Source organism: Apodemus sylvaticus, chromosome 22 (genome assembly GCF_947179515.1).
Source record: "Apodemus sylvaticus chromosome 22, mApoSyl1.1, whole genome shotgun sequence".
NCBI lineage: Eukaryota > Metazoa > Chordata > Mammalia > Rodentia > Muridae > Apodemus > Apodemus sylvaticus.
In genome coordinates, this window is record NC_067493.1 from 53088228 (window position 1) to 53376585 (window position 288358).

The 288358-nt window shown below is 48.3% G+C and overlaps 2 protein-coding genes and 2 long non-coding RNA genes across 16 annotated transcripts; 3 read left to right on the top strand and 1 right to left on the bottom strand.

The window, feature by feature from the left end:
* Positions 1-8199: 8199 nt before the first annotated feature.
* Prkab1 (protein kinase AMP-activated non-catalytic subunit beta 1) lies at positions 8200-18239 on the top strand. Of its 2 annotated transcripts, XM_052167850.1 has the most exons (8): positions 8200-8312; positions 8410-8574; positions 11040-11203; positions 11948-12041; positions 12294-12408; positions 14328-14461; positions 16930-16998; positions 17153-18239. In XM_052167850.1, exons 2-8 carry the CDS (start codon positions 8419-8421, stop codon positions 17228-17230), a joined length of 810 nt encoding a protein of 269 aa, XP_052023810.1. In that variant the 5' UTR covers positions 8200-8312; positions 8410-8418; the 3' UTR covers positions 17231-18239. The 2 variants fall into 2 exon arrangements, with proteins under 2 accessions (XP_052023810.1, XP_052023809.1); XM_052167849.1 differs by having other exon boundaries at positions 8201-8574.
* Positions 18240-21503: 3264 nt separating this feature from the next.
* On the top strand, positions 21504-23008 carry LOC127673341 (uncharacterized). The gene is made up of 2 exons (XR_007975134.1): positions 21504-21984; positions 22549-23008. It is a non-coding gene; the product is annotated as an uncharacterized LOC127673341 (long non-coding RNA).
* Cit (citron rho-interacting serine/threonine kinase) lies at positions 22676-191550 on the bottom strand. 12 transcript variants are annotated; one of them, XM_052169022.1, is made up of 49 exons: positions 191472-191550; positions 190323-190431; positions 185578-185719; positions 177873-178048; positions 174204-174305; positions 162810-162952; positions 160988-161078; positions 153768-153971; positions 152207-152360; positions 129640-129823; positions 112013-112118; positions 110933-111076; positions 109523-109642; positions 104357-104527; positions 104066-104116; positions 103108-103161; positions 101790-101930; positions 99986-100111; positions 96780-96875; positions 92621-92737; positions 91582-91691; positions 90407-90581; positions 85723-85920; positions 73454-73507; positions 66288-66485; positions 65393-65586; positions 62947-63082; positions 60788-60892; positions 54329-54469; positions 53910-54017; positions 51906-52068; positions 51461-51625; positions 48250-48387; positions 47638-47818; positions 47408-47499; positions 46554-46658; positions 46159-46328; positions 45559-45603; positions 45052-45132; positions 44753-44888; positions 42512-42651; positions 38433-38525; positions 37054-37162; positions 36834-36962; positions 36141-36221; positions 33085-33163; positions 32812-32991; positions 26547-26853; positions 22676-25229 (listed from the first exon to the last, which is right to left on the bottom strand). In XM_052169022.1, the coding sequence occupies exons 2-49, from the start codon at positions 190416-190418 to the stop codon at positions 25206-25208; spliced, it is 6255 nt and encodes a 2084-aa protein (XP_052024982.1). In that variant the 5' UTR covers positions 190419-190431; positions 191472-191550; the 3' UTR covers positions 22676-25205. The 12 variants fall into 12 exon arrangements, with proteins under 12 accessions (XP_052024982.1, XP_052024981.1, XP_052024976.1 ...); XM_052169021.1 differs by having other exon boundaries at positions 26547-26856; positions 65393-65613; XM_052169016.1 differs by having other exon boundaries at positions 26547-26856; positions 104270-104527.
* Positions 191551-237406: 45856 nt separating this feature from the next.
* On the top strand, positions 237407-238908 carry LOC127672932 (uncharacterized). Its single transcript, XR_007975043.1, has 2 exons — positions 237407-237722; positions 238700-238908. It is a non-coding gene; the product is annotated as an uncharacterized LOC127672932 (long non-coding RNA).
* Positions 238909-288358: the final 49450 nt, after the last annotated feature.

Sequence of the window (288358 nt, forward strand, 5' to 3'; positions counted from 1 at the left end):
AAAAACCAAAAAAAAAAAAAAAAAAAAAAAAAAAAGGTTACTAACACCATGGACCGACATGTTGGCAACAACATAGTGGGGCGTAGGAGGAGAGTTCCATCCCCAGCAGCAGAGATAAATGGTGTGGACACATGGCAGAAACATAGGCTCTCCTGATAAGGGAGAGAAGGAAGGCTCCACAGTACAAGCCCGCAGCCACGCTCTCCCACTGCAAGCTAGAGTCAGAGAGGGTTGGGGAGGGGGAAAGGAGCAGGGTGTGTGCTTGCCAATACCCGTGAGAACCTGGCAACAGGAAGTCTGTTAGCCAGAGACTCACAGACAATGCCTCTGTGGCGTGCCACTGGGTATCTGTGAGAGGGGAAGGCTGTTGGGTTCCGATATCACATCCTCAGGCGTACCATGGGAAGACGCTTTAAAAGCATGCTGTTTGCCTTGGGAAGACCTCGCTAGCAGAACCTTGTTCTGCACAGAGCATCAGCTGAAGTAGACGAGGATCTAGGAAGTTAGCTCAGATGTTAGAAACCAAGAAAGGGACAAAAGAAAACACGGATGGTTTCAGGGTCGGGTGTCTTTAGACACCTACTTTCTAGGTTTTAAAAGATTGTATGGAGTGTGTGTGTGTGTGAATTGTGTGTGAACATGGATGTATTTGTCAATGTGTGTGCATGTGTGTACATATACACATATAACTGTGTGTGAAAGTGTGTATATTGATGTGTATAAGTATGTATATACTTGTGTGTATGTCAGTGTGTGTATGTTATGTGTGTGTATGTTATGTGTGTGTATGTATGTGTATGTACATATGTGTGTATGTTAGTGTGTGTGTATATGTTATGTGTGTATGCTATATGTGTGTGTATGTGTCAGTGTGTGTATGTCTGTGTGTGTACATGTGTGTATGTCTGTGTATGTTATTTGTGTGTGTATATGCATCATTGTATATGTAAATGTCTGTGTGTGTACATGTATGTGTATGTCAGCATGTATGTAATGTATGTGAGTGCTCACATATGCAGGCACACTTGCAGGTACCCAAGGAGGCCAGAAGAGGGTTCCAATCCCTCAGAACTGGAGTTACAGGTAGTTGTGAGCAACCCCACACAGGTGCTCAGGACCCGAACTCTGGTCCTCTGGAAGAGCAGCTGTGCTCTTAACCCCTGGGCCATCTCTCCTGGCCCAGACATCTCTTTCACTCTGTTCCTCAGAAGTGACCACAGTAAAACAGGGAGCCTCTGAAACATCCACTCCCTCCTACCCCACAGCAACCAGACAAGCACTCCTACGCCCACTCCATGACCAGACTCGTCCATGTCTGCTCCCTTCCCAGATGCTCACAAAATGGACAGGGACCCACTCCACAGCTCCACGGCGAGATGGTTCTTAGTTTTCTCCACCCCACTGAAGGGAAAGGTTACGACACGTGTGCCTGTGATTCAGGCTAATGAAATTAACCATTGCTCTTTGCTGAAGCTGCAGTCTCCAACACCCTGTCTCATTCTGCTTTGTACCAGACAGTGCTGGCAGAGCTTTGAATAACACTGGTACAAAACTCTATTTTTTTATTATTATTTTTGAAAAGTTGCACTGTGGGGGGGGGGAGGCACCCTAGCTACCCCATCAGCCTAGGAAGATTCTCTACAGCCTATGAGCCAGTGTCCCACTGCTTTTCCTGATGCAGTCACCCCTTATTAAAAGATTCTCTTATATGCATGTATGTCTGTGCATCATGTGCATGCAGTGCCTTTAGAGGCCAGAAGGGGGTGCCAAATTCTCTAGACCTGGAGTTACAGAAGGCTGTGAGCAGATAGGTGGGTGCTAGAAACCGAGCCCAGGTCCTCAGGAAGAGCACCCAGTGCTTCTAAGCACTGAGCCTTCTCTCCAGCCCCTAATAGATGATTTTAGCTGAGGCTTCTGATATCTGTTCATAGACCCTGAAGGTTACTGACTTTAAATGTGCTCACTTTGGCTGTGATCTCTTTGGAGCCAAGTGAGAGAAAGAGACACCCTATAATGAAGCTCTTTTAATACTGAATAAAAAAACTCTCAAAAAACAACAATAACAAAAAAAAGAAAGGAATAAGTAACACAGTGAGCTAGGGTACAGCCTTGTCTATAAGCTGGGGTACAGACTCATCTGAGTTAGGGTACAGCCTCCTCTATGAGCTGGGGTACAGCTTTGCCTATGAGCTAGGGTACAACCTCATCTATGAGCTGTGGTACAGCCTCGTCTATAAGCTAGGGTACAGCCTTATCTATGAGCTAGGGTACAGCCTTGTCTATAAGCTAGGGTACAGCCTTGTCTATGAGCTAGGGTACAGCCTTATCTATGAGCTGGGTGCCTTCAGTACCATAAAAGCAAGAACACAAAAGTGTGCCAACCAACACAGACACTATATAGACATCTGTAGATGGATAGTCACTTACCTGAACCTCCCACATGGGCCAGAGCTGATATAAATGATAGTCCCTCTATCCATAGAAATGTAATACAATTCAGCAAGATTCCCATCGGCTGACCCAGACCTCTGGTCCTCAACTTTCTCTCTATGAGATCTGGATTGCATGCCAATGTCAGTTTTGAGGGCATAGGGCAGCATTATGTCAGACTATCTCAATATACACTCTCAAGCTGTTGCAGATCTATCCACTGCTTTCATAGGATGCAAGCACGAACAGACAAATTGGCTTTGAAAATACTCCGAGCTCAAGACAGGCAGATCTCTGAGTTTAAGGCCAGCCTGGTGTATAGAGTTTCAAGGAGCCAGAGCTACTACATACTAAAACCCTATCTTCACCACCACCCCCCACCCCCAAAAAAGATTGTGGTGATTTGAATAAGTTTGGCCTCCAAGACTCATGTGTTTGAATGTTTAACCCTTAGGGAGTGGTACTACTAGGAGGCGTGGCCTTGTTGTGGTGGGTGTGGCCTTGTTGAAGTGGGTGTGGCCTTACTGGGTGGGTGTGGCCTTGATGGAGGAAGTGTGTCACTGGAGGCAGGCTTTGATGCTTCTAAGCTCCAGCTCTCTTACCTGTCAGTTTCTTCCTGACTGCCTTTGGGTCAAGATGTAGAACTTCTGGTTCCTTCTCCAAGACCATGAGTCTTAGTCAGGGTTTTACTGCTGCAAGCAGACACCATGACCAAGGCAACTCTTATTTAAAAAACAACATTTAATTGGGGCTGTCTTACAGGTTCAGAGGTTCAGTCCATTATCATCAAGGCAGGAACATGGCAGCATCCAGGCAGGCATGGGGCAGGAGGACCTGAGAGTTCTACATCTTTATCCAAAGGATGCCAGGAGCAGACTTCTCTAGACATCTAGGAGGAGGGTCTCAAAACCCACCCCAACAATGACATGCTTCCTCTGACAAAGCCACGCCCACTCCGATAAGGCCACACCCACTTCAACAAGGCCACACCCATCTCCTAATAGTGCCATTCCCTGGGCCAAGTGTGTTCAACTCATCACACCACGCCTGCCTGGAGAGATGGCTGAATGACTAAGTACATTTGTGTGTCTCTGCAGAGGACCTGGGTTTGGTTCCCCACACCCACATGACAGCTCACAACCTTGTTTAACTCCAGTTCCAGGAGAACCAGTGCCCTCTTCTGTGAACATACACATGTGTGGGCAGAACATTCATAGACACAAAAATAAAAATAATTAAATCTTCTGTAGAAGTTAGGTCCAGTTCCTCCCCCCAGCCCCATGTTCCCAGAAATAAGACTCAGACTCAAAATATATTTACAAATACCTTGGCCATATAGCTAGGCAGTTCTCTGAATCTATCATAATTTAAAATAATCTATTCTACATTCTGCTGTGTGGCTCATTACCCACACCTGTCTCCTCACATCCTCCTGGGCAAATCTCCACTCTTTCTATCCTGAGGTCCTGTATGTGGCTGGATACCTCTGTTCAGCTACCACACTTCTAGCCTTCCCTGTGTTTCCAATAGAATCTTTAGCGCCTCTACTTATTTCCCAGAATCCTCCCTCTTCCTGCCAGTGTCCTGCCTCCTACTTCCTGTCTCAGCTCATTGGCTATAAGTTTTTTTTTATTGACAGGTGTTGCTTATAAGAGATTCTCTCTACATTCTTCAAAATATTCTGATGACTAAGATGTCTCTTTAAAAATTCAGAGGGACAGGCTAAAGAGATGGCTCAGCAGTTAAGAGCACTGGCTGCTCTTCCAGAGGTCCTGAGTTCAATTCCCATCAACCACATGGTGGATCACAACCATCTGTAATGGGATCCGATGTCCTCTTCTGGTGTGTCTGAAGACAGCTACAGTGTACTCATAAATAAACTTTTAAAAGAATTTAGAGTGATTTCCAGAAATGTAATTATGAGGACCATGGTTCTAAGCAGGTGATGAGCTACTCCTAATTCTAGAAGAAAAGAGGGAAAAGGACATTATTTATCAACTGTTAAATTGTTCTCTCTACCAACTTGAGTCTCGGGATTGAACTCGTATCATCAGGGTACAAGCGCCTATACCCACTGAGCCATCTCTCCAGCCAGCACCTCTGATTCTTTTTTTTTTTTAAGATTTAATTATTTATTATTATATATAACTACACTGTAGCTGTCTTCAGACACCACAGAAGAGGGCATCAGATCTCATTACAGATGTTTGTGAGCCACCATGTGATTGCTAGGATTTGAACTCAGGACCTTCGGAAGAGCAGTCAGTGCTCTTAACCTCTGAGCCATCTCTCCAGCCCCCTCTAATTCCCTATGTTGATTCTGTTGGAAAGAGGCTAGAGTCAGCCCATGAGGTATCGTTATACAAACCAGACAGCACAGTCTTGAGAAGGGGGTTTGGCCAAGATCTCAGTGCCCACTTGCTTTCCGTGGCTGACATCCCCAAGCAGAGCTTCCTTGTGCAATCCCGGGAACTAGACTGTGTTGTTGACTGGAAACACTGACAAGATCTTCTGCCTATGGCTGTGGGTGTCCGGTGTCACCGGATGGCACTTTCACCATTATCTGAGTAAGAGCAGAAGTCTTGAGGCTGTCTGGGCACAGCAAAGCTTCTGCAGAGCTCAGATAAGGGCCTTCTGGCCGCACACATGCTACTCTATGCTCTCCAGTTGTTTCAGAGAAGAACCCACAGCGCCTGGGCTCCTTGCTGCCTAGTCGAGGACATCAGATCCACGCTCATCTGTTCCAGCTTGGTTTACTCAGTTCTGCCAGAACATTCAACAGTTCAGACTTCACAGAGTAAATTCAGACTGTTGGTCGTCGGTTCCAGAAAATTCTCCGTGGCCCTCACTCACCCTTCTCCTAGCTCAGAGAGAATCCCTTCCAAGCTGCGCCTTCACCTTCCTGTGGTCCACCCCTCTTCTATAAGGATGCCTTTAGAGTTGGAGCAGGCAAGTGGGCACTGAGATCTTGGCTAAATCCCCTTCTCAAGACTGTGCTGTCTGGTTTGTATAACTATAACTCATGGGCTGACTCTAGCCTCTTTCCAACAGAAACAATCAACATAGGGAATTAGAGGGGGCTGGAGATATGGCTTAGTGGTTAAGAGCACTGACTGCTCTTCTGAAGGTCCTGAGTTCAAATCCCAGCGACCACATGGTGGCTCACAGCCTTCTGTAATGAGATCTGACGCTCTCTTCTGGGGTGTCTGAAGACAGCTACAGTGTATTTACATATAATAATAAATAAATAAATCTTTGAAAAAAAGTTAACTTATTTTTGCTCACAGCCTCACTGGCAAATAAATAAAGAGACGTATATAAACACACAAGCTAAAAAGCAAAACTCTCTCTTCTGTTTTTTTTTGTTGTTGTTGTTGTTTTCCTATTCCATTCTCACCATCCACGGTGTTTGCTATGTGTCCTTCCAGAACTTTCCATCTTCAAAAAAGGATGGTGCTGATAACAAGGCCACATCCACTGAGTGTGTTCTAGAATCAAGCAGTGCTAACCACTTCATGACTATTATGAAGTGAGTCACGGAACAGGCCTCTAAGATAGCTGTTACTTTTGGGGTCATTTCCCAATAAACGCCATGATGAAACTTCCTAAATGGTAAACTCGGAATCTGAGCCGAGTCAGGCTAACTGCAGAGCCCGTGCTCTTCTGTCATTCTGGGGCTAGGCTTTGGGTGTGGAATGTCAGAAACACCTCTTCATGCTCACCACACAACGCTGGTTGGTTGCCTTTATGCTTAAAATTGTTTATGTGTGTGTGTGTGTGTGTGTGTGTGTATTCCCTCCCAGAACCTCTGTGGTACTAGGAGTTCAGGGGTATCCCACCACATCCAGCGATTGCTCTTATAATATTGCTTAAATATTCTATAAAATAAAGTTAGCCCCCCCCTTTTTTTTTTGCACCAACAAACTTCTGGGGTTTTTAATTTCATCAAATCTAAGATTCTTTTATGGCTAGGAGTATCCAATTTCAGAGTGATAAAATATTTTAAAACATGTGTCTTAGCGTTAGTATAGCGGTTGGAATCAATGCTGCAGGAAAACATGCTTATATGTCATTTTCTTTTTTTTTTTTAAGATTTATTTATTAAATGTAAATACACTGTAGCTGTCTTCAGACACACCAGAAGAGGGAGTCAGATCTTGTTACAGATGGTTGTGAGCCACCATGTGGTTGCCGGGATTTGAACTCAGGACCTTCGGAAGAACAGTTGGTGTTCTTAAACGCTGAGCCATCTCACCAGCCCATTGTATGTCATTTTCATGTGTAATTTTTTTTTGTAGAAATTCACTAGAAATTGTCCATAAAATTTTAAGTTTCTTTGTTTTAGACAGATACTGTTGGTTTTTCTATGCAGGTCGTCTGCCTACACCGCAGCACAGGTCACCTGTCTGCCGGTCGCGTGGGCCGCAATGAGATACACCAGGCCAAACAGTTCCACATGGGACTTTATTTAAGATGGGGAAAGGGGTAGCGGGTGGGAAGAAGGAGGGAAAAGAAAGAGAGGGGGGGACAGAAATGCTACCCACTTATATACGGGTGATGACGTAAATTACAGGTAAAGGTGGGCCATTGAATTCTGGGTATATGGCGGCTGTTGCCTTGGCAACAGGCCTATAGTTACACTGTTCTAATTGTCGCCTATATGACGTCATGGGCCTCCCAGGTCTCGGTACCAACAGATACTATTAAAGTCCCTCTAGAAGACTGTATGTCAGACATTGGGATCCCTAGTTCCCTTTACAAGAATGTGTCACATTGCAGATAATTAAAAATATTTATGTTCACTGGACATGGTGGTGCACACCTTTAATCCCAACACTCAGGAGGCAGAGGATGGCAGATCTCTGTGAATTCAAGGCTAGCCTGGTCTACAAAGTGTGTGTGTGTATGAATAAAATGCAAGATATGGCCTAGAAAATCCAATGCATAACAAACAAAAAAACAAACAAAAAAACCCCGCACAAGACAATGTTTTTCTACTGAAGCACTAATCACTAATACATTTTACGGATGTGACCAATGTAGGACCAATTAATAGGCCACACACTCAAGTTTAAACAAACATCACAACTCCACTAATAACGACAATTTCCCAGAAATCTTAAGGTCTGTCATTTTTCTCAAATACCGGCAAGATGGTCCGCATCCTCCACCGTAGTTGACATATATTCAGATCTGGCCTGTCTGGAGAGGCCATCCTTTTGAGGAGCGCTAGGTAATCCTAATACACTCAATGTGAGAGCAAGTCATCTACGGGAGAGACCTAAACGTGGGTTTTTTGCTTTTTTTTTTTTTTTTTAAGATTATGTGTAAGAATGCTCTGCCCGCCTGTACATGTGTGCACCGTCTGGGGCGTCAGGATCCCCTGGAACTTAAACTGCAAATAGTTGGGAATCCACCATGTATGCGCCCGGAACCGAACCCGGGTACTCTGCAAGAGCAAACGCTCCAAGCCGCCGTGCAATCTCCAGCTCATAATTTGACTTGCCCTTTACTGCAGAGTACCAACTTGGAGTGAGGTGGGTAGAGCAGTCGACGGCATCCTTGCCGGGAAGAGGTGAGCTAGCGAGCGCCTCCTGCTCCGCCCTTCAGGAAGCTCCACCCGGGAGCAGCCCGGAACGACCCGCCGCGACCGCGCGCTGAGCGGCCGGGAGAGGTCGTCCGCGAACGCGCGTGCCCCCCCCCCACAACGGAAGCGGAAGTGACGTCACGCTAGCCTCGGGCGCTCCATCCCTTCTGACCACCCTTCCTTCACTGGGCCCGGCCGGAAGCGGAAGTTGCTAAGGGGTGGAGGGGAGTTGCCGGAGGAGTGTCTGGTTACGATCCTGCTCTAGTCGGAGTTCCAGCCGCCGCCGCCGGAGCAGGTAAAGCGAGGTTCGGCGAGCGCGCGCGGCCCGAGGGGCGTGGTCCGCGGTCCGGGGGATCCGGCCCGGCCTTTCCGGCTTCCCTGTGTCCCTGCAGACCCCCGCCATGGGCAACACGAGCAGCGAGCGCGCCGCGCTGGAGCGGCAAGCCGGCCACAAGACGCCGCGGAGGGACTCGGGGGGCGCCAAGGATGGGGACAGGCCCAAGATCCTGATGGACAGCCCCGAAGACGCCGACATCTTCCACTCCGAGGAAATCAAGGTGCTGAGTCGAGGGGCATCCGAGCCCTCTTGACTCAAGGGGAGGACCCCTTTGCTGTTGTTCCCGCCACATTCCCAGCGTCGCATCTGGAGGGAGCTGGCCCTGTCGCTGCCCTCTGTGCTGCCCGGGAACCTGAGCCTAATTACCGATGGGAGAGTCACCCTGGGTTTCGTTGAACATCATTAAGGAGAAAGCAGCTCTGGGACCGAGTTTGAGATTCTTAATTAATTAGGAGTCGAGCTAAACTGTAATTGAGCACCAGTGCCTACTTTTCTCTTAGGTGTAATTGATTGCGCGGCTTCGCGACACTTTTTTCCTCGACTTCAGGCCGACCGGCTTTTGCAAAAAGTTGGGTTGGGAGTTTTAGTGTTCGTTTTGGAGGTGAAACGGGAGCACATATGTTAAGCTGAAAATGAAGTTGACTAGCTGACTGCCAGCGGTGTTTGGTTCTGACAGTTGTAGTCTACCCTGCTAACCTTCTTTTAGATCCAGCAATTCCGTTTGGGGAGGTCCGTGGCCAAGAGTCACTCTGAAGGGCAGCCAGCAGCTAACTGCCCCACTTCTCTCTCACTTCCGAAATAATGCCTTGGACTTTAAGCAGACCAGAGCAAACAATTTGTGCAGGCCAAGCTGAAAAGTTCCTGCTTGAGCCACATTCTCTTAAAACCACAGTGATGTGGCCAGTGCTTCCGGCTATGGGGCCCAGTCCAAGGGCATTCGGTGATTCTAAAAGAAAAAGCTAATTCCTCAAAATAAACTGCATTCAGGGAGGGTGGCGCTGGGCAGTATAGTCTCCTCACCTGGCTTGTTGCCTACTAATCCCCTTTACTTAAACAGGCTAATTGCCTGGCTGCTCACTCGCTTTTATTCTCCCCCCCCCCCCAAATTGGGCTAAGTACCCACATTACTGTTCTCCAGATCTTAACTTTGCATCTGACTTGAAAGAGCCTGCTTTTATGGCACTAGTCTTGTGATAGGAGCTTGTTTTCTGGTTTTTTCCACACTAGGGGAAAGGTGTATACAGTGATCTTTAGCATGTTTCCTGGGAGTCATAACTGTCCCCACCCCTAGAAGTCATTTTGGCCCAAGGCTATTTAAGAGGAAGTAAAAAGTATTTGTGTGGTGGCAGGTGTGTATCCCCAGTGCCCTGCTCTCTTTGCAGTGAGCTGAGTAAACTTGTTTTTCTTTTTTAAAAAAGCAATGGGTGGTGGTGCTGTTCTCTGCAGGGTCAGGGAGTGTGGACTTAACCGGCATCCTTCTCCTTTCTTCGGTAGTGACTGATGGATCCAGTCAGACATTCTTCCCATTACCCCAGTTCAGCATTGTAGCTGTAGCTACTTGTCCTCTGACGAAGTGGCTCTCAACCTGTGGGTTGCCACCCTCTTGGAGTCTAACAAACCTTTCACAGGGGTCAGCATAACATACCCTGCATATCAGATACTTACATAATGATGCGTAACAGTAGCAAAGTTACAGTTATAAAGTTGCAGCCAAATCATCTTATGGTTGGTGGGTCACCACGGCCTGAGGAACTGTATTAGAGGGGTACAGCATTAGAAAGGGCGAGAACCAGCAGGGCCGTGGTGGGGCATGCCTTTAATCCCAGCACTTAGGCAGAGGCAGGTGGATTTCTGAGTTCGAGGCCAGTCTGGTCTACAGAGTGAGTTCCAGGACAGCCAGGGCTACACAGAGAAACCCTTTTTCAGAAAACCTGAAAAAGAAAGAAAGAAAGGCAAGAACCACTGCTCTCTAGCAATTCCAGTGTGTTATCTGATCTGTATAGCTCAGATCCAAAGACTGCCCCTGCGGGCATCTTTTAGCTAACTGCAGATCAGTATCTGGAGTGGAGGTAGTAGAAGCTTCCTGGGCTTCGGGGCTTTCTCCCACCCTAGAAGTCCAGCATTTGGCTTTTCCTCTGAAGAATAGGAAGGACACCTATCTCACTGTGTCTCGCCCCAGGACTGGCTGTGTTTCTTTGTCTCTGACTGGAGTAGGTTACCACGGCTTACCTCACTAGATAATATTGAAGGGGCCAGTCTGTTTTATTTATCTAGTTCTCTATAGCCCAGCTCTTCCCTTACCATCCGATTGTGTCAGTTTCAACAGCTCTGAGATCATCCCTAGTAAATTCTCACCTGCTCTGAAGTCTTGCTTAATGAGGGAAATGGAGTGTATTACTCACCGCGGTCTCATGGCACTCATGGCCTTGTAGCCTCCTCTGGAGTTTTTGTGAAGTCTGATTGCAGTAGGAGTAGCTAACGGTTAAGCAGCGCACGCGTCAGACTGACACAACAGGAGCGGTTATTTTATTATCTCCATTGGCAGGTGGGGGAACAGTCACAAGCTGTGTGCTGCAGACAGCAGCAGAGCAGCCTGGTTGGCTCTGCTGTCCCCTTAGGTTAACATCTGGGGTGGGGAGCCCACTGCTGGCAGCCTGACCCTGAGTGAACCCCTCTGCTTCTCAGGCTCCCGAGAAGGAAGAATTCCTAGCCTGGCAGCACGACCTCGAGGTGAATGACAAAGCCCCCGCCCAGGCCCGGCCCACCGTGTTCCGATGGACAGGGGGTGGGAAGGAGGTCTACTTGTCTGGGTCCTTCAACAACTGGAGCAAGCTTCCCCTGACGAGAAGGTAATGACCGCAGAGGACAATGTTCTTGTGCTATGCTCTGATACTCGGCTATACATTGCTTCTGAGAAAGTCGTTCCTAGTGCGTTGGAGAGGGTGCTGGGCTGGGACTCAGGGGTGTGAATCTGAGCCCCTTACTGCACTAAGCAGTCACTTCTGTATGGGACCTCCCAACTGACTCCTGTGTGTTATTTTTGGAAGGTTGGAAGGTACGTGCTTTGAAGACATCACAAGGGTATAGTGAGACGTTTATCAAAAGCCCTAGTGTGGACTTCTGTCTCCACACCTTCCCTAGTGACTACTTCTGGTAAAGGGAGGGAGAGCCCATGCCTCTCCCATGATTGTTGTCAGTGTAGCTGTGTTTCCAGGGCTGACACAGAAGTCCACAGCAGGCTCAGGAGGGAGGGTAGTTAGGTGACTCAGTCCTTGGCCATGGCACACTGACAAAAGGAAAGGCTCGCAGCCCATGCTTACCTCCGTGGCACCCAGCGTGCCCGGTGGTACCCTGCATGGACTTGAAAAGCTCGAGCGGCCATTGCTGACCTTCCACGGTTAGGATCCTCGGTTCCTAGGATCTGAGCAGAGTGAGTTTCCCAGGAACTCCTGCCTGCTGCTCCATTGGTGGCCATGACCGAGAAGTGTCTGAATCGGTCGCCACGCTTGCTCTCCTACAGCTGAACTCCTGGTTGTACCTGGAGTCTGAGGGCAGCCCACCCAGCTGAAATGCTACTTCCTCTCTTTCTGCAGCCAGAATAACTTTGTGGCCATCCTGGACCTGCCTGAAGGAGAGCATCAGTACAAGTTCTTTGTGGACGGTCAGTGGACCCACGATCCTTCCGAGGTACTCTGCCTGCAGCCCCCCCACCCTCTGGGACTTACTTGCACAACCATCACCAATCACGCCCCTTGTGACACTCTATCAGGTCCCTCTTCCCTGTTGTGGCTCTGAGGTAGAGAGCGCCAGTTGCCAGCTCATGGTATAATTGGCAGAGTTGCTAGCCAGGCAGTGAGGCCTTCCAGCCAGGAAGTCTAGTCCTCTGAAGAATCCGCAGACCTTCCATGTGATGATTTCTGCCTGTCTGTCTCTTCCCAGCCAATAGTAACCAGCCAGCTTGGCACAGTTAACAACATCATTCAAGTGAAGAAAACTGACTTTGAAGTATTTGATGCTTTAATGGTGGATTCCCAAAAGTGCTCCGATGTGTCTGGTATGAACAGTTACTTTATCCCACATGTGTGCAGGCTGGGGCTGTGTGGCCTGGACAGACTGTTTCCCTTGCCTCTCACACTTGAGCAAGAGCTGCCCGCCAGGTGGACAGTTGCAGCTCTCTGGGCCCCAGCAGTTCATTCCTAATTCCATCAGCCCTGGCTGTTGGGGTTTAACCTCAAAGAAGCCTTAAGCCTCTGCCCTTGTCTTGTGGGGGTATTCTGCAGCTCCACTTGTCTGTAGAACAGAAGTAATCTTGATGTTATGCCAGAGGCAGGCCTGAAGAGGCCCGAGAGGACACGTTGGGTCAGTAACGAGCCAGTACCAGGGAAACTGCCAGCTCATGCCCTGCTAGTGGTGCCTGGAGAATTGCAGGCTGACTGTGATAAACGACCCCTCTGTGACCTTAGCTGTCACCAGTGCAGTCCATGCACACTTGTCGGCTTCCTGACTGGAAGTGGCTCCCTGTATAAAACAGGCTGCATGGCACGGCTCTCTTTTCTGGAAACCTATTCTGTCGAGTCCTGGTAAACTAGAGGCTTCTAACCACGGAGCTTTCAGTGACCTTTGTTCCGCCCGCACCCGGGAGGGGGAGAATCTCTGGACAGTCAGAGGGTCGGCTCAGGAGAGAAGCCATGAGTTAGATTCCAGGTGGACATCCAGGGTGCTCCCCTTCTTTGTAGGGAGTGGGGGTGGGGGTGGGGGACTGCTCCTTGGGTGGCAGCTCTGGGGGTGAGTAAGATAAGCCCTCAGCAGTGGCCAGCTGTCAGTCCACAGGGGCTTTCCCACCTTGCCTCGGTGTCTCTGGCCTCTCTCCCTGTTAGCCGCTCTGAGCCATGGCTATAACTGACGGGAGGGCTTGGCTGGCAGTGGTTAGTGGTCAGGTTACCATCTAGGCTTGGAAATCCAAAAACAGCGCTCTTACTGGGGTCGCTGGCCATTCCTAGATGACCGCTGACACATTTCAGACAGGCAGAGGGTGCGCACACTTCTGCCTGCTGGTGCGGAACTTAACACTCTGCAGCAAAGCCTTCGGCTAAAGGTCTGCTTGGTCTCACGCAGGCAGAAGGCGCACCGTCCCCTGCTGCTGAGCCAGGCCAGCCCTAAACTTCCTGGTAGACATTCAGGTGGCTAGTTGGCTTTTGTCTCTTTTAGATGCCGTGTATTTATTTCTTACAGCTTAGATTTCCGCATTTAATGCTTTTCCCGGTTCTTATACTGAGATGTGAAGGGAGCCTGACCTAGAAATTGATGTTGAGACAGTTAGCAGTTCTGGGCCAGCGTAGGGATCAAGTGGCCAGAACCCTTCCTGACACTCGGATGACGGCTCAGTGCCAGCATCTAGCTAGCCAGCTGTCAGGATTTGAGGTGCTTCTAAGGTGATGTACTGTACTTCCAGAAGCTTCTACTGTGCCTATATAGTAAAGACACTCAGACGACCCTCGGGTGTAGAGCCCAAGACCCCTTACACACAGGTCGTTATTGTCATTTCTTTACTGTGTCGGTACCTCATTAGGCTTCTTTTATTCTGCCTGGGAGACTTTGTAACTTAGGCTGGGCCACTTAATCCCCACTGGAAGTTTAGAACTTGTGGCAGTTGCCAAACTCAGCCTGAAGTAAGAAGGAAACCTTATTCTGCTGACAAGAGAGGCCAGGTCATTGGGAACGGCTTCCCTGTTAGTCTGCCTTGGCCACGGCTGCTCTGCCCCTGAGCATCTCGGGTACCAGCGAGCTTCCTCCCAAGCACCCTCATCCCACGGCATCACTCATCCCGTCTGTTTTTCCCTGTTTGAGCTTGAATGTCTTAAAGAAAATACAAATCTGATTGAGGAAACCAGGACAACAAGCTAGATGAAGATACCATGAATCAAACGCAGCTCCAGAACCATAGTCCGATGTCGTCTCACTATCTCCCCACAGAGCTGTCCAGCTCCCCGCCAGGACCCTACCACCAGGAGCCTTACATCTCTAAGCCGGAAGAGAAGTTCAAAGCCCCACCCATCCTCCCGCCACACCTGCTGCAGGTCATCTTGAATAAGGACACGGGCATCTCTGTGAGTATTCCCCCATCCGGAGCTCCTTCCTGCCTGCCTCTTACAAGGCAGTGGAGCGTGCCTGTGCCTCCCACTGTTGGGACTGCTGTGGTCCTCCCCTGTGAAAGGCTGACACCCTGTCACACGCCCCTGTGCCAGCTAGATCTTGGAATTCCTCTTGCAGCCATAACATTTCAGAGTCTAGTTCTAGTTACTAAGTTACTTTCGGAAACATCAGCCCTGCTGGGGCAGAATCCAAGCTGTCTTAACACATTTCCTCTGTACCACATTCACCGCGGCAGAAGGCAGAAGGGTTAGTGATGCCTCCAGGTAACTGACCACGCAGGGTGCTCCGCCCTCAGGGCCTAGTTCATCGCAGTTAGGACCCATCGCCCAGCAGTCCCTGGGGATGAAGGTCCCAGTGCATGAGCCTTAGGGACAGAGCAAACTATCCAGTGCTAAAGAAACCCCTCACTCAGCAGTGTACCCAGAAACAGCCCATGTGCTGGTGAGCTGACCGTCTGTGGAGGGTTCCCTACTGCAGTGTCAGGGTTTGTTACTCCGTCTGAGATGCGCCTTTCCTCAAGCACCAGACTCCACTCTGCTGTGGCCAAGCACAAATACAGGCTGGTGTGGTGACGCCTGTGAATCCAGGAGGAGGTCAGTGATGAGGACCAGTCAGCCTCAGACCCCACTGGTTGAACCGTGCGTCCAGTAACACCTCAGACAGGTAGTGCCGCACGCATGCACGTTGACTGGCATCCCTGGGCAGTGCTCAGAGTCAGTGATCTTAGAGGCTTTGGGGAATCTGCCATACTGTGAACAGCTGTGGCCAGCCTGGTCTCAGGCCGAAGCTCCTCTCACAGCCCTTTCCCACCCAGCAGACATCTTGTAGCTTTGACCTGTGGCTTCTCCAGAATTGCTATTCCAGTTCTCCTAGTCTGCTTCCAAAGATGTCGCCTGTCTCCCTATGGCTGGCTGGCTTATGTCCACGGTCCATCCTTGTTGCAAGTGACAGAATTTCCTTCCTTTTTAACTCTGAGCCACATACTGTTGTGGTTTCTTTTCCTCTTGCTGTGATAAAATCTCTCACAAGAGGAACTTAAGGAGAAAGGGTATATTTGGACCCATAGTCCCAGGTTCTCGTCTCTCCTATAGGGGAACCAGCAGGAGTTTGAGGGAGGGGTCTCATTGCATCCGGAGTCTCCCATAGTAGATGCTGCCTCTGGCCACCTCCTGTGTCCCGGGCAGAGTCCCACGAGGAATGCTGCGGGCTCCAGTTAACACGCCACCACAGTGACACACACACCCCACATGTGTAAATACACTCGTCCAGGCTTGTTGTTCCATCTTGGTATGGCGAAATAGTTTTGCAATGAACATGGGAGTATTGGTGTCTCGTCTGCATCCCGACACTCTTTCCTTTGGACACACTTATGCATGCACACACGTGTGCGCACACAGACTCATGGGTTGGGTGGCTGAATCATACGGTACTTCTCTAACTTTAGAGATCATCATCCATTATGTTTTCCTTAGACATACTGATTCCTTTGCTCATTAACAGCATGAAGTAGAGCAGGGCTCACTGTTAGCCTCACAGCAGGACCTGTGTGCGCATGCTGGCAGCCTCTGATGGCAGAGCTGGCCTAGGCCCTGGCCTCTCGGCCCCTCCCACTCCACTTCTCTTTCCTGTGTTTCTGTGAGTGTGGTTGTTTGTCCCCAGCAGATTGTCCCAGACTCGAGCGTACCTGCTGCAGGGCTCTGTAGGGTGCAGGTGGCTACCCCTCAGAGCCCTCAGGATGCCTATGCCTGTGAAGGGCATCCAGCTTCATTTCCAATGGCCTGGCCTAACCGCTTCAGAGCTCTTGGATTCCCTCCACCCCGAGGCCTCAGAGGCCTGTGGGCAGCTGTGAGATCTTGAAGTCACTTCAGGACTGGGATTCCCAAAGTGTTGAGTGACAGGAGCGTGTCTTTCCCTTGAGAAGGGACCTCAACCTCAACCTGCTACATCGGTAGCCTGTAGACACATACATGTGTACACAGTGCATTTTCTTAAGAGTTGGGAATATGGAATGAAGACTCTAGCCATCAGCCTCTCAAGGTAGAACTGTGGTGAGGTGGTGTCCGTGTCCGCTTCCAGAGTCGTGGAGCATGGAACCCACGGTGGCTCCTGTGTTCTGGGAAAGCATTTTTACTGGGCCCCTGGTCTGCTGCCTCTCTTCTCCGTTAGAGAATGGGTGGAGCCTGCCTTAAAGGTCAGGGTGGACACTTGACCAGAAGTGCGGTCAGCAGCATTTGGCTGGAACGAGAGATCCACCCTTCTCTCCTCTCCTGTCATCTCCACAAACTCTCACTGCCCATCTTGGGAAGACAGGTCAACCCCAGAGCCTGGCTCTCCTTGGGTACCCTGACCAGGCCATGAACTAGGGGGCGGGACCATCTTGACTTCCAATTCCTGCCTGCTCACGCCTCCCTTTGTCCCACAGTGTGACCCAGCACTGCTTCCAGAGCCCAACCACGTCATGCTGAACCACCTCTACGCGCTCTCCATCAAGGTAACGGCCTGGAGTGTTGCCAAGCGGAGCAGCCTTGGGTCTGACAGGCTGGGGCTCTGAAGGCAGGCCCGGGAGCTGGGTTCACAGTACTCTTGTAGTGATTCTCATGTTCTCTGAAGTCTGAGTCCCTGACTCTGGTCATTTCTGCCCTTAGGATGGAGTGATGGTGCTCAGCGCAACCCACCGGTACAAGAAGAAATATGTGACCACCCTCCTCTACAAGCCTATATGAGGAGAGGAGGGCCAGCATGGCCACGGGGGACAGCAGGCGGCTGGGCTCTCCACGTGCATGCGCATCCTCACCCGCCCTAGTCCTCCTTGACGTCTGTCCAGGCACAGCCAGACATAGGGATGGATGGGATGGCTGCCTGCAGCCCCAGCCCCACAGCACATGAGGCTTTGTGCTCTAAGCATCATCCCCTCCACTGGCCAGAGATGTCTACGGCCAGATCTGGACCCAAGGAGCAGGGACCGAAGTCACACGAGTCCTCATTGTCTGCATCTGTGAGGCCGCTGGCCTGTCCCTGCTGCAGCCTGGCTGGGGAAGAAAGCAGTGTCCATCTTGCCTGTCCTAAATCAAAGCAGTAGATTGTAGATCCTGTGGAAATTCAATGTCTGATTTCCGGAAGCAGCCTTGCAATCGTTTCCGACACTGTGTGCACTAAGACCTTTTTAACCAGAGTGGCTGGCTGTCCACTCCTACTTAAGGCAATAAGTCACCAGGATGAGACTATAGATCATGTGACCACTACACTCAGCAATAATTGTTCTCAAAACAGACTTCAAAGCCCACTGCCATTTCCCCGTTAACTGGATGATCCTGAGAACTGACCACCGTGGAAGGCTGTCACGTTACCATGACAACCTGGTCGAAGCTCCTACCCTCCATTTAGTTCCAGCATGTGCTCCTCAGCTGGGGACTGGGTCTCTAGTGAGCAGAGTATCACGGTGGTTGCTGTTGCCTGTTCTAAAAGAGCTTGGAACCTTACAGCCACTGCTAGGTTTCCAGCAGGGCTAGCAGAAATGAACCTATCCTATACTCCATCGGGTTTCCGTGGTGGTGTCACAGATGTGCCCATTGGTACAGGTTCCTGCCACCCATCAGCAGAGGCAGGCACAAGCTCTGTGGTGTCCAGTACTTGGTTAAACCTGAGTTTTGGGTACCTTTTTGTTACTGTTTTCAAAACACTGACTTGCTGTCATCTCAATATACAAGTTTCAATAAAGCTTTGTAAAAATAACTAGAGTAATTTTTGACTGTACAATTTTTTTTTTTTGAAGAAAAGAGTGGATCATACAGGTTTACTTGGTGCTTTCCTGTGGCACTCTGCAGTGAGTGGACCAGACAGCTGTGAGTGCCACTGACTGAGGGACCTGACTCGCCATCACACCTGTGGGCACCTCAGACTGGAACAACTGGAAAATCTTGCACGGGAATAGTTAGTTGTCAGGCCCTGAGGAGAAGGCTCAGTTGGTAAGAGCACTGACCAAGTGTGAGCGCCTGTAGCATCCACTTACAAGTTCTGTGTGCTTAAAGCCCGAGTGCTGGCGTGCAATGCCAAGCAAGTCTAGTTAAAGTAGGAATTTCAGTGAGGGGGAGAGCGGTCAGGACACCTGTCTGTCCTGTGTTCCCTGCTGGGGCTGGAGAGATGGATCAGTGGTTAAGGACACTGACTGCCCTTCGATTAGAAGACCTGGGTTCAAATCCCAGCATCTACATGCCAGCTCCTTGTCTGTAACTCCAAGAGCTCACACCTTCACACAGATACGCATGTAGGCAAAACACCAAAGCACATAAGACAGAAACATTTCAAAAAATTTTAGCTCTACCCACAAGGGGCTGAAACACCCAACTGAGAATAATACCATGTACAAACTAGAGTCCACCCTATGAGAGTGAGCACCCCAGGATCATGGGTAGTTTCTAAGGGAGGTGATTGGCAGAGTGGCAGACAGCAGGCACACCCTCAAAAAATGAGAACGTGTGCACTCTATGCGTATTTAGAAGAATCTCTCCAAGCAAGAGGATGTCCTCTGTGGTGCAGGAGATGCCCAGAGGCCCAGTGTGAGATCCCAGACCCAGGAGCTAAGGCAGAGGAGTAAATTACCTCAACGGAATGGAAAAGCAGTAGCTCCATTCAGCCCTCAGAAGCACTGTCACCCGTCAGCGGTGACCCAAGTCACGCTTGCCCTGTTAGCATTCTGTCTATAGATGAGGACAGGGTTCGTGGCTAGTGGATGCTTATTCAAATTGCTTTTCAGTAATACATTTCCTCCCTCCGGAAGTGTAGGCACATTTATAGAGCCAAAGGTAGGGCCTAAAATTATTAAGACATAACAATAATGCAGGATCGATAGATACAGTGGTTCCTTGGTATCCTCGGGCAACTGGTTCTATTCCTGTTCCCATTATGAAAATCTCCAGAGTCAGGGATAAAATAGCACAGTATTTATATATAAGCTATATACATCTTCCTCTATGCTTGATACACTGTATATTTATGCAAATAGTTAAACTGTATCATTTGGGGAATAATAAACTACAAATTCTTAGCAACCATTGTTAGTTTAGGTGGGATCAGTGAGAGAATGCCAGGAGGGCTCCCTGTGTAACGCCCCAGGCAGTCAGCCTGAGTGATCACAGCACCACACACAAAAACACTGACTCTAGAGGACCCAGGTGAGACCACGTGTCTCCCTCTGCCTCTGCTTGTTAGTGCAGACACAGGCAAGTTGACAATGCTCCAACACTAGGTCGCCAGCTTGACACTGTTAGCCTTTGAGTCCCAGATCAGATGGAGAACGGGGCGCTGTGTAAATCGCTGGCTAAGCTGACACCCAGGCTCCCCTACCTCATCTCACACTGGGAGCCACAGAACAAGAATGGGTTGCAACCAGGAACAGGAAGTCGGTTGCACCAGACAAGGAAAGTACAGTGTCTCTGTCAGCACGTTAGGAAATCCTTGAAAGCTGTAACTGACTTCGGAGGCCAGAGCATTTTAGAGATTAAGCGTTCTGTTTAATCCGGTTCCTTGAACATGAGCGTGATTGAGTTCAAGCTTATGCTGAGTTCATCTGTTGTGGTCTGACTAGGTCTGGTCCAAAGGTCAGTTGTCGGCACTGTGATCATTTTAAAAAGGTGCTGTTTAAGAAGTCGCAGGCAGTGGTGGCGCACGCCTTTAATCCCAGCACTTGGGAGGTAGAGGCAGGTAAATCTCAGAGTTCGAGGCCAGCCTGGTCTACAGAGTGAGTTCCAGGACAGCCAGGGCTACGCAGAGAAACACTGTCTTGAGAAAAACAAACAAACAAACAACAACAACAACAAAACAAGAAGTAGTTAAATCACAAGAGTCCCTCCCCAACTCTCTTGAGGGGATGAAGCCTTTGTGATGCTTTTTAGCTAGCTTGCCTTCCTGACTTTCACTATGTGAGGACAAAGCCTTCTGGCTGTGGAAAGTTCAGAAACAAAGTGTCATCTTGGAAGCCTACAGCAGTCCCTGGCCAGGCAGCCATAACCCATACATAGTAGCTTGTCTCAGACTCTCTAATCTCCAGAGCTGCAAGAAATACATTTGTTCTTTGTAAACTGCCCCATCTCGGGTATTTTACTATAGCACCACTACACAAAAACATCCACCCATGTTCACAGACGGTCTGAACAATATGGTGGAGACTCACAACTGCGTCAGCGAGGAGTCCTGCTTCTGATGAGACTTTAACGCCTCAACAGCAGATTAATGGACAAACAAGAAACTCGAGCTTCTGCCTTTTAGCCTCTCATCTTCAAGGGAAAACAAGGAAGGCGTGACTATGTCTGTATTTCTTTTAAAGTCCATCCTCTCTGTTAGCTATAGGCATCAACCAGTGCTCCTGACAGCTGTATGAGTCCAGACCTTGGACAAGCTGGAGCCTGGTCTGTGGGGTTCAGCACCTATGGGATGCTCATGTCTCTGGGATCTATATTAGTAGGCCAGCCCTTACTATTGCCCCCACCCCACCCCCACCCCTCACCCCTCACCCCGCCCTCAAGGGAATTTAACTGTGCCATCTGGAAACTCCACACCCAGGTAGACCAGGAGTCAGTTCGACCTTCCCTAATCTGTAGCTGTCAGAATGTGCCACAGATAGGTACAGTAGCAGCGTCACCTTCAAAAGTCTTCCTCCACCTCTAGTAACCCCTTCGAGGCAAACATCTCTACTACTCACTGACAGACCCAGGGGAAAGCAGCCATTCCTGTACTGTATTTTCACCGGCAGACCCCTCTGCTTCAGGAAAACGTGTGCCTGGGCCCCAGTCCTCACGCTGCAGACCGCATAGGTAGCATTTAACCCAGCAAGAAAGAGTCAACTGGAGCAGCCTCTGCCTGGAGTAAGAGCAGGCCAGTTTCTTAGTCTTGGCACCAACTAAGATAGATACAGAGACAGATCATTCTTAGTTATCAGGGTGTGTGTGTGTGTGTAGGCTGTAAATTACTGAGTATTTTATAGCTCCCTGACCTCTCCACCCACTGGACACCACCAGGAACCCAGACCTGTGGCAACCAGAAGAACTAAGCCCGGCTAGTACCACATCCTGTGGGGGGGCAGGAAGGCTAACTGATCTGACTGAGAGCCGTGGAAAGGAGCCAGACTGTGGCGGAAGCTCTGCTGCAGACAGATTAGTAAGTAGTTTATCTCTTTTTTGGCCCCACAGGCCCAAGAGTTTCAGTCAGGAGACTTGGTATGCACCCAATGCCTTGAGTTCTATGAGAATTAAGGTGTGTGTGTGTGACCTGATACAACTTCACACTAAACTCAGGCAGCTGGGAGGGCCAGGCCTCATCATATAGCGTGGCCTCTTGATTTCACAGTTGTAGAGGTAGAGCCTTCCGTCCAGAGGACCTCTCAGCTTGCCCGTTTTGGAACTAAGTCCTGTTTACTTAGTGTATAAGGCAGCCCTTGGCTGCCAAGAATCCTTAGGCTAATAATTGGACCGGTTGGAGGATGGTAAGTGGATATTTTTCTAATGTTTGTTCTATGGGAAGAAGTTGCAAGTTCCTGTGAGTCATTTTCTTTCTTAAGGTCACAAGGAAAAAAAAAAAAAAACCTCTGTAGTCCTCCATCAGATTTGACCATCAAAATCAATTTTAACTACAGCTGATTTACCTTGTTAGGTTGAATCTGAGACATAAAGCAGCAGGTATCACGGGAGTGGGAGTGGGGGGAATAACGAATCACAAGTGGAGGAGACCTTGCAGACAGGAAGTGTCTAATCAGAACAGGAAGCATCCAGTTACCTTCAGCTGAACTCCCTTGAAACAGGCGTGCAATATTAAGTTCTCGTGGCCTCAGCGTAATGGGATCAGAAAAAGCCTGTGTTGACCTGTTTTCCTGGTTAGCTGCCTTAACGGGGGGCTAATCTGTTCTGGACTAATCCTTGTAAAGTAGCCTCATTGACTGTTTAAGGAGCTTTGCAATTCCCTGCCCTAAAAAGTGACCTTAATAGCAAGTCCCTACTAGTTCATAGATGCACTGACCAAACCGTACCCTGCCGCCCCTCTTCATTCCAAGAGCTTCTGAGTCTATTCATCCCCTACCCCCGGAAAAGCCTCCCCAGAGAGCTGAAGTGCCCAGGGAGCCTGTGCAGACCTCCATGGTGGCTTTTTATGGTCTCTGACAAGAAAGGATGCCAAAGGAGTGAATGCTTTCTGAGACCACTGCTTTATTTCACTATCGTTCGACAACAGTCAGCCCTCTCTCGGGTAGGTCTGGAAGCGTCCATCCGTGTCTTCTCCTCGTTCTTAATAAAAAAGGTAATGAAGAAAAAGCCTGTGTTTTTGGAGACCTAGAATCTTATTGATGCTAATATAAGCTTTTGACTGCGATTTCGGGTTACGATTATTTCCTGCTGGCGTCTCGGTGGTCATACAGAGAGTTCCCCACTCAGGCGGAGACGGCTGGCCACAGCTACCACCGTTGAAAACAAAAGTGTTGAAAAATGCACCTTTTACAATAAAAAAGTAGAAACCAATTCAATTTCCTTTTTTTTTTTTTTTACGAATATAAAGTTTCTTGTAAATATGTACAGTCTGTTGAGCTAGCTCTATGTAGCAGGAAGCACTTCACAGATGAGACACGCAATATACACGGTCAGGGCTCAAGGCGCCCATTTCTCATGGAGGTCCTAAATGAGATGCCAAGACTGAAAACCAGTTATCAGTGACCATTCCAAATACTCGTGGACCAAGAGACAAAAAACTTCAGCAAACAGCCAGTCAGATCTGCCCTGGGAGGGGGGGACGGGGGGATAGGGAACACGTCCCCAAAGACTCCAAGCAACACAACGGCAGGGCACAGGATGTGAAGGGTCACAGGCGTTTCAAACGAGAAAGCACTTAGGTCAGAGACGAGCAGGAAGGAGATGGCGTTTAGGCCAGGATGCAATCTGGGAAGTGACGTAGACTGCGGGAGCGTGGACTGAAAACACAGACACGGTCACCTGCTGTGGTGGGGACTGGTCTACCTTTCAGCCTACCTAGGGTGTGCCTTAGTTGTGGAGGCACGCCTAAGAGTCGAGGAGAATCCAAAGTAGGAGAGGCCTTGTGGGAGATTAAAGGCAAAGATAAGGCCGCTAGTTAGCTTGCCAACTGCAAAGCCTCTACATTGGTTGGTTCTATCCGGTTGCCAGGAATTCTGCGCTCTAAGGAGGGCAGAGAGATGGGGTGAGCCGCACTGCACCTAAGGGGAACTCGCCAGCCCCGCGGGGCTGGGAGCTTTGAGCTGCGGCTTCTCTCCAGTGTCCTGGCCTTAGGTCCAGCCCTAGGGAAAGGCTCATCTGGGAAGTCACAGTTTCATGGGGTAGAACCGTGCTGGGTTTTGTGTGAGCACACAGTCAACCTTGAAGTCAGCAGGGAACTGGAAGGCGGGAGGGAAACAGCGGGAGGAGTGTGGTTTGCTGAAATCCTTCTCTGGTCGTAAGGCTTGAGCGTATTTTTGTTTGTTTTGTTTTGTTTTTGTTTGCTTGTTCAGTGCTACAGATTGCAGCCTGTTGTGGCCGGTTTGTTGACAAGTCACCGGGAGGGTCTTGATTTGGTGGGTTATGGGATGGCAGCAGTGTATCAGCAGAGCAACCCAGGGAAGAGTCAGGCAGGTCGGGGGGCAGCACATGCAGAAATCCGCCATGCAGAGCTCCCAGTCTGGTCTCCTCCGCGTTCAGCGTTCCAGAGGAGTGACCCTCGGACAGGAGGCGGTGCCCTGGCCCCAGGCCCAACCCTAAGGCCTATGAATGCTGGGCTTTGAGTTAGTCTATTGCAAGCGCGCTCTTTCCTGGCCAAAGCTATGCCACAAGCTGGGGAAGCAGGCTGGGGAGATGAGGCTGAGGGGCAGGGGAGGAGGGCTCCAGGTCCCTTAGCCCCAGGTCACGACCTCGGAGCCGAGGCCAACTGACCATCCATACATTCTCGGCTGGTGGGAGGGGAGGTTGTCAAGGCCATAAGAGGACGGTAAACATCTGGCTACAATGCCACCCTGGGTAAGACAGGGCTATCTATGAGAATGGACTGGGACAAGAATGACTGACGCTACATGAACACAGGAGGTTAGCCGACCGGCAGGGCGGGGGTGGGGACTCTTCTAGGCTACGTTTCAGTGGCAAAGACCTGATGGTGTGATCTAGCTAAAAACCACTACAACAGGAAATACATCGCTATCCAAGTCTACTAAGAATTCTGTTGTCTTTAAAAAAAAAAAAAGAGGAAGAAGAAGAGGAGGAGGAGGAAAAAGAAATCAAAAACCAAAGGGGGGAAAAAAACCAACCAACCCGAGGATCTTAGAGGATCTTAGAGTAGCAGTAGACTTCCAGCCACGTTCGAGTCCGGGTTGGTTTCCTTTTGATGAACAGGTTCAGGCTGGAGCTAAGTACAAAGGTCTGTGAATGCAGTGAGTTAACAGTGCAGCGAAGACTGCAGGAAGGTGCTCCCTACCCTCTGAGGGGGGAGGGAGACAGAGCGCTGGCAGCGCCTAAGAGCCTTGGCTATCTGCACCCCTTGGAGATAGGGGTATCCGTGCCAAGGACAGTCTGGACCCAGCCGTGCCGATTGTGGGCCGGGGCGGGCCGGGGCGGGCCGGGCCGGGCCGGGCAGACTGGTGCTGGGATCCCCTGCGGTAGAGACCCAGAGCGCGGTGTTTTCCTGCAGACTGAGATGAGGAGGTGTTTTTCTGGCTGAGACTTACACTGAAGACTGGTCCCAGACCTAGGAGCCAAACAGAGAAGAGGGGGTTTTAGCATCCAAAGCCAGGAACTGCTGGCTCCTGGGTAAGGCAAGCAGGACTTTCTGGTGCCTGTCTTGCCCCTCCAGCAGTTGACAAGGGTGCTACATTAAACAATGCCAACTTAATGGAACCAGCCCGCAGAGAATGGGGTCAGGCAGGAATTGAGTCCCTGAAAAAAACAAAACAAAAAAAGCTCCAAACTGAATTTGCACAGTTGCATGCACACATATGCACTTTCAGTTTTAATGAGGAAACCTTTCTTCTTTCTCTGCCAAAAGAAGCGCTTTGTATAGTAGTAGTAGTATCTGTACAGAAGAGTGCCACTCAGAAAAATCATCTCCAAGGGACAGGAAGGTGATGCTCTGTCTGCACAGAGCTTTAGAAACTGGACATCCCACCGAGGCAGACTGAGTGAACACCAGGACCCGTGTACGCAGTCACGAGAGCTACCTGCCTCAAAACTCCATCTACCAAATCAGATGCTACCGGCAGAGCTGCACGGAGCTCAGGACTTTGAAAGGGCTCACACTTCTCTCTCTCTCTCTCTCTCTCTCTCTCTCTCTTTTTTGGTTTTTTGGAGACAGGGTTTCTCTGTATAGCCTTGGCTGTCCTGGAGCTCACTCTGTAGACCAGGCTGGCCTCAAACTCAGAAATCCACCTGCCTCAGCCTCCCAGAGTGCTGGGATTACAGCCACCACCGCCCGGCTGGGCTCACACTTCTCAAAGGCAAGTACGGCTGCAAGTTTCTGGATAATTTTCCAGAAAAATATCAGCAGTCACAATATGTCTATGTTCACCCATGTGTTGGAAACTGTCCAAAATGTTATCATCTGTATTTTACAAGGGGGGTACAAGTGCTTATTTGCTTGTAGACATGGAACGGCCCCAGGAACAACTATTACTGCCTCTAGGGCAGGGAACAACATGCCAGTTGGTAGCTGTTACATTCTGAGGTGTGTATACATGCCTTCTCTTAAATCACACATGTCACTGGTGTTGGAGGCCCCTTAAAGCACATTCTCTTCCTAAGCTTTTACTTCCCCTGAGCCTGTGTCACAGAGATGGGACTCCTGCTTTTGTAATGACAGCATACATGTGTATGCGCGCGCGTGCGCGCACACACATACACACATGCACACATACGCACACGCATGCACATACACGCATGCATGCACACATACGCATGCGCACACACACACACATACGCGCGCGCGCGCGCACACACACACACACACACACACACACACACACACACACACACACACGACAGCTGAGCAGTCCTAAGGACACTGCCTTACCTTGTTCACCTGGGACAATGGGGTCCTCACGGCTCCCGCAGGCAGCCGGCCCCTGCTGCTGTCTTCAAACAGTCTCCCTGGGGACCGCTCTCTCCTCGTGCTGAGCATCCGGCCTGGGGACTTCTCCCGCTCCAGAGGGCGGCCTGGAGACTTGTCCCTGCGCAGCTCTGTCCGGCCCTCTCTGTCTCGGTAGCGGTGGGGTGTGCTTGGCTCTCTGGGGTGGCTGGGGCCTTCTGGGGGCGCTGGGCTGGAGGCCACACGCTTGGTGATGTGCTCGTTGTATGTTGGTGGGCCTCGTTTGTTGGGGCTGCTGGGGACAATAAGGAGTCAGGAGCTGAGACGCCACAGGCTCTAAGCTGCAGCTCCCACCCCCTCTAAGTATCCACGCAGGCCCCTTTTCAACACTGTTCCTTCGGTTCAATTTCTGAGAGAGGGCATGTATTCAGCTGGTCTGGAACTCAGTATAAAGCCCAGGCTGGCTTTAAAGTCATGATCCTCCTGCCTCAGCTCCTGAGGAAGAGCTTAGGCCCAAGGAGGAAGACAGGAGAACCCCAGACTTCCAGATGCTGGCGCCATCCTTACCATGCTCCTGCCTCAGCTGGGCCCTCACTGTCTCATAACAATGCCAAATGGGAACAAGTCCTAGGGGGGCAGGGCCCGCACTGCACAGGCAGGTGCGTGGAGGTGGAGTGACCTGGGGAGCTGCCCAGGGGCTGCAGGCAGGGCCAGCCTGGTGTCCTGATCTCCTCGCTCTATCATACCAACCTAATATTTCCCAGAGGTCTCCTGTTAGGGGCTGAGCCTATCACATCTTGGAAATCAGAGGCCCATAAAGGGCCTTGGTGCAAGGGAGCAGTTCTGAGAACATCTGTCACTGTCAGGGCCTGGGTCTCTAGCAGTCTTGTGCCCAGCGTTTGGCCACCTCTCCCCTCAGGTGGTTTTTCCAAGTTTGTGTGGCAACTGATACGGATGCCCAGGGGGCTGACGGTTCCCAGTCATGGCAATAAGATGGCCTATGGACACAGGGACAACACCAGGAAGCCAAACGGAGCAGACAGGGACAGTCAAGCTAGCTCAAAAAACCTCACCCTGACCCAGAGACTAACCATTAATAATCTCTGATCCTCTGGCCCACTGAAGTCTCAAGGAGCCTTTCCTCTTTCTTCTGTGGTACCAAAACTTGAAGCCATGGCTTTGAGTATGCCATATGCCACACAAGCCATTTTCTTGGGAACTACAACCCTCTTCACCAAGCCCCGGGACACTGGGACCTCTCGGTAGGCTCGATCCAACCCTTAGCCCTGGCCTGGCCTGAACTACCTGCGGGGAGCAGCTGAAAAGCAGGTTTGCAGAGCCGATCTTCTAAGTGTTAGCTGCTGGTGAACAGCTTTATGCCTTGGCCTCGAGTCCACACCCAGCGCTAAACCAGCGACTCAGTTACATGCTGTGAAAGCCAGCCGACTTCACGTCTCTGGGGTATTAAATGTAAGGGAGAGGATTTCTACACCCTGGAATCGAGGTCTGTAAATACCTTGAGCTGCAGAGCTCAGAGAGAGGGAAGACGCATGAGAACAGATAAATCCAAGGGAGAGGAATAGATTACGCCTCTATGTAAAGAGACGTTCTAGCGTGCGACCACAGGGGCCCATCGTAAGGCTAGCAGGAGGGAGCTGTGTCCAGGGAAGCAGGGTGGCTGGAGGAAGGCCGATCGGGACAGCTGCTTAGATTAATGAGAGCAGAGACAGCACTCATCACTCCAGGCCAGCTGGGCAGTCTTCCATCTCCACATCCATAATGGCCAATGAGCTACCATGTCCACTTTTATGGTCTCTGCAGAGTTATGGTCTCTGCTCTGCTAAACGGGCCAGGAAACCCGGGCCTGCCGTGAGTCAATCACACTGACCCGCCCACCGCAGCCAGGAGCAAGGGTGACTGGTGAGAACCGACTGCAGGAGTGGACTTGCTGGGCAGCAGAACAAGCAGGTACTTAACAGTGGGCCATGTGGGGTGCATGGCCCCGGGGAAGCCTTCTCCCAACACTTGGGAGTTAAAACCACAATGACGCAGAGGTAAGGCCATCGCTCAGACATGTTAAGGTACAAAAAGGAGTGCACAGCACTCTGTCACTTGCACGACAGTGTGCTGCACAGGGGTGCAGGACCACGCATCTCAGACCCACTGACCCCTATCCACCTGTAAGAGGGACGGCTCTGGAGTTCTGGAGTGGCATCAGGATAGTAAAGCAAATACCTAAGGAGTCTGGAACACTTGGTGATGTTGAGCCAGCCACCACATTACAGGCCCTTAGAGCAGATGGAGAGGGCCTTCAACGATGCTCTCTGCAGTCCCAGATGTGATGCCTTTCGCTGGGTGGGGGATCCTCGAGGCTGCTCACAGGGCAGGGCGGGGCAGGCCAATGATAGTCCCCTGGGCTAAATCTCAGAGCTTCGGTGGCCCAAGCTCTCCAGCTTTCCACACATGGCTGTGGCTCTGGGTCCTGGTCTTCTGGACCAGGGTGGGGCAACCAACTTCTAGAACACGCTCCTGGGGTTACAGGTAGGTGTGGCCCCAGGGAGGTAAATGCAGCAGCAAGCACCTTTCAGAACTTTATTTACTATGGCATACCTACTTACACGGTTGGCAAAGGCGGAGAAGTTCCAGCACGGGCTGGAGGCAACCTGAGGTGGTAATGATATAAACATTCTAATAAACCAAGGAACAGTGCAGCTAAGCACAGGGACCCTGCATGGCCATGAGAGCAGGAGAAGGAAGCCATCCCCGGGACGTTAAGGTACAGGTGAGCGAGCACACCTAACACACTTTCCCTTCGGTCAGGATGGGAAGGAAGCTGAGAACCTCTGAGGGCCGTAAGAGCAAAGAACAGCCTCACAAAGTCTCGTCAAAACCATCCTCACACGACTTAGAACCAAACACGGTGTCTGGAGACCTCGTAAAACAGCCTCCGGTGAAAAGCTGGGAGCAACTGGTCATTTGTCACTCCAGGGTTCCCATCAAGGTCCTGGATTGACTAAAACCACACTGACCAAGGCTGGGGGCAGGGCAGCAGTGGCAGAGCCCTTGGCTAGTATGCCAGGCTTAGAGTTCAATTCTCAGTACTGCCAAAAAAAAAAAAAAAAAAAAAACACACGCTCACACACACACTCGTGCATGCTGACCAAAAGGATTGCTAAACCAGCTTGGAGCAATCCAACAGCATTTATGCAAGAAAACCAAACTTGCAAAGGCTCAATGATGATTTAGCATGCCCTAGGCCCATGCTTCTCCCCAGATCGATGGTAGAACTGAAGCCAGACAGACAGTCACCGTGAGGAATCAGCATCCTACAACATTTGGAAGGCACAGACAGGCTCCCGTGTTCCAAAAGCTCACTTCCAGAAAAGGATCAATATCTGACCTGGAAAATCCATACAGACACTCAGGGCTGACTCTGTTGGACTGAACCTGGGGCTGGACAAGCAAGGCCTCACCTGGCAGCTACAGTGGCCCTTGCTGAATGTGGAACAAGTCTGAGGCAGTCGCTGAGGTAGAGGAAAACAAACTTCTTTTGGGAGCACTAGAAACATTTTAAACTTAGATATTGATGGAGACTTGATACATTTACAAAAATGCTACTAAACTGTATACTTTGAAGGGTGTCTATCAATATCACAGTAGAGAACTCAGTGAGATCCTGGGGACTGAGGCTTCCAGTGTAGAAATTTACTCCCTGCTGTGGGAGAGTAAATAGTTTGATGTGCATGTACCTGCGTGAGTTTAAGAGCACTGTGTGCGTGCAGGCGCCCCCAGAAGATCAGAAGAGGGTGGAGGATCCCCTGCCACCTGTTGTGAGCTTCCTGGTGTGGGTGCTGGGAACCAGATGTTAGCCCTCTGCAAGAGTCACACACACACACACACACAGAGCCGCCTCTCTAGCCCTCCTCACAGTGAGATGTTAAGAAGGTTGAAATGGAATATAATTATGGTATTTGGAGGTGGAGACACAGCCTTTAGGATGTGAGCAGGGTTGGATAGAAACATAGAAACGTGTGAGATGGCCTCCACTTCAGATCAGTACTGTCCCTGGCTGGTTTTGTGTGTCAACTTGACACAAGCTGGAGTTAACGCAGAGAAAGGAGCCTCCTCCCTTGAGGAAATGCCTCCTTGAGATCCAGCTGTGAGGCATTTTCTCAATTAGTGATCAAGGTGGGAGGGCCCCTTGTGGGTGGGGGCCATCCCTGGGCTGGTAATCTTGGGTTCTATAAGAGAGCAGGCCGAGCAAGCCAGGGGAAGCAAGCCAGTAAGTAACATCCCTCCATGGCCTCTGCATCAGCTCCTGCTTCCTGACCTGCTCGAGTTCCAGTCCTGACTTCCTTTGGTGATGAACAGCCATGTGGAAGTGTAAGCTGAATAAACCCTTTCCTCCCCAACTTGCTTCTTGGTCATGATCTTTGTGCAAGAATACAGACCCTGACTGAGACAATGGCCATGAGCCTCTTTATAACTAATCCGACAGCAGGTATTTCGTCGTCGTCGTAGTGTCAGAAAGCAGACTGAGACAGGTCGATTTATGGAGCAGCATGCATGGACTTGCATACATGTATACGCAGAAGGATGTCTCAATAGGAATAAATTTGGTTTCTTCCTGGGTGGTGGCGGTGTGAGGGGGAGGAAGGAACAAGGAGAGAAGCCAGGTTCAGACCCTTGAAAGAGGAGGGGAGGGACTATCTGAGCCAAGAGTAGCATGGTGTGACCGTTTGTGTATGCTGGGGTCAGGGAGTGGCACCGTTGGGAGTTGGGAAGTGTGGCCCTGTTGAAGCAGATGTGGCCCTGTGGGCGTGGGCTTTAAGACCCTCACCCTATCTGCCTGGAAGCCAGTCTTCCACTGGCAGCCTTCAGATGAAGATGTAGAACTCAGCTCCCCCTGCACCATGCCTGCCTGGATGCTGCCCTGTTCCCACCTTGATGATGATGGACTGAACCTCTGAACCTGTAAGCCAGCCCCAATTAAATGTGGTCCTTTGTAAGAATTGTCTTGGTCATAGTGTCTGTTCACAGCAGTGAAACCCTAACTAGGACACAGGGGGACTTGACAAGACCATCATCTCTTTAAATTAAGGGGCAGGCAGCTATGCTGAAGGCTCAGCATCAGTTAAGAGCACTGGCTCCCCCCCCCCCCCAAGAGGACCTGAGTTCAATTCCCAGCAATCACATGGCAGTTCACAATTGTCTATAACTGCAGCTACAGTGGATCAGACACCCTCTTCTGTCTCCCTGGGCACCAGGCACACACTTAAATGCAGGCAAAATATTCATATGCATAAAATAAATTTTTTTAAAAAGTGAGACGGTGTAAGTAACATAGTTTAGAGGCAGAGGCAGATAATTTCTATGAGTTAGAGGCTAGCCCGTCCATAATAGCGACTTCCAGGCCAGCTAAGCCTACAAAGTGAGACCCTATCTCAATAAAACAAAAATAGGGGCTAGAGAAATGATTCGGCAGTTAAGAGCACTGACTGCTCTTCCAGAGGCCTGAGTTCAATTCCCAGCAACCACATGGTGGCTCACAGCCATCTGCAATGGGATCCAATGTCCTCTTCTGGTTTGTCTGAAGGCAGCTACAGTGTACTCATATACATAAATAAATCTTTAAAGAAAATAAATAAAACAAAAATAAATAAAAATACATAAATCTTTATTCTTTTTTAAAAACATAAGAAAAGAAAGCAAAGAGACTACTACTTAATACTTTCTGTGCCCTTTGAGCACTATAACCGGGGGTTAGATTTCCAACACAAATATATAAATGCAAGTTGTAAAATAAAATATTAGAGCTCTGCACAGTTCTCTGGTTCCATAGAAGCCTCCAGGTGGCTTGGGAAGCCATGGCCCGCCCCCACCCCACCCCTGCCTGCCTCGCCTCCCTGCCTTTCTTTGGTCGCAGTCCTCCTGTGAGTTCCCACAGTGCTCTAGGGGCCCATCAGGAGCAGACCGAGGGTGCAGTTGCCTCTCTTGCACTGGGCCTGAGCAGCATGAAGAAGGGGCCACAGGTTTTCCTGGGGCTCAGCAGCTAGCAGGACAGACAGACCAAAGCATAAGTCTTATGCTGCTCTCTACAGAGCCACCACTGGAGGCTCCCTTGGGGGAATGGCGGATGCTCCCTGCAGCTGTGACCAGGAGCCCACCACAGTCTGATGCTTACGGCCACACACAAAAAGCATGCTTCTCCTCGAGCATCTTCCCATGGTGGGGGAAGGAGACTCAGTACCTGCGGGAGGTGGAGGGCACCCGGTGCTGCTCAGTGCCAGACTCCTTCACCAGATTTCCTTTGCAGCATATGACCCTTAGCTTGTCCTGGTATGAGGAGGCCAGGTAGATTGCTCCGGAAGAAATTGCGGGGCCCAGGTAGCGAGGGTTTGGGATTTCCAGATATGCTCGGGCAGGGGTCCTGCAGGATTCCAGGGGAGAGTTGACAGTCATTACTGATTACCTTCATTGCCCCACGGCACTCCTGTCTTCAGAGCAAGGAGGAAATGCTTACCCCAGCGAGGAACGTGCCTGGATCTCAATTACTTCCAGTGAGTTGAAGTGAGTCACAAACAGATAAGGTTCTCTGTAGGCTGCAAAGCCACACGGAGGATGAGCATGGGGAAACAAAGGCAGGGGTTGGGGTGGAGGTGGAGTAAAATCAAAACCTGAACAAGGACCAGTGACCCAGCCCCCAGCACCCATCACAGCGCCAGTGACCCAGCCCCCAGCACCCATCACAGCGCCAGTGACCCAGCGCCCAGCACTCATCACAGTGTAACCACACTAGCTTGTTGCTCATTACAGTGTAACTTACAGCAGAGGAATGAGTTAAGTAAATCATTGCATCCCTATGGAACTCTGCACAGGTAAAAGCTGCATCAGAAAGCCCTCTATCTACCCACAGTGCACTGCTCAGCCAGCAGAGCAAGTTCACAAGCATGCGCAGAGCGTGATATCCTCGAACAGGGAGAGGTCTAGCATGTGCTTGCGCTTGCACAGAACACTGGGAGATGATACACTCAGGAAAGTCCTTCCCTTTGGGACAACAAGATGGAGAGCATGGTGGACAGACACCAGGGTGACTTCTCCTATGGAGCTGTTTACATTACAACACTCTCCAAGTTTTTAAAGTTTCTTTTTCCCCATATATAAGTGTTTTGTGGGCTGGAGAGATGGCTCAGTGGTTAAGGGCACGGACTGCAACTTCCACAGGTCCCAGCAACCACGTGGTGGCTCACAACCATCTGTAATGGGATCTGATAGCCTCTTCTGGTGTGTCTGAAGACAACAGTGTACTCACATACATTGAATGAATAAATAAATCTAAAAAAAAAAAAAATGTTTTGCCTGCATCTGAGCATCTGAGCACAAGTGTGTCGGCTACCCTCAGAGACCAGAAGAAGGTGTCAGAACCCCTAGAACTGGAGTTACAGATGGCTGTGAGACACCATGTGGGTGCTGGGAACAGAACCAGGGTTCTCTGGCAGAGTAGTCAGTGTTCTCCGGCCTCGCCAAGCCGAGTTTTGAAAAGACCAGGATTTAGGAACTGCAGCGGGCTTTGCTGTTATTCCTATTTGCTCCGTTCTGTTCTGTAGCAGTCTCCCTGTGTGGCCCAGGCAGGCCACGAACTCCACAGCCTTTGTGTGCCAGCACAGCAGCTAGTCTTAACACTTATCTCTCTCTCAGCCGGGCAGTGGCGGCGCACGCCTGTAATCCCAGCACTCTGGGAGGCAGAGGCAGGCGGATTTCTGAGTTCGAGGGCAGCCTGGTCTACAGAGTGAGTTCCAGGACAGCTAGGGCTACACAGAGAAACCCTGTCTCGAAAAAAACAAATCCAAAAAAACCAAAACAAAACAACCCCCCCCCAAAAAAACCAACAACAACAACAACAACAAAAAACCAAAAAACCCAAAACAAAAACAGAAACAAAAAAACCAAAACCACTTATCTCTCTATGAGGGGACAGGGTAGCCAAAGAAGGCAGGCCAGGCCCTGTTCTCTCCTCTGTTGTCACAGCTGCTCCTGTGGCAAGCCGTGACCCTGAACATGGCAGCTCTGCTGACCTGCTTGAACCAGCAGAGTGTGGTGCAAAGGAGAGGCCATGAAGCCACTGTTTATAGTCCTGGATGAGTCCAGACAGAGATGAACCAAGGACTCTAGCTAAGTGACCCCTGTGGCCAAAAAAGAAGAAGAGAGACAGAGAAGTCGCCTTGTTTCTCCTTGTTTCTGGGGCTGTTTTGTACTTTCTGCTTGTCCTGGATCCCAGTGACTCCATGGGGGACACTGCTGAGCAGACCCGGAGCCATGGACAGCTTGCTGCTGCTTTGAGCTCCTGAGATCCAGGATGGCTTATTGCATAGCAACAGTGAACAGTAACAACAAAGAGAGAATTTTCTTTTACATTTGTCTATTTCTATGTGCATGGGCTTGTGCATGCATGTGTGAGAGAGAATGTGTGTGCATGTGTGAGTATATGTGTATTAGTGTGTATGTATGACGGAGAGAGCGTGTATTTCTGACAGAATATGTGCGTGTATGAGTGTACATGTATTTGTGTGTGACAGAGAGAGAGTGTGTGTGTCTGTGTGAGACAGAGAGAAGAATATGTGTGTGTGATAGAGAGAGAGTGTGTGGTGTGTGCATAACAGAGTGTATGTGACAGAGAGTGTGTGTGTGTATGTGACAGAGAGAATGTGTATGACAGTGTGTGTGTGTGTGACACAGTGTGTGTGAGATAGAGAGAATATGTGTGAGACAGAGTCAGAGTGTGTGACAGAGAGTGTGAGTGTGACAGAGAGAGTGTATGTGACAGAGTGTGTGGTGTGTGTGATAGAGTGACAGAGAGAGTGTGTATGTATGTGAGAGAGAGCTTATATGTGTGTGACAGTGAGTGTGTGTATGGAGAGTCTGTGTGTGACAGAGAAAGAGAGTATATGTGCGTGTGTGTGTGTGTGTGTGTGTATGTGTGTGTGTGTGTGTGAGAAAGAGAGCAAGAGAAATGGAGGGAGGGATGGAGGGAGGGAGGGATGGAGGGAGGGAGGGAGGGAGGGAGGGAAAGAGAGAGAGAGAGAGAATGTGTGTATGCCACCGTGGTCCTGCAGAACATCTGGAGTCTTGCCTTATGGCCCTGCACGTCTGTTTCTCCTTTCTGTTTCACATTTAGGATGACAACCAAAGACCAGCATCTGACGGGACAGCACAGGCTGCCTACCATGTGTTTGCACTTACAGAGTGAACGGGTGTGACTCACTGTTCCGCCTGGTCAAAATTGATTTCTGTTCAAGTACGCCAGGGATACCACAGAGCCTTGAGAAGGACTAAACATCCACGAGGACTATTCTCCTTTCCATCATGAGATTTTATGTTCCACAAGGATGGACTGTGGCCTTGGGGACGAGACCACAGTTCTCCACGAACACACTGTTAGGTGAACTCCGCCCATGCCACTTAAATCCATTAGAAGACACTAACACCAGACCAAAGCCAAAAGGTCCACATGATTCCTTCCTAGGACACCAGCTTTGGAGAACAGGCGAACCCCCTGCCACCACCCCGTACCTCACATACCAAAGGCCAGAGGTAAGCGACTCCACTTGAGATCATCTGTGCGGCTACGTCTTCCAGAAGAATCCACGAACACCCCAAATTCTGTAAGGCGCCAAGGTCATGGGGACATTAGCCACATGTGCTTTGATGGGAGAACGAAGGCCAAAGCCCAGGGCCAACTGACGGGATCTAACCAGACTGGCAAAGCCAGACTACCACCACAGAAGCATCTCCACTTTAAACTGAAACTTTCCTAAGTGAAGTTTTCTGAGTAATGAGTTTTCCTCAAGAAAGAGAAAAACTCTTAAAGCAAAAAAGAAAGAAAAAAAAGAAAAAGAAGTGGGAAAGGGAAAAAGGGAGGGGTGGACTGACAGACAGGGAGGGACAGGAGGGAGGGGTGGACTGACAGACAGGGAGGGACAGGAGGAGGGAAGAGAGGCAGGAACACCCAGAGATTAAAAACAAACGAAGAAAACTTAAAAGAAAAAAAAATCAAGAGAAAAAGTAGTAAAACTCAGAGGAAGACAGTTACCAGCGGGAAACAAGGGAGGGAAGGCAAGAAACGCCAGGATGGCCAGGCCGCTGCCCTGGTTGGGAGGGGACCGCAGTGGGCATCCATGATGCTGGGGAGCCATTCTCCACCCTGAGGAAGCGAGGCGCTGCCCTGGGCCGTGGCCGCGCCTGCTGTGGCTGTGCCCACGTGGCCCCACCTACCGTGGAAGCACAGCAGGTACTCTTCTCGCTGCCCAGCGCTGTTCGCCTGCACGATGGAGACCGGGAAGCTGTTGGACGAGGAGGCGAACACGGCAGGTGCCAAGGAGTGGTCGTTCTTGTCCAGGAACTCTGTGAAGGCAGGCCAGGTGGGGCTTCAGGGCCGGAGCCCAAGTCGCCCGCCCTCTGCGGGGTGGGGAGAGGACGGGGAGGGCAGCCGTACCATCAAGCGTGTACTGCTTCATGTCGATCTCATAGAATTTGTTGGTTCCGATGAGGATGCTGTAATTGGTGAAGTGGATACAGCTGCAGGGCTCAGAGGTCTCTATTTCCTGAGGTGAGGGCACAGGGGGACAGAGATGACACCAGATGCGAGTTTCTGCTGCTCTGCCTCTGCCAGAGGCTGTAGCCAAGCCTCTCACGACATGCCAGGGTGACCCACGACCTGTATGGTACCTCATTCCTGCTGTTCTACCCCAGCCCCTGTATCCTAAAAAAACAAGGTGGAACTGCAGCTCCCAAGTGGGTGAGAAACACCATTTTCAAAGACAGGCAAAACAGTAACAATGTGTGCTTGCAGGAGCAGAGGGCTGGAATCTCACAGCAACTACTGACACTGGTGGCTGGGGGACCTAGCCTAGTGTCTGTCTTTGGGCTGGCTTGTAATTGGCTGGTTTCTAATAAGAGGCTATATTATCCACACGGCATTACTGCATCCCTGTCTTAACTGCCTCCTAATTACGTATAGTTGGTTCTAGGCTAATCCTAATATCATTAAAACAAAACGGAACAAGCATGCTTTCTCAGAGTGATGGCCAGGAATCTTCATCACCGTCACAGAAAATGTATCTCACAGTTGCATACCAAGTCTGAGGAAACAGAGATGCAGGATGCTACCATGAGGTGGTAGGAGAAAGCAAAGGCAGATTCAGCCTTAGATGGGGAAAGGCTGCTCCTACCCAGCTTCAGGGTCCCACTTGTGAATCAGAAAACCCTGCTGGGGCCGGCTCCATGCCTGACGCACGGGTGGTTGAGAAGCACTGGCTAACAAGCGCAGGGACAGTGGTTCACCAACAACCTGGACACACAACTCATTTCCCTTTTCACGCTGGCATTTTCACGGCATGACCAGGCGTGGGCCAGACTTATCACTACTTAAGTCTGGGGACAGCAGACACTGTCTCCAGAAGCGGGGCAAAGCTAAACGTTGGACTGTTTCTCCTCCACACAGTGGTCACCCCCCACAGAGCATTCTGTCCTGAGGAGAACCAGACCCTTGATCACAAGACAAAATGGAGCCAGTGCGGGCTCATCCCTCATCACCAGCAACCTGCAGGCACCGTTGGAGCCGACAGACACTGCCTGGGACTGTTAACTTCTAAAACCACGCTGCCTTCTCCTCCATCCACCTTAGGAGGCCGACTCTGTTGGGCAGATCCCAACAGACAGACGTAAAGAGAGAGAAGGGACACTGTGGCTACCACAGGCTCTGGGCTCCGCCGGGAAGGAAGGGCAGGTCTCACGCTCTAGACAGAGCAGAAAGGAGCAGACACAAGCTATCCTCAACACAGCACAGTGGACCAGGGGGCTGGACGTGCTTGCCTTGCGGATGCAGTACTTGCTGAGGTTGTCATTGTAGCGGAGGATGACGACTTTGCTTGGTGTCGCGGCGCAGATGCAGAGGCTGTTCTCGATCTAGAGGGACATGGGGGCAAGAAAGAGAACTTGTCACCAGCACCAACTGTAACTCTGTACAAAACCAGACAAGGTCTCAGCCTCAGCCTCAGCCCCAGAGACATTTTGGAGCAGATCATTTTCTGTGATGGAGATAGGCACTACCTGCACACTGAGGACAAAGGGAGCATCATGGCCCTAACCACCAGATGCCTGCACTGCCCTTTACCTGTGATAGTCAAAACTGTCTACATATTACCAACTGTCTCCTGGTTTGAGATTCACTGACTTAGCTGGGACAAAAAGAAGGTCTAGGAGCCATGTGACATCTCGCAGTTGGTTCATCTCTACTGTCAACTTGATGGTCTGGAACCCCTGAGGACAGACCCCGTGGGCATGGTGAGGGCCTTTCCAGAGTGGACTGTCACAGTCTTAGCTGCTTATCTGGGGCTGTGATCCCATCCCCTGACATATCAATGCAGAGACGATGTTTAAACTGGTTCTCAGTGAAAGGGTATAGCTCCTCAGGGCTGTATGGAAAACCAGGCGGCAGGGACAGGAGCTGGAGCCGTGGGAGCGGAGGGAGACAAATGCACGCATGCTCGCACATGCTCAGCTCTGCCATCTGGGGTGCCCGCTTAGAGAACGGGCCGGCCCATATCGATTTACATAAGGTAATCCCCCAAAGGCAGGCAGAGGGGCTCTGCTCCCAGGCGACTGTTCAGTTAGACCACAGTTACAGGGTGGTCAGCAATGGGCTGAGGTCCCACACTGAATACGGCTGGGGAGGAGGGAGCCTGAAGAGGACCAGCCCTCCTGTTGCCTTCTGATACACACGCGTCCGAGCACACAGCCTCGAGCTCCAAGCTCTGGCTGCCATGCCTTCCTGGCTGTGACAGACAGACAGAAAGACAGAACCATGGAAAACTGAGTGGAGACAAGAAGTAATTAATACACTTGGGTCCAGAGGGAAAAGCTCCTCCGTTGGGTAGATGGCTGTGGGGTTCTACGTGGAGGTTCTGGTTCTACCTCCTACAGTCAGGCTTTAGTCTCCCACCAAGGCTGGAAAGAGATCCCTAAACTGAAGGTCAGCGGCTGAAGAGCAGAGAGGAAAATGTAAATTACTGGAGATGCTGCTTCTGGGGTTGGGGAGGCTGTGCGTATAATACAGTAGGAGACTTTGCAATTTCACATTGTTTTTAGCTATTCCAAACAATAGGAGTGATTTAGAATTCTAAAGTTATTTTTAGAAATCAACTTTACATTTCTAAGTAACTTAAAATCCATGGGATAACAGAAAACATCCTCACCCACAGATACAAGGGGCAGCTCAAACAGTAGTCAGAAGGTAATGCATACCCTTGAAAAAAACCTGCTATGGGACTTAGTGAGCTAGATAAGAAACTGTGAGGATAACGGGAAAAGTCAGGGGAGGGGAAATGAAGGAAGAGAAAAGACAAAGGCAAAAGATAATGAGAGACAAAGGAACGCCATGACACAGGCTCCAGTGCAGAGTGCCTGTGCATACGTGTGTGTGTGTGTGTGTGTGTGTGTGTCTGTGTGTACATACATGCCTATGCATATACCATGGTACACGTGTGAAGGTCAAAGCACAACCTTCCCACCGTCCACTCTGTTGAATGTGGTAGAACTCAGTCCTCTGAGCCAAAAAGCCACCATTTCATCAAATCAGCTGTGTTTGCTTGCAGGCACCAGCTTGCAGGTGGGATGGGGAGTCACGCCCCTCAGCTGGTCTCCCACCGTCCTCTCTGGTCTGACTGGTGGGGAGGGCGGTAGGGTATACAGTCTGGGGAGGGTTAACTCAAGGAGGGGACTCACCCACCATCCTGCTGCCCCGGGACAATCTTGGATCATCAGTTTATGGAGCTGAGCTGCCTTCCCAGCGGAAAGCTGCTCCTTTAAGGATTCAAAGAAGTAACCAGGCAGGTCAGGTCAGGCCTGAAACACTGGGGGCAGCAGTATTGCTGTGAGTTTGAGGCCAACCTGGACTACAGTATAAGATCGTACTGCAAAACAACACAACTCCCCACAAAAGAGACGGAAAGGAGTAAAATGCAAGGCATTGGGTCGGCAAGAGGGTGAGTGTGGTTACCACACAAGCTGGGTGACCTGAGTTCCATCCCTTTTACCTGGGGGTAAAAAGAGAAAAACCCTACAGTATGAGGGGTTCTATCAAAGCTTGCCTCAAGACTGCTGTGGCAGTACACACCTCTACTCAGGAAGCAGAGACTAGCAGGTCTCTGGCTCAAGTCCAGCCTGGCCTAAATGGTCCAGGCTATCCAAAGATAGTGAGGCCTTATCTCGAAATAAAACAAAATGCTTGGTTTGGATGTCGTATCAGAAGTATACACACATGTGAGTACACAAATGTAAATATTCTTAGCCTTGTCAAAGTTTAAATGAGAAGGCCAACAATAGATCGGTGTGTTTCTATGCTGAACTTTGGTAGGTTGAAAACCCAAGCAAACTGGTGATAGCTAGTTTTGGAAGGTAGTTTTTGCTACACGATGAGTCCTCTACCATTGGCTCCTAACACTGCAAAACCAACCCACACGGACTGAAAGGACTCAGGTGAGGGCGCAGCAGTGTCAGCACAAATGAAGGTCTGGAGGCTTTGTCTTCGCAGTAATTATCCCATCAGGGGACAGGACACTGACACACTAGTCCTGTAAGTCAGCCAGGGACGACGGAGGCAGGGCAGAGAGCACGAGACCCCATCGCTACACGGCAGAGAAATCAGCAGCATCTTTGCATTTTGCTTTGTTACAAGTGGTGGTTCTGACTCCTCCACTGCTGGTGGGGTTGCAAATTGGTACAACCACTCTGGAAATCAGTCTGGTGGTTCCTCAGAAAACTGGACACCTCACTTTTGGAAGATCCTGCTATACCACTCCTGGGCATATATCCAGAGGATTCCCCAGCATGTAATAAGGATACATGCTCCACTATGTTCATAGCAACCCTATTTATAATTGCCAGAAGCTGGAAAGAACCCAGGTATCCCTCCACAGAAGAGTGGATGCAAAAAATGTGGTATATCTACACAATGGAGTACTATTCAGCCATTAGAAACAATGAATTCATGAAATTCTTAGGCAGATGGATGGAGCTGGAGAACATCATACTAAGTGAGGTAACCCAGACTCAAAAGATCAATCATGGTATGCACTCACTAATAAGTGGATATTAACCTAGAAAACTGGAATACCCAAAACATAATCCACACATCAAATGAGGTACAAGAAGAACAGAGGAGTGGCCCCTTGTTCTGGAAAGACTCAGTGAAGCAGTATAGGGCAAAACCAGAACAGGGAAGTGGGAAGGGGTAGGTGGGAGAACAGGGGGAGGGAAGGGGGCTTATGGGAATTTTGGGGAGCTAGAAAAGGGGAAATCATTTGAAATGTAAATAAAAAATATATTGAATAAAAAACAACAACCAAAATACAACAACAACAACAAAAAATCCAAGTGGTGGTTCTGGAGCCAATTGCTGGCAGGTACCGAGGGACTACCAAAGAAATATAATTTAGAATTTGTAAGATTCTAGTAATAAACACACTTTCTATGTTGAATTGCTTTTCTTTTTCCCAGATTGTTTTTATTTTGTTTTGAGACATGGTCTCACGACACATCTATAGCAGGCTTTGCTCTATAGACGAGGCTGGCTTTGTACTCACCGAGATCCCCCTGCCTCAGCCTCGGAGTGTTGTTTTTTGGAGGCTCATCACACACACTTGCTCTTTAACGCTCTGCGACCCTGTACTCCACCTTTGGCTTCCATGTTCCTCAGACATTTTCCTTAGATCCAAAGCCTGGGCCAATGTCTTATCTACCCTAGTTACTTCAGTACCAGAAGGAACCCAATACCTTCCTGCTGTTTGCAGGCCCAATTTCCAAGGTTGACTCCGTAAGTTAGGTGAGAAGGGAAGCAGGCCCGATTTCCAGAACATTACATCAGCAAAGCCTGGGTGGGTGGGGGAGCTTACCTTGCCAGCAGCGAACAGGTGGCAGCCCTTGACGGCTTCGAACACGTTGGGGGAGACATCGGGCTGGGCGGGAAGGTGCGACTGTGCCAGAGACTGCTTTACCTTCTTCACGTCCACCAGACACAGAGCCCGCTCTTCCCCTGAGAGGAAAGGAACAGCTGAGGTCAGGAGCCCCATCAAAGAAGACATGGGGGACAACTGTTTACCCGTGACTAAAAACCACAGGAGCCTCTGCGGACGAACTAGGGGGTGCTCCTTATCCAAGATGAGGGGGCAGAAGGGCTTCTGAGTTTGGAATAATCTGCGTATAAAATGAAATATCTAGAGGACAGGACCTAAGTCTGCACATGGAATTCCTTTGCATTTCATAAAGCTCTGTTTTTTGTTGTTGTTGTTTTCAAGACAGGGTTTCTCTGTATAACCCTGGCTGTCCTAGTCACTCTGTAGACCAGGCTGGCCTCCAACTTAGAAATCCACCTGCCTCTGCCTCCCAAAGTGTGGGGATTACAGGCGTGTGCCACCACCAGCCGGCTCGTAAAAAACTCTGTTAAAGTTAACTTTATACAGTCGTTTGGGGGTTGGGGATGGGGATCCTTCATTCTGACTGAGACCCATCAACTGAGATCAAGGAAGGAATTTTCCACTGGCGAGTGCCATGGTGATACCCAGTCTAAGACTGGCTGGAAGGTTTTTGGATCTTCTGATAAGGGACACACTTGACCAGTCTCGTCGGGAAGGATCTCGCTGCTCACTGTCCTGGCCCATACTTTAGATCAGAGAATGAAAGCTGATGATGTCTCAGTTTTAAGGTTCTTGGGGAATAGGGATAATTTTGCAGGGAAAAAAAGCTAAGGAATTTGAAACATGCTCTCAGAACATGGAAGAATATGTTGGGGAACAGTGAAGGGGTCCCAGCTACTCAGACATGCCCGTGGTGTGAGACAGGGAGAGAACTGATCCAGATGTGGCAGCTGGTGCCTGTAATCCCAGCACTCAGGAGGTGGAGGCAGGAGGGTTCGAGGTCATCATCAGCTAAATAAAAAGTTCAAGGCTAGCCCGGGACACCTACTTCAAAATTTAAGCGAGTAGCTGGGTGGTGGTAGTGCATGCCTTTAATCCCAGCACTTGGGAGGCAGAGGCAGGCAGATTTCTGAGTTCAAGGCCAGCCTGGTCTACAAAGTAAGTTCTAGGACAGCCCTGGCTACATAGAGAAACCCTGTCTCGAAAACCAAAAAAAAAAAAAAATTGTAAGCGAGTTAGCAAATAAAGTCCTGCCAACAAGCAGTGAGGGTCCAGGAAGGTGTGTGCCCTAGACACGTGACAGAGGCCTGCAGTTCATATGCTGACAGACTCGGTGGGGGTTCATACCTACACTTATGTTTAATTTGGTTAAACATAAGCAAATGTATATGTACAGAAAGGGAAGATGTGTGGCAAATGTTGCAGAGTATGAATCCAGCTGAAGGGCCTGAGCATTCATTAACACAAGAAGGATCTCGCCGTAACCACACCATGTGCCTTACATGTAGGAGGTTAGCTCTGCGGAGGTCACACCCACGCTGGAGCCAGGGCAACTAGAAAGAAGGGCCTGGTGGGATATTCCCAGAATTCCTACACGTGGGAAAAAAAGGATCAGGAGTCCAGGGTCAGCCTGGGCTACATGAAGGCCTATATCTAAACCAGAAAAACAAAGTTTGGCTTGAATGAGTCTGAGACCACGCATAAATACACACACACACACAGTGATAAACAGATAAGGTGGTAGACCTAGGATCTAACGGGAGGTCTTGGGCTTCAGAGAGAAGCTCCCATTGACTCATGAGAGACGCTATAAAGGAGCAAGCCTTGACTATCCAATGTTCCTGTGTGGTGATAATTGCACAGTTCCCGGCATGCTCCAAGGAGAACTTTTCACCAAGCAGACACAATGCCCTTTGGGATTTTGAACCTCCAGGGCGTGGGGTAAATAAACCTCTACTCCTCATCAGAAGCCTGGTCTCGAGTGTTTCGGTGCTAATTCAGCATTCTGTGTGTGGCAGAATGGTACGCTGTTCTTTCAGTGTCAGGCTTGGTAAATTGGACGTGGACAGGGAACCAAATGTGGACAAAGGCCCATCAGCTGAGCGCTGCTGCTCTAACCATGGATGGACAGACGGAGGCCGCCTCTGCGCATCTCCAGTGTGCACCTCAGCTCCCCAGGAGCCGCCCATAAAGCTGACAAAGGCTGTGAGCTGGGCCCACCTGCTATCATGAGCAACTTCTCCAGGTCCTTGATGATGTAAATTTGGAAGACCGCTCCGATTCCTGGGATGTGGGTTAAGGAGTTTTTCAAGACATTCAGCGCGTAGAGGCCTTCCTCGGTGCCCACCAGCACCACCTGCCAGGGCAGAGGCAGAGGGTAAGCCAGACAGTGTGGCAATCCCCATGCTCAGCAGTGGCAGAGCTACCCCACCCTGCCCCAACCCTGCCCTGGCCGCTCGTCCTGACAGTGCGTGACTGCAGCCGGCCTAGCTGACCCTGCCGTTGCCCTGGTGACCCACCTGGTCACTGAAGGGCAGGGTGCAGTTCATGTCCAGCCGGTCATCGCCTTCCAGTTTCAGCAGAGAGTTTCCAAGTAATTTCTTCACATATGGAAAGGAAACAGAAAAGATGAGGAGGCAGAGTGAGCTCAAACTATCTCCGACCAAGCCATCCAGAGGAACAGTGACCTAAATCACGACCAGAGGCACATCGTGGGCCACGCCCTCACACACGCCAAGTCAAGTGCTCGCCGTGACCCCAGGCTCGGGGCCACACCTTCTGACTGAAACCCCAGGTCGTTGTTAATGGTTCCCCAAGTGCAGCCCTTGATTAGCGCCAGTTACAGCTTGGTGCGGACAGGCACAAGTGGGTGACACAGGCATGGAAGCCACTCTGAGACAGGAAATGGTAAGATAGAGGTGAGGAGGGTTAACGAGAGCTGTTAGGAAGGCCCCTTCCCCACCTCGGCTGCAGCAAGAACACAAGCGCAGGTGTCCTGGGCAAGCCAAGCCTCTAGTTCTCTTTACCTCAACCCACACGGGCTGACGCTCACAGGAAGTATGGTCCCGTGCCTATTATACACACATTAACGCACATTTCAGAAAAAGGCTCATGTGGGGAACAGGACACAATTCTTCCGGGGGCTCACAGTTACGACCTCCTACTGCTAAGTGCCCTCGGTGGAGCAAACAAGCACCAATGAGCACGGTCTGCACCCGCACCAATGTCCAGGGCGAGCAGTGCCGATGGAGGCACAGCAACGTTTGTGACATCTCAAGGACAAGTAGGATTTCAGACCTGCCTACGGAGGGCAGATGCTGCAGGGGCAGCTGGACAGACTGCGCGCACAGTTTCCCCGAGTGCAGGGGCTCACTGGCACAGGGGCATCTGCTTCGGGGTTTCCAGTCAAAGTGCTTATAACTCAAGGACCTCGGGAGTCAACAGGGCGAGGGCTTCCTTATAAACACCAGGGCTGCCGTGAGGCTGCTCCAGGCAGACACCGGCTCTCGGCCAGAGAGAGTAGAAATCCCGCCAGGCAGGGGATCCCCGCCATTACAGTTAGTGTCTACAACCGTGTGTGCCCCCTACAGAGAAGCCCCCAGCCCACGTCATGGTCTCATACTCACAGCGTCGGCTTCTGCCTTTTCCCTAGAAACTCTCCCACCTGCGACGACAGATTCTAAGGCGGTGACCCAGCGCTGCTTGTCAGGGAAGCTGGGTGCTAGCAGGTAGAGGGTTCTCCCAGGCCAGCAGGTGGTGTGTGGGTGAGACTCCATCTTCAGGATGTATGGGACATCTACGAGATTTCAGAGAGCACAAGGTTGGCCGAGGAGGCTCCCCACCCCACCCCCCAATAGGGATGATGATGTCACAGCATCAGAATCCCACCAAACCCTGCAACTTGAGTTCCTGCTAGGATGGGGGACCTTGGCAGAGCAAACTGCCACGCCCCCATCCTGCTGCTCTCAGTCTGTCAAAGCCTGCCCACCTTCTGGGCGGGGCTCTTCTGGGTCCCACTCACCTGCTTTGGCTGTATTTGCAAGTTCAGAAGCACCAACGGCACCGTGAATAGATACGTCCCCATCGGGAAGGCACAGCTCAAATTCTTCCACAGGCCTCTGTCCAGCTTGGTGCAAAGAGGAAGGTTGGAAAGAAAAACAAAAGAACAGTACCAAGAACAAGAGGAGAGAGAGAGAAGAGGGAAGAGAAGAGGGAAGGGGGGGAGAGGGGAGGGGAGGGAAGCGGAGAAGAGAAGAGAAGAGAAGAGAAGAGAAGAGAAGAGAAGAGAAGAGAAGAGGGGAGGAAAAGAGAGCAGGGGAGAACAGGGGAGCGCAGGGGAGATGAGGGAAAGGGAGGGGAGGAGAGGGGAGAGGAGGGGAGGAAAGGGGAGGGGAAAAGGGAGGAAAGAAGGAGAGGAGAGAGGAGAGGAGAGGAGAGGAGGGGAGAAGCAGAGGCGTGGAAAGAACCGCACGAGGACAGAGAATGACAGGGTGCAGACAGGCAGAGGGGGAAGATAAAAAAAAAATAAAGTGCGTCAGATGAAGGGCACAGTCAACTTTCTGACGCCACCGCTGCAGATTTGTGGGCTAGTTGACTGAGGCGGAAGCTCTCTGGTGTGTTAGCAGGTGGGATCTTCGGGGCAGCACCCTGCGGGTCCTTCAAGGGGGAGACCTATAGATTGAGTATCGCACCAATAACCTTTAGAGAAGTCACCTGGTTTTTAACTTTGAAAATTGGGAAAGTAGAGAAGGCTTGCGAGGCAGTCCAAAAAAAAATATTAATTAATTAGTAAAAAAATAAAACCAAACACTAAAAACAAAGCCTTCACTCCAACACTTGGAGGCCTGGGTTAGCCATGTGCAATGACTAATTTACCTTCTCTGGCTTCATTGTCATAGATGAGGACCTTTGACCCCTCCAGGACAATGTACTTCCTGTCCCAGCCTTGCTGTCCCCGTCTGTTATTCCTGGGGAAAGGAAGATGGACACAAGAAAAACGTCAGGACGGATAAGCAAATGGAAAAGCTCCCTCAAAGACACTTCCCTGGAAGACGTGAGAGCGGACCTGCCTGTGGCCCGCCTCCCCCAGCGAGCCCTGCAGGTACCTGGGCACTTTCATCCACCCCTCCAGGTGCAGGCTGCTGCCCAGCTCCTTGCTCTGGAGACCCGGGGAGTTCATCTTGTCTCGGCAGAAGGCCTCGGTGAAATGTGTGGCGTACTCAGCGGGCAGGCCGCAGGTGGCGGGCAAGCAGGAGGAGCACTTGGGATGACACATCACTTGACATTCTAGAGGGGAGCAACCAAGAACCTGAAGAGGCTCAGCGGGCCGAGCTCCTCCACACCCAGTAGGACTTCAAGTGAAGCCAGGCCCCCACAGGGACACAGAGGGCCACTGCGCTCGGGCCTAGTTTGCCTGGCTTCAGGCTACGCTGCCCACAGCAGTGTGTGCAGGGATATGCTTGCAAGTTCATGAAGGTCAAGCAAGCAGGGGAGAGACTAGTCTGATACAAAGCAGCTGAAAATTAACAAAGGTGGAAGCATTTTGCACACCGACGTGCCGTGGGGGTTGTGAGGGAAAACAGTGCCCTTTCTCCCACGGAAGGGAAAAGCTTTGGCGGTGAATGATTACGCCACAGTTTAGAACATCGCCTCCACCACAGATCTTCCAGACAGAAAAACATGGAGGTGTCCAGCAGACGCACGGGTGTAGCTCTTACCAAGACATTTGGATGCCTGGCGTCCAAAGTGCACGGTATCCAGACACACAGCGCACTTAGTGGCTCGCATGTTCAGGCCCACGTTAAATCGGTGAGGAATGTTGTGGTGCATACGCTCTTTAAGACGCCGGCTGAATTCTGACAGGGGAAAAAATGGTTAGTCGGAAGTGAAGAGAGACTCCAAGGGACTGGCGAGACGGTCTCTGCTAGCATCGGCTCCAAGAAGCTATTAGGAGTTCTCACAACCCGGTACTTTGATTAGATATTCCCCCAAAGAGGAAAAACAGGCCCAAAGAACCTGAAAAGATGCTAGGTGTCATTAGGCTTTAGGAAAAATGCAAATTAAAACCACAGCAAGGTGCCATGTCACTAAAATGTCTGGAGTCTGAGAAATGGAAAACCAGGGTCGAAGAAGACGTGGAGAGATGGCACTGTTCGCACTTTGGGGGTGGGGATGGAAAGTGGTGCCTTAGGTCCCAGGAGGACAGTTCTTCCAAAAGCTATACATAGACTATGATACATATAATTGCAGCAACTTCCACTCCTAACTTCATGCCCAAGAGGACAGAAAACACACCACCCACAAGAGGCCTGCTTGGCGTCCCAGAGGTTCAGTTTACAGCAGCCAGCAAGCAGAAATAGCTCAAGCGCCCCCTGTAGCATAAAGGGTGACATGCACCACCCAGACAATGAAATATTATTTAGCCATGTTAAGAAAAGAGACCAGCGGGGCAGTTACCGCTACAGTGTGGGTGGATCCCACAGAACGCTGGGTTCTGGAAAATAAGCCAGTCACAGAGGGCGGCGTGGAGTAAGGGCCCATGCGTATGAGAGACGGAGAATGGCAAATCCAGAGAGATAAAGTAGATTAGGGGTCACCAAGGGTGGGGAAAGGGAGAGATGAAGGCTATTGCAGGGGGTGTTTGGTTTCAGGGTGTCCTACAGTCAAAGAGAGGGCGACCGGACCACACCACATGCCCTGACAACACTGAAACGCACATTTTCAGGAGGTGATTTACGGGGCATGTGAGATGTATCTTCATTAAACTGTCAAAACATGAACTGTAAATCACTGCAGCCGTTGCATGTGTGTCTAGATCTGTTTAAATCAGTAAGATGTGTCTCTGTGACTGGATGATTACTTTAAGAACATATTCCTGGCAGAAGCTGGCTCTTTGGTGGCACCGTGTCTGTGGGCATGTAAAGGAAAGTGGGCGGTCACTGCTACTTGAGACAGAATCTCAGTCTGTAGTCCTGGCTGGTGTGGACCTCATTCCTTACGTAGCCCAGGTTGGACCTCATTCATTACGTAGCCCAGGTTGGCTTGACCTCACTGAGCTTTGCCTGTCTCTACCTCCTGAATGTGGGGACGAAAGGTGTGTGCCACCAGCCTGGCCCTAATTATTTTTAAAGACTTAGTCATGAAAGATCTAATGCTTTTCACAGAATTCAGTTTAAAGGTAGTAATTATGAACTGCAGATTTTTTTTTTTATTAAATTAAGAACTGACTGGAGAAGTCTTTTATGTCCATTTTTTTTTTCATGAACAACCTTTCTTCAAAACGTTTTACCTCTGGAGAACTGAGTCTTACATATCCATCCCCCCTCACACACACACCCCACAACCCCCTCCCCTCCCCCATCTTCGGCTCTCCACCTCCAGTGACCCGGAGGCAATTTGACACAGAGAGAAGCTTAGAATGTCTGCCGAGCCCGGCTCTGCTGGGGTCTCCTCACAGTGCCACCTCTCTTCCTCTCTCAGGAAGTTGTGGAGTCAGTGACATGATGTGACACAAATGCACAGCAATCCCCAGAGGGTATGACACACACCAGGAGGGGACTACGGTGCCAAGAAACCTGCTCCAGGATCCCTGTGGGTGGATGCCTGGCCAGGGACATTCTCTCCCTCTGGAAGGCTTTTAGAGTTAAGCATTCTGACCAAGAAGTCCCATAAACACAGCAACAAGGCAGTGTCATCAGAACTCACAACCTAAGAAGGCTCAGTCAGTGAATGGCTCTCCCCTGATCTCCCGAGAGGCTTCTCACACCACCTTCCTCACCTTTGTCAAAAGTCCTTTTCGTCTCTGTGCGACACAGTCCTTTTGAGACCACAGAGGGAACCCTTTACACAGTCAGTGGTTATAGCAACTGACCACCAGTCAGTCACATTTGAAGTGGCCATAACCTTTCACCCACTAATTCATTTCCTAAGAGTTCACCCACCAGCGCGCCCAGAAGTACAGGATGTCCTGTAAGGTGCTGTGGCAGCAAGGGCAGGGCTGGTGTGGTAGGGGACATATGGAATACTGCTGAGTTCTTTGCCAGAGGGAAGCACCTCTAATATACTCTTACAAAGTACTTTAAATAACACCAAGATAGCTTGCAGTGTACAGGGCAGCATCAGTGAGATTTTTCAAAGTGGACCTAAGAAACATAGATTAGTTTTCTCTGGTTCACTGTGGTTGCTATTAGACAGGGTCTCACTGTGTAGCCCTGGCTGACCTGAAACTCACAGCCATCTGCCAGCCATTGCCTCCTGAGTGCTGGGATTAAAGGTCTGCACCACCAGACTGTTTCATGTTCTTGAAACATATTCGTATCAGGTATGGGACTGAATATTAACAGGAGCAGAGGCGGCGGTAACAGTTGACTCTGGGTAACAGACAAGGAAGGAGACTTTTAGTAACCTTAGACTAGTGTCATGCAGACAGGCTTCCTGTGACTGCATCGGGGTTTTACAAGAACATAGATGGGGCTGGAGAGATGGCTCAGCAGTTAAGAGCACTGACTATTCTTCTGAAGGTCTTGAGTTCAAATCCCAGCAACCACATGGTGGCTCACAACCATCCATGATGAGATCCGATGCCCTCTTCTGGTGTGTACTTACATGTAACAATAAATAAATCTTTGGCCTGAAGCGAGCAGAGGTCCTGAGTTCAATTCCCAGCAACCACATCATGGTTCACAACCATCTGTATAGTTACAGTGTACTCACATACATAAAATAAATAAATCTTTTTAAAAGAAAAAGAACATGGATGCCCTGGGCTGCTACGCCCTGCCTGGCTACACAGTTCCCTCTGCAGGGAGATGCCCTTGCGAGACTCTAGCTGGCATCAGCTCTTGAATTTCTCAGCCAAACAAACTTCTTTATAAACCACCCAGTTTCAGATGTTTTAACGGTAGAAAACAGACTGTGGCAAGAGCGTACCCTCTGGAGTTGACGATTCCTTTCTGCGGCTGGACGGTGGGGCAAGCAGGCTCATGGCACTGGGCTGGTGCTCCGGCGACCGCACAATGGCAGACATGGCGATCTGCTGCCTCGCAGTGGCTGGCGTAGACGGGTGCGGGTGGTCTGTGGCTTTGCGGTGGGCGGCTGCGGAGACACCAGTTACAAAGCCTTTGAGTTGGCTCGGCCACCTAGTGCACCAGACTAAGAAGGTTGCCCGTGGCTGTCTTTCAAGGACCCAAGACCAAAGGGGCGGTTGTGCTAACTCGGCAACACAAGAGGAGGCTGCAAAACTTTTATCAGACGGGGGACAGGCCTGGAATGAAAACCTGTGGCCCACAGAGATGCAGAACGAGTCCTGGCCTGTCTCACGGGGAGTGGTCCTCAGCCTGCTCTGTAGCTGTGAAGGCGTTCTGAGAACTCCTACCTTCCTCCCGCGCAGACCGGAGCTCGATGCGGGTCTTCTGAAGGGCTTCCTCCAGCTCCGCGCAGCGCGCTTTCTCCTTTTCCAGGGCTAGCTTCAGCTCATTGTACTGCAGAGGAACCTGTGTGGGCAAAGCAGGGTCCTCTTTCCGTCGACTAAATAAACCCTAGCAATGGAAACAGAGATATCTCCTAACTCCTAGAAACTGGTACCGGACCCAGGCTAAAGGAGAGCTGTCTCAGGAGGAGCAAGCCACCAAGGCCAGGCATATACTCACTGTAAGTGTGTTTGGGAAAAATGGCATATGAAGGGGAGGGGGAGGGGAGGCTGAGCCTCAGCCCATTCCAGTCGGCTGAAAAAAAGAGTGGTGCGGAGGTTTTCACCGGGAGTTAAAGATGCTTCGACCGCCACCACCTCTTCCTTTAGCATTCCCAGGACACGACAGCCATTTCCCGGGAGTCTTTGCCCCTCAAAAAAGGCAATCAGGGTGGATGGAGAATGGAGCTGGGAGGGGTGGTTACGGGTCAGAGGTCCATCTTGCCTTTGTCTCATGGTGCTTGATGACAAGACACAGGGAGGGGGAAGGGAGGGGAGGGTTATGGGTTTTGTTTTGTTTTTTTTTTTTAAAGGAAAGAAAGCAAAAATTGAAAAAAAAATCTAAGATGATATCAAAACAAAGGGCTTACTAAAATAAAAATTCCAAAAGAAAGTTACTGTACACAGAAGAGGAAAAAATGGAATCACACATCTGACCAAAAAAAAAAAAAAATCAATTAACAGGAAAACGAACGCAAAACATCCTAAGATCAACAACACAACCAGACAATAGTCCGCTGCCGGGATAAAAAAAAAAGATTAAATATCGTGAGCTTTAGCAAGAATATATGATAACATGGTATGTGAAAAAACCTTCCCGAGGCCAGCACAATAAGGCACAGCCTCGGGGTACTGCATGCACTGCCAGAGCAGGAGGCGTGAACCAAGGACCACAGAGGCTGACCGAGGGCCTCAGTCACCGGTCCCTTCCTCTGGCTATTCTAAGCCATCGAGCCCTTCCCTTACCACTGCTGCCAGGATTGCTACAGTGTGCTAAGACCCTTGGGAGGAGGCTGCCGAGTCCTTAGCAACCTCCCTGGCGGTCAGGCGGATTGGCCCTCCTAGGATGAGAGCCACAACCGTGGGGAACAAGCCTGTGGACCAGGCTTATAGAAAGCAGTCTCCCCACGGGAACCCTCATATGACCCGGCCCACAGCTAACCCGTCCCCACCACTCCTCACGTGACTCAGCCTAGGGCCTCATATGCCACATCTGGCTTTGCATCCGCAGAGCGCGGCGCTGGTGAAGAGAGCTGTCTAGTCAAGTTTTAAGCCAGCCATTTCAACTTCCTGTGTCTGCGAGCCATTTGACAGCACGGGACTATGGGAGGGCACACCTGTAATCCCAGCGCTCCCAAGGCAAAGCCATTATGAGATTTAAGTCTGGCATGAGCTACATTGCAAAATTCTGTCTTGAAAAGGATCAAAGCATAAAGCTAAATAGAAGCACTGGATTCCTGGAGACCCGTGTAAGTGACACATGCCCTAGAGTCCCAGGCATGTGGCCTGCTGAACTCTCAGACACACTGGCCTGGCCCAGACCTCTGCATAAGCCTGTTCCCTCAGCACATGACCATCCCGGCTTCTCTGCAGGAGCGGAAGAAAGCAGCACTCCCTTACAGAGCAGTTATCTATTGGTCTTGATCATGGTCGCCTATGATAAAGGCTACTCTGGTTATACTTAGACTGAGTTCTCAACCCAGAATAAACAAAAATGTACATTTTCTTCTATTTCTGAGGTTAGTTATCTCAGTGGTATCTACCGAGCCGAGCCACGGGTGGCGAAGCGAGATCACCCTGCTCTGGCTTTTTCTTTCAAGACAGGGTTTCTCTGTGTAGCCCTGGCTGTCCTGGAACTCAACGTAGACCAGGTTGGCCTCGATGCTCTGACTATTGAGCACCACAACTCACCTTTTTCTTTTTAGCAGGCTGGTCCATTTTGGCTTGCAGAAAATCAATGAGTTTGGTTTGTTGAGAAATAGTGCCTTCCATTTTCACCTTCTCATGAGAGTAGAGAACCTAAAATCCATGGGAACAAGGACGGCCTCAGAGGCGGATGGAAGCATTATGTTTGGACATATGAACAGTCAAGTAGGAAATGCAAGAACAAAACCATGAGGCCAGCAAGACGGCTCCGTAGGTCATGGTGCCCACCCTAACTGAATGATGGAGAAACACAGGCAGCAAACAACCAAAGGACAGTAACAACCAAAAAGAAGTATTGGGGGTGGGGTGGGGGGTGGGCAGCTGAGGAGGAGGTAAGAGGCAGGGAGGGAGGAGGGGGCAGGAACAGGCAGCAGATGTCCGCAGCGCCCCCTGCTGGCCCTCACCTGAATGTTCTCCAGCTGATACTCCAGGTCGCTCCTCTCTGTCTTCAGCAGGTCCGCCCGGTCCAGCGCCTCCTGCAGCCCTTGCGTCAGTCTGAAGATGTGGTTCTTCTGCAGGTCCATCTGCTGTTGCAACTTGGCTTGCTGGTGAGACGGAGGGGATGGCAAGAGGCTTGCCGTCGCACAGGGAACAGCCTGATCCCACCCTGGGTGCCATTCCCCAACTGACGTCCCCTGGGAAAGCAACTCCTTCCGGAATTGCTGGTTGTTCCCAAGACAGGAGGACACGGGTGAAAGAGAGGCTTCTAGGACACCCTGATGGCCGCATGCCTGCAATTTCACACTGCAAGGCAGCGCATTCCAGGCCTGCTCATCCTGTGTTACAAAGGCAGCCATCTTGGCACCTCAGCGCACAAGCCAGAGCTGATAGCAAAGCTGTGAGAGTCAGTTCCATTCGTCCCACTTGGGGGTGTCTGGGACCTCAGTGGGTGATCAGAAAAGCCAACGTACAGGCTGTGTGGTGTGCACAAAGACAAGTCACATCAGCCGTAACTTGAGGGCTGCCCCCGCGTCTATAAATAGCCACAGTTAGAGGACATCTTTCTACAGTGTAGGGACAAAGGAAGAAGAACCTAGCTATGCAACAGGAGCTGGTCAAACCAAAGGAAAAAATTCAGTTTCATTAGAGTTTGTGTTGAAAAAAAATCTAATTAAAACCTAAGTCAAGCAGCCCCTGTCTAGATGCATTCCTTGGGGAGACCCTGCGAGATTTCATGCACCCTCAGGTTATCTCGGGACCACAGCTACAGAACACAGCCTACAGAACGTTTTCCCTGGCAGGCTAGACTCTGCAGACTAAGGAAAGCAAGTTAAGAAAGTAAAGTAATCATCTTCATGGGTGCTTTCAAGCCGTCCAAGCCCAATGCCCCCGTCCCCAAGCCCCACGGAATAAGAGGCACAGTGGCTTCAGAGCTGGCCAGCCCTGGCCCTCTTCCTTCCCTGCTGTCTGCCTATGTCTTGCTCCCCATTTCTATGGTAACAACTACCAGAGGCACGGAGTCAGGCCTGCGATTGTCTCGATCCGGGCTTAGAGACTGACTTCATCACGGGCGTGTTGCCTGGCCCAGGTTGGCTTCCTTCTTCCCGAGTGGGTGTAATACCCTGCCTCCCAGGGGACAAACTCCACACGGTGCCACACACAGTAGGTGCTCATGTAGATGTTGGTAGTCTGTGTCTGTCCTTCCTTCTCTCCTTCCAATTCAGTTCTCTTCTCCTTACCCATCTGTCTTTCTTTTCTTTCTCTTCCTTCCTCTTTCTTTCTTTCCTTTTTTTGTTTTGTTTTGTTTTGTTTTGTTGTTGTTGTTGTTGTTTTTCGAGACAGGGTTTCTCTGTGTAACCCTGGCTGTCCTGGACCTCACTGTGTAGAGGCTGGCCTTGAACTCAGAAATCCGCCTCTGCCTGCCAGGTGCTGGGATTACAGGCGTGCACCACCACCACCACCACCGCCGGCCTCCCATCCCCCTTTCTTAACAGGCCAGCTGCACTTGGCACTCAAGCTGGCTGAACGTAATGCTCAGATTCCGGGAAGGAGGTTAGTGACTCGGGTCTGGGTGGTTTTGAGCTGAGTTCCCAGGAAGTTAGCTCTTAGGTGCTCAGGCCTGGTGGGCCTGTGATGGGACACAGTATGACACCGATAGCCTGAGGAGGGGCTAAGTGACAGGAGGCGTGGACTGCATGGAAGACAGCCATCCCTGGGGACTGTGTCTTGCCCTGAATCCCCCCACCCCTGCCTCCTGCTCTCCACTTCCTGGCTGCCATGGTATGCACCGCTCCACACCTCAAAACCCTCCCCACAAAGATGACGGCACCTCTGAAGCTGTGAGCGAAAATAAACATTTCTTCCTGCAAGCTGTCTCAGTCTCGGATCTGACCCGACTCGGAGCGAAGTCACTCCTGGGGTGCATAGCTTAGAGTTCTAAAATAAACCAAAGCCCTATTTCTTTTTAAAAAAGGAACCAGCAAAGGATGCTGCCTTGAAGGGAAGCTTTGGTCCTGTAAAGTCCAAGTAATTTCCTTCACTCCTTTCCTCCACTGTTTTTGGAGGACATTAATTAGCAAGCTGGAACTAAGAGAAACATGTCACAGGCACGAGTGACCCACGTGGTGACAGCTGGGCCAAAAATATTTCTCTAGATTGAACACATCGGCTCTCCATTGGCTCGCCAGGAAATAGACTGTTTATTTACTATAATAAAAACCAGGGAAAAGGGATCTTTGCTCTCTGTGGAATATTATTCAAAGTCATCTCTCCGCTGCCCAGAGAGGGTCAGAGCTCCCTGGGGAGCTGGACCTCGGTGATGTGCTTAGACTGAGAGGCAGCTGGGGACAGAGCTGGAGCAACTGCAGGGAGCAGGCGGGGAGGGTGGAAGCGAAGGAGAGAGAGTCTGGTAGGACTGCGCTTTACAAACATCGGCTGAGGAAGACAGGCCGGAAGATGCTCAAGAACAAACTGTGGGTGAATGGGTGTGGTTTCATAGGTTAAGGAGCCCCATGGCGTGGTTACTCAAAGAGCCAAGTAACTGCCAGGGTTTGCTGAGCCGACTACGTAAGGAGCACACACAGACATGCTAGCGCCAAGGGGGACAAGAAGGACAAGAAGGGACACAGGTCTCCCATAGGTTCCTGCAAGAACAATACAAGCAAATTCATACCTGGTGCTAAGACACCTGGCACATGGTAACTGTGTTAGTGACAGACACTTGTTGTTTGTGTGTGTGTGTGGGGGGGGGTTGACTTGTTTGTTTTTGTTTTGTGTGTGTTGGACTTTTATCTTTTATCCTGTTGGGGGTTGAACCCCCGCCCTTGTAGACACTAGGCAATTAATAACTCAGCCAGTAAAACCACAGTCCCATACATAGTGTGGGGCTGGCAAGGAGGCTCAGTGGTAAGAGTTCTTGATGCTCTTCCAGAGGACACCAGTTCTGTTCCCAGTCTCCACGTCAGGCTGCTCACCACTACTTATAACTCCAGGTTCAGGGGAATCCAATGTCCTCTCTGTTTCCATAGGCACCTCCCCCCCCCCCCACAGGAACAGGCACATACACAGAAATAAAAATAAAAGCAAATTTGACTATTAACATTAATCCCTGATACTATACTAGCTTCAAAGTACTTGGCAGCTGAACGCTGCTCACAATCAGAAAGGACTTTCCAAAATTGAGGGCTGCTGGAAACTAGGAAGTGATGTCCACGTTCCCTGCAGGCATCCTGGTAGCGGGCCATAGAGCCTGCCTGTGCGGCAAGCTGGGAAGGGGACCTTCCTCCCTGTGTCAGACACAAGTCAGTGGGCGAATGGAATACGCAGCTCTGGCAGGACTTCCAAAGGGCTGAGGTGGGAGAAAGGACCCTCATAAAATCTGCTGGGGGGAAGTCAATCAGGAGAGGAATTTGGGCTGGGTGACATTAAAAATTCCAGAGTCTGACTCTTTTCAAAGTCTCTGTCCCTTGAGGACAACCCTTTGGTTGTAGCCAAACTTATGAAGCACATCCCGCACCCCAGGAGCCCAACATGCTCTGGCTGGTAAGGGTTACCTTTTTTTTTTTTCTCATAATGGTTTTTGATGATGTGTGAGTTCCCATTCAGACCAATGTTGGCCAGATGTCTATCCAAACATCGATCCAGAATGTTCTCAGCCCAAGTGAGAAGGTGGGGCTGAGTCAGGCCTCAGCATGCTATTCCTGGCATTGCCACTGAGTCACTGTGTAACCTTGGACCGAGCACGGAGCTGTTGGGGCCAGCCTGCCCTTGGCAGATGGGAAACAGGACACTCGGGAGCCTCGATTATGTCTGTCCTGTTTCTGTTTCCAGCGTGTGCCTAATGTAGGAACATTGCCTATTCATCCCAGAGAAAAGACCACCTGCTAGATTGATGGGTTCTATTACAGGTTAAGCACTCCCAATATCAAACCCCCAAATTAGAAATGCTCCCAGACCCAGAACTTCTTGAGTGGAAAATGCCACAACTGATCTCATGTGACAGGCACAGTCAAAATGTGGGCCGTTAAAAAACACTAGGCAAAGACTTGGGGTACAGCCCAGGGATATAGTGTATGCCCAGCCTGCCTCAGGCCCTGGGTTCAAACCCTAGAACCGCATGCGAAACAATCTAACATCACTCCCATAGTATGTGTGCGCAGAGCATATGATGTAGGGAATCTCATGTTTAGACTTGGATTCCATCTCCTAGAGATCTTTGAAATGCCAGTATTTCAAAGATCCAAAATACTTTTAGCTCCAAATATTTTAGTAAGGAATAGTAAACCTATAATACAGCAGAATGCATTATAACCAAAGAATTTCATTTGTTTGTGTTTACATATATAAAATTTATTTTTAATTTTTGGTGACAAAACACACAACATAAAATTAATCCTTTTTTTTTTTAACGATGCTGAGATCAAACTGACTCTTGCGTACTAGACCGTTCCAGCTATTTCTTTCCTCTGTGTGTGGGAGTTGGTTCTCTCCTTCCACCATGACCAGAGACTGCACTCCGGTCATCCAGATTGGTAACGCGCACCTTTCCTGGACGGGCCATCTATGACCTTACCTATGCTGATGGGGTTGCTCACTGAACCTGAGGGTCACTGCTTCAGCTGAGCTGGCAGCTCGCCACAGAGCGCCAGGAACCCTCTGGCCTCTGCCTCTGCAGCACTGGGGTCACAGACAAGCCGCTGCCCTGTCCTGGATCCCAACCCAGGGAGACCCCCATGCTCATACGGCAAGCACGTGCCAGCTGTGCCATCGCCTCAGCCCCATTTTAGCCGTAGACGTTTGCTCGGCGGCATTAAGGCCGCCACATGGCCGCCCACCTGACACTACCACCCACCTCCAGAACTCCCCAAGCGCCCAGCTGTGGTTTTTAAGGCGTGGTTTTATAAGACACCTGACTGTGAGCAGACCTGCAATCTTTTCCCTACTTCCCTCAGACAGAACAGCAGGGCCCAGTTACAGTCACCAGCTGAGCACCCAGGGAGCTCCACCCACGTGGTTATCCTGGGAATCTGCTACTGAGCTGCCGGGCTCACTGGGGGCAGACAGAGCCCTTCTCAAGCTTTTCACTGAGTATCAACAGGAAGCACATTTGCCCTTGGAGGTCATGTTGAGTGAGAAAGCACAATCTGTGCCTCTGGGCAGGAGACTTTGGTTGGGGGAGGGAGGCCATCAGCAATTTACACGGAGATGCTCAGATTTGAGGAGAAAAGTCATGAAGCAAAAGAAGGGGTGCATTGGGAGACGAGCATGAGCTTGGCACCTGTGTCTCAAATTCCAGAGAACTCTTTTTCAACAGAATTAAGTCCATGTTCAAAAGCCCTCGTGAAGTTTGGTACTTAAAATCCGGTCACGCTTTTGCCCTGTGTAGGAAGCTAATCGGCATGGGCTTCTACCGACATGGAAGTTAACGTGCTCAGGCCATCTGACTCTAAAAACAATTCAACTCAAAACTCACTCAGCCATTGCTCAACGAACCTCTGTTGGACATACACTTACAATGATGCACGTCAGTCTCAATAAAGTGTCACATTGGAAGGCACAAGTAACAGAGACCTTCTGGCCTCTGAGAGACACTTTTTTTTTTTTTCTCGAGACAGTGTTTCTCTGTGTAGCCCTGGCTGTCCTGGAACTCTGTAGTCTAGGCTAGCCTCAAACTGAGAAATCCACCTGCCTCTGCCTCCCAAGTGCTGGGATCAAAGGCGTGCGCCACCACCTCCTGACTCTGATAGACACTCCTACTGTGTGAAGCTCCAGAAAGCATTACATATACACCCTTACTCTACCTCAAAAATTATAGTTCCAAAGTGACTAATTTGGCTCCAATCATCTAAATATAACAACAAATTTCCTCTTTCAAAATCTTATGGGGAGCTGGGTGGTGGTAGCGCATACCTCCAAGACAGCCAGGGCTACACAGAGAAACCCTGTCTCGAAAAACAAAACAAAACAAAACAAAACAACAACAACAAAACAAAAAAACAAACAAAAAAAATCTTCTGGGGAGCGGGAGAGGCAATGGGAGGGAGGTGGTGCCAGTCAGGAGATGGCTCAGTGGGTAAGGAGGAGCTGGAATTCCCACCATCCACCCACCCACAATACTGGGTGTGGCTGTGGATGCCTGTAGCCCTAGGGTGGGGGCAGAGGCGCCTGGATTCCTTGAGCTCACTTTGGTCAAAATGCAGAGCTTCCATTTCAGTGAGAGGCCACGTCTCACGGCGATGAAGTGGACAGTAATAGACAAGTCGCCAACACGCTCCTCTGTCCTCTGCATGTGTAAGCGCATGGACACAGAACACCCCCACATGTATTTAACACATACACGCACACACATACACATGTATGTAACACGCATGTGTGTTCACACGTGCGCATGCGCTGGTGTTACCTCCCAGGTGGCTCACACTCACCTCCTCCAGAAGCCTCTGCTTCAGCTCCCGCTCTGTCTCCAGTTTCTGCTGTAAGCTCCGGGCGTTCATCTCAAGCATGGCATGCTTCTTCTCCAGGTCGCTGAGCTGCGCATTTGGAAAAATTGGCCATGATGCTGCATTTCAGTTAAGAGACTGCAGACTTTGAGATGTTCCCCAAACCTTCACACGTAAAGATAACCAAGGTCTAAAAGCCACAAGTTTTCATTGGGGGGGGGAGGGAAAACAAAAAGTCCATGTGATGGACGTGAGGACGGGAAAACCCTGTGTGGCCGGGACAAGCTTTAAGAATGTGGCTGCTCAGTTCACCTGCCACACGTTGCCTGAATTTAATTAAATAAGTCTTAGGGCTTATCACATGTCATCACTTCTGGGATGGGAAGACCGCCCTCCCTACCAAGGATCTTATACCTGGGTCAGAAAGGCAGAGAGGGCAGCTACCACAAGGCACAGCCACGAAGGCCTATAAGGCCTGCTGTGGTAGAAGGAAGATGGATGGAAGAGAGAACAGTGTCAGGAATGGGTAAGATAAAATGGAACCGGAATACCTGGACAGACGGAAGTCAGCCACTAAAACACTACACAAATATCCAACGAGAAAAGCAGCATTAATCCCAGAGAGGTTTACTTGTCTCCAGACAATAAATGTACTTTCCTCAAGTTATTAAAAAAAAATTAGTTATTCAAAACCATAACAAGCTAGACTCGAGTCAGAACTATCCTTGAGCTGCAAGCGATAGCCTTGAGTCCAGTGAATCTGTTTCTATGAACTTCCGGTAAGAAAATAATCACAGATGTCCATAAAGATTTATGTTCATCGAGTGTTATTTATACGCGAAGAAAGATTGGAAGAAGTCCAAATTTCCTGTACAAAGGCAATGCTTAAATTAGGTGCCTGACTGTGATTTTGTTTTTTTCAGATTATATGTTTAAAAAAAATATATAATAAGTCAGGAAAAGCCTCCAGTTACATGATTTTTTTAAACAAAGATAGAACAGCATATAAATAGTAAAGGCCTAAATTTATTTCAAAAAGTGTATGCACATGTGTGTGCATGTGCATGTGTACACAAGAATGACTAAACAGGCTGTAAATATGTCCACCACCACTCAAGGCAGTGGTTACCAGTTCTTCTTTTGAGTTACCTATGCGTTTGTTATTTTCCACGATGGCCTTCAGTAATAACTTTTATAAACATGAAATCAGTATTATTTAAAAATGCAGTATTCAGATGGCCTGTTTATGTCTACATGTACGAAAAGGAATGTGTGTATGACGTTTCTCTGACATCTATTGCTATCTGTCACCCTCAAGTGCTTGTTCTACATTTTCTTCCTAGTTTATTAGACAAAACCACCAAACAGTGACACATCCATGTAGCTGCACCCCAGGCATGGGACACAAACAGAACACAAGTGTTCCTAACAGGAGATGCTGGGGATAAGTGTGCATAGTCAGACTCTCCCTACTGTGGTCTGAATGTCCCCCCCCCCCCAATTCTTGTATTAAACAATCTAATTCACATGTGACATTTGGAGGTGGGGCCTCTGGGCGATACTAGCATTACCTGAGGCCCCCCACAGAGGCATTAGTGGCTTCCTAAACACAGCATCAGCCACATTAGGACACAGTAAGACGGTTCTCAGCAGATACTAGTACCATGACTTGCAACTTTTCCAGCCTCTAGAGCTATTAGAGGTATTAGAAGGTATAAATTACTTTGTCCCAAGTATTTGGTTACAGGGGCAGGAAATGAACGAAGCTAGACTCCCCGTGAACATGGCTGATGACCTACGGTCACACTGAAAGAGGCAGTCGCAGTCACCATGTTTTCTGAAAATGAGGCTTATAAAGCCTTCTAGGAATAACATAGTGTTGTGTACCCAGTGTTGGAATTTGGGGGCCCAGATAGGTAGATGTCAAGAACTCACCATCCAACCAGGATAACCCCAATACCCAGCTCTCCCGGCTATGCCACTGCCAACCAAGAATGACCCATGGGGAGTCACGCCAGATGTTTTTAGAGCAAAGGGATGCTTTTGAAATGTTTACCATGGGTTGTGTCTGAATTCCTGTTAACCATACCTTTAGAGGAGGAAGTGAAGCCATTTTCTAACATAGCAGGAGGGTGAGCACTGACCTTGTCCGACAGGCTCTCGGCTTTGAGCTTCTGTTCTTTGAGAGCCTGCTGCAGGGCAAGAATCTCAGCCTTGTGTTCCTTCACTGCCAACTCGACCACCTGGCGAGACTCTGTGATCCGCTGATCAGCTCTAGCCCTGCGGGAGAAGCACAGGCCCACCTTCAGACACCCCACGTCCACACCCCTGTGCCCACACCCTGACCTGGAGGGAGGAAGCTGGTCTGTTTCTAAACAGGCTGCAGGCTGGATAGAGTCCCAACCGTGGATTCTACCTTTAAATGCTGTCTTCCTGCCTGACAGCTTACAGAGCAAAAATCTGACCCACTTCAGCCTTGGGTTAAAATTGCCCTGCGGCAGTGACGTGCCTGTGGGGGCTGGAAAGACTGGAAAGACCGAAGAGGAAAACAGCCATTCTCAAATGCAATCGGACTGAATGGGGATGGGTGTAGAGCATCACAGATTCCCTGTGGGGCAGAGAACATGTAGTGCCCCCCTACCACACTGCCACCAAGGTACCAGAGCATGAGGAAGGCCACCAAGAGAGACAGCTTCGAGTTCTAGTGAACGTCTTCTCTCCGTTGAGCACAAGAAACGCCTAAGGGTTCTGAGTTCTCATAAAAGGTTGAACCTGGCAAATGTATCCACTAAAGAACACAGAAATTCAAAAAAAAGAGGGGCGGGGCTGGAGAGATGGCTCAGTGGTTAAGAGCACTGGCTGCTCTTCCAGAGGTCCTAAGTTCAGTTCCCAGCAACCACATGGTGGCTCACAACCATCTGTGATGGGATCTGACGCCCTCTGCTGGTCATTCTTGCCTCTGCACATTGGCTCATGTGGCAACGCTCTTTCTACTCCACAAACTATGTGACTGGAGTAGTGCCTTCCTGAGTAAACCTGTTCATGGGCTCCTAGCCAGCTCTGCCTCCCAGCGGCCACACCTCCCTGCTCTCCCCTGGAAGCACAAATCCACTTCCCTCCAAAGACACAGGAAGACACAGGAAGGTGAGATTGGCTTCTTGAGAATGAGGACAATGATTTTAAAAGTATATTTTGTCCAGCTGCATAATATCAAACAAGAGCGGGGTAAGGATAGGGGTGGGGTGGAGGTGCCCAGTCAGAACTCTTCCTTTGAGCCTTGAAGACTGAAGGACTGCTGAGCTTGAGGGTGGGGTGGGAGGGATCTGTGGGGGAGTGGCTAGCACTTCCTGGGACCTAGTTTGGAAGGAAACCTAGACAGGCTTTTAAAACCGCAGTCCTTCACACCACACTCCCTCATATGCCACAAAGCAAACTGCTGCTCCTGGGTTCTCTTGCAGTCTGAGAGTTTGCTTCCGATCTTTCCTATTTCAACTCGACTAGGAATCAGACTGTTCAGACAGCCTATTTTATTGCACTTCCTACAGCCACAGTCCACAGTCCACAGGGATAAAATGACCCTGACTCTCTCTGATGAGGGTACCTGCTGACAGGAGACCAATGGGGGAGGGGTGGGGGGAGGGGCCAGGCATCGGCACAGGCGAAGGATAAACACCACGCAGGAAGAGACGTGACTATCACGGGCTAGTGCTCGCCCGTGTGAGAAAGTGAGACAGGACCCTTGGGGTTCACGGTAAGTTCTTGTCATCTTTACATAGCATGGTTAGAATAAAGCTGTGTGCCGGCAGCGGTGGCGCCACCGTTGGTGGTGGCTACAAACTGGGCGCTAAAGCCTTTTCAGTTAGGTGGAGCTCTCTGAGCTGTGATGGGCCTGCCCAGCAGAGGGAACTGAACGCCAGGCAGGAGTAGGCAGAAAACGACCATTTAAAAGGGGAAAGACAGGGATGGGACGGGAGAGAGGAGGAAGGAGTGGGTGCTGGCCCAGGCTCACCCAGGAGATGCTGGGTGACTTCTGGGATTGTTTTGGGATGTCACAGCTTGAGAAATAAGTTGCTACTGGCATCTAGTGAGAAGAAACCAGGCAAGAGGTGCCCCATGTTACAAAACAGAGCCCCCTACTATGCACAGACCACAAGGGATCCACCCCCAGGTAACTCGAGGCACCAGGCCTCAGGAACAGAAGGAAAAGAAGAAGATCCTCATGAGAAGGATTCAAAGGGTGGGGAACCCATGGTGACGCGGTTGGGCTAGCAATCTTGGTAAGGCCATTTCTACAGGAAAGCAGTGTTTGTCTTTGCTTTGATTTCTGGAGACTCTGCAGAGAATCAAAGCATGCAAGCCTCCTCCACAGAACTCAAGTGACGCTTGTCAGGTCTACAGCTAGGACATCCAACCAACCACCCCTCCTGAGGTCACCTAAGGCTCTCCTGGTTATCACCCTTAAAGTCTCCTGCATCCCTGAAGACAGCTCAGTCTCAGGAAACCCCGGACAGATGTCTTCCCTGTTGGAGGCTCTCAGGGACTTGGGGGTGGTCACCGGGTCACCGGTCTTCTACAAAAGGTGACGCCCACCTGCTCTGCTTCTCGGTGTCCAGCATCCTTTGCAGCTCTCGGACGCGACACTCGAACTGGGACTTCTCGTCGCCGAGGACGCTCCTCCAGGCCTCCCACTGTCGCTCCTTCTCCAGCAGCTCATCGTTCAGGGCCTCCAGGTCCATAACCTGCTCCTCCAGCATGGTGCACGTCGTCTTCAGGGCCTCCATCGTCTGCAAATCAGTAGCACTGAGTTGTGCCTTGCATCAAATGGGGATTCCTAGAGGTTACTTTTGTCAGAGGAACTTCAGAAAAGCATAAATTCCTAACCGCAGACTCTGAGACAGTTGGCTTTTCTCTCCCACACCCCCAAAGGGACCAGGATGACAATGGACAGACCGATGGTCACCTGTTCCACCATCTCAGAGGTTCAACCCAAAGCCAGTCTCAGGCTAAGGAGGTGGGGGACACATATCCAAAATCCCAACACTGAGGAGAAGGTCGAGAGCCCATTGTGAGTTCCAGCTAGGTGGGGTTACACAGCGAGACCCTGCCTTTAAAGACCAGTTGTGTCTGCTTCAGAGTTCTTCTTTTCACGGATATGTCTGGAGGCTGGTGGGTGCTGTTGAATCCCTTGGGACTGGAGGTTACAGACTGTGGTGACCTACCCAATGAGAGCGGCTGGGAACTGAACTTACACTCTCTGGGAAAGCAGTAAGGGCTCCTAATTTCTCAGTCACCTCTAGCCCCAGGACTCGATTTTAAAGCCATTTTAAAAACGTTAATCCTTAGCTGTAAACTGGAACTTACAAGGAGCCCATTTGTAGGAGCCAGCCTGGTCTCGGAACACCCCCAGACAGAACCCCCCCCCCCCCCGGGCCCTTCTAAATCCTAAGGGTCCTCCAAGGTCCCAGGAGCCCGGCTGCCCTCTTACTTGCTTCTGGCTGGTAAGCTGCATCTCCCGCTCGGTGATCTCGCGGCGGAGATGGTCCACCTCGCTCCTCAGCTGCACAATCTCGTCATTGGCACCAGAAGCCTCGTCGAGTTGTTTGGACAGGTAGAAGTTTTGGTTGTTGAGCTCCGCGTTGTCTTCCGTGAGCTGGTTCAGCTGCTCCTCCAGGTCGGTGATGACCTGTGGGGGGAGGGGTGTAAGGAGGGGGAGATCTGTATCAGGAAAGCTCAGTGTTGGCAAGGACCCGAGTCTTGAACTGGTGGTTTGGAAAGCTGTAGTGTGATGGATCACATGTCATGGTGATGGGAACCAACGTGTAGCTCCCTGACCCGATGTGGAACCCAAGCTCCCTCACCAGCTCCTTAGTTAAGACACGCACAGGGGGCAGGGGGAATGCCTCCTCTCTCTCTACCTTGAGGTCTATCTAGAAAATATGGTGGGAGCCAACCAACCAAGTACTAAATGGATGGACCATGCTCAGGTGAGATCCAGTTCTTAGCAGGAGGAATTATGCAAGGAGGGGGGAGCACTGGCCAAGGAGGGGGGAGCACTGGTATCAGCATCGTCTCAGTAAAATGAGACCAACCTTGACCCCACCCGCAGGACACCATCCGAGCCACAGCCACAGGAAGCGAAATAGCCACAGCCACAGGAAGCGAAATAAAGTTTTATCGGGGAAGAATCACTATGCAAGACACTAAAGGTTATTTGAATAAAATCCCAGGCAGTGAATTTAATTCTGTGTAACAAAGAGGGGGAAGAAATCTTAAGGGGAACTTGGGTAATTCTGAGGATACAGTACCAAGTTGCGGTGCCGCTTTAATGGGTTCTGCTATGCAGTGAGCTCTCAAGTATATGAAATTGTCATTTTATTGAGAGAGATTTAATCTGGTTTTACTAAATTATTTCCCTGTTCAATGGCAGAATGACTTCAATTTTAGTGTGTTTAGCTGGTCTATTCTCTTTGTTAAAGCTTAAGAATCAGTGATTGCAGAGAACATTTATATAAAATACTTTAGAATTTTAAGGGTAATTTTCTCGTAATAGTTAGAATAAGGCACATGAGCCATAAATTAAATTTTATGCAACAAAAAAAGAGGTAAATTAAAAGGAAGCATCTTAAACCTACAATTATTAACTGTTTCCACACCTGCAACAGACATAGCTCATGGTCGTGCTGCCTTGCTTTCATGCCTGATTCTTTATTTCAACCCTATTGATCAATTAAAAAGAAAAACAAAACCCCACAAGTCTTCCTGGGTGGGCATACAGAATTAAGGAGCATAAATTAAAGGCATTTCTTTGACAAGTCCCCAGCATGCCCTGAGCTGCTGGCCTCTCGGGATAGGAAATGGCCTGGTGGCCTGTTGGGAACACGGACAGCCATGCTGATATCCACCCATGTGCTCTTAGAGACACGCTGCGAGCTACAAGTGGTCAGGGAAGCCTCTGCTCAGGCTCCTGGACAAAAAGCTTCCTCAGAAACCTGGAACAAGAACCATGCCCTGGCCACCGGGCGGAGGTGGCGCACGCCTGTGATCCCAGCACTTGGGAGGCAGAGGCAGGCGGATTTCTGAGTTCGAAGCCAGCCTGGTCTATAGAGTGAGTTCCAGGACAGCCAGGGCTACACAGAGAAACCCTGTCTCGAAAAACCAAAACCAAAACCAAAACCAAAAAAAGAAAAAAAAGAACCATGCCCTTTGCTAGACACGCACACGCACACTGCATCTGTCACCTTCCAGTGCCATGACTGAGTCAAGGTGGAGAACTGTAAGCATTCAACCTTGTCTTTACCCTACACACATCGCCCTGCTACCTAGTCCTTCACCCATGCTGTAAATGTCTCACCTAGCCATCTGCGTCTTTCTGCCCCTTCTTTCCCCGAGGAGAAATGGCAGAATGGGCTAAACATGTGGGCCTGTCAGACTCCCGAACTCCAACCCACCTGGACTTGAGTGGGTTTCCCCATCTATGATAAAGAAATATACTATGTTCTTCATCTTTTACTTTTAATTACCTTGAATCTATTTAAGCCCTGTGGCATGAGAGATACAGGGAGATAAATTAATGACCAGAATGCTATTCCATTCTGAAAGTCTCTTGAGGAACAGATTAACTGCAGAAATCTATTCACAGAGAATATATAATTTCCTTGCCATTCAAGGTTATATTTAAGCTTTTGGGTACCAACTTCCTTTCTTTGATTCACAGGGAAAAATGTTTATTATGAGCCCATTTCTGTCAGCCCTTCTCTTTTGTCCAAAATAAGACTATAAAGAACAGCCAGGCGGTGGTGGCGCACGCCTGTAATCCCAGCACTTGGGAGGCAGAAGCAGGCGGATTTCTGAGTTCGAGGCCAGCCTGGTCTACAGAGTGAGTTCCGGGACAGCCAGGGCTATACAGAGAAACCCTGTCTCGAAAAAACCACACCCCCCCCCAAAAAAAACCTATAAAGAGCTAAAGAAGAAACCCAAGAAACACTAATGGGGTGACCAGGTCCAGGTCTTCCCTCTTTGAGGCAGGTCTGCTGGAGAAGGAAGGGTCCCTCCATTCCCGTGTCATCGTGTCTTTCAGGGGCTTGTCTCTTGCCGTCATTCCAACATCTGGTCTATGCTCTGTATTTGTCACTGTCTCATTTGACTAGGGTAATGTGTGTGAAAGCATGTATGCTGCGTGTGTTCATGTGTGTGAGAGCATGTGCTGCATATGTTCATGTGAGAGCATGTGCGTAAAAACGTGTGCTGCATGCATGCATGCGAGAGTATGTGTGTTGCATGTGTTCATGTGTGTGAAGCATATATGCTGCATGTATTCATGTGTGTAAAAGCATATATGGTGCATGTGTTTGTGTATGAGAGCATATATGTGCTGCATGTATGCATATGTGTAGTGTGTGCTGTGTGTAAGTATGTAAGAGAAAGAGAGAACGTGTAGATACATGCATGTAATTGTGCCTGTTGCCATGGAGGACTTTTAAAGCATTTCAGCTCATAGAACTGTGCCATCTGCTTACGTCAGAACATGTTGGCTTCTGCCCCTTTCAAGTGGCAAGGTGAGGCTGTGGTAACATGACAAAACTTGAGCCCAGTCCTGAAGCTCCAAACCCCACTGTTTCCTGCCTCAGGACGCGGCCCTCTGGGACAGAGTGCACGGGTACTCCACCCTCTCAGCCCTCTGTTTCTGTTTCTGTGACAAATAAAGCAGGCTGGCTTCAAACTCAACATCCTCCTGCTTCAGCCTCCTCGGGGCTGGGGCTGTGGGCGTGTGCCAATATGTCTGGGGCCCTTCTTGCTTCTGGACCAGGTAACCTGCGAAAAGCCTTAGGTTATCTGTGTGACCATGAGTAAATTCTTCGCACACTGAGGGCAGACGGCCTGTTTCCTGACAGACTTAGTTATGAGTTTGTTATCTGTTAGGGCCCCAAGAACAGAGGGTTAAAGAAAAGATAAGCAGAAAGTTCTAGCTTCACAGTAAAAAGACAGGGCTAGGGCACTTCCTCACACGGGGCCAGCCAGATGTTCTTGTAGGCTGTTTTGCAGACAAGAGATCTTGGTGCACGCCTAAGAACAAACTATCTACTCTCGGTATCAAAAAGAAAACAAAAAAGCAAAACCTTGTGAATCACACCCTCACAGAAGTGAGTGTTGACCCCTCACACCCGACCAGGAGACAAAGGACAAGAGCCTGCGGGGGAGGGAGAAAGGGGACCAGCACCACTTTAGAGGTGGAGGGGAGGAGCCAGTCAAACAACAAGCGGGCGGCAGGAAAGGCTTGGGACTGACATCCTATTTTAATGCCTACTTTCCCAAAGGCAGCTATTTGCATATTATTTATTTTTAATCTTATAGCTGACAGATTTATTCATAATTAAAGCTGTGTCATATGCTTGCCCACCAACTCCCCTCTAAAACAGACTTAGGGAGGGGTTTATGTGCCAGATTGAATCGAATTTTTTTTTAAATCCTTTCAAAACGCAGAAATGGTCTGAGCCTGGAAGTCTCCAGCCCCCAAGCATTCTGAAATTGCTAACTGGACGCTCCTTAAGACTGAGTTATTATGGAGTCCTGACCAGTGACAGAGGCAATCGTGGACAGCACCAAAAGGGGCGGGGTACCTAGGACAAGCTCCCAGGGCATCTTGAAAGCAGCGCCAAACTTGGCTGTGTCACTGAGACCCCACGTTTGTGGCTGTCTTGAAGCAATAGTTTCCAGGCTTTTTCAGGTAGAAAGGCCATTTCTCTAAAGCTAAGTATGCCAGGAGCTTAAGACAACAGGACAAGCCAAGGACATTTAGTCCCTCCCATTGGTGCAGCCCACGCACTCACGCTCACACACACTGCAAAACTACAGTGGGAGCCTTGGAAGTGTGGCCTCCGACGCAGAGGGGTCCCTTGCTGGTGTCCTGTTGCTTCTGGAAGGCAAGTCCCAGTCAAGACCAGGCAGCTCCCCATCGTCCCCCGCCCAGCACCACAGTCACTAGCTGTGAGCTGGAAAGATCAACATCATGGTGGAAGCAAGGCTGCGTGGGTTAGTCCCACTTCATAGCAAGGAAACAGGAGCCAGAGTAGGTGGCACAGGCCAGCTGCTGCAGGCCACTTTAGAGGCCACGGCTCGGAACCCTGTGGCTCCCAGCCGTTCCAGCTGACTCCTGAAGTGACTTTGTTAGGTCAGTGCGCCACCGCCGCCGCAGCCACCTTTGGAAAGGGGTCCTGGAGGCCTGGCCACCAAATGCCATCGGTAAAGGAGACGAACACTGGGAATCGCTGTCTCACAGAAATCAAATTTAGAAAGTATAAACATTATGTAAGTTAAGCCAGAAATCAAATTAACCCCACATACCCATGGGTTCCCTTACAGCCAAACTTCCCATTTTATAAATGGTGGACAGGATCCCCGGGGTAGCAGGCAAATTTGGAGGGTGCTGGGTGTGTTTCTTTTCTTTTCTTTCTTTTTTTTTTTTAAAAGATTTATTTATTATATGTAAGTACACTGTAGTCGTCCTCGGACACACCAGAAGAGGTCATCAGATCTCATTACAGATGGTTGTGAGTCACCATGTGGTTGCTGGGATTTGAACTCAGGATCTTCGGAAGAGCAGTCAGTGTTCTTAACCGCTGAGCCATCTCACCAGCCCGCTGGGTGTGTTTCTTATCCCGACCCTGTTGGTTGGTTTCTAGTATGTGTATAAACACTTTGAAACCCTCAAAATCTATTCCACCTCAACCATGTACAAAAATGGCTGCTAATAAATTCTTATGCTAGGAAACTGAAGGAAGTAAAACAGGGTCTTTAGGAGAAAGGGACAAATCAGAATGACTGACACATTTTAAAACCATCCAAGTGCGAGGAAGGATTAGTCATATAATGGTTTTTCCCATGAATTAGATAATTGATCAGTACCAGTCTATAAAGCCTTAAGATCCCTCTACAGAGTTGCTGCAGTGTCTCACAGTTGTTAACTTCTCATTGAATACTGCTGATGTATTTTGAATAAAAAAAAAAATAGCTATATTTTTATCAACTAAATCTATCAATCTTTCTCTTTGTAGGCCCCTTGTTCTAAAAGATATTTAAGTACATTGGATTTTTTAAGTACAAGGGTTCCAGGGACAGAATGGAGGCCTTTGCCTGACATTGCAGTTCTCAGGAGGCTGGGGCAGCAGAGAGCAAGTCCAGGGCTAGCCTGGGCTACATGGACCCGTGTTACTCTGTGGTCCCCCGTAAGGGTGTGTGATACAAGCAAACCACTGGTGCAAACTAAGAAAGCAAAAGTACTACACGGCCAAGAACAGGATCAGAATCCACCAGTTCCTCAAGAAGGAGGGCAGGGAGCTGACAGGTATCCAGAGGGAGGCAGGCGCGTCCCCGTCACAGCCAGACATCCAGACCAAGCTGCCAGACAAACGCAAGCATGACCTAGCAGTTCCAACCCTGGTCACCAGACATCACTGCCTACAGCCAGCTACCAAAGGACCTGCACGGGACCTTCCCTAGTGGCTTAATTCCTCCTGGGAAGATCCACACTCCCACCATGAGCCAAGCCATGGTCCTCATCACACACTGAAAACACACTGAAAAAGGAAACTGAAAGGGAGCAGACCGTTGCCAAGCCCACAGGAGAGGTCCCACAGGTGAGGTGTGGGAGCCGCCTGTGGGCTGCAGCATCCTGCAGCCACGTGTATGCCATGGCTGTACTGTGGGTAGCTAAGATGCAGACTTTGAGGGAGTGCACCCAAGCCCCAGTTACGCGGGAGGGGTCCTTGAGAAGTCTGCCAGACAGATGCACGCATGCGTGGGAGGGGCCGTTTCTGGAAACTCACAGAAGAAAATAGTACAAGCAGGGAGAGGACGGGTGGGGACCGGCCAATAAAGTGAGAGCCACAGCAGACAAAAGGCACGGAAGCACAAGTAAGGGGCGCACCCCCCATCTCACAGGGGCCTACTTCTGTCCTTCATTTTCATCAGAAATAGAGCTTGAGTTTCCACTGACTTGACGAGATTACGTAACCGGAGGCTTGTTGGCTGACGGAACTCTCCGCAGAAGTGGTGTCACCCACGACAGTCCTAGGTTGTGAGTTTGCATACTAAAAAAAGCAGATTTTTCTCTACTAGGAAGATATACTGTCTTGGTCCACAGGAGAACTTATTAGCCCTTCTTGGCAGAGGTCACAGGCTGGAGAAGCCATGTGTAAGGCAGGCAACCCTGGCACTCGGACAGTTTCTTGACCGGGTGGGCCTTGGACCCTCCTGCACCGGGATGGGGCTGAGCTGCCTTGGAAACTCTGCTGACGCTGCTGGATCTACTCACAGTTTATTCTAGTGAGGGTGAAAATTAAATGGTTTTGGCTTTCTGGTTTGAGTTAAATTCTCACTCTGTAGGCCAGTCTTGCCTCGATCTCTAGCATCTCCCGCCTCAGCTACCTTTACGTGTGCGTACCCCCATACCCAGAATCATCTGGCTCTTAACCATTCCAGCCGTCTGTCCTCCCCTGAAAAACTACAACAGAACCGAGCATCATGGGCTTGAAGGCGCAAGAAGAGCGTGGGAACCCAGTCGGCAGCGTGGGGGAACCGAGCCGCCCTCCGCCCTCTCCGCCCTCCGCCCTCTCCGCCCTCCGCATTGCTTGCCTTCCACATCTTTATACTCACAGTGCAGCTGTTGCGAAGGGCATCGAATTTGCGCTGGATTTCATCTCGGTGTGCCTGAAAGGCAAGAGGAGCATTATAAATGTTTCACGGGGAAGAATGCAATTCTGCAGGCTGTGCATCAGACACAGCGAGCGGCCGTTTCGGTTGGTGCGCTGCCACAGTGGAGGACCCATTCCTCAGCTCATGCCCAGCTTCAGCAATAAGTACTGAGGTGAGTGAGGCTACTCAGCACATCATGAGCACCAGGCGTCAGTTCCTGTCGACATTAGCCCCCAGGGAGAGCTGGGGGTGGGGATAAAGGACAGGTTCTCACTCCTCTTCATTGCCCTGAAACAGGACCCCCAGGTCTGAAAATACGAGTAACCTTGCCTCCAACTGACCCCTTCCCAGCTTAGTAGACAGACAACACACACACACACACACACACACACACACACACACACACACGAGACAATGTCAGGAAAAAAAGCAGAGACTTTTTAAGAATTAAAGCTGCTGAGATTCATAAAATGCCCCACTGACCCGGAAGACTCACAGATGCTCGCTCACACTGACCTGGAAGACTCACAGATGCTCACTCACACTGACCCGGAAGACTCACAGATGCTCACTCACACTGACCTGGAAGACTCACAGATGCTCACTCACACTGACCCAAAGACTCACAGATGCTCACTCACACTGACCCAAAGACTCACAGATGCTCACTCACACTGACCCAGAAGACTCACAGATGCTCGCTCACACTGACCCAAAGACTCACAGATGCTCACTCACACTGACCCAAAGACTCACAGATGCTCGCTCACACTGACCCGGAAGACTCACAGATGCTCACTCACACTGACCCGGAAGACTCACAGATGCTCACTCACACTGACCCCGAAGGCTCACAGATGCTCGCTCACACTGACCCGGAAGACTCACAGATGCTCACTCACACTGACCCAAAGACTCACAGATGCTCACTCACACTGACCCAAAGACTCGCAGATGCTCACTCACACTGACCCCGAAGGCTCACAGATGCTCACTCACACTGGCCTGGAAGACTCACAGATGCTCACTCACACTGACCCAAAGACTCACAGATGCTCGCTCACACTGACCCGGAAGACTCACAGATGCTTGCTCACACTGACCCAAAGACTCACAGATGCTCACTCACACTGGCCTGGAAGACTCACAGATGCTCACTCACACTGACCCAAAGACTCACAGATGCTCGCTCACACTGACCCGGAAGACTCACAGATGCTCGCTCACACTGACCCAAAGACTCACAGATGCTCGCTCACACTGACCCGGAAGACTCACAGATGCTCGCTCACACTGACCGGAAGTGATGTCAGGCTTCCGTGAGGCACCACCACCTTAAGACAGTAGTATTGCTGCTATACTTTGGATCTTAAATGTCCTCCTGAGGCTCTCATGTTCAAGGCTTGCTTGTTGGCCTGTGGCACTAACAGGAGGTGGCAAAGCCTTTAGGGCACATGGACTCGCTAGAACGTACATCCCTGAAGGTGCTTGAAGAAGACACTGGAACCCTGAATTTCCTCCCTCCCTCCCCAACCTCTACCATAAATAAGCAGGCCCTCCAGCACGTGCCCCCAACTACATTAAGCAATGGCACAGCTGAGCGATTATCAGCTGGAATCCCAGGTCGAATAACTTGGGTATCCTGTCACAGTAACGGAAAGCTGCCCAGTATACGTCCTATAGGTGCTAACGTGCTAACATATGCCACACACATGTGTAGCCCGTGCCTTCCTTCTGGTGAAAGGAGACAGTGGAAAGAAAGGGCTTGACACATGATGGCCAAAAGGAGCTGAGGGGGCAGAACAGGGGTCCGTGGACTGTGACCCAGCAGCAAGCATGGCAAGGAGGGAGTCTGTCTTCCCGTTGCATTCCACGAGACAGGAAAGGTTTGACAGAAGACAACACACTTTGGGTGGAAAGGGTGAGCCCAGACTTCAAAGCCTTGATTCAGGTCTGTAATCCAGCCAGTTCGACAGTGTCAGCTGACCCTATTTTATGTAACATTCAGGGCAATCAATCAAACCCTGGCATACCTGTGTGCAGTCACGACTCTAAGACGCACCCTGAGGTGAGTCAGCTTAGAATCCATGGAATACAGGCAGTGACCCTCTGTATGTGTGTAGGGGGCTGTGGGGGGTGGGGTGGGTGGAGTCTGCATCCACACATCCATAGGCAGAAAATATTCTGGGGAAATGTGTTGGCTGGTTTTATGTCAATGTGACACAAGCTAGAGTCCTTTAGGAAATGGAAACCTCAACTGAGAAAATGCCCCCGTAGATTTGCCTGTAGGCAAGTCTGTGGTGCATTTCGCGGGTAAGTGATGAGGTAGGTAAGCCCTGGTCACTGGGATGCCTGGGCCGGCGGAGCAGGCTGATTAAGCCATGGAGAGCAGGCCAGTCAACAGCCCGCTCCGTGGCCTCAGCTTTAGCTCTGCCCCCCACTTCCCAGGATGTGGGGCATCCTACAAGCCACAGGATAAAAGAACCTTCTTTCTTCCCAAGTAGCTTTGGTCATTGTGTTTTATTACAGTGATAGAACCCCAACCAGGGGGTGAGGGTGGAGGTGAGGGTGCAGCAGGGTGTGCAGCAGTACTGACTGTAAACATGGGCTTTCCTCATCAGATTCTTGAGGAAATGCACAACATGCTCTCTTCACAGCATTTAGAAAAGGACATGCACGGGGTTCAGGCTGTTGCATACAAGGGTCTTGAACATCTGCTAATTCAGGTATAGGTGAGAGGTTCTGGAAATCAACCTCAAAATTACTCTGTTTCCCTCTTGCATTGGGCTACAGTAAGGAACATGTACTTTTCCTCTGAGTTATAGTCAGTGTTTGAAACAACAAAGCAAGAAAAGGGGGAAATAGCCCAAGTCATGACAGAGAGGAGGGAGACAGGCAGACACTAGGTCATGACAGAGAGAGGGGAGACAGACAGATATCAGGTCATGACAGAAAGAGGGAGAGACAGACAGACACCAGGTCATGACAGAAAGGGGGAGACAGACAGACACAAGGTCATGACAGAGAGGGAGGAGACAGACAGACACCAGGTCATGACAGAGAGGGGGGAGACAGACAGATACCAGGTCATGACAGAGAGGGGGGAGACAGACACCAGATCATAACAGAGAGGGGGGAGACAGACAGACACCAGGTTATGACAGAGGAGGGGAGACAGACAGACAGCAGGTCATGACAGAGAGGGGGGAGACAGACAGACACCAGGTCATAACAGAGAGGTGGGGGGAGACAGACAGATACTAGGTCATGACAGAAAGAGGGGAGACAGACAGACAGACACCAGGTCATGACAGAGAGGGGGGAGACAGATACCAAAATCTTAACAGTCTAGGAAGGCACCCGAGGCTCACTTAAAACAGCTGCAAAGCAAGGAAAGGAAGGATGCGCTCCCACAGATGTTTTAAGAGTTTGGGGATGCTGTAGGGATCACAGGTCAAGACAAAAAGGTACCAGGGGCGGGGCTGCCGGCCAAGACAGAGATGCCAGTGCTTTAGCACAGAATGTCGGTGGAAAGCAGAGGTAAGCAAGTGGGACACAGGTCTCTTGAAAGGACATTCGAAGGGTGTGAGGGGAGAGAAGCCAGGGGGATCCAGGGGGCACTGGGCCACAGAGACTGTGGATACAGTGCAGCCAGGGGTACCCAGGGGGTGCTGGGCCACAGAGACTGGACTACAGTGCAGCCAGGGGTACCCAGGGGGTGCTGGGCCACAGAGACTGTGGACTACAGTGCAGCCAGGGGTACCCAGGGGGTGCTGGGCCACAGAGACTGGACTACAGTGCAGCCAGGGGTACCCAGGGGGTGCTGGGCCACAGAGACTGGACTACAGTGCAGCCAGGGGTACCCAGGGGGTGCTGGGCCACAGAGACTGGACTACAGTGCAGCCAGGGGTACCCAGGGGGTGCTGGGTATGTATTGTATCCAGAGACTGTGGATACAATGCTATTTGCTTAGCTGTAAGAGCACAAAGAACCATCTAGTTTTAGGCAGAGCCAAAAGAAGTCCTTTTCATAAAAAGAAAAACTTATTCTCTCTATAAAAGTCTATCAGACAACTAAAGAAATTAGAACTATAATGTTCTCTCTAATGTGTCCATTTCCTTAGACATTTATAATAGAGACACGTTAGGTGATTAGTACACCTGAAGGCACAGCACTAGAAACTAAGATAAAACACAAGAGATAACCAACAAAAAACGAAATAAAACAACAGCAACAACAAAAACCTTTAAAAAACAACCAGAGAGCTAGTGAGATGGCTCAGCAGTTAAGAGCACCACTGACTGCTCTTCTGAAGGTCGTGAGTTCAATTCCCAGCAACCACATGGTGGCTCACAACCATCTGTAATGGGACCTGATGCCCTCTTCTGGTGTGTCTGAAGACAGCTACAGTGTAGTTGCATATAATAAATAAATCTTAAAGCAAAAACAAAAACAAAACAACCAGAGAGCTGGAGAGAGGGGATACAAAGAGAGAGAGGAGAGAGAGAGAGAAAGAGAGAGAGAGAGATATCCTCCTGCACACAGGGGAGGGGGGTTGCTGAGACACCCCTGAGAGTAGAATCCACAATAACTGGAGACTCAGGGAATTCAGGAGTGAGCTGGAGAAAATGTTTCAAGAAGAAATGGCTACAAATGTCCACAGTTGCTAAGAGCTACCAACCCACAGGTCCAAAAACTTCAGCGAACCCAGGCCTAAGAAACACAAAGACAATTATTCTTAAGCATTTCACCATCCAACTGCTTAAAACAAGCAATAAGAAACTCATCAGACAAGCCAGAGACAGACCATCACACACAGAGCAGCAGGATATGTGCTGGGTGGCAATCCTCCATATTGGGTGTGGCTATTGCCATCCTGGACCTGGCGACTCTCAGTATCAGTATGGTGACGGGGTGGGGGGGGCGGGGGTGTGTGTGGCAGCTCCCGGGGCAGAGGAAAGGGAAAGGCTTTCCTGACAGTGCACAGCAGTAAGAGATGGCCGAAAGGAGGAAAGGCAATGGTCTGGCTGCCATGTTCCTACGAGTAACCCTGATAAATTCATTGGTCTACCAAGCCAGAAACAGATGGAGTGGTTTCTCTGGTCTGCAGTTGCGGTACTGGACTTCCCAGTTAAGAGACCATCTTGGGAAGAGTTTCTATCACTATGATAGAACATTGTGACCAAAAGTAACTTGGGAAAGAACAGGTTTATTTGCTTTATAAAGAAAGGGAAGTCAGGGCAGGAACTGAAGCAGGGTAGGAAGCTAGAGGCAAAGACTGAAGCAGCCTTGTTCCCCAAGGCTCATTCAGCAGACAGGCCCACCTGCGGAGAGGATGCCACCGCTCACAGTGGGCTGGGCCCCCACATCAGTCAGTAACCAAGAAGAAGCCCCACAGGCCTGCCCACGGGCCACACTGATGGGAACTTTCCTAGTTTGCAGCTCCCTCCTCCCAGATGACCCTGGCTTGGGTCGAGTTGACAAAAACAAAAAATCCTAAGTGGCACAGGCAGAGTGGCAAGAGGGTCAGACCCTCGGACGGTGCTGTGGGAGGGCTGGGTCTAAGTACAGCGGCTTCTTAAAGTGTGAAAGAAAACAATGCCAACAAAAACCCATTCTCCTATCGTTCTTTAGCAAAAGTCTCTCTCCCAAGTGAGGAGGAAATGACAGCTGTCACGGGCATGCACGGGGTGAGGGGGACGTATGCCCTGCAGATCAGCACTATACAGGAGCCCTTCAGGCGGGACGATGGCAAACGGAAATTTGTGGCTCGATGTTTTCTGCCTATAGACCCACTACTGGGTGTTGTTGTGGGTCTAGAGGGGGCTCCCTAAAGTCAGGACCTTAAAATGGATCGTGGGTCCTGCCCCTAATCTCACCCTCCACCCTCGCTTTCTGCTCATGAGGTGACTTGTTTCTGCCACCTGCTGCTCTGCCACAGGCCCAGTCACACACATGAAGCGAATCCATCAGGGACAAGAGTCATCAAAACCATGACCACAAATCAGTCGTCTCTCACCGAGCAGTAGTGATGCACACCTTTAATCCCAGCACTTGGGAGGCAGAGGCAGGCAGATTTCTGAGTTCTAGGCCAGCCTGGTCTACAGAGTGAGTTCCAGGACAGCCAGGGCTACACAGAGAAACCCTGTCTTGAAAAACCAAAAAAAAAAAAAAAAAAAAAAAAAAAAGCATTTCGTTATCCAGTTCAGCACAACGCCCCACCCCCGTACTACTGCTGAAGTCCCAGCTGCAACCAGTGGCTAAGCAGCACAGCCTGACCCCACGAACCCCTCACCCCTCCAGTCCACGCGGTGGTCAGCAAGGTTGGCTGGTTGGTTCGTTTGTTTTAAAGGGGAGAGACGGTAGGCATTTTTGGTCTGCAAGCCAGTTTGATCTACTTAAATAAACATGCCCTCCTAGGGCAAATGTCACTATAGGAAATAGGCAGATGAAGCTGGGGCTGTCTTGGTTAAGGGCACACCCATGAGCCTGTCCTCCAGCGCACACCTGGAAAGCTGAGCACCAGAGAGCACATCTGGAACCTCAGCCCTGGGGAGGCTGAGACAGGAGGATGGGAGGGACAGCCAGTGCTAGCCAGTCTAGCCAACGGGCAAGCTACAGGTTAGTGGAACACTATTTCAAAACAAAATAAAGTGGGAAAAAAAATAAAGTGCAGAACAATGCAAGAAGACACCTGATTCAGACCTCTGGCATCCACATCACATGTACACACACAGGCACCAACACAAGCTCACCCCTCCACACACACATGTACAGACACACATGCACACGTATACTCACAACATACGTGCAAAGACACATATGCACACATGCGAAGACACACACTCCATACCTACTTGTGTGTTCGTTCGTTCTCTCTCTCTCTCAGAGTGGTGTCAGTTCTTTCTAAGCTGAGGCTTGTCTGAAGCTTTCTTAGTGATATATTTTCTTATTAACCTCAAAGACTCCAATAACTCCAGACCTCAACTAACTGCCCCTTTGGAATCTGAGATCTCAGTCCTGGGTGATTCGGTCCCTCTGCGTCACTTGGGCACATCAGAGGCCAGCTCTTTCTGAGACAAAATGTACTGAGCCACAGACAGTAGGGCTACACCCTATCACTGATGGGAGCAATGACTACAAAACAGGAATTTTGTGGGTGCTGGCACCACCATCAGCCCCCAGCTGATCCCAGAAAGGAGCCAGTAGGAGGGGCTGGAGAGAGGGCTCAGCAGTTAAGAGTATTTGACCTTGAGGGGACCCGAACCCTGCTCCCAGCACCTACTTGGCAGCAACCAACCATCTGTAACTCCACTTTCAGGTGACCTAGCTCCCTCTTATGGCTTCCTCAGGCACCGCACACACACAGTGCAGACAGACATGCAGACACAACACCCATACACATAAAATGAAAAGTAATAAATCTTTTTTTTAAACTGAAAAGAAAATGATTTATGTTTCCTTTAAACTGGGAGAAGGGAAACACACAACATATACCCGAGTATGGTGATATACATAAGACAAGCTTTGGATTCAGCCAATGAAACCACTGGGCAATAATTAATAATGAAAGCACTGGGCTACAGGAAATATTTATGCTCTAAACATTATCAGGGCCCCGGAAAGTGGAGATGTTAGCATAGTGAAATATGACAACCAGACAACAACATTCTAAACACATCTAAACTTCTGGAGCCAAGGGCCAGCGACACTCTCCAGTTGCCTCCCGGAGATCTGTGCGCTCAGTGAATGGGGGAAAGTTATAGGGAAAAGAACTACAGTGAAAGATGTTGTCGGAATTACTTAATCCCGACCCTGGCTTTCTACCCCACCTTTGATCATTTAGTTCCCCGAATACAAGAACTTTGAAGCCGCCATGGGTTAGGAGTGAAGAGAACGTGGCCCTGAGGGCTGGCCAACTGGAGGTAAGAGCAGCCCAGATGAGACACTGTGATAACTTACAATCGATAGGAGATATTCTAATGCAGAGGCAGGCAGCTGCCCGGCTCTTGCGTGGCTTAAGGTTTAGTGTAAATAATCAAAGTTGTGTGTGTTTTTTATCCAGGAACTGAATGATCAAAGGCGGGGCAGATGCCCAGGTCAGGATTAAATGACTTCTACATCAGAAAGAGTGAGGGATCACAGGGCGGAGGACAGGAAGGCAGAGCTTAGGTATCCCTCCTTCCAGAACCCACAGCCTGCGGGCCTCTATCCTTTCTGCACTCTCAGGCCCCAAGTTCACATCTTGGCTATTACGCCAACAGCTGACTAGTTAAAGATGGGGCTGATGTTTGTGTGCAGGAATGAGAGCCTGCTTGATTGATGACTCTGACGAATCAAAGGCGGAGCCTCGGGCTCCATCACCGCACTGCACGGGAAAGATCCGGGAAGCAGGATCTTCGCATTAGTGCCCCTGGCTTTTTGCTCCTTAACATTCAGCTAAGTCTCTGGACCAAGTGAGTAAAGGAACCACGGAGCCACCCACAGCGCCTTGCTGGCGCACACAGGCACTTCCCACTTCTTTCCTGGGCTACTCAGAGCAACTCTGACATCCAGAACACCGCTGCACACCTCGGGGTCTCTACCTCACAGGAAGGGATGGCGCCAGCCTCTGGATCAAATGCAGACAGAAGTTCGGTAGCGTGGCGCTGCTACCGTTTAACCTGCTGCAGGGCCTGCCTTGACTCAATCTCCGCCAATTTCAAGGCAAAAGCAATCAACAGGATGGGTAAAGACAGAATGGGGACCTGAGCAGGCACAAAAGCCCCCAGCTGTTCCCACCAAGCTTCCTCCGTGGGGAACAGTAACATAACTGAGTTCCATCTCATTTGTCCTGGCGTGGAGGCCACACCAGGTAAACTGCTCCCCTCCCGCCTGGGAGATGACGACACCCCTTTGAATTAAGTAAGCAATAATAGCCCATTCGACCATTCCTTTCTACTAATAAAAACACCCTGCCGGGAGGCTCACCACCTCCTACAACTGAGATCTCGATTGTTAGAGCCAGCAGATCTAACTTGGTTGATGCTCACGTTGGATCTGAATGTGAGCCTTGAACAAAAAGAAAGGAATAAAGTATGCATTTATGGCATTTATGGTAATTTCCCAAGTCAGCAAAGACCTTGACTCAGCAGCACCGTGCTGCCCAGAACCAGGTCTGAGACCCTGTTGAGGAGGAAAAGAGGCGAGGGGCCTTGGAAGGACAGGAGTGGAAGGGGTTCCCCAAGACATGTCTTGCCAACAGCTGCCTGATCCACAGAAAGGCATTTCCGCCAGTTTTCCTCCTCAGGCCCTCTCAGGACGGGGTGCCATTCTGGCCAGCCCAGCGTCTCCCTCCCATGAGCCGGAGCAAAGCCTGTGTTCCATGAACCTTCCTGTTCCAGAGCCAGAGAGCCTGAGTTTTTAAAAGGAGCGAAGGCTTTTGTTTTGCTTCTTTGTAAAGATTCTTGGAGGCAGTGATCTCATCCGACTAAATTAAGTCGTGACTAGCTTGCCGTGCGTGCGAGGCTTCAAACAGCCAGTAGACATGGTGGCGGGCGCAGCACACGCCACCCAGCAGCAGGGCAGGATTTAGGGACTCATTTCCCATGGATAAACGCGGTGACGCATGCTCTATTTTATGTCCTCCTCCTTCCAAACAGGGACACAAGAAGATGCACAGCCGCTGCCTGCCCTCCTGGTCCCCACAGGGCAGTGACATCCCTGTCTCATCTTTGGAGCTGATCCCCTAGGGGAAAGAGGGCTAGCTTCACAGTGCTAGGCACACAGCAAGTGCTTGTCATCCACGGATTAACTCACTGATGTCTTGGTGCTCGGATGCTCACATGGGGGGGAGGGGGGCTGGGGGGGGAGAGCAGATGACAAAGAGATGACAGATGCCTTCAATCACAGCGTCTTCCTGCTGGCACACGGGCCTCAAAGACCAGCTCTGTCCTTCCTCACCCCGTTTTTCGTCTTCCATGTGCGCCTACTTTCTGTTTGCCTCTCCGATCTCATTGCATCCAGCTTTATATCTTGCCAAACTGCTTTCATTCCTTTCTCAAAGTAGAGCATAAACAAAGAGACAGCATCTCTATTCCCCCCCCCAACTAGATATTGGGGACACATGGCATTGTAATGAGTGTTCTCAGAGAGATGATAGAACTTTAGGGCTCGATCAATATCTGCCCTTGGCGTAGGTCCCAGAAAACCAAGGCAGCACAGGGCTTCCTTACGGGAGGTGCGCTCTATCACCGCTGTCATACCACTGCGGCCTTCACTGGTCTCCACGAGAGCCTGTCCCTAAAATATCACATTCTCAATCTTGTTTAAATGATGGGGTTTCCTAAACCCAACAACAGGAGGCAACTTGTAAGTATAAAACTAATTTAAAGCTACACACACACACACACACACACACCCCTTTCAAACAAGATTAAGTTATAAACAGCCCATGCTAAAGACCTATAGAAGTTAACTCTACTCTGACAGACGCAGAAAGACTGACTAGCTGGTGTAGACAGGGCCAGCATCCAAGTGGGATTGGAACTGATAAGATACCCATTTTAAAAAAAAAAATCACTGAATAAATCAGCTGCATTGTGCCCTGCCCACAGAAAAGGGCACCCTGACCAGCAGGCATGACTGTGCCCATCTGCTTGGCAGGAACAGTGTGTTACTATGAGAGATGTGTGGGCGTGTCTCATAGCCACTAAGGCTCATTCCACTTCAGAGTCTGTGCCCACCACGCAGCCTTCCAAAAATATTTATTTTCTCTTTACTTCTGTGTATGTGGTTGGTTTTTTTTTTTTTTTTTTTTTTTTGGGGGGGGGGGTGTTTGCAGTGCCTGTGGAGGACCAGTAGAGGGCACCAGATCCCCTGGAACTGGAACTGGGAGTTACCCAATATGGGTGCTGGGAACCAAACACAGGTCTTCTGGAATAGAAGCAAGTGCTCTTAACCACAGAGCTGTCTCTCCAGCCCAGCCCTAAGAAACAGGGTCCTGAAGTGGGAGACGTCAGGATCACCCACCCAGAGCCTCCTGGCGCACCTTGCTCTGGAAGCTGATGATTGGTGTTCCGCAGGAAAGCCTGTGAGTTCTGCCTGCCATCCTGGATCGGTCCCTGTAGAAAGGTCGCTGGTGGTGGTGGGGATGAATAAAAAAATCTTCCAGAAAGAATGGAGGTGTGAGGCCAGTGCTGCCTTCCCATGTTCAACTGTGGGAAGGTTCTCTCCAGCTTGGCAAACTTGTCTCTCAGAAACAGCAAGTTTGAGAGGTTGCTTTTGGAGAGAATCTCTCTCATTTGGGAGAATTTTTCCCACAGAGATCAAACCAAAAGCATAAAAACATGAAGGAGGCTGGAGAAATGGCTCATGGGTGAAGAGTATATCCTGCAATTCCAGATAACCAAGTTCTAGAGGACCCAAGGGGGTTCCAGCACCGTGCCTGGTGGCTCCCGATATCCTGCAACCTCAGCTCCAGGGACTCTGACGCCCTCTTTTGGTCTCTGCAGGTACTGCACTCACATAGCATAGATTCACACAGATGTACTTACTGCTAAATAAAAATAAACGAAAGGGGAAAAGAAAGAAAAACCTAGAAAGCATAGGAGAATGCACTTGGGATCCCAGCAACTGAGAAACAGACTGGGGTGATTATAAATTCAAGACCACTCAGGACTATGCAACAAGTCTTCATCTTAAAGCAGCCACAAAATAAAGTAAAATAAAGACATAAAGCAGAAACATACCTTAAAAGAAACAGTCATACAAATGAGACCAAGCAGGAACAAAGAAAGAAAAAAGGAGGAGGAGGAGGAGAGGAGGAGGAGGACAACAACAACAACAAAAACAAGACCTAGGAATAGGGTCTTGGAGGTAGGTGATTGCAGGACAGAAATTATTAATTTTTCTCCTGATTATTAAAATCCAGAGTAGAGGACCCAAGTACACAGAGTCTAGCTGAAAATGAATCTTACATGTAACAATGATTGCTTTAAAAAGAGGAACAACAGATAAATACAGGAGGGATTTTTCAAGTGTACAGGGGGGAGGATCTTCCGATGAGCAAGTGTATTAATTCCAACAAAGGAGAAGTCTCTCTACGCTCGCTATTTTTCCACCCACCATCCACACCCAGGCATCATTTTTTTTCCTCCTTTCTCCTGACATCTCTAAGAGTAAACAATGATACTTGGCGCCTACTCTCACCCCAGCTAAGACCTGCTGAACCTGCTGGTTCGCAGACTCACCGTGAGCGCCTGGATCTCCTCCTCCGCTTCTGCGGTTGTTTCCTCCAGCTCCGTCTTCGCTTGGCGGAGCTGGCTCTCCAGGGCAGCCCGGGCGGCCTGCAGAGCCGTCAGCTGGGACTCGCGCTCCTGCAGGGACAGCTGCAGCTCCGTGAGCTGCCGCTTCAGCTCCAGTTTCTGCTCCTCATGCTCCAGGCTGACCTGCAGAGGGGTCACAAGCTCAGTAGACTGCAGAGGGAGGCGGTGCAGACACAGTCTGCTGCAAAGCCTGCAGCTTGGTCCTGCTGTGGATCCGACAGCTTAGCCTGGGCAGAGAAAGCCACACCTGGGCTTCTTAGGATGTGGAGTGAGCTCTCCCGTGGGTTCTCCCGTGGGCTTATTCAACCACAGACTGAGAATATTCAGAGAGAGATCATGTCTATGTTGACCATGCCTGCACACACAGAAAAATGTCATCGTCCCCTACACAGGACAGTATAGCTGCTGCTGCTGCTGCTGCTGCTGCTGCTGCTTCTTTTTCCACACAGGGTTTCTCTGTATAGCCCTGGCTATGCTGGAACTTGCTGGAACTTGTAGACAGGCTGGCCTTGAACTCACAGAGATCGGCCTCCCAAGTGCTGGGACTAAAGGCTTGCCCCACTACCACCCCACCAGCTTAGCTTCTTAGAGAACAACTGCATAGCAGTGGTGTCCTGTGTGGCCTGTAGCACACATGAGACGCACAGAGGCTCTATGTAAATGTTTCCCTATTTTCTGAAAGGCGTTTGGGCAGCAGTGAGCGGAGTCCCAGAGCCCAAGTCCTACTGGCCATCCCTTACTCAGATGCTTAGCAAGGCTTCCAAAGGAAGGCAAGACAACCAAGGAAGTCTGGGGGAAACTAACTAATGAGCCATCCGGATGAGAAGAGCATTTAAAGGTAAATGGATGGAAATAACATCTATTAGCAACAGAGACACCTTCACAGCCAGAACACAAATGCCACACTTGGCTGGGTGCTCTTTCTTCTAGACAGTCTCCTGCTGATTTATTCCCGTTAGGTAGCCTGCAATAATGTCATGTTTTGAGGTAAGCGCCCTTCCCTCCATCTGCCTGAGCATCCATCCTTCTACTTGATGTTTTATGCATTCATTTAAGGAAAATTTAATGAGCTATTTCTGTGTAGAGGAGGATATGGGGAGGAAAGACAGCCTGTGCCTTCAAGTTGAGGAGCGAGACGAAAGGTGCTATCTGCAGTCAAGTGTGATGCTCGGGACATGGAAGGCTGCTGCGGAAACAGCAGAGGCACAGCAGCTGACTCTCAAAGTCCGGGGTCGGGGTTAGGGGCACTGGCTGCTCCTGCAGAGGACCTGAGCTCGGTTCCCTGCACCCACACCAGGCAGCTCAGCACCACCTGCAACTCCAGCTCCCTGTGATCTGACACCCTGGGAGGTACAGACCAATACAGAGTGCACAAAGCCTCCCCGGGGACCCTGAGGGCAGGCTCAATGATGCGGACAAAGAAGGGCAAAGCAAGAGGCTTTAGTTCCAGGAGATCTGCCGCCCTCTTCTGGCCTTTGCAAGTACTGCAAATTCATGGTACACATACAAACACATAAATATATATATAACAAAAATCATAAAAAGCAACAATTGACAGGAGCCAAATCAGATGGTAAAAGGGCTGGAGACAAAACATAGGATTTTGCGTGAACCTAGCATACACAAGGCCCTGGTCAAATTCAATTGATTGATTTTTTTTTTTAGTCAGGGAAAGAGGTGTGGAAGCAAGAGTACAGCAGGGACGAAGCCATTCCAGGGCCACGTCAGATGAGTAAGCGACACTTGCTGGCCTCACAGGGCCATCTACAACAGCGGGACTGGGGGAGGGGGAGATGCACCCAGCAGAGAAGGAACTTCAGAAAAGATGACACCCAAGTCTCAGCTCACCAGAGCAAAGAGAAGAAGGAATTGCAAAAGACTTAATCAGCAATACCCATGGCTAATCTGAATGGGGCGGGGAACAAGGGACAGAGGGGAGTTAAGTGTCTGTGGTGTTTCCAAACCGGCATCTCCAGGGAGCGAGGTCACTGACTCCAGCACACCAGAGGAAGGGAAGAGCCGTGAAAAGGAAAAGGTAGGAAATCCAACACTAACGTACTAACATGCTGACCTTCACCCCACGGAAGACACGCCAGCGTGGGGGTCTACTGTCTTCTGTAACAGAGGCTCAGAAGCTCAAGAGAAAGGCCCGTTGCCAATTTAGGCCTGGCAGTCCTTAACATGCAAGCAAGAGGTGAAGCTAGCCAGCAGACCTCAAGTGACCCTCAAGTGACAGTAACCAAGATGACAACAGAAAGAGCCACTTTACGGTACCAGGGTTGCTCAGAGCAGTTTCCCAAGAACCTGAAGACAGGGTGTCACTGGTACCCCCACTCTACAGATAAGCTAACTGTACCTCGGAGAGATCAGGCAATTATGCAAATGTTACACAGCTTTTTAAAAAAAACAAAAAACAAAAAACAAAATAAAAAGATGGCAGGGCTGGCATTCGAACCCAGGAAGTATGGTGGGAACTCGTGTTTGCAAACACGACATCTTACTGTTTGTCTCATTAAAATGCCAGCTGTCAGAGCAGGCTGAGACTCTACCAGCAAGCCTGAAAATTCCCCAGATGTCCTTTGGCAAAACCAGGAGGCACTGGTGAGACGGAGTCAAGGAGAACTCAGGTAGCTGAGTGCTGGGCACGTGGCCAGCGCTCAGAAGCCCCAAGGGGCCACAGAGAGAGCTCCCGCTGTCCACAGAGGCTAAGGAGAAAGCTCAGGGCCTTTAAGTCAGAGCAGGCTTGAAGTTGAGGCCTCTGCCCTGCGGACTCTCGGTACCAGCATGTCGCCCAGGGAAGATGGACTGGCCTTGTTCTATTTAGAGCTAAACTCCAAAACTCCCAGGGAGAATACAGAGCCCTGCAACTCTTATGAAACATTTTAAGTTTCTCCTACCATCCTGGGGAGGGGGAGGGGGAGTGGTGAACTATTCAAGAAAGAACCACGGCCAACAAGCTTCCCCGGGGACTGACTGCACAGTAAGACAGACAGACGGACAGATAGACAAAGACAGCTGCTGCACCCAGGCTGAGAGCATCTGTCTGGGTTATTTGCACCAACGCTCTTAAGGCTGACTTTTTTGGGAAGAATGAAGTGTAGTCTGCAGGACTTGAGTGAGACCAATTCCCCCACTCCAAGGAGGACCTCAGTCAGACAGAGTGCTTGTTTAAAACTCAAGGGAAAGAAGGAAGGAGGGAAGGAAGAAAAGGAAACTTTAAAAACTAACTACAAATTTCCCTTCCAAATTCCATTTTTAAAAAGCAATTAAACCATGCTCTGCAGCTCACGCCTGCGGAGTCCCTTGGGAGGCTAAGACGGATTGTCTCTGTCTTGGAGAACTTGCAGTCAAAAGCTGATGCTCTGTGGGATGCTAATGGAGGGACTGAGACCTTGGCAGCCCTGGAAGCGGGATTATGTTGTCTTTGGAGCCCACATCTGTAGCTGTGAGTGCCCCTTCTCCACCATAGTCTCTTCCTTAAGAAGGAGAATACGCTCTGCCGGGTGGTGTGGCGCACGCCTTTAATCCCAGCACTTGGGAGGCAGAGTTCAAGGGCAGCCTGGTCTACAGAGTGAGTTCAAGGACAGCCAGGGCTACACAGAGAAACCCTGTCTCGAAAAACCAAAGGAGAATACGCTCTTCCACAAACTCCATCATAAACATGTGTGTCTGCCCTGCACGAGACACTACCCTCAGGTCTGCCTAGGTGTCTGACTTCAAAAAAGTCATCCTGGCTACTAACTGGCACACAGTAGGTACTTAAGTATACAATGGGCAGCTGCATCTAACCTCCTGGCTTTGAGGAGGCTGCCCCCAAGCCTTGCTGTGCTCCTCTGTAACGCATAACTTTGCCCAGTTTCCCTACATCAGGCAAATGGATGCCTGGTTGTCTTCTCCCCCCCTCCCCCGTAGGACGCCCCTGCCTCAGCTGTAGGCCTGGAACCTGCCCCAGCTATACTGTACAGTGCATGGTCCTCATTAAGTCCTACTAAAGGGGAAACTAACTGCTCAGCCACTGTTGGACAGACGCGTCAATCTACATGCCCCCTCCCCCCACACAGGGAGAAACCTCACCATTGACACCCCACCCCCCATATGGAGAGAAACCTCAGCACTGACACCCCCTCCCCCCATACAGAGAGAAACCTCAGCACTGACACATGGACTGATTAGCTATGAACAGAAACCTATGGGACCGGCAAGAGGGCTCAACAGGTTAAAGGGCTTGCAACCAAGACTGAACAACCCAAGTTTGATCCCCAGAGCCTAAATGGTAGGAGAAAACCAAACTCCCAAAAGTTGTTCTCCAACTACCACAGGCGTGCTGTGGCATGTGTAAATAGGCATCTGCACACATACAATACTATTTTCTAAACTGGTACTAAGTAGAAGTGAATTTGAGCCCAAAACCACGTGGCCCAGTCTCTATTCTTAGTCACTGTGTGCTAGGCCTCCGCTGTGTGCTGACTTACCCTGGAGGCTGACTGGCTCAGGGAATGGATCCCCCCCCACCCCCAATCCTCACCTCCCACCCCCGCCTAAGCTCTCCCGGGACCTCGGCCCCACAGCCCTCACCGCCCTGGGGCCCTCACCGCCCCGAGGCCCTCACCTCCCGCAGCCTCGTCTCCAGCTCCAGCAGCCGGCTCTTGTCACTGTGATCCTGGTGGCTGATCTTCTCCAGTTGCTCTTCCAGCTTTCGGTTCTGGGCCTCGAGCTTCCCAGCCTGTGTCTCCAGGTAAAATTTCTGCTGCCGGAGTTCTGAGATCATCTCTTCCTGGGCCTTCCTGGTAGGGGTGGGGTGGGGGTATCCAAAGAGAATCAGAGGTAAACATGTCTCCTTGGGGTAACAAACAGACAGAGATGGAGTGAGAAGGCACATCTTCAGTGAGTGGGCTGTAGGCACCCCAAGGCTAGCCCCACCCTGATGTAGGCTCATAGGCACCCCAAGGCTAGCCCTGCCCTGAAACAGGATCATCGGTGTAAGGAGCCCGGGACCCTGTCAGTCACCCGTACTCTGAGTCCCCCATCTGTTGGATTAAGTAAGGTCAAGCATCAGAAGCTGCCGTGTCAGGCCTTCTGTAGACATTTTCATTTTTCTTTTTTTGAGCCTATTTATAGAGAAGTAAGAGGTCTCCTTTGAGGAGAGGTGTCCTCCTCAGATCCCGTAACGCATGCTCTGTAAGACACTGCCATCGAGAAAAAGAATCTTGTTCTTTCTAGAACTTTGGGGCAGCTCCCTCTCCATTCCACCAACTAGAACAAGTCTCAAAACCAAGGCCTCGGAGCGGCCTACCCATGTTAAGATGGGAATGTCTTCACAGATTGCTAACGGGCCAAGCTTTCCTGAGGAATGCAACCCTTCCAGCGGGAAGGCAGGCCAGAGCACTTATGAACCCAGCCGTCCTTGCTCCACACAGAATGCAGGGCTCAAGGCTGTGTGCACGGGAGGTCACCTCCCGCTGACTGAGAGCAAGTCAGGATGGGGCAGAGGGACAGCAGCGTCCCCAAACCAAGCTATAGCCAGCCTCACTAGGCTCAGTAAACTTCTCTGTGGTCCAGCAGGGGCTTGAGGTACTTAAGAGTACTGGGGTAAAAGGGGAGGGACGGAGGAGCACGGAGGAGCAAGGAGGAGCACGGAGGCCCTTCAGAGGACGGCAACACTACACAGGTGTGCACGGAAGGCTGGGCCCAGGCGTGCGCGTGACTGAACCAGTCGGGCGTCCCATCAGACAGAAGGACAGGCTTTCTGTGCCAGCAGAGGGCCAGTGCAGGAAGCACGCTTACATGTTCCTCTGAGTGAAGAGACTGCTGTTCGCCGCAAGCTTGTTGGCTTCCGACAGCTCCACAATCCTCTGCTCCAGGGATCTGATCTTGGAATCCATGGCGTTGATCATCTGAAACACACACAGGAGACACCTCTTCACATGTGAACGGTCACACGAGAGAGGGGCTAAGGTGGGCGGGCCAAGCTGAAAATCTCCTTAGAATCCCACAGGTTGGCCGTAGGCAGTGACGGGGCCACAGCAGGCTGTACCCTGAAGGTCACAGCCGTCATTGCCCAGCTGTGTCATTTTTCCAGCTGAAAGCAGGGTCTTCTCACTAAGTGGCCTGTGTCAGAAACACAGGGCAGGGCCTACACGGGAGGTCGCCATCCCATACAGAAGCAGTGTCCTCAGTATATAACCTGTGCCTTCAGAAGCTCCTGCCTTGAACACACGAGCACATATATGACCTATTCCTCTACATTTGCATTTTCCTAACTTACTAAGCAGTGGGAGTTGAGGGTGGAGGGGGGTGGGTGTGGACTACGATGGAAGGGAGGACAGGGCAGCAAACCCAGTGAGCGCCCTTGTGCATGCAAGGCAAAGGTAAGGCAGGTGCTCGGGTACTGAGCTACCTGCATGCCCAGGCCCTCCCTGGGGGATTCTGGGGTGGAGAGCCAGGGGGGACAGAGACAACACAGATTTATAAGCATCACAGACCAGTCCCATGCCCAGCAAGCTTAAGTTGGAAGGGAGAGAAACTAGAAAATTAAAAAAAAAAAAAAAGAGAGAGCCTCGGGAGACTGGGGACCTGCTGGGCGCTCGCTGTCCAGAGGCGGCCTGAAGGACCGCGGCAGCAGGCAGCCACTCCGATTCATAAACCCGCCATGGTGCTTTTGGGACAGGAAACTGTTTCTGAGAAGGCTTCCTGGTACCTATAAACCTCGTAGGGTATCACGGAGAGGACGTGCCACCCGTAGCCCCTTCCTGGGAAGCGGGCGTGGAGTGTGCTGACACCCACCGCCTCCTGGGAAGCGGGCGTGGAGCGTGCTGACACCCACCGCCTTCTGCTCACTCAGGATCTTGCCCTTCTCGTGGGCCTCCTCCTCGTGTCTCTGCATCATGGTCTCCAGGCTCTCCTTGTCCGCCAGGTCCTTCTTTATCTGATTGTCCAACACCTATGGAGACAGAAGATGTAAATATTCCAGGAAGCTAAGCGGGATGGGATGGGGGGAGGGGAGAGGCAGCAGAGGCCAAGAGTCTCCAGACTCCAGGAGAAGGTGAAACCTGAACAGAGTCTGCCAAGATGATGTGCAGGTGTGAGCATGCCTGCCAAGGGCCAAAAACTAGGTGACCATGAATGAGGGGCTGACTGTAAAGTCAGCAACTGCAAAGACCTGTGTGTGTGTGTGTGTGTGTGTGCGCGCGCGCGCGCGCGCGCGCACGCGTGTGTACACATGCAAGAAAATGAGAGAGGAGGAGGAGAAGGGAGAGTGTATGGGTCAGCACCTAGGGCGCTACATTACCTGGGGCGCTTTTCTTAGCCCATACACCAGTAGTTTTCAGGACATGCCTTGCACCTAATTTGTACAAAGTGGATTCTGGATCCTCCCAAGCCATGCATCTCAGAAAGACAGGTGCCGAGGGGCCAGGGTAAGTCTGTGTGACTGAGGCTGATGCTCTGACACAGCCGGGGATAAGAAGTCGCTGCCCAGCAGTACGTGGGTGGGGAAGATAACATAAACCAGAGGGGGGAAAGAAGGCTCTTCGCCTCTGATGTAACCAGGATGAAAAGTCCCTGAAAAGAGACACTGTTTCCCGGGGAGGGGGGGAGGGGGGGGAGGGAGGGAGGGAGAGAGAGAGAGAGAGAGAGAGAGAGAGAGAGAGAGACTGACTGACTGTGTTCTCCAGGCTTACACTGCTACTGTGAGCACTTTCTATTCCTAAAGAGGAAAAATAACACGGTAATGGTGTCACCAAACACCAGCTTGGTCTAATGTTCCATGAGGCACTTGGCCCTTCCAATCACCAAAACTCTGAGGGACAGAGAGGAAAGATATTGAAGTGCCCGAGCCTTTGACCAATCGAGACCCTCCCTATGTTCCTCGTCACAAAGAACTCACTTTGCCTTTGGGAACGGCCCCCACTGCCGCCCAGAACAACAAGAGGAGACTGGGAACAAAGTTGCAGAATCAATCGGGGTCACAGATGGGATTTGAAAAATGCCTTTCCCACAATGTCTATTGTGAGGGGCCCTTTACAGCTTCTCAGGACATCATCATCCCTAAAAAAGGAGCCAGTCAGCAGGGAAGGGGTCCACAGGAGAAAGGAAAGAACAAATTTCAAAGAAGGCTTTAAACTAGAATTGACTGGTGGGGGCAAATAAAAAGGAGCGAACGTTTGTGGAGCCCGGAAGGTTGAGAGCGGGGTCACAAGGCGCAGAGCGCTCAGCAGGATGATGAAGTGACCGCTCTGCTGGATTTCTGAGGGCGGTTCTAAAATTATGAGCAAGAACACAGTGGATCCAGGGTACGGCCAGAGCTGTGACAGAGACAGCCTTAGCTGCGCTGGAACCAGAACACAGTGCAGCACGGTTAACAAGAGGTGCCTGTGTGGCTCCCAGTAGAGAAGGCTGAACATCCCCAGGGCTCTAAGGTAAAGTTCTGTCTAGCCAGAGGGATAGAGACTGCATTATCACACACAAAGCCCAGTCTAGGGAGGCCTCCTTTTTCTTTAGGGTGCTAATGTAAAGGAAGGCGTGGTCAAGATGACTGTTCTAAATCAGAAGTTGACCTTGGCAACTACGGGTCCCAACAAGAGCTGCAGGTGGACCGGAAGGAAGGGTTGAGCCTCCACCCAGAACAGAAGGATCTAGGCTTTCTTTGAAGGGTCCACCTGGCAGGAAGATGATCACAAAGGTGGGGGTGGGGTGGGGTGGGGGTTGGAGGTGTAAGACAGAACATGCCTTTTAGCTGGCACTTCGATATCCGCACAGTGGGTTCCATAGGGGTTACCGTCATCACGTACGTGGGCTAGGAGACTACTATATAAAGTCTCATTCCAAACATTAAAGTCTGGAAGCCAGTACAAATCCCAAATGAAAATGTGTGGTCTGGGAAGAGATCACATAAGATATAACAGCCAAAATCACGCACAAGGAGTGAGGATCCGTCCTCAGGGGGTGGGGGTGGGGGTGGGGGTGGGGAGGGCAGACAAAAGAATATTCCAGACCAAACACCAAGCAGAGGCACACTAAGGAAGATGTGAAGCTGCTTCTAACTGCAGGCATTTGCTGAACCCAACAAACTTAAGCTTCGGGCTCCGTAGCCTTAAAAGCATCAAGAGAAGACAGAAGTCAAAGTTCCCATTATTGATTTTCCAAAGAAAATTGGCAGCCTGACAGACAGACGAAGGGGAACAGACATCCTGAGCAAGAAAGGGAGAGGGTGAAAAGGCAGTCTTCACAAACACCGACTGTCAGACAGCCGTGCCTGCTGCAGTTCAGGAACTCAAAAGCAGACCCAAAGATAAACACGAAGAATACAAAGTCATCTCCCATAACGTGGTAAACTTCGGAATGAAACCAACAGAATCTTCCCAGAAATAAAGCGCGTCCCTGCCACCGATCCCTCAGTAGACTGGCTGGTCAGCAGGTGAGACACAGTTGAGAGAGAGTTAGCAAAGTGGGAAGCAAGGCAGTGGACGCAGCCCCGCCAGATGAAGGAAAGGAAAAGATGGATTCCTGGAGACCTAGCACTGGTCGATTCAAGTTCTCAACATGGCAAAAAAGACAAAAGATGGAGAAATAATACTTGAAATTTACTGAACACTCATTTCCTGGGTAGAGTGAAAATGTGCCAACATTTATCAAGATATCATAAACTTCAAGTGGGAATAGACTGACACCCCAACAGCTCACAGAAGGACCTAGAAGAATTAGGCAGAGGAAAACCATTAAGAGGGGCTGGGGAGGGCAAGCTTAGGTTCATTGATAAGAAGGTAATAGTAAGACTTACACCTGACTTCAAAATAAAAGTTTGAGACTTATACATGGCTTCAAAATAAAAGTCAAGGGAAAGGGGGGTGGACAGCCATAGAGCACTGGAGTAGCCAGCAGAGAACGTGGCACCCCTATAAATGAAGCTGGTGTGTGTGTGTGTGTGTGTGTGTGTATGTATGTGTAAGTGCACAGATAGCACAGAATGCATGGGAGGAAGTGGGTGTAGGATAGAGGGAGTTGGGGGAAAGCAGGGGTAAAAATGACCAGGATGCATTGCAGGATTATACTCAAGTATCAAATTCTCAGATAATAATGTTCAAAAAAAAAAAAAAGAATATGGAGGTGGACATTATTACATACAACAAACACACTAACTTAAAAGGAACATTCAAAAAGAAATATGCAACACAAGAGCAGAAGGAAGACTCTCAGAGAGAAGGAAACCAAAAAGGGGGGCAGGCACAAGAGGATAATGCCAGAAATGCGACCCAAGTAAAGGACAGGCGTATAAAAAATGCCACAACGGATGCCAGTGTTTTGCACCATAAACACATGCCATGTCTCAAAGCCGAGCCCAGGGAGCCAGGCAGACGGCTCAGCAGTTAAGAAAGAGTGCCAGCTGCTCTTGTGGAGGGCCCGGGTGCATTCCCAGCACCCACATCAGCTCACCGTCCCCTGTAACTCCCGGGAGCCAGCGCCCTCTTCTGGCCTCCTTGGGCACTGCACTCACGTGCACATGCTAAAGTCACATACACATACATATATATATAAGTAAAAGAATAAGAAACTTAAAAATGAGGGTAAAACAAACACGTTTTCAAAATGACCCCAGATCTTCACAAAATTAAGTCCTTAAGGACATACTTTAAACAAAAGAAAGGGGTACCTGACCAATTCCGAGATGCAGAAAGAAAATTAAAAGCAAAGAATGTGGAATGTGGTAATCACGGCCAAATCTAGACAAATCATGCCCCGAATCACAGTGGGTTAGAAACAGATAGAGACAGAACCACAAGGCAGAATGAAGAGTAATTCAAGCTCCAGACTTGACAGTCTCACAAGTGAGGTCTGCAATCTGTGTGGTGATGTCGGGCAGCTGCCACCCTGGCTTGCCCTTTGCTCTAGCAAGTGCAGAGCCCAGACACCCCAGGCGGCAGCGGCAGGGAGGCGGCACAGGGGCTATGGGGGGTGGTCAGATGACACAGAGGAGGCCGATTTACTTTGATCTTTTCCTCATAGTGCTGCTCCTTCTGTTTCAAGTGTACTTCTAGGTGTTGAGCTGAGACCTGAGCCTCCCGATGTTTCTCCTCCAGCTCCTGGACACAAAAGAGCAGTCAGTCAGTCAGGCTCGGGGAAGGGTGCCAATGCACGCAGCATGAGATACTCACAGGGAACGGGACTGCCACGGGCAATACAGGCGACAGGTAGCTGCTGCTCCTGCAACACTAGACTAAGGACCCTGGGAAGGAAAGCAGCGCCACCATGTGGCCACGACTCTCACACTCCAAGCGCGCGCGCGTGCGTACACACACACACACACACACACAGCTGTGTGTGAGGCTGGGACCAGAGATGCGTTGGTGTGACAGGTCAAGACAGGCAGCGGCTCGACTTTACACAGAGAAATAAAGGTAACGAGACTATACTGAGTTCAGTATGACACACAGACCTTGCCCACTGCCTCAGGCTATTTCCGTTGTTACTGTTCGTCAGCCTTAAACAAGAGAAGGGGCTCTGATTTATTATGGACGTAGACAAGCAGTATGGGGATCTTCCTTGCTCATTAAGCATTGCTCAAGAACCCTGGCCAACAAGGAAAGCAATTACAATCGGCAAGTATGGGGATAACCCTGGCCTTCTGAGCAATCATTCTGAATGGCTGGACCGTGGACATGCGAGCACTGGACACGGACATGTGACTCAGGGTTTATGCGAAGCGTGAGAATGGGAGCATGGGCAGTCCCCAGGAAAAGGCCCGCGTTCACTCGTGAGGAGGAGAGAAGCAGGGTAACGTGACCAGCTCGAGCTGAAGGCCCCCTTGCTTCTTCTGTTGCTTTCTGTCTTTAAACAAAACCATGATTCACTTGAAAACTACGCCAACTCATTTGTCCGTGTGTTATAAACCGGCCCTTTACAAAAAGGCGGCGTCCAGTTCACTGCAGGCGCCCTGACCACAGGCGCGGCTGCACCGCACCAGGATGCTGGGTCACTGTGATCACTGACACCAGAGACCACAGAGGCCGATATTCCCAGGCTCTTGCCTCTTCATACTATTTTGAATTTTTTCTGTGAAGTGGAAACAATGATGGAGAATTCTGAAGAATGAGGCAATTATTTGGGATATGTCCACAAAACAGAAGGTGTGTGGGGGAGCTTCTGAGAGTCACATGTTCACAAAATGTTAAGACTGAAGCTTTGGAAACCGCAGTTCTGCGGGCTCAAGCTCGGCTGGTCAAACGTTCGGTCATAAGACCAGGTGCACAAACCGGCTGCGACCCACCAGATGTGCTCTCAGGAGACTGGACATAAACAGGAGTCTAATTAATAAAGACATTTTACAGGCTTTGAGCACGTTCACTAAAGGACCTGAGGCAAAGACTTCTTTGATTGATTGAGGGCCCCGATTAAGCATTTTGACATTTCTTGTCAGAAGAGCGAGCACATTTGGGACCTGCTTCCCAGAGGCACAGTTCCATGACTGTACGGAGGACCGCTCTTGGCCCATGTCCTCATATACTCCGAAGCCCGAGCACAGGGTTCTTGAACAAGAGGCACATTCCTCTTGGGAGGAACAAGAGAGGGCACAGACGGTCACGCTAAAGGCACGAGGGTTGACAGGGACATTGAGATATAGGAAACTTCGCTTTTCTGGTTGGTTACAAATCACTTGCTAGCAGCTTTTCTCAGGTTCGGCCTTTATAAGATGGCACAGATATGGGGATGGAAATCCACAAACTGGTTAAAGGGAAAACCCACCACTCAGACAGCTGAGCCTGCTGACTCTAGGGACGGCACCTACAATGCAGGGCCCGGTCACTCACGCCTCACTACTGGGTGGTTTTTGTCTTTGTTGTTGTTGTTATTTTTTTAATATGTATCTTTTTCTATGTGTATCTGAGTAGCACTTCCTGTTCGCTGCTACATTCCCAGCTCCTGGAACAGGGCCTGGTGCATAGTAGAAGCTCATTAAATATTTGTTGAATGAATGAATGAACACGTCACCATTGAGTAGGGAAACACTCAGGAACTACAAAAGAGTTAAAAACCTTCCACTAAGTGCTTGTTAACCGGGTGAAGGCTAACAGTGGCAGGATCTGTCTTCGTTCACAGTTAAACTCACATGCTTGACAACAGCCAGAAGAAATTTTGAAGACAGAACAAGAGATTGGGAAAGAATAGACAACCACGTTTGTCTCTGTGTGCGGACACACACACACAAGCACATAAATATAAAGACTGGCAAAGCGAAACAATTTAACCAACTCCTCTGCTGTGCAAGTGCTCTGGAACATCCCTAACGTTTGTGAATAGACACAGTCATCTATGAGGGGTAAATACTGCGCAAACCTCTAAGTCAGCCATCCTTGCGGTCATACGCCCACAGGTATCCTGCTTCCCAGAGGTGACAGGAGAGATGAAGTGGCCTATTTACATCCCCACCTCCTTCTGGGGGACAACAGGGGGATCGTGCATGAATTACAATCACCCGGGAGCCTCTCAAACGTGACATCAAACATCTGACTTTGGGAGCAAGGCTCAAAGGCAGTCCTTCACCCTGGGCCAGGAACGTAAGCCGACACTTCTGCCAACATTCCCTCATTCAGTTCATTTGGTCACCAGAGCCGACTCTGACAAACTCTGGACGAAGAGGTGCTCCAGCCAAGGCCAAGGGTAAGGCAGATAAAACAGCACTGGCAGGAGGATGAGTGGGCAGAGCCATCCCCGGCTGCAGGGTGAGTGGGCGGAGCCATCCGAGGCAGATACTACTTACTGTGGGGAAAACAACTCCTGTGACTCACTTCTTTCCTTTCTGAGAGTGAGAATCTGGGTTTGGGCCGCAACTGTCTAAAGCCCCAGGAGTTTTTTGCGCTGGTTTTGCGAGTTAAGGGCCAAGCAAAACTCTGCTGAGAGGAGGGTGTGAGAACAAGTCACGTGACAAAGGCCCGAGTCTGTTTTTGTTTTTTTTAAGATGCGGGAGAGAGCAGGCGAAGAAACAATAAAGACTGCAGTGGCTGGTCACTGGTGCTAAAATGTCCAGGCCTGGCTCGTCCATGCCACTCCACAGGTGGCTCTCTCTGACACCACCTCTCTCCAGCCGCCTACTCGGTGACACCCCCACGGGATGACGTGCGAGCCTTCGTGCCCCCTTCCCTGTGAGACCTCTAACCTCTTATCTTTGAACTTTGCACCTTTGGTTCCTGCTCACCAGAATTTTATCAGCCATCTGCTGGATCTGTTCGGACTTTGTCTGGATGTCATCCTTCAGTCTGTTCTCTCTACGCTCCATGGTCTCTAGTCTCTTTACCTTGTTCTCCAGAGAGTGGCGGCGTTCCTGTGGGTCGTGAATCAATCAGAGAGTTTTAATGGAGCAATTGCTGCGGGCATACCACCTGCACCGAGGGAAAGAGCCCTCAAGAAGCAGACACTCGGATCGGAAAGGGAAAATCCTGGGCACCTCAGGCAACGGGCAAGGTGACAACTCTAGAATTCGGGTGCTCGGCTGGGCGGATTACAAGAGTGCATTCATTCATTCAAATATTTACCAAGCACCTACTATCTGCAAAGGGCCACACTGGGCATCATGTGGAATACAGAGGAAGATGACTCACTCTGCCCTTGGAGAAGATAAGACAAACAACAAACAAACACACACAGGTTAGGAATGGGGCGGGGACCACAAAATGAAAGGTTCAGGGTGTTGTGGGAAGTGACGGCAGGAAGGGGGGCGGACACTGGGCTGCACAGTTTGGGTGTGGGTGGTTCGGGGTGAGCTTGGAGTGAGGATGGGGTCGGAGATGCATTGGGGCGCAGGAGGCCACTCATGCACACAACAGTCGCAGTAAGGCAAGCTCGGGGGAAACAGCCTTGGTCAAACCCAACAGGCGGGGTGGGGAGGAGAGAGGGGGCCAGACGGCTGCCCCAGAGCTCAGGTGCACCTAATACATAGACGCCCCTAAAGATGCAGGGTGGGGCAGGAGTACTTGGGGGGAGTCCATGAATCTTACAATATGTGAGTTAGTTGGGGAGAAGGAAAGATCTGGAACTAGAGATCAAGAAACTACTTTGTCAGAGAGGGAAAGGGGTGCAGCCTGTGAGGACGGAATCAGAAGCAGAGGGCAAGGAGGAATCAGCTCACTTATATTTAGAGGGCTGTGACTCACTAAGAGCAACCCTCAGAGACATGTGGGTGAAGCCAAGGTTTTAAGGCTGGGGCAACCCGAAGGATAGTGGGGGGGGGGGGGGGGATGAGTGACCGCCATGGAGAAATACAAGAGGAAGGCAGATTCCGGAAAAAGTATCAGGGTCACTCTGAACTTGTGACACAGTTCACACACATACTGGGGATTTCAGGACGACAGCGGGAAACGGCCAGGAATGCGGGGTGAGGACAGACCCCAGACAGCCATGTATAGGCAGGGTCCCATGCAGACTGCAGCGGGGAAGTGGGAAGACCCAGGGACAGACAAGATGGTGAAACTGAGTGTGTTACAATCCCCTGCATGAAACAGACACGGAGGGCGGGCGGGCGGCGGCGGAGAGGCCGAGACGGGTAGAGACGTCTCACTCCATAGCCCTATCTGTCTGCCCTGTTGACGTTTGACAGTGAACAGCCAGTTGTGTTTTCAGTGTAGTTATATAAATGATTTCAACAACAACAACAACAACAACAAAAGAATCTGAAGGGGACAGGGCCCAGAGCACAGACCCCAGAGTCACTGCTGCAAGTAACGGGCGAAGCAGAGGAGACCATATGGGTTAGATCCGCACTGTGTTAGAAACAGAAAAAAAAAAAAAAAAAAACAAACAAAAAAACAAAAACCCAGAGAAGAGCAAACCCCAGAGCAGCAGCCAGAGGGCCGAGAGGAAACACAAAGTAACCCTGATGGCTTCTGAGGCCGCAGGGAAACAGGCCAAACATGACACCCAGCAGCCCAGCAGCCGTCCCACACCCTTGGAGCTGCGGAGGTGAGCCGGAGGCGAGCCTGAGGCGGAGGCGAAGGCCCGCTCACCTCAGCCTCCACCAACTTCTTCCTGATGCCTTCCGAGGAGTCTTCGCGGTTGTGCAGCTTCTCCAGCTCCCGCTCCGCCCGCTCCTTCGCCTGGCGTATGTTCTGCAGGAGCTCTGTGGCCTCGGTGCTGGCTTTTACAGCCTGAGGGGAGAAAGGGGGCAGAACACGGGTGTCTACGTGTCTACGTGTATTCGTGTGGGAAAAGACAGAAACCAGAAAAAGCGGGAGACACCGATCGCATCGGATCCATTTTTGGTCTTTTTTTTTTTTTTTTTTTGTAATTTTAAGCTTATTTTCATTATTTCGGTCAAATAAAAGGAAACGCATTGGACAGGTCTAAACTGTCAGCGGCAAATGGGGAGTAGCTCTCGGGGATGGTCGTCCGGCCAAGTGGACGTGCTCAGTGACTCAGAGAGGGTGGACATGGAGCTGCCGTGCTACTGCTCTGGTTATCCGAATCCTTTTCAAAAGGAAGTCAAACCTGCCCTTGGTAAACGACCCAGCAAGCCCAGCACAAACAATGTGATGCAGAAACCATGTCCCATCATGCCCCCTCTTCCCTGCTGGGAGAGATGTGACTGAGATGCTATTTAGCCTGATCACATCACAGCTGAATGTATACATCAAAACACCATTTTGTATGTGGGGTTTTTCATTTTTGTACTTTACGTGCATTGGTGTTTTGCCTGCGTGTATGTCTGTGGGAGGGAGGGTGTCGTATCTTGCAGTGAGAGACAGTTGTGAGCTACTAAGTAGGTAGGGACTTGAACTCAGGACCTCTGGCAGAGCAGCGAGAGTTCTTAACTGCTGAGCCACCTCTCCAGCCCCAAATATATGTTTGTTTGCTTTTCAATTAATCCTTGATAAAGCGGAAGCAGGTCCGCCAACGTGTGGAAAGTACCTTGGAAGCACTGCCATTAGCACAGACTTTGCCACCACCTCCCTCTCCCCAACATACGCAATCACACCAGGACACCCGGGAGACCCTGAGAAGGAATGCTTCATAGTCCTGGTAGACAACAAACCAGACTTCCCTTACAAATAAGCAAACCAGGAGCCTGCTCTCCTGAGGCACTGGAAGCCACCTTTGGGTTTCTGTCCCAGAGTCTCAAACAAAGTTTGGTTTTTAGAAACAAACACTGAAGACTGAAGTCTCCAAATGAAAACCTAAGCACAGAACCCAGATCTTTCTGATGGACGCGCCTTTGTCTCTGGTGCTGGCGACTAACCTGGCTTCTCTCTTCCTCACTGCTCCAGGGTGAGGCAGGCGGGGATGCGGAAGTTGGGGGGAAGGGGTGTCTCCATCGCCCAGACTCACCTTCTCCAGCTTCTCCTGGAGTTCCTGGATCTTCAGCTGCTGCTCAGCATTGATCTATAGAGCGTTAAAGCGAGAGAGAGAGAGAGAGAGAGAGAGAGAGAGAGAGAGAGCGAGCGCAGATGGCAATCAGCGCCTGCAGAAGCTGCGGCAGCACGCTCCTATTCCTCCGTTTCTGTGGCGCCTCTGGGGTTTGTTTTCTAGAACTTACTAGCATGGAAAGAACATTCACATGACAGAACAGCATGGGCCTGTCCCATGCACACTGTGATGGGGCTATTTTGGTGGGACTATCAACATATATGAACGCAATAAAAACTTTACCAAGTGCCTGGGCTTTTACGTTATTGTGAGGAAGTAGGACCATATATATGTGTATATGTGTGTTGCGTGCGCGTGCGTGCGCACGTGTGTGTGTGTGTGTGTGTGTGTAGAATATTAAAATCGGCACATGTTGAAATCCCAGCACTTAGGTGATGGGATCAGAAGGAGCAGTACAAGTCAGACTCAACTATACAGTGTGCATGGGAGTAGCCTGGGCTACATGAAACTCTCTTTAAAACCAGGAGGTGCTGGGCGGTGGTGGTGCACACCTGTAATACCAGCACTCTGGGAGGCAGAGGCAGGCAGATTTCTGAGTTCGAGGCCAGCCTGGTCTACAGAAATCCTGTCTCCAAAAAAAAAAAAAAAAAAAAAAAACCAAAACAAAACAAAAAAGAAACGCTCTTTAAAAAAACAAAACAAAACAAAAAACCAAATTCTGACCTCTCTTTTAGGACCAAGCTAAAAGTTGACAGTCACCCAAAAGCCATCACAGTAGGGGCCCACAGAGCACAGTTCAGCATAGTACATGCTTGCATTCACTCCCCCTCACCAAAATAAAACGAAATAAGATAAACATAGAAAGGTATTCTTATGTGGTAAGCAGTCACTAATAATATTACTATTTCCAAATACAAACCTTCTCCAGTTTGGAATACTCTCCCACTTCAGGCTTCCCTTGGTCCTTAGCCTGTAAGGAAACAGATTACAAGTTGCGAGATCTCAACAGCCTACTGTCACTATGTAGCATACTTCCTTGGCCTCTGTGACCAGAACCACACAATAATAAACAATAATAAAGACGGGGCATCTTCCAAAGAAGCTCACTGTGTCTCCAACCTACACTCGTCTCGCCCGCGTGGCCTTGCGTCTGGTGCAGGTCCTCCGGGGCCGTGCCCCCGGGGTCCCCTCTCGGAGGGTGACTGACTACCTTCAGCAGCTTGTGCTGGCACTCGTTTGCCTTCCGCTTGAATTCCTCGGCGGCGAGCCGAGACTCTCTCAGCTCGGACTCGTAGAGATCGCTGCGCCTGCGGGCGGACACCAGGTCCTCCTCCAGCTGAGTCATCATCAGCCTCATCTCCTCCACCTGAGCCTGGTACTCCTAAAGATGGGGCAGAGGACAGGAGGTGAGCCATGGGCCTCCACCGCAGGGGCAGGGCGGTGAGGGCGGATGCACAGCCACCACGGAGGAAGATGGACGTCCGAGGAAGATGGACGTCCGAGGGAATGTGTCAAAGGGCAGATGGACAAAGACAATTGTTTCTAGAGTGATTCAAACAATCTAGACATAGGCAAGCCAGAGGGGTGTTGGGAGGCTGGGGAGGGGAAAAAGAACATTAACTGCTTTAATGCACAACACGTGTCTGGAGTGCCCCCTCAGGGGACACGTGTGCCGAGTCAGACACTCTGAGTGAACGAACGAACGGCCGCACAGTTGGGCATCCTGAGGGATGAGCAGACAGGCCGTTCTCTCAATGAAGAGACACCGCGCGTGTGGCTCTCCTCCAAGGGTGCTCCTTCCTAGGGATTTGTCCTTCGGCACCACGCGTTCCTGACACAATTAGACGCGGCACCAGCTTTGGAATGAACCTTTCAGTCGGAACCAGGGGGTGACTGGACGCCTCGGAGGAAACCTCTGGGAAGGGGAAACTCATCAGTGTCAGTTTCTCACCATTAACTTTTCTGGGCTCAGAACAGAAGGTTGAGCTCAGGGCCACTCCTGCAGTGCAAGTCACCCTGAAATCTGGACCTCGACAGAGTAACTTGCAGGGGGGAGAAACTCGCCCCCCCCCCGGAAATTATATTTTTCCCCGAAACAAAATGCCTTAAAATGATCCAAACAAGCCGGGCAGTGGTGGTGCATGCCTTTAATCCCAGCACTTGGGAGGGAGAGGCAGGTGGATTTCTGAGTTCGAGGTCAGCCTGGTCTACAGAGTGAGTTCCAGGATAGCCAGGGCTGCACAGAGAAACCCTGTCTTTGAAAAACCAAAAAAAAAAAAAAAAAAAAAAAAAAAAAAAGATCCAAAGATCTAAACAGTCCGATGTTTTCCACCAAATGAGAACATTTGAATCAAAGGCTTCCCACCTCCTACCCACCCGTGGACAGGGAAACAGGCAACAGCCTTGAAATTTTCGGAACCCAGTATAGAAGTACTCCACAGAAGACTCAAGGCTGAGTGGGAAGACCTTATGACTTTAATGACTCTTAGAACTGGGTCTTCCTTTGACCCTTTCATCCATTAGGGGGAAAAAAGAAAAAAGGAGGAGGAATCTAGTGAAGTGACAGGTGCCTGTAATCCCGGCACTTAGGCGCTAGAGGAAGAGGACCCGGAGTTCAAATGTCATCCTCAGATACATAGCAGGTTAGAGGCCAGCCCAGGGTATATGAGACCCTGTCTCAAAAACACCAAAAGGGGGCTGGAGAGATGGCTTAGCAGTTAAGAGCACTGACTGCTCTTCTGGAGGTCCTGAGTTCAAATCCCAGCAACCACATGGTGGCTCACAACCATCTGCAATGGGATCTGACGCCCTCTTCTGGTGTGTCTGAAGAGAGCAATGGTGTACTCATAAACATAAATAAACATAAATAAATCTTTAAATAAAACACCGAAGAGAAGACATATCTACATATATGTAAATACACATATACACATAAAAATACATTACAAATATACACTCACATAGTCATATATTTTTCTGTTATTATACTTTAACACTACATTCATATAAGTACTAAAATATTAATATTACCTATAAGAGCAATAGTTATGACCTACTAGCTCAATGTTGTTAATTTAAAGGAAAAAATTTGAAATATGAGCAGTTAGGAGACTGAGGCAGGAGGATTCCAAATTGAAGGCCAGCCTTGGCTACATACAAGAGAAGATTAAAATATTTGAATACTATGGGCTATTTATTATTGTGCCACCCTAAAAGTGCAGTGGTCCCCTATCCACAAGCCTGTTGTGCTGAGTGTAAAAAGAAGCCTGCTGGCAGAAACGGCCCCTCAAGCTGTGAAGACAGCCAAGAGCCAGAAGACTCACCCTTTTAAAAAAAAAAAACCTGTATGACATGTGTGTGTGTGTCTGTGTGTCTGTCTGAACCATGGTGTGGCCTGTGGAGGTCAAAGGACAGTCAGAGTGTAGGACTTAGGATGCTTCTTCCACCCCATGGGTCCCCAGGATCAAGGTCAGAAATTCATGCTTTAAGGCAAGCACCTTTATCCACACTCCCTTTTCCTTCTTAAACTTGTAAAGAAAGGGTTCTTCCTGTTTTGTTTGTTTGTATTGTTTTATTCAGAGCAAGGGCAAAAGCACCTGTGTAGAGAGAATTTTGGTTTCTTTAAAAACCCAGTTATGTTATACAAGTGTTTTTGTTTTAATCCCAGGTGCTGGATAAGAGGCTGCTTCATAGCAGGTGATTATGATTTGCCTCATGCTCTAGCAGGGAAGTGGCTATGCCAGCTGCAGATTGTTTCTGTGAGTGTGTGGCATTTGGAATTCTGGGAACTTTTAAGAGGGTATAAATTTGAAAGCCCTGGGAGGAGCCCTAGCTTGCTCCTGCCGCTGTAGTTTGTCAAGTGATCGAGAGCAAAGAGACAAGAAGAAATTGGATTATCTCGACTACAAAGACTGGACTCGGCCCAAGGAACTTGAAGCCTCCTAATCAGCAGGAAGTAGTCTAAAGAGATCTATGTCCCCTCCCTCCTCTAACCTTCTTTCCTGCCTAGATAGGTTGGGGGGTTGGAAGGGATTAGGGTGGAGTAAGGGCTCAAAGGGAGGTAGAGATACAAGAACCTAATAAAGTAGCCCAAAAGTCCACCTACACACCTGACCCCTGTCCCCACCCTGATACTTCCAGTTCCTGAGCTGCCTACAGGGGGAGGAAAAGCAAGCGTCTACCACATCTCTCTCCTGGTCCTGGTTCAACGGATACCGATGGCAGAAGAACCCTCACATCGGCCAGTTTTCTATTATGACGGAGACTAAGGAAATCCCACAAAGCCAACAGCTTAGTAAATCCCTGCTTTCCGAGGACGCTGAGAGCAGAGCAGCAGGTCTGTTTGCAGGGGCGGCTGGGAAGGCTGCTGTAGCTCAGCATGGAATGGCTCATGGCGCTGAGCTGAAGGGTCAGAATGGATTGTCCACCTACAGTGACTGTGGGGATGGTCCTACTCCCGGAAGTCCTGGGGGCCCCCAGTGACTTCTAAGAGGAACCGTCATTCTGTTTTGTGATTTTGGAGTCAAACCGTGAGGGGGCCCTACTGGGCGTACTCCCTAAAAAAATAACTAGGTAAAAACAGAGAATTACAAACAAAAAAACTGTGTTCTGAAAGAAAAATCTGGGGATTCATCTTAAATCCCTGAGACACCAATGCACCAAAAACTAAATACTACAAGTTTGCTAGAAGCCTCAAATACATTTTCTTTATCTACAAATAGTGGGCCCCTTCCAAAAAAAAAAAAAAAAAAAAAAGCCATTTTAAACATATCCTCCTTTCAAGAGAAGTAAAATCCAGAACAGAAAAGTTTTCTCTGGCCCCCTCGGAACTTTTGGCGGTCATTAAATCTGAAACTCCACATGCGCTCTGCTGTGACATGAATCACCAAAGACATCTCTTTGAACTCAACCACCAGAGCACAGTGCTCTCCAAAATGTCCTGATTAATTCTTTCTATGGAACTCGTGAACACCCTCTGGTGGCCAAAGGCAGCTTTCATTTCCCCAGGATATCCCCTAAATTAATTTCTAAACACAAAGAACTGACGGGAGATAAAGAATCCTACCTCCTGCAACCTTCAGGAGGGAGAAGAAGAAAAGCTATGTGATAAAGGTGAATGAGTCACCTGTCAGAAGTCTCAGAGCCCGCGTGCCCTCTGGAGCCTCCTCGGAGGGGGCTGCGCCAGGACTTGATGACCCATTTGCAAAGTTCTCTGTGCACATTTATTTATAATGTTCTTACACAGCAGGAGGCTTGTCAACCCCTCACTTAAAACATATTGAGGTGGCCACCCAGGCTGAGCCAGCTGCAGGAATGTTTCTCAGTTGCGCCCCCGAGTGGCCGAGTTTGTGAATCCCGAGACGGAGGCTTACTTCTATTAGCGTCCCATTAGGTTTCCTGAAGTGAATGAGTTGCTTGGCAGCTGATAACAGCTCACCACTTACTCATTTCCAGCTCTTCATTAAAGTTTCTATTTACAGCGTCTTCAGAAGACAGTTAAAAAAAAAAAAAACTAAGCAAAAACGAAAACAATAAGGAGATATAAAAATGAGCCGGAGAAAACCCTGTTAGAAAGAGTGGGGGAGAGGAGCGGGCTGTTTAAAAGTCGCTGCTCTCCTGGAAACAGCGCATGCCCAGAAGGTCGCTGCTTGCCTGGAGACTCAGGACGGCGGTGCATGCTCAGATTTACAGTGTGAGCTCAACCTGCTCTCAGTGGCTCGGACTTTTCTTCTAGGACTTTTTTTTCTTATAGATATATATATAAGTGAAACTACTGAATGATCTTGGTCTCTCTTGACAACTGAAAGTGAATCGGAAAAGCTATTAAAAAATACTGAATTCCTTTGGAATCATTCAAAGCAGAGTTTGGTAAACTTTTGGTAAGTAAAAAGTTAGCTTTATAGCCACACACTCTGAAAACAGCTTCTTTTGTGCCTCTGTAGCACAAAAGCCACCATAAATGAAATCAGTACAGTTGTGTTCCAATAAACTTTTATGCACACTGAAATTTAAATTTTACAAAATCACATGTCAAAAAATAATTTCTCTCTCTTTCTCTAATCATTTGAGAATATAAAAGTCACTCTTGGTCTGGGACATAGAACTAGGCACAGAAAGGAGGAAGGGGCCAGACCTGCCCCTAGGTTGCCCCATTAGTGTTCTTTATTAAAAACAGATATAGGAGTTGCAGCCTTCAATACTAGTAGACAAGCAAGCTCGTGTGATTTATATAAATCATGGAGAAGCTACAGACTCCATACGACCCACCTGTGTATCCCACTCCCTCCGTGTCCCCAACCTATGCTGGCAGACTCAAACATGCCTGACATCAGTGGCTGGAGCTGCAGGGGCTGTGCGGTGGAGCAAGTGGCCATACCTGCTCCTTGATCTCCTGGAGCTTCCGGCCCTGCTCCCTGATGTCATGGAGAAGCTGCAGAGCTTTGTCATCTTCCTGGGACACCTCCATCCGTGCTTGCTCCAAACTTCGCTTTAAGCTCTGCGGAAAGCAAAGATTTTAATAGGGATGCCCCGCAGACCCTGTTCTGGTTGAAAAGGTTCATTAGGAGAGCTTCGCGTGATGGGCCAAGGCAGACGACTCGCAGCAGTCGCTGGTTCCGATTTTCACCCTGTGAAAGCTACTTGGTGGAAGAAACGTCATCGCAAGCTCGCAACCTTGCGGGGGCGGAGCCTGAAACTCTTATCGCTAATGTCTGGCACAGTCTACTTATCCTGGTACCTACTCACTGGTGTGTTCAGGACTGAAGGCCAGTAAATCCTGTGTCTGTTAGAAGTGAGTATCTAGTGTATCCTAGGGCGTGAAAAGCTTTTCCAGATTCTCGGGTGCAAATGTCTGTTTCAAAGAAGCAAAAGCTTCATGGTCTACCCGGCTGTTATTTCAGAGTCCAGTTGGGTACCAGCCTCCTGACCTGCCTCCTAGACACCTATGATCCATCAGTTCCCCCACCCCACCCCAACCCTACCCCCAGGCTTCCTTGGCACTGAGGGAGACATCTGAAATACACAGCTGTAAACTTCACCCACCACTGAAAGGCAGCCAAGTCTGGAAGGCAAACATAGCAGTTATTCTTAATCAGCCACGTTCTATAGATTTCCTCTCTCTTGTGAGAAAAAAATAAACTTTTATAAATGTGTGATTCAACCTCTTACGACTGTTTCATTGGGCACAGTAGAGAACACCTGAATGAAAACTTCCACAGGACAATGAAGAGGACAGTCTACTCTTGTGAAGGAAAGGGAAAAAAAAAATGGAGTCGCAATGGAAACAATGACACAGCTTGGGGCTCAGAGGCCGAGTCTCCTGGGCTACAGTGCTTCTAAGGGAATAAAAAAATTGATTTGATAGATCTAAAGTATGTTTTTTTTTTACACGAATTTGGGAGTTTAGTCCTCAAAGCTGATCATGCCAGACACAGCCTAGACCAGAGAGGTTGGGACTGACGTCAGGACTTTCTGCCAAAGGCTTCAGTGACCCTTGACTCCCGTCTCTGGGACTGGGGAAGCTCTGCAGCCCACACTGGCTCTCTGCTGAGCGCCAATTCCAGCCTGACTCCTAGGGGGCCTCATGCCTAACTTATGCTAACTCAGCCGGCGCCTGCCAGTCTTGTGTATCCACGGCAGTCTAGCAGCGCTTGTCTATCCACGCGGGTCTCTCTCTACTCTCTGCCACTGGCTGTGAGGTGCCTCATGGAGCTGTCATGAAACAGGATGAGACACACACGACAGGAAGTGCCACCTCCAAGGGAAGGGGGCTTCGGGGGAGGCTCACACTGCATTCTGTGATGTAGGTGGCAAGGTCCTGCTCCAGGAGGGATCTCTGAGTCTCAGAGGCCTTCAGCTCCACCTCCTTCTGACTAAGCACAGCCTCCACCTCTGACACTCTGCGATGTAACCGCGTCATTTCCTGCTCCATCTGAAATAAACACACGCACTGGTTAAAAGGGACCTGGGAGGGGGGAATGGGGGGACAGTCACGCGTCAAGGGGGGGACCCTAGGCCACCTGGTGGCCTGTGGGGCGGTTACCGCTAATTCGCCAAGAGCTGGGATGGAAATACCATTGCTTCTTCTCCCAGGAGCATACAGTTCTTCAAAAGGACAGTCACCAAAGGCTAGGTCAGTCCTGTCATCCAAGTCCTGCTTCGCAGGGTCACTTCTCTAACCCACTTAGCAAAGAAGCCACCGACATCAGGATTCACCTGCTTGCCCTTTTTTTTTTCCTACTGGTGTGGCTTAGACGGATGTCAGGTTAATTTTATCCTAAATCCATCTTGGTCCCCCCCATCTCCTTGCAAAGACCTGGAGGACAGATCCGGGACCAGGCCGAGAGAGAATTATTCGTCTGCGCTCTCAGGCGTCCCACACAAGCAGTGGTTTCTTATTAGGTTTTCAGAGGGTTGCCTCTGGGCAGGAACCGTGAGTGTTTAGAGCCGGGAGCATAGTCAGCACAGTGGCCGCAGTGACACAAGCAGGAGTTCTAAAGGACTAGGAAGACACACTCCGCCTCACTCCAAGCAGATGGGACGGACGCTTCTCAGCCCCAGGTGAGGACCCAGGCCGCCTGCCGGAAGAAGCGGACACCGGGCTGGGTCATGCTGAGAAACAGGCCGTTTTAAATCCGGGGCCTCCTCTGGTTAAGATTTAAAGGATTTATGGCAATGTCTGGGCCCAGATTCATCTCCCTCTGAGCTGCTGGAGGCACGACTTCAGCGAGGGAGACGAGGGAGACGGCACCTCGCTCTCTACAGATCAGGAGGCTCAGGGCCAGCAGCGGCCCCCGGCAGGTCCCTTGGCCTGGGTTGACAGGAGGATCCTGGAGCAGGGACGGAGGCCGGCTGCGGAGATAACTACCTTGTGACACTTGTCCTGAGAGTCTTGCAGCTCTTTGTTTTTGATGAGGAGTTTCTTTTCCATGGAGCTAATCTTGGCAGGGGAGTCCAGACCCGATACAACAGACCTAAATATAAAAATAATGATTAAGAAAAAAGAAAAAAGTCAAGTGGTCTACATGTCAGCCCAGGAGCCGTGTTTGGGAACTGCAGTGGAAAAGACAGACCTGCCTGCAGAGCTGGCTCTAGCGTCTCCTGGTGGCATTAAACCCACGGGGCAGGGAGGTGAAAGAAAGCAAGGGCCTGGCAGGTAGGCAGGTGCAGGTGCAGGTAGGCAGTAGGTTGGTGAAGGTAGGCAGGTGCAGGTAGGCAGGTAGGCAGGTACAGGTGCAGGTAGGCAATAGGTTGGTGAAGGTAGGCAGGTGCAGGTAGGCAGGTGCAGGTAGGCAGGTGTAGGTGCAGGTAGGCAGGTGCAGGTGCAGGTAGGCAGGTGTAGGTGCAGGTAGGCAGGTGTAGGTGCAGGTAGGCAGGTGCAGGTAGGCAGGTGCAGGTGCAGGTAGGCAGGTGCAGGTGCAGGTAGGCAGGTAGGCAGGTGCAGGTGCAGGTAGGCAGGTGCAGGTAGGCAGGTGCAGGTGCAGGTAGGCAGGTGCAGGTGCAGGTAGGCGGTAAGTAGGTAAAGGTAGGTAGGTGCAGGTAGGCAGTAGATAGGTGAAGGTAGGTAGGTGCAGGTAGGCGGTAGGCAGGTGCAGGTAGGTGGTAGGCAGGTGCAGGTAGGCAGGTGCAGGTAGGCGGTAAGTAGGTGAAGGTAGGTAGGTGCAGGTAGGCAGTAGGTAGGTGAAGGTAGGTAGGTGCAGGTAGGCAGTAGGTAGGTGAAGGTAGGTAGGTGCAGGTAGGCAGGTAGGCAGGTGCAGGTAGGCAGGTGCAGGTAGGCAGGTGCAGGTAGGCAGGTAGGCAGGTGTAGGTAGGCAGGTAGGCAGGTGCAGGTTCAAGGGAACCCGGGGCCTTGGTCTGCACAACTACAGCAAGATGGCGAGGAGGTGAGAACCTGCCACGTGCACAGCTGGGCCTGGCATGGCTGGCTCCCTTCACCGACTCGCTCAACAGGCGTGGATTTGACACTCACTAGGAGCCACGGCACACAGCAGAGCACACTTGACAAGGGCTCCTCCCGAAGTCTTACAGATGAGAAAGCCTTCTTGAGGAGGAAAGGGGATGTAACCTGATAACATGGTGGCCCACCTAAGGCTGAGACCTGCTTTAGTTAAGCGAGGGAGTATGACCTGGGAAGATACACTTCCTAGAGATGATGGCTTTTGAGACCTGAAGGCTAAGAAGGTTCTAGGGCCACACAATCAAGGAGGAAAGATGCTCTGGGGACAAGGGACAGCAGTCACACTGCCTCTGAGGTAGGGCAGACAGGACTGAGTGGTTTTGGCACCACCTCCCTGTAAGGTTCTCCTGTCGTTCCTCTGGCCTCGTCTGTTTTGTTGGGTTTCTATAACCAGCTCAAGCTTATGCTAGTAGGCCAAAGGATATTCTCATTCCTTTCCCAAAGATGCAGCTGTCCGTTCCGGAAGCTACAAAGACCTTCCTACACAGTGAGCAGACTCTGTCCCTGAGATTAGGTTAATGATCTTGAAAGGCAAAGATTATCCTAAATTACCTGAACGGGTCCAATGTACTCAGAAAGGCCGTGGTGGGGGGACAGAAAGCCAAACATGGAGGCAGAGCACGGGGTCAGAGACATGAAAATACTGCATGACTGGCTCAGAAGACGCAGCGTCAGGCTGAGACGGGCGGCTCAGTAGTTGAGCTCCTATGGGCCTATGGAGCCACAAAGCAAGCGATCCATCTCAATCCATACAGAAAGCAAGGACCAACATTAAGGGCTGTCCCCTGGCCTGCCTACACACGCGCGCGCGCGCGCGCGCGCACACACACACACACACACACACGCGCGCGCGCGCACGCACACGCACACATGCACACACACACAAAGATGGCGAACCACCAGCCACAGCTCACAAACAGGTGACCTCTAGGAGCTGGACAAGGTACGGAGGCTGATTCTCCTCAAAGCCTGCAGGTAGAGCACAGCCTCATGTCAGCTGACTTCGGCCTAGAGAAACCCACTGGAACCCTTGACCCCAGAAACACAAGAGAGCAGGCGCGTGTTCTTCCACGCTTTCCGTTTGTGGTGACTTGTAGGGCCAACGTGAGACGTGTCTGCTCTCTGAGCTCTGGGACATACCTACTTCTACCTGAACACCAGAGATGCTTTAATCAGTTACGCCTCTCGCCGCTCTGAGGCAGACAGGGTTTATTATGCTCATTATCTGGTGAGGTTAAGGAAATGGCTTCTGTTAGTCGATAGGAAGTGGACGACTAAGAACGGCTGCATTCACCCAATGCCACACTCAGGAACCAGCACAAGCGTTTCATGGCGAGCTATGCAGGGGATATACTGGAAGGGAGCGCACGCCCACATGTAGGTGCCCTGTGGGTTCGCTATGAGAATCTAGTGTCCCTCAGTGGCAGGGGAAGGACAAAGTCTGGTCAACAGCAAGCAAAGGTTCCAATGCGCAGAGGGACACGGCGGTGCCCACTGCTGCCCTGAGGACCCGTCTTCGTTGCCTTGGTAACAGGACTGCAGGAGCTGGTTGCTGATGAGCACTGGGGGTCTTCCCAGCAGGTCCAAGTTCTGTTTCTGCTGCCCCAGACTACTTCCCAGTCTAAAAGAGGTCAGCCTCCTGCAGCAACATCAGACACCTGACTGACTGGCTGACAGCTCTCTCTACATTCAACAGCAGCCAGGGGAATCAACGATTGGAGTGGCTCTGCTCTGTGTACAACAAGCCTGTCACTGACGAGCTGTGTGACCTCTGAGCCTCAGGCTTCTCTCCTGTAAAATGGGTGTAGCGCAGAGCCCTAAACACATCCCTGGCACATTGAGGGTTTGACAAATGTCAACCATTACTATGACTGTTGCCATTTTTATTAAGATCCCTGCAACTTTGCAAATAGCACATGCCTCACAGGCCTAAAACAGTTGCTTGAAATGGTAACACTCGGGGCTGAATGTGCTGTGCACTGTTATTCACATCAAGACAAACAGTGATTATTCATAGAAATGGGCAATGGGGATTAAAATCCAGAAATAAATCTTTTTTTTTTAAACTCTCACATTTGTTTAGAAATTTTAACACTTCTCACAAGCCTACTTCCTAGCCAAAATACAAGTGCATGTGCACACACACACACACACACACACACACACACACACACACACGGAGAGCCCTGCCTTTGTGGGGTTTACTTGCAGTAGTCTTGAGTTTGTTTCCCTCGCTCCTCTAGAGAGCAAGCCCTAGGTCACAGGAGGAGCCAGGGACAGTCCCCAGTCCTTCAGTGGTCAAGGGGCACCCAGTCACCACAAGGGACAGACACCACCCATGACAGCACAGGCTGCCGTTCTCTGCACCTGAGCACAAGCTAGCAGCCTTTGAGAAAAACACCCGCATGCGCCTTGTGATGGTGGGCTGGGATGTGGCTCACTTAATGACACAGCGGAGGCAGGGCTCCAGCAGAGCTTAAAGTTGAATGTTCGCTGGTTTGAGTACAAAACAGATTGCTTATTCGCCAAAAAGGAAAGGAAGAAAAAAGCGTTTCTAGGTCACTGGTTAATAGGGCCCAGAAAGCCAGAGCCAAGCACCCGTGGGAGATGGCGCGCGGTCACCCCATGTCCGACTCTTCACTCTGCTGTTTTGATACCTGACAAATGTTCACATTTAAGAGTTCTAAGTACAGCAATTAAAAGCTCTTCAGACTAAAGAAACCTTTTTTTTTTATTTTATGTTTTTTAAGAATAAATAAAAACCACATCTAAAACAAGCTCTAGTGGGAATGCTGGGACTAAAATCAACCTGCAGTGGCAACCACACAAACAGGAGGGGTCAGAGGGAGGCGGTGGTCACCTCAGCCCTCGGTGACTTCCTGTCCCTCACTGGGAGGTGGAACTGTTGCAACCAAAGCTGGGGTGGGACTCACCCAGACCGAAGCAGTCTGTACCTCACGGGAACGGGGGCCTGGCCCTACAGGACCGCCACCATTAAACTCTGTAACGATTCCAATGGACACTCGGGTGGAAAACTGGGGTGCTCATTAGAAGAACGTGCTTGTGGTTTCAAGTCAAGGTGGCACTTTGGCTGTCCTGTGAGGCCAGCAGTCTGTGGTCACGCTTTGGTGGGAACTCATTTTGGTCTGAATCTCAGGACAAGTACAAGTGTCGGGCAGTGACTGAGAGGAGCATTCGCAATCATTTCATATGTTCACTGCTTCACTTATGTAGTGTATGTGTGCATGTATGCACCGTGATGTACGCGTGACACAGGACAACTTTAGGGAACTCTGTTTTCCTTCCTATGGTGCCACTGCTCAGACACTTAACGGCTGAGCCAGGTACCCGCCCTTTTCTGTTGTTTGGAGACACAGTTGCACTATGTAGCCTGGGCTGACTGTGAGCACTCAATCCCCCTGTTTCAGCCCACAAAGGTTGGGATTATAGGCATGGGCCATGACGCCCACTTAAGTTAATTTAACTATACCATCTCTATGTATTTCTTAAATACACACACACACACACACACACACAAACACACATACACACAAAACAGTAAAGGCAGATATAGCTCAGATACAGCTTGCATGATATTTATCTTCAATATAACTAAGGCAATTGACTCCCAGTACCAAGGACAAGCGCCAACAGAATTTTTTTTTTTAATTTTTAAAAATATAAGTCCAGGAGTGTTGTGTTTTGCCCGAGACTGCATGTGCACCCAGAACATGAAGATGCCTCAAGAGGCCAGAAGAGAGCATGAGGTCTCCTGGAACCGGAGCTAGGAGCGGTTGTAAGCACCACATAGGTGTTGGAAACCAAATCCGGGTCCTCTCCAAGAGCAGTAAGAGCTCTTAACCAGGGAGCCATCCCTCCCGGCGGCAGATATGCGTTCCTTAATGGAGATCCACTTGCCCCAATCAACATTCCAGAGCATTTCCTCCACTCACTCAAATCTAGGTTTATCACTAACCAGCTTCCAAAGTGACTGACGGGAGCTTTTCCCAGAGTTGGCCGGCATGAAGCCCTCAGCTCAAGAGGTCTCACCCAAGCACGGCTGAGAGCGAGCTACCAAACCACCTCACCCAGGTCTGGTTTCAGACATCAAGTGTCTAGTCTGTTGCAAGCATGGCGTTATTTAAAGCTTATATTGTTGAAGGGAAGTTTAAAAAACAAAGCCAAGGGGCTGGAGAGATGGCTCAGCTGGTAAGAGCACCGACTGCTCTTCCAAAGGTCATGAGTTCAAATCCCAGCATCCACATGGTGGCTCACAACCATCCGTAAAGAGATCTGACACCCTCTTCTGGCGTCTGAAGACAGCTACAGTGTACTTACATATAATAAATAAATAAATATTTAAAAAAAAAAAAAGCCAAACCACTCTTCTGTGGAGTACTACATCAGGATTCAGAGGCCTTGGTGCATGCCCGTGGCCCAGAACTGCTGGAAAGTGATAAAATTTGACTTCTGAGCAGGAAAACACGCAATGTAAAACATATGAATAAATCTCACTTTACAAAAAAAAAAATGGAATTCTCTCCTACAGTCCAGTGGCTCTTTCCCAGGATACATTTGGTGATATTTAGAACATTCTTTATAATCTTAGTCGATGGGGTGGGGAGGGGGTGGGGAATGAGGGTGTGGAGGGTGGGTGAAGGGTGTTGGGGGGGTGCTATTAACATTCCTTATGAAGGAGAGAGAGATGCTTCTCAATAATCAATAATAGGAGGAACCTGCAGGACTTATCCAGCCCCAAATGTCACCAATGCCAGGCTGAGAAATTCTCAGTATGGAGGCTGTAAGGTAAAGGAAGCCTCGATTTCTAATCTCAGGGACCATCAGGGACCGTTCCAGAGGGAAAATGAACACCAGCCCTGCCAGGAGTCAGGGAGCCACTCAGGACACAAGTTCTATGTACGGGCACTTTACTGGCCGCCTCACCAGATCTCCGAAATCCGCGTGCTGTCATCCTGTGCGGAAGTGTGTGTAATGAAGAGCTGATCTTAAAGCCTCTACAACTACCCTAGCTGAGTGACAGGCAGTTAAAAGCAGAGGCGGCTACAATCGACGGTTGTGAATTCAAATCTCAACCCGACTGCTTGGCTGGACAGCACTGACAAGCAGACAGTACCCAGGATGTCCAGACAGGCAAAGTCATGCAGGAAAGAGCATGGTGGGTCATCTGGGATAAAGTGACCTCTATCCATGGCTGGTGGCATTTGTTGCTAAGTTGGAGCTCAAGACAGTCTAGAAACCCAAAAGTATCCACAAGCTAAGTCGGTCCACAGCCAGCCCCACCCCCACCCCGCACACAATTCAACCCACATCCACATCCACACAGCAACTCTCCATAGCCGCTCCATAGCCGGAGGGTGGGGTGGGAAGGAGAACTGAGCACCAGGAGAGATGTCGGAGGCCTAGGCCAGCCGTGCTCTGGACTGGATGGGATCCAGTACAAAGAGGATGCTAATAAAAGAACACGCCGCCTGCCCACTCGTTGCTTGCCCACCCCTCGCCACACCCCTCCCTGAGCAGCGGGTGCTGCAGCCACCCACACACACACAGCAGTGCCGTCTCTTCTAGGGCCAAGCCAAGTTTGGGCTTTCCTCCCCCCCCCCAGCTTCTATTTTCTAGAAAATTTTACTCTGAAATCAACACCTCTTCCTAATATATACATCTGCTTTATAATTACCAAGGCCCAAAGAGCGCCGAGAGAGGACAGTGCAAGACGGAGGGAGAAGGTGGGGTGGCCAGCCCCTCCACAGCCTAGAGACCATGTTTGCTTAATATTACATTGGACCCAAAAAAACTGTTTCGCACGTTGCATTTAAGAAAGATGATAAAATGCAGTTTTCCCAATGATGTGTCTATAAATAATCCATAGAACTAAGAAAAGTCCATGAAAGCTATTAACAGAAACACTTCGTATGTTAAGAGAATCCAGTGTGTACTTCCACCCCACAGGGCGGAACGTGGGGTAGGCCTAGAATCTTGTGCAAGTATCAAGTCATCCAACCTGCTTCTGTAAGAAGCCCACCCCTGCCTGAAAAATCTGTTGCCCAGCCACAGACCACAGGTCGCACGGGCTTCAGAGAACCAAGTGTAGAGACTAGAGGCTAAAACCAGAGTCATTGAAATTAGCTCAGCCGAGGGCCTCACCTTAATTGTGGCCAACGGCACTAAAAATATATGTAACCACAAGCTGTAACGTGGTACAGGAGAATTTAAAAACCATCAGCACTGTTTCCAAAAATACGCTGGCTTTTAAGACTGTACATTCTGAAATTTATGAACTAACTTTATAAGCCCATTTAAAAATACACAGTGGTGCCCCGTCCCAGCCTCCTGGAAGTGTGAAAGATGCCACTCTCCCGGGGAGCCTCAGACCCTGGCTTTGGAGTGCGCACATATGTACACCAAGATAAGCAACCACACACACTCTGCCGCTGCCGCCACCCATGGGTTCCAGATGAAGAGAAACATTTGCTCTAGAATGATTAATACGTGGCACAAAAATCATTTATCAAAACCCTCACTATTCATAAAAATATAGCCAGGCATGTGATTTTTTTAATACCATTCCCGGCTCTAAGTGAGGTTCATTTGGCAAGTTTTGTCAGCGTATCTCCACCTCTTCTCCGAATGAATGCCACCACCTAATTAATACACCCTGAGTTCAGCCCTCAGCCCTCTGCCAACCATCCTCCACAATGGTCAGAGGGATCTGTTAGAAAATGAGATCTGTCATGCTCCTACTCAAACCCTTTCAAGTCTTCCTGCTCAGGGTTAGACTAGGGCAAGCCTATGCAAGGCTAAGCTCTCTGACCTCAACCAAGACCACACTGCCCAAGGATCCAGAAGCCCAGCTTCCCAGTGCTCTGTAGGCTGTCTGTTGGTTGGGCACTCGTAGGAGGGTGGTCCTGGCTTAAAACTCTGCCTCTTCCCCCCCCCCCCCACCAGGAAAAACCTTCCCGGGATCGCCATTAACAGCCAACTCTGGCATTCTGATAGAACATGTATGTAGGCAGGAACTGCTGCCTCCTCTCTTCAGTGTTGAATCCTCAGTGCCTGGAAAGTACATGGCACATAGTAGGACAGCAAAACTGCTGAGTGAATGATCCAATGAATGAGTGCTCACCTATACCACCAGGACAGGAGCCTTGCGATGAGACTCACTGCAGGTCCAGCCTCTACCACAAGGCTTGGCACCTCACGGGAGGTCAGTGTAGACTTCTAGATCAGTTCACAGATAGTCAGGAGTGTCACCTCAGGTGACTCAACATTATCCCACCAAGTCCCAGTGCTCAGCTCAGGGAAGCCTTCCTGGTCAGTCTACATTGGCCACCCCACTTTGGTCCTCATTTTGAACAGATTTCTACAGAGCCCTGGCCACCATCTGTCTCTTGCGTATAGTGGCTTCCTGAGGACAGAGACAGCACCAGTCCTGTTTACATTTATAGCCTTGAAGTCTATAGCCATGGATCTGTTAAGTCAGTGGGTGGATGGGTAGATGGATGGATGGATGATAGACGGATGGATAGATGGATGAGTGGATGGATAGATGGATAGATGGGTGGATGGATGGATGGATGGATGGATGGATGGATGGATGGATAAATGGATAGATGAGTGGATGGATGGATGGAGGGATGGATGGATGAATGGATAGATGAGTGGATGGATGGATGGAGGGATGGATGGATGGATAAATGGATAGATGAGTGGATGGATGGATAGATGGATGGATGAATAAATGGATAGATGAGTGGATGGATGGATGAATAAATGGATAGATGAGTGGATGGATGGATGGATGGATAGATGAATAAATGGATAGATGAGTGGATGGATGGATGGATGGATGGATGGATGGATGGATGGATAGATGGATGGATGGATGGATGAATGGATAGATGAATGGATGGATGGATAGATGAATGGATAGATGAGTGGATGGATGGATGGATGGATGGATGATGGATGAATAAATGGATAGATGGGTGGGTGGATGGATGGATGGATGATGGATGAATAAATGGATAGATGAGTGGGTGGATGGATGGATGGATGGATGGATTGATGAATAAATGGATAGATGAGTGGATGGATGGATAGATGAGTGGATGGATGGATGGATGGATGGATGGATGGATGGAGGGATGGAGGGATGGATGAATAAATGGATAGATGAGTGGACAGATGGATGGATGGATGGATGGATGAATAAATGGATAGATGAGTGGATGGATGGATGGATAGATGGATGAATAAATGGATAGATGAGTGGATGGATGGATGGATAGATGGATGAATAAATGGATAGATGAGTGGATGGATGGATGGATGAATAAATGGATAGATGAGTGGATGGATGGATGGATGGATAGATGGATGGATGAATAAATGGATAGATGAGTGGATGGATGGACGGATGATGGGTAGATAGATGGTGTGCAGGCATCGAACAGGTACAGTATACAGATCATCATAGACAAAGGCATTCAAAATGAGAATTTCTGTGCAGGATCCAGGCTGAGCATACAGAAGCTCTCCAACCTCAACATCGGAGATGCGCTTGGTCCTGAGGCAGCAGCATCCCATGATACTCACCCACCTTAGGGACAATCAAGTACTCAAGTGTGAGACAGAATAGGTGACATCTTTGTTGGGGATAGGTCACAAGGCACACAGCACACTGTAACTGATTTTGGGGGAATGGGGGGATGGGAAGGGGTAAGACAGGGTTTCTCTATGGAGCTCTAGCTGTCCTGAAACTCTCTTTGTATACCAGGCTGGCCTTGAACTCAGAGGTCTACCTGTCTCTGCCTCCCAAGTGCTGGGATTAAAGGTGTGCCATGGACTTTATTAAGAGTTAAAAAATGCATGCATATATTAGAACATCTGTCAGGCACCCCATATTCTCTCAATGGGCAGAAACCAGCAAAATGTCTCTATAGAGAGGAAGCATGAAGGAACAGGGAGCCAAGAGCACCCTGGCTGCCATCAGTCCCAGTCTCAGTAACAGTAGTCAACAGAGCATGAGCACCTGCCCTGCTCTGCCCCCACCCCCAGACCTGTCTCTGCAGGAAACCTACTAGGCAGACTCTACCACAGCCCCACGGAATCTGAGAGAAGTTAACTGTCTCATTCTCAAAACTGGCAAGGGGTGGGGACCCAGATGTGAGCCCCTGCTGGTCTAATTCTCAAGCCTGGACTTTTCACGTCAGTGGGGGGGGGGGGGTGCTACAGCTAGTCCCCCAAAATAAAGAATGTTTTTATAAACTCTAAAGCTAAAGGGATGGTCTGTGGGACCCTCGAAGGTGCTGGGGATGGGATTGGTCATCTCCAGCTTTATTGTCTAAAAGCAACAGACACTGCTGAGCAGCATGGCAGCACAGACTGCGGGTGTGTGTGTGTGTGAGACCCCTCCAGAGCGGTGTCCCTTTACCTCGACTGTGTCCTTCTCACATGAACTATCAAAGCGGAGACTGTGAGGGGTCCGGTGGTGGGTACAGAGGTCTGAGGTAACCAGATCACGTGACTTCTTGGTGTCTACCAAGTATGAGACAGTGCATGGGCAGTCCTGTAATATACAGTCCTGGGCACACAGGAAGCGCTCAGTGGGCACAGGGAATCGGTATAACATGGACCACTTCAATCTAATTCAAGTTCAACCTGCCCCAGGCAAAGCCCTGCTGGTGGCAAAAGGAAGATGACACAGCCCCGTCCTCAGTGAGCCCTGGGTACTTTGGCCTGAACTAAGGGGACAGGGAGGAGGCAGGACTGGGAGCACAGGCTAGGGTCTTGGCACACTGCACTTGAATGTCAAGTTCAGGAGAGGCTATTAATTCTGTGCACAGAGATGCTGCTGAAGGTCCCCACAGGACAATGACATCACCCAGCCTTGGCTTTGGAGGAACTCCACTCTGGAGAATGGATGACGGCCAGGAGAACCAGAGGCGGAGGGCTCCTTGGGAGTCTACTGCACCAGCCTGAAGCAAGTGTCCACTGGGGTGGTGGGGGAGGGGTGGGGCAGAACAGTGGCACGGGTGCAAGTGTCACCAAAGAGCCTGGCCAGTGCCAGAGGAGCAGAGACAGGAGTGTGTAAGGAGCCACCATTTTCTAGCCTAGAAGGGTAGGGGGAGTGGTGGCTTCTCGGGGGAGGAAGAGGAGGGGCAGGGAAGGAGGTAAAGTCAAGAACTGAATGCGACAGCAGGTGGTGATATGCAGGCTCCAGGGGCCTAAAGGGACAGCGAAGGAGTAATCTGAGAAGGGAGATGGGAGGGAACCCGTGCCCAGGGCCCAGAGAGCAAAGGAGAAAGCCACGCAGACACGGGCTGACCAACACGAGTCCAGCCGCTTGCATGGCCCGCCGAGGGAAGCCCATAGCTTTTAAGATGGTTCTTGTACTGTGTGGATGGGGAGGGGGAAGGAGCCACTTAACACATGTGATTCCTTCAGGAGGGTCCGTCGAGAGAGACCAGGAGGCAAAGGGCAAAGCAGAGAGGGCCAAGAGGGATTTGCTCAGGCAAAGGAAGACTTGCCGACTGGAAGCCAAGCTTGGGAACGTGAAACACGCTTCGCCAACGACTACCTTCTGAAGGGCCCCAAATAAGCATGCGAACTGGTCTGTGGGGGCCGCCAAAGCACAAGCATGACAGATCTAGCACCTGATCTGCAGGCCTGGGACAGGACTGTTGGATCTGAGTTCCCAAAGGTGTCTTTAAGACAAATGAGAAGATGGCAGAATGGTCCTGCCAAGGCCTAGAGGCAGGCAAATGCTCAGTCTAAACAAGAGACCAGCCAGAGGACAAGGTGTGCTTGACAGAACAGAACTGAATGAGCGAGAGAGGAGAAGAGAAAACCCAAGACAACACCCAGAGGCGAGCGACCAGCCTGAGATCCAGTGAAGGCAGGAGACAAACAGGCACTAGAGGGCAGTTACCATTATGTCTCTTGAGTATAGTGGATAGGTGACTTTAGGAAGGATGAGGAAGGGCTGACATTGTTGGCTATTTAAAAAACAATCACAGATGAGACTTCTTGCAATAGGGATGTGGGTAGGAAGCACAAGACCAAGGAGCTTTTGGCCGGACGCAGAAGGAAACAATTTGTTTGTCCGTATCTCTGCTACTGTGTGTGTGTGTGTGTGTGTGTGTGTCTGTGTCTGTCTGTCTGTCTGTCTGCCCCTGTGTGTACTGACACGTCCGAGTGCTGGTTTGTGCACACGGCCACAGGATGTACGTGGAGGTCGGATGGCAGCCATGGGTGTTGATCCTCACCTTCTACCATGTTTGGGACACAGCCTTGAGTGTGCCACTGCGAGGGCCGGGTTCTCTGCCACCCCAGCCCACAGACTTTCCATCTCAGCACAGGGGCACTGCGGTGGCAGAGGCACTGTGTGAGCATAGACCTGCGCTACACTATCTATCGTATAGACCTGAGCCACACTCACGTGACGGACACTCTGCCTTCTCAGCAGTTCTAGGAAAAACAGTTTTTAAAAGAGGACCCGCCCCCCACACTCACACCCCTCTTAAGTAGCTCAATAAAAGTAGGGTTGATGGGCGGATGCTCCCTCCCCTCTCTGGGGTAGGTCACCTGGGGGCTAGATGGGAAGCAACTGAAGTACCAACGGGAAATCTGAAGGAACACAATCAGAGTCATCATTGGCAGCCGTGAGTGATATGGATGTGCACACCAATACTCCCAAGCCCTCAGGAGGCTGGGCTATTATAGAAGACACTATTATAGAAGAAAAGAAGGGGAGACAGTTCGGATCACTCTGAGATATTATTGTGCAGCTTATGAATAATCAGCCTGAAGAAAGGGTACAGACCAAGGTCAATGCCGCTTCCTGTCCTTAGTGAACAAGCAACTAAGAATGTGAGAGGTTACGTGAGCAGAAACACACACACATACATACACACATACACATAGAAAACAAGTATACATACACAAACATGCGTGTGCATGCGCGTGCACACACATACACACACACACACACACACACACACACACACACACACACACACACACGGCAGGTAAGTGTCTCTAAATGAGAAGAAATCTGAGACCTATATGGCCACCTACTCAACAAACCCATAAAGACCAAACCCAAAAGCAACATTTTGACCTGCATGTGAGCTCTCTTCACACCCACCCCAGCATCATGGCCCTTCATGCCCCAAACAGTCTACTTCCGCCGAGCATGTAGACCTGGGCACCCACCCTTCGGGCATTGCCTAAGTTCTCCCATATGTGGCGTTTCTGTGGCGCAGCATCATAATACAGTGGTCAAGAGACCCTGAAGCCCCTGGACAAGCCCACGCTCTCCGTGCCTCAGTTTCCTCACAGGTAAAGTGGGAGAAAGGTAGCCACTGCTTCCTCTCAGGCTGCTGCGTTAAGTGAGCTGATCTGTGTGCAGGGTTGAGAATCAAACTTGAGGGTGGATACCCTGCGAGAGCAGGCTATGAGGGCCCTCTGTCCCTCTCTACCTTCCCCTCTGACCAGAATCCACCATCTCTTACAGAGCTGAGCCCTAGCACCCATCCCCCATCAGCCCACGGGTAAGCTCAATTCAAGCTGGCATCTTCACCAAGGGCCCACCACAGCTTCCTGTGCCAGGACCATGAGGACCAGTGAGACCCAGCCTGCAAGGGGCAATGGACAGGCATTCCAAGAACAAGCATCACTGTTCACTTAGCCAGAAAGCATGAGCCGCCTTCACTCCCTGAGTGCTCCTTGAGACTGTCTTGTTCATGTATCCTGCTATTCCACAGCTAACATGCCCACTCAGTTCTCTGAACTAGTTCAACAAGTCTGACTTGATGTAGTCAACTGGATGGGAAAGTGCCCATCTGGGATGTAATCTTGTCCTTCTGTCTTCTACTTTCCTACAAAGAACACCGTTTGTCAACAGAATGTTAACTCTTGTAATTGGCCAGAACATTTAAGCATTTCCAGGAGAAAAACTCCCAGACCTAGAGTATGTGGGTCCGGCCATCCTTGGAACTCCCTAACCACTGCTGAGTCCTTGCCATGGTGTCTTAGGACATATGGGAGAGTTCTACATAAACATAGACCACTGTGTTAGAAATAGCAAGAAACAAAACAGGATGATGCAAATGACTCCCAGTCCCAAAAGAAGATGGCGCTGAGAACTGGCCATTGATCTGCTGCCGTGTCTGCAGGGGAGGCTCCATCCCAGGATCTCTAGATCCACTCAAGGAAAGTGCCCGGATGGCAGCAGCAAGAGAGCGAGCGTCCTTCCTCACACGGCTCACTCCGACCCCTCAAACTCACAAAGCCAGCCTCATTGAGGTCGGGTCACATGACCTTGGAGAAACACCCTGACTTGACCCCAGACATAAAGAGGCAGTCTGGGAAGAAAGACAGATATAAAGACAGCCACCCTGTGCTGACGGCTGGGGGGGGGCGGGGGGGGGGGGCACAACACAGCATGATGCTGGGATCTGGGATCCATGGTATTTTTAAACCTTCCATGTACAAATTTCTGTTTCTCCCCTGTACTACTGTACAGCAAATAGGGGCTCGGGGCCTTCAAAGAATGAGAATGGATCTGGGTTCTTGTTGAGCAAAACGTAAAAAGGTTGGGATAGGGTGGGGCTCAATGGGCAGAGTGACGGAGTGCTCGCTTAGCACAGCCAAGGCCCTTGGGTCAATGCCAGGCATCCCTTGGGGGTGGGGGACAGGAAAAGAGTCACTGGCGTGGATGCTCTCCAGAGCTAACTTCACCGAAGACAATCAACCGAACACTTCTGCTTCTCACCAAGCTCCCCTGCTCCCCACTTGGGAGCTGCAAGGAGGCCTCATTCACCGCCACACTGAGGCTGGGCTTCTTGCTAAACTGGAACTCAGCAATGTGTTAAATGGCTGGCTTAGCAATAGTCTGGGGTCCCCATGCAAAAAGAGAAAGTTCCTGAAATGCAAGGAGGGAGAGGAGCCCAGCACAAATCACTCCTGGCTCATTCGGGCCACCTCTGAATGTCTCATTCAGTTCCCTACTAACAAACAGGGGTCAATTTCCCTGGCGCAGCACGAAGTAGGATCTGCAGTTTCCCCAGTGGTGTGAAGAGCGAGTAACTGTGGTGTACATAAAAGCCTGTGGTGACAGAAGCAAGAAGCCAGAGGAGGGAAACGCAGGGAGAGAGCCGTGTCAGGACAGGGCAAAGGCGGAACCCAGAGACCACGCCACCACCTCCATCTGTGAAACTGCAGGAGCTCCTGCACAGTCTCAGCTCTGAGTCTCTTCTATTGGCTTCCCAATTAACTATGATCCAACATGCCCGGGGGTTGGGGGGGGGGGCGCCTCTACGACCAACAGGTGGACAGGGTTTCTAGACCGCAGCTGCTGGTTTCGCCCACCAAGCCATCCCTGGCAGAGAAGCCAGGTCCAACAGCAACATTGTCGGCACGACAGAGGAAGAGCTGCGGATCCGGGCCCTGAGTTGCCGTGGAAAAAGCATTCAGTTCCCCAAAGATAAGACGCCTCCAGTTACAGCCTCCAGATAACAAACGCACGGCTTGGTTATGAGGAATTTCATTTTTATGAGGATCTTATTAAACATTCTGACGGGGCACAAACAGAAGCTTGCTTGATGCATTAGAAATGGGGTTTTTTTGGGGGCAGCCAAAGAGGTGAAACTGCAAGCCTTCCAAATCGGAAAGCAACACAAACACATTCCAGGGGAGAGGCTCAGGGGTAAATTCAGTCAGCAAATATTTATCCGGTGCCTGGCCTGACACTGAGATGTCCCTGTGACAGACTTCCCTTTACCCAGCTTTCGTCTGAGAAGCAGAAAGATGCAATTAGAGTCTTCCTGAACAGCAAGCAATTAATCACACCCTGTCTAGGGGTAGCCGTGGTGCCTGGGGCTCCCTCACATTTACCCCCCCCCCCATATTTGCTTCTGAAACCTCACTCCCCCACCCAGGCCTTCCAGGTTTTTGAGATCACTGATCAATATCATCCGACAGCTTCCTCTCAACGCACTTAAGCCCCCTGCTAACCAGACCAGCAACTCCTTGCACATCTCCTCCGAGTCCGGGATCTGTGACCTTCAGTGTGCCCATCGTGACAAGGTTACACTGCCCACTAAGTATGCATCCCTCTCCACTGGGCCTTTACAACAACGCCAAACCTCCTAGCCTGGCTTGGCCCACTGCAGTTCCGACTGGATGGCACAGTCCATAGCCAGTTAGATTTTTTTTGCCTCGCCTGCCATCCTCCGAGCTGTGTTAGGTGGTAATAAAGGCAGACCTAACAGTGCCAATGTCCACCTGGATTTTAAACCCAGACCTGAGGCAAGGTAAGGAAGCAGGCCTGCCCTGGCATCTCTCACTGTAAAAGCCCCTGTCAGAAATCAACAACAGCCCACACTCCCCTCCCAAGCTTATATCAAATGCTCAATTCTCTATGAAAATCTACTATCTTCTTAAGAACCTCAGAATTCTACCTGTGGGGAGACACCGTCCAGGAACCAATACTATATCCCTTTGAATCAATAGCTGAGCTATACAAACACACCAGACAGGTAATGAATCTACCAATGGGAATTTTTTTTAAAATGTGTTCTCCTAAGTGGGCAGCAACTAGTTACCCAGCATTTCCCCCAAGAGCCTCAGTGTGCGGGAGCCGAGGATCCTGGATATCCGAGGATAGCTGGTCTGAGACCTTCCTAGGGGAAACTGCTCCCCAGAAAACAGAATGTCATCAGCTGGCTCCTACATCCCAAGGCAGCTGGTTTTTACATAGGAGTCTGGAAATCAGAACCCTTCAAGCAAGCCCCGGCTGCCACCTCTCCTAAACGCTTTCTATCGGATGAGAGAATGATTTCCAGGTCAAGAGGGTTACAGAACGTCTCTATTTCTCGTTCTAGAGTTCGTTTCGGGTTTCAGTAGCCAGCCGCATCACACTTCCACCCGGGGGCTTCTCCTGGCCGCCAGTGCTCTCCCTACTCAGAACGGCTCAGCTGCCAGAACCCTGATCCTGCAGCATTCTTGGATGGGAGCCAAGCGAGCATCAGCTCTCTGCTAGAGCTCCGGTTCTGCCACTTGCAGCTCAGTTAAACCATGAGGAAACCCTTCAGGCTGGGGAGAGACAGTGCTTAGGATCCTCCCGACACAGTCAGGATCCCAGCCACCTGCTCTCTTGAGATGGATGGACAGATAGCTCAGTTTAACTCGTCCAAGGTTCCCTTTTAACCGGGTATCTGCACTGCTAGAATCTCCCACTCTCTCCTCCCTCTGAATAAGACTAAAGATGGAAAAACTAACCCAAAGTACCCAGCTGACCGTTCGGATGCCACAGACAGGAGCAGGGACCTAACGTACCATGCAGAACTGAACATTAACCGTCTAGCCCCATGAGCCCCAAACGGGAAGCCCAGAGGCTTCCCTCCGATGCACTCCCCCAACCCTCCCACCGGCACAGTACAGCACAGCACCACCTTTGGCTCTGTGTGCCCTGCTGGGCATCCATGCAAGTCCCCCAGAGAGTCACCGTCACTTACTCAGATCTACCAAGACACCCCAGTGCCTTGCTATATGAAAACCCCACAAACGGCAGTTCTTCGCCCGAGAAGCCCGAGGGGCTCAGCTGGCACGGAGAGGACGAAACCCACGAATTCTTCTCTGGTTCATCAAAATTGGAGGTGTCATCGTCAGACTTGAGGGTGGGAACGAAGGGGGGAGGAGCTGGTTAAAAGAAAAACAAGAAAGGGGGGAGAGAAAAATTCAGATGAATTCCACACTGTTGCAGAGGGGGAAAAAGCGCCTTACTCCTTCGGCGTTTGGAGACAGCACTGCAGCGCCTGCTTTCAACCCAGCTCCTAGCGCAGGCAGACCCAGCCTCGGCTCCTACAGCAACAAGAGATTAACCCCTTCACTGCCAACATGGCCACCAACCTGCAGACAGCTTGCCTCTCCGGGCAGTGGGTGAGGTGAAAAGATAAACTCAGACAGGTCACTTGGATGCTACTGAGGTTCCTGGGCAAGTCACCCGGGGCAGGCAGCTCCCGCCTCCTTATTTCCAGCAGGCTTCCACCCCTTGACAGCTGGAGCGTCAGGGTGCCGGATGACCTAAGCCCATTGAGCCCCTCTTCCAGACGGGTCTAAATGATTAATAATTGTTGATATTCATGGCTGTCAGATGGAAGACATGCATGTCTCATGACTTAGGCAGAATGAGGGGAGGGAACAGGCCAGTGGGCTCATGAGGGCGTACGACCGCCGTGGGTCACCACTGCAGTCTGGTTCATTCATAGCCAGATGAGTCTACTCGAGATCCTATTAACCACTTTTTTTTTAGTTCATTATCTCCCCCTCCCACCCCCCTAACACAATCCTGCCCATCGAATCCGCCGCAGTTCAACCAGCATAATCAAAAGACAGCCAGATGAAGTTGCAGCGATGTCCAGCGCCCAGCACCGGTGCGGGGACACAGAGACGCACAGACGCACATCTGTGGCGAGGCTCCTACCTCCTATGGCATGACTCCCAGCTGGGGAGGGGGCTGCAATCACATCGTCTCTGCTGCCTGCAGACCTACTAGGCGCTCTCACTCAGGCGTGTGAGTGGCTGTCTGTCCGTCACCAGGAGGCTGCCCATCGTGGGGGGCTCCCAGGGGCATTTCCAGTCAGAAGTGTTACCATGGTTGCAGGCTGGGGCGTCCGCAGTGGGCCAGGCAGGGGGAAGTCGGCGAGCCGGCATCACATCCCCCGCAGTGCAGGCTGCATGCTCCCACCTCCCCACTCCTCTGGGCGAGCTCTGGCGGTAACCCCACCTGGCCGCCTGCGTGGCAGGGGCCAATGCTGATCTGAGTGACGGAGCAGCATGAGTCACTGCCCACCAGGGCTCGCTAGAGCTCCCCCTAGGACAGTTGTCACAGCCCTTCACGGTCCAGACTTCCTTTTTAACCTCTTGCTTTCCTGGCAGAGTTCAGTGCTGTGTTAAGCGAGCAGGACGCACGCCTTCGGCCCACAGGCTCAAAAGGATCTGGCTGTTGCGGAAGCATCCCCAAGGACAACAGTAAAAGTGGCGCCAGGCAGAGAAGTAACCAGAGTGATGGAGGGGTGCGGAGGAGAGAGAGGCGAACATGGAGGGGCGGGTGCTTCTGGGAGAGGCAAAAGAACAGTCTCAGAGCTTCAAGTGCTCTGAGGTGAGGTGGGAAAGAGAAGATCAGAGAATTACCTAACACCTCCAAGCCCTCTGGGGAGCAACTCAGTCTTCCCTGCTGGAGTCAGAAGCTCCAGGCTTAATGCTTTAAGCATCAGCTTATGGAAAGGGAACTAGGACTGAAAGCAGGGGTTCTCATCCCATGTGCACGCCCAGAGCGGGGTGCAGTCGCAATGGGGGTGCAAACCCGATCTGACCACCGCGCTCACCCAATGCCTCCTTTGGAAATAAAAGATTAAAATTGAAATAGCAGAAATTACGATGAATGATGATCAAAAGAAAGTGCTTTCCATCCCAAGATAAGGAAAGCCTGATAACAGGAGCGTGGCAGCTAATGGCGTCCAGTTCCGCCCACTCCAGTTCCATGACCCTGGGAAAGACACTCAACCTCTGTAAGCATCACAGGCAGCTGGTAACGAGGTCATGTCTGGGTTTGAAAAAGAGTCCCTAAGCAGTGGAGGCTGGCCTCAAACTTGGGGTTCTCTCTTTCCTCTGCTTCCAGGGCATTCGGCTTACATGTGTACAGTCCTCGCCCCCTGCACCTGACTGTTAGGTGCTAAGTGCTTAGTGTGGCTTCTCGCACACAGTAAACACCCATGAAGGTGACCTGTAGCCGTAGTCACTGCTGGCATACAGTGCGTGGATAGCAGCTGCTCCAGTCCAGTGAGACGGCGCTGCGTCTTCGTTGAGCAGTCGGTCTCTGCTACACAAAGCACAGACACACCAAGGTGAATGTTTGTGTTAATTCTACCATAGCATTTAATTCCTCACAGAAGTTGAATCCCTTTCCACTATATACTAATTTATCTGTAGGAGACTAAAATAGAATTCCATTTCTGTGTGAGGAGGATGATTAATAGAGAGGTAGGAGCCACCCTCAGTGAAGTAATTATGATTTCTGAATTTCTGTACTATAAAATAAGGCTCATCTGTAAAACTCTGCCATGCTCGAAGCATTAATGTGGTCAAGATTAGAAGAGAGGCTCTGGCCGCCAGTCCAGGCCTATCGCCCAATCGCTCAGGAGGCTGAGGCAGGGGGATCATAGGAGGAGGGCCGCCTGGCCTACAGGTGATGAGCTCGAGAACCATAGCAAGACTCAGTCCACGGGTGGCGGGGGAGGCGGGGGAGGCTGGAGAGCTGAGTCAGCTGGCAAGTGCTTGCTCAGCAAACATAAGGGGCTGAGTTCAAGACCCACAGGTTACAAATAAAGAAAGCCAAGCAGGTAGGCACAGACTCATCACCAGCTGGGGCGGTGGAGGCTGGAGGATCCCTGGCAGGCCTTGGCCAGCCAGCCTGGAGTTCAAGGCCAGGATGAGATCACATCTCAGAAAGAGAAAGGAGAGAGGCTTAAGAGGTGGCTCCGTGGCTAAGGGGCATTTTCTACTCTTCCAGGACGAGGGTTCAATTCCTACCATCCGTAGGGCAGCTCATAACCATCTGTATCTCCAACTCCAAAGAGCTGATGCCCTCTTCTGGTCTCCACCAGCATCAGGCACATATGCACGCAGAGGAACCAACAAACCATATACAGAAGACATTGCTTTCATTTTTTTTCAAGGTGAATGGTACCTAAGAAACCTGAGATCTAAGACACCTGAGATCATCCACTGGCCTCCACATAGACACACACACACACACACCAAGGGAGAGGGGAGATATAAAGAAAGAAGGTCAAATAATTTTCAAGTTGAGAGACGGAGAACTCGTAGCACAGATTAAAAGCTAGAGATGCCAACCTCGGGCCAGGTCATCAGAACAGGGTCCTCTGCAAACAAGGATTTCATGGGACCTCTTTCACACGTCGTGAAAAACCAGACTCAATGCCTAAGAAGTGTCCAAGAAATGAGTCAACTCCCCAAGAAGGGTGAGGATGCCCACCCCTTTATCTGGGCCCTTTAGAAGGGAAACGCTATGGTGGCTACTTAAAAACTGCAGCTGGGCAGACTGGCTCCACGCGTGGCGCCCCGGGAGCCGGAAGCAGAGGAAATGAACACAGAAAGCGGCACACACGAGTGGAGAGAGCGTGTGAGAACACACTCCTCCCAGGACAGCAGGAGGACTGCCCTGCTTCCACAGAGTGCACGGAGACTGAGGTTGAGAGGCCAGCTCTCTGACGCCTAAGAGGACAGCAAGCTGTGCCAGGTGCACTGGCGTCCCCAAGGCCAGGTGCACTGGCGTCCCCACGGCCTGCAGATCAGGAGTTCGAGAGCATCCTGGGAGCAGCCAAGGCTGCACACCAACACGATGAAGAGGAAAGCGACCTGAAGGGACAGGAGAAGCAGTCACAGTGTCACACACCAGAAACCCAGCTAGGGCAAGACAATTGTGAGTTCAATATGAGCCGGGCTACACAATGAGACTCTGTGTCAAAGCACAAAACAAAGTAGACTGTGAAGTACATATTGCTTTGTCACAGAAGTAAGTTGATATTCTAACCCGAGAAAGGGGAACCAAGAACATCTGAAAGGGGCCCAGAGGGGTAAGGTCTTGTTACTGAATTTAAAGTTTAAAACTTGGGGCTGGAGAGATGGCTCAGAGGTTAGCAAGTTAGCACTTGCTGCTCTTGCAGAGGATTCAGGATTACTCGATCCCACACCCACAGCAGGCGGCTCACAACCACCTGTAACTCCCTGCGGGAGGCCTGCAGGCATGCTCATGCACACAGACGTACAGATGATAAAATAAATGTTTTAAAAAGTGAGTGAAGTTGAAAACCCACTCGGTGTTAAATGCAGATCTAATGGACTGTCAACGTCACAATTTAGAATCATCCGGGAAGAGTCCCAGTGAGAGCCTTCGGGATCGGGCTGTACAAGAGAACTGAGCTGAGCGATAGCGCACATACATACACGTAAGCTCTCTGATGTGATGGACTGGCTACTCCAAGTTCCTGCTTCCATGCCCCTGCGGTGGTAGACCAAAAGGTGGAAGCGGGAGCTGAGTACAACCTTCCCTCCCTTAAAACTGCTATTGTCCAGGTGTGCATCACGGCAATGGGAAGGAAACCAGGTCAGCAGGTTAAACGGAGCGAAAGAAAAGCTCGGCGACCCGCCAGGGAGACCCAGAGTGTGCTCTGAGTGGGCAGGCTAGAACTGCAGAGTCCGCGGCCCAGCCCCGCCCCACCCTAGGCACAGGCACCCTGTTTAGGGAGTTCCTGTAGACCAGGAACAGAGAAGGCACAGGAGCTCTGAGACCCACACAGAATGAAAAGGCTAAATGCCTGGATACCTCATCTTAAAACAAGCCAGCAGGGTCGGGGCAAGTCCATAAGACGGACAAGGAGACAGCCCAGTGGCCCCTCTTAGGTGGGGACTGTGCCCATTGTCAGCACGTGAGATGACCGCCGATCCATCACCCTCTGGCACCAGGGGAACAGTTTGAGGCCCTCAGCTGTCATCGGGAGTAATAGTGAGGGATGAAACCCTAGAGCGCAGTACAGGAAGGGGACCGGCTGGCAGCCCTCGAACCCCATGAGCTTCACTCAGTCAAGAGAGCACACTCCCACTAAGGTCACGGCCCGGCAACCTCCCCTCAGCCTCTGTGTCCCTTCTTGCCCTCTCGGAGCCAAGCCAGAGGAGAGGTGTGGCCTACCCCAGGCCCCTCTGCATCTCCCCTCAGTGAACTGCTTCACTTCTGATATGTATACAAACAAAAAACAAAAACCCCTGCTCAAGCCCAAAACCCACGTGTCTGACACCACACCGATGGGAGAGGCAGGAAGCCGGGACTAGTTCTTGGACAGCTTACGCCACATGGAAATGTTTGTTTTGTTGGCCTTGCTGGGCAGTGGTGGGATGAGGCTGGGCGGGGCTCAGTGGGCAAAAATGCTTGCCAGGCAAACCTAACGACCAGCGTTCAGATTCCAGGAACACGTATGTACTCCAGCTCTCCTACGATGGAATGAGAGGTGGAGACCGGAGAATGCCTACAAGCTCACGGGAGGCGGCCTGCAGAACACAGCACGGCAGCGAGAGCCAGAGACCCTGCCTCAAAAGGACGTAAAACGATGATGACTGACTACAAAAGGTGGCTCTGCGACTTTGGCTGCACATGTGGTGGCACCCACACTACACACACACACACACACACACACACACACACACACACACGAAACTGTATTTTCCCTTTGGCTTAAAAAATTAAAAAGTAGTATCTCCGTGAAATCTTGGTGATCAGGGTTAAGTCCATGCTGCTCCAGCGCACTGCGATGCTGCCCGTCACGTGGCAGTTTCGTGAGCAGACACTTATCTGGATGGCCTGAGTGCCTACAACACAGACGGATGACAAACGCATGCAAAGCCATGCACTAAACTCTTTGCTCGAAAACACAGAAGAAGAACAAGGGGGTGGGAAGTGGGGGGGGGAACTTCCCTGTGTTTTAAAAAATAAGCCGACATGTTTGAGGTGTCGGCGTGGACCGTTCCCCTTAGTGGCAGAGGCAACTTTGAGGGGAGCTCCACCCAACCGCCAGTTGTAAGATAGGGCAAAGCTCTCTGAAACAAAGGCTATTTTAAGAACTGTAGTTCATTTCCCTTCATAAGCCCCTCTCCCTCCCTGTCTCTCTCTCTCTCTCTCTCATCCCTCAGTCTCTCTCCTCTCTCTAATCCTGACATTCATTAAAAGCTTTAGAGGGAAAATGTATTGTCTTCAAACCTGTTTTCTTTTCAGCAGTAGTGAGTAAGAGGCCCTGTCCTCACTTCCCGCCGAGGTCTCGAGGTCTCCCTCCCCTCCACCTTTAGTTTTTCTACGTGAGCCAGTCTTGGTGGTCTTGGTTCGTAGGTCTACTGCTTCTAGCTCTCTGCAGGGGAATCTCCCTTCTACTGTGGAAGAGCGGAAACACCCTGCACCACTGAATGCCTATCAGAGCCAGCCATCACCTGCCGCCCTTAGCTGGTGTTTAATATGGATTCTGTTGGAGGGACACATGATGAGAACCCGGGGTATGGGCTCATCTCTCAGACGTCATGTGTCACTCCGTGCAACACGCCACTTGTATGGAACTCAAGTCAAGATATGCTTCAGAGTACTCATCTGGGCCCAAAGAACCAGCATCTTTCAAGAAAGCTTGAGAGAGGAGAAACCAGGCGTGGTGGCTCCCACAATTTAGGGGGCTGAGGCAGGGGAACCAAGAGTTAGGAAGCTGGGGAGGACTACACAGCAAGACACTGTCTCCAAAAACAGAGAGGGAAAGGGGAAAGGGGAAATGGGTTGGAAAGGGGGAGGGGAGGGGGACAAGGGGAGAGGGAGGGGAAGGGAGGGGGAGGGGAGAGGCTAAGTCTACTCCTGAACTCTAATCACCCATCTGACTGACCGATACTGTACTGAATTGCATGTGGCAGAAGCAGTGAATATCGCAACTCATCACAGAGGAAAAAGGTGTGAATAAAGTGTGTGACATCACAAATCAGTGCCTAGACAGCAGTGAGCACTCAGAAATGGCCAACTGATGCGCTACAATCAAAGGTGCTTTCGTTGCATTAGCGCTACATGATGCCCTGCCCCATGATTGACAAAGCAGAGCCTGTGCTACCTCACCTACAAGATAGAAGGAGCTCTGAGGTGGTGAGGAGGCCGCTGCATCACTATGGGGCCGGGCTGTGGGTGTGGAAAGCAGAGGTATAAAAGGGTTTCTGAATATTCCGCAAAGCAAGTACACGGCGGAGGGGATAGAATCTCAAGAGCTCGCTAAAAGCTACCTTCCTGAACTGGAGTGGGGAAGAGAGGAGCTTTAAGGAGCCAGTAGGTGGAGCGGAGGCCCAAGAGAGTTGTGGGCAGGGCTGACCTTGAGGACGGAGCCCTTGAACTTGACTCAAGATGCTATCAGGGGGAGTCTTAGCGGACTGCACAGATGCAGTCTTTCGTGGCCGGAAGGGGTTGGTGCTAGAGTTTTGTCCAAGATGGTGAGGTTTGTAACAGTCAATGTGAGCAGCTTGCACACTCAGGCCACACCCTGGAGGTGAGTGACAACAAACTCCGAGAGGATGGGGTGGGCAGGGATCAGGTCTTCCTACGAGACAAGGGCCGGAGTGGAGAGATGCGAAAGACAGCTTTATCTGAGGGCTCACAGGGACAATTCTGGCAAGGAAGTTAAGTCATGGGATGGGCAAACAAGATCGCTTCACAGACAGACACACGTAACTCAGCCCATGAGAAGGAGACCCCATTGCCCAGAGCCTCAGGCCCACCCCACCCCAGTTCCTCTCTTTGGGGTACAGAGTAGTGAGGATAACTTGGCCCACCCAACCTCACAATATACAAGATCCAAGAATCCAACAGAGCACAACAACCAGTTTGTGACAACCTTAAAAAAAATAAAAAAGACCTTGTCCCTAGACTCCCCAGAGGGCCAGAAATAGACTTTAAGGTAACACTGTTTGGGTGATCAATTTGTCACCATGCTGTCTTTTGAGATAAATAAGGAAGCTAGCATAGGAAAATTTGCTTCAATCAATTAATCAACCTAAAGACCGTTGGCACCTGTCAGCTAACGGCTACGCCAATATCCCCTCAGGCGGTGATGCCATGGACCTCAGGATTTGAGTATTCTGACCTCCTCTACCAGAGGAGGAGTGTACGGTCCTCCTCCATGACTCCTTCATATTAAGAGCTTAGGGGCTGGAGAGATGAGCAGCCGTGAAGAACTCGAGGTTCTTCCAAAGGACTACAGTTTGGCTTCAAGCGTCAACATCTAGTGGCTCACAACCCCCTTTAACCTTGGCTCTAGAGGATCTGACGCCCTCTTCTGGCCGCTACGGGCACCAACACTCACATGTGCACATACCAATGCAAATAAATGCGCCCATACACATAAATAGCTAAAATTAAAAAAAAAAAAAAAATCAGGCTGGAGAGATGGCTCAGCAGATAAGAGCTTTGGCTGCTCTTCCGGAGGACCTGGGTTTAATCCCTAACACCCACATCGCAGTTTACAACCATCTGCAACTCCAGGCCCAGGAGACACAACGCTCTTCTCACCTCCAAGGGCGCCAAAGAAGCATGAGGGGCATAGACATCCACGCAAGGAAAACACCCTGTCTTAGTCGGGGTTTCTATTCTTGCACAAACATTATGGCAAAGAAAGCAAGTTGGGGAGGAAAGGGATTATTCAGCTTACACTTCCACACTGCTGTCCATCACCAAAGGAAGTTAGGACTAGAACTCATGCAGGTCAGGAAGCAGGAGCTGAGGCAGAGGCCATGGAGGGATGTTTCTTACTGGCTTGCTTCCCCTGGCTTGCTCAGCTTGCTTTCTTATAGAACCCAAGAGCACCAGCCCAGGGCTGGCACCACCCACAAGGGGCCCTCCCCCCTTGATCACTAATTGAGAAAATGCCCACAGCTGCATCTCATGGAGGCACTTCCCCAACTGAAGCTCCTTTCTCTGTGATAACTGTGTCAAGTTGACACACAAAACCAGCCAATACACACCCTGACACAAAAAAGAAGCTGTTTTAAAACCAAGTAAGTCTTTAAAACTATTAAGTACTTTGGGATTGAAGTATATTTCCCCCCAAAGGCTTATACACTCGGACATGCGCTCCCCCACCTCTGGGCTGCAATGGAACCAGATTTCTCTGCCATGGATAACTTTTCCTCCCTCCCCCTTGGCTAGGTATTCAGCAATCTGTGAGCCACCTACATCAGGCTAGAAATACTCAAAAAAGGAACATTTCCAGTTGCAAAAGAGTCATGACTGCGCTTCTCTGCTGGTCTGGATTTGGAGGGTTTCTGTCAGGTGATGTCCATCTGGACACCTTTCAGCAGGAGGCAGGAAGGTGCATCCCTGTTCCTGTGCCCGCCCCCCATCTGCTCCCAGACCCCAGCAATCTTCAGTCCCAGTGCTTCTCCCCCGAGTCACGCACATCGCAAGCACAGTGTTCTTTGCTGTTCTCTTCATCTCGGTACCTGAGTCTCTAACACATACAAATTTTGCCTTATTTTTTTTTTCTTGGAGGTGCAGTATGTAGCCATGGCTGGCCTTGAACTCATGGCTGCCTCACCGCCTTCCTGGGTGCTGGGACTAAAGGCATGTGCCACTGCAGCTGGCTAAAGCTTTTTACTCTTAAATGCTTATGAAAAGACAAAACGTTCACGTCCTAAGATTTCTAAGAAGATGGCCATCCCCCAGCTCCAACCTTGGCAGCTCCTGCTCTCTCCTGCTTGTCTGCTGACACAGACGTGGCCATGCCCACTGTTGCTGCAGCACGATGTTCCAGTCCAGGGTTCCCAGTCAGTGGCATCTTGGCATTAAAGACTGGGAAAGTCCTTGGTGGGGTTTGCAGAATTACGCACCACCTTGGTCTCTACCCACAAGGTATCAAAAATACCTTGAAGACTGCCATGTCTGCCACCAACTGAGAACCACAGCTCTACAGATAAGAACTTCTTAAAACTATTGCTATTGTTGCCGTCCCTGATTTGAGCACGTGACTGCATGTCGTCGGGTGGATGACAGGGTAGAGGTGAAGATCAGAGGATCACTCTTGGGAGTCCATGTACGCCCCAGAGAGCGTTTTTAACCTGCTGAGCCGTTTCACCAGTCCAAGAGAAAGACCTTAGAAGAAACATAACCAGGACCTGTGAAGTGGTTCAGCCGGTGAGGGGCTTCACCTGGAGAGCGAAAACCCTGAGGGATGGCCAGGTCCTTCATGGGTGAATAAGTAAGCCAACTCACAAAGTTGCCCTTTGACCCCTACATGCGCACCGTGGGATACACATACGCACATACACACATACACAATACACATACATAAATGTATAAAGTACTTAAAGGAGAACAAAGCAAAGCAAGACACATAACCACAGAGCTCTACCACACCTGCGTGACAGTGCCCACCCCACACCTGATCCATAACCACAGAGCTCTACCACACCTGCGTGACAGTGCCCACCCCACACCTGACCCTATGCTCAGTTTTCCCCATGAGTTTCAAAAGAGGCCTCTTTTGTTTTTCAAAAGAGGCTTGGTTTGTTTGATGTCTCTTTTAACCTGAACACTCTTCTTCCTTAAGAGGAGAAAGAGGAGCCTCGTCTAAGGAGACTTGCAGAATTTCTCACATTCTGGACCTAGCGACCGGTTTCCCCACAGCATCATGTAAGGTCTCTGTTCCCTGTGTTCCTTGTTGACTGGCAGAGGAACCCAGGGCCTTCTGGGTGTCCACGTGCACTTTTTTTTTTCTGTAAGCATCACCAAGGATGGGTTGTCAACTTGCTGTCATGACACTGGAGCACAGAGCCTCTGACTTCACTGGTTTTTTTTAAAGACTTATTTATTGTTATATCTAAGTACACTGTAGCTGCCTTCAGACACCCCAGAAGAGGTCATCAGATCCCATTACAGATGGTTGTGAGCCACCATTGTGGTTTCTGGGATTTGAACTCAGGATCTCTGGAAGACCCGTCAGTGCTCTTAACCGCTGAGCCATCTCTCCAGCTCCTGACCTCACTTCATGTGATATGAAAATTGGTCCAGATCCCCGTCAGCACTTTCTCTCCAGTCTTCCTCTTGAGGGGCCCCACACCATGGCGGTCACCATCTCTGAGCCATTTATTTCCTAAGTGGCTGGCAGGAGGCGGTCTTCAGATACTCCCCTTTACCTCACACTTACTAGCACCTCAACCATCCGGCTACCCTGGCACACACTCAAAGAGGAAGTCAGGGTGAAGCTGGATTGACATGTCAGAGTAGTGAAGTTGGGGGCCTCAGCTCCTTGAGAATGACCAACGACATGTCTTCCTGGCATCAATGTGCGCTCCTACATTTGCATGTGTTTCGAGACACTGCAGTGTTTTTCACTGTTCCCTGCTAGGCCAGCAGAGCGAACTCTGCAGTCACAGGAGCCCGAAGAGTAAGTACCAAGCCTCCTGACCCTGCTGAGGTGAGGGAGACAAATCCAGAATGGCACAGTTTCTTTACCAAGTCAAATGTCATAACTGTGTAGTCTGTGTGTGTGTGTGTGTGTGTGTGTGTGAGAGAGAGAGAGAGAGAGAGAGACCGTGTGCATATATATAAATGTTCAGAAGATATCATGTGTGCATTGTATTTGGGAATACGTGATTGTGGGTACAGGTAGGTGTGTGTGTGTGTGTGTGTGTGTGTGTGTGTGTGTATGTGTGTATGTATGAGAGAGAAAGAGAGAGAGAGAGAGAGATAGAGAGAGAGAGAGACATTGTACATATAAATGTTCAGAAGATCTCATGTGTGTGTTGTATTTGGGTATATGTAATTGTAGGTACAGGTGTGTGTGTGTGTGTGTGTGTGTGTGTGTGTATGAGAGAGAAAGAGAGAGAGAGAGATGTTGTACATATAAATGTTCAGAAGATCTCATGTGTGTGTTGTATTTGGGTATATGTAATTGTAAGTACAGGTGTGTGTGTGTGTGTGTGTTCAATGTCCAGCATCTTCCTTAACCACACTCCACCTTAGTTTTTGAAGCAGAGTCTGTCACTCCTCCTGCTTCCCACTAATGCCTACCTAGTTGACTAGACAAGTTGGTTAGTTACCACTAATGCCTACCTAGTTGACTAGACGAGTTGGTTAGTTACCACTAATGCCTACCTATCTGACTGGACGAGTTGGCCCACAGACTCCAGCGATCCTCACATCTCCGCCTCTCCAGCACTGGGATCACAGGAGCAAGCCAAGTCTGGCTTTTCACACCAAGCTGGGGTGTAAACTCAGGCTATCCTGCTTGGCTTGCATGTATTTTACCAGCTGAGCAGTCTCCGCAGACCTCTAAAACTTTACATCAGGATCCTGGTGCAGACGGCTTAAGCATATCTCCACAGCTGACTATATTCGAGATAACAGTCGACTCTGGGTCCAACCGTTCAGAGTGTAGTGAGTCTCACAGGCACTGTTGCTGGGGGTGTAAAACAGAGCAACTGCTGTGGAAGAGGTTGGTGCCCTCTTTGAAAGGTAAACATGTGTACCATTCAGTCCGATCATTCCATCCCTGTTTAGACCAAAGAAATGGATGCATGCGTCTGCAAACCAATGCCTATGTGCTAAGAGCAATCGTATTTCAGGGGCCCAAAACTGGAGACAACCCAGATGTCCACTGGCAGGCGATGAGATAAACAATGGACCCCAACCCAACAATAAAAAGCAATGAACTGCAGGCCGTGCCTCAGCAGGAGGAGTGTGAGGACAGTGTGGAGTAAGGGAAGGCAGACAGGACACGCTGTGATTCAGTTACACTGAATTCTAAGCTGAACTTCTCCATCGTGCTCGGAGTCAGTTGTGTTGTTGCTAGGGACAAAGGAAGGGATGAACAAGGACAAAAGGGAGGGTCATGGGGCTAGAGGAGAAAAGGCCTATGATCCTAATTCATATGTTTCGGGGGTGGTGGGCTTGCTTGTCGTCTTACGCCTGGTGGTAGCGTCACATGTCTACATTCATAGCTAAGTTTAAACTGTACACATGGACCTTGTATGTCTCTTATTCCTCAACAGAGCAGTGTCCCATGGCTGGGGGGGGGGAGATATTTTATTCTCTGTCCCGCCCTGGCTGGGGAGCAACTGTCTGCCTCCTCCTTCCTTTTAGGCAGGAGAATCAGACAAACACACCTGTCTCCTCCTCACTCGCCCCTCCCACGAGGAGCACCCCATGTTGTTCTGTGTGCCTTTGAAGGTCCCAGCTCAGCACCTCCCCTTCTTAAAGCCTGCATCCCGATGCAGCAGGCGCTCAGCCAGCTGGCTCTTGCCCTTGCTCCCAGAAGCCACTGCGGCAAGGCCAACCTCCTATGAAGCAAGGTTTAACAGTCTTCTGTAGGACAGAAGATTCATCAACCTCAAAGTTACTGAACACGCACACCTAGGGGCCAGTCTCTGGCACATGTCCCTCTGTAGGTGAGGAAGTGCTGCCTCAGGTCCAGCTACGAGTGCTGCAGTTGAGCATGCACCACCAGGGTGTGTAACACTGGAAACCGCTGCCACCCCTCAGCCATCGACCACCTGTGCTGCCAGCTCTTTGTCCTTCGGCTGTCATCCCCGTGACTCCCCCAGCAGTCCCCTTTGGTTCCAGCCAACCTTCACCCTCTGAAAATGAGGATGCAATCAACACTCTTCATAGAACTGATTGGAGAGTTGGCTGCTGAACAGAGTCCCAGATGTTTAATATAATTTTGAATCGCTGGCCAAATCATCTCCATGCCTGCTTGTTTATGAAAGGGCTTTCAGCGAGCGAGAGCTTGATGGCGGGTGGGGGTGGGGGAACTCCAATTTCTGGGTTCCCTAAGAACCCTATCGCCCATCTTCTCTATGAAAAAGCATTTTCTTATCTCATTTAGAACTGATCCAGTTGAAATCTGGGACTGGACCACTGGCTCGGGCTGAGGGGCTCAGGAAAAAAGAAAACCCATGGAGGGGGACGTGCAGGAGGGACACGGTCCGTCATGTACATCACAAGGGGTCTTAGGAATGGGAAATATAGTAAGGGAATTCCCTAAGTCAGTACATAGAAAACCAAACCCTTCCGAACCTCGACCCTTCATGAAGCATGACTCCCTTAGCGGTCCGTGGGCCTCCTCTCGCTAAGCCCACCAGGAAACCGAGATTCCCAGATCGCCCTTCCTCCAGCAATAGATTCCCTTGTTTTGACTCTGAACCAGTCATTTATTTCCTGAACCAGAAATACCCTTCACCCAGATCTCATGACACTCCTGCATCTTAACACTGCAGTCTTCTCTAGAATAACTTGTCGCCATTTATAATGTAGGATATATACTTCTAATATTGCTGGATGTGGATCAAACTCACGCTAGAGGAGAAAGGCCTATAATCCTAATTCATAAGCAGTTAGCTCCTTTTAGCCTATTTCTCCTCTTCATCACTTACTCTGTAAAAACAGAACAGCCCCCAGGAGACACATAAATATCCCCTGCATATTCCCTAAGAGGCTACCAAGTCAGTCCTGCATCTCTCCGTCATTCCTTTGCCACATTCTGGGCTGAAGTTCCTGCGTACTCTACAGCAACCCACCCTCCCCTTGGCCTCCTCCTCCCTGCTGATACCCAGGGGCCCTCGGTGCCTCTTCCCTGCCTTCTCTTGTTCCTTCACTGACCAGGAGACTGGCAGAGAGACACATTTCAGGACCAGCCAAGCCATAAAGAGGCTTACCTGCATCCTCTTCATAGGAGCTGACAAAACAAAGCATCTCCAGAGACCTGGCCAGGCAATGGGAGGTCTGAACCTAGCAGCTGTGAAAGAGGCTAAGACCGAGTGAGGGACCACACTACACAACCCGCTGTGCTACGGGCAAAACGCTCAAGTACGGAAACAGAAGGCAGGTGTTACCACTATAAGGGAGTCATGTCTGGGAGAGAGACAGACGATGTCCAGGAAGAATAGCTGTTGGAGAAGCCGGGTCTTCCAAAGCTTTGGCTTTATTCTTTTCAATGATGCACGTAAGTGGTCTGCCAGTAAGAACATCTCAGCTGCCGGGCAGTGGTGGCGCACACCTGTAATCCCAACACTTTGGGAGGCAGAGGTAGGCGGATTTCTGAGTTTGAGGCCAGCATGGTCTACAGAGTGAGTTCCAGGACAGCCAGGGCTATACAGAGAAACCCTGTCTCGAAAAAAACTAAATCCCAAAAAAGCAAAAAAACAAAGAAAAAAGAAAAAAGAAAAGAAAAAATAACATCTCAGCTATTAACAAAGACATGGTCTGAAGTACAGGAGGTGATGGTATTTTATATTGCTATAGAATATTCTAGAAAGTTAAACAGGAAACTCATAAAAGAAGGGACTGGAAATAGGATGAGAGACATTTCTGACTCTACAATTGTCTCTATCACTTAAGTTTTTTTTCGATTTTTTAAATTTATTTTTAGTTTGTGTGTTTGTGTGTTTTGCCTGCTTATATTGTATGTATGCGTGTTGCATGCATGCCTGATATCCAAGGAGGTAGGAAGAGGAGGTGGATCTCCTGGAACTGAACTTAGGTTGGAGACCATTCTGAGCTACTGTACAGGCATGGGAATGTAACCCAAGCCCTCTGCAAGAGTGACGCGCACCCTAAGTGCCAAGCCGTATTCCCAGCTCCTTGTCTCACTCAGAACTTCTACCATTCCAGCAGTCTCAAAAGAAATAAAACCTAAAGAGATAAGGTTAAGCTAGTAGTATGTTAGATAGTATGGTTGTATACACGTATAATCCCGGCATTTGGGAGGCTGAGGCAGGAGGATCATAAATTTAAGAACAGCACAGACTACATGGTAAGACCATATCTTTAAAACACAAAACAATAAGCCTTCACAAACAAAACAAGATAAAGGAAAATGGCTAGATTTGGAAGGCTGTAAATTCCATGCCTCGCACTGACATCTACCACATCAGTGAGCTTCACTAAGAGCTCATGGCGTCAACCCCCAGGGTCGTCTTGTACACTGTGGGGTTCATTCTAAGAACTGACTCACTGGGAGTCTAGGGGCAGTAAGATGCCTAGCAGAGCCCTGGCACACAGTAGGTGCTTAGCATTCCAATATAATACTTGTCTAAGAGAAATTAATGAAGGATGCTTAGCCCATCCTTCACTGACAGGCAGAGAGACAACAGGAAAGTGGGAACTGACAGAGAGAAGCCAGTTCCCTTTGGCTATCAAATGAAGAGGCGGTCACACATCATCTTGAAGGATGCGCCCTCTGTCTGAGAGGAGCTTTACATTCCTCCAAGCATAGCATAAAAATCCAACAACTCTGGGTTGGCGAAGGTGCTTGCTGCCAAACTGATGACGTGAGTTCGATTCCCAGGACCCGCACAGTGGCAGGAGGGAACCAACTCTCTCAAGTTGCCCACAGACCTCCATACTCATACTGCCAAGACACATGTGTACACCCCCCAAAACCTCACACACACATATGTTCACATGCACATAAACACATATGCTCACATACACACATGCTCACACACATACACACACACATATGCTCATACACATACACACATATGCTCTCTCTCTCACACACACACACACACACACACACACACTCTTGTAAATAAATAAATGAAACTTTTAAAAATTAAGTCAACAGTTCTTAGCAGTTACATAACACCCATGGGAGTCCTTAGCCCCCCCCCCCCCCCAAAATGTCCTCTTCCCATTCAGAGCCTACAAGTCAAACTGAGGAAGGCCTCAGAGATGAGCAAGAAGAAATGCTCGGCCTGACACGTCTGATTTTTTCCTTCCCTGTAGCTTTGTAAACCCTCATATGCACAGGGATCACCGAGGGATCTTATTAAAACACAGCTTCCAACTTAGGACCGAGCCTCTGCGACTCTAACAAGCTCCCAGGTGATAGCGGCTCTGCTGGTCCACAGAATCTGAGTAGAAATCCACAATCCGGGTAGAAACGTCCTACTGACCTCTGGCAACAGTTCCGGGACTCGTTAGCAATAGCAGTCTTGGGGAATTAACATCACTGGGATGTTGTTCTTCCTCACGAAATTCTCCACGGGATACAACTGAATCCCTTGAGTTCCCCCCTCAAGAGACCAAGAGCAATGTCTGAGACTTTTTTTTTTGAGTCTCACAACTACAGAAGGGATGGATGCTAAATGGCATTCTGGGTAGAAGCCAGGGATGCTGAGAGGCTCCCTGCGGTTCACACGGCAGCCCCACAACCGACAATCTTCTGTCCTCAAACATGAGCAGTACCAAAGTTGGCAGACCCTCCCTGCTCTAAATAAACAGGACAGTCTGGGCCAGACCCCTGGGGCTACAGATCCAGATTTTTAAGGCGTGACATCAATCCAACGTCCTTTCCCAAGTCGGCTCTGAGACAGGAAGGATCACAAGGGTAGATGCCTGGAGTGGAGACTCTCCAGTCTCTGGTCTGGGTATTGTCTGAGGTCAGGCATATGTCAGTCACTGGCCCAGTGAGGGAGCCCACAATAGAGGAAACCTTACATCTAATGGTCCATGCGACTCAAAACCACACTCGTTCTCCATAGGATCTTAAACAAGTTACAGTACTATCCACATCTGTACAATGGATGTTGAAGGGTTTTGAAGCAATACCATGTGATGTATTAGAATATCTTGTAGTGGGATGAAATAGATGCAGTCCACACTGCTAAGGTCTGTGATTTTAAAAAGAGGAAGCGACATGACAGTGCTCACTTTATACACTTTATACACAAGACGGCTACCTCCTCTTTGGCCAGATGCACCCACCCATCCCGAAGGTTTACAGTCATGTGAGCAGATTCTTACAGTTCAGCTCCCACCTGCCCTGGGCCAGAGAGAACAGGGAAAGTGACATCTATTTGGAAAAAGAGCTCAACGTGCCATCAGCACGGGCTCGACACTGAGTCACTGTGACTGGATTAAAACAAAACGTATTCTCTGCTAACACATGCTCTGGACCTGGAAAACCAGAAGAGTTTGGCAAGAACTGCTTCATGTTGAGAACACAGAGGACCGTATCAGGAGGGAAAGCCCATGACGCTGGCTCTCCAGGACAATTGCCAGAGAAGCTTGAGGAGAGTCTTCATGGTCACCTCCGGCATTTACGCCTTTGTTATCCTTGAGACAGAGGCCTTGGGGAAAGGTGTAAGTGTGCCAGTTCCGTTGGGGGAAAACATTTTAAAAGATGTGCTCTGGGGAAGTGCCAGACAGCGAAACCTTCCCATTGACAGGAGCAGAGAGATGTCAGGAAGCCCCCTAAGTATGAAAGCCAGGAGCTCCAACTGGCTCCCAGGAAATCAAGTCAGGTTAAAAAGAATCTGAAACACTGGGGCAGCATCGCACAGCCCAGGGAGTCCCTACTGAGACCTGGAGCTCAGCCCCGAAATGATGCCACTAGCAAGAGGTGAAGGACACACTTTGCATGAGGCTGGGAACAGACATCTGAGCCATGGGTGCCTGAACACACACCTGCGCGTTCTGTGCAGCAGTGACTCCTCAGAGCTCTGCCTCACTGGGAGAAGCTTGTCAAGTGCTGGGGTCATGGGCTATCGCCCAGGACCATTCCAAGGGGCAGTACCTAGGAGGGCAAGGATGCTCTGCCTGCCCCTGGGCAGAAGCGGAAGTGAGTCTTCCCTCCCTTGCTACCTCCACCCTGGGTGGTGTCAATCAACCTGTCTGGACCCTTCTTAAATGGTGTGTCTGCATCCCGCCAGGACCACCTCTCGAGATAATGCGTTTCCAACGATTATTACCTGCTGTGTTAAGCAGTACTTCCTTACATTGGTTACAACAAGAAAAAGAAGAATTGGGGGTGAGCTAGCAAAGAGACTAAAGCTGCTTTCATCAAGGGACAATACCTTGTTGTGGGAAGCAGAAGTGTTCCACGGCACTGACGCACCGGCCCTGAACCTGGGAGGCCTGATGACTGCAAGGTTTCTGGGCTGATGAGAGTCACTCCGCGTGTGTTTGTGAGAGACTGAGCTGGACAAAGGCGTAATTTATGTTAGAAAACAGCTCAGATCTAGAGTGCAGCAGTGTTCTGATTCACAAGGCCCCTGAGCTGATTGCAAACACACAGAGAAAAAGGAGAAACACCTGTTAGCAGGCGCCGGATGAATACCGTACCGCGGCCAGGGCTCACCAGGCACCTACCAATACTCAGGACAAAGCCTCCAGCCCCAGCTCAGCTACCCCAGACTGGAATGAGCCACATCGAAACAAGCACTGTGTGATCTGGTCTGTGACAGGAGAGGGACCCGCAGTGTAAAAACTGGTGAAATCCATGAAAAGTCTCTCATTTCAGAAGAATATTATAAGAAATTTTTCATCTGAGTTTTGCCAAGGGAGGAGCTATTCTGTCAGAGCTATCCACATTGGGGACAAGGGAGCAAAGGGTCCAGAGCTACTGCAGCAACTGTGCAACTTTTTGGAAAGTCTGACAGTACAAAATACAAGGTTGATTGACATTAAAAAAAAAAGAGGGATTCTTCCTCCTCCCTACCGCCTTCCCTTCGCCCTCTTGCCCTGACCCACTCTCTCTGGCCCCCATTCACTTCCGGCCCTGCTCACTCCCAGCCCATAGGTTTTTTTATTTGTTTCTCATTATGGATGGTTGTGAACCACCATGTGGTTGCTGGGATTTGAACTCATGACCTCTGGAAGAGCAGTCAATGTTCTTAACCGCTGAGCCATCTCACCAGCCCTTAAAAGAATTTCTTTAAGCAAACCTATTTTGTGAGTCCTTGGAGCCACTAACTACACCAGGAGCCGGCAGTCAATAAATGTCAGCAAGGTCTTTATGGATTTGTGTTTGTGTGTGCAGGTGCATGCATGTGTGCACGCGTGCGTGCTGGGAACCAAACTCTGGCCCTCTGGAAGAGCAGCAGGCGTCTTAACTAGTGAGCCACCTCCACCGCCCTTCCTCCACTGCTGTCTGGTCATCCTTGGCCTCCAAAGGCCACTGCACTCAGATGTGCACACCCCTGCCATATACACAGAACTATAAACAAAATAAAATCCTTCTTTAAAAGGACTAGGAGGGAAACCTGTCTATGCTGAGCACCTCCCGCTGCTGTTTCCGGTCCCAAGTCCCTAAATGAAACCTCACAATGACTGTTTTGGACGTTTCCATATCAAGTATTTCCAGATCAAGGTCTATCAGACATGAAAGTAGACAGGAAGATGCTTGCCCAGTATATGCAACCGAAGTGTCATTTTGTATACAGACTAACTCAGGCAGCCTCGGATTTGGGGATCAAAGAGGGAGGGGCATTATCCTGGGGGAACAACCCCACCTCCCAACAGGAAGGGCCAACTCTCCTGGCAAAAACAACGCAGAGTTCTACCAAAACACAAAATAAAGTTACTCAGATAATTAACCACCATTCACCGACTCACCTAAGTGGAAGTGCGTCGTTAGGGATAATTAGCAAGCTCATGCATAAAAACATTAATTGCTTGTTCAAGAAGATGAGATAAAAAGGCAAGACAAGGAAAGATTAAGGACTTGAATAGCATCTAAAGGATAGTCTATCAAATCTTTCTGCGAGCATGACAGAGAAAATGAAAATATATTACTGATTAAAAAGTCTCACCTTGGAAAACTGGGAGGGAATTATCTGAATCTTAGAAAACTGAACCAGCGTGTCTGCTTAGGACTTACGGCTCTATTTAAAGGTCATGGGTTGAAAGCTTTGTCATCACAATGCTGGGAGGTGGTGGCACCTTCATAGGTCGGGCCTGGTGGGTGGGTGAGGTCACTGCAGGACACGAAAGGGGACACTGAAGTACAGGTCCTTCCTCTTTGTGCTTCTCACCCTGCCACGAGGTAGATGGGCCTCCCACTGCGCACAACCACTGTGCAGCACTAAGCCACCACCGCTGCCGAGAGCATCAGAGCACAGAGGCCATGGGCTGAAACCTCTGAAGATCATTAGCCCTAATCAAGTGTCTCTCGCTTCAGGTTGATTTTCCTCGGATATTTTACCACAGCGGCAGAAGGCTAGCACACAGAAGCTGTCAGAAAGGCTCTATAGAAAGAAATACAGTCTGCTGAAATACCTCAGCAGGTGGTTAGAGAAAAATCAAAAAGGCCTTTGGCTCAAAACACAGCCAACAGCCATACTGTTGTCAATTGGATAAAACCTAGCTTCACTTAAGAAATGGGACACCTGTGGCATGTTACCTTGCTGGCATGAACTCCAGTGGTTAAGGGCCACCCACGCCCACTGTGGGCGGCACCAGCCCCGGGGTGGGAGCCTGGGCTGAGAGTGAAGCAGAGCTGCCAGCTCTCCCAAGCTCTTGCCACTGTGACACTGCCGCCAAGCTGGTCTCTACCCGTGAACTGTGGGCAGAACAGACCCTTTCTCCTTGAAGTTGCTTTGGTCAGCGTACCTTATAGCAGCAACAGGAAAAACTCAAGACATCAGCCACTCTTACATCTCAGCTGAAGGCAGAAGAGGCTACGCAGTCCCTCATCCTAAACAATCAGGACCCATTTTCTTTTCTCTGAATTTAGAATGTTTACATCTAGATAAAATGAGACAGACATTAGGAACCATGTCTAAGCACAGATCTCATGAATGTCCCACATACGCAGCCAGAGGTGATTTTATATATTTAATGCAAACGCTCATGAGGGTACACTCAGGAGGGAATTTTTCTACTTGGGATATCATATTAATGCTCAAAACTTTCAGATTTTGGAGTACTTTTTTTCCTTTTCTTTTGATTAGGGACTTTCAACCTGTAATCACGGCTCTAATTAGAAGCTTAGACTTGACACCTAAAAACAGCTTCCATTTCCCTTGCCTCCCATCAGCACCAAAACCAAACAGGCAACAGGACAGCCAACACTCTACTCTGTGCTGATCAGCGGGCCAGGTCACGGGGTCACCTTCAATCAACGACATGCTAAAAAAAAAAAAGTCTTCGCAACAAAATCACCGATTCATAAAGATAAATTAAGCAGACGCAGCTCTTGGTGTTGTGGATAGTGAATTAGATTCTTGCTCTTAATGACCTGATTCAGTTTACACTGATTACACAGCGAGGTGTGACCGAGTCCCGGGATGTATGCACTTCACACCCCACTTCTGAGCACAGAGCAGCACCACAGAGGAAACGCGTCAACACAGCCAGGTGCTCACCAGCATCCCAGGCAGGCTCAGCCGCAGCCCTCTGCCTCTCCCCCAACCCCCTCAGGAAGATGAAAGAGTCAGGCTGTGCTTCCTCTTGGAAGAAACTGACAGGCCCAGGGACGACCTTTGAACTCTGCAGCTTGCATTTCTAACTCCTAGAAATGTTCCGACGGCCACAGGGAAACAGGGCTTGGTAAGCAACCTGCTTCTGTGAGGACGATTATCAATCAAAGGCAGCGGCGTCATTAGCTCTTTCTGTGCTGTAAATAACTGAAGGCCTTATTCCCGTCAGTCTTGGGTGGCTTTGCAACGGTGCCCGATCCCCAAGCCCCAGCTGAAGGAGCCCGTTCTACTTACAGTTTCGGATGTTATTCCAGTCGGTCCTGGCAAAGAAAGGGTGGCAGCAGAGACCCTCGAACTTCAGTCTCTCTTTCTGGACACACAGCAAACTCTGAAGCAGATCAAGGAGCTCGCTGCTAACTTTGGGGTCATCCGGGAACTTCAAAAACCGCTATTCAAAAAAGAAAAAAAAAAAGATTTCCTTAGCCGTGACTCGGTTCGGGTCCTGAAGTGGAGTGGAAATCTCTCATACGTGCTGGTTCTTTTCATTCTTTTTTTTTTTTTAAATAAAGTTTTGTGCTCTCATAACTTTAGATCAAAGGCATATTCCGGAAATAAGTGGCCTGCTCACATCAATGAGCCCAGTCTTTTTGTTGGGGTTCAACATTCTTTGTGACTCGACCTGTGCATTGCTCTCCCGTCTACACTCGCGCGCTCCCTGCCTCTCGCTCTGTTGTCCAACAGTGAGGAGCTATTTCGAGCTCCCTGTAACATCTCCTGCGGATCTCGGCCTAGAGCCAGCACCACCCCACAGCCCTCATGGCTCCCTCCCGTCTGCCACCCCCTTCCTTCCACATGCTCCCGCTGCACGCCACACCTTTTTGCATTTGGTTTTTTGGAACAGGGTGTCATATAGTGCAGGCTGGCCTCAAACTCAAAATGTAGCTGGTGGGGCGGGGCAGGGCAGGCCTTGAACTCCTGACCCAACTGCTGCCGCCCACCCACTTGTGTTCCAAGTCTGTAGGGACATGACAAGCTGTGTGGTCTTAGGCTCGGTGAGGGGGGAAGGCAGAGCTGGCTCCCTGCTCACAGCTGATGACCTGGTTCCCAGTGGTACCTCCTGCTAAGCCTGGGTTACTGACTGAGCAGACAGAGCTGGAGGATGGAAATTAGCTCCAGGGGTTATCTAGAGAGAAACTTCAAGAGAAGCCTCAGTAACAGTGTTTGTACATTAAAAACCAAAAAAAAAAAAAAAAAAAAAAAACGAAAACACGCCAACCATTCCAGAGAATTGAAAATTGGGTGCTGCAGAATTTGAGGGAATGAGGCCTTGTTACTCCTTTAAGAAGAAGCTAAAAAAAACAGGTTCATCACAGCCTTTAGAAACAGGCTTAGCGGAGCGCAAATCTACACGTTAGAGGGTGGTTTTACTTCTACTGCAGATGTACTTGTGTGTATACACAGACACATGTGACTGCAATCCTAACTCCTCTGCTCACTCCGTCCTCGCTTCAGAATCTGACAGCCTGTGCCACTTCAGGCCTTCCCTCAGTCTCTCTGGGTCAGCCTCCTCACCAGCATGTGAGGTGGACTGAACTCCCAGGGCTGTGTGAAGATGAAGGGAGCTGAGGAGCTACCTGGTGAACTCCAAGACTCACACCTATGCACATTTGACACCCGTGAACTCAAGATGCATTTCAGAAACAATAAAAAGATGGAGCCAAGGTGGCAGCCATTTTTCCTCTTCCATGCAACCTAACATGCTGAGGTGCCCTCCGGATGACTGGCCCTCAAGGGAAAGCCCAAAGCTGCTCTGCTTCGCACATCAGCCCCATTTCAAGTTCTAATGACCCTTCACCTGGAAGTTCATGATGTTGTTGAAGGTCCGGGCAGAGGTTCCCTCTGTGAACGGGGTCTTCCCGTAAACCATCTCATAAGCAACCACTCCGACAGACCACCAGTCACAGTCCAGGCCGTAGGTGCCCCTCCGGTCTTCGTTCATCACGGTCAACACTTCTGGAGCCATGTAATCTGGGGTCCCAATGGGGAGCTTGGCATCCACCTAGGAAGGCAGAAATTAAAGTGGACATAGCACAGTCTCGATTACTCTCCAGTGGGTGCCAGCACCCGCATCAGACGCCGGCCGACTGGCCACTGATTACTGCCTACCCAGGCATTTAAAGCTTGTGTCAAGTGGCACACAGTCAAGAAATGCCAATGCTTTACTAACCTTTAAAAGGGCAGGGGAGGGGGGGGTTGCGAGCATAACACAACCCACAGGCAAGCAGGGTTTGTTGATAACAGTTTCCTTACACAACTGGTTTAAGGTGGATTTCCCGTAAGGTGGATTTCCCGGTACAAGCTACTGATATGCCACGACTTCTTGGCAGTACTGAGGGAGTGAACCCAGAGCCTTGTGCAAGATAAGTAAATGCTCCTTCCACGCCTGGGCTACATTCCCAACTCTACAGAACTTACACTTCTTCTATTGAAAAAATAAAAGCCCCAAGGAGCCTGGAGGGGTGGGGTGGAGTGGAGGTGAGGACATCCTCTTGGAGATGAGGGGAGGTATGGATGAGGAACCATCAGAGGGCGGATCAGGAGGCGGATAAAGACAAGACTATAAAAACATAATAAAGAATAATATATACACACATACACACAGACACACATACACACACACACATATATGGCAAAATGGGGCTGGGGAGATGACTCTGTTGAAAAAGTTCTTCTGGTATGAGTGTGGAGACCTCAGTTCGAATCCCCCAAACACACATAAGAAACTAAATATGGGGGTGCACTGGGGAGGCTCATATGAGGAGGGGGTGCAGGAGCTTGCAAGTAGCCAAGCTAGCAAAATTGGTGAGCCCCGGATTCAGTGATGAAGAGACCCTGTGTTGACCTCTGACCTCCCACCCCCATGCACATACATATGTGCACACACTCACATATGTCATGCAGACAGACAGACAGACAGACAGACAGGCAAGGAAATGAGAACAAAGCCTGAACATTGAGGAGAAGCTGGAGGCCAGCTGCAACACCAACACATGAAGTCAGCCAACACTGCAAGTCTGGGAGGGAAACGGGACCAGGTCTTAGGATCCAGTTCCACCTTCAGTCCGCCTGCAGGGCAGTGTGAAGAGGACTTCCCACCCAGGCTGCGTGCTAATGACATGGCCTTCCTCATTCCCAGCTAATGCTCCCATGGTCCCCTCACTGTTTTTGGAAACTAGGGCCCCAGCACTGCCCATGGCAAAGACACATCAGGACACGGCAGGAAGTCTTTCAATAGAGCCAAGCATGTTCCATTTCAGGGACCGTCCCCGTCTCCTAAGGATTTCTGCTTTACTGTTTAGTGCCTTTGTTTCTTGAAATGATGCTGATCAAAGAATTAGCCTCCCTGACCCTTAGCAAGTCGGCAGCTACTCTGATCTTCAGAACTGCTTTTCAAGTTTTACTGAGCGGGAGCTGGGAAGGTCTGAGGATTCCTGTCTATCTGCCTGTCTCTGCTCCTGCCCATCAACGCGGAGACAGCTGACTTCAGATGTGGAGTGTAGACCACTGCCCTGGGAGCACAGCATTTGTGGCCTTCCCTTGGGTCACCAGTTAGATAGTACAGAAAAACTCATTATTAGAGGATAAAAAGTGCCCCCAACAGAACCCAAACATCTGGGGGCTCTGGCCAAGGTCCCTTAGGGCTGGACTTTACATCAAGAAAACAGATTTAAGCCAGGCATGGTGACATATGAGTTCTGTTGTAGGTTTGCATTAGCAAGACATGCTGAAGAAAAGGAGGAGGGTAAGGAGAATAAGGAGGAGGGAGAGGAGGAGGGAGGAGGAGGAGGAGGGAGGAGGAATAGGAGGGAGGAGGAGCGTGATGGTGAATTTCCTTTGCTTTGATTTCAGAGTTTTGAGAGGAAAGGGAAGTTTCGGGTTTGGCACTTTCCCCGGTGGCAGAGTGAGACGAGGCTCCTTCAACTATGACTTCAAGTGTATCCTATCCATCCTCCTCCTACACAAGGAATGAGATTATCTCTCACTCTCTCACATATATACAATTATGAACATATTAAACATTGCTGTCATTATCCCATTCCTTTTCCACACGGATATATAATAGGAATATCAGAATATTCCTACAGCTTTCATCTTCTTTATGTATTTAATGATGCACAGGACACACGTGTACGTATGATGCTGGAATGCTGAAATGATACTGCCCTCCCCCATCCCTACTTCCTGTCCCCTTCCCCTTCCCCTACACACTTCCCCAGGCCACCACAGCACAGGAAACACTGAAACTGGCATTTCTGACACTGCTCTCTGGACATCGGGTTTTTGCTACAAGGACCCATTTGAGAATGCTCGAAAGTCATGTTGTATGGGAAACAGGCAGGCCTGTGCCACAGGTGGCAGTGAAGACACACAGGGAGACACTGAGTCTAGACAGAAGCACAATATGACTTAACCTTGACCCCAAAAGGAGCTGGCCCTGAGTACAGCCCTGATGAGGCTCACACATGTGCACATGCACACACGCACACACACAGACACACACATGTGCGTGTGCGCTCATGCACACACACTCATGCATACACACCTGCAAAAGTAGGAGTAAGTTTTCATTTCTCTAATTTCTAGCTGTGGGGCTGGGAAAACTTATACCCCCAGAGTGTGGGCCTGAGAGAGGGATGGAGGGGGAGGGTACAGCCACAGGAGTGATTTCTATATGTCTATGTTACATGCACGTGCTGTCTATAAGTACACAAGACATGAAATAGAAAAACAACAGGAACGGAAGAAGTCTTTGCTCCTGCATGTGAAAAGAATTTTTGCCTCTGGGTTTCCAGTTCCTGGAGAACTAACTACTACCACACACTCATCTAGTTTATTTACATTTCAAACCCTTTACATCTAGTTTCCTGAGAGCCAGAAGGGACACGCTAGCTGTCCACCCTTCTCTGAGACTCCAGTAAGGGAAGTGGGCCTAGCGGGCCCTGAGGTCACCTGGCCTTAGTCCTGCTGACTAAGGTAGAGCACACTAACGCTGCCTTCTGAATGAAAAGCTTGAAATAAAGACAATGGGAACTGAGGGGAAAAAAATCACTCGACTCGTATAAGAACTCAGAAAATACCCACAGACATCTGGAAATGAACAGAGACCCTCAGACTTACAGGTGGCATGCAGGAAGTTCAACACATGTGACTTGGGGGGCATGCATGTGCATCTGTGAAGAGGGACAAGCTGGGTGTCCTCCTCACTCTCCATCTTAATCTCTTACACACACACACACACCACCGCCAAGCTTGTGCAGGTCATAGGACAACTTGTAGATATCAGTACTCCCCTTCCTGCAAGTGGGTCCTAGGTAAAGAACTCATGTTATCAGATTGGTTGCAAACACCTTTAACCTGCTGAGCCATCTTGCTGGTCCTCTCTGCCTCTGCTAGCTAGCTAACCAACTCAGAGAGGCGCCTGTCCCGGGGTCCCCAGCTCTGGATTTCACTGCAGCAACACGCCTGACCTTTTGTCCCGAGACTGAACTCAGGTCCTCCTGCTCTCAAGACAGCACTTTACCAAGAGTCATCTCCCCAGCCCAGACTGCATTTTTATAGTATAGTCATAATACAAAAAACAAGCAGGACCTACGTTAGGCCTATAGACTACCTATCCAATGTGGATATGTTTCTCCACATACCATTAATCAGAGACAAAGTAATATAATTTCTCACAGATAAAACCATACAATCTAATTATAAAGTGCCATTCATCTACAATAAAAAGACCTTTCTTTACATTTCAAACACTGCTAAAGGGACTGGGGAGATGGCTCAGCTGGTAAAGTATTTGCAGTGTAAGCCAGAGGACCTGAGTTCTAGGGCCAGTATCCACAGAAAGCTAAGCCCAGCAGTACCTGCATTCTAGCACGCCTATCAGCACACACAGGTGGAAACAGAAGAACCCCCACATATATAGAAGCATATATAGAAGCAACGACAAAGATATCCCAAATCAGACAAGGTGCAACTTGGGGACTGGCGCTGAAGGTGCCACATGTATACACACACCTACATGCATGCACACATACCTGCATGTGCACATACACACTTAATACTTATATGCATGCACATACCCACACATGCATGCACACCCACACATATATGCATATGTGTTCACATAAACACCTCCACACTCATACTTGCATGCACACCCAGTCATACATGTATGCATGCACACCCACACATATACACATACATGCTTACACATCAAACATCCACACACTCACATACATGCACACACTCATACATAACATACACACACACACACACACACTAAAACACTACAAATCTGTTAAATTTGTCCTCATCAGCTTTTGCATTCTGGCCCTGACAGCACAGGGAGGGAGTAATGTTCTCAAGTGTGCGTGAGCATCGTGACTCCAGGACCAACAAACCCGAGCGTCTCTCGCCTGGAGTGCCGGCAGCTGCAGTGTGCACCGAGGAGGCACAGTGGCAAGACTTGCTCCAGATGCAAGTGCTGGGGATAGGAAGGGCTTTTATTTTTTTTAGACAAGAGTCTAGCCTTTGTCTACACTAAGTAGACCAGGCTACCCTAGAACTTGCTATGTAGACCAGGCTGGCCTCTAACTCACAGATATCCTTCTGCTCCCCAAGTGCTGGGCTTGAAGCATGAGCCCCCACTCCCGGCTCAGGGCCTACTTACTCTCCACCACCTCGTTTACTGAGGAGGGGGCACATGTCAACAGTCAGATACTTCTTACTGCAGGCACATTGTCAACTCTAGAATTAAGTCGTTTTTTTCAGACACTTCTCAATCTACAGTGGACATTTTCAACCCAGGGCAGGTTTTCTTACCTCCACCCCAGAGTACAGCAGGAGGGCTGAAGACATCTGGGGCTGTCATAACGGAGGGGAGGGCGGAGAAAGCAAGGAGAGATCAGGGACTTGGCTAAACATCCAGCCAATCACACACAGCACAGGTCCCACAACAGAGAACTATCCAGACCCGGACGGCAATGGTGCAGGATTTACTGCCGGGCTGTAAACCTGCCCTGTAATGGTACATTACTTGGGGTGGGAAGGGAGGAGAGGAGCCATGGGTGGGTCTCAGGACCTTACCCACAGAAAAGTGTATCCCCTACCACTGAGTTATACCCTCAAGACCCTTTTTAAAAAAAAAATATATATATATATATATACTATATATGGATTTATAAGCTTATGAAATAAAATATTTCCCTGTGATCTTTATTTCCAAGCATCCTTAATGCTATTTATTTTGGAATTTAAAACATATAGTGATTTGATTCTACAATATTCTTTTAAATTTTTTTGTATTATGTCTATTCATTTATTCTCTGTGGGGGGGGGAGTTGCAGGTGCCACTGTGCACACGTGGGGTAGGAGGACAGTTTGTGGAGGTGAGTTGAGTTTTCTTCCTTCTACCATGCCGGCCCAGGGATGGGACTCGGGTTATCAGAATTGACCACAAGCAACTTAACACGATGACTCATCTCACCGGCCCCTGATTATATAATTCTTAATATGAATAAATAAATAAATTATAAGAAGATAGCCTGAGCGGCTGGAATGCTGGCTCAGCTGTGAGCATTTACTGCTACTCTAGAGGACCCAACTCTGAGGCCCAGCACTTGAGGTGGAGCAGCTCACAGCACCCTGTAACTTCAGCTTTCGGGGAGCTGTCGTCCTCTTCTGGCCGTCTCAGGCATGCACACACGTGGCACATATTCACACAGACACACATGCCCGCGCATACATAAAAATAATAATAATGCCCAGCAGTGGTGGCACACACCTTTAATCCCAGCACTCGGGAGGCAGAGGCAGGGGGATCTCTGAGTTTGTCACCAGCCTGGACTACAAAGTGAGTTCTAGGACAGCCAGGGCTACACAGAGAAACCCTGTCTTGAAACCCAGTAATAATAAGTAATGACACTGAATCTTTTTTAAAAGAATAGAACCTTAAAATAAAAAGAAAGCAATGCTGAGTTTAGATAGCGCGGAGGGCTCCTGTTTGCCTAGCAGCCCAACACTAAGTACGTTACCTTAGAAAGTTCTCGGAGCGGCAGAACACACAGGCCAGATTCCAAAGTGCACAGAGCTAACCCAGCTCTGAGCCTTTTCCTAATATCAACCTAATAATATCCGCGTTTCCCAGCGGAATCTGGGAATGAAAAAGTAATTTTACATATTGTCCTTCATATAAAGGACTTAAGTCTCAGACCTGGAGGCGTTCTGAAGAGCGGTGTCTCCAGCCTCCGGTTTTATGCATTTTAAGTAGAATCTACAGCTTAGAGAGAGAGGATTTGCTCCAGTCACTGAACGAGCAGCTCAGAGTCAAGGCCTAAGGAAGCTTTTCCCTCAGACCTGTCCTTCCTACACAGCCAACCTCGAACTCACAGTTCAGTAGCAGCCAACTTTATTAGAGGATTCTTAACTCTTTGTCCTTTTAATTCTGTCATCTTCCTTGAAAGCAGCCTCGCTCAGTCTTCATCCCAGCGGCTCCCCTCCTAGCTCTCCGAGTGCAACATGACTTAACTTTTCCAAAGGCCCAAGACTGACAACAATACCTGAATGTCAGCATCTTGACACCTCAGGATGTTTAACTCCAGGTCTCTAGGGCTAGTGACTAATTTCAGTGACTAACTGCTGCATATGGAGAGCATTTAAGAAAAAGAAGATTACACGCTTCATCAAAATATTTTAAAAAAGCAAGGTGACGTAACAGAACGCGGCCTCTGTAAGGTAAAATAAAATGAACATTTTCCTTTCTTTTTAAGGAACAGGCAAGAATATACCGGGTTGGCAGGGTGCTAACAGGTGTTCCCATTAGGGCGGCAGTGTCTGGGACACACCCCTGTTCCCCCACCCCACCCCACCCTGCTCCCCAGAAGAGTCGAACCCTGGCAGATGAGGTTCCCAAGCGCTGCTCACACCGTGGTATGCTAATATCTGCCAGGTCCAAGAGGACCACAGAACGCTCTCTGCCGAGCGTGACCCCTGAGCTGTCTCATTCCACTTTCTAATCACCTTATTTGAATTCATTTTAGCGGCTGATCCAAAATCCACCAGCTTGATGTGTCCCGTGCGGTCGATGAGGATGTTCTCCGGCTTGATGTCTCTGTGAGAAGGTCACGGCCTTAGATTAGCATTGTGTTTGTGTCAGTCAGTCACCAGCTACACACCTCAGGCCTTGCAGCGGACAAAGGCCCCAGCTCATGTGTTATGCTAGGCAGGCCTTTCCTGCTGGCAGGGAGGAGTGATTAACGCCTGTCTTGGAAACTAAATTTAACTTTTTAAAAGGGAGGGAGAAAAAGAAAGCAAATGAGATGTTATCAGGTGGGATTATGTCTACTGGAGGTTCAGGCTTTTACATGGCAAAAATGAAGACAAAAAAAAAAAAAAAAAAAACCTCACCCACCCAAAGCCATGTTTTTCACAAATGGCAAAGTCTTTATCCCATATTCTGTATCCCCACTGTGTGTGTGTGTGTGTGTGTGTGTGTGTGTGTGTGGGCGAGCACGCACGCCCTTCAAAGGCCCACGTGTTGCAGGCTTGGACTCCAACGTGGCATGACGGGTGATGTGGATTCCATAAGAGGTGACACGTGGTAGGGAATCATCAGGTCACTGAAACCTGCCTTCTGGTTTATACTCTTGTCATCAATGAAAACAATTTTGCTTTTACACCCTGCTGCAGAGTCCAGCAGGTAACCTTGCTGCTTTGAACCTGATGCGGGCAGATGATCATGGCATCAGGAATGTTACCGAGCAAAGCGGTGAAGAGAAAACAGAGAGTGGCCAGAGACCAGGGACAAGGTATACATTTCAAAGGTGTCCTCTGGGGATTTATTCCTCAGTCAGTCCCACCCCCAGCTACCAGAATTTCCCACAACACCAAAATGTAGAAATAATCTTTATGTACAGTGTGGAAGCGTCACCTGTCAATAAGACACCTACAGCCAATAAGCTGAGGCTGGACTGGAAGGCGGGACATCCAGGGGAGAAAGAGAGGATTCTGGGAAATAGGCGAGAGAGATTTGCCCCAACACTGATGCAGATAGATATGTGAACCTAGAAGATGTAACTAACCACATGGCATGCCTTAGACTAGTTTAAACAGGATAACTGAGTAGTTACGAGCTAGCGGAAATAAGCCAAAGCTATTGGGCTACACATTTATTCATACATAAGAGGCCTCTGAGTCATTATTTTGGGGAACTCAGGTGGAAAATCCCAAGGTTGCCCTGAAGTGTGACTCCCTCAGAACATTAACCCATTAATGAAGTCGGAGTCCTCATGGCCCCAGCACTTCAAGCCCCATGATACACAAGCCCTGAAGGAAAATTTCAGATTTGAATCATCTGCAGGACCTCCTGTCTCTGTGTCTTAGCCACAGAGTGGGTGTCATTGATCTAACACAGCCTTCTGCCATACACCCAAAGCAACAGTACAAATGAACCAGCGAAACCTGCAAGTCAGTGAGCCAGAATGGTCCTCTCTCAATTACTAGGTGAGTACTTGGTCCCATTATGCAGCGCTGATTAACTGCTTTTGTTAATTACCATCTTCTGTTCCCAGGACAGTCCCTCTCCCCGTCTCTCAGTTTTACTACCAAAGGACCTGTGAAAGGGGTTCCTGTTCCTACCTGGCTGCATCTGGCAGCCAGATCTATGGTTGAATGGATGTGCTAAGATGCCAGCCACTTTGGAGAGTCATTAGCCAATCAGAGGCTGGCTAAAACTAGATGAAGATATCTTCCAACCCAGAAGTTACTCAGCCACTAATTTCTATGCAGGTGCTTGTACATGATTGAGAAAAGTTCTCCATAAGTTCCTGGGAACCTCACTTACCGATGCACATATCCCATCTGGTGCACGCTGTGGACAGCCAAAATCAGCTCCGCAAGGTAAAACTGAATCATGTTTTCATCTAATTGGTCCTCATATCTATTCAGAAGTGACAGCAAATCCCCTCCAGGCTGATATTCCATGACCTGCAGAGAATGCCAAAGATATTCATTTTTTTACACACCCCCAAATAGGAAACACCTCCATTGGATCCTCAAACAACACCAGACAACATAATCATGACCCTTCTACAAGGTGACAAAGATGTGTGAGACAGATCCTCAGACACAGGGTAAGGCCTCTGCCCGACAGAAACGTGAACCCCAGAGCACAGAGAGTACATCCACAGATGCCGCCCTGCATGATGCTTGCAAGGCAGACCTGAGAAGCTGAGGTACATTAGCTCCTCCTCCTCTGACACCCACCCACGCTGACACCCCAGGCATCCCCTCCCTTGGATTGGGCACACTGCATGGATGGATGTTCCTGGAGGGCAGCAAACTCACTAACAGTCATGGTGCCTTCCCCTCAGCCCAGAGCAGAATAGAGGAGGCGTGTGGTAAATGCAACATGATCGTTCCCTCTTACACTCAGTGCGGGAGGCACTTGATGATCTCGTATTAAAAATTTAACACTGAATATATACCCTTTGGCCCAGCTATTCCACTCTGAACAATTTACTTTATTGGTACTTAAAATGCATAGATAAAAGATAGGTGAGTAAATAGATTCTCTACTGAACGGTTTATAACAAGGGAAATATACTTGGAAATCATCCAAATCCCCATCCATAAGAGACAGGCTACATTTTGATTCCTCTAAGTCATGGACTATGACTCGGATATTAAGAACACATGACTCAGGCTATTCATGCTACCGTGGAAAGCTGTTCACATCACAGAAAGTGACATTATGTACAGGATAAAAAATGACCTCCATTTTTAACCAGAAGAAAAATTAATTTGTTGGTGTATATAAGAAATAAATCAGAATATATACCTCTCAGCTAAAATGCTTGGTTAGAAAAGAAAACTCTACCACAAGGATGTGAAAACCACCAATGTGAACGTGCACACACTGTGTGTGTGTGTGTGTGTGTGTGTGTGTGTATGTGTGTGTATGTGTGTGCACATGAGCATGTATGTATGTGTGCAAGTGTATGTATGTGTGGGTTTGTGTGTGTGTGTGCGCACATGAGCATGTAGGTGTGTATGTGTGTGTATATAAAGTATGCACACACAAGCATTTACACATATGTGAACATGGGCACACACCTGCCGTGTCACACAGGTGGATGTCAGAGGATGACAATAGGTGCCAGTCAGTCCTTGATTCCAATCTTGTCAGGGTCTCTTTGTGGTTTGCCACTAGAGCTAGACAAGCTGGCCCTGCTGCTTCCTGATAGCTCCTGCTTCAGCCTCCTGCCCCCCTGAAGGAGCACTGGGCCCACTGACACTCACACTGCATCTGGCTTCACATGAATGCAGCGTTGGAACTAAATCCATCACCCCGGCATGACAAGCACTTTCTATGCACTGAGCTAAATCTACAGCCCCCCATCTTTGTCTGTGAATCAGGTGAGGTGTTCATGAGTCTACACATGACCTGGAGGCCAGTGAGCTTGGTCTGACTCACCTGGTGACTTCACATCTCAACCTTTCATGGTCAGCCTCTGAGAACTTCAGATAAGACTAATCCCCTTGCTACACTGTGTGAGGATTGAGCAAGACCTGAAAGAGCCTGGCTCAGTGCCTGGAAGCAAAGTGAGGTCCAGTCCTCCGTCCCCTCCCTTGCGGTGCGTTTCATTGCTGGCTGTAGAGAAGCTAGCACCCGCCTGACTGTGCTGCAGTTCTCCTGGGGTTCTCTGACCTCTGCTCTAATGCCCACTGTGTTGGCTGGCATCAGCTTTTGCCTGGTCCTCTCAAGAAAGGACACATTTCAATGCGCTTCTGCCAAGAAACACTAAATCCACGGTAATGCTCCTCTTAACTCTCAACCTGATTGCACTTAGGATCACCATGGAAACACACCTGGGGGGAGGGGTAGCTGTGAGGGTCTAAACAGGAAAGACCCTCTCTAGACTAGGGCAGCAGCACCCCTCCATGGGCTGGGGTCCTGGGCTGTGAGTGCCTGCATGTCTCTTTGTATTCCTGGCAGTGGACACAAGGTGAGCGTTCCTCTCAGCCCCGCAGTCATGCCTTCCCTGGGATCAACCCTAAAGCACTGGGAAAGCCTTCCTTCCTGCAGCTTCCTTTGCTGAGTATTTGATCGCAGCAATGAGGGAAGAGATGGAGACATCTACAAAGCACCGAATCCCAGGAGCCAGTTCTGAGATGTGAAATCTGTTATCTTCCCAAAGGCTGCCTTTCCTGTGTCTTAGGAAACAACTCTAGGCAAGCGCGATGGCTACCCGTGGTTGCCAACACCTGGGAGGAAGGACCGCAAGTGAGGGATCGCTCCCATCATGCCCCGCGCATGGCTGGTGCGCACGGCAGTGGGCGTGTTCTTGATTCCCAGCTCTCTCTCGGTGTGTGTGGGGGGGGGCGGGGGGGGGGGGGGCTACTGTCCCTAGGCAGGTGGGCCGGGCAGTAGAAGGAAGGCAGCCGGAAGGCAGCAGGAGAGCAAGCAAGAGAGGCATTCCTACCTCTGCTCTTGTCAGAGCTCTCTCAGGGCTAGACTGTATCCTGGAAGCGTCAAATGAAGCACGCCTTTCCCGCCCTAGCTGCTTTCGACTTGTGGCATTTCTCAAAGCAACAGAAAGTTCCTAGAACAAGTCAGATACGGGCCCTCTGTAAAGGCCTCCAGGGGCTCCAGACTGGTCCTCCTCCAGGAAGTCCACTTAGCACCAGGCCAACCCAGGAGCAGATACCCTGAGGAAGCCAGGGACTTGCACAGCTCTCATAGCCTGGGAACCGACCCATTCACGTGGCACACACGGGACAACTGTCCTGGGAAGGCAAGATGCCGAACATACCTGAGCTGCTAAGAGCAAAGTGGCTCACCAGCAAGAAGCGACACCTAGAAGGGGTAAGACTATTTCCTCCAAACCAAACCACAGCCAACGACGACAGTGACGTCAGCACCTCACCTCAGCCCCGCAGGAGCCCACAGGAGCCACCTGGCTTGCTGCAGCTCACCCACTCATCCCAACCTGGTTCCTCTACAGGCATGGGATGTGGGTGAATGCTAATTTCTGAGTCTGCTTTAAATATATACTGCCATTGAGAGGGTCTTGAGCAGAAAAAGGAAATTCGCAGATAATAGCAGACACACCAGTGCTTTGGGAACGCAGATGGTTTTAAATGAGAACAAAGCATATCTGTGATGGCATGCCACTGTCACAGACCTACAGGCTCTGTTATGTGAGAACTAGAACGGCTTCTAAGTTTAAGGCTGAGAAAGTCAAAACTACAGCAACTGTGGGCAAGTTGGTGAGCTCACACACCGGCCGCTACTTAATATTTAGCGTCAGTTCCTGAAGATTCTGTTTGGTAAAACCAGCAGGACTTTCCAGAAAAATCAGCAACTCTTACAAAGGAGAAAAGACACAGGTTCACTGCGCTCCTCTGCGAGATATCCATCCAAGCTAGATTCTTCTTTTATGAGGGTCAAACAACCTCTCCCTGTCTTCAGAAGCCGGGACTGATTGAGAAAACAAGCCACAAAAATTACAACAGCTGCTAGCCTGAACACTCTGGGACACAAGGCCAAAATAGACACTCTAAATGACAAACATCTGAATAGGGTGGATCTTTATCAGAGAGCCTAATCAAACCCCAGGAACCAACACAATCTCCAATTAGCACACTGAAATCCCAAGTGTACAACATCAGCGCGGCTCTGGACCTTCCCTGAGTCTCTGAGGATTGAGGCATTACCCACAGCCTATAGCGGCACTATAGAGTGAGGTTTCATTTGGAATACACGGAGCTCATGGAGGCGGTGTGTGTGAAAGGCAGCCCAGGCTTAGCCAGGGACCGTGCTGCTACGGTCCTCATCAAATGTCACAGCGTCTTCAGGATGGGCTGTGACCCAGAGACGAGGCCCAGAGATCATTATAAACTAATGAAGAACAAAGTCACCATCTATGATGTGCTAGAATCCACGGGCAGCATCTGGTTCGGTCCACAGGTGCGTCTGTCCCCAGCTCTTGCTGCTCATCTTTGTAGAGATGGTGCGGATCTCTGCCCATTACCCCCAAAATATGGCTGCTAACCCAGAAAGGCTCTATGTCCTCTACAGAGGGTTTCCCAAGCCTGCTTGCCCATCAGAGTCACTGGGGGGAGTGCTTTGTAAAAAAATGTGACATGGGAGAGAGAGAGAGATAGCTCAACAGGTGAAGGTGCTCACCACCAAGTCTGACAATCTGAGATTGGTCCCTGAGACCCACACTGTAGAAAACTGACTCCCACTAGTTTTCCTATGACCTCCACGAATTTATCAGAGTACACACACACATTTTCAAAGATAAGTAAATTTGATTTTTTTTTAAAGTAAAAAACTTTCATCCATAATATTCGAAAGTCTATATTATGGACTAGTGTCCTAAATATCAGGAATGGAAATGGGAAAAAAAAAAGAAAGAAAGAAAAAAAAGAAAAATCTATGTCTTCATGGAGATGGCACTCAGCAGAATGCAAAAGAATTCAAATAACTGCGGCGCAGTGGTGGGGCACACCTCTGATCCCAGCCCTCGGGAGGCAGAGGCAGGTGGGTCTCACTGAGCTCAAGACCAGCCTGGTCTACAGGAGAGTCCCAAGACAGCCAGGGCTATATGGGAAAATCCTGTCTATTATTATAGAGGCAATAAGAAACATTGGGGTATAAGAGTATTTCTCCTGTTCATTCCAACGTCTCACAGAGTGAGTGAACTCAGACATCTATCGGTGCTCACAGAGCCGCACTGTTTGAGGCAGGGTCCCACTCGTGACCTCACACCTGCAATCCTCCTGCCTCAGCCTCCTGAGTCCTGGGCACACATTGGGGGGATGGATACATGCAGAGGTCGAGGAGACTGTGCAGTTCCCCCCCACCCCCACTTCCCAGGGACTGACCTCAGGTCATGAGGACTGAAGGGCAAGTGCCTTTGCGGGCTAAGCCATCCATCCCCCTGGCCTGGAGGATGCATATTTAAGGACTGGTTCCAACCCAGGGCTGCACCGGGACCATTATTGATGAGGCTGCAGAACCAATTCTGTTTCCTAATCCCATCGTATTCCAAGTTTCCACAGCAGCCTGCCCTTGAGCAGACCTTGGCTTTAACACTGCCATCGCCTCTGCTTGCGTTGTTTTCTGTGACTGCGGAGTCTTTCTGAATTATCAAGACAAGATCACAGACAATGAAGAACTGGAAAATAACCAGGCCCTTGGCATCGGAACAGTCATCTCATCGTCCACCCTTGCAAGGACCGGAGAGACATCTACACAGAGAATAGGCACAGGGCACACAAATGGGGAAGTCACCAAGTCGAGGCAATCAAAGGCAGGGAGATGAGATAGGAGAAAGAGCCCTCCGGTGAAATCAGCCTAAACAATGTGGCAGAGACCTCACAGCAGCTGACAGCCGCGCCTGGCTTGGAGCCGGGAAGGACCCGCTCTTTCAAAGCAAAGACTTTCTGGCCAACAGAGACAGAGCCCTTCGGCAGCTGCTGCTGCACATGCTAATTAAAGGGCAGATCTTACATGTGTTCGCAATGGAAGGAGCCGAAGCTTCACTGTTGGGTTTTGCATCTATACTCCAAGGACTACGGTGGCAATTTCCATTCACTGTGCTAAAGTCAAAACGAAGGACAAACGTGTGTGCATGTATCTGTGTGCGAGTGCATGCATGGAAGGAGGCGGGCATGAACATTTAATAGTTATTTAGTATTGTTATGGTTTGAACGTGTCCTCAAAAGCTCACATGTAGGGGTTAGGAGATAGCTCATCAGGAAAGGGCCCTTGGCACCTAGTCCCACGCCCTGAGCTCAGGTCACTGCCTGGGATCCACATGGTGGAAGGAGAGAACTGACCTCTACAAGCATGTCATGGCAGGCGCTGTGCACGCACCCGGAACCCACGTAAATGCTGGATAGGCACGGCGGAGCCTTGAGGTAACTTCAGCATTTGGAAGGCAGAGACAAGGGATCCACGCAGCAGCCCAGCAAACTCTGGGTTGAAGTGAAAGACTGTCTCAATGAATGAAGTGGGGAGTGAGCTGGGGAGATTCCCAACACCACCCTTGGACCTCCACATACATGTACACGTATGTGTACATAATAACCATATACATGTGTGCCCACAAACATACACATAGGGATAAAAAATGTTCACACATTGGCTATTTAACCCCACATTTCTATGGCGATACTATTTGGAGGCATGGCCCTTGGGAGGTTAGATAAAGACGTCGCGCACGAGCATGTGTATGTGTGTGTGCGTGTGTGTGTATGTGTGTGTGTGTGTGTGTTAATAGCATTAGTGGCTTTATAAGGACACATACAGACGCAAATGCTGACTCTCTTAGCATGTGACACTCTCCGCCATGTTATCATGTGGTGAGAACACTGTGACCAGGTCGGTCCCACCCTGATGCTGGTGACGCACTCTTAGGGAGTGACGCACTCATAGATGAGCCAAGGAAACATCTATGCCGCTCACACTGCCGTCTCTGGTATTTTGTTCCAGCTCTGGGAGGCGGACTAAGACAAGTTCTGTTCCAGTTTGCTGGAGCACAGCACCAGTGAAGCCTGCTGTGCAGGCCGTCTCTCGGGAAGGAAGGACAACTAGAAAAGCTTACATACTCACCGTGCACCACACAAAATGCAATGGCGCCCTCGGCATCACACCGCGCTCTGCCCTGTGCTTCGAACGCTGGCATTGGGGCGGACGGTTGGAATCCTTTAAGCAAAGTGTCCTTGATAGAGACCTTATGTTATTTGACTAAAAGGTAAAGGTAACCTCCAGGGCAGTGGTTCTCAACCTGGGGGAGGGGGCGGGGGTTTCTCATATCAGATATCCTGCATATCAGATATTTTTTACATTATGATTCATAATAGTAGCAAAATTATATTTATGGAGTAACGATGAAATGATGTTACAGTTGGGGGATCACCACAATATGGGAACTGTGTGAAAGGGCCGCAGCATTAGAAAGGTTGCGAGCTGCTATCTAGAAGAGATGAGACAAGGCCTTCTATCTCTGAATCCCTGAGCTCCAGCCAGATTCAGGCCTTGTAGAACATTGACTCACAGTCTGGACAAGAAGCCGTGCACCCAGCCAAGTATCCCAGGACATGAGTTTACGGAAGGGCAGCTGAGAGAGGTCCAGGCAAGCAAAGGAAAGGAGCAGAGGGTGGTGGGCGCCCCAGAGCTGACAGTGCAAAGGAGCCCAGCCCTGGGCCTCGGAGGAAAGAGTGACTTCAGACGGGCACTCCCTGGCACTGAGCGATCACCAGAAGTCACGGGGCCTGTGATGGTAAGACAGCGCTCCTCACAGAGACGGTGACGGCAGGAGCAGTGTCAGACCTCCCGAATCAGAGACTTGGAGAACTGAGGCCACGCCATCAAACCATGCCTCCTGAAAAGGACAAAACTCCAAATGCACTTTCATGAAACATACCCCAAGCACTGGACATAGGGCAACTATTTCCAACTCAGAGCCCTGACGGCCGTGGCACGCTCAAGCAGCCGAACCGGGGCCAAGAGGAGGAGTAACTATCTTATTTACCAATGAGAAAACTCAAACTGAGAAGGACGACTCTGGGAAGCCCAAATAAGGAACAGCAATAAAACAAGAACAGGCCTTTTAAACACCAGGTTTCTAGATGGGCAGTGGCCTCCCAAACCCTGGTTTCCAGAGAGGAAACAGGAAAACACGTGCCTGGTGATTTTTGAGGCATGCCTGAAATTCAGATAATCCTAGCCAAGAGATCAAAACAGCACATGTCTGATTGTCAAAACTATCAGAAGCTGTCACTTGGTACTAGCACAAACAAGGGCTCTGCGTTCATTAACTCCCTCCTGCCGCAGGATGATAACAGATGCCAGGGTCCGCAAATGCCCTGGGGTCAGTGGCCCAAGACAGGCCATTTCCAAACAGTTCCTACAGGGAAAGGAAGCGCTGTCCACAAAATTGCACCGGTATGGATTGGAAACTGAAAGCCTGGAAAACTGCCCTCAGACAGCACCACCAGGATCGCAGGTCACTACCAGGAGCCGTTCTGGATACAGCTGTGTAACACAATGAGAGGGAGTTCAGACGGTGGAGCGAGCCAGGAACCTGGCTTCGAGCCCTAGCTGTGACCCTGTGGGGACGGGCCACTTACTGCCGCCCCAAATCCATCCTTCCACTCTTCCAGTGAGATCATCAGACATATCTGCTGACCTGATTGAACAGGGAGGTACCCCGGAAACCGTACAGCAGTGTGTGGATATACCTGAGGACATTTCCAGGGAGAGTTAACACAGCGGGGAGACCAACCTTGACTGTAGCAACAGCATCCTACAAGACAACGGTCCGGAGGGAAACAACAAGGAGGCAGGTCAGGGGCACAGGTACACTGTTTGTCTGTCTGTCTGTCTCCCCCCCCCTCTCTCTCTCTCATGTCTCTCTTGTCTTTTTCTCTCTCTTGTGTCTCTATCTCATGTTTCTCTGTCTCTGTCCCCCCCCTCTCTCTCTGTGCCCCGGCAGCCACAAAGAGCTGTCCTTCCTGACCACGCCCTGCCTGCCATGGTGGAGACTCTGTAGACCTTTCACTGGTTTCCCTCGTGGCTTACAGAACAGAAGAGCTAGTGGGAAGATCAGCAAAGAACCTTCGTTCACGGGCCACCGGCCAGAGTCACAGCCTAGTCTTGATAGATGGGGCCAGAGACTGGCATGAATTGTGGTACCTCTGCAGTGCACCAGAAAAATGGTGAGCTGTATTCAACCGGGTGTCACTACAAGTGGGATTTTTTTTTTTTTCGTTTGCTTGTTTTTTTGGTTTTGGTTTTTTGAGACAGGGTTTCTCTGTGTAGCCCTGGCTGTCCTGGAACTCACTCTGTAGACCAGGCTGGCCTTGAACTCAGAAATCCACCTGCCTCTGCCTCCCAAGTGCTGGGATTAAAGGCGTGCACCACCACCACCACCACCACCACCACCACCACCACCCGAGGGATTTTTTTTTTTTTGACCAGCTAGAGCATAACCTAATAGGCAAGCTTTGGGCCAATGAGAGATTCTATCTTACAGGAAGCAAACGGCCTTCCTGAGGATGAATCCTGAAAACAGAGTGGAGCTGGATGTGGTGGCGCACCCCTCAAACGTCAGCACTTGGCGGAGCCAAGGGGCTCTCTGTGAATTTAAGCCAGCCTGCTCTACACAGAGAGTTCCAGAAAGGCCAGGGCTACACGGCAAGACATTGTATAAGAGCTAAATCAGGCGGGGAGCAATCGGGGTAGATGCCCAAGCTCTGGTGTATGTGCACACACCGACGTGAACGTGCACAGAGCCACTCGATAGCTCAGTGACCTGGCCATGGCGGTACGTGCCTCCCACCCCAGCTATGGGGTCCTTGAGTTGTGTGCCAGCCTGGATACGTAAGAAGACCTTACCTCAAACCACCATATCCAAAAGTGGGCTGGGTGGAGCCAGGGAGAGACTGCAGTTCATATAAAGATAAATAGACTGATTCTTCCAGATCACAATCAAAGGCAGTAACATCATTTAAAAAAAAAAATTGGCCAGTGGGCTTTCAAAACAAACAAACAAAAAAATAGCTCCTTGCTCCCTTCACGAGCCCCGTCATCCCCACCCAAGGCAACACTAGACTCTTACACGAGAGGCTGAACCCGGAACCAACATCGTTTCTACAATATGTCTTACATTTAGGAACTTAATCCTCGAAAAACCTGAAAAGGACCCCACAGTGAGCTCTGGCACTCCATCAGCTACGTCGCATGGACATGAGAGAAAACCCTGCCGCCACCCAGAGGGCTAACCTGGAGGCCAGGCTTGCAGCTCACTAACACACATGCTTAGCATGCTCAAGGTCCTGGCCTCGATGCCTGACCCCAAAACAATGGAGAATGGCAGTATGTAGTGACATCAAAAATGTCTGAGACCGATCTCACCCTGAGGCCCGAGTTGGCCTGGAACTCAGAGATCCCCCTGCCTCTGCCTCTGGAGTGCTGGGGCTAAAGGTGTGCACCACCACATCTGGAGAGAAAAGCTCTTTGGTTGCATGTACAGCAGTGTGTTCCATTTCTCGCTGCTAAGACATAGTTAAGGTCAGAAAGAGCAGACACGTCCATCAGCGGTGTTTCCTCCAGAGAGAAGAAAAGAAAGCAGAGGATGGGGCTCTCCTTGTGTATCCTCAGTGTATACATACATGTTTAAACTTATTCAAGTGCATGTGTGTGTGTGTGTGTGTGTGTGTGTACATCAGAAGACACAACTTGCAAGAGTTAATTCTCATTCCGTCTTGTGGGTTCCAGGAACTGAACTCAGGTCTTCAGGCAGCCCGACCTGCAGGGGCCATCCTACTGGCCCAGTATATGCATTTAGAGGGTGGGATTTGGAGGTACTAGTGTGTGTTTTTAATTTATACTTTAACAACTGTGCGTAGTCATGGGGTACAGTATGATATTTCGATAAATATATGCAATGTACAATGGTCAAATCACAACAGTTAACAAATTCACCATGCTACCACATTTACCATCCGCTTTGTCCTGGGGCCATTCAACCCTTTCTAGTTAGTGTGAGGCACATCATGTTGAGATAGTTGCCCTACTGTAAGACACCGAAACTTATCTCTCTTACCTATGCATTCATGGTAATCTAACTGGTCTACCCATTATCCATCCCTCCCTGCCTCTCTTCACCCCGGTAACCAGGCAACCACCATCCTATTCTCTGCTTCTAGGAGAGAAACCCATCCGGCTTCCACATGTGAGAAGGGAGCAGCCTGCGTTTTCTTACATCAATCATGCGTTATTACCTTCACTTTTAAAAATTAAAGCAAGACAAGAACACCTTTAATCCCAGCACTGGGCAGGCAGAGGCAGGTGACTGATCTCTGTGAGTTCCAGGCCAGCCTGGTCTATAGAGCAAATTCCAGGCCAGCCAGATCTACATTATGAGCCCTTGTCTCAGGAACTAAATTAATTAATTTAATTAAAGCAAGATTCTATTAAAGGTAGTTAGAGACTATTCCCAGTTAAATGACTTCTCGCTGAGCACTGTGGCTGCATACACTGGGCCTTTTCTAAGTGGGTCAGCTCTTAATCATTGGAACAAGGAATGGGAGATGTCTAGTCAGAAAACCGGATGAGAGAGAGATGTCATGGGCTACACCGGCAAGAATCATTCTCAATCTGCGGTATCTGAGTATCAGAGCCACGGAATGTTCCATGGGGACAGACGCGAAGACTCACCAGGTAAAGGTTATTTTTGTCCTGAAAGGCGTACTGTAATTGGGGGATCCAAGGGCTGGTGCTCCGAGATAATATGTTCCTCTCCTCCTCGAAAAATGAAACCTGAGGGGGGAAAGAAACTCTTTAGGCAACTGTGATACAACTAACTATGAAGGGGGAATGGCCTCTGTCCCACCTTTCAATCTACCTTTCCCGGTATTAAAATAAAAATCACTTAGCACAACCCTCTGAACCTGTGCTACTAACCTGCTCAGCTCAGAGAGGCCTACTCGGGCCTCGCGCTATCCACCCAGTTATGTCCTTAACACCTCTCAAGTCACTTTTTTTGAGCTTAAATATTCTTTCTCTTCGCATGCACCTTCGCTTCCTAGCCAGTTCTAACAGGTGCCGTGGGTCCAGGCCAGGTAAGCCAGGCAGAGTGCTGCCAGCGCCCAGCCCGAGGAGAGCAGCAAGCAGGTGTGGCAGCTGGTCAGGCTGGGCTCCCAGGGGACCGTGCAGTGGGACCTGCTCTCATCAAATAAATAAGTAAATATAAAAAAGGCTGGTCACGGAAAGATGCTCCAAACCCCAATGCATAGGAGAAGACATCAGGACTGAGGGCCAGTCTAGCTCCAGGGTCAGTGAAGGACGCTGACCCAAAGGACTGTGGTGGGACACGACAGAGCAGGACACCATCCTCCTCTGGCCTCTGTGGCGAGCCTTTATGTCCTGAGTGCAGGCCCATGTGCCACCACACCCAGTTTATGCGGTCAGTGCTGGGGACTAAACCCATGACTTCTGGCAGGCTACACAAGCACTGTGGCTTCTGCGCTATATCCCGGGCTCTGCAATGTTATTAAGTAGCTAGTCCATGTAGTCCCAAAAGCCACCCTGGAGACCCCAGCGCTAAGTCTAAGCTGCTTAGCAAATTGGAGCCCCCGCTAGAGGGCTGATCCTTTTTCTGCTGACACAGGGAAGGCGGTCAGTGGGGGGAGCTGGATCTGAACAGGCTCAGGCCGCACTTGCTCTCCGTTGACTCTGCCTGACTCCTGAAGGCTCCTTTACTGTAACAGGTCTCTGAGGACCGTTTCTGGCTGTCACAGCACTCTGGCCTCTGCCGTGTGATGAGGACACCACTTCTTCACGCCCTCTCTGACAACTCCTTCAGTTTTCCCATGCTGCCTTTCTCTCTTCATATCCTTAAATTCCAAATCCCCAAGATAATTCCGTGAGGGGGGTCTCCCTTTATTATATTGACTCTCTCATCCATGGCATATTTACCACAATAGCTAGTTTTATTAGCTCCAACATAAATAGGGTTTTTAAAGGCCCAGGCCCGCCCCTCAGCGCCATGGTCACTTGAGGTCCTTTCCCTGGAGGAAAGTGCATCTGCTTGGCTCCCGGTCGCCTGCCCGCATGTGGCGCGCTAAATCGGCTTCATCTTACATGACTGAATGCAAGCACTGCAAGACTGGACTAACCTCGTGCCCAAGGGCCCAGAATCATGTCGAGTATGAGCACGTTCAGTGAGAGAGTGTGGATGGCGGACAGTGCTTCCCCGGGTGGGGAGGCCCAGTGAGCACACCCTGCCCTGGCCTCCTAGTCCCAGGACAAGTTTTCTCATTTCCCCGTCCCTGCCACAGATGCTGCTCACTCTTTGTTCTGAAACACAGAAGCAGTGTCGCAATCGAACTGACAAGCGGCTTCCCACCCTCTGAGGCAGTTTCTGTCTCAAAAGACAGAAAACAACAACGAAAAGGGGGGGGGGGATCGTGAGTTTTTGTTTAGGAGCATTATCATTTGGATCTGAAATGTCCCCCAAAAGCTGGTGTACAGAAAGCTTAGTTCCGAGCCAGGCGGTGGTGGCGCACGCCTGTAATCCCAGCACTTGGGAGGCAGAGGCAGGTGGATTTCTGAGTTTGAGGCCAGCCTGGTCTACAGAGTGAGTTCCAGGACAGCCAGGGCTATACAGAGAAACCCTGTCTCAAAAAAACCAAATCCAAAAAAAATCCAAAAGATAGCCTGGTTCCTGACCTGGCGACATGCAGAGATGGGGGCCCTCGGGGACCAGGTCACATAGTCTGTGACATCATCAGTGGGTGACTGTTCATGGATTAATCAGTGTGGGCTACTGGGAAACAAGGGCTGTAGGAGGTGGGCACAGTTGGACAAAGCAGACTACTGATGGGCGTGCCCTGTCCTGTCCCAGGGCCCGTCCCTCCCCTCTTCCTCCCCATCCCTTATCTCTTCTCTATGACCGCACACCCTCTACCAGGACACTGCCTCACTGCAGGCCTGAAGCAGGGTTCCCCTCTATGTTGGCTTGTTTCCTCTCAGGACCTTTGTCACTGGTGGACCTGGTTGACAGCACCGGGAACCTCTTAAGGCCACTGAGTCCTACGGTAAAAGTGGCTGATATGGTGCTGTCACATAGTTTAACACAGTGAAAAACTATAGTTCAGACTTCCCCTTAACTGCCCGCCTAAATGTCTTCATTTCTCAGTTCATTCTCAAGCACCAAAAATCTGTCTTTCCCCTCTCCCTCTCAAGATCCCTCTCTCACACATGTGCATGCATAGCACATGTGCATACATGCACACATATACATACACGTGTGCATACATGCATACAAACGCATACACAATCACAGACACACACAGACACACATGTATAGGTGGACATGCATGCACGCACACATGCACACACGTGTACACACACATACCTGAACAGAACCCCAGGACTCACACCCGCTGGATGTGACCCCAGCCACTTGTCCACCCTGAGCAGCCCCCATCGCGCGTCTCTGCCCAGCCTCCATTCCCTCTCATCCTAAGGACTTTCCTGACCGCCGTCAGTTCACCCATGACCTCGCCCTTCATCACCCCTAATGAATCTGCTCATTCTCTCCCCCTCTATGGTGCTTATCCGGGAAGCACCTGCTTTGTAGACCTGCAGTTTCCCTCCACCTCTGGGGGCTGCGGCTCATCCCCGCAAGGAGCAGCCATGGGACTTCAATTCCTTTTGCAGGCCTCCCACAGAGCGGGGCGTGCTATCCGACTACTCATGATGCGCACCAGGGTGCTTGTAACTAACGAATTACTCTCTCAACTCCAAGGCTGACGGCTGTCTCTTGAAAACACAGCCAATGAATCAATATGTCTGGAGAGAGCAACCTGTCTTCAAAGGAAGAAAAAAACACAGCTAAAAAGATAACTTCGAACCCTGTTCTCAACATAGGCGATGACTCGCAAGCCAGGGAACAGAATTTTACTTGGACTTCTGCAAAGACCTGCTCTAAAATTAACAGCATGTGTGCCCACAATAGGAAGACCTAGGCATGCACAGGTGCAGCTGCTGCCTGATTTACCCCATCGTGAGGCACGGCCCTAAGACCCAAGCTTACAGTCCTGAGGGGTCAAGTTTGTCATCAGTTTTCGTTTAAAAGTCCAATTTGGCTCTAAATAAAAGGCAGCTGCAGAGTCATGACAAAGAAATCGATGGACATTTCTGAAGATTCAGAATTTATCAACAACAGGTTGAGGAGAGCTGAGGACAGGAGAGAGGCCCTCTTTTGCTCATGTGCAAAATTAACAACTAGCTAGATCCTAGACATCAAATTAGCAGGTTACTGTCCCTGTGATGGACGTTTGGTACAGACAGAGGCAAGACCTGAGAGTCAAACGCTCCTACCTGCTCCTGGGCCAGCAAAGCCTTCTTCCTCATGATTTTCATGGCATAGATGTCCCCAGTTGCCTTCTCTCTAACCACCTGCACTTCAGCGAAGTGACCACAACCCACAAGACTCCGCACTTCGAAGTCTCTCACCGACGGCTGGAGCTCCCGTAACTCGGCTATGGTGTCGGAATCTGTGGAAGATGCGAGAGTCACACCCAGATGACAAGACACACTTCAGGTGCATACATCTTGCAAAGGTGGAAAAAAAAAAAAGAAAGAAAAATGTGTTCTGCCTTCCTTCCCCTTCAGAAGACGTTTAGTCACTTCTCGTCTATCATGAACAATTATAAAATCGGCACCAAAGTGTTTTTTATCTGTTAAAATTAAGGGCTCCAGAAATTCCAAAGTGCGGTTTCCATGGTAGCTAAAATTCAAGTCCTGTAGACTTAGAAAATAGGAAGGCAGAGCACAGCCATGCTTTTCTCCTCAGAGGGCTGCAGGGCAGTACAGGGAAGGGGGGAGGGGGTCAAACAAGCCTGACAGCATTCTGACTGGCGTTACAATGTAACAAGCCACATGACTACGGGTGTTACAATGTAACAGAAGCAACATGCCCATTCTTCCCTCAGCTTTGGAGCGGATTCTGGACCATTCCATTCCATCCTAGCTAGCTGTGCCCTGCCTCTGTCTGTGCCACTGGCCCTTATAATATTTCAGAGGATTCCTTTCCTGACCTTAGTCCGTGGCAGTGCTTGGGAGAGGTACGGGGTTAGCCCCAAGGCCCAAACAGAGAGCCCTGACATCTGCTCAGCAGGGTTAATAGGCACACATCTGGATGGGCCTGCAACCCTCACTTTCTTGACATGATCTTATTCCTTTCCCTGGTCCAGTCGCTCAGGCTGAGATCAAGGTAGAGGGTACTGGGCTACATGGGTGGTACTGTGATCTCACACTCTGAGACAGCTCTAGATGACCAGGGACTTGTAAGAACATAAGGAATGGCAGTGATGGCCTAAAAAACAGAACTCTGTGACTAATGGCGGAGTCGCATCAAAAATTGGGGTTACAATCAAAGGAAGGCAAGAAAGACCTATAGTCCACATTATCTTAGGCTCAGGGTGCAGCTCAGTAGTAGAGTATGTACTCAGCATGCAGGAGGTTCTAGGTTCAAATGCCAGCACCAGAACCAAAAACAAAACAAAAAACAGCAAAACAAATAAAAAACCCCACCATCCCCTGGAGAATCCCATTTACCTTGAAAGCTAAGACTAGGCCTGGGGAGAGCTCAGTAAATAAGAACATTTGCTCTACAAATGAAGACCTGAATTCAAATCTCCAACACCCACATAAAAGGCCAGGCATGGTGGCGCATGCCTATAACCTATGACCCCAGTCTTCTGACCCCCGACTCTCACGGTTGCCACACCAAAGTTCCCTGGATGCCCTGGGACCAACCTAGAGTCACGGTGTGTGGTTCTATAAGTGTTTGTTGTGAGCACTGTTTTAAAAGTGGATGCAGGATCAGGGAGATGGCTCAGTGGGTAAATCCACACGAGGTCCTGACCCACCAGGGGCACCACCGTGCCAAGCCCAGGCTGCCCTCCGTGTCCGCTCCTTTCTGGGCTCCCCTTCCTGCCAAGTGTGAGGACTGAATTACGATTAGCCAACCGCACTGGCTTGCAGATGTCTGGGTTGAACCTGCCTTTCCCTTGGCCGTGCGCAGGCCAAGCCCTCTTCATTTCCTTTCCGGCCTCAGGCTCTAAAACTGCTTACGGTGTTGCCGACCTCGGTAACTCTGGGCCCATCACTGGGGACAATCAGGCATCTAGATCACACACATTAGACAAACTGCTTTGTGGGTGAAAAACGTGGCACCTTCAGAACTGCAGGGAAGCATTCCAAATCTCTAACTTCCCCCCCCCCCCCAAAGGCTCTTTGCATTAGTAAGGTGAACAGGTGAGATGCTAAAATTAAGGCCCTGGCTATTTTAAGAGAGAAACAGGGTGGGGAGCCCTTCACAACCTCTCCCACACCAGCCGCATCTGTGACCCCAAAACCACAAGGAGCCGCCATCTCTGTGAATGGAAATCCATTGGTGCCTATGGGTCCGGGGCAGACTGAATACTGAGGCCGACCAAATGACATGGGGCGCTGCGAGGAGGACCCGGCCCAGGTTGTGGCTTCGGTACACGGATGACTAGACCTGTGGGTGCCAGGGCAGCCTGAGCTAACCAGGCAGCTTCCTTCCCTGAATTTCCATCCAGCCTTCCCTGAATTCTATCCTAAGGAATCCATCCTTCACAGAACACATGCTGGGATGAGATGCGTGTGAAAAGGCTCACGGAGAGAACTGAAGAGGAAAATACTGAGAAGCAACCTGACTGTCCCTAAACCTCCATGATCACCCACGTGGAACCAACTAGTGATCAACCTCAGAGGCGGAGCTTCAGGTCAGCCAAGGCCATGCAGGGCCCTGTCTCAAAAAAAAAAAAAATCATTTGTGTGTGTGTGTGTGTGTTGTCTGCATGTCTACATATGTATCATGTGCATGCAGTGGCCTTGGAGGCCAGAAGAGGATGTTGGATCACCTCAAACAGGAAACTGCATGTGGTTGTGAGCCTCGTGTGGGTGCTGGGAACTGAACTGGGGTCCTCTTCACTGCTGAGCCCTCTCACCGGCCCAACACCTGCTTATGTTTATTGCATAACAGTTAACACAGTTACATTCTTGTAACTAGCTCTCCCGGTCTCATTGAGCATTTACCATTTCTTTGTTCAATCAACTGTCAAAAATCCTATCTGACTTCAAGGCATGTCTGAGGCTGCTGGGGGTGGGGAAGGCCTGGCACACTGTTTTATACCTACCTAATAAGTGGGCACAGACTGAGATGATGGCCCGACAGGATACAGGGCAGGACGGCAAGCACGTTAAACAGAAGGTATTCACTTAGTCCCACCGCTGGGGGGGGGGGGGGAGGAAGCTTGGATGACTGGGTGACTGTGCAAGGGATGCCCTCGTGGGACCCGCAGCCCAGTGGGTTTCTTTAGAACAGCACTGTCATATATCTGCCTGGAACGCTTGGTGCTGTAAGTCAGGATGGCCACAGTGACAGGCACCGTTTAGCTTCCTGTTAGACCGAGATCAAACTGTGGGTGCCTGTCGTCTCTGAACACCGAGGTGTGATGCTCAGCTTGACCTTGTGTCTGGGCGGTATGTCAGGCACCTGACAGGTACTGGCTCCGTGAGGTATCTGCTGGTGAGTGTGGTGCTAGGGTAGCAGAGGGAGTGGCGATGGGCTGACCTGAGCACAAGCCTGCATGGAGCATGCGCAGATAGCTGACCTGAGCTCAAGCCTCTGTGGAGTATGCGCAGATACCCGCACACGAACGTACACATCAAATCCTTTAAAAACTGAAGAAGCAAAATATGTGGCAAACGTGTCATGTGCTCTATGTAAAAATAAACAGGTGTCTTTTGGTTTAGTTTGGTCTTTTTTTTTTTTAAGACATGTGCCACCACACCCAGAAAAATAACTCTTTAATAAATAAATAAATTTAAATAATTATATAAATAAGCAGGTATTAAAGCACCACAGTGTTCTCAAATCTATACAAATATAGGTATCACTTAAAATGTAAGGAATTATATAAATTACATAAATATATAAATTACTTAAGCATGTATTTTATATAAGAGGGCACCAGCTCCCCTAAACTGGAGGTACAGAAGTTGTAAGCTGTCGTGAGGATGCTGGAACTAAACCCAGATCCTCTATAGAAGCAAATACTCCTAACTGCTGAGCCATCTCTCCAGCCCCAAGAGAGAATTCTTTTTAAAAGAATTCATAGGCAAGGTATGGTGCATGTCTGTAATCCTAGCACCTGGGAAACAAGAAGCAGGTGGGTCTCTGAATTCAAGGCCAGTCTTGTCTAAATAATGAATTCCAGGACAGCCAAGACTAGCTAAAGAGACCTCACTTCAGAGAGAGAGAGAAATAGCAGCTAAATAAAGTGACTGGCCTATGCCACCTGGGTTTGTGTATGCATCTTATGATGGCCACACAACCACAAAATCATCTAATGACACAACCAGAACACGTGCCCATAGTTCATCAACACAGTACTGCAACTGGTGAAGATAATAGTCACTCCCCCGTTCCCAGATGCTTGTCGCCTGCCCTCTGAGGGCTCAAGGACAGGGATACGTTTGTGAGAGGCACCGCTTCAAACTGTCGTCCTTGTCCATTTCCTCTGGCAGCTCAGAGGAAACCTCCACTCCCACAAATGTGGGCTGTGACAGCCAATGGACCCTTGTCCACACGGAAAAGCAATGCTCACATTCCGAAACAGAACTGAGAGCAGGTCAGGGTGGAGGTGGAATGGGGGTGGAGATTTCAATCCAGCAGTTGCTGGATTTCAATCATGAGCTCTTCAGGGTCCTCTCCAGGAAGCCTCTTGTAGAAGCGTGAAATGAGTCTCCCGGAAGAGCTCCACTCCACAGACACAGGACCTGATTACACACAGCTTCCTATGACTGACAGCTTTGAAGTATCCCTGGGGTCTCAAACCTGAAGAAGGAACTGGAGAGTGGGTCCTCCAGGTTCTGCCCCCTTCCACTGCCTACTTGATAATTTACATATTCAAAAGATGGAGAAATATTTAAACACATGCAGGGTGATGAGTAAATACCTCAAGGACATTTTAAAGATGCACACTGTATTGATTAGTCATGGGTGATGCTTGTGGTTAGCAAGTATTGTCTGTTGACAAACCTGGTGGTCCTAGTAAGTTTTCTGTTGCTGTGATAAAATACCCTCAAAACAAAGAAGGGAGGGCGAGTTTCCGTTGGCTCACAAACCCAGGGTGCGTTCCCTCATGGTGGGGCAGTCAAGACAGCAGGCAGCCCCAGCAGGTAGTCACAGGGCACCCACACTGAAGAAATGTAAATATACTCATTTTTTCCTTTTTATTGGTCCTAGCCCCGAAAGAGAGGCAACCATACTGGGCGGGTCTCCCTACAGGAAATGGTGTAATCACAATGGTCTCCCTTCCTTAATTAACCTAATGAGGATAATTTTCACCAGCAAGCCTGGAGCTTATCGAGTTGCGAGCTAGACCAACCATCATGGCGAGCTCTACTAACTCGTTCTAGGCACTGTTCGCTACTCACGTCTTCTTTTCACAGATGAGGAAACTGAGAGCAGGCAAGGTCCAAGCAGTGAAGCCCTGGTTAGTGGTTTGGATGTGAAATGGCCCCCACGAGCTTCCCTACTTGAACATTTGGTCCCCAGCTGGTGGCACTGTTTGGGCGGGCTGTGGAACATTCTGGAGAGGGTGGCTAGAGGGGGAGCCTTGAGGTTCATTGCCTTCTCCTGCCCAAGCTCTTGGCTTCCTGGTCAGCAGGGGGCTGTCGCATGCCTCTGCCACTGCCCCCTTCTCTGCCATAACCTCCCTCAAACCCTGAGAGCTGTCAGCTCTTCTGCCACAATGGCAAGGGAACTGGGAACATCAGTTTGGTTACTCAGCACCTCTGTGGCCTTTGAGCAACCAATGCTTATAGCCTACCCTGGGAGGCCCAGGTAATCAATGCTGCAACTCCTTTGTGGATTCAGACAAGGCTGATCTTCACTACCTCCTACAAGTGGCTCAGAGCAGAACCAACCCATCAGCATCTGGGGCTGTGTAAAACTAACCACCTAGTACCAGGCCTGGTGATGCACCTGCTTAATCCCAGCACTTGGGAGGCAGAGGAGGGAGATCTCTGTGAGTTCAAGGGCAGCCTGGTCTACTTAGTGAGTTCCAGGTCAGCCAGGGCTACACAGTGAGATCCTGTCTTTAAAAAGCAAACTAACACATCTAACTGGGCAGGAGGTGGTATCAGGTCTCTGGAACTAGTTTCCGGTGAATGTAACAGGATTCATACCCTGTGCAGTTTCTTCACACACAGAATGCAGAGGCCCATGTGAGCCCTAGCATGGTACTACCAAGGCAGTGAACCTTCCAGACGAAGCATCTGTGTTGTTCTCTGTATGCTCCTAACCCCTGGTAGACGGAGATCACAGAGTAGTCCCACAGGCAGCACAAACCCACCTCCCAGCGAGAGGGAGACCTCATGGGAAGTTCCCACGAGTGTGCCTGAGACCCTGACTCCTCTCCCTCTCTCCTGCTCACTCCTAGCACTGAGGTAAACGCCACACCCTCTTGCCAGGATTTGTTGCCCAGCCACAGGCCCCAAAGCAACCCCAGAGACTCAATTCCCAAAGGTACCAGCTGAGACCAACCTCTCCCCTTCTGCCCCTGGCAACTGTCCCAGATGTTTTATTACAGTAACAGAAAGCTGACTGACAACAGAAGTCCTCCACGCTCAGTAAGACAGCCTTCAAAGCAGCCTCCACCTCAGCACTCTCGGACACTCGGGGCCACTGAGGAGGGACATCTGGCTTCTGAGCTACTGCTCTTATAGCTCAGGTAGGAAAACAGTTTAGGCCTGGGGGAGGGGGGTCACATGACCTCTGTTCCAAATATTCTAATGTGTGACTGAACACATGGGTATGGCCAGTTCCAGGAAAGCTTTGCCTATACATACAAGTTTACAGTTTCCTGGCCCCTCACATAGAGAAACCACAGAAGTACAAGACCCTGATCTCCATGAACGAGAGAGACACTAACTAACAGACTGAGACCCCTTTCATCCAAAATCGCAATGGAGCTCAGCTCTCCAGCCAGGTCTCAGATGCTGAGCAAGCCATCTAGAACATTCCAGTTTAAGAGCAGAGAGCCTGCAATCTTAGCTAATGTGTCACCAAGCAGAGGAATCCCCAGCTGAATATAATCAAAGCACAGACTCCTGAAGAAGGGATACAAAACTATCAATGTCAGCCTTGACAGCCTGGAGTGCTTGGTTAGATGGTCATCTTAGACGTCTAAGACTGCTTCTCAAAGCTGGCAGGACTGAGGCTCACCCAGCAACACCCTCCCGAGCCTCTAGCTGTGACAACCCGAAAGGCCTTTCAGTGTTTCTCCAAGAGATGCTGGAACACCTAAAATTAAGCAACAGAAATAAAGTATCCTGTTGAATTTAAACACAAGGCGCCTAAGGCCTTGAGCCTGTTCTGCCTGCAGCGGGTTAGCTCAGAGTGTAAGGACCGCGTCAGAGGACAGCATCCCCATCACTGAAGTCGCTGGAACCAGCCTGAAGCATCCTTCGATTTGTCTCATGAGTCAACCTGTTTCCTTTTTTTGGACTGAGTTTCTGTGACTTGCAGTGAGAAGCCTCACTTAATTCTGGTCTCCAGACTACAACCATATGATTTGGTACACGCCCCTGGGTCAGCCTTATGCAGACCGTGGTTTTCTGGAACTACAACCAATGCCTTCCACCTCCAGCATCCTGTCTTCCCCTACAGCAGTGGCTCTCGACCTCCCTAATGCTTCCGCCCTTTAACACAGTCCCTCATGGTGTGGTGACCCCCCCCCCCAAGCATAAAATCATTTCATTGCTACTTCATAACTGTAATCTTGCCGCTGTTAAGGACTGTAAAGTAAATATCTGATAAGAAGGATATCTGATCTGCAACCCTTGGGAAAGCAGCATCCGAACCCCCCCCCCCAGGGGTGGAGACCCGCGGAGGGGTGAAGACCCGCGGAGGGGTGGAGACCCGAGGGTTGACAACAGCTGCTCTCTAGGGAGCTTAGTGGAGGTCGGGTCGCCCCAGACTTACACTTCCGCACGAAGCTGCTCACGTGCTTCATCTTCATCAGGGCGGGCTGGCTGCACTCTTCGAAGAGAACGAAGAGGGCATCTAACATCCCTTCCCGGGAAAGAGCAGACATCTGCTGTTGAGTCATGAGGGGCGGTTTCCCCTAAAAAAACAGCAAACAGCAGATGGGGAATTCTGTCAATAATGAAAAGCTTTGATCAATAGCATCCACGCAGAGTAAATCGCAACCGACCGGCTCCGTTTAACTGCTGGCGGCATACTGGCCCCCATTCTGCGGCCCTTAAGTGATTATCTGCGAGCCTCCACTGCTGGTGATAACTCACCTGATTCCTTCGTCCCTCTTTAATTCACCTCGAGAAGTAGGAATGGATGCCTACTGCAAAGCCGAATTTATTCATGATCTGCGGGATCGGTTACAGATTGGCAGACTGTGTCTACCCCACAAACATGTTTTGTTTGGCTCGAAGTATTTAAAATAATTTGAATTATCTGCCAATATTTTTAAATCAGTAGATTTTACACACACACACACACACACCAGAATGTCTCTCTTTTCCTGAAACGCTAGCAGATCTGGCAATATTGCCCTCTGTCTGGCTAGATCATGACACAACAGGAGCTGAGGTCCCCTCTTGGTGAGCGCCGAGGGGCACTGCAGACTTGGCTTCCTATCTTCTGTCTGGCCAGCTCCGTCCATTTACGGCCACCGTCTAGCCTCTCAACACCCGAGCTGGGAACCCAAGTTTAGAGCAATGATTCCCAAGTGAGACTATGGGCAAAATCTCTGTTTAAAAAAAAAAAAAAACAGCTATAGGAGGGAGGCACAAAAGTAGATTTTTATGACTTCGGGGACTGGAGGAAAGTGCCCATAATGCAAGAATAAGGACCTGAGTTTGAATCCCTAAAACCCCTGTAAAATATCTAGGCATAGTAGCAAGCGCCCATCACCCCAACAATGGGGGGTGGGGGTGGGATGTGGATCCCTCAAGACCATTATCCAGTTCATCTAGCTGAACTGATTGATCAGCCTCAGTGAGAGATCCCTTCTCAAAATATTACAGTGGAGATGAACCAAGGAAACAGCCAAACAGCCAGTGTCTACAGCAACCCCACCCACCCACCCACCCCACCCCCTACACAGACAATTTCAGTGCAGCCAGACTTGGTGACACACACCTATAACCCTAGCACATGGGAGGCTGAGGCAGGGGGATTACGAATTCAAAAGAAACCCAGTGGCAGACTCTTTCTCACATGCCACGTCTCCCGTCGGTGCCTACAATCTCCATGGACAGACGCCATCCCTGAGACTCATTTTAAACAGCAGAGAGAAACCCAAATGGTGCTGCTGTGCTGGTTCAGGGTAGAGCCGAACAGTCTTTGTGGGAAGGCAGCTGCAGTGCACAGAAGTTTAGGACACATTAAGGGTTGGTATACTGTGCCCGCCCCCAGCCAAACATGGCACTGCCTGAATTATAAACAGAGTTCAGTAGGAACGCAGCCACGCCCGCTCAGCCACGCCCACTCATTTACATATCCTTCCCGCCACTCTAGGTGCGCTATAGTGTCGAAGCTGAATAGCTACCACCAATGACCCCACAGAATGGAAAATTTTACATTTGCAAAAAAATAATAAAAAAGAAAAAAAAAGGAGAAAAAATGGAAAAAGAGCCCCAGGTATCCTAGGAAATGACTAATAAAAAGCATAGAGAGGCCACAGAGGCAGGGAACAGCTCAGTTGGTAAACGTGCTTGTAGCTTGCCGGGAAGCCTCATGGCCTGAGTTTGATGCCTGGAGTCCACATAACAAGCCAGATGTGGAGGCACATCTGTAACCCTAGCACTCCTAATGGAAAATGAGAGGTGGAAGCAGGGAGCCCTCCGGAAGTCTGTAGGCCAGGAAGACAGCGCGGACAGGAAGACAGCACGGACAGGAAGAAACAGGAAAGACCCTGCCTCAAAATACGGTGAGAGGATGCCAAACTCCTAAAGTCACAACCTGATATCCACACACAAGCCTTGGCATACACACGCCACGCCCACAGTCACACAAGCCTGTGAACACACAAAAGTAATAAATTAAATTTAAATAAGCAGGGTGCCTTGGTGAGTAGCCAGGGCCTATATTCTACTTGTCCTAGGTGTAATCTCTGCAGACTATAGACCCAGTAACCCCAACCGAGCCCATAGGGTGGAGCAGAGCCACCCACTGAAGTACAACCAACCTGCTGGGGTGGCTGTGATTGCTTGTTTTGGGACAGGGTCTTGTTTTGCTTATTTTGTTGCTTTTATTTTTGTTGTTTTGTTTTGTTTTTTTGTAGCCCTGACCATCCTAGAACTTGCTGTATAAACCAGGCTGGCCTTCAACGCACAGAGAACCACCTGCCTCTGCCTCCCAAGAGCTGGGATTAAAGGGGTGTGCCTCCAGGCCTGCAGAATCCTGCGAGGAGAAGCCATTGCTCCAGTAAGTCTTGGTAAGGGCTTGTTACACAACACTGGGTAGCATAAAAGAACAGCTGCGTGTGAATCACTAGAGAAACACAAAAGACCAGATTCTCTGGCCCCATTACCAACCTCCTGAATTAAACTCTTCGGGGTTGCGGCTTAGAACCGAGTTTAACAAATTCCCCTCCAGAATCAGTCAAGCTTGGGAGCCCCCGAGCCTGTCCCTTCGGTTGACTCTAACTCAGGAAGATAAGCCTTGCTTCCTACTCTGTTCACTTGAGAGTTAACCTGAGGAGACGTGTGTGTGTGTGTGTGTGTGTGTGTGTGTGTGTGTGTGTGTATGTGCGTGTTCCAGAGACTGGAGGAGGCTTGGGCTCAGAGCGCCCCACAGCACCCTCAAAAGCCCCAGGGGACTCAACCCTGAAAATGGCCCTTCCCTTTCACACTCTCTATGGTTCCTAAAATGCCCTTTCTTTAGGAAACGAAAGGACCAGAAAGTAATAGCTTTTTCCCCCCCTCTAATTTGTTTTCCACATCCTTGCTTTGCAAAATAAAAAACTGGCAAAACCTTGGCCGCCTGGTGATTTGTGAGATTTCTGGGGCTCTGGAAGTCGGCCAAGTACCGTAACACAAGTGTCCTGAGTCGGAGGGAGACCCGCCTCGGTAGAAACAAACCAGCCACTGCATCTGACCCTCAGGGAGACAGCCTGGCATGGAAGCAGCACAGCAGGCTCGGCTGGAGCGTGCGGAGGATGCCAGGTGTGCCAGGCACTTCCTCTCACCCGCTGCTACCATCTGCATGTGGATTATCTTCCAAGGGTTCCTGTGCTGCAAGCTTGGACCCCAGGGGCAAAGTTGTGGCAGCTTTAAAAAGTGGGAGTGAGACACTGTGGGAGGCTATCTGGTCTCCAAGAAACAAAATGCTTTTCTTAACCTCAGGAGCTGAGAGCAGGGTGTTGGAAAGGGAGTAGGCCTGGTCTCTTACTTCCTCTCTGGCCCAAGTGATCCTTGTGCATTCCCCTGGCCAGTGTGGCAACATTGTAACCAGGCCCTGAGCACAGCCAAGCAGAAACCATTGGTGTATCTGGGCTTGCAGAACTGTGACCTATGGAAACCTCCTTTGTTTATAAAAGCACACACCCTCTGGCATGTTGATGTCGCAATGTAAAACCAACCAAGGTCACTCCAAGGTTAAAAGAGGATGTAAAGGAAAGGTCCTGGCTTGTTTTCAATTTGGGCAGGAAAGGGTTAATTTCCGGTTCCACCTTACAGCCCGTCCCGAAGGTAAGTCAGAGCGGAAATGAACTAGAAAACTGTCTGGAAGTACTTTCAGGACATTGGTCCTTATAGAAGGAACTGTTAGGCTCTGCATGAGGAATGTAGGCGTGGTATTTAATCTAAAGAGCAAGAGAGCTACTAGGCATGGTGGCTGGCACACGCCTTTAGCCCCAGCACTTGGGAGGCAGAGGCAGATGGTGTTCTGTGCTTTGGAGGCCAACCTGGTCTACATACTGAGTGCTAGGACAGCCAGAGCTATGTAACAAAGAGAACTTGTCTCAAAAGGAAAAAAAAGAACAGACATCCCTTGTATGAAATAAGATTATTCTACACTGGGGCTGAAGAGATGGCTCAAAGTTAAGAGTGTGTGTTCAGTGCTCTATCAGGGGACCACAGTCTGGATCCCAAGGTCCACACAGGCAGCTCACAAACACCTGTAACACCAACTCCCACAACCAAAGGATCCAAAGCTAGTTTCTAGCCTTTCTGGGTACCCAGACACAACACAGACAGACAGACAGAAAGATAGAGACAGAAAGACAGTCAGAAAGACATACACATGCGCGCACACACACACACACACACACACACACACACCAGAGACAATTTTGGTTTCTTCAACTGAAAGAAACAAAGTTTAGAAGTGTGAAGTATAAGAAATGAAGGGACGCCAGGCAGTGGTGGTGCATGCCTTTAATCCCAGCACTTGGGAGGCAGAGGCAGGCAGATTTCTGAGATCAAGGCCAGCCTGGTCTACAGAGTGAGTTCCAAGACAGTCAGGGCTACACAGACAAACCCTGTCTTGAGAAGAAAAAAAAAAAATAGAAAGAAAGAAATGAGGGGTTGTCCCGAGGGCTTGTCCAGCCACGTGGCCATCAGCACAGTGGCAGCTCTGCACAGCTCAGGCAGGACACGAAAGAGCAAACAGGACTGCCCTAAGAATACTAGTCTCCATCTGCAATACAACCAGAGCCGGTTGGCACAGCAGACACAGGTGTGCTTCGTTGGCAGGCAGTTTCTTACCTGGAAGAAGAGATTTAGCCTGGAGGCGCGGCTGGCAATGGGCTCCGAGGCACTGACCTCCGACGGGTTCCGAACGCCATACTTGAACTTTAGCATCTGTCTGCCAGCGCTGAAGGAACATTGGGAAAAGTCAAGTGGGTACTGACATTTAAGGCAGGGAGGGCTTGACAGAGTCGTGTCTCTCTAAAGAGATCGGGAAGAGGAGGCCACTTCCAGCCTCCACGGCAGGCACACGGGGCGTAGACACACGAAGGCCAAAAATGCTCATACACGTAAGGAATAGAAATAAATCATTTTCGAAAGAGCTAACAGCCATTGGCACTAGCAGGCTGCAGCCTGTGAGTCACACTAATAAAGCTCTAATTGCACTTTCGTTCTATCGGTTCTGTTCCCCTAGAGAACCCCGACGAATACAGATATCTGATGCCTCATAGGTAGATAGATGTAACCAGTGAACCAAGGCCTGAAGGGTTTGATCAGTGAGCCTTGAAGATTATCCTGGGGAAAGGAAGGTGCACTGCCCCTGGAGGATACAGAGGTCGGGTCCTGGGCAAGGTCGTCACCTGACTGACTAGAAAGGCTAGAGAGGACTACACCAGGGAGGAAAACATAAGAAGGGGGCGCTGGGCTAGGTATGGAATAGAATAAAGACACTGGAACAGAGAGGTTAAGTCAGTGAGTTTAGATCACACAGATAATGGGAATCGCCATGGGCAAGAATGCAGGTAAGGATTACAGGAGGTAGTGACTGGTCTACAAGAGATTCGATCCTCTTTATGGAGCCCTGGGGCCTCCAGCACCACACTTGGGGATTCCAGCACCACACCTGGGGATACACACCCCCGCCCCAGGCTCCAGGACACCCCAAGGCTACACGGAGACACGGGGTTGAACCCATTCCACCATTCCCCACCCCCAGGGTTGTAACCCCAGACTCCGCGGCTGCACACACACAAACAGACCCCGGGCTACCACTGCACACCCCAGGCTACAGCCACAGCAGACCCTCAGGGCTCCCCGCTATCCTGAGGCCTTGGGTGGGAACGTGGCATCGGTATGGACGGGGCAGGCCGGGGAGACCCGGGAAAGGGGACTACCCTCCCGAGCCTCTCCAATACCCCAACACCCCAGCACACAACCCGGACTCACACTCCGCAGACCCCCGGCTTATACACGCCCGGCTCCGCTCCTCCACCCTGAGTCTCCCGCCCCAGCGTTTGAAGGAAACGACGTGGGCAGGTCTGGGCCGTGCCTAAACCAATCAGCGCTCGCCATTCGCTGATGGACAGCGGGGGTCTCCTCCAGGACCCGCCCAGATCTTGGAGGGCTAGAGGAAGTGAAATGGGAAAGCCAATCACATTGTTTCTTCCTTTGACTGGAAACCAATAGGAAGAGAGCAAGGGCGTTTGGGCGGGGCTGGGCTGGGAAGTTTGAAATTGGCGGTTCGCAGGATGCTGTGTTTGGAGATGGGGACTCCTGCGGAGATTGGGGTGCTGTCCTTTACTGTCCGAGCTCCTGCAGGGAGCTTTGCCCGGACTGCCCACCTCAGATAAGGATGCTAAGAACCTAATTCCAGCCCTCTGCAAGAATTCACTCAACTGAGCCATCGCCCACGCCTCACGTAGGCACCCGGCTTACGTGTGGGAATCAGGAGACTGCGGTACAGCTGAGGCAGGGTAGTGTTCGGAACCCACTCTAGCCTGCCTGTCTTGTACCTCTGCAAGCTCGTGAAGATCTCAGCACAAAGATATGTTCAAGTAAATTTAAGCCAGGATCACTAAGCCGCCCTCCTCTCCCAATGAGAAAGCCCAATGACTGTCAGTGTATGGAAAGTGCCCAGCCTCGCTAGCAGTTGGGGGGAAGGTGTCTGTGAAGAGGCGGCTCTGTTTACATTCACACAAGGGTAGAGTGTAAACTGACCTGTGAATCTGCAAGCTCTGAAAAGGAGTGGAGTATTTGCTAACACTGAGGCTCTCTGCACTCTATGACTACGGATGGCGTTCCTAAATTATGGAACTGTGAAACGCATACAAGAGAGCAAGCTCGAAACAGTGTTGCCTAACACAACGGCAAAAGCTGGGGAGATGACCCAGCGACTCTATCAGGGGACCTTCCGTTGGTTCCCAGCACCTACATCAAACCCCTCACATCTCCCTGTAACTCCTATTCCAAAGGATCCGATGATTTTTTTCTGGCCTCTGCGGGCACCTGCACACAAGTGCACACACACACACACAGACTTAAAAGACACAGAAGTGTAAAAAATCAACACAGCAAAGCCAGGAAACCCTGGGGTCAGAATGGAGGCTTTCGAAGGGACCATGAGAAAGACAGTGACCTTTTTCTTGACCCGATGAGAATATAGGTAGATGTTTGGGGGGAAGGGTTGGGTGTAGGGGTGGGGGAGGGGATGATTTTTGAAACAAAAAAGGGAGGGAAGGAGGGAGGGAAACTGAGTCATACACCAGTAAGTGCTGGGTAATGATTTGAACTGGGCTCTTTCATTCTAAAGTATGTATGTATGTGTGTGTGTGTGTATGTATTTGGTTTGAAGACAGACTTTCTCTGTCCTGGAACTCCATAATCGAGCTGGCATTTTAACTCTGAGATCTGGCTGCCTCGGCCTCCTGGGTGCCAGGATTTTGGCTATGATACCAAGGCTTGTCTCTAAGGCTCATTTTGTATAACCGCCAACTTGTAGTGACTTCTACTTTTCTCTATCCCAGCCCCTAGCACAGAATAGATATTTATGAGTATGTTCAGACTAAAAAACAGACTGTAACAGCATGTTTGTCTGATTACAATTTGGCTTTCTCGTGTAGATGCACCTAGAGCATCAGTGTGTACACTGGGAACACCAGAGGAGGTTTGAAAACTACGAACAGGTGGGCCAGTGAGATGGCTGAGCTTGTAAAGGCGTCTGCAGCCAAGCCTGATGAACTGAGTTCAGCCCTCAGGACCCTCCTGGGGGAATAGAGAACCGGTTCTCACCAGTCACCCTCTGTTCACTAGTGCTTGCCACACTCCCCTGTGCCCGCTTGCACACACTGAAAGATGCAAATGCAAGTTAAAGCAAAAGGAATACTGACCCATGGGCCTCCCCTGCTCCCAGCTCATTTCCCTATTCTAGGATCTAGACTTGGGGTGTTTCAAAAGCCCCCTAAGTGACTCCCCTTAGGTGTAATGTACAGCCATCCACAGGAAGGGGATGTCAAGAGAACAGATGCACTGCTAGCCAGACAGCAGGAGATGTTGTGATCTGTTTGCCTGTGCAGTGCTGAAGAAGCGAGGAGTCCAAGCGTGCTAAGCATGCTCCGTTGTAGCATGCTCACTGTAAATACCCTGGCAGTCTGGCTTCATCCTCCATCTTTATTAAGAGTCTTCTCTGGAGGGAGAATCCATTATAAAGCTGGCTCAGTTGCAAAATTACCTAAATACTTCAAGCATCCTAGCTCCTGCCCCGGTGCCCTGCTATGAGGAAATCAGGGGAAGGGGATGGCCAGGTAATTTAAGGAACCAGGAGGTCACACTATAGTTCCATGATGTCTGTCATCAGCACTGATCAAAGGTGAGCCAAGCTCTGGGTCTGACCCTCAGCACCACGGTAAGCCGTACACACCTTTAGTGCAAACATTCTGCAGATGGGAGACAAGCAGATTTCTGAGTTCAAGACCGGCCTGATCTACAAAGGAGGTTCTGGGATGTAGATGTCAGATCTCCTGGAACCCAAGTGACAGGTGGTTGGGAGCTGCCATCCGGGTGCTGGTGAGAGACCAAACCTTTTACATTCAGACTCCATTTTAGAGAACCTGACCTAAGTTTGAACTCAGGTAAACTAACAATTAGTACCTAGCGTTAGTTTCCAAGTGAACCCCCCAACAAAATCCAAACCTACCTCTTGCATCTAGGCTCACTGCCACCAAGACTAGCATCTCCAGGTTATTCCTCCAACAAACCTGCACCCTCAGGTGACAAGCCCAACCCTGCCTAATGATCACCAATGCAGAGGGAAGCAGAAATTAAGTTTATGATATGACTCCCAACACCAACCAATTATGTTAAGGGCCACAGTAGCTTTCCGATTAGATGCTTGCACACGCACTCCCTGCTTGCTGCTTAGAATAAAGCCTTGCCCCTTGCCCGGATAGATATTTGGGGCTCCTCATCACCCAAACCGTCCTGTGTGACAGCCGTGCACTGAGGAGCTCCTAGCTAGCGCAAACAAAAAGACCCTACTATGATTGCATCCAGTAGGTTACTGTGCTGGCTGATTTATGTGTCAACTTGACACAAGCTGGAGTTATCACAGAGAAAAGAGCTTCAGTTGAGGAAATGCCCCTATGAGATCCAGCTTTAAGGCATTTTCTCAATTAGCGATCAGGGTGGGAGGGCCCCTTGTGGGTGGTGCCATCCCTGGGTTGGTATTCTTGGATCCTATAAGAAAACAGGCTGTGCAAGCCAGGGGAAGCAAGCCAGTAAGGAACATCCCTCCATGGCCTCTGCATCAGCTCCTGCTTCCTGACCTGCTTGAGTTCCAGTCCTGACCTCCTTTGGTGATGAACAGTGATGTGGAAGTGTAAGCTGAATTAACCCTTTCCTCCCAAACTTGCTTCTTGGTCATGATGTTTGTGCAGGAATAGAAACTCTGAGACAGCTCCTGTCTGTATTTTGGGTACTGCTAACATTTTCCTGACACAACACCACAGCTGAGCCCAGGTCTTCTGCAAGAGCAGTCACTTTTATGTTGCCATGATTGAACAGCAAACCAGGAGCAGCTTATAGAAAGAAGAGCCTGTCTGAGCTTCTGGTTCCAGAGGGAAAAGGAGCCACCATGGCTGAGAGAAATGGCAGCCAGAGCAGGAAGCTAGGAGCTCGAACCATCAAAGGCCGCATCGGAGCTCATACTGGTGAGAGACTTTTGACTCTCAAGGCCTACTCCCAACAAGGCCACACCTCCTTTTTTTTTTTTTTTTTTTTTTTTTTTTTTTTTTTTTTGAGACAGGGTTTCTCTGTGTAGCTCTGGCTGTCCTAGAACTCACTCTGTAGACCAGGCTGGCCTCAAACTCAGAAATCCACCTGCCTCTGCCTCCCAAGTGCTGGGATTAAAGGCTTTCGCCACCACCACCAGACTAAGACCACAAAGAGCACCGCCAACTGGGGACCAAATATTCAACTGCCTAAGACTATGAATATATCTCTTCTGTGCTAGGTGCTGGGATAGACAAAGCCTGCAGAGACAGCAAGCACGACTCCTGGACCACCTCTCTGACTGCCTTATTAGGGTGTGTTTGGTATCGTTTCATTTCGTTTCGTTTCGTTACAAGACCCTGGAAGAGAAATTAAAAGAGCATCAGCCCTACCCATGTTTAACTAGAAAATGTTCTCAGGGAGCACTGACTTCCTAGAGACACTTAGGGAGGGGGCAGGACTTCAGAAGTGTGGACTCTCTGCTACCCTCTCTGCCTCATGAGTCCTCCCCGTCCCATGACCAGCTGTTGACAGGCCTGGCCTTGAGCAGATCTTCTGATGGTAATGACAACTGTTGTAAGATCAAGAACACAAAGCCATCGTCACACTTAAGTCTTTTTATTTTTTCTTTATATTTTTATTTATTTGGTTTTCCAAGACAGGGTTTCTCTGTGTAGCCCTGACTGTCCTGGAACTCACTCTGTAAACCAGGCTGGCCTAGAACTCAGAAATCCGCCTACCTCTGCCTCCAAGTGCTGGGATTAAAGGCATGCACCACCACTGCCTGGCTAGACTTTTTAATAGAAGACTTAGGTTCTCAGCAGAAGCCACACAGAGAGGTCTGCCCCGTATCTGCCCCACCCATCAGTGACATCCTCCACAGCGGTACGTTGCAACTAACGATGGAGATTTCATAATTGGCGCTGGAGGTTCACACTTTGGCTGTGGAATAATTTGTCGGGAACACATGGAGATGCTTCCGTTTCTTTGGGTTACATATCTGGAGTGAGGTTTACTGTATAGTCACCCTATGTCCCACTCTGTCCCATGGGTTTGGACAATGTATGCCAGGTAGTGTGTAGTCACCCAACAATATCAGAGCAAGTAGTTTCACAGGTCTGTGGTCCACATGTCCCCTACTAGACAAAACTTACCTGGGCCTGAGAACTAACCTGTCAAAGCTGTATGCTGTGAAAATTCCCACTAAATACAATGAAATGTAATTTATTTAAACTAGTAGCATTTACAAGGTAGCTAAAAAAAAAAAAAAAGATTTTCAAATTTTAACCCTGATGACAACCTTTTTTTTTTTTTTTTTTTTTTTTTGAGATAAGGTTTCTCTGTATAGCCCTGGCTGTCCTGGAACTCACTCTGTAGACCAGGCTGACCTCAAACTCAGAAATCCACCTGCCTCCCAAGTACTGGGATTAAAGGCATGTGCCACCACTGCCTGGCTCTCTGAAAACAATCTTGATGGACTGTTACGCGGTCTCTCTTAACCTGACACTTTCCGAATGCCTTCTCTGGGTTTGAGTGGGTAGTTCTCAATCTATGTTTTCCTTCCTAAATTATACATTAAAAAAAAAATTCTAGCCTATCAAGGAAAGATAGATTTTCAAAACATAATTAAATGGCCACTGGCTTCCCTGCAACTTGATTGTAGCTAACTTCCTACGATGCTCTGGCTTTTCATCTAGTTCTGTTTCTTCAATAATGCTTCTGGCATCTGGGCACAGCTCACACCTCACACCTGTAACCCCAGGGCTCTGGAAGGAGAGAAATGCATTGCCGTAAGCAGAGGTCAGCCTGGGCTTTACGGTGAATTGTAGGTCAGGCTGGTACAGCGTGAGACCCTGTCTCAACCAACAGCAGTAAGAGGGCTGGAGGGAGGGGTTGGAAAAGCACCAACCATCTAAACATAAGATACTGCAATCAGCCTCTAGAACTGACAGAGAGCTGGGGCAACAGCTTGTGCCCACCCTGGGGAGGCAGAGACAGGAGGGCAGGCTGGGGCTTGGTGGCCAACAAGTCTGACTGAATTACTGAGATGGAGAGACCCTGTCCCCAACAGAAATAACATGGAGGAGCAAGTGAGAAGGACACCTGAGGTCACCCTCTGTCAGCCAGACAGACAGACAGACAGACACACACACACACACACACATACACGCACGTGCACGCGCGTTATGAACTATAAAAACAGTCATCTAGCATGGTGGTGCACACCTTTTATGCCAGCACTTGGGAGGCAGAAACAGGCCCATCACTGGGGATTTGAGGCCAGCCTGGTTTTCATGGTAAGTTCCAGGCAAGTCAGTACTAAGTCGTGAGACTGTAGTCTCAAGAAAAATAATAAAAATAAAATAAAATGAAAGATTCCTTCAGCCTGCTGGCTTCAGGGTAGTGTCACGATCCCCAGTTCATTACAATACAAGACGTTCAAGCACATAAAACTCACGTCAACTTTTCTCTGAGGGCAACTAGAGGAAAAAAAAATGTCATTAAATCCCTGCAGTGGCCCAGGTCTTCTTTTTCTGGATCCTTAGCATAATTATTACTGACGATAGACCAGAAACCTGAGCATGACAGAGACTAGATGAGTGTCAGTCTCTCAGCGCTGATGAAAGGCACACACCAACTGTGGTCTGCCTGTGTCCTGCACCTTGGCTGAGCTCCAAAAAGACAAACACCCAGGCCTGGCATTATGATTAAACCCGCTCCATACCTTTCAGCAGGGCTCATCTTAAGCCTGCATATAATAGTGATGTTTAATAAGACCAAATCCCACCTTTCTTGTCAACCTACTATTCATTTTAAAACCTTCCCCTTGTGCCCACCCACATGCTAGGACCATGTCCATCTTGCTCCAGACAGCCATGCCCCAAAGCTCACACAGTACCGGGCTCTTAGTAATCCCTCAGTGCGTTTGAATTGGCTGAACAGCAGAGGATGCCAACAAAAGCCGCTTAAGAAACAGGAGCCGGGGCAGTGGTGGCACAAACCTTTAATCCCAGCACTTGGGAGGCGGGGCAGGCAGATTTCTGAGTTCAAGGCCAGCCTGATCTACAGAATGAGTGCCAGGAAAGCCAGGGCTACACAGAAAAAAAAAAAAAAAAAAAAAAAAAAAAAAAAAAAAAAAAAAAAAAACTCTGTCTCAAAAAAACAAAAATAAAAATTTAGGAATGGAGAGATGGCAATCATATTAACAAACAAAGAATCTCCTTGCTAGCTGGAGAGATGACTCATCAGTTAAGAGTAGTTAAGGTCCTGAGTTCAAATCCTAGCAACCACATGGTGGCTCACAACTATCTGTAATGATATCTGATGCCCTCTTCTTCAGGGTCTGAAGACAGCTACAGTGTCCTTACATACAATAAATAACTAAATCTTTTTTGTTTGTTTGTTTTGGTTTTTGGTTTTTTGAGACAGGGTTTCTCTGTGTAGCCCTGGCTGTCCTGGAACTCATTCTGTAGACCAAGCTGGCCTCAAACTCAGAAATCTGCTTGCCTCTGCCTCCCAAGTGCTGGGATTAAAGGCATGCGCTACCACTGACCCCTAACGAATTCTTTATCAACTAAATAACACACACACACACACACACACTTCTCTCCCCTCTTTTCAAGCCCCAGAGAAACGTCTTGCTGCTTCCTTAGCCTTCAATGTAGTTTCTCAAAGACTTTCTCTCCTTGAGGTACCGCATGTCGCTGGAGGCAGACAACACAGAGTCTGCTGTGTCCGGATGGTCTCCCCTGGCTTGTTTGCCCACTTAGCTTTGGCTGTGTCAAATTTCATTCCGTGTTATGAAGAGTATCCTGTGGTACATATACCATGTATATATCCTTATATGATCATTGTGTGTGTGTGTGTGCATATAATTGTGTGTGTGTGTTTGTGTGTATGATTTTGTGTGTGTATATGATTCTAGGTGTGTATGATTCTGTGTTTATCATTCAGTGTGTATATGTATGTGTATGTGTGTGTATGTGTGTTTGTATGATTCTGTGTGTGTGTGTGTGTGTGTGTGTGTGTGTGTGTGCGCGCGTTTGCTTACAAACCCGTGCCATGAGATGGAAGGCCTCTGTGGTAGTCCTAGGACAACCTGCAGGAGTCAGCGTTCTCCCCCACCATGTGGTTGGGGATCTCAGCCCGGTCATCAACTGGAGGCAAGCGGCTGTCCCTGATGAGCCATCTTGCTGGCCCAATATCACATGTTTTGCTTTTTTGTCTGTATGTCCATCTGTCTGTTTGTTTGAGACAGGGTTTCTCTGTGTAACCTGGCGTTGGTCTAGAACTCTCTTTGTAGACCAGGCCTCAAACTCCCTGAGATCCTTCTGCATCGGGTTCCTGAGTGCTGGAACTAAAGATGTTTATGGGTAAACACAGCCCACTACTACATGCTTACAAATCTATTATGCAGCTGGTGACTGACAGCTGTGATGTTTCCATCTTTGGGGACTTTTTTTTCTTCTCTTTCTAAACATCCATACATAAATGTTGATTGACATTTATAATGTTTCAACCTTTGAGGACTTTTTAAAAAAAATCCTCAAATGTTTATTTATTTGATATATATGAGTACAGCATTGCTCTCTTCAGACACACCAGCAGAGGGCATCAGATCCCATTACAGATGGTTGTGATCCACCATGCTCACAACTGCTGGGAATTGAACTCAGGTCCTCTGGAAGAGCAGTCAGTCCTCTTAACCACTGATCCATCTCTCCAGCCCGAGGATTTTCTTTTTCTTTCTAAATGTGTGTGTGTGTGTGTGTGTGTGTGTGTGTGTGTGTGTGTGTGTAACAGACAGAGAGGAGACAGAGCATGCAATGGCCACAGAGGCCAGAGGAAAACATGGATACCCTGGATCTGGAGTTACAGGCCATTGTAACCTGTCCAACATGGTGCTGGGAAGGAAACTCTGGTCCTCTGAAAAAGCAGCAGGCAGTCTAACCACTGAGCCACCTCCCCAACTCAGTCTCCACCTCCTGAATGAGGGCTGGTGTCCAAGTGTCTGTTTAATTCTGTGCCCCCATTCCTGTTTCTCTGAGACAGGATCTCACTGTATAGCCTTGACTCGCCAAGAACTCTCTGTGTAGACCAGGCTGGCCTTGAACACACAGAGACCCACCTGCCTCTGTTTCTTGAGTGCTGGGATTAAAGGAATTTACTCACACACACATACCAGGCCCTGCTCCCCATTCTTGGGGCTTATGACTAGGAATGGATTTCTGGGTCTTACACTAAATCTATCTTTAATATTTTGAAGAACAGCAAATGGTTTTCACAGTGGCCACGGCTTTTAAAGTTACCAGCAATTATGAAGCAAGACTCCAGTGTCTCCATAACCCTCACCTACGTTACTTAGTCTCCAGATCTTAAAATATCTAGTAACCATTCTCGCGGTGTGAGATGGTATCTGATCGTGCCCACTTACTTCATTTTTAAATGTCTAAACTTCTGTCTCTTCTGTATTTGCCACGCACACGCCCCTTTGTATATTTTTAGCTTCCTTGTTTAGTAATAACCTTTGTCTCATTTGAAACCCGGGGGTTTCTCTGAATCCCACGCATCCCACGCTGTGGATTGTACACCTAGCTTCTCCAGCCTTTGGGCTTCCGCCCAGTCAGACCTGAAGAAGCACCATTGCCTGGTTGTGGTTTTGCCTCACCAAACCAGAAGCGCTCTCTAGTGGCCGGAGCAGGTATCTTCAGAGGCAGCCCTCTTCCCAGTGCGGGTCACCAGAGGGTGTTTGAACAATAATACTTTTTTATACCTTGTCATCCATCAGTTGGAGCCACGAAAGGCTTTGGCGGTCTAAGTCTGCTGCACAGATAGACAGATAGGTTCTCACCTCAAATGACAAGGACTTCTCCCGCGATCTCATAATGGCTCCTTTCCTAAAATAGGAATAGAGACACGGGTGACATTTTGATAGACAGTCTATCCAAGAAATTATTTTATTTTCTTCCAGTTGCCTCCTTCACCCATTACCTTTTCGATTTCCCTTTCTAACCTCAAAAGACAATCTCGAATGTGGGGGAATGGAGTTCAGTTGGCACAATACCCTCCTAGCATGCAGTAGGGTTTGAATACCATCACCCCATAAAACAGGCATAGTAGCACATGTCTATAGTCCCAGCACCCTGGAGGTGGAGACAGGATGATCTGTCGTTCTAGGTAACCCTGGGCTACATAATGAGTTCAAGGCCAGCCTGGGCTAAATAGAGGGTTTCAGGATAGTCAGGGCTCCAATAGACAGAACATGTCTGCAACAAAAACAACAAAAATAAAAACATTCCCAACAAATTGGGCATGGGGCATTGAAATGAGGAAGAGGAGCTGTCCGGAGAAGCGGTCTGCTCTTTTATTGGTAGTTCCCTTTGGTTTAAAGTTCCTCTGATGTTTACAACAGAAGCTAAAAATAGGGTTTTACTGCCATGAACAGATACCATGACCAAAGCAACTCTTTTTTGTTATTGTTGTTGTTTGTTTTGGTTTGTTTTGGTTTTGGTTTTTCAAGACAGGGTTTCTCTGCATAGCCTTGGCTGTCCTGGAACTCATTCTGTAGACCAGGCTGGCCTCAAACTCAGAAATCTGCCTGCCTCTGCCTCCCAAGTGCTGGGATTAAAGGCATGCCCCACCACTGCCCAGCCCAGGGCAACTTTTATAAAGGACAACATTTAATTGGGGCTGGCTTACAGGTTCAGAGGTTCAGTCCATTATCATCAAGGCGGGAGCATGGCAGCATCCAGGCAGGCAAGGTGCAGAAGGAGCTGAGAACTCTACATCTTCATCTGAAGACTGCTAGCAGAAGAATGACTTCCAGGCAGCTAAAATAAGTGTCTTATATCCCACACCCACAGTGACACACCTCCTCCGACAAGGCCACACCCACTCCATCAAGGCCACGCCCACTCCAACAAAGCCAAACCTCGTAATAGTGCCACTCCCTGGACCAAGCACATACAAACCATCACAGGGGGAGAAAACCATACTCCGTATACTTTTCTGAAGTAGGAAGTAGGTCCCTGTTGGTCTCTTTTCCAGGCACTCCCTTCCCATCCACTCAGACCCCAGTTAGATTCCAAGATGCCCACTGTCTTCATTCCCATCCCCCACACAAGGAGCTCGGTGACCATATTTGATCTCCTCTTTGTGCCCTTCCAGCCCCACACCCCAACTGTATTCTTTCTGCTTTTCTTCTTTTCCTCAGACATTGCAAAAGTAATTAAAAAGGAATAAAGTGATTCTTTACAGCTGATGGGAACTACATGGTGAAAAGCTCTAAAAGACACACTAAAAAAAATTATTAAAAACCAACAAAACTCCCTAGATATAATCAAACATAAGATGAAAGCCCAAAGAATAAAAATCAACGACTTTCCATTCTACTGCACCAACTACTGAGCTAAAACTAAGAAGAAATAAGAGCACTCCGGTCACTAGACACTACCAAGGTCCTATAAATAAGATGAACAAGAAAAGATCGGGGTTCACACAAGGAAGACTGTGAGCGCTGACTAGAGACACTGAAGCAAGACACAGCACAGACAGAGGTCTGGGGATTCCCTTTCATCCCACATTAACCTAGAAACAGAAAAGCAGATAAACAAATCGGTAGCCTGTCCTTGCAGTAGGATTCCACTCTGCAGTAAGACATGTGCCATTGAGGTAAGGTATCACACTAATCGAAAGAAGCTAGACATAAAAGCATGTGGGCTATACAGATGAATTTATATAATATTTTAAAGAGGGAGGAAATGAAAACAGAAGATGAGAACAAGAACCAATAGTTTTAAAGGCATGAGGAGGCAATTAGGGCTTAGTGAGAACCTTCTTATTTTTTAAGTTATGACTGTTTGAAATTCATATTTTTAAATTATGAGTATTTGTGTGTGTGTCTGTGTGGGTATATGCACAAGAGTGCAGTGCCCATGAAGACCAGAAGAGGGCGTCTAAAAGCTCCAGCTAGAGTCAGAGGCTTTTTGAGCCACCTGGCATGCTGGGAACAGACCTCCAGGCCTAAGTAAAGCTATGGCCTCTGCGCTTACCCACTTTGTAAAATTGTATCTTAATGGCCAGGTGTGGTGATGCCTGCCTGTAATCCCAGCAGGCAAGAAGCTGAGGCAAGAGACTCCCAAACCTACTCCAACAAACATAGAAAGACTCAGTCTCGAAGGGAAACAATGTATCTAAGTGTATCCTTATCTAGATACAGCCCCACAGTGATGCATTTTATTGCACACTAATTATGTCTCAATGAAGGCGGGAGGAGAATGAGATGCAAATTTAGGATTTAGAAGGAAGGTGGGCAGAGACTGACACACTGAGAATAAACTTATTTGGGGGAAAAATCAAGTTATTAGATCATCTGAGAACATAAGCTCAGAGTTCCTCAATTCTGTGGCACACAGCAATGACTCCACAAAGCAGTGGGTTTCTGCTACCAGGAACCTTTAGTCTCTAAAAAAGGCTTCCTGTGGTGTGAAGTAAAAATAAATAAATAAATAAATAAATAAATAAAAAACAATAGTTTGTTCATATTGTTGTGGTTTGGGGGCTGGGTCCACCCAGCACATGCATACACAAACAACCGAGCTGCATCCTCATCCCGTGGTGTGTGTATATGTGTGTTTGTGTGTGCACATGCACACAACAGGGGGCATATGGAGGTCAGAGGACAATTTGAAGGAGTTGTTCCTTTTCTCCCACCTTGGTTCTATGGATTGATCATGGATTAACAGGTTTGTGTGGTGTAGAAGTTACTCATCTTTTGCTGTGATAAAATACCAAGTTCGGAAGGAAAGGGTTTGTTTCTGTTTACAGATCAGAGAGATGAGTCTTTCGTGGTGAAAAGATATGGTAGCCAGAGTGTGGGGCCTCCTACCTGAAAGGTAGGAGGGAGGAAGGGAGAGAGAGAGAGAGAGAGAGAGAGAGAGAGAGAGAGAGAGAGAGAGAGAGAGAGAGAGAGAGAGAGAGAGAACAGAAAAAGGAGTCAGGTTATAAAAGGTCAAAGCTCACCCCAGTAGACACATTTTTTCCAGGCAGGTTACACCCCCCCCAAAAAACATTCTGTAACATTCCCCAACTGGGGATCAAGTGTTCAAACCCAGGAGCCTGTGAGGGAATATTTCCCATTTAAACTAGCAGATGCAGCAATAGAAGAAAACGATTTGGTCCCTGATTTCAGTGGGATTGCTTCAAGTTTCTCTCCATTTAGTTTGATGCTGGCTACCGGTTTGCTGTATATTGCTTTTACTATGTTTAGGTATGGGCCTTGAATTCCTGTTCTCTCCAAGACTTTAAGCATGAAAGGATGCTGAATTTTGTCAAATGCTTTTTCAGCATCCAATGAAATGACCATGTGGTTTTGTTCTTTGAGTTTGTTTATGTAGTGGATTGTATTGATGGATTTCCGTATATTGAACCAACCCTGCATTCCCGGGATAAAGCCTACTTGATCATGGTGGATGATCGTTTTGATGTGTTCTTGGATTCGGTTGGCAAGAATTTTATTGAGTATTTTTGCATCGATGTTCATAAGGGAAATTAGTCTGAAGTTCTCTTTCTTTGTTGGATCTTTGTGTGGCTTTGGTATCAGCGTAATTGTGGCTTCGTAGAAGGAATTGGGTAGTGTTCCTTCTGTTTCTATTTTGTGGAATAGTTTGAAGAGTATTGGTGTTAACTCTTCTTTGAAGGTCTGGTAGAATTCTGCACTGAAACCATCTGGTCCTGTGCTTTTTTTGGTTGGAAGACTTTCTATGACTCCTTCTATTTCTTTAGGCTTTATGGGACTGTTCAGATGGTCTAGTTGGTCCTGATTTAATTTTGGTATTTGGTATCTGTCAAGGAAATTGTCCATTTCCTCCAGATTCTCCAGTTGTGTTGAGTACAGGCTCTTGTAGTAGGATCTGATGATTTTTTGGATTTCCTCAGTTTCTGTTATTATGTCTCCCTTTTCATTTCTAAGTTTGTTAATTTGGATACTTTCTCTGTGCCCTTTGGTCAGTCTGGCTAAGGGTTTATCTATCTTGTTGATTTTCTCAAAGAACCAGCTCCTGGTTTTGTTGATTTTTTGTATGGTTCTCTTTGTTTCTACTTGATTGATTTCGGCCCTGAGTTTGATGATTTCTCCTTATCTTTTCAATATTGTACTTGAGGTACTAGCTCGGGCAATTCGACAACATAAGGAGGTCAAAGGGATACAAATTGGAAAGGAGGAAGTCAAACTATCATTATTTGCAGACGACATGATAGTCTACCTAAGTGACCCAAAAAACTCCACTAGAGAGCTCCTACAGCTGATAAACAACTTCAGCAAAGTGGCAGGTTATAAAATCAACTCAAGCAAATCAGTGGCCTTCCTATACTCAAAGGATAAGCAGGCTGAGAAAGAAATTAGGGAAATGACCCCCTTCACAATAGCCACAAACAGTATAAAGTATCTTGGGGTGACTCTTACCAAACATGCGAAAGATCTGTATGACAAGAACTTCAAGACTCTGAAGAAGGAAATGGAAGAAGACCTCAAAAAATGGGAAAACCTCCCATGCTCATGGATCGGTAGAATCAATATAGTTAAAATGGCCATTTTGCCTAAAGCACTATACAGATTCAATGCAATACCCATCAAAATCCCAACTCAATTCTTCACAGAGTTAGAAAGAGCAATTATCAAATTCATCTGGAACAACAAAAAACCCAGGATAGCTAAAACTATTCTCAGCAACAAAAGAAAATCTGGGGGAATCAGTATCCCTGACCTCAAGCAATACTACAGAGCAATAGTGTTAAAAACTGCATGGTATTGGTACAGTGACAGGCAGGAGGATCAATGGAACAGGATTGAAGATCCAGAAATGAACCCACACACCTATGGCCACTTGATCCTCGACAAAGAGGCTGAAAACATCCAATGGAAAAAAGATAGCCTTTTCAACAAATGGTGCTGGTTCAACTGGAGGTCAGCATGCAGAAGAATGCGAATTGATCCATCCTTGTCTCCTTGTACTAAGCTCAAATCCAAATGGATCAAGGACCTCCACATAAAGCCAGACACTCTGAAGCTAATAGAAAAGAAACTGGGGAAGACCCTTGAGGACATCGGTACAGGGAGAAAGTTTCTGAACAGAACACCAATAGCATATGCTCTAAGAGCAAGAATTGACAAATGGGACCTCATAAGGTTACAGAGTTTCTGTAAGGCAAAGGACACCATCAAGAGGACAGATCGGCAACCAACAAATTGGGAAAAGATCTTCACCAATCCTACATCAGATAGAGGGCTAATATCCAATATATATAAAGAACTCAAGAAGTTAGACTCCAGAAAACCGAACAACCCTATTAAAAAATGGGGTACAGAGTTAAACAAAGAATTCTCACCTGAAGAACTTCGGATGGCGGAGAAGCATCTTAAAAAATGCTCAACTTCATTAGTCATTAGGGAAATGCAAATCAAAACAACCCTAAGATTTCATCTTACACCAGTCAGAATGGCTAAGATTAAAAATTCAGGAGACAGCAGGTGTTGGAGAGGGTGCGGAGAAAGAGGAACACTCCTCCACTGCTGGTGGGGTTGCAAATTGGTACAACCACTCTGGAAAGCAGTCTGGCGGTTCCTCCGAAAACTGGGCACCTCACTTCCAGAAGATCCTGCTATACCACTCCTGGGCATATACCCAGAGGATTTCCCACCATGTAATAAGGATACATGCTCTACTATGTTCATAGCAGCCCTATTTATAATTGCCAGATGCTGGAAAGAACCCAGGTATCCCTCAACAGAAGAGTGGATGCAAAAAATGTGGTATATCTACACAATGGAGTACTATTCAGCCATTAGAAACAATGAATTCATGAAATTCTTAGGCAAATGGATGGAGCTAGAGAACATCATACTAAGTGAGGTAACCCAGACTCAAAAGGTGAATCATGGTATGCACTCACTAATAAGTGGCTATTAACCTAGAAAACTGGAATACCCAAAACATAATCCACACATCAAATGAGATACAAGAAGAAAGCAGGAGTGGTCCCTGGTTCTGGAAAGACTCAGTGAAACAGTATTTGGCAAAACCAGAACGGGGAACTGGGAAGGGGTGGGAGGGAGGACAGGGGAAGAGAAGGGGGCTTACGGGACTTTCGGGAAGTTGGGGGGGGCTGGAAAAGGGGAAATCATTTGAAATGTAAATAAATTATATCGAATAAAAAAAATAACAATAAAAAAAAAAAGTCCACATGCTCCAAAAAAAAAAAAAAGAAAAAGAAAAAGAAAGAAAGAAAACGATTGCTCTCTTCAGACACTCCAGCAGAGGGCGCCAGATCCCATTACAGATGGTTGTGAGCCACCATGTGGTTGCTGGGAATTGAACTCAGGACCTCAGTCAGTGCTCTTAACCGCTGAGCCATCTCTCTAGTCCAACCCATTATTTATTATTATTGTTGTTGTTGTTATTGTTGTCATTGTTATTGTTGTGATTACTATTAGTCTCATTTTTGAGTCTCAGCTGCTTCCCCCAGAGCAGTCCTGTTGACAAAAGATGGGCAGAAGACTCCAAATCTTTTAAGATTTTATATTTGAACCACAGAGATTGCCAAGGATATTTTATTTCACAGCGCGTAGACACGAACCACCTACAAGCCGAGATACATTCTTGAGATTTAAGCAGGGAAAATGGGTGAGGCTCAGCTGGAAGACTCCAGGCCACTCCACACAGGAAATAAGAGAGGAGCAGAGAATTGATCTGTGAGCCCCCACGGTGCTTCTGATGAAACTCTTAAGAGTGAACAATGAAAGGCTGTATCGGCATGCTTTATTCACGGTATAGACAAAAATCAAGATGACGACTTAATGTGAACAATTTCTCTGAGCACAGAGATTGCCCACAACCGGTGAGACACTACTCTCTGAATTGGTGAGCTTGGCATATTTTTAGAACTGAAACGTCTTGCTCAGGGGTGCTGTGTTTGGAAGATGATTGCTCTTCCAACCCAGTTTGCTCTCTCTCCCCCATTAGCGAGGTCTAAATAAGCCATCTTTGAAAAATAGAGGTTGTTGTACCTTCAATAGCACAACCGTCAGCTCCCTTGCTTTGCGGAGTAAAAACCACGTCTAGCACAGAGAGGTAACATACCCGAGATTCACTACCAGCCTTCCCCACCACCCCACCACCCCACCACCCGGCCTAACCAGGAATATTTAACGAACAAGAAATTGCAATTGAAAATATTTACATCAGGCTAGAGAGATGGCTCAGCAGTTAGGAGCACTGGCTGCTCTTCTAGAGGTCCTGAGTTCAATTCCCAGCAATCACATAGTGGCTCACAACCATCTGTAATGGGATCTTTGCCCTCTTCTGGTGTGTCTGAAGACAGGGACAGTGTACTTATATATACTAAATAAATCTTTAAAAAAAGAAAACTGGGGCCGGGTGTGGTGGTAGCTCACATCTGTAATCCCAGCACTTAGGAGGCAGAGGCAGGCAGATTTCTGAGTTCGAGGCCAGCCTGGTCTACAGCATGAGTTCCAGGACAGCCAGGGCTACACAGAGAAACCCTGTCTCGAAAAAAAACCCAAAATCCAAAAAAAAAAAAAAAAGAAGAAGAAGAAGACGAAAGAAAGAAAGAAAGAAAGAAAGAAAGAAAGAAAGAAAGAAAGAAAGAAAGAAAGAAAACTGTAACATCTTTACATTGTTTAAGCCTCTCAGAGTACAGGCAGAGACAAGAGATACTAGCAATATTGTTTAAGATATAGGTCATTAAGTCATTGTAAGTAAGCTAGGGTCGCCTCTAAAAGGATAACTCAGCTGCTAGATGAATGGAATACCAGAAGTGAAGAAAGGAAGAAAGAAAGAAAGAAAGAAAGAAAGAAAGAAAGAAAGAAAGAAAGAAAGAAAGAAAGAAAGAAAGGAAAAAGAAAATATTTACATCAACCTTTTGATGACAGACATCAAGTTTATTTTTGTTGTAATTTATGTGTTTAGTCTTTGTTTTCTGAGTTACCCAGTGTCTCTCTCTATTTAACAACACAAGCCAATACACTGAGGGCAACTGTAACAGTATTTGGGCACCTGCCATGTTTGTCTATGTCACTTACTGCGCACAGTATCACATTGCCACTGACACATAAAACACCTGGTGCTGTGGCTGGTGAGAGGGCTCAGCACTTAGGAGCACTTGCTGCTCTTCGGGAGGACCTGAGTGGAATCCCGGCTCCCACGCTGGAGTGCTCCCAATCTCCTGTTAACTCCAGCTGCAGATCTCACCAGCTCTTCCAGCCTGCACAGCATCTGCACCCGCCCACACATGTATACATAACTTAAAACACTAAAATTGCTGGGTGGGTACTGGTGGCGCACACCCTTGATCCCTGCACTCGAGAGGCAGAAGCAAGAGGATCTCTGTGAGTTCGAGGCCAGCCTGGTCTACAGAGTGAGTTCCAGGACAGCCAAGGTGACACAAAGAAACCCTGTGTTGGAAAACAAATAACAAAGAAAAACAAAACCACTAAAATTAAAATTCTATTAAAAATTCTTGTTATCTGACAGTTTCGATGGATTCAGATGTTTCCTGTGTAGTTGGTTTTTCTCCATCAATGGAGGCCAAGTTCTGTCGTGTAGCCCCATGCATGGAGCAGCGAGCACAAGCAAACACGAGACTCATCAAGAGAGATGTGACAGTCGACTACGGTGTAATACCAGAAACAACCGCACAGTCTGCTAGTGAGAGGCAGGCAGCAGATGCCAGTCACACTAGTGGGGAGGGGGTCACACAAGGGTGTGGACACAGAGGCGGGGCTCACAGAAGTTACAGTGGGATGGTCCTCCACATCTTACAAGCTACCCACATCACCTTGGGTCTGCATCCCCTTGACTGACAGGCATTGCTTCTGCAGTGAACCGCATCTTGGGAGGTATCATTGACCGTTGAGGTTTTGGTCTTTTGCTGTGTACTGTAATGCTAAGTGTGGGCCCCCAAGACCTGGTTGTCCCAGAGATGAGAGAGTCTGCAGACCCAAGGGAGGCCATGTGACCTTGTCCCTGAGTTGTTTCTGATTAGTAAACAAGGATGCCTACAGCCTAGAGCTGGGCAGACTTTAGATAGGCAGGGCTGGACGTTCCTGCCTGGAGCGTCAGAGACCACAAAGGGAGGGAGGAGAAAGTAAAGGGGGAAGAGAGATGCCGTGGGTTAGGGGTCAGGAAACGTGGCCATGTGGGCTGACCAACTGGAGTTAGGAGCAGCCTAGATAAAACATAGTAAGTAGGGCTGGAGAGATGGCTCTGTGGTTACGAGCACTGTCTTAGTCAGGGTTTCTGTTCCTGCACAAACATCATGACCAAGAAGCAAGTTGGGGAGGAAAGGGTTTATTCAGCTTACACTTCCACATTGTTGTTTATCACCAAAGGAAGTCAGGACTGGAACTCATGCAGGGCAGGAAACAGGAGCTGATGCAGAGGCCATGGAGGGATGTTCCTTACTGGCTTGCTTCCCCCTGGCTTACTAAGTCTGTTTTCATAAAGAACCCAAGAACACCAGCCTAGGGATGGCCCAGCCCACAGGGGCCCTCCTCCCCTTGATCAGTAAAGCCCACAGCTGGATCTCATGGAGGCATTTCCCCAATTGAAGCTCCTTTCTCCATGATAACTCCAGCTTGTGTCAAGTTGACACACAAAACCAGCCAGTACCAGCACTGACTGTTCTTCCGAAGGTCCTGAGTTCAAATCCCAGCAACCACATGGTGGCTCACAACCATACGTAATGTGATCTGACACCCTCTTCTGGTGTGTCTGAAGGCAGCTACAGTGTACTTACATATAGTAAATAAATAAATAAATCTTTAACAAATAAGTAAAAACATAATAAATAACTCAGGGTTATCGATAGGAAGGTAGAGTCTAACAGCATAGAGGGGGAGATCTTCTCAGCTCTTGTGCTGCTTAAGGCTTGTTGTAAATAATAAAAGTTGCATGTCTTTTATCTGGGAACTGAATGATCAAGGCTGGGGTAGAAGCCCTGGAATAGGATCAACAATTTCTACAACTGACAACACATCTCTCCGATGCTTCTTTTATTTTTCTCCCATCCCTTCTTTTTCCTCCTCCTGTCTATCTGCCCTCCAGACAGTCACAGGCTGCGTTACAGTGCTTTCATCAACAATGGACCCATCAGGTGATAATGGAGCCAGGTCACATGCATCACACAGTGGGCTGGGGCCGCCATGACACAACAACCCAGCCTAGCATGCACGTGTGATGGTGCTGGCACGAACAGGCCTGCCACACTGTTGGGTATGTGTAGACACATTGTATATATGCAGAGAAAAATACATGGAGGGCGGGGCTCAGGGGTGGGAAGCTCACCTAGGTTCCAGAAGCCCTGGCTTTGATCCCCGTACCACGTGAACTAGACGTGGTGAAGCAGGTTGTGATCCCAGCCCTGAAGGGATGAAAGCAGGAAGTCAGGAGTTTGAGGTCATCCTCGGCTACCTAGAGATTTGAGGCCAACCTGGCCTACACGAGACCCCGCCTTAAAACATCAAGGCAGAATAATAGTGATAATAGATAAGTGTGTAAATGGCTTATGCATTGAGTGTACTGTGTTAGTGATCATGTTAGGGCGTGTGGTGGTGTGAACAGGAATGGCTCCCGTTCACTGCAGTGTTTGAATATGCTTGTCCTGTAGGGGTAGCACTATCAGGAGGTGTGGTAAGTCTCCATTGTTACTGCCACAGGGGCTCCCAGCCTCTGGACAAAGCTCTGTCAGAGGCAGATGTGACAATGGCTAAAGATGTTCACTGTCCAGATGAAACCGGACGGATGGTCTGACCCAAGAGGGATGCAGAGCTGAGAACCTGGAAGGCAGAGTCCGAGGCTTTCGGCCATTGTGCTTGGAGTTTCGCACAATGAGCTTGGTTACTTTGTAATCAACAAAAGCAAAATGCATTACTGAGCCGAAGCCAGGCGAGGAGGTGCCTGCCTTTAATCCCAGCACTTAGGAGGCAGAGAGAGGAGGGTCTAGGTAAATTGAAACAGCCTGGTCTACATGGGGAGATCTAGGACAGCCTGGTCTACCTAGCAAGAACTTGTCAGAAAGAAAAGAAAAAGGAAGGAAGGAAGGAAGGAAGGAAAGAAGGAAGGAAGGAAGGAAGGAAGGAAGGAAGGGAGAGAAAGAGAGAAAAAGAGAGAAAAAGAGACAAACAGAAAGGGGAGAGACAGGCAGACAGAGGGAGAGAGGGAGGGAGAGAGGGAGAGAGGGAGGAAGGGGGAGGAGGGAGAGGGAGGGCAGTGGGAGGGAGAGAAAGAGGGAGACTGGACTCAGAGATCAGAGTTGGGAACAGAAAGCCTTTTCCTGCTTTCCAAAAAACAGAATCACATTCTCCATGAATCCCCTCTCTCCCCTATTCCCCAACCTTAATATTTGAATTCATTCAAATCCCACTTCTAGGGGTAGTCATGAACCTGGCATCTAGTCTACCAATTTATATAAACAAACAGACAAACAAACAAATGGTTTCCTATGGCTATACTCAGCCCTAAGCAGTTGTCAATTTTCTTTCTTCTCTTTTTATTTGGCTGGTTTTGGTTCTGGGATGGAACTCAGAGCCCCATCCATAATGAGACAAGTACTGAGCTACATCCCAAGTACTAGACTACTAAGTTATACCCACCATTCTTTATTACTATCCGTTCATTCACTCTACATCCTGATCACAGCTTCCCATCCCTCCCCTCTTCCCAGTCCCTCCCTCTCACCTCGCCTCTCTCCTCCCCTTCCCCCTTTTCTCCTCAGAGAAGGGGAGCCCTCCCATGGATATCGACCCTCCTCAGCCTATCAAGTTGCAGTAAGACTAGGCTTCTCCTTTTGAAGCTAGACAAGGCAGCCAGTTAGGGGAAAGGAATCCAAAGGCAGCTCCTGCTTCTGCCTTTTGGGGTCTCAGATGAAGACCAAGCTGCACATCGGTTATTTATGTGTAGAACTCATAGGTCCATCCTGTGCCTACCCCTGGTTGACAGTTCAGCCTCTGTGTGCCCCTAGGGACTCAGATTGGTTGATTCTTTGGGGTTTCTTGTGGTGTCCTTGACATTTGTGGCTCCTTCAATCCTTCCTCCCTGTCTTCACAGGATTCCCCAAGATCCACCTAATGTTTGACTGTAGGTCCCTGCATCCGTTTCCATCCGTTGCTGGGTGAAGCGTCTCTGGTGACAGTTATGTTAGGCTCCTGTCTGCAAGTATAGCAGAATGCCATTAATGGTGTCAGGGGTTGGCTCTCGCTCATGGGATGGGCCAGTCACTGGTTGTCCCTTCCCTCAATTTCTGCTCCATCTTTATCCCTGCACGTCTTGTAGGCAGGACAGATTGCACCCAGACATTCTTAACAGATAAATGGCTATTCCCTCTTCCTCTCCCTGTCTCTCTCTTCCTCCCTCCCCCAACCCCTCAGGAAAGGATGGGAGGCAATCAACCACCTACAGAGCTTTGTCTTCTTGAGTACATAGGCCAGCCAAGTGTCAGATCTGAACTCCTTCCACAGCATTGAGGTAAATTTAGGCTGTAATATAACAAAGACAGACCAGGAAGGAAAGAACGCGGTGAGGCTGGGGGAGCTGGCACTTTAGAAGAAGTTTTAGCAGAACAGAGATGCTTAAAGGCAATCACTGGCCGTTCCTTGACACAGAAAATGCATTTATGACCCTTCTACCTGGCTCAGAAAATCCCCAGCAAGCTAGGCATGGTGGCACACCCATTTATTTCCTAGCACTTTGGAGGCAGAAGCAGATGGATCCCTGTGTTCAAGGCCAGCCTGGTCTACATAGTGAGTTCCAGGATAGCCAGGGCTACATGGCAAAACCTTGTCTTGGAAAACCAAAAGAGAAAAAAATGAATAAATGAAAGAAGGAAGGAAAGAAAGAAAAAAAATGAAAGTCCCAGCAAAACTGTGCCACTCAGTCCATGGGCAGGGATGGGATGGCTCTCCTGGGCTTGCAGTGTAGCATCAATACAGGCTCACGGTGAGTCCAGAATGAGAGCTGTAGCTGCCCATGTTGGCCCGGCTGTATTTAGGTTGTGCATGTTTGAGCTCGTCCATGAAGAGAATCTACTATGTAAATGTACTATTTCAACAAAAATATTGCTTTATATTCACCTAAGAACACAAATTAGAGAGTTGTTTTCTTACCATGCTGAGTAAAGTACAACAGAGACTGAAGTATGCAAGGATGGCCGGTGGTGGTTTGAATACCCTTGGCCCAGGGAGTGAGTGGCACTCTTAGAAGGTGTGACCTTGCTGGAGTAGGTGTGGCCTTGCTGGAATAGGTGTGGCCTTGATGGAGTAGGTGTGGCCTTGTTGGAGGAAGTATGTCCCTGTAGAGGGTAGTCTTGGAGACCCTCCTCCTAGCTCCTTGGTAGACAGTCTCCCTCTGCCTGCCTTAGGATCAAGACGCAGAACTCTCAGTTTCTTCTCTAGCACCTTGCCTGCCTGGATGCTGCCATGCTCCTGCGGTGATGATAATGGACTGAACCTCCAAGCCTGTAAGCCAGCCCCAATTAAATATTGTCCTTTTAAAGAGTTACCTTGGAAGACTGGAGAGATGGCTCAGCGATTAAGAGCACTGACTGCTCTTCCACAGGTCCTGAGTTCAATTCCCAGCAACCCCATGGTGGCTCGGAAAACCCCTGTAATGGGATTTGATGTTCTCTTCTGGTGTGTCTGAGGAGAACAACAGAGTACTTATGCAACCCCTAACTAAGATAGTGGCTTACATCACAGAATGTTACCTAAGCCACCAGGCCTCCTTAGAAGACTATTTTGAGGGCTGACAAGTTGGTTCAGTGAGTCAAGGTACTTGCCTCCATGCCCCGGGACCCATATGGTAGAGAGAACCAACTCCTGCAAGGTGTTACCTGATTTCCATGTGAGTAGCGTGGCACTCCCACACACACGTGTACACACAAACACACCATGAATCAAATAAGCTTTGGTTTTATTTTTCAAGACAGGGTTTCTTTACATAGCCCTGGCTGTCCTAGAACTTACTATGTAGAACAGGCTGGTCTTGAACTCAGAGATCGCCTGCCTCTCTGTCCTGAGCGATGGGATTAAAGGCGTGCACCACCACCACCTGGTAAGAAGTAATTTTTTTTTTAATAGAAGAGTATTTGTTTTTTATAGAACACAAACTTCTGGTGGAGGTTCTCTTGGGAAGAATGAGACAGGTTCTGTCTGTGAAGCTCCCGTAGATCATGATCTTCCCACCTAGACATCCCAAGCACTAGGATTACAGCCACGCACCACACCGCCACGCGCCGCCCCAGCCAGCCTCAGCCATGCTTCCGTTACAGTTTGTTATCAGCCTTTGCCTGTCTTTTGTACTGACTCTGCACACTCTATAAAGCCTGTGCTCCCGCTGTCCCAACTAAATCCAAGCAGAAGGAAAAGATAAGGAAAGACAGCAGACACATACTTCTCGGAGCTGAATGCTCTCTGCAGTATTTGGACTCTAGTTCCATACTCGACATTCAGGTCAGAACTGGCTCTGGTCAGCTGGACTGGGGGAACAAAGACTTCATTCTCTCACAAACAATCAGAACAATCTGCCCAGCTCTCCTAAGCCCCAAAGAGTTAAGGGCTAGTTTCAAAAGAGAAGAAATGCTATATACACAGGAACATTTACTGTGAGGCCACTCTATGGGACTTGGTTGGAGACTAAATATGTTTTTTTTTTCTCAATAAATACTTATGGGCTCACTGATTTGTTTCCATATTTATATTTTTTAAGTTTACTTTAATTTATATCTTTGGAGCTGGAGTTATATGACTTGTAAGCTACCTAATGTGGGTTCAGGGAACCAAACTCCAGTTGCCTAGAACAGTGATATATGCTCTTAACTGCTGAGCCAACTCTCCTGCCCCAGTGTGCCTGCTGATTTGTTTGTTTGGTTTTTTTTCCGGGGTGGTGGTGGTTGTGGTGGTGGTGGTGGTGGCTGGGACACAGTCTACAATCATGGCTAACCTGGAACTCATTGTGTAAACCAGGTTGGTCTTGAATGTCTAGAGAGACCTATTTGTCCGCCTCTTCTTCCTGAGCCCTGGGATTAAAGATGGCCACCACCCACCTTGGTGCCTGTTTTATTTGGAGATAAGGTTTCACTTTATAATCCAATCTGTCTTCTAAACAGGAACTTTTCTACCTACACCTCTTGATAGCAGAGATTACAGGTACCTGCCATACCTCTGGCCTTAATTGTATTTATTTATTATTTATTTGGAGTTTTTGTTTTTGTTTTGGTTTAGCCAGGGTTTCACTGTGCAGCTTCCACTGGCCTGGGATTCACAAGAGAGAGCAGGTGGGCCTCAAACCTACAACAACCTGCCTGATTCTGCCTCCCAAGTTCCGGAATTAAAGGTGTGCGCCACCACATCCGGCTTACATATTTTTTTGTCTGTTTTTTATTTCTCACTTCAATTAACTCTCACCTTGTAATCATGGATAGCCTGGAACTTGCTATGTAGATCAGGCTAGCCTTTAGCACCTGGATATCTTGGTTCCTTAGTGCTGAGTTGAGAGGCGTGTGCTACTCAGTTGCTTTCTTTCTTTTTTTCCAAGACAGGGTTTCTCTGTATAGCCCTGGCTGTCCTGGAACTCACTCTGTAGACCAGGCTGGCCTCGAACTCAGAAATCCGCCTGCCTCTGCCTCCCAGAGTGCTGGGATTAAGGATGTGCACCACCACTTTCTTTCTAGTCATAAAAACGTATATTCTTTCTGGTATTTTCCTTTGGGAGTTAATGCTAGGAACATTGCCTGTGTACAGGAGTTCACTTAGCATTCTAGAACAGTCTATGGAATGAGTGCTGCTACTACCCACTGTAAGAAGAATATCTTCTGTATTGTATGGATATGTCACCTGTCAATTAAAAAACCACTCACCTATAGGGAAAGGTAGAATAGAAGGCGGGACATCCGTGAGGCCGAAAGAATTCTGGGCTAAAGCCAGGCAGGCGAGTCGGCTGGGACCATCCGGGACAGACAGACACATACCCAGCCACGTGGCAGAATGGAAGCTAAGATAAATGTGTTATTTTAGTTATAATCTAGTCAGGGGAAACCCTAGTTATATGGTCAAGGTATTTGTAAATATATTTTGAATCTGAGTCTTATTTCTGGGGGCATGGACTTGGGAGGAAGGACAGGGACTTAACTTCTACAACCCCATCAGTCGTTTGTTAAATAAAAAGAAAACAAAAATATGCCGAGACACAGTAAAGACTGAGTCATTACTCCAAAGTATCAGTAAGCGTCAGTTGTACCTTGAGAGTGTCTCTGATATCAGCATGCCTGCTGGTGTCCCTTCACCAGTGGGAGCAGCGGGTGTTTGAGTAGGAATACCTCTGAGCTATGTGTATCTGTAGTTCAGTAAGGCCAGAGGAGCCCAAGTTCCAGGCTAGCCTGAGCCACATAGTAAGATTCACAATTTTAAAAAGGAATGAGTGCTGGGAGGATGGATGACTCAGTGGTTAAAGCACTGAACTGGATACTTTTCTAGAGGACCTGAATTTGGCTCCCAGCATGCACATGGGGTGGTTCACAATCATAACTCCAGCTCCAGGGAATCTGGCACCCTCTTCTGGCCTCCATGGACACCTACACTCACACACACACACACACTTAAAAATAAGATGTGGGCTGGAGAGAAGGATCAGCAGTTAAGAACAGTGGTTGTTCTTGAAGAAGACCCAGGTTCAAGTCCCAGCACCACATGGTAGTTCCTGTTCCAGGGAATCTGATGTCTTCTGACCTCCGTGTGGACACCAAGCACATATATGGTGCATATAACATCTATATAGGCAAAGAATAAAATGACTACATCTAATTTTAAAGTTAAATAAATAAAAATAAAGATAATTATTTTTATCTATCTTTTTTCTTTTTCTTTCTCTTTTTCTTTTCTTTTCTTTTCTTTCTTTCTTTTTTTTTTTTTTGCTTTCAAGGCAGGGTCGCCCTGGCTGTCCTGGAACTTGGTAGACCAGGATAGCCTCAAACTTAGAGATATGTTTGCCTCTGCCTCCTGAGTGCTGGGATTAAAGATGTGAGCAATTATTGCTCAACTAAGATGTTTGCTTGTTTTGTTTTTTTAGAACTACTCTGGCCAAAGAACCCAAAAGTCCTCAAGAACACATATGTAATTACATGTGCTCCTCTCCTGCCTTCAAGTTCTTGTTCTCTGTGCCAGTGTCCGTGTTTAGGCCTCCAATTCACAGCCTTTGAAAATATCGCGGCACACGCCAAGTTTACCCTTCTATCCACTCCCAATCCTGGGTACTCTGGGGCTGTACCCCCACGAACACAGCCTGGAAGATAGAGCCCAGGTCTGCCAAGAGGGGACCAGGATGTGGAAATGCTCTGTCGTGCTGAAGCCACGGCTCAGTGGTTAAGAATGACTGTGCATCCAGAGGTTCCTGGTTCAAATCCCAGCTACCGCTTGTGGCTATACGATGAAGGGGGCTGGAAAGATGGCTCAGTGGTTAAGAGCACTGACTGCTCTTCTGAAGATCCTGAGTCCAGAGTTCAAATCCTGACACCCATATGGTGGCTCATAACCATAGGATCGGATACCTTTTCTGGTGTCTGAAGACAGCTACAGTGTATTCACATATAATAAATAAATAAATCTTTAAAAAGAAAGGAAATGATCTGCCCCTATCCATTTCTTTTTTTTTTAATGTAATTATTTTCATTTTTCTATTTATTTTCTACTTATGTCTGAGCACCTGCGTATATACGCATGCGCACCACATTCGTGCGTGGTGTCCACGAAGGCCAGAGGGGGCGTTCTGTTGTCTAGAACTGGAGTTCCAGGAGGCTGGGAGCAGTGAAACGCTGGTTCTGGGAACCAAACCTCGGTCCCTACAACAGTAACCAGTGCTCTTAACCACCAAGCCATCTCTCTAGCCCCGTCCCTATTTTCCAAGTACTTGCCCCCAGTCCTGAGCACGTCATCTCCTCATGCCTCTGGTCTGCAGGCATGACCTGAGTCCCCAGCCATGTCGCGAAATCCCATCGATGCTTGCTTCCGCGCTCCCTCTAACCACCGTGGACAGTTTCCAACGCTGCAGATGCCCAGCGCAGAGCTGCTGGCCAACGTCGTGTGACTTTGCCAAACCAGGTCACGGAGCAGCAGTACCCCTCTGTATGCTCCATCTCTCAAAGGTGCTTTTTTTTTTTTTTTTTTTTTTTTTTTTTTTTTGTCTGATTGGTGCATTCAAAATCACCCATTGGAGTCGGGGGTTAGAAATAAAAGATTCAAGGTTGATTGCTGTCCATTCACAGAAAGCGCTGTGAACACTCTCCCCACCCCCACCCCAGGTTTCCAGGTTTGCAGTCTAGGCTGGTCAGGACCGCTTCTTCCTCCCCCAGGGCCACTTGACAGGTGATCTTAAAAGTTGTGTGACTTTTAAGTCGATTACGACCCTCCACAAGCCTTGTTTGCCCCATTAGCAAATAACAATAAATCCATAATTAAGCTAATGCAGTACCAATAAAATTTCTAGAAAGTTCTATTTAGGCGTTGGTCCATTAGAAGTGTCCTGTGTGTACTAGATGTTATTATTTTGTATGCATACATATAATGGCCATCCCATCTTAGATCTAAATTTGCATTTCAACAGAGATGCTTCCTTCTATATGCTGACAGAAACAACAGGCAGTAGGCCTGGATTTTTTTATATATACTGGAACCACTTTGGTAAAAAATCCAGAGGCCTAACCTAGCCTTTGGTACTACTGAAGGTAACAAAAGCTTCAAAAATTGTGGCCTAGATGGTGGTCCAGGTAACTGTGGGTTGTTTCTGGGAGTCATGGAGCCATAATCTATTTCTTTCTGTTAGCATTGCTTTCTTTTTTGTTTTTTTGTTTTTTGCTTTTGTTTTTGTTTGTTTTTTTTGGTTTTTTTGGGTTTTGTTTGTTTGTTTGTTTGTTTGTTTGTTTTTGGTTTTTTGGATTTGGTTTTTGCAAGACAGGGTTTCTCTGTGTGTAGCCCTGGCTGTCCTGGAGTTCACTCTGTAGACCAGGCTGACCTCGGACTCAGAAATCTGCCTGTCTCTGCCTCCCAGAGTGCTGGGATTACAGGTGTGCACCACCACCGCCCGGCTTGTTAGCATTTCTTCTAGGCTCTGACCCACAGTTACTTGGCAACAGCCAGGTGTGCCTGACTCACTATAAAATGGGACTGCTCGCCCCTTCCTCATTCTCTTACACTCCTCCTCTTCCCACTCTGTCCCTTCTCTCCTCATTCCCTCCCCCCTTTCTCCACATGCATTCTCTCTCTCCCCACCCTCTGTCTTTCTCTGTCTCTACTACCCCCTCAACTCCTCTCCCCATGCCCTAAATAAACTCTATACTATACAGCTAGTATATACTATTCTATATACTATTCTACACTATTCTACACTGTTGTCCTGTGGCTGGTCCCTGGGGGGGGGGGGGGGGGAAGGGATGCCTCAGCGTGGGCCCGCAGAGGCGCCCTGTCCCTTGCACCATACCATGCCTCCACCAAACATATCCTCGGTTTCTTTCTCTTTTTTATAAAGCATAACACTTTCCCCTTCATTTCGATGAGATCCGGCTTCCTCTGGCACACACTGACGCACACAAAATGTGACAGCAAGATGCCCATGGATCTTGCTTAGAACGTAGCCAGCAGATGGGTTCTAGCTTTAGTGAATGCATACTTAGCTAACATGCCTAAGGTCCTGGGTTCAAAAAAAAATGTGTAAAACACAGATCTAAATCAGCAGTTCTAGGCTGAGGCTTAATTAATTTTTTTTTTTTTTTGTTCTAGTCCTGGCTGGCCTGGAACTTGCTTTGTAGACCAGGCTGGCTTTAAACTCACAGACATCTACCTGCCTCTGCCTTCCGAGTGCTTGGATTAAAGGCATGCACCACCACATGCAGCTAATTTTTTATTTTTATTTATTTATTTTTGTTTCTAAATATCTCCCAAGTAATACGGACATTCTGGCCCACAGACACACTTTAAACTGCAAGGATTTATTAAAGTATGATTTATAGAACATAAAATTAGCATACTCTAAGTATAGAGTTTGATTTTTAAAAAAAAGATTTATCTATTTATTTTATTTATTTATATGAGTATACTGTAGCTGTCTTTAGACACACCAGAAGAGGGCATCAGATCCCATTATAGATGGCTATGACCCACCATGTGGGTGCTGGGGATTGAACTCAGGACCTCTGGAAGAGCAGCTAGCGCTCTTAACCACTGAGTCATCTCTCCAGCCTCCAGAATTTGGTGTTTCTTAAAGATCTTATTTTACTTTTTAATCACATGTGTGCACATGTGAGTGTGTGTGTGTGTGTGTGTGTGTGTGTGAGCACAGGTGTCTACAGAATCCAGGAGAGGGCTCCAGGTACCCTAGAACTGGAGTGACAGGTGGTTGTGAGCTCCTGACACAGATGCTGGGGACTGAACTTGGATCCTCTGCAAGAGGACTCCATGCTCTCTCCCACTGGGGCATCTCTCCAGTCCTGAGGTCAGTATTTTTAAGAGCATTAAGTTCCACAACCACCACTCTGAACCAGCTTGAGCATTTTTTCATAACCCAAATAAGTTCTCTTTTGGCCATTTAGAGTGGACACTGATTTCCGTCCTCAGCCCCAGACAGCTCCTGCCTTACTTCCCATCTCTGTAATTTTCTTATTTCCGGGACATATCGTAGAAACGAACTCAAACCAATATGTGGTGGTGTGAGTCTGGCTTCTTTCACCGAGCATCACGATGAGATTGACTGCTGTCATATTGAGGGCTGGCACTTAATTCCTCCTTGTTTCTGGTTTTAGTGCAGACAGGCCGTTCTCTCTTCAGCTATTGGCAAGTTGCCAGGCTTGAGGTTGATTCGGTATTTCAAACGTTTGTTTTTGCTTCTATATGTGTCTCCTTGAGGGAATGCTATGTGTGTGTGGGAGCTTGCAGAGGCCAGAAGGGGCCTCGGATATCTTAGAGCTGGAGTTACACAGTTGTGAGTGTGGGTGCTGGGAACCAAGCCCCAGGTCTTCTGGAAAAGCAGCATGTGCCCTTGACCTCTGAGCCATCCCTCCAGCCTCTGGTTGCGTATTTTGAACCACAGGAACAATACTTCTGTGAAGACCTACACACAAGACTTTGTATGCAAGCATTTCCATGTCTCTGTGGATGAGTAGCTGCTCGGTCAGGATGGAGTGATGTAACAGTTCTCAGGACTGAAGATATGGTCTTACTCTATCAAGCAGTTTTATGTCTTCTAATCAGGGCTTTTGGTCTTTGCGCTATTGGTATTTTAAATCGAATCCTTCTTTTATAGGCTGGGGGATCGTTCAGTGAGTGAGAGCATCCGCTGCCCAGGCATAAGGACCTGAGATTGGAACCCTAGAATGCATGTAAAAATGGTGCTGGGAGAGAGGAGAGACAGGTAGATCCTGGGAGGGAGGAGACAGGTAGATCCTGGGAGGGAGGAGACAGGTAGATCCTGGGAGGGAGGAGACAGGTGGATCCTGGGAGGGAGGAGACAGGTGGATCCTGGGAGGGAGGAGACAGGTGGATCCTGGGAGTTTGCTGGTAGGCCAGCTTTGTGAGCCAAAATGTTGAACCTCAGGTTCAGCGAGAGACCCTGCCCCGAGAGGAAAAGCTGAGGTGCAATAGAGAGGGACCCCCAATGTCCTCCTCTGGCATCTGCATACACATGCACAGGGACATATGTTCCTGCACACACATGCATGCCCACACAGGTACCACATACATAAAAGTAGTAAAATAAAATAATTCACCCCCCTTCTCCTTCTGTATGCTGGGGATTGAACTCAGGGTCTTATATCCACTGGGCAGTTCCTCCACTATGTATCCACCTCTACTCCAAAGCTAGATAATTCATCGTCATGGAGAGATAACCCCATGGATATGATGAGATGCCAAGAAGCATCCTTGGCCTTAACCTGATAGATACTGGCTATCCCCAACATCTACTGTGTCAACCCAAAGTTTCCAGATATTTCCAAATGTCCCCTAGGAGCACAGCGCCCATTTGTGAGAACCCCCACGCAGCTCCTGACCCAGGGGATTTAGTCGTTGAGCACGTGGGGGCTGGCCTGTCCTCCACAAGTACTGGGGAGCCAGTGTGCTGGGGGCCCTGTCTCGGAGTGTTCTGCATTGACATCCTACATGTTGCTTTATTTAATGTGTTCTAAATCAGTAGTTCTCTGGTGCATCGGTGTGTGTGTGTGTGTGTGTGTTTTCTCAAACTGGGCCAGAGAGAAAGGGGAGGTTACAGATGGCACAGGCTGCAGTCTCTGGCTGCTTACTTCAGATCAACTCATCCTATCCTAGTGGTATCTATTTCAGAAGTGTTTAACACAACACGCAGTGGGTACCCAGAGTATTTATACAGCTCTGCACACAAGAAACACAAAACCAAGCAGAGGAGATGCCTGCTGTTTTGAGTTTCCAGCTATCTCTTTCTCTCTCCCCAACAGTTCCCTGCTTTGGGTATTGGGGATCAGGTTCTTGCTCTGGGCCATTAGCAGACAGAAAATCCCAATAGGTAGTCCTCACACTGTCTCAGGAGGCCCCTCCTGGCACACACCACCTTGCCAGGCCCAGGAGGCAGGCAAGGCTTACAACTACTATCTATATCCACAGAACAAGCTATCTAGACTTTGGAGGCTTCACAACAGTGATTTGTGGTTGTACGGTATTCTGTGGGCTGGACATCTGTTGAGTCACCTGGGTTCATTTAGGGGGCTGCACTGAACCAGAGCATTGGCACGGCTGGAGGAAGAACCCGTGTGGTTGTGGGTGCAGATGGGTATCTGGGAAGTATCCTTCATGTGACACCCACACCCCACCCCCAGCTCCAGTATCCTTGTGCTTTTGTGTGGTGGACTCTGGGCTATAGAAGTTTGGTAGCAGAAGCTACTAGATTGTCTAAGCCCTGACTCTGGAGCTCAGAGGACCAAATTTAACACACAGTTGTTTAAGGGCCATGGTAAGGCCAATCCAGTCTCTGGATAGACTCCAGCTCTGAGACAGAGGAATAGAGATGTGGCCAATAATGGCCCCAGGGATGGGCCAGTGGCCAAGCACCTTCTTGCAAGCATGGGGTCTTGAGTTTGAGCCCCAGAATCCACATAAAATGTAGAAGCCTGTTCTTGTAATTCCTAGCTCAAGAAAGATGGCGCCTAGAGGACTTGGGCCTCACTGGAAAGCCAATCTAGCTGAGTTGCTGAGCTCCAGAGCCACAAAGGACCTTGCCTCAGAGATGAATGGTATTCCTGAGGAGGACACAGAGTTTGCGTCACACCAATAGGCACATACATGCACCTGTGTAAACACACATACTTTACATTTGCAGGGGAGACAGGAGCTCTCTACGCAGGCCAGGCTGCTCTCAAACTCACAGAGATCCTCTTGCCTCTCCCTCTCAAGTTTTAAAATGCAAGGCACGCATCACCATGCCTGGCCTTATTTGTATTTTTAAATTTTATTTTATTCTTACTCTGTGTTAGGAGCATGTGTTTATGTGCTTATGTGCATGAGTGTAGGTGCTGTAGAGATCAGAGTCATCAGGTACCCTGGAGTTGGAATTATAGGCAATTGTGAACCACCCCATGAGCACAGACATTTCAAAGGGCAGAGAGAAAGAGAGAGAGAGAGAGAGATCCCATTATAGAGGGGTCAGTTGAATAAAATGGAGTTCACTGGGGGCCATTATCATAATGAGCATCCCCTCTGGCCACTCCAGTGTGACCCCGTGGCAGAACCCAGATGTTCACACAAATGTACGCAGGTGTATGTTTGCCCCAGAATGGCCAAGCTGGTATCTACTATTTACACCCAAGGAACTGTAAATGACACATGTCAGGGTTATTGAGTAGAGGACTTAGATGCCTAGGCTGTGGCATCTAAGAATGCGTCCATTGGCTAGGCGGTGGTGGTGCACGCATTTAATCCCAGCACTTGGGATGCAGAGGCAGGTGGATTTCTGAGTTCGAGGCTAGCCTGGTCTATAGAGTGAGTTCCAGGACAGCCGGGACTACACAGAGAAACCCTGTCTCGAAAAACCAAAAAAAAAAAAAAAAAAAAAAAAAAAAAAAAAAAAAAGAATGTGTCCACTGTCCTCGTTATCAGGTAATGACATTAAACCCTCGAGATGTGACTTGTCTCCGCCCCCAACTACAGTGGTAGCTCCCTCTGCCCTTGTCTAACTGATGGGAGGGACCACGACTCCTCGGTAGGGAAAAGAACAAGGAACCAACACAGTAAGTATGAAGCTTCCCGTTAGCTCAGGATCATAGCCTGAGTATCTGAGGGCCTCTACTGTGACATAAACCCAAGAACTAAGGAACCATGGGCGGTCCCCTCCTCTGTGCAAAGAAATATAGAGAGAGAGACAACGCCAGACAGTGGTGGCATTGGAAAGAGAGAAACGAGATTGGTGACACCTTGGAGAAGGCACCACCTGGCTCAGTTAGGGTTCCCATGGCTGTGAACAGACACCATGACCAAGGCAACTCTTTTTTTTTTTTTTTAATTCTTTCCTGGTTTTATTAGGAGAAAGAAAGGCTGATCACAGAGAAAGACAGGCATACTCATTCCCATTGTGACATGATGAAGTTTCAGGCCTGAGCATAGCTCAAGGCAACTCTTATAAAGGGCAACATTTATTTGGGGCTGGCTCACAGGTTCAGAGGTTCAGTTCATTATCATCATGGCGAGAGCATGGCGGCATCTGGGCAGGCATGGCGCTGAAGGAGCTGAGAGTCTTGCTGGGAAGGCAGTGAGGAGGAGGTGCTCTTCTGCACTGCGCAGAGCCTGAGCCTAGGACCTCAAAGCCCATCCCCACAGTGACACACTTCCTCCAACAAGGCCACACCCACTCTAGCAAGGCCACACCTCCTAATTGCGCCATGGGCCAAGCATTTAAACACTTGAGTCTGTGGGGGGCCAAACCTGCTCAAACCACTATAGACAGCCTAAGAGGCTTTTGACTTAGCAAGTTCTGAGTGGTTCGTACAGGAACTAGAAACTGGCTGCCTCCCCCACTCTACCAATGTCCTGTCTGACAGAGAATTTGTTTACAAGATGTCAGAAAATACATTTTGTTGTTGATTGCTCCAGATGGTTTGATAGGAAAATGCAAAATGTCCTGGGGCTGTAGGGATGGCTCAGCTGTTAGGAGCACTGGCTGCTCTTCCAGAGGTCCCGAGTTCAATTCCCAGCACTCACTTGGTGGCTCACAGCCATCTGTGATGGGATCTGATTCCCTCTTCTGGCATGCAGGTGCTGCAGACAAGGCATTCATATACATAAAATATATGAACAAATAAATCTTTTTAAAATGTGTTTAAAAGACCAAGAACTGAGCCTCCAGAGGACATTGGGCACACTATAAAATGCTTTGATGCTTGATCAAACCTGACCTGAAGGGAGAGGCAGCTATATACTTGCAGCTATATGAAGACATAGGCAGTTGATTCCTTGTATCACTGAAGCTATTGGGAATTAAGCAGCCTAGCAAAGGTATCTTCATTGGGAACCATCTCTTGTCAGCATTACTAGATATTTTTCTGTAAAGCTATCAGGTAGTGATTAAAGGCATATGCTACCATTGCCTGGAACATTCTCAACTCTTAAAATGCACATGAAACTCAGAAGTGTGTGTGTGTGTGTGTGTGTGTGTATGTGTGTGTTTATATATATATATATATATATATATATATATATATGAAAGGATCATTGTTATAATGTGTACACATAGATGTGTGAATGTATACATAAAAGGAAGGGTCACTGTTATAATGTGTATATATACATATACATACATATATATGCATATGTGTATATATTTCCATATATGTCAGGGGAGGGGAGTGTTTTTGTTTGTTTGCTGGCTGTTGATAAACACAATTCTACTGTGCAAAATGTTGACTCAGGGCCGTGGAGATGGCTCAGTTGGTAAAGTACTTATTGCACGAGTATAAAGGCCTGAGTTTGAATCTCCAGTGTAACAGAGGCAGGCGCTCAGAGTCCCAAGCTGGGAGATGAGAATCGTTCCACTCACCAGCCAGAATAGCTGAACCGCTGTACCTCAGTTTCAACGAGAGGTCCTGTTTCACAAAATAATGTAGAGAGAAATTTAGAAAGACATCTGAAGTCGACCCCCCACATGTATGTGTACATGTATGCAGGGGAATGGAGGGGGAGGGAGGGAGGGAGGGGTAGAGAGAGAGAGAGAGAGAGAGTGAGAGAGAGAGAAAGAGTGAGAGAGAGAGAGAGAGAGAGAGAGAGAGAGAGAGAGAGAGAGAGAGATCTACACACACAAATGTTGATTTGAAGACTTAAGCAGAATAATTTCAACATGATTTTAAAACTCCAGAAGTGGCCGGGTGGGGGTGCAGTACACCTTTAATCCGAGCAGAGGCAGGTGGATCTCTTGAGAGCTGGAAGCCAGTTTAGTCTACAAAGCAAGTTCCGGGACTACCAGAGTTGTTACAGAGTAACAGTTCCGGGGCTACCAGAGTTGTTACAGAGTAACAGTTCCGGGACTACCAGAGTTGTTACAGAGTAACAGTTCCGGGACTACCAGAGTTGTTACAGAGTAACCTAGTCTAAAAACAAACAAACAAACAAACACAAAACAACAAAAAAAACCCCACCCTCTAGTTGTGATCCAGAGACTATCGAGTTAGTAACATCTGTTCAGACAGTTCCTTCTCATGTTGCCTCCTCTCTGAGGCCGAGTTTACAAGAAACAGAAGGAAAAGAGTAGCGCCCAGGACATGCCCTGGACAGTTCTTAAACTGCCTTTGCAGCTCCCATCTGATCCACCTACCTTAGACACCTAAAAATAGAACAGGGAGCAGCCCAAAAAAGAAAAAGAGAGACCAGCATCGACGTTGTACAGTTATAGATCTATTCAAAGTAATGTGGTCCTGCAGGCCCTGCATTGTGGTGGGACAATCCAGGGACTTCACTAACAGCTGTCTTTTAAAGAGGAAGTACAGTTGCCCAGAAATGATGCCTATCTTTCCTCAGTCCTGTATGTAAAGCCAACAACCTGAAGAAGCGTAGAAATCACCCAGAGAGTAACATCTGAAGAGAATTCTTCTTTCTTCACATATTAATGCTCTTTTATTTTGACCAAATCCACCATTCTCTCTAGCCACCAAACCCTTCCTCACAGCCCGCTCCCAAGTTTGTGTCCTGTTTGAATAACAGCTGTCCCCTACAAACTCCGGTATTTAAATGCTTGGACCCGGGTTGGTGGCTCTGTTTGAGGGAGTTATGGAAACATTAAGAGGAGAAACTCGGAGACTTCCAGCTCTAAGAACAGGTACCCACGGGGAACATGACTCAAGTTGCCTCCAAGGACAGTCTCCAAAGCACCAAAGAAAGATGCTAATTTCACCATTATTCCCCCTACAGCAGACACTTTCTGGTTTTGTTTTTGTTTTGTTTTGTTTTTCGGAACAGGGTTTCTCTGTGTAGCCCTGGCTATCCTGGAACTCACTCTGTAGACCAGGCTGGCCTCAAACTCAGAAATCCGCCTGCCTCTGCCTCCCAGAGTGCTGGGATTAAAGGCACGCATCACCACTGCCCAGCTAGGTCTTCTGTCATGATTGAACCTGTAACTCTTTTGGGGGAGGTGGTGACCTTGGGCACAATGGCTACTGGCGGAGAATAACCAGTCTGTAGCCACCAGCATCTGGGGGTGGTGGTGGTAGGGGAGGACAGGCTATTTGCAGAGGGATTTGCGTAGTGCAGACACATCATGGTCTCTCCTCATCTCCTTACTCATTTCATCCCTTAGTCATGTCTCCCACCCCAGCCCTCCCCCAGCCCTGCTGCCAACAGGGGAGGCTCCCCGATTCTCCTGTCTCCATATAGAACTGAATGACTCTCTCTCCCTCTCCCTCTCTCCCTCTCCCTCTCCCTCTCTCTCTCTCTCTCTCTCTCTCTCTCTCTCTCTCTCTCTCTCTCTTTGCTCCCAGTAAAGCTTCATTGCCCAAGCTTGGCAGTGCACATCTATCTACCAAGATAAGATCTGAGATGTCGTCCTCAAGTTCTTCTCCTCAGAAGGCATTATAACCAATAGGAGTCAAGGTAGATTTTTTTTTTCTTGTTTGTTTGGTTTTTGGTTTTTCCAGACAAGGTTTATCTGTGTAGCCCTGGCTGTCCTGGAACTTACTCTGTAGTTCAGCCTGCCTCTGCTTCTGCCTCCCAAGTGCTGGGGTTAAAGGCGTGCGCCACCACTGCCCAGCTGCTAAGGTGTTGCTTGAGGTTGTTAATTTTACTTGCACATAATGAAGTTTGAGTCCTGAGTCACAGTTCCCTCAGCTGTTAGCTCTGTGATGTGACGGCAGAAATCACCGGTCTCTGGGAGTCAGGGGTAGAGCTCCATCCATGTTCTTTGGGAGAACCCTGTTCGGCCCCAACACAAAGCAGTTCTTATTTTTAAAAGATTTTTTAAAAAGATTTATTTATTACATGTAAGCACACTGTAGCTGTCTTCAGACACACCAGAAGAGAGCGTCAGATCCCATTACAGATGGTTGTGAGCCACCATGTGGGTGCTGGGAATTGAACTCAGAACCTCTGGAAGAGCAGTCATTGCTATTAACCACTGAGCCATCTCTCCAGCCCCCTAAAAGATTTTTTTTATTTTTAATAGATATGTGTGTGTGTGTCTGTGTCTGTGTATCTTGGCATGTTCCTATGATCACAGGTGCCCAAGGAGGCCAGAAGAGGGCATCAGATCACCTAGATCTGGAGTTACATACATGTGGTTCTGAGCTGCCCAGAGTAAGTGTGAGGAACCGACCCGGCTTGGGTTCTCTGCCTCTCTCAACTCCTGAGCTGTCTCTCTAGTTTACACAGGATGCTTTAAATGAATATCCTATGAGCTTATGAATGAATGAATGAATGAATGAATGAGCTTCACTACTCTTTTATGGCTTCTCGATGTAGGAGCATCCAGCCCACTGTAGGCAGCATCTCCCTAGGCAGGGGGAGCTGGATTGCATAAGAAGGCTAGGTGAGCAACCCCACGGCAGAAGCGGTCTGCTCTAGTTCCTGCCCCTACGTTCCTGCTTGAGGTCCTGCCCTGGCTCCCCTCACTGACGGACTATAATCTGTAAGCTGAAGTCAAGCCTTTCCTCCCACAAGACACACTTGGTCAGTGTCTTATCACACCAACAGAAAAGCAAATGTGGATATGCACATACTAAATCAATGAGAAATAACTAAACAGTTACCAGCTTCCTAACAGCAAGGACCTTGGATGGCTTTGTCAAGTACCCAACTCTCTAGAATACCAACCACTCAGGGCAGAAGCCCAAGCCCTGTAATTACTGGTTGAATATGAAGGATGCAGAGTTCTGTTTCCCCTCTGGGGGCTGAAAGAGGTACTTGCTTTGTGGAAATACATACATACACACACACAACTATATATTAATATATAATATATTTAATTACATATAATTATAGATAATATATTATATATTATATGTGTAATTATATAATTTATATATTCAATATCATCAAATATATACTATATGATTAGTATATAACAAATTAATTAATATATACTATAAATATTGGATGTTACATATTAATTAGTTAATATATAACACATAATTACATATTAATGTATAATTATATTCATTAATTACATTATCTTATATGTTAATTGACATAAATAATAAACATGTTATATGATGTAATAATTATATGTTATTTATAATATATACTATATATATATATATATATATATATATATATATATATATATTGAAGATAACAATGAATTCTGATAGCAGAAACACTTTTCATATTAAATAAATTATCCCCAGATGAAATCCACTGGGAGTCAAAGGCAGAGGAAAATCTGATTTTAACAGAGGTCTTCTAGGGTCACCATTCCTGCTGATCCACCAAGTGGCTTTACCTCAGATCCCTGGCAAAATGTCACACTCACAGCCAAATCCTGTTTGCACACCCCTGTACCAGAGCTGCACACAGTACCTTAGTTATAGGTAAATGTACTGTGGGGGGAAAATAACATTCCTTGTAGATTTTTCAGAGTTTCTTATTTCAGAAGAATTATAATCTTACTGCAAAAGTTTTGAAAACAGAGAAACACACACAAAAAGGCCACTTCAGGAGATGAAAGCAAATGTATCTTCCAGGTTGTTTCTTTAAGTGTGTATGTGGGGGGAGGAGGGTGTCTCTTTATGTGTATATGCATGTTTATGTGCATAGGTGTGCTGTGTGTATATGCTGTGTATATGTGGTGTATGTGTTTGCATGTTTGTGTGTTGTGTTTGCACGTTTGTGTATGTGTGTGTGGTGTGTGTGGTATATATGTGGATGCCATGTTCATATGTGTATGTGATGTGTTTGTGTTTGCATGTTTGTGTGTGTGGCATATATGAATGTTTGTATTGGTGTATGTGTGTGTTTGTATGTCTGTGCATGTTGTGTGTATATGTGGCATCTGTGTGTATGCATGTTTGTGTGTGGTGTTTGCACATCTGTGTATGGGTATGTAGTGTGTGGTATATATGTAGATGTGGTGTTCATATGTGTGTGTGATATGTGTTTGTGTTTGCATGTATGTGGGGTGTATGTTTGCTCATTTGTTTGTGTGTTTGCATGTTTGTGTGTGTGGCATGTGTGTATACATGTATGTGGGGGGTGTTTGTATATCTGTTTATGTATGGTGTGTGTGGTTTTTTTGGGTTTTTTTTTTTTGTTTTTTGGGGGGTTTTTTTGGATTTGTTTTTTTGAGACAGGGTTTCTCTGTATAGCCTTGGCTGTCCTGGAACTCACTCTGTAGACCAGGCTGGCCTCAAACTCAGAAATCCGCCTGCCTCTGCCTCCCAGAGTGCTGGGATTACAGGCGTGCACCACCACCGCCCGGCATGTGTGTGTGGTTTTCATGTGTGTGTGTCATATGTGTGTTTGAATATTTTGAGGGGTCTTTGTGTGTTTGCACATTTGTGTTTGTGTGCTAGCATGTTTGTGTGTGGCATGTGTGTGTGTGGTGTATGTGTGTTTGTATGTCTGTGTATGTGGTATCTGTGTATATGCAACTTTGTGTGTGGCGTTTGCATGTTTGTGTATTATGTATGTGGTATGTGGTATATATGTGGATGTGGTGTTCATACATGTGTGTGGTGTGTGTGTTTGTATGTATGTAGAGTGTATGTTTGCACATTTATGTTTGTATGTTTGCATGTTCATATGTGTGGCATGTGTGTATGTATGCATGTGTATGTGTGGTATGCTTGTAGTATATGTGTGTATGTGGTGTTCATGTGTGTGTGTTTGTATATTTGTGTGTGTGAGTACAGGTACACAGATACCATTACATGTGAGCAGCTGTCTGGGTCTCTTTATCTTACTCCTGCTTATACTAGTCTAGATGGCCTGTTAGCATCCAGTAACCACCCTGTCCCTGTCTAGCCCTGTTTTGTGAGGACCCTAGGATTATAGACATGGTGTTGTCATGCCTGACTATGTATCTGGGTTCGAGGAATCCAAACTCAAGTCCTCACACTTGCAAGGCAAGTGCTTCGCCAACCCCTTCTGTGAATGTCTTAAAATTTAAATTGAAACATGTTGGAGTATATTTTTTTCTTCTGTAGTATCATGGGTGATAATATTTTTATTTAGTTACTGTTAACATATATGTTTATTCACTTACTATAAACTAGTTAAATACTTTTAAAGGATATAATTCTGTGTCTTTTGACTTTACAAGTAATCTATCATAAGTTTTTTGTTTTTTCTTTAAGATTTATTTATTATATGAAAGTACACTGTAGCTGTCTTCAGATGCACCAGAAGAAGGCGTCAGCTCTCATTACGGATGGTCGTGAGCCATCATGTGGTTGCTGGGATTTGAACTCAGGACCTTCGGAAGAGCAGTCAGTGCTCTTAACCACTGAGCCATCTCTCCAGCTCTACAAGTTTCAAATTTGTGAAATAGCACCAACTTGCTGATTTTTGCCAACTTCCCCTTTCACCTTGGGTTGTGGGTGTGCCTAGTTTCCTCTTCAAATGCTAACTTTAGTGTCTGAATTAGGTTTCTATTGCTACAACAAAACACCATGGCCAAAAGCGAGTTGAAGGAGAGTTTATCTGGCTTGCAGGTCATAGTATATCACCAGAGGAAGCCAAGGCAGGAACTCAAGCAGGAACTGGAACCTAAGCAGTGGAGGGGTGCTGCTCACTGGCTTGCTCCTCTCGGCTTGCTCAGCCTGCTTTCTTATAGCACCCAGGACCACCAGCCCAGAGATGGCTCAGCCCACAATGGGCGGGGCTTAGGGTGACACCACCCATAGTGGGCTGGGCCTAGGGATGGCACTACCCATAGTGGGCTGGGCCTAGGGGTGACACCGCCCACAGTGGGCTGGGCCGTCTCATATCAGTCATAACTGTGCTTACAAGCCAATCTGTTGGAGACATTTTCTACATTGAAGTTCCTCCTCCCAGGGACTGTGTCTGTTTGACAGAAGCCAACCATTTCAACCAGGTAGTATCAATTTTAAAAATATTTATTCATCTAAAAGGTGAATAGGGCAAGTTCCATGGTCATTGTTAATTAGCATCTAATTATTAGTGAGCATCAGTGTGTATTTTGCTTGCTTGGGTTAGTTTTCTTGTTTATTGATTGATTTAAAAATTTTATATGGGATCTCACGTAGTTGAGGTTAACCTTGAACTCCCAACCCTCCTGCTCCTCTGCCTGGGTTACAGGAACACACCACCACATTCAGCTGTGTGTTTATAAGAACTGCCCTTTCACGTCCTCCAAGTCGATTCCCACTGTTTGCCTTTTTCTTATTGATGTCTAGAGTCCTTGCCGAACTCCTCAGGTGTTATTATGAAAGTGGAGAGTTTATGTAACATAGCAAGTTATTGATCACATAAGTTATTTTCAATTTTCCTGAAAATGAAAATTGGAGACGCTCAGCTCAGTCCTCCCGGGGACCCATCCAGGGGCTGCTGTTCCTATCACACCACCGCGTCTTCCCTAGAACCTCTCATTAGTTGGGGGTGGGAGTCGGGCATCAGGAGCTGCTGGGCTTCTCAGCATGAGATCCATGGACATTTTGTTGTGATAGCTTTCTGTTTCCAGGAGCTATCCTGAGTACCATAGGATCCTAGCTAACCTCTGGCTCCTGTCCCCTGGGTGCCAATGTCAAACCCTTTCCCAGTTGTGACAATAAAAAATGTCTATAGACATTGCTAGATATCGCTTAGGTTCACTATAGCCCCTCCTCCCATTGCAACCTGAGTGAGAACCCTTCACCAATGGCATTTAACTTGCCAGCCAATCTAACGTCAGAGACCTCTTGTAGGCATACATTTTTTGCAACCTACTTTTAATAAGGATTCAACTTTTCCTCTAGCCCACCACCCAGCAGAGGTAGGGGAAGAGAAAATTTATCAGGATACGGGGAAAGTGGACCTGTCCAGCGGTAGTTCTTTGGGAGCGAGCTTGATCTTCTGCAGCAGTTCAGTCCCAGAGCAAACACCAAACATGACTCAGCTGCTGCAAACCAGTCCTCTAGGCAGGCAGACACCGGGCACAAACCGGCAGCTACGGTCCAGTGCTTTCAGCAGGAAGACACCAGGCGGCTGCAGTTCAGTCCTGAAGGAACCACCAGGCTCACCAACGGGCCTGAGGGGAGGCTGCCGAAGTGACAAGCAGCCACAGGAGAGCAGTTCTCGGGCGAGTTTCTTTCAAAGGTCTACATGGGAGCCCAACAATGCTATGTAAGGTGAGACAATACACGTGTACAAAGAATAGCAAGGCAGAGCAAACTGAACCAACGCTCAGTGCTCCTCTCCCGCTGTCTGCGGGATCATAGTTATACTCCTCCATCATGCAATATCAAAACATCCTTCACCTGTGTCTGCTTCAGGAAAGCGTCTTTCACCTGTTTGCTTTAGCAAGACATCCTTTCACCAGACGTTTCCACTTCAACCACTGGTAGATACAGTGCTACAGTGACCATTTTCAAGTTCACGGCATTGCATACACTTCCAGTTATTTCCTCAGAATAAACCCCAAAGCTGTATGTCCCAAGGCCTCTGACACACTATTATCATTATTTTATTATTATAAAAGGAGCATCCCAAGCTGCGGAGGTGGCTCAGTGGTTAGGCGCACTTGCTGCTCTTCCAGAGATTGTGAGTTCCAGTCTCAACCACCCAGTCACATCGGATGGCTCAGTATCACCTGTAACTTGCTCTTCTGGCCTCTGTAGGCACCCACATTCACATGCATAAACCCACATGTAGCACATACATATGCATGGTTAAAAATAAATAAAAAGGGGTCAGAGAGATGGCTCAGCAGTTGAGTACTTCCTGTTGCTGCAGAGGATCCAGGTTCAGTTCCCAGCACCTATATCCCAGATCACAACTGCCTATAATTCCAGTTCCAGGGGAATCTGACACTTCTCCTGGCTTCTGAGAACGCCAGTTACATCATGATGCAAGTGTGTGAGCTTGCACACACACACACACACATACACACACACACACACAGGTACCCATATATACACATAAAAATTAAACATTAAAAAGAAATCCTTGATGGGGCTGGAGAGGAGTTAAGAGCACTGACTGCTCTTCCAGAGGTCCGGAGTTCAATTCCCAACAACCACATACATGGTGGCTCACAACCATCTGCAATAGGATCTGATACCCTCTTCTAAAGAGAGCGATGTATTCACATAAAATAAATAAATAAATAAATCGTAAAAAAAAAAAGCAAAGAGAAAAAATAATTAAATATTAACATTAAAAAATTTAAAACATGATTAAAAAGTAATTCCCTGGACTGCTGAGTTAAAATGCAAATTCCAGATCCCCCACTACCAGCCTACCAAATTAGACTCTCTGGGCGGGAAACAGGAGACCTTGCATATTTACCAAGGTTTCCAAGTAATTACCAGGCACTTATCAGTTCAAGCACCATTACGTTAGGTTGATAGTTTTTAGGAATATTACAATTACCTGGAGAGTTTAAAAAGAAAAAAGATGATTACTGGATTCTAATACAATCTATGTCAACCAGATCAGCCTGGAGAGAACATCTTTTTGGTCACGTCCCAAGGTGATTTGGTTTGCAGTCAGTATTGAGAGATAAATTGTAATTGAAGCATTCTTCAATTGGTTAAAATTAAACAACACCCTTAAATGCTGACTGTAGTTAATAGGTAATTTCTTTCTCCATCTATCCACCTATTTATTCATCCATGTATGCATACAACTATTTACCCATCTACCCATCCATGCATCCATCCATCCATGCATCCATCCATCCATCCATCTACTTATCCATCCATCTGCCTATCAATCCTTCCATCCATCAATCTGCATATCCATCCATCCACCCACCCACCCATACATTCATCTATCTATCCATCCATCTATCCATCCATCCATCCATCTTTCTTTCTTACTTTCTATCTTTCTATCTATCTATCTATCTATCTATCTATCTATCTATCTATGCATCTATCTATCTCTATCCCTCTGTTTCTGGAATTTGTTATATTTTTTATGTTGAGAGAAGAAATCCTCATTCTTTTGACTGCTGTCAGTGGGAGACTGCAGTGAGGCAGCTCTTGCATTTCTGCCCTGCACGATGCTAATTAAGGTCTTGAGATGGTCTGGAGTGCTCAGCACCGGGCTGCTGTCTGCAACTTAGTATTCAGCAGCCTCCTGCTAATCAGTGCTGCAGATGGCTCTGAGCCACTCTCCGATACCTGAGCTCTGTGGGCTGTTCGGCACGGCCCCCTTGTCATATAATAGACCTCTTTCTCTGCCAGTTCACGACAGAGGAAAAAATAAAGCAGAGAAATTTAAGGGAAATCGCTCAAGGTCTTACTAATGTCATAAGCAAGGGTAAAGTCTCCAGAGCTGAGTCACATGACACAAGAGGAAAAGCTGGTCATGTTCCAGGCAGCTGGGCATTTAAGTTCGGGGTGACATGAACCCTTGCCTTCACCTGCTGCCCTTGCTTCCTTTCAAACCGGTCACGGTGGAAGCCGGACGCCAGGCCACTGCTTTGTCGCTCACGGTCCATTTAGCTAACATAGGTCAGCTAGGTGGGAATGAGTTAAGTCTTACCATCAGAAATAAGACTGGGACCTGAACTAAATAGTTGTTTCAACTTCATTCGAGAATGTTACTATCTAGAACCGCTAAGTTTAGACAAAATGGCGAAAGTGAAACTGGCTGCACCAGGAAGATTGCAGGGAGCCGGGCAGACATTGCAGATGCTTTCACTTTCAGCGCTGAGGCTGAACCGAGTCTTGCAGGAAATCTCCCGGAGCTACACACTGAGACCCCCTGGTAGCCAGGTTTGTTATTTTAGTTTCCTAACCTGGACAGCCAGCATTTAGCAGCAGCCTGCTCTATCTAGCACAGAGATACACCTGAGCTTTTGTGTGTCTGATTTTTGTCTTTTTACTAGAACCAATCAGCTCACGAGATACAAAGATCAATCTGACATGTACTATACTGGGTTTCCTTTTAATACACTTTGAAAAATGTCAGCTTTCAGATGTGATGTCATCTCTCCCTTAGCACAATGGCTAAAAGGGACGAAAATAATTTTTAAAAATGGCAACTACAAAGAAGGAGAGGGAGAGAGGGAGGAGGGGGAAAGGAAAGGGGGGAGAGGGAGAGGGTGTATTTGTTACCCATGTGTGTCATGGGTAAGACATGCTTAGACACCGGTGATAGGAGAGACAAGTCCTCCCTCTAAGTCTTCCTTTTTTGCATCTTTACTTATTTGTGTGTGTGTGTCTGTGTGTGTGTGTGTGTGACACTTATGTTTTATGATGCTCTATTTTGCTCTCCAGGTAATTTTAATAAGCAACCAAGCTTGAAGCACTAACCTAATGCAATGTGCTTGAACTGATAAGTGCATTGTAATTACCTGAGGGGCCTTAGTAAACATGCAAAGCTCGGGTCCCACCCAGAGAATCTAATTTGGTAGGCTTAACACAAGGAACTGGAATCTGCATTTTTAACCTAGCTGTCCAGGGAATTTTTTTTAATAAAATTCTTTAATTACTTTTAAAATTTCTCTGTTTTTACTTTTATGTGTATATGTGAGTGCCTGCATGTATGGGTATGTGTCGTGTGCATGCTTGGTGCCCCTAGTGGCCAGGGGAAGGCATCAGATCCCCTGGAGCCAGAGTGAACTACCCATGTTGGTGGTAGGATTTGAACTCAGGCCTCAGGAAAAGTTGCACTCACTCTTAACCACATAGCATCTTTCCAATCATTAGTCCAGGGGAGTCCGATACCAACTTCCTTGATTATTTTTCAGGTCTTTAAAAAAATTTGGCTTTGGGAACTGGAGAGATGGCTCAGCGGTTAAGAGCACCCACTGCCCTTCTGAAGGTCCTGAGTTCAAATCCCAGCAACCACATGGTGGCTCACAACCATCCATAATGAGATCTGACTCCCTCTTCTGGAGTGTCTGAAGACAGCTACAGTGTACTTATATATAATAAATAAATAAATAATTTAAAAATATGCCTCACTCATATTTTACAACAGGTGTAGAAGAAGCAAGGGAGATGAATAGATAGTGAAAAGAAAGTGAATTGATTCTACTGGTTTTGCAAATGGCCCAAAGAACTGTGGAGAAGCTGGGTGATGCTAGCGACAAGAAAGAGGTTTCAAAGGAGAAGCAGATCACACTTACCTGTGCTTTCAACCTGACAGGGACACACACACACACTCTCACACACACATACTCTCTCTCTCTCTCTCTCTCTCTCTCTCTCACACACACACACACACACACACATACTCACAGATACACACACACACACATACTCATACACACATTCTCTCTCTCTCACACATACACACACACACATGCACAAACACATATGCACATGTACATGCGCACAACTCACACACCGCATGTTCAAGCATGTACACGGGTACATGTTCACGCATTGTCTCACACAGCCGTTCTTCAGCTAGTATGTCCATGCTTGATTATCAACACATAGCAGACAGTACTAGCTGCTCCCTTCCAGGCTATTCCTCTCCACCCACACTCTTCAACCACCCTGTTCCTCCTGAAGGAAATCTTTTCCCAAGCGAAGTGTAAAAGTCCCTAGGTTAGTTAGACCTCTAGTTGCTATGACAAAATATCCAAACACTTTAAGGCAAGAAGGATTTATTTTGGCTCATGGTTTCAGAGTTGTCAGCCCCTTAAGTTGAGGAGGGAGAACAGCTTTCGCAAAAGCTGGGAAGCAGAGAGAGTGAATACCTGTGTGTCCTAGCTTGATTCCATCTGCTGTGATCAGATACCTTGACAAAAAGCAACTTAGAGGATAAAGGAGTTCATCCCAGCTTGTGACTCCAGGTTATACTCCGCCATTGCAGGGAAGTCAAGGCAGAAACTTTAAATAGATATATCCCATTCTCAATCACGACAGAAAGGAGGATAAGCACGCCCGCTTGCTCGCTCGCTCGCTCTCAGCTCTGTTTCTCTACTCACACACAGTTAAGGGCCCTCTGAATAGGGAATGATACCACCCACAGTGGGCTAGGTCTTCCCTTCTCAATTAATCTAATGAAGACAATCCCCCACAGAAATGCCCAAAGGCAAAGCCAACACGGACAATTCCTCACTGAGACGCTTCCCAGATCATTCTAGGTTGTGTTGACAAAGTTGTCAAAGCTCACCACCATGCTGTGCTTGTTGGCTTTCTCCCTTTTGTGCTTTAACTCCATCCAGGTCCCCAGCCTGTGGATTGGCACTGCCCACTTTCCCTTTGGGAAGACTTAAAATGCACTTATCAACATCCCAAAGGTGTTCTTTTTTTTTTAAATTTAAAATGTAACTTTTATTCAATGAGTGTGAAGAATACTGAAATATTGATGCTACATAAGTATTATTTGAATTGAAGAATATACAAGGAAGTTTATTGAAAAACATTGCACATGAGTATCTAGGATATAACTAAAGTCAATGAAACAAGCAAAACCAATGAGTTAAAACAAAACATATTTAATACATTAAAAATGTTAAGTAAAAATTGTACAAACAAAGCCATATTTTGTCAACGGTTTGTACCTTTGACAAAATTCAGAGTTGACCACTAGAAACCAGTGATCAACCAAGAAGTATTGGCCCAGAAGAGATATAGAGAACAGAGCTAGAAATCAATTGAGAGATTCTATCAGCATATAGAACTAAATGCAGAGATTCGGAAATATCAAGATAGCTCCAAAATGAGTTCTAGAACAATGAGTGTGTGAAGTAGAATAAACACAAATTTAAAATATAAAAGATTTGACACTTTCTATGCCAAAGAAGGAAAAGAATCTTTAGCTCAAAAATATGAGACAGTTGTGAATCTTGGTATGAACTGTGTTCTCTGTTAAAACGATAACAGCAACAAATACTCTGACATCCTATGCGCTGATGTGACTCTGGAACAAGACTCCTGAGGGAAGGGATTAAGTTAAGTAAGGACGCTAGGGTAAGACCTGAGGTAATCTGACAGGAGTTCTTGCAAAATGAAATAAGAACAAAGAACAGAAATCACAAGCAACCTCAGGAAGCCACCCCCCATCATTCAAGATACTGAGAAGGTGGCTGAAGGGCAGAAAAAGAAAAGGAAAAAAAAAAGAAAAAATCCAAATCAATAAAATAGGTTTCTGTGGCTCCTCAACTTAATATGTGCTATTTTGTTAACTCAGCACACACAAACAATAGTGTTGAAGGCGTTCTTTAGTAAGCTTGAAGGTGCTTCTCAATCCAAGCAAGTTTACAGTCAACCTTGACTATCATAGAATTTCAGTCTTTTGGGTTCTGGTCAACATAGTTTGAGTATCTCTCTCATTCACCTTCCCGATTATAATAAGAATGTTAATGTTATGTGGGGTGGTACTGATGCTAAGGTCCTGTTCCCCGATAGGTTCTTGGTCTGTCAGTAAAGAAGCCATGGACCAATTGCTGGGCCGGAGGAATAGGTGGGAGGACTTCCAGGCCCCTGAAGGAAAAGAGAGGTCACCATGCTTTGGAGAGAGAACCAAACAGCCATGTGAGGTCTTGGGAGGAGCAGGGACCTGTTGACCCTCCTATGGGCAGGTGGTCAGGGATGTTGAGCAGGGACTAGTTGTATCCCAGCAACTAAAGTTTAGGGCAGGTGGGAGGAGTGGAGAGAAGAATATTATTAAGGGCACACTTTTCCAGGTGAGAGATAGTAGCACCCAGCAACTGTATCTAAAGGTAAGTTGAAAAGGAACAACTGTGTGTGTGTGTGTGTGTGTGCGCGCGCGCGTGCGTGTCTTTTATCCCATGGATTCAAGGGAAGCTGGGTGATGGCTGGTAGCACCGCCCTTTCCTGGGGCTTAGGAGGGGTAGCAAAAAGCTATGTGCAACAATGTTATTCCAAAGCTGTACACAATGGTATAGGGATACCGAGATGGTAACAATGATTTATATCTGGAGGGGGTAAAAGAGTGACTTGTAATATGTAGCCTTTGAACTGAACCCCAGTAGGTAAGGTCTTCATTAGGTAGGGAAATAAAGACATTGGAGATGTGGAACATGAATAAAGGTGGAGAGGTAAAAACAAGTGTGTGGAGAGGCTGGTACATGTTTGGGGCAAGGAAAGCATTTACATAGGAGCCAGGCCAGGAAAAACATTGAACACAGTACTGTGTGTAGCTGGCATCTATGTGTTTCTCCAAGAACTGTCCCCGCAAAGGACCGGCCACAACACATTATCTACCCACTTGCTTTTAAAGCAGATTCCAAGTCTCCACCCAGAAGCAAACGTATTAGACGCCATAAGTCCATACTTCTAACAAACTCCACAGCTGAAGATTTTGTCAATGTAAATGGGAGGGATCAGTCCAAGGAACGGTGGGATATGATCAACCTGGGATTCCAGTTGACGACTCTGGAGACAGGCAAGATGAGAAGCAGCCATGGGAAAATTCCAGGTAAGGGAGTTTAGCCTGAAGTCAGTCACTGAGACTGAGAATGGATAAGCTACACAGGACATGCAAGCAACATTGGCAGTGGAATTAGCGGAACTTGTTTGCTGGCATGTGGAAAGTGAGGGAGAGGCATGCAGGCGCCACACATGGCCTTTGGGTCCATCTCTACTCCAGATATGTTACACAGCTTGCTCTATTGGATGGATTTAGGATGCCTTGGCGACAGTCATCAGGAATGTTTTGAGAGTGACCGAGTGGTCAGGTTGCCATTCAAGACAGATGATAGGGTTGGATATGGTGATACTTACTTATAATCCCAACTTCTCAGGATTCTGAGACAGAAGGATCTAGCTTGTGTTAGACAGTAAGTTCAGGTCCAGCCTGGGCTACATAACCAGAGCTCATCTCAAAGAACAAAGGTGTAGAGGTATAGCCAAGTGATAGAACATTTACTTAGCCTGCACAAGGGTTTCTGTCACACACACACACACACACACACACACACACACACACAAACATATATATATCAGACAGACAGACAGAATGACAGACAGACAGAGAATGGAGACACAAGCATCACTGGGATATATCATTGAAGAATTGGAAATGAAGAAGTTCACGCAGGGCCAAGTTCGCCATTCGGCAGAACAGATGCAGGGAGACAACAAAAATGTTTTAATTGCTTTAGAGAGCAGAAGAAAACAAACAAATGAAACAAAGTAGATCCAGTCTGGATGGCATTTGCCTTCTTTTTACTTTTCTTTCTTTCTAAGTGAGACATAGACAAAGTCTCACTATGTAGACCAGGCTAGCCTCAAACTCATGGAGGTCTGCCTCCCTCTTTGTCCCCAGTGGCGGGATTAAAGGTGTGTGCCACCACACCTGGCTGGCATTCCCCTTTGTATGCAAACCCAATTGAAGGACACAATTGTAGATGTCACATATGGAAGAGGATCCACAAAGACAACAGGTGCCCCAGGTGCATAAAGCCATGAGGCTGAGTCTACCTTGAGATGACAGTTGCTATCTGGAACAGTTTTTTCACCTTTCCCAAGCATGGTGTTCCTTTGGTACCTTGTGAAGCTGAAAAACTGTCCTCTGAACAATGGTTTTAAATGCCTTGTAAAAGTAACCTTTATTCACCAAATGTAGTTGTAGTCTTGGAGGCTTTTACTGCTGGACAAGCTCACCCTTCCTAGCTCTTTCTGAACTCTGGTCTGCTGTTTCAACATAGCTGTCCTGGCCCCAACCCCTTTCCAAACTGACAGATTCAAACTGGCTTCTCTCTGCCTCTCACTGTATTGCTCTGCTTGGAAAAACTGCCTCCGATTGGTACAAACTGAACTGCAGAGCCTGCATCAACTGAACAGAATGGCCTTCCTCTTAGAGGTCACTTTCAAACATGGCTGCTTCCCTCTGAAAACTAATTTTACCTACACTGTTTGGGATTAAAGGTGTACTCTAAGGGTGTGTCTATATTCCAGCCGGTGGGAATAGAGGTGTGTTATTCCAACAGGATCAACTCAGACCTACAAGGTCTTTAGATGTGATTCCTTACCAGAGTAGCCATGTTGCTGGATTAAGATTCTTCTATAATGTCTGAATTAAAACAAGGTTACAAATAGGCAATTATGTTAAAATCCAGAATCTTTACAAAACCAAATTTGGATGTAGTAATACACTTGTCCTTAGTATATACATACATGTATATATGTACATACATTTATATATATATATATAATATAATATTATATATAATATATAATATATTGCATATTATATTATATATAAATGTATATATATGTATGTATATGTATATGCCTTAACCTAAAAACCAACATCATTTCTGAGTGCTGATGACTGAATTCTGAGAAATCAGTACCAGCTAGCCATGCCACACGCAAACATCTGTGACTTTTGGTGGCAAAGACACAGGCCTTGAGAATACCCTGTGATCCGTGGTCTACATTCATAAGAGATCAAGAAACCTGGAGTTTTAGCTAAAAATTGGTGCAAAGAAATGAGTTTCTCTTCCTCTACCCAAATTTGTGGATTCCTAAACTCTACCCACAGTGCCTCTGGTCTTCGGCTGTCTTAGCCAGTGTTCTGTTGCTGGGGAGAGACGCCATGACCAAGGCAACTCTCATAAAAGAGAACATTTCATTGGAACTGGCTCACAGTTTAAAGGTCTAGTCCATTATCATCATGGCAGGAAACATGGCAGGACGCAGGCAGACATGGTACTAGAGAGGTAACTGAGAGTTCTGCATCTGGATCCCCAGGCCACAGACAGAGAGAGACACGGGGCCTGGCTTGAACATCTGAAACCACAAAGCCCACCCCCAGTGACACACTTCCTCCAACAAGATCACACCTCCTAATAGTGCCACTCTCTATGGGGCTATGGAAGCCATTTTAATTCAAACCACCACAATGGCTCCAGGTTCAGAGCACTCAGTGTCACGAACACAGGGGACGGGAATAGGAACAGAGCCAAGGAATGCATGGTTAAAACAAACGTGCTTCATAAGAGCCATCCTGACCTGCTAAGGTAGAGTCTGTGGAAAAGGAACCATTGTCCCACGCACAGCCTCTTGGGATAATGACTGAACCCTGTGTGATCCAGGGGCGGCGGTCACAACATCATCACCCGGACTCTGTGAAACCCACTCAGCACTCTTGGAAGAAATGGATAGCTAGGCATGGTGGCACACGCCTGTAATCCCAGGACTTGGGAGGCAGAGGCAGGTGGATTTCTGAGTTCCAGGCCAGCCTGGTTTACAGAGTGAGTTCCAGGACAGCCAGGGCTACACAGAGAAACCTTGTCAAAAAACCAAAAAAAAAAAAAAAAAAAAAAAAAAAGAAAGAAAGAAAGAAAGAAAGAAAGAAAGAAAGAAAGAAAGAAAGAAATGGATGATGCCTCCTCTGAGGAGCCTTCAAAATATGTGCAGATGGTGTGGAGACAGCTAAGTGTCCCTGAGTCCTGATTTGGTCTTCCATTATTTATTTTCTCTATCAAACTGATAAAAAATTCCACGGACTTCATTGGACCATCAAGGGCCCTGTTCCTTCAGACTGGAGGACTCTGTGTGCTCCTTTGGGTAACTAACTCTTGCATCTCACCACAAGGAACACGTTGCCAGCGAGACTTGCCCTGACCCCTCTAAATATTGTCACCCCATAACACACCACCATGGTTCCCCTAATGTCTTAGCTAATATCAAAAACTAATATTAAAAAAATAGCCAGGCAGTGGTAGTGCACACCTTTAATCCCAGCACTTTGGGAGGCAGAGGCAGGCGGATTTCTGAATTCGAGGCTAGTCTGGTCTACAGAGTGAGTTCCAGGACAGTCAGGGCTATACAGAGAAACCCTGTCTCGAAAAACCAAAAGAAAGAAAGAAAGAGAGAGAGAGGGAGAGAGAGAGGGAGGGAGGGAGGGAGGGAGGGGGAGAGAGGGAGGGGGAGAGAGGGAGGAGGAGAGAGAGAGGGATGGAGGGAGAAAGAGAGGGAAGGAGAGAGAGAAGAGGAGAAAGAATGTTGTGGTATATTCCTTTAATCCCAGCACTCAGGAGGCAGAGGTCTCTAGGATTTTGAGGCTAGCCTGGTCTACATAGTAAGTTCTAGGACAGTCAGAGCTACATAATAGACTCTATCTATAAAAAAAAATGTATCTTTATTCCCAAGCCAGGAATAAATATTTATTGAATGGGTAAGGGATAGATCCCAGATACATCCGCTGGGGAGAGAGACCTGCATCTTAAATAATCTGTTTAAATGTTTTCATATTTCCCTGTTGCCTCATAAATATGTATTTCATAAATCCCCCCAGGTTCAATTTTCATTGATGGTTCACATTAGCTACAGCTGTAAACACAAGGATTGCCATTCATTCTAATTTGCCCATGAGCATGTGTTTAAAAATCATTCCCATGGAAAGAATTGGTAGAAGAAGAATATCTAACTGGTCTTGGGCCAGGGAAATGTTGGGGAGGCGGAGAGGAGCACGGGAGGGATGGCAAACGTGATATAAACCAGGGAGAGTCACCAACCATTGTATTCTGCCTTTGGATCCCATTAGGCTGAGGCCTCATAGGGAAACCTGCTCTTTGCTGCCATCTGGTGGCCATAACTAAAGCCATTCCCACAGGACCATGCTCTGCAGACCTAATTTTGTGACATCTTCAGTGTTCAACCTCCTGTGGTATGCAGCAAGTAAATAATTACATTTTAGATTTTAATGTTCTTTTTTTTTCAGTGAGGGAACATATTCATATATAATGTTTCAAACTCATCCTCATATCAACCTACCAAGGTTGACACTCACCAGGGGAATTTATTCCCACTTTACAGATAAGGAAACTGAGGGTCAACTTACAACAATCTCGCAGGTGATCAGAGCTAAATGTCAGCTCTCAAACTATAACAACGGATATTACTGACTTGTTTCCCTTAGTGAAGAAGACGGGAAGAAAACATTATATTCTCCAGCCCTCGGCAGGTAGACCCTGACATGGGATTCACAGACAAGAAAAAGGAAAGGAAAAGGGAGAAAAGAGAAAATAGAAGAGAGGAGAGGAGCCCAGCAAGACGGCTCAGTGTATAAGGGGGCTTGCCACCAAGCCTGAGTGCCTGAGTTTAACCCCAGGAATCCATAAGGAGGGAAGGAAAGAACTGACTATCTCCAAGCTGTTCTCTGGCCTCCACATGTGCCCAGTGACATGAACACCACATGTATGCGGGCTCAAGTGTACATGTGCATGTGCGCGCACACACCACAAATAAAGCAAATAAAGGGTACATTTTGATTTAGCAAAAGAAATAAGGGTCTAAAGAGAAAGTTGTGGCGTTCAGAGCACATGGTGTTCTTGTAGAGGACCGAGGTTCAATTCCAGGTCCCCATACAATGGCTCACAAACCACCTGTAGCTCCATTTCCACACAGTCTGCTGCCCTCTTCTGGCTGTCAGAGGTTCCTGCACTCACATGGTACGCACACACACACTCAGGCACAAACAAACATGCATAGAGAATAAAAATCTTTTTAAAAAACAAATGGACCGAGAGAAGGAAGAAAGAAGGAGGGGGAGGAGGGGAGGAAAAGAAGGAGGAGAAGGAGGAGGAGGAGGAGGAGGAGGAGGAGGAGGAGGAGGAGGAGGAGGAGGAGGAGGAGGAGGAAAAGAAGAAGAAGAAGATCAACTAAGTTCTTCGTTTGGAGTTTGATAGGACAAGAGGATCCAGAGTCACAAACTCCTCCTTGCAAGGTAATGTTCTGTACACAGTGTGTGCTTCTCACTGTGCACACATGTCACACGTGGTTCTGTTTAAAAACAGATTCTGAGATGGCAAGGGGGTTTCCTGTGAAAACCTGTCGGGATGAGTTCAAATCCCAGAAGCCACAGAAAAAGCTAGACCTGGCTGTGCACAAACCTCTGACTTTAACATTGGGGGCAGGGGAAGTGGGAGTAGGGAATACTGAGACAGGAGGATTGCTGGATTTGCCAAGGACCAGAGGTCTTAGTTAGGATTACTATTACTGCGGTAAACACCATAACCAAAGCAAGCTGGGAAGGAAAGAGTCTATTTGGCTTACACTTCCACATGGCTGTTCATTCTTGGAAGAAGGAAGTCAGGGCAGGAACTCAAGCAGGACGGGAACCCCTGCTTGAGGCAGGAGCTGATGCAGAGAGGCCCTGGAGGAGTGCTGCTTACTGGCTTGCTCCCCATGGCTAGTTCAGCTTACTTTCTTACAGAACCAAAGACCATCAGCCCAGGGATAGCCCCGCCCACAATGGGCGGGGACTTCCCTATCAATCACTAATTAAAAAAATGCCTTACAGCTGGATCTTAGAGAGGCATTTTCTCATTGAGGCTCCTTCCTCTCTGATGACTCTAGCTTGTTATTTTAGTTACGGCGATTGTTGCTATAAGAAGACATTAGGACCATGGCAACTCTTATAATTTTGTTCTGTTTTTGTTTTTCAAGACAGGGTTTCTCTGTGTAGCCCTGGCTGTCCTGGAACTCACTCTGTAGACCAGGCTGGTCTCCAACTCAGAGATTCACCTGCCTCTGCCTCCTGAGTGCTGGGATTAAAGGATTGTGCTGCCACCACCACAGAGTTTAGGAAAACATTTAATTGAGGCTGGCCTACAGTTCAGGGGTTTAGTCCATTGTCATGGTGGTGGGAAGCATGGGGACATGCAGACAGACATGGTGCTGGAGAAGGAGCTGAGAGTTCTACATCTGGATCTGAAAGCAGCAGGAAGAGACTGACACTGAACCTGACTTGAGTATCTGAAACCTCAAAGCCCACCCTCAGTGACATACTTCCTCCAACGAGGCCACACCCACTCCTACAAGGCCACACCTCCCAACAGTGTCACTTCCTGTGAGCCTATGGGGGCCATTTTCATTCAAACCCTACACTTGTGTCAAGTTGACATATGGCTAAGCGGAGCACCAGGCTTTCCATAAAGTGGGATAGAAGTTGAAACAAAATGTCTAATATTTATGAAGAGGTTCTAATGCTCCAGGCTCCACAGGGCTGGGAATGGTACCTAGGGATGTGTGACTGCTACACAAGTGTTCTACCAGTGAGCTATAGCCCAGCCCTCCAAGCTCTTCATGCAGTAATTACACTGTGCCATTATCTATATCTCGAAGACAAGGATTTGCTCAAAGTCATATCTAGAGCAAGAACAGGAATTATAATTTGAGATTTCCTGTGACATTCCTGGCATATATATACATATACACATACACACACACACACACACACACACACACACACACATATATATATATATATATATATATATATATATATATATATATAGAGAGAGAGAGAGAGAGAGAGAGAGAGATGTATATAGAGATAGATATTGTGTGTGTTGGGGGGGGGTGTTATCTCTATGACCAGAAGAGAGCACCGGACTACCTGGATCTGGAGTTACAGGTGGTTGTGAACCACCTGACATGGTTACTAGGAGCAGAACTCGTGTCTGTTGGAAGAACAGGAAGTGCCTTGACCTCAGAGCCACCTCTTCAGCCCTGATCTCTACTTTTTATCCAGTCACTATACCGAGTTTGAAAAGAAGCATTTGAAGCCAGGTGTGGTGGTTCACATCTGTAATCCCAGCTCTCCAGAGGCTGAGGCAGGAGAAGTGCTATGAGTTCAAGGCCATCCTGGGCTACAGTCCCTGGTTGGCATAAGCCACAGTGTGAGGCCCGGTCTGGAAGACCAAACAGAAACGTTTGGCCCCGGTGATAGTTCCTCTTCCTTATCATCTTGATTTAGATTCATCTGGACTCAAAATCATGTTGTTGTTTGATATTTAATAACTTTATTCTTATTATGACCCAATCATTGAGTCAGATTCCTATCAACTTATTTAATTAGCTTTACCACAATTACTGTGCAATTACCCCTAAGCTATTTTTCCTCACTAGACTGGCTGTTTCCCAGTTGTGCTCCCCAAGTACTTGTTGTTTGAGTCTTGCCTGAGTTATTTCTGTTCCAACAGTCTGTCCTCAGGGTGCATTTTTCTCTGCCCTGTGCTCCTGGTCCGTCCTGTCTAATGGAGCTCTGTTCTCTCCATTTTCCTTCTCCTCTCCCATTCTCTCCCCCTCCCATGTCTGTCTGTCTCTGTGTGTCTCTCTGTCTCTCTCTTTCTGTCTCTCTCTGTGTCTCTCTGTCTCTCTCTCTTTCTGTACCTCTGTGTGTCACTCTCTCTCTCTCTGTCGACTCATGCAACCCCAGCGCAGTCACCAAAGCCCCATGTTCCTCTATTTTCCACAGTAATTGGTCATCAGGCGCTTTTACTTAACCAGTCAAAGAACATAGGCGAGCAAAGTTTACACAACATCATTTGGTGTACATGAGAATGTGCGTGTCTAGACTGCAACTAGATCTTGGTGGCTGACATTTAACATCCATATTTGTAGCAGCACCATACTGACCCCCAACAGAATCATTTATGAGACACACCCTGGGTCTGTCTATGAAGGTATTTCATACTATGCTAAAAGGGGAAAGGGAAGAAATTTGTGTGTAATGGAAGGGACTATGAGGCAGAGAGAGAAAGTGAAGCAGACAGACAGACAGACAGACAGAAAGAGCGTCTAATGCCATCTCCAATTCCTAATTCCCTCTGCCATTCTTTCTCACGGAATTTATTCCTTCAAACCATGAACCAAAATAAATCCTTTAGGAAATATTTTGTGACAGTGGTGGCTCATGCCTTTAATCCCAGTACTTGGGAGGCAGAGGTAGGTGGATTTCTGAGTTCAAGGCCAGCCTGGTCTACAGAGTGAGATCTAGGACAGCCAGGGCTGTCAAAGAAACCCTGTCTTGAAAAACAAAACCCAAAACAAATAAAAAACATTTTGCAAATTATGCACATGTATGTGTGCATCCGTGTATAGATCTGCACAATGTATGAAGTCTCTTGCCCATAACAGAGGCATCAGATCTCCCAGAGTTGAAGTCACAGAGGTGGTGAGCCACCTGACATGGGTGCTGGGAATTGAACTCTGGTCCTCTGCAAGAGCAGTAAGCACTCTTAACCAAAAATAGATTACATCTCTCCAGTGCAATCTTTCCTTCTTTGTTCTTATCCCATACTATGGTCATGTGAATAAGAGATGTCCATCACAGCTTGTGTATTTGAACACTTAATCCCTTGTTGGTGGTACTGTTGGGGGAAGGGTTTCGGGACCTTTAAGAGGCAGAGCCTTGCAGGTGGAGGTATGTCACTGGTGGGGGGCACACTTTACCTGTTCTCTCTCTGTCTCTCACCTGTCTCTGCCTCTCCCTTTGCTTTCTGAGTGAGTGTGATAATGTGATCATCCAGGTGTGGTGCCGATGCCCTTACCCCAAGCACTTGGAGATGATGCAAAGGCAGGAGAGTTTCTGTGAGTTCAAGGTCAGCTTGACCAACATAGTGAGCTCTGGGACAGCTAGGGTTACATAAAGGAACCCTATCTTAAAAGAGGGAGGGGGAGAAGGAGGAGGAGGGGGAAGAGGAGGAGGAGGAAGGAAGGAAGAAGAGAAGAGAAGAGAAGAGAAGAGAAGAGAAGAGAAGAGAAAAAAAGAGAAAGAAAGAAATGAAATATAACCAACTCTCTGTTTCTCTTTCTGACAAGAGCCTCCCAGCCTGGAGTCGGTTGAAACGGGACACAGAGTAGGACTCTGGCATGGCTACTGATGGTCTCCAGATGTTCTAGCTTTCTAACTATACTGAATGCTAATTTCACTGAATGATAATTTCTAAAATGTCCTAAAAACTTTCTTGCTCTTTCTGAGGATTAAAAGCCACTGGCTTGGGTGAATAACGCCTACAGCCTAACAGCAGGGGGGCGGGTGGTGGAGGGGGTTGGGGGGTTGGGGGGGTTAGGGGGCAATTGGGGGGAATGAGTAATGTAAGCCTTGTTCTCTCTTTGCAGGAATCACTCCGTGCTTACTTTAAGCCTTCTAGTTGAGGTCACAGGAAGAAAAAGGGACACCTTGAAAACCGAATTTAGCATTTATTTCTAAGTTGTAAAAAGTTACCTATGAAAGCTCTCTAAGAAAAGGGGAGAAAGCAGAAGGAATGGTCATCTCTTTGTCTAAAAAGTATTCTGTCCAAAAAGTTCTCAGCTCAGTACTGCCTCTTTTCCTTGTCCTCAGAACTTAAACATCTTTCAGAACACCTGATCACATGGTAAAAAGTTCATCGCAAATTTACACATAAATTCAAATCATAAATCGAATAAGTTTGCAACTGAGAATGTTTGCATGCATATCCTTTAGGAGTAGCATGGCTAAATATCCATCACCTGTCACAGCTCTATAGGTTCATGGAGAGTTAAATCATAACTAAATTATTAGTGACATTTTGTATAGAAAAATCCAGTCAATACATTATCTTCTGCCCTAGCACCTATAATAAATCATTAGTTCTCTTTTTATGACCTTTGGTTAATGGTTTTACAATATTTTGGAATGTGCTCTGAGTAGGAGAAAGTCTGATTACTATCGAAGGGCAATTAGCTGGTGACACTTGGGAGATTGGCAGAGTTCTCATTGCAGTTTTCACTATCATAAAAGGACCCAAAAGCAGTCCCACTATAAAAGAGTTTAATAAACACTGATATAATTTTAGGAATTCTTATAGGATCATTATTAAAATGGAGAAGTCATCTGTTTGTCTATATAGCATTACTACAAAACAGTACATTTTCACACTTTTGCAGAGATCTGTTCAAAAGGGTGGGCTAATACCTAGTGATTTTTATATATGTTTACTTTTTTGTTTTTTTTTAGATTTATTTTTAGATTTATTTATTTTATATATGTGAGTACACTATCATTGTTTTCAGACACACCAGAAAGTGGAGTCAGAGTTCATTACAGATGGTTGTGAACCACCATGTGGTTGCTGGGATTTGAACTCAGTACCTCTGGAAGACTAGTCAGTGATCTTAACTGGTGAGCCATCTCTCCAGCCCATATGTTTACTTTTTTAAAGATTTATTTATTTTATATAAGTACACTGTAGCTGTCCTCAGACAAACCAGAAGAGGGTATCAGATCCCATTACAGATGGTCATTAGCCACCATGTGGTTGCTGGGATTTGAACTCAGGACCTTTGGAAGAGCATTCAGTGCTCTTAACTGCTGAGCCATCTTTCCAGTGCATGTATGTTTAATAATAACAGGAAAAGCATATTAATAACAGGAATCTTTTCTAAAAATATTTTTTCTGGGCCTTGCCTATAGGAGCAAATCTGACATGGATTATAGTCACCTGCTAGTTATTAGCTTGTCCTACGATGGTTCCGGACACCTATCACCCACAACCACCTGCCTACCTCTTACCCCATGCCCAGCCACAACATGACAGACTCTGTTCCTCTGGGACCATAAAGAAAAATAAAGTCTTCTATAAGTCGGCCTTGATCATGGAGTATTTTCTCACAGAGACAGAGACACCAATCAGGATAGGTATTTTGTCACAGCAAGGAGAAAGGCGACTTGTTCTGGTTACCAGTAAAAGTATGGGGAAATACACTAAGTCAGGAAGCTAAAAGATAAATTGTAAATCTGGACTGTGCTGGCTACAGGATACAGTCATCTGAGAAAAGGAAACTGCAACTCAAAAAATTTCTCTGTTTTCACCTGTAGGGCGATTGATGGGTAGGGCCATCCCTGGTCTGGTGGTCCTGGGTTCTATAAGAAAGCAAACTGAGCAAGCCAGGGGAAGCAAGCCAGTAAGCAGCATCCTTCCATGGCCTCTGCATCAGCTCCTGCCTCCAGGTTCCTGCCTTGCTTGAGTCCCTGTCCTGATTTCCTTTAACAGTAACATGGAAGAATGAGTTGAATAAACTCTTTCCTCCCCAAGTTGCTTTGGTCATGGTGTTTCATCACAGAAACAGAAACCCAAACTAAGACACAGACCTAGTTAATGATGACTTTCCTTCTATTCTGCCAGGCATTAAATTTTCTTATATTAAGTGACCATTATTCTTCAAGTGTCCATGATGGCTAATCTTTGTGGCTGGCTGAACTCCATCTGGAATTGATACAAACCCAATCTGCTGGACACTTTTGTGAGGCATTTTCATGACCAGATTATTCAAAGCAGGAAGACTCACCCTAAATGTGCACCTTCTGTTGGCACTCCTCATGGAAGGAGAGAAGGAGGAGGAGGAGGAGGAGAATGAGAAGGAAGAGGGAGGAAGAGGAGGAGGAGGAGGAGGAGGAGGAGGAGAATGAGAAGGAAGAGGAGGAGGAGGAAGCTTTGCTTTTTTGCCTGCTTGTCCTTACTCTTGATGGCAAGTTCATCTATGCTATTGCTGTAGCATCTCTTCTGCCAGGAGACAGCCACTGTGGCACTGCTTGAACCACATCCTTTGGGTCAAACTAGAAAACCCATTTTGATGTATATATTCACCCCATCAGTTCTGTTCCTTTGGGAACCCTGACATGGTTGTAGGCATCAATTTTTCCAATCTACTTTAATAAGGATTCAATTTCTTCTGTAGCCCACCACCCACTAGAAGTAATAGAAGAGAAAAGTTATTAGCCTATGGGAGAAGTGGACCTGTTTAGAAATAGCTCTTTGGGGGTGAGCTTGATCTTTGTTGGCAGTTCAGTCCTGTAGCAAAGACAAGATGTGAATCAGTAGCCCCAGTCCAGTCCTCTTAGGCAGACGCCACACACGAACCAGCAGCTTCAGCTCAATCCTGAGGAAACCACCAGGTTTGCCAACTGGCACAAAGCCACTGAGAAGACAAGCTGCTGCAGGAATCTCACAAACAGTTGCTGGGAGAGTTTCCCTCAATGTTGTCGGTGTTACCACAAGTTGAGCTCAACAACGCTATGTAAGGTGAACCAATACATGCGTGTGGTTAGCGAAGAATATCGAGGCAGAGCAAGCCAAGCCAATGCTCGGTGCTCGTCTCCTGCTGTCTGTGAGGTCATAGTTCCACTCCTTCATCAGCGGTCCTTTCACGTGTCTGCTGTATGCAAACATCGCTTCACCTGTGTCTGCTTCAGGAAAGCATTCTTTCCTGTGTCTGCTTTAACAAGACATCCTTCTACCTGTGTGCCCCAGCAAAGCATCATTACACATAATTAACTTTTCAAAGAAACTAGACGTTTCTGCTTCACATAGTCAGAATAGAAACAAAGTCAACCTTGGTGAGCCTCCTGTCAGAGCTGTATCCTTGCTGCTGAAGTACAGTGACCACTGTCTCTAACGCTGTGTCTACCAGGGTTGGCCAAGAGTTTTGGAAGCCATTCTCCTGGCCACCTTGGACATTTCCATCTGCTGCACTCAGTCATCCTCCCAACTGGGGGAAAAAGGACCCCACGTGCCCTTGAGCCCTCAGGACCAACCACAGAGTGGGCTGCCCAGGTCTTTCTGTCTCTTCTTGCAGAGGCTAATTTATAGTCCTTCAATGTGACTTATATAAGCTGGAGAGATGGCTCAGTGGGGAAGAATGTACACTGCTTTTGCAAAGAACCTGAGTGTGATTCCCAGAAGTCACATTGGGTGGCTCCCAGTGTGACCTATAACTTTAGCTCCTTGCAAAACAATGCCCTCATCAGGAATCTGCATGTATCTGAACCTACACATGCACATGTTAACACCACACACACACACACACACATACACACACACACACACACTTAAAAATATAAAATAAACCCATCAAGCAGCTGAAAGAGTCAGATGCAGATATTTGCACCCAAACAATAGACAGAGGCAGCTGACCCCTGTTGTTGAATTAGAGAGGGCTGAAAGAAACTGAGGAGAAGGGTGATCCTGTAGGAAGACCAGCAGTCTCAATTAACCTGGACTCCTGAGATCTCCCAAACACTGAGCCACCGAACAGGTAGCATACACCAGCTGATATGAGGCCCCCAACACACATACAGCAGAGGGCTGCTGGGTCTGTGTTCATTCAGAGATGATGCACCTAATCCTCAAGAGACTGGAAGCCTCAGGGAGTTTAGAGGTCAGGTGGGGTGGGGGGTAGGGACATTCACATGGAGACAGGAGGTTGGGGAGGAGGTATGGGATGTGGAACAGTCAGAGGGTAGATAGAGGTGGGGTGGGGAATAAAATAAAAAATGGAGTGTAAAAAAAATTAGTTAAGAGGAACACTCCTCCACTGCCGGTAGGGTTGCATGCTGGTACTACCACTCTGGAAATCAGTCTGGCAGTTCCTCAGAAAACTAAGAATGATACTTTCAGAGGACCCCGCTATACCATTCCTGGGCATATACCCAGAGGATTCCCCAGCATGTAATAAGGATACATGCTCCACTATGTTCATAGCAGCCCTATTTCTAATAGCCAGAAGCTGGAAAGAACCCAGATGTCCCTCAATGGAGGAATGGATACAGAAAATGTGGTATATATGCACAATGGAGTGCTATTCAGCCATTAGAAACAATGAATTCACAAAATTCTTAGACAAATGGATGGAACTGGAGAACATCATCCTAAGTGAGGTTACCAGTCTCAAAAGAACACTTATGGTATGCACTCACTGATAAACGGATATTAGCCTAGAAGCTTGGAATATCCAAGACACAATTCACATATCAAATGATGTCCAAGAGGATGGAAGGAGTGGCCCCTGGTCCTGGAAAGGCTCAGTGCAACAGTGTAGAGGAATACCAGGACAGGGAAGTGGGAAGGGGTGGATTAGGGAACAGGGGGAGGGAAGAGGGCTTATGGGACTTTCGGGGAGGGGGGGATCCAGGAAAGGAAAAATCACTTGAAATGTAAATAAAGAATATATCAAATTAAAAAATTAATTTAAAAATATATAAAATGAATGTTTACAAAACAGAGTGAATAGGTATGCACAAGCCAGGGTTTCTTGACTTCTGGGGCCAGGTAATCCTTTGTTGTGGGACCTGCTCCATATATTGAGTGGTTCCCGGCAGAGTTTCCGTCCTGCTGTGACTAGAAAAATCCAAATCACCTCACCTGTGATGATTAACGATATCTTAGTCATTGCCATAGCCCCCTAGGGTAGGAGGGACACTGAAATACCCCCCTCTGAGAGCCACCGGCATAGACCAATGACAGCTTATGTTTCAGGAGTGCCCACCGCCATCTGTTTGTGGGAGTATACGTTGGCACAAACCTTGGGGGGGGAGGGGGGGATTTCAAAAGTAGGCTTTGGAAAGCAATCATTAAAATATTCAAAATATTTGCATTGGAAGGAAGAGAACGGATCTATTATTTATAGCCCTGAAAGTGTAATAGATTCATTAGGAGTAAGGGTTTGACAGGGTATAAGGCTATATTTTCCTCAAGTGATAGACACAGATTCGGTGACTGCCAGCTCCCTGCAATCTCTGAAGCAGCTGTGTGCATAAGAGAGCTTAGGCACAAGTAAGTGGTGTAACTACTCAGTAGGCGTTGGCCTATCCAGTCTACACAGCGTTCCCTGGACCGCAGCAGCTGGTCCAAGTTCATCAAACGGATGGTATTGGGAGATGGGGTCAGCGAGAGGCAGTTATATCCTGAAGACGGAGCCCTTCTGAATAGGCTTGTGTCCTAACAGAAGAGATCCTCCGGGTTTCCTCTGCCTGATGCTCTATGAAAACACAGATGACATCATTCATGAGTGACACGCCCTCATCAAACCTTTGGGCACCTTGACCTTTGACTTCCAAGCGTTTGGAACCCAGATTAATACATTTAATTGTTTATTGATTACAGTCTAGGGTATTTGGCCTTTAAACTTATCCTGTATGTGTGCACGCCAAGTGCAGACACATGCGCATGCACGCGCTCACACCCATGCCAAGACAATGTGTAGAAGGCAGTTTTCTCTTCCAACCATGTGGGTCTCACTGGGCAGGGGTGGCACACACCTTTAATCCCAGGACTAGGGAGACAGAGGCAGGTGGATCTCGGTGAGTTTGAAGCCAGCCTGGCCTACAGAGTGAATTTCAGGGTAGTTATATAAAGAAATCCTGTGTTAGGGGCTTGAGGTGGTGCTATGTGGGTCTTGAGATCAAACTCAAGTGGTCAGGGTTCATGGCAAGTGCCCTTATCCACTGAGCCATCAAGGTGGCCCAGTTTAAGACATTGTACCATAGCAGTTCACACTGACAAATAGCACTTTCCTAGGCATCTTAACCAACCTGAGCAGGTGAGTCAGGCAAAGGGATTCTCTTTCTTCTCTGGCTTCAAGGGCATAAGGATCACACACACACACACACACACACTTGTCCAGCACACATGCTTCTACCTAAGGAACAACCTTGGGAACAGATGCCTAAAATCTCTCTGACACTCATGGGAATCCAGTACTACATGGCGGCGGCGGCCATCTTGGATAGAACCCAAGGCAGATGACATTAACATACATCCCAAACCATATAGGATAAACGCATTCAGGAAGAGAGCCAGTCAAGCATCCTGTGCTGGCCACTGGTGCTCTGACCTTGGGTGGGCCAGGTCAGTTGCTTCTGAAAACGTCCAAGTGTTGTGACGATCGCGCGGCTCCAGAAAGACCACACCAGACCAAACAGTTCCACATGAGGTTTATTGAGAGAGAAAAGGGCAAGGCGACGGTGGAAAAATGAGAGGGGGCAAGAGAGAGAGAGTAGAGAAGTAGAGGCCGGCCATGACTACGTGGAGAAAAGGGGGAAGGGGAGGGGAAGAGAGAGAAGCAATCCGGAAACAGGAGTAAGAGAGGAGGGGGCAAGCAGCCCCTTTTATAGTGGGCCAGGCTACCTGGCTGTTGCCGGGTTAACTGTGGGGTGGAGCTTGGAATCCTAACACCAGGGAAATTCCTGTTGGCAGCAGCCTACTTTTGTCTAGATTAGCATACAAAGACCCTACAGCGTGCAGGAAAACTCCCCCGTCTTGCTGCTTGCCCAAACGCTGCTCCGAACAGAGTGCACTGGGTTGACTCGCTTCTTCCTGGCGTCTCTCAGCATCTTCCACTTTGGGCAACTGGTTCTCATACATGAGATTTTTTTTTTCCACAACAGTATTTAAGTCTAGAGTTCTGGTCTCCCCACCCCCCATCACCCCACCACCCGCCCCCTGTCCTCTTTATTGTGCATGTGAGGTGTATATCGTCATGCAAGTACACACATGCACACATGTGAGTTTGAAGGGAAGTCCACAGCAGGTGTCTTGCTCAGGTGCTTTCCAACACATTGTTTTTTTGTTTTTTTTTTTTTTGTTTTTTGTTTTTTTGAGACAGCATCTGCTGAACTTAGAACTCACAGATTCCACTGAACTGGCTGGCCAGCAAGTTCTGGGGATCCACTTGTCTGTCCCCACTTGCACAATACCCCAGCTCTGGGGCTACAGATATGTGTCGTGCCAGGAATTCTAACTCACCTAAGTACTTACCGACAACTGTTTTCCCCAACCCCAAAGTTCTGGTTATTTCTACGGCTACCTTTAAGTAGGATATTCTCGTGGGTTTCTCATGCAAGCCAGGAATTTTCCTCTTTGTGCATGGCAGATAATTCAGATTGGGTTTCTTTCCTTTGTGACAGTAGGATTCTAATACACCTCAGCATAGACATAGTCGATTCATGTAATGACCAAGAATACTGGTGAGATTTTGACTTGTAAATATCCTGAAGAAAGAATAGCTATGCAAATAAGATGCATACAAATTTACCTGGGAGGCTATTTTGTAAGACTTTATGTGGCTTCTGAAAGTTCTCAGCAGACACAGCTGCCTACTGGTATAGATAGACCTGTGAGGCTAGTTTTTAATTGTCAACTTGACACAGCCTAGAATCACCTGGGCAGAGAGTCTCAGCAAAGCACTGTCTGCATTGGGTTAGCCTGTAGGTATGTCATTGGGGGAATCAATTCATTAACTGAGATGGGAGGACCTAGCCCTCTGTGGGCAGCATCATCCCCTAGGCAAGGGTTTCCAGTGGAGAACTAGAACTGGAAGAGATGTGACTGACTGTTGTTTGAAGTCCTGACTTGACTTCCCCATGATGCTTTGCAAGCTGAAATGAACCCCTGTCTCCCTTAAGTTGCTTTTTCTGTCAGAGTATTTTCTCACAGCAGGAGATCTGAAATTAGAACAGACAGCCACCTCACCTCAGCTGTCTGTACTGTGGAATACCTTGACTTCTCAAAGATCTGACACTCATTACCACATCTGCCTTCCACTGCAACTCAAACCAGGCAGAGGAGACATTGCCATTCCCATTTCCAGGTGAGAAAATGAAGACACCGCAAGGCTAAATGACTTTCTAATGCAATTCAGGAGTCTGGAAGGAGAGAAGCAATTCCCAAATTCAATCAGTCTCAAGCCGCACCATGAGGGATTCAACACTAACGGCTGAAGTTCCGAGGCCTGAGAATGATTTATCTCCTTTTGTAAATAATATATTATCCTGCTAACAACCTGATCCTTGCCAAGGTTTAACATGCTTACCAATGGGAGAGAAAGGAATAACATTATAACTGGCACACTGGCAAACCTCCTGGGAGGGTAATGTACGTTGGAGGTCCAATGACAGGATCCGTAGCACAGAAAAAAAAGAGAAATCATGAAAAAATCAATAGGTTAGCCAGTGCCCAGAATTGCTTCAGCCTGAGAGGCAATGATTCACCCAAGGCAAACACTGAACTGGTGTCATTCAAGATAAACACTGGACAGGCCTTCCTGCATCTTATTAAGGATCATTCACATACAGAAGTGCTACAGTGTACCACAAAATCTAGATTGTTGTTACTGCTGCTGGTTTGGAGACAGGGTTTTAGAGGTATTTGCCACACCTCCCCCCTCCCCACCCCAGAAAACTAGAATATTTTTGAAATAAAGAAGGACTGCCTCAGAACAGAACTGTAGGACAATAGATTGTATAGAAATTATATTGAGCAATCCAGGGTACTGAAGTTATCCTACATAGAAAAAGATGTGCACATATTGTTTATGAAGCCCTTGTTTCTGAAAAAGGAAGGGAAGGGGGAGGGAGAGATGGAGGAAGGGAAGAAGGGACGGAGGGAGGGAGACAGACAGACAGACAGAGACAGACAGGCAGGCAGGCAGGCAGGCAGACAAGGAACAAATGTTCATTTGCCAAGAGGTGTCTCAGCAGTAAAGAAAACTAGCTGCTCTTCCAGAGAACCCAGATTTGATTCTCAGCACCAGCATGACAGTTCTCACCCATCTGTAACTGCAATTCCAGAGGATCTGATGTTCCCTCCTGGCCTCCACAGGCCTATATGCAAGCAAAACACACATATACTTAAAAGTGTGTGTGTGTGTGTGTGTGTGTAATTTACAAAACTGAGAACTCCTAAGCTTGGCACCAATATACATTTTGAAGGTGAACTGAATACTTTTGGGTTTCAATCTCCCTGAGAACAGGATTTGTGTTTGTGTAGCTCCTTTAGGAGGTTAACAAAGCATTACCAAGAGAGTAAGGAAGCATGGCTCAAAGAGACAGCTGGAGAAGAGTATGGATGGCTCTCAGATCCCAAGTGTGAGGTAAGCTGCCAAGGTAAGAAAGCAACCAGTCATCTTACTCAGCTGCAAAGCCAATGGGCCATAGCAATGACCAGCCTGCAAGACCGCCCAGGGGTGCAGTCACAGCACTTACATTGTCAGGCTAACCAATACCCATCCAGCTGAACCTAAGGCCCACTCAGTAGGAGGAAATTCATACCTGGTACCAACATGGTGGTGCATACCTTCAATCCCAGGACTGTGGAGGCAAAGGCAGGCAGATCTCCCAGTTCCAGGCCAGCCAGTGATACAGAGTGATTTCCAGGACAACCAGGGTTATACAAAGAATCCTTGTCTCAAGGTGAAAACAAATAAACAAAGCCTTGAAGGACAGCTTTAGAGGCATACTTCCTCCAGTGAGACTCCACCTCCTGAACCTCTCAAACAGCACCATCAACTTGGGACCAAGAATTGAAACATCTGAGCCCGTGGAGAACAGTCTCATTCAGACCACCACATCATCAAAGGGGCTTCTTTTTGCACCAGATGGATATGGTGGTTTGAATGAGAATGGATCCCTGGGCTCATGAGTTTGAATGATTGACTATCATTTGGTGGAACTGTTGGGAAGGTATGTAAGGTATGTCCTTGTTAGAGAAGGTGCATCGTGAGGGTGGACTTTAAGGGTTCAAATGACCATACCACCCCCAGGTACTTCTGTCTGCCTCATGCTTGTGGATCAAATGGAAGCTCTCAGCAACTGCTCCTGCCAAGCTCCCCACCACGATAGTCAATGAACTCTAACCCTCTGAACTGTAAGCACCCAAATAAACTCTTCCTTTCTAAGTTGTCTTGGTCATGGTGTCTCTTCACAGCGACAGAAAAATAACTAAGACAGAGACCATGACATAAATCCACAACTGTAGGACATGGTTCTGCGGATGAGGTCCTGTTCCCCAATTGGTTCTTGATCGATCAATAAAGATACCATTAGCCCAATGACTGAGGATGGAGCGGGACACTTAGAGTTGCGTGGGAGGACTCAGGGAAGATTGAGAAGACTGGGGAGAAAGAAGGAGGCAGTAGCAGCAGGAGACAAGTCAACCAGCCATGGGAGTTTTCACTTGGTGTGGCCAATGGCCACTCTAGCTGATTATGCCTGAGATGGCAGGAGAGGTTTAGGAATGCCCAGTCATTGAGTTAGCAAAGTCATTTTAGTATTAACTGGTGTGTGTGTGCTATTGTTGTTGTTGTTGTTGTTTTATCCGTAGATCCAAGGGAATCTGGGTGGAGCTACTAGCAATATCTGTCCAGAGCTTAAAGTAGAGTAGCAAAAACTACACACAACACACAACTAGTCCAAATACAGAGAACAACCTGCGATGGAGAGTCCATCTGAACTGACAATCTATAACACAATCCTGCTCCTAAGATTCAGGAAACAAAGTTGCAAAAAGATTGTAAGAGCCAGGGGAACAAGGTATCAGCTACAAGATTGTGTCTGTGGTGGCTTGGATGGGTTTGGTCCCCACAGATTCACGTGTTTGAATGACTGGCCACAGGGAGTAAAATTATTAGAAGGTGTGGCCTTATTGGAGGAAGTGTATCACTCTGTAGGAGGACTTTGAGATCACCCATGCTCAGGTTCTGCCCAGTATGGAGGCCAGTCTCCTCCTGGCTGCCTTAGGATTAAGATAAAGAACTCTCAGCTCCTCCAGCACCATGATTAACCTGTATGCTACCATGCTTCCTGCCATGATGATAATGGATTGAATCTCTAAAACCATAAGACAGTCCCAATTGATCATGACATCTCTTCACAGCAATAAAACTCAAACTAAGACAGTGTACTTTGAAAAAAATAAGATTTAGTCTATCTATATGAGTGTTTTGTGTGTGTGTGTGTGTGTGTGTGTGTGGTGTGGTTACCTATTGTCCAAAGAGATCAGAACAGGCTCTGGGATCACTTCAGACTTAGGTATAGGTAATTGTGAGCTGCCATGAGTGCTGAGAACGAAACCTGGGACCTTTGGAAGCAGCCAGTGCTCTTAACCTCTGAGCCATCTTTCCAGCGTCTCACTCCTGCCTTTCTACTTTCTGCTCTTCATTCAGTCCAGGCCTTAAGATGGTGCCACTCATGTTGGTTTCACTCTAGCTCAGCTAATCCTCTTTGGAAACATGCTCACAGAGAAGCCCACAGAGATACTCACCAGTCTCCTAGGTGATTCTGAATCCAGGAAGGCTGACAATCAAGTCTGACTATAGAATATATGAACATGGACCTTCCCAAAAGTGTGTATGGCTAACACTGATCTGTGATCCTCAATGTGTAACAGTTTCCTCTGAGGTTGACACATTCTATCCTGCAGGAATGCTCTACACAGGATGGTTAAGCAACTCAAAATAACTTCAGGAAGTCCCTGAAACTGACCAGATTTGCTAGACCCTCTCGCTGCCAGGGTGACAATGAAGGCTGATAGCCCTCCTTGAAGAGAGGAAAGCCAAGCTATAAGAAAGACTCCCACAGCTAGACCAGCTGCCTGGAAGTAGCAGAAACCAGCCAAGCTGCCTGGAAGAGGTTCAGACCAACTGAGGCACCTGGAAAGAGCACTCTTCAACCTGCTGAGCTTCCTGCAGGCTGTGCAGTGTGCTCCATGTGTAAGCTTTGTGAGCTGTCACCCATGCTGGAGATGGCTTTGATGATGCAGCTGTCTTTGACACATTTCTGCTCCTCTAAGCGGCCCCTCACCCATATTCCCAAAAGTAACCCCAATAAAACTCATTGGTTCACTGAGTTGGACTTTGGTAGTGTCGCGGGATCCTGATATGGGGACAACCCCATGTGTGTTGAGTCTCTCTTGGAAGTTTGGTCACATAACAAAATTCCAAGACTGTGTCTGTAAAAGAGTATAATCACAGGCTGGAGCAGTGGTTAAGAGCACTGATTCCTCTTCCAGAGGTCCTGAGTTCAATTCCCAGCAACCACAGGGTGGCTCGCAACCATGTGTAATGAGATCTGGTGCCCTCTTCTGGTGTGTCTGAGACAGCTACAGTGTACTCACATTCATAAAATAAATAATTTAACTAATTAAAAATATTTAAAAAGTGCAATCATTTTCCGCCTCTCATGCCTGTTTTTATGAAGCAAAACTATTATGTTTGCCTCTTAAGGGAAACATATTAAAGCACAAATCCTCAGACAGCTAAATGCCTGTGACCCACCACTTAAACAACTTCTTTCTGATTCATAGAATGTAAAACAGTCACAAGAATTCTAGCACTGAGGCTTGCAGGGAGCCTGGCTTCCCACGTTGCTGGTAATTCTTCTCTCCACAGGGTTGTTATTAAGAACAGTTTGCCAGGACACCTACAAGCAAAGATTAGGCTCACAAACAGCCTGCATCTGAACTGCCATTGGGTGTTCTCAGATGCACATGGAGCCTGCTGGGCATACATTCCCCAACACGACTGCTGGAGCTATCTTTAGTCTCCACCTCACAGCTTGTGTTCACGAAAACAAGTACATTCACGTGACAGTCATTTGAAGGGCAACCCTGACCTCATGAAACACATAATTCCAGACTGTTGGTAGATTTCTGGCTGAGGGGGTCCATGAGGGACATTGTCATGTGTAGGTCTTATTCATGTCAGTAACACATTTGATTCATACTTACGGAGCAGTTATTATGTGGCAGGTGCTATTCTAGGTCCTGGGCTCGAGGATAAAAGGGCCAGAGATAATTAGTTCAAGGCCAGCCTGGTCTACAGAGGTGAGTTTAAGGACAGCCTGGTCTACAGAGGTGAGTTTAAGGACAGCCAGGGCTATGTAGACTCTGTCTCAAAAAAAAAAAAAATAAAAAAGTTCCATTCTGAGGTCTCAGACTGGGAAGAAAATGTTCAAACCAAAATCATAATACAGCTCCATTAGTATTTATTTATTTATAGTCTTCTGTGCTCTAGAAAAGAATTAAAACAGCTTATTTATCCTTATTTAGGATATCTAACACATTGCCAAGTAGTGTGAATTATATATAGGAAAGAAGGAAGAAAAACAAACCAAGAATGAGGACAGAGATAGGCCAGAGACGAGATTAACTCAGACACGGGTATAATAAGTTCCCCAGTGCGTACAGCCCGGGGTGGTTGCTGGTGTAATAGGTGGTCCCAGGGCTCTGCTAGACCACCTTAGTGCACTAAACAGTGCTCGTTGTGACTTGAATGGATGCTTTCTTAGTGAAAGCACACCTAGCCACGTGTCCCCAAAGTCCCTGCAAGACCATAGCCACAGAAAGAGCCCTCAGCTAGTGATGGATGGGAGCTGATAGATTATCAATACCGGATAGATCAATACCTAGTCATAATTATGCCAAACTACCTGAGACAGTCAGTCTGGAGAAGCACAGGTTGATTTGGGCTCATGGCATCAGAGGGTCTTGTCTGTGTTTATGGGGGTGGTTCTGATGCTCTGATTTGTTTGTTTGTTTTGGATTTTTTTTTTCAAGACAGGGTTTCTCTGTGTAGCCCTGGCTGTCCTGGAACTCACTCTGTGGCCCAGGCTGGCCTCCAACACAGAGATCTGCCTACCTCTGCCTCCCAGAGCGCTGGGATTACAGGCGTGCACCACCACCACAGGTTAAATATTTATTTATTATATGTAAGTACACTGTAGCTGTCTTCAGACACACCAGAAGAGGGCATCAGATCTCATTATGGATGGTTATGAGCCACCATGTGGTTGCTGGGATTTGAACTCAGGACCTTTGGGAGAGTAGTCAGTGCTCTTAACCGCTGAGCCATCTCTCCACCCCACCCCACCCCCCACCCCACCCCCCCACCCCATGCTCTGATATGGAATCTGTTTACTGATGCTGAAGGCCCTTTCTCCCAATTGGTTTTTGATCTATCAGTAAAAGATGCCAATGGCCAATGGCTGGTCAGATAAAAAGAGGCAGGACTTCCAGGTTCCCACAGGCTAAGAGAAAGAAAGAGAATGGAGAGATGATGGGACAGAGATGAGAGATGAACAGACTCGAAGCTGCAAGGGAGATCTTCCAAAGTGTATGCTGAAAGCGGCTCAAAGGCATCTTGGGCAGTGAGGTCAATGAGTTCACAGAAAGTAACTGGGCAACTAAGATGAGGGAAGATTTAGAGGTGTTGAGCTAGGAGTGAAGGTAAAGGCATGCTAGCCACAGAGCCAATAAGCTAGTTTAATAAGGAGCTAATGTGTGTGTGTGTCTTTTATCCGCAGATCTGAGATAGCTCCTGGGCGGTTGCATGCAACCAGCCAGGAACACAGAGCGGTGTAGACAAAACTACATGCTACACGTGCTCTCTTGGTTCTGTCCCTTTGAGCCTGTGGTAGTTGTATATCATGGCAGCAGCATGAGGTGGAAGAGGCAACTTCTACTGCCATGTCAGGAAAGCACAAAGAGACAGGAAGTGACTTGGTCCCCAGTGACCTAATTCCCTCTCCCATTGGACCCCACTTCCTAAAGGTTCCACCAGAGACTGAGGAGCAAGCCTTTACCATATTGCCCTTCGGAGAACGGTCCAGAGAGAAGCTAATGTGACCCAGCTCCTCTCCCTTCTGCACTTAGGTGGGTGCTGCATCATCTTTCAGAGACATCATGACCATGACAATTTTTATAAAGAGAAAGCATTTAATTGGAGGTGTTGCTTATAGATGCTGAGTTGTAGTCCTTTATCATCATGACGGGGATCGTGACGGCACATGCGGCACTGGAGACGTAACTGAGGGCTTCACATTCTAATCCACTGGCAGGCAGAGTGAGAGAAACACTTGGGCTGGGTGTGGGCTCTTCAAACCTCCAAGCCCCGCCCCCAGTGACACATTTCCTCCAAGGCCACGCCTCCTAATCCTTCTCAAACAGTGCCACCTGCTGGTGAGTGAGCAGTCAAACACATGAGCCTATGAGGGCCATTCTTTTTTTTGTTGTTGTTTTGTTTTTTGTTTTGTTTTGTTTTGTTTTGAGACACGGTTTCTCTGTGTAGCCCTGACTGTCCTAGAACTCACTCTGTAGACCAGGCTGGCCTCGAACTCAGAAATCTGCCTGCCTCTGGCTCCCAGAGTGCTGGGATTAAAGGCGTGCACCACCACCGCCCAGCGCTATAGGGGCCATTCTTATTCAGACCACACAACTTCCTTTTTGTTTCCAGAGAGCAACCACAACATGCTGTCTTGGTTGACTCCTCTTTAGCCAAGGGGCATCTCCATCTTGTGCCACCGGTCATTATCTTTCCCACCAGCCACTGCTGGTTTACTGGATGCCAATATATCCGTGGTATCAAAGCTGTCTGATGTTAACTAGTCATAGTCAGCCAAGAGAACTACCTCCTGTCCACTCTGGTTTCCTCCATGCTGTTTAGGGGCCAAAACAACAACAACAAAAAGTTTGTATGTATTAACAAGGCTCTTCAGTAAATATCCCTTTTAAAAATCCTTTTGACTTCTGTCCATGCCGATCAGCACATCCAGCTCAGTGAAGACGGTCCTACAACCATCCTCCATGGACCACCCACCCCAGGCTAGGGGTGGGACTAAGTTCTAGAGCGTTTGACTACCTGGGACATGCAAGTGGCTGAACTCCATCCCAACAACAAGGCTTCTCCCCCGCCCCTAAAAAAATCAGGTCTCTCCCCCCCCCCAAAAAAAATTAAAACTGTATCCAAATAAACTTTGTTTCAACTTAAACTTGTCTAACCAACTTTGGCTTTGCCGTTTGATGATTAGGCCCGGAATGCCCCGGGGAACTTCTGGCAAACAGGATCCATGAAAGATGTATGAGCTGTCCTGGAATCGAGGATTATTCATTAAAAATCCTGTTGAATATTAAAGGCCATCCAGCATGATACTCATTTCTAATGGATGTGGGTGCAGCTCAGTGGTGGAACATGCCTAAGGGCCTAGGTTGTTGTTTGCAAACACTAACAGAGCAGGCCATTTCTTTGGTCTTCTTTCTGGTAGCTCTTAGGGTGGGATGCTAGAAATATTAGCTATCTGTGAACCCATCTCTGGGCTTACCTTTACGAACCATGCTCAGGCTTTGTTTGTGATCGAAAAATATCTGGCTCCATATGTCCCTTAAAATAAAACTAGGACCTGTTTTGTTTTGTTTTGTTTTGTAGATGGGGGCTTCTCTGTTTAGTCCTGGGTGTCCTGGAAGTTGCTATGTAGACTTAGCTGGCTGTCCTCTAACTCAGAGATCCTCCTGCCTCTGCCTCCTGAGAGCAGGGATTAAAGGTGTGTGCCACCAATGCCCAACTAAACTAGGACTTCTTGATAGGACCTATTGGCCTGCTGTTGCGGAAATTATTAAAAAAGAAGAACGCCTTCCAACTCTCCTGTCCCGCCATGCCACGGTTCCCTCTGGTACCAGTCCTTTCCACCCACCCCCACCCCCACCCCCTATCCTCCCACCCCCCCACCCCCCCACCCCCAGCTTGGCTAACTCTTCTACTGGGGTCCCAGGCTACCAGAGAGGTTTGAGTTTATCTCACTTTTATGCAAATCCCACACACCCCACAGGCGGCAGCTCTCCACCAGCAGGGGACCCACATTCCAGTAACTAAGTAAATCAAAACTCTGAAGGCTTAATTAAACAGTCAGATTTATGTATCAATATAAACACAATTACAAGATGCCAATACAGTAAAAGCCTTATCCCAATATTTCTAACCTTTAGAAATCACACAGAAAAATATCCGAAGCCATTCTTTCCCAACCTTGCCTCTCATATCCATGAGTCCTCCTCTACCACTCCTAGCTCTGTCCCCTATTTTCCCGTCCAATCACAGACCCTCTCTTTACTGATGAAATTGGACAGAAAAATTCCTGTAACAGCCCCAACCTGGCACAAGCCTGTCAAGCCTTATTAATCTCCCTTTTACCCAATCTGTCCCAGCTCTGGAATTTCCTTTCTATTCCTTAAAAAGTACCACACTGAGCCTGTTGATGGTAGCGCACACCTTGAATCCCAGCACTTGGGAGGCAGAGGCGGGAGAGTATCTGGGTCTGAGGCCGGCCTGATCTAGAGTGAATTTTAAAAGAGAAAAGAGAGGCGGGGCGCAGGCTGTCAAGCAGGTCATTTAATTTATAATTTAGGAATATACTACCAATTTTGGATGAACCAAAAATATGTGATTTCTGCTATTCAAAAAAGAGGTAGGAGCTTGCTTATAATCTACTCACTTACTGACTGACCTTGTACTGGGTACTGGGTACTGTGCACTCACTAAGTGCTGGATTTTTCAGTGTAAGAAGTTAAAGCCCTGTTCTCATGTATCTTATTGTCAGAGAAAGGATGTAGGAGACAAACAAGAAGACTGTTGATTCATCCCATGGAAAAGCAGGGTAGTTTGAGAGTCACAAATCTGATTATCAAATAGTGGGCACCCTGCACAGTACCAATACTTCAGATAAAGTAAGCGACTGAGCTGATATCTAGAGAAGTGACATTTGAGTTGACATTTGAATCAGGAGTCAGTCATTTTAAAATAGAGCCATGGGAGGAGTACTCTAGGGATAAGGGGTGATGGAGGCAAAGGTTTTAAGGGCATTCAAAGAGGCAATCTCCAATAATTCAATCCCTAATGACTACTAATTATTTCCCCAATAATTATCTAAGATTTTCCCTGGAGACTCTGACTCTGTATGAGGATCAAGTCACCAATCCACGCAATGCCGATCAGTTTCTGTACCAGGATAAATCACAAAAGGTTGCTGTTGAAGCGATGAGAGGCAGAGACAGCTTAACCATCAGCACCCACGCTAGGGCTCATAAGCCATCAGTAACTCCGGTTCCACTGCCCTCCTCTGGCCTCTGCAGGTACTGCACACATAACCCAGGCTCAGCATGCAGGACACTTCACAGAAAAGAGAAAGGATACCTTCAAGTGGAAACAGGGGCTGGAGATACAGCTCAGCAGTTAAGAACATTCGTTCCTCTTGAAGAGGACCCGAGTTCAGTTCCCAGCACTCACATGGGGGTTCACAACAGTCTGTAAGTCTATTTTCAGGGATCAATGCCTTCTTCCGACATCTGTGGCTACCAGGCACAGGGAAAATGCTTGTTTGTGTGTGTGTGTGTGTGTGTGTGTGTGTGAAGGCCAAACACTCATACACATAAAATAAATAAATATGATTTAAAATTTTTAAACCAGAAAACAGCAAATGTATTCTCAACTAATTCTTCCACAGGCTGGGGGGGTGGTAAGGGTGGTAGGGGTAGAAGGAGTGGGGGGGGGACTTCACGGTAGATACTCAAAAGAGTTTTGTTTTGTTTTGTTTTGTTTTGTTTTGTTTTGTTTTGTTTTGTTTTGTTTTGTTTTAGACAGGGTCTCACCATGTAATCCTGTCTGTCCTGGAATACTCTATGTGGATCAGGCTGGTCTTGAACTCACAGAGATTCACCTGCCTCTATCTTCTGAGTGCTGGGATTAAAGGCATGTTTTACTATACCTGGCCTAATTAAAAAAAAAAAATCTGGGGCTGGAGAGATGGCTCAGCGGGTAAGAGCACCAACTGTTCTTCCGAAGGTCATGAGTTCAAATCCCAGCACCCATATGGTGGCTCACAACCATCCGTAAAGAGATCGGATGCCCTCTTCTGGTGTCAGAAGACAGCTACAATGTACTTGCTTACATATAATAAATAAATCTTTAAAAAAAATCTACAATATGAGCCAGGTCTTTTGATTAAACCAGCACTGTCCAACAGAAACATAATGTAAGCCACAGCTATACTGTAAATTTTCTAGTATTCCAAATGAAAATAAAACAAGCAAAAAGGGTAAAATTTAGTTTAATAGTACAGTTATTAAGCCAAATATAGCCAAAATATTTTAAAATGTGGTCACTACATAAAAGTACTAAGGAGATATTTTACATTGTTTTTATATACAGTCTTTGAAATGAAAGTGTGAAATTACACTTGTAACAGGGTTGGGGGCAAAACACCTCTCACAGGAGAGACCCTGATTCAATCCCAAAGTCCCACACAAAATAAGATAAAACTCCACTTATAGCATAGCTCAATTGGGCTGTCAAATTAAAGTTGAAAAATGATTCCTGTATATTTGAATTTTATGAAAACTTACAGATAAAAATGTGGATTCATATCTACATGCCTTCCAAATATTTCAATGTTTTCTAAAAACCCAAGAGTCAGTTTTAAATTTTAAAATGGAAATTAAGTGCAGTATACTAAGAGATGCCAGATAAAGAGTGTCACATACTACAGTATTTTATTTTTTCTTAAAATTTAATTACTCTTATTTTATGTATTTAAGTGTTTTTGCCTGCATGTACGTCTGTGCACCAAATGTGTGCAGTGCCCTCAGTGGCCAGAAGAGGGAGATGGAGTTCCTGGAACTGGAGTTAAGGAGGTTGTAAGCTCTCCTATGGGTGCTGGGAATCAGACTCTGGTGCTCTGGTAATACAGACAGTGCTCTTAACCACTGAGCCATCTTTCCAGCCCCCTAATTCTAGGGCTTTTATTCCAGGAGTAGGGGGGATGCATTGTGCATGTTTTTCTTTTCAGTTTTTGTTACATTTTTATTTTTGTTTTTTGTTTTTTGTTTGTTTGTTTGTTTTTTCCAAGACAGGGTTTCTCTGTGTAGCCCTGGCTGTCCTGGAACTCACTCTCTAGACCAGGCTGGCCTCAAACTCAGAAATCCACCTGCCTCTGCCTCCCAAATGCTGGGATTAAAGGCATGCACCACCACCGCCCGGCTGTTACATTTTTAAAAATCTGTTTGTGTGTTTGTGCCCACAGCCATGTGCACACATGGATCAGAGGACAACTTGTGGGAGCCATTTCTTTCCTTCTACTGTGTGGATACAGGGAACCAAATCAGGTCATTAAGCCTGACAACAAACATCTTTACCCACTGGGCCATCTCACTGGCTCTGAATCTGTCTGGTTTGTTTTGTTTTTTAATATCCAGATTAAATGAATTCCTAGGAGATGGAACATAGGCTGATATTCCAGGAGGGAGGCCCAGGGACCCTCCTGTCTCTGACTCTCCAGCTCTGACACTGTAAGTGTGCACCCCCATATCGGGCTTTTTACGTGATACTGAGGATTAAAGTCAAAACATCCTAGAAGAGATGGGGAGAAACTATGTAAGGGTGAAATAAATGTTTTCTGGAACTACATAAAGGTGGTAACTTTTATCAAGCCCAATAGAGCCAGAATACTTTCATTTCAACATGTGTTCAGTATACAGAAATAGTGTATTGTAAATGAGATATTTTGTAATTTTTTTAAGATTTGTTTATTATTATACGTAAGTACACTGTAGCTGTCTTCAAACACACCAGAAGAGGGCATCATATCTCATTACAGATGGTTGTGAGCCACCATGTGGTTGCTGGGATTTGAACTCAGGACCTTTGGAAGAACAGTCAGTGCTCTGAGTCATCTCTCCAGCCCTGTGAATGAGTTATTGAATTGACCATTTTAAAATAATCAGTGAATATGTTGATTTTTTTCCAGCATGGTGAAAAAAATTAAATTAACAAAACTTAGCTGAAATCACAACTTCCATTCCTTGGTTGCTGTAGCCACAGTGTGAGTTGTCCTGACTATGGTGTCACGGGACAGCGAACACAGTCATTTACATGCAGAGGCGCCCACTGATTCCAACCTATATTTGCTTTGGATGCCCAGCATTCTCCCAAAGCTCTCAAGGTGACATGTCACAGTTTGTTTAAGCACCACCTGGCAGCCACTGAAGTGGCAGCTTCTATTTCACGAGAGCTAGCCATGAATCCAATTACTAGCGTTCCACCACATCAGCACGATTAGGACGGCTTGTTAGATTGGCTGCATTGTAAAGCTCGTTCAGTTCTCCAGGCACTTTTCTGAAGGGCATGAGGCACCCAGAGGCTTGTGCTCTGCTTCCAAAACTGACTTCCCATCAGCTCCTGTGCCAGGTAGAGGAGGAGCTCATAGAAAGCGGGCACCGGGTTGGTTTAACATATATTAAAAGAACAGTTGAAATGATTAAGAGGACAAAACTTTAAGAAACCCCAAGGATGATTCCAAAGGATCCAATGAGCTCACCATGTCTGAGTCAGATGAACATGAGGGACCTGGCCTTTCCCTTCAACTCCTGGACTCTAAAGACCCACAGCCGTTTTCTCTCCACACTGGATTGTACCTCTCTCTCCAGCACCCAGCACCGTGTCCCTAAGTCTTATCAAAATCTCTGTCTGTCTGTCTGTCTCTCTATGTGTTGTGTATCTATATATGTATCTATCTGATCTATGTATCTGTGTATTTATCTCTGTATCTATGTATCTATCATCTATCTATCTATCTATCTATCTATCTATCTATGTGTTTTTTTTCAAGACTGGGTTTCTCTGTGTAGCCATGGCTATCATGAAACTCACTCTGTAGAACAGGCTAGCCTCAGACTCAGAGATCTTCCTGCCTCTGCCACCCAAGTGCTGAGATTAACAGTGTCTGCCACCTCCACTTGGCTTTCTTTTTACTTTTCTTTTCTTTTCTTTTCTTTTCTTTTCTTTTCTTTTCTTTTCTTTTCTTTCTTCCTTCCTTCCTTCCTTCCTTCCTTTCTTTTCTTTCTTTCTTTTTCTTGTGTTTATTTTCAAAGCTTTCTACCAATGCTGCTGTCATGGGATGGTAGTCGCTTGTTGAGGGGCAGGATCTTTGCATAGAGACATTTCCTTTGCATTTTCTCTATGGTGTGCATAAGTGTCTCTTTGTGTGCATGTAGGTGTGATGCAGAGGCCTATATGTGTGCATATGCACATGTGTGTGGAGGCCAGTCAATCCTGGTTGCCATCCTGGAGGAGGTAGCATCTTGTTTGACACAGACCTGGAGCGCTTTGATAAGACAAGGCAGACTAGTCAGAGAGCCCCTGGCATCCTCCTGTCTATGCCTCTCCAGCTCTGACATTATACGTGTACACCACCATATCTGGGTTTTTTATATGGATATAGAGGCTTAAAGTTAAATCTTCATGCCTCCACCCCAAGTATTTTACTGACTGAGTTATCTCTCCTTTAGAGAGAAGAATAAAATTCCCTATTTTTTTTTCTTGACCAGCCCAGTAGCAGATTGTCCCTTTGTAATACCGAGGAAACAGATATCAGTATAAATCTATAGCTGTCTTATTTATAGCACAGGCCTTTGGCAAAACAACCTCCGCCACAAAGTACAAACCACAGCAGTTCATCCAACGGCTCCATAGCTGCTTCAGAAGACCTGATAAACACTCCCTGAAGACTCACTGCCATTTACGCACCGCTCAGGGTTGAGTTTGGCTGGTGTCACATTTCATTTGTGAACTTTCCCCTGCAGAAACATCCTGTGAACAGAGAAGAGTGGTTGCAGGGCATGAGGGAGGACAGAAAACACTGGAAAGGTGCTAGAGGTAATTTATGATGTAAAAGAAGAGAGGACGTCTAAAAGCTTTAGGAAAGGGGGCTGGAGCCGTGCAGTGGTGGCACACACCTTTAATCCCAGCACTTGGGAGGCAGAGACAGGCAGATTTCTGAGTTTGAGGTCAGCCTGGTCTACAGAGTGGGTTCCAGGACAGCCAGGGCTACACAGAGAAACCCTTTCTCAAAAGACAGAGGGAGAGAGAGGGGGAGAACGGTGGCTGTAGAGATGGCTTAGCACTTGAATCCTGGCTGTTCTTGCAGAGGATCCAGGTTCGGTTTCCAGCAACCACGGGGAGGTTCATAACTCTTTGATACCAGGTCCAGGTGAACTGGCATCCTCTTCTTGGCCTCCATAGGAACCAGGCACACACACAGTACACATACACACACACACATACACACTCATGCGTGTGCCTATGCATGAGTGCACACACACACACACACACACACTCAGTCAAAACATTCACCCATACAAACTAAAATTAAATAAATCACACATATACACACACCACATATCACACACCACACACATGCAGTCAAAACATTAATCCATATAAACTAAAGTTAAATAAATTCATTTTTTAAAATTTGTAAAAAGCTGGGCAGTGGTGGCGCACGCCTGTTATCCCAGCACTCTGGAGGCAGAGGCAGGCAGATTTCTGAGTTCAAGGCCAGCCTGGTCTACAGAGTGAGTTCCAGGACGGCCAGGGCTATACAGAGAAACCCTGTCTCGAAAAGGAAAAACATCCAAAAATTTGTAACAAGAAGAAATCATGGTAAGTTTGGAGACTTTAGTAGCGGTTTATGAGTCTTACCACCATGAACCCCATTTTGTTCCAGGAATCCCAAGTAACTTTGAATTTCAGAAAAGTAAAGAATCATTTCTCAGATAAACAGGGACTACATCCAAGTAGCTATACTAAAGAAACATCACTTATTCATCTTGTGGTAGTTTGAATATGCTTGGCCCATAGGGAGTAGCACTGTTGGGAGGTGGGCTTTGAGACCCTCATCCTAGCTGCCTGAAAGACAGTCTGCTCCTGGCTTCCTTTCAATGAAGATGTAGAACTCTCAGCTCCTCCTGCACCATGCCTGCCTGGATGCTGCCATGCTCCTGCCTTGATGATAATGGACTGAACCTCTGAACCTGTAAGCCGGCCCCAGTTAAATGTCCTTATAAGAGTTGCCTTGGTCATGGTAACTATTCACAGCAACACAATCCTAACATCTGGAATTCTAAGTTAACTAGATGCCCATATTTTTATCTAAGTCTGACAATACACACAGGATCTGGTCTCCCTTTCTTCCTATCACTAACAGCTCCAGCCCTGGGCATGTGAGCCTAGCTGGACACCCCACTGAGAGAGACACACTGCCCTGCACTAGAAGTGACTGTCTATAGCTAGTGTCTCACACATCTAAAGCAGGTGAATGAGAATTAAGAAGAGAGCTGGAGAGACGGCTCCACAGTGAAGAACACCGACTGCTCTTCCAGAGGTCTTAAGTTCAATTCCCAGCAACCATATGGTGGCTCACAACCATCTGTAATGGGATCTGATGCCCTCTTCTGGTGTGTCTGAAGAGAGGAGAGCAATAGTATACGCATACATAAAATCAATAAATCCCCCCTAAAAAAGCAAGAAGAGACAGGGGTAGAAGAGGAGTCGTGTGAGTAACTAAGAGCTTTGCCTCACAGGTGGAGTCCTGGAGACCCAGCAGCGAAGAAGCTTATTAAAGACATTGCAAAGCCAGGCATCTTTCTGCAGAGAGAGAAGGGAAAGATGGCTAGCGAACCAATTTGGTGGGGAAAAGTAGATTTTATATTTTCATTCATGTTTCCCTGAATTCCTCATTGGCCAAGTCTTTTTCAGGGTGGTACACTCTTCCTACAGTATGCCATTCCCTCCATCCCAAGTTTTCCATTCTTCTGGGGCTTGAGTGCCCTCCCCCCAACTCTTTCCTGATATGTGGATTCGGTGTTATGTCCAACTGAGGTCAGTCGCTAGCTGAGGGAAGGCAGGAGCCTGGTGTCTCCTGCTTGCTTATCTGTGATTCATGGCTGAATTCTAAACACACCTCATACTGAGATGGGGCATAATGATGTGTTTCTTAAAGCAGTCAGCCCACACAGGCTTCATATCTTTCCTGCATTATTGCAGCCTCAAATATGTCAGTGCTGGTGAGCTATCTATCTTATCCTAGATAGACAAGGGATACAAAGTCAGAGCAACACAGAAGGAGCCTGGCCCACCTTTCAACCAACCTTTAAGTATGAACTAAACCACAGTGCAGGGAGAAACTAACTTGTTTAAGTCCCTTTATTGGGGGAGTGGCTGATTGTTACAGTAACCTATCTCTGAAATAAGAAACTTGGCATTTTGGAGCTGAATCTGAGGAGCTCAGAGTTCTTGTCTACAATGTAGTCATTTGGAAACCCAGCAGGATAAATTCCGATATATCCAGGCAGGCTGGGTTGTACATTTTTACTAGTCGCTCCTGGGAGCCTTCTGAACTCCCTGCCTTCCTTATTTCCATTAATATCCTATGGTTCTGGGAGGCAATTTGCTTCTTAGCACCAAAACCTCCGGTAACAAACTCTTCTTTTACGTCCTGCACTTCTCATTTAGATGTCTTTTCTTCGTTTCCTGCTAAGCAGCGAGCTCCATGGAGACCATTATCCGTCTCCACAGCTAGGTCCTCAGACCCTAGCATGGTGTCTGACACACAGGAAGTCCTCAGGAAATAAGGCTGGAAGACGGGAAGACTGGTGGCATCAAACTCAGCCTTCTGTTATGGACAGGAGACCAGCGACTCTCCAGCAGCCTTTTGGATTTTCAGAACCAGTTTGGGATTGCCAAGGCACCCAGCTTCACGATCCTCAGCCTCTTCAGTGTAAGGTAGAATCCCATAAATGATCCTAATAAATGCCCTTGATAATGTAATTCTGTTCCTCTAGGGAACTGTTTTAACACACCACCATCAGTCAGGTTTTAAATTCCTATTGTCCCAATTCTGTGTCACCATCACATATGACGGGATCAACTTCTCTTTTCCGTGTCCCACTCAGAAGGTGTGCCTCCTTCCCTTCTAGCGCTCTCTGTAATGGCATAACCTCCCTAAGCATCTAGAAGCTAGATAATCTAGAAGTCCACTTTATTATAAGATGATGAAAATTCTTTTGGGGGGAGTAGGGGGTGCTTTCGGGTTAGTAAGCAGAGAACTCTTAATTCTCGAGGTAAAAGACCCGTGGAGGTGTAGATGGGAGAAGCACAAGGAGGAGTTGAGGGAAAATGCAAAGCAACATTAGAAAACTCCGCACTATTGTGCACGGGGCCCAGCCGTCCATGGCAGCGGGATGCTTAGCAGGGTTGCCTGCTGGATGGACACACACTTTCTTCCAGGGGAGACTGTTGTGTGAGACTCTTCCACTGAAGGCAATGGACATGTGTCCTGTGCATAGCCACCACCACCACCACTCATCCCAGAAAGGGAGCCCACAACAACTCACAGTAGCGATGGCATCAAAGACCCGACTTGATAAACCGAGTTTCGTTGGGGTATCCAACCCTGTGGGTGAGGGGTTCCTGACAGGAACAGGGGTGATTCAAAAGCAACTGCATAGCTAAAAGGCCCAACCCAATTGGGGTAACCACATACCAAAGCTGGTCACCCACAGGCACCCAGGTCCAAGAGAGTTCTCTCAGCCACCCTGCTCAGGGTTTCTTCTCCCCCCAGGTTGTTTACTGCTTCTAGAGAAAGCTGAGGATTGAGGTGGGACCACGGAAATCTTCCAAGTTTCAGCTTTCCCAGACATGTGACCTTTGTTTAACTCTGGGACCTCATGAGCCTCGTTTCTTCTGAAGGGGATGTTTTAATTCAGAGGAAATTGCTAGACAAGTGGACACAAGAAGAAGCCACATCTAGAATAGTCCATGCTGGGGAGAGAAGAGGGACCCTGTTTCCCCAGCCCTCACCCACCTGTGGTCCAGATCCATCCCTAAACGTCCCAGCTGTGTAAGTTACCACCTAGGCCGGAAAGGCTCTATTGGCAGGGTGTGGCGTCATCCAGAAGAGAAGGGGCAAATCTGTGGGTAGGCTGTGTACTCAGAGAGAAAACAGAAGAATGTAGTTCAGAGGGTCTGAGGTGATCAACGCAGCCCCCTGGAGAACCACTCATTACGTTTATGCCCTTCCATACAGGGTCATATTGAATCTCTAAAAACAGAACCAGGGGTTGGCAAAACAGCTCAGTGGGTAGAGGTAAATGTTACCAAGCGTGATACCCCGAGTTCGATCCCCAGAACCCACACAGTGGGAGGAGGAGAGCTCCCTCTTGCAGGTGTCCTCTGACCTCCACTTGCATGTCCCAGTCTATGCATGCCCACAGATACACGTAGGCAAAACGAAGAAGTAAATGCAAAACAAATTAACAACAACAAAAAATAGATATAAAGAAAACCAACTCTCGGGCTGGAGAGATGGCTCAGCAGTTAAGAGCACTGACTGCTCTACCGAAGGTCCTGAGTTCAAATCCCAGCAACCACATGGTGGCTAACAACCATCTATAACGAGATCTGAAACCCTCCTCTGGAGTGTCTGAAGTCAGCTACAGTGTACTTGTGGATAATAAATAAATAAATCTTAAAAAAAAAAAAAAAGAAAAGAAAAGAAAACCAACTCTCAGGCTGGAGAGATGACTTAGTGGTTAAGAGCACTGACTGTTCTTCCAGAGGTCATGAGTTCAATTCCCAACAACCACAGGTGGCTCACAACCATCTGTAATGAGATCCAATGCCCTCTTTTGGTCTGTACGAAGGTAGCAACAATGTACTCACATACATGAAATAAATAAATAAATCGGAAAGAAAGAAAGCCCCCCCCTCTCTTTTTCTCTCTCCCTAAAAGATCTCATTGCTTCCGGGCTCTACCCCCCCCCCAAAGGTTCCCATGTTCTTGGTTTCACTCTGGGGAACCCAGCCTCCAGCTCCTGAACCTTTGGAGGCCAAAGCACTTCTAAACTGCTTCATTCCTCTGGGTATACACTCAGCTCTAGAGCTTGGGGGTGGGGGTCCAAATTGGACTAATATGTCTTACTGATTTAATTTAACCGCTAGATTAGTGGTTCTCAACTTTCCTAATGCTGCGACCCTTTAATACAGTTCCTCATGCTGCGGTGACCCCTGTTGTGATCAAAAAAAAAGAGAGAGAGAGAGAGAGAGAAAGAGGTGTAAGAATATGTTCTACGTCGGTGTGGGGGAACGGGGTGCCTCAGTGGGCCCATACCGAGGCATCCCTTCCCCCGAGGAAACACACACACACACACACACACACACACACACACGACGGTATAGCATAGAATAGAGTTCATTCAGGGCATAGGGAGGGGAGTTAAGGGGGTATTAAGAGGCAGAGAAAGGCAGAGAGTGGGAGAGGAGAGGAGAGGCCAGCCATGGCCATATGGAGAGAGGGGGGAGGGAAGGTGGAAGGGGGGAGTGTCCAAGAGGGGGCAAGAGAGAAGCTAGCAGAGAGGCAAGAGAAGCAAGAGAGAGAGGAGGGGCCAGAAGCCCCTTTTATAGTGGGCCAGGCCTACCAGGCTGTTGCCAGGTAACAGTGGGGCGGGGCATACCTGGCTATTGCCAGGTAGCTGTGGGGTGGAGCTTAGACAGAATTCTACCAACCCCCCAACCATAAAATCATTTCACTGTCACTTCAGAACTGTATTCTTGTAACTGTCATGAATCGTAATGTAAATATCTGTGTTTTCCAATGGTCTTAGGCCACGCCCATGAAAGCTTTGGTCAACATGCGTTGTGGCCCACAGGTTGAGAACCACTGTTCTAGCGCCAACTTGATCATGAGGGTGGGTCCCTGACAGTCTCAAGGAGGCACGACTGTTCTGTCAAAACACCGATATTAAACCCTGGTTCGTGATTCATCTTGGACCAATGCATGATGGGAATGTTTGACATGCCACCCAGCGTTCTCACCAAAGGGAGAAAATAAACATCTAGAAAGGCAATTTCCCCTATGCAGTTTGAAACCTGCCTTGCTTGTTATACCCCCGGGGTTAGTTAATTACAAACAGGATGACCGGGACACAAGAATGGGCGGGGCGGGGTGACTGGCAGGGAGCCAACACTTCTGTGGACCCCTGAGGTCCTTGAGGGAGTTTTGTGGAAATAGGAAATAGGGGTAAGACAAGGGGGCCAGCGAGTGAGGAGACACGGCAGCTGGTGGGGGAGGGGTTTGGGAAACTGAAAGAGACATTGCCAAGCGCAGCATTTTGTTGGCTTCCTGGGAGGCTCAGACTGAGCAATACCTGAGATTTCACACAGCAAAACTGAAAAGCGCATTCCTTATGAATTTTTAAAATCAGCTCGGTCTCCTCGCCTGAGACCTATAAATTAGAAGGAACATAGAGAAGCTCCTGGGTTTAATTCTTCTGTTTCTGTGCTAAACCTTATCAGCATGACTCAACCCAAAAGTTAAAATTGGCGTCTTGTTCTCTTGAGTTCTCCTCGCCACAGGTAGCAGCTGCAACAGAGAAGCAATCAAAGTCAACTGGAAACTTAGAATTCATTTTCTGAAGGGAATTCCAGCCCTGGCACTCGCCCACACAGAGCTGCACAAGCAGATAATTGATAGTGAATACATTAAAGGCAGAAGCATATTCACGCTTCCTGAAATAAGCCAACGTCTACCAGGAACTGCTGGGAAGAAGTTTTTTTTTTCTTTTTCTTTTTTTCCAGACAGGGTTTCTCTGTGTAGCCCTGGCTGTCCTGAACTTACTTTGTAGACCAGGCTGGCCTCAAACTCAGAAATCTGCCTGCCTCTGCCTCCCAAGTGCTGGGATTAAAGGCGTGCACCACCACCGCCTGGCTTCTTTGAGGTTCTTTACGTAAGTAATGTGTGTGTGCCCTGTGTTTTTCCTTACTTGCCTGTCAATGGCCACTTGAGATGCTTCTATAATTTGCCTGCTGTAGGGCTGTGGGTGGGTGTGGCCATCACTATGGTGTGTGTAGGGCTGTGGGTGGGTGTGGCCATCTCTATGGTGTGCTGACTCTGGCTTCTTCAGAAGCCGAGTGTTGTAGCTGAATCTTACGGTGCTATGATGCAGTTTGAAGAGTCTCCATGATAATTCCCACGATGGCTGGGGTGGCGGTGTATCTGGCTCCTCTTACTCCTGCATCTGGACAGCACTTGCCAGTTGCTTCTTTCTTTATTTTTGAGGTACTAGGAATGGAACCTAGGGCCTCATCCATGAGGTAGGTCTGTCTGCCCCACCCCAGCATAACTGGAGCCATTTTGTTCCATGCCTGCCAGCTATTTCATATTGTTGCTGTCATTTGCCGGCCAGTCAGTGACCCTGAAAAATAACTTGACTCAAAGCAGGGTCGTGCTGACCACATAGCCGGTTATGTTCTGTGTGTTATGAGTTTCTTAAGAAATTCAAAGGTAAGCTCCACTTAGGACCAATCAGAATAAAGGTCAGCTAGAACTGTTTTGTCTAGCTAGCCACAACAGCTTTAGTCAGAGCTGACCACTGGGCAGCACTTCCTGCACCCGCACATGAAGTCTTTGTAGTTTTTCCTTTATAAGCTGGCCCTGAGAAATGTTTGAGGCCTTAGCCTCAGCCCCGGAATCCTGAGCTACAAGCCTGATCGATCAGTATTAGGGTGCATGTTCAATAAACCATCCCGTCTGACTGAAATCCGTGATTTCTGTGGTTTGTAGGGTGACTCCTGAACCCCAACAACATCCACAGCCACAGCCCATTTTTACTATTTTTTAAAGGTTTATTTATTATTATATGTAAGTATGCTGTAGCTGTCTTCAGAGACTCCAGAAGAGGGAGTCAGATCTCATTCCCAATGGTTGTAAGTCACCATGTGGTTGCTGGGATTTGAACTCAGGACCTTCGGAAGAGCAGTCAGTGCCCTTAACTGGTGAGCCATCTCTCCAGTCCTTACTATGTTTTTAAAAGACAGGGTTTCCCTAATTTGCTTAGGTTAACCTGTAACTCGTCCCCCACCCCTTATCATTTAATTTCAGATGAAAAGGAGCAAGAGATCTCACAATGACTGACAGCTGACGTCAACCCAGTGACAGCTGGCAGCAACCCACCTTATACATTTGAGAAACACAACGGGAAACTATGTTTCCATCCCCCTTCTGGAAGTCTTTAACGAGTGCTTTCCTGGGAGGGTGGTGTAGAAATTTGTAATCCCTATCTTGAGGTTTTTACCTGCCTTTGACCGTATTTAGTTCCCTGATAAAAGACACACATAACCTTTATATTTACAATGAGAGCTTTAATCAGCACTAGAGCTGAACATTTATCTACCCTCTATGCTGCTTTTTTAAAAGATTTATTTATTCTAATATGTAAGTACACTGTAGCTGTCTCCAGACATACCAGAAGAGGGCATCAGCTCTCATTACAAGATGGTTGTGAGCCACCATGTGGTTGCTGGGATTCGAACTCAGGACCTTCGGGAGAGCAGTCAGTGCTCTTACCCTCTAAGCCAGCCTCCATCTATGCTGTTAAACTCTATTTCCTGTTAGTAAGCCTGAGTTATTACTATGATTTATCTGGGCTGCTCTTAACTCCAATCGGCCAGCCCTCAGGACCGTGTTTTCTTGACTCCCAACCCATGCCATCTTCACCTTCCTCCGCCTTCTTCTCCCCTTCCTGGTTCTCCTCCAACCCCCAAGCTCCAGAACCCTAAACCCCACCTATATCTTGCCCTGCTCAGCTATTGGCTAGTGCCATCTTATCCACAAGTCAGAAATAACCTGGGTTCCTTGGGTCTATGTTGCAGACCAGACCAGTATTAACCTTAGAATGCAAGCAACACTAGGCCAACCCACTCTGTGTGTGTGTGTGTGTGTGTGTGTGTGTGTGTGAGAGAGAGAGAGAGAGAGGGGGGGGGGAGAGAGAAAGAGAGAGAGAGAGAGAGAGAGAGAGAGAGAGAGAGAGAGAGATGTAATGCCTGAATTGATTCTCACCTGTAGGTTTTAGAATTGTCTTATCTGCGACATTCATCACCCATTCAGGAAGCAGAGAGAAGAAACTGTGCCTTTGATCCTTCAGGCGCTGAGCATTCAGGCCTTCGTCTTTAGCGATGTCAGGAAGAATGTAACCGCACTTCCTGAGGAGTTCCGGTCTTGCTTCGGAAACCTTGGCAGGACCCATCAGGCACCCTAGTTCTTTGGATGGGTGTAATTTGGCACCAGGACTTCAGCAGGGAGCGCCTCTTTTCAAATGGGTTGTCCCTGCAGAGAAAATGGAGCAGGCTTGCACAGAACTTCCACACTTTTTGAGTCACAGAAGGCTGTAGTACCATTTTTTTCCCCAACAGCAGCAAGCAGCAATGGCCAATCCACTCTGGCCTTGACCTTCTGAGCCTCTTGCCGCAGCCTTCCATATAGCTGAGCCTACAAATCTAAGCCATGGGGCCTGGTTGTCTGTCTGTCTTTCTCTCTCTGTCTCTGTCTCTGTCTCTCTCTCTCTCTCTCTCTCTCTCTCTCTCTCTCTCTCTTCCTTCCTTCCTTCCAAGACAGGGATGCTCTGTGTAGCTCTGGCTGTCCTGAAACTCTATAACTCTATCCGAAGACCAGACGATGCTCAAATTCAGAGATCTGCTTGCCACAGCCTCCCAAATACTTGCACTACCACCACCTGGATATCTCTTTTCTTTAATTCTCTTGCCTTGTTGCTTTGGCTAGGAATTAACTCACTATATTGAGAGTAGAGAAAGTGGAACCCTCATTTTGCCCCCCCACCCCCCCACCCAACCCCCGTTTTAGAAGAAATGTTTTCAGCCCCTGTTCAGGATGACGAAGAGCCTGGTCAGGCTCAAGACTGTGACATTAGGGTTCAGTTTTTGTTTTAAGACAGGGTGTTACCTTGTAATCCTGGCTGCTCTGGAACTCTCTATGTAAACAAACACACAGATGTCCTCCTGTTTCTGCCTCCTGAAGACTTGGCTTGCAGGTGTGTTTTGCCACACCCCGATACATTTCAATTCTTGGAATGCCAAAATTGCTGACAGCATCCATTCTTCTGATAGCAGCTCTGTAGGACATTTCCTACTGTGACTCTACATCTTTAATGATTTGACAGCGTTCATTTGGATAGATAGATAAACTAGCAAAAATAAATAAATAAAAATACCAAGGAAGCAAAACCCAACATGCCTCTCACTGTCTCCAAGAACTTCTCTCCATTCAAAAAATTCGTAGAATAAGTCTGCCATGAAATCCAGTCTCCCCGTTGCCTCCAGCAAAGGCAAGACCATCTGTCATTTTCAAAAGAAAATTCACCAGTAAACAAAATAATACCAAAAGGAAGAAGGGGGCGGGGGCCGTTGAGTGACACAGGTTTTCAGTTTTAGACTCTTTAAGAACTTGCCAGCTGATACATAACCTCTCTGCCCCCTCCCCCATCTCATGACGTCCTTGATCGTTGCTTTTGGCTCTTACATCTGTAGCTTCCTGGTTACCCAGGATGTCTACTGAGAAATGAGTGTAAGACCAATGGGTGAGACCCTGTGAACACTGTATTTTTCCGGGTGGTGTCAACAAACCAAAACGTCTCTGTCTTTTTGTTGTTGTTGTTTTTTTGTTTTTTTGGATTTGGTTTTTTTCGAGACAGGGTTTCTCTGTGTAGCCCTGGCTGTCCTGGAACTCACTCTGTAGACCAGGCTGGCCTCGAACTCAGAAATCCGCCTGCCTCTGCCTCCCAGAGTGCTGGGATTACAGGGTGCGCCACCACCGCCGGGCCTGTCTCTGTCTTAATTTAAGAGATGGCCGTGGGTTTGTTTCTTACAGGCAAACTTTGTTTCAGCTGTTTTAGAAACACCTGGCTGTTTTTTGGGGGGAGGCGGGGAGGAGGGGAGTGGCGCATATGAGTGCAGTTGTTCATAGCGGCCAGAAGAGGGCGCCAGATGCCGGCTGCTGAAGAATTAATAGGTGGTTGTGAGCCACCTGTGTGGGTGCTAGGACCCAAACTCTGGTTTTCTGAAAGATCGGGATAGACTTTCAAGTGCTGAATCATCCGAGAGCTGTTTTTATTGGGTTTGTTTTAATTTTATTATTGTGTGTATTATGGAGGGACAATCCCACACAGTGCTGTACCTAGGTGTCAGTCCAAGGATGACTCTGTGGTGTCAGTTCCTACCTCTACCTTTGCAGTTAAGAGCATTGACTGCTCTTCCAAAGATCCTGAGTTCAAATCCCAGCAACCACATGGTGACTCACGACAATCTGTAATGAGATCTGGTGGGCTCTTCTGGTGCGTCTGAAGACAGCTACAGTGTACTTCGACATAACAATAAATAAATATTTGGGCCAGAGTGAGCAGGGCCAGAGCAAGCAGGGCCTGAGCCATCAGAGGTTCTGAATCAATTCCCAGCAATCACATGAAGGCTTACAACCATCCGTACAGCTACAGTGTACTCATATACATAAAATAAATACATCTTAAATAAATAAATAAAACATGAAATATTATAAGAATTTGCTTTCATTTTAACCCCAGGTGTGGGGATTTGGGGCCGCTCTGGACTGCCCACACCAGCTGACTATGATCTGCCTCATGCTCTAGCAGGGGTGTGATTTTTGTCAGCTGTAGAGAGTTTCTGTGATTGTGTGACATTTGAAATTCTGGGAACTTTTGAGAGGGCAGATAATTGCCAGGGGTCCAAGAGGCAGGGTTGGTAGTTGTTGGTCATCTAGGGGGTGGGCTATGGGTTGTTCATAGCCATGGTCAAAGAAGAACAAAAGGAAAGAAATTAGATTGAGGGATCTCTTTCTCTCTTTCCCCCTCTCTCCTTCTTTCCTTCCTATCCAGTGATGGGGATGAAACTGGGGGAATAAATGGAAGAAAAAGAAGAACCCAGAAAGTAGCAGAGACCAGCGACAGAGAGGGATTTCTTAGATTGCCTTAGAGACTAAGAAGTCCAGCCATGGTCTTCTGCACCCTGCAGAGCAAGAGACCCCAAGACTACAGTTACTGCTATCTCCGGGAAGCTGGACATGCCTGAATAAGGGGAAACCCGAAATGGAGTCCCAACCGTGATGGAGTCTCCATGGAGGTGAAGGGCCTGGGAGAGTCGCTGGTATATGTCCACATTTGAAAGTCTGAGAAGGGGCTGGGGAGACCGCTCAGTGGTTAAGAGCACTGACTGCTCTTCCAGAGGTCCCGAGTTCAAATCCCAGCAACCACATGGTGGCTTACAACCATCTGTAATGGGATCCGATGCCCTCTTCTGGTGTGTCTGAAGACAGCTACAGTGTACTCATGTACAAAACAACAACAACAACAACAAATTCACTGAAAGAAGACTGAGAATCTGATGTCTATGGGTGATGGTGACATTCACAGAGATTCTCAATCAGGGTCAGTGGAGTTTCCATCTCCTGGCTGGCTTCCATTTCTCCACCTTCATTCCATCTAGGTCTCCATCTTTTGGATGGTATAACCTGTATTCGGGGTCTCCTGTTGTGGTTCCACATGTCAATTCTGTTACAAATGCCATGATGACAAACACCCAGAAGTGGGCTTTGCCTCCCTCTCTCTGGGGTGCAGTTCAATCTCTCATATTTAACTAGTGCACATTCCAACACCAGGGGCTTTACAAACAGCAGTTCTTGGCCAGGGAGAAGGCTCAGAGGGGGAAGGTGCTTGTTTCCAAGGCCAATGACCTGAGTTCCCGTCCTGCAACGCACACAATGGGAAGAGAACCAACTGTGGCAAGCTGTCCTCTGTTCTGTACTCCCACGTGCCACGGCCAACTTCACACCTACACATGAATGAATAAAGGAATGTCATTTTAAAAAGTTAGCATTTAAAAAAAATTCCTTATTAAGTCCATGACTTTGTATGCTAACTTAAATATCAATGTAAAAAAATAGATCTACCACTCTGGAAAATACAGCAGGAACTTTTAAGGAGAACAGTTGCTTGGAATACAAAAACCAGGGGCTGGGGAGACAGCTCAGTGATCATAGCGCTTGGTGTGCTAGCAATGGGAACCTGAGTTCAAATCCCCAGTACTCACACAAAACGCCTGGAATCCCAGCATTGCAGTGTAAAGAAGGGCAGAGACCACGCTGCTTGCTGGGTGCTGGGCGAGGCAAGCCTGGTAGCTTCTGGTTCTGTGAGAGACCCTGCCTCAAGGCAAAAAACGGTGGAGCCCAAGAGAGGGAGGGAGATACCAGAAGTCCTTCTCTGACCTCTGTGTGAACTCCTGTACACATGTCTCACACACACATACATACACACACACACACACGAGTCAGACTCAAAATAGAGAATTAGTGTATAGTGTAGCCATTCTGGGCACACACCCAGAAAAGTGGAAGCAGGGACTGGAACAGGTATTTGTGCCCCTCCTTTATTGCTCTGCTATGCGAAATAGCCAAAAATAAATAAATAAATAAATAAATCATTCATTCATTCATTAAACCCAGTCTCTAGCAAAAGATGGAAAGACAAACAACACATGGTGTATTGACCGATTACAATGAAATATTGTTCAGCCTTTATACAAAAGTGCAAAAGCCACAACATTAAAGATTAGGGGGAGGTGCTACTTGCTTTTAATGCCAGTCCTCAGAGGCAGAG

Excerpts from the sequence above, each read along its gene's own strand:
- Prkab1 (XM_052167850.1), top strand. The coding sequence starts at position 8,419 with ATGGGCAACACGAGCAGCGAGCGCGCCGCGCTGGAGCGGCAAGCCGGC. Across the intron at positions 11,204-11,947 it reads AAGCTTCCCCTGACGAGAAG|CCAGAATAACTTTGTGGCCA; the intron begins GTAATGACCGCA and ends CTCTTTCTGCAG. Across the intron at positions 16,999-17,152 it reads TCTACGCGCTCTCCATCAAG|GATGGAGTGATGGTGCTCAG; the intron begins GTAACGGCCTGG and ends TTCTGCCCTTAG.
- Cit (XM_052169013.1), bottom strand. The coding sequence starts at position 190,418 with ATGCTAAAGTTCAAGTATGGCGTTCGGAACCCGTCGGAGGTCAGTGCC. Across the intron at positions 96,876-99,985 it reads AGATGGCTGATAAAATTCTG|GAGCTGGAGGAGAAACATCG; the intron begins GTGAGCAGGAAC and ends TTTTGTGTCCAG. Across the intron at positions 90,582-91,581 it reads CTCTTCACTCAGAGGAACAT|GAAGGCCCAGGAAGAGATGA; the intron begins GTAAGCGTGCTT and ends CACCCCTACCAG.